The sequence below is a fragment of the Eptesicus fuscus genome, chromosome 15, assembly GCF_027574615.1.
Source record: "Eptesicus fuscus isolate TK198812 chromosome 15, DD_ASM_mEF_20220401, whole genome shotgun sequence".
NCBI classification, from domain to species: domain Eukaryota; kingdom Metazoa; phylum Chordata; class Mammalia; order Chiroptera; family Vespertilionidae; genus Eptesicus; species Eptesicus fuscus.
The window spans coordinates 62,208,612-62,488,377 of NC_072487.1; the positions used below are offsets into that span (position 1 = coordinate 62,208,612).

Below are 279,766 nucleotides of genomic sequence, written 5' to 3' on the forward strand. Positions count from 1 at the left end.
TAACCGATCCAGAGGTTGAAACCTTTCTGTTGACAGTGGCTTTTCATCAGCTGAATAACCATCTCTGCCTCAGATTTGTTACTTATTACCCATTTGATGTCGTGTAAATCCCCAGAGTTCTGAAGGGAGTGATTATAGCAAAAAAAAAAAATCAGGAGGTGGAATCGTCAGCGATAGCTGATGGAATGAAAGAATTGCCTGAGCATCTTGAATGCCGTTTGTGATGTGACGTGCCTCCTTGGGGAACAGGAGTGAGAAAGAAAACACATTTATCAAGTGCTGTTCTGTGCCACCTATTGTACCGGGTACTTTGTCTGCTTTGTAACGGTGTGGAGACGTGACTGTTTGTATGCACACACACACTTTACATTTACATGTGGTAACGTCTAGGAAACCTTCTAAAATGGCAAAGCACCTATCCATCTGCTAGTATAGGACTGCGCCCGTCCCCAGAGGACCTGAAGGGGGCAGGGTAGCTAGTTCTAAGGCCGTGGTTCTCTTTCCAGCCCGCTCTACACCATACCCACTGGGGACGCCATGATTTTCTGCTCTTCCCCTGAGCCGGGAACAAGGGGAATCCCAAGAGAAGGAAGTGGGGGAAGTTAAGAGTGTTTCTCCCCCTTCCCCCTTGCCTTTATTTGTTTTTGTTTGTGTGTTTGTTGTTGCTCAAAAGTGGGAATGAATATCAGGAATTTGCAAGTTCACCTAGACACGAGTTGCCTCTGGCTCTGGGTCAGGGATGGTGGTGCTGTGGGTGTGACAAGAGACCTAAGGAGTCCCTTCGGTGAGCTCTCGCCCTCCGCACCTCTGCATCTGCTCCAAAGTGAGCCCTGCTTCCTCGGCACCTCCTCCCAGAGTCCATCAGGTCTCCCCTGGGAAGTTTATTCTGCCAGAGATGATAGGGTGTTCGCTTGAAGGGTATGAGTCAATGAAATAGAAAGCGTTTAGCACAGCACTAGGCACACAGTAAGCATGCAATAAATATTAGCTATTTTAGTTACAGCTTTTGATAATAGTAATAACTATTATTATTCAACTGACCTGCATTGCGCCGCTTATTTCTTCCGTTGTGGAGATTCTCTCCTTCAAACTGTTGAACTTGAAGAAGCAACCAAACCTTATTAATCTGGTCGCATTTATGCCCATCAATTCTACCTCCAACACAGCCACGTCCTGATACCTCAGATAATGAGCAAAACTAAGTGAAGAATGGAGAAATGTTAAGAGGCTTTTTATAAGACAGATTTTTCCATGTTTAGTGTGTCTGCAAAGTTAACCAAAGTTGTCAAAGAAGGGGTCTCCTTGGTCATGCGGCATTTTCCTGCCTGGCTTGGATGATACGTAGGCTGTGTTCCTCTCCCTGACTGATTAAATGGTGTTTGAAGAAATGTGGGATACTGTCACCTTGATTTTGATTTCGATTCAGCCTTATTAAAAGCATCAAGCACCATTCCGCTCTCTCAGCGTGTTCTTAGGGGGAATCTGGACGAGATAATCCCCTCGGAGAAGCTGGAGCCTCTGGTAGTAGGAAGATGACTAGACTGGGAGCCCCTCCCCTACTCAGCTGGCGGAGGCTGGTCTCCCTCTCCTCCGCTGGAAAGTGGGCTCATTGGAGTGGGTCATCCCCAAAGTGAATAATGTTACCCTCCTGCACTTCTGCAAAACATATCAGTAGGAAGGGGCAAAATTAGGAAGCAAAATTCCTAATTCCTCAAGGTCATAGCGTGAATCTTCTGAGTGAGTGCTTCTCACTAGACTGGAATGTTTTCTTTAGGAATAACAGTTTTCTTGAATTTTCATGTTTCACAACTTCTAAAATTATTTTGCTATCTTTAGGCAGCAGAATGTTGATAATTTTTCAGTTTAGGCTAACACTGACCACATGCTACTACTTAAATGAAGTAAACCATGTTTATTATGCTTACCCAGCATGCATCACTGTGCTTTTATTGAAATCTGGGTTGCTAAACAGTTTCGAGCTAGTAACCAGTTAACTTTAGGTATCAATAAATGCAAAAATGAAGACCTCCAAGAAGAATTTCCTCATTTTCTCCACACGAGCTGCCATTTAGTCTAAGTTAAGGCCCATACATATTTAGAAGCTGTTACCATACAGCCCTAAACAGAAGAATACATTAAAAGTTTCAAAGGCAGCCCTAGCCGGTTTGGTTCAGTGGATAGAGCGTCGTCCTGTGGACTGAAGGGTCCCAGGTTCAATTCTGGTCAAGGGTACATATCTTGGTTGTAGATTCATCCTCAGCCCGGGCCCTGGTCAAGAGGCAACCGATCGATGTGTTTCTCTCACATTGATGTTTCTCTCTGTCTTTCCCTTTGTCTCCCACTCTCTAAAAAAGATCAATGGAAAAATATCCTCAGGTGAGGATTAACAAAACAAAACACACACAAAAGTTTCAAATTCATATATGTCTTTAAATGCTTTTGCTTTTGGGGTGGGTTTTTGATGCTCTATCTTAAAAGAGAAACATTCACTTGTTTAGGCAGTGGCCTTAGGTAAAAATCTTTGTTGTATTTTCCCAAATCGAATAACCACCTTAGCAAAAACAGGAGCAGAGGGAGAGGTTGGTGGTGACCTGAGGCCAAGCTCCCTTTCTTAGGGAAGAGGAGGTTTGGGGATGATAAGCTAATTTATCTCTGGAGATTATATGCTCTGTAATTATATATTCTGACATCACAGCATTTCCCAAAATTCCTTTGAGGGAGGCTACCCATCCTTCTGGCAAAGTTTGCCTGTTATGATGATTTTGAGAACTTCTAGTTCTTACTGTCCAAGAAATCCAGAGAAGTTTCTCATGTTTAGCTGTTGATTAGAATCAGATTTTTATGCTCAGTTAAAGTACTTTATTATTTATCAAATGCAGCTCACATGGAAGTTAAGAATTTCAGGATATATTGATTAAAACCAAAAAAAGGGTCACTGGATTGATTTATGTGTCAGCATATAGTGCTTGCATTACTATTCATAGCAACTAGGTGGATCCCTTTTCCCCACTGAGAAGAGAAGGGGCTCCTAAGTATTTTAAGATCAATAGGACTGACTGGATTCCTTTGTATTTATTGGATTCCTTTGTATTCCTACAGTTAACATTTGCCATTTGTTTAAAAGCGTTTCTAGAAGGTTCAGATTTGACCAGCACTGTGCTCTCTTACATCTGCCTCACATTCTCATTTAATTCTCACATCTGCTATGCAAGGTAAGTCTAATTATCCCATTTTACGTATTGAGAAACCAAGGCTCAGAGAAGTTAAGTAAGTTTCCCAAAGCCTCATAGGTTAATAAGCTGGAGAACTTAAATTTGAACCCAGGTCTTCTGACTCCAAATCCAGTGCTCAACCCACAGGACAAAACGTCTTCTTCAGGCCCACAGAAGTCCATTTATCACAGAGCTTTTAGACAATTAAACACAATTTGTATTTGTTTGAGAAATATTTTATATCTTAAGCCATACCATGTCACACCTTGTAGGTACCGTCTTACTAATCAGTTGGTCACGTGGTACAATTCAGTAGTTCCTGGAAAGCATTATGAAGGAGAATAACATTTCCTGCCTACTGAGAACTTTGTCTTTATCCAGTAGATACTTCTTTTACCCATTATCTACTAGAAGGGCAGGTGGTTATGCCAGTTTATTCTAACAAAAGTCAAGTAATTTACAAACCACCTGTTTTGACACTGGTATCACTGCTTAGAAGTAAAGGACTTCCTAACCTATGTCACAGTTATATGCTCAGGTTTCTTCTTCTTTTTAATATTGGTGTCAGAGGGTTTTTATAATCTTTGAGATTAAGGCACCCTCATAGCAAAATATATATTTAGACATTTGGCTTTTTATTTTTACCTTTATCAGGACATGTTTATTTTCTGTTCTGAGACGTAACAAACAATAGAATATAGGTAACTCTGGGATTGTGTAGTCAAATTCCCTCATTTTACCAGGAAAGAAATGAAAGCCCAGAGGTATTGAAGGGCCCATCCAAGGTCAGCAAGACAGTAAGTGGTAGAATCAGAACTAGAAAATCAATCCAGAACTCTTCCTTTATACCATAGCTGGGAAGATTTGGATTTTTTAAAATTAAAACTACAAGAGAAAGTTTCTTTAGAAAGTCACAGAGGAAGAAGTGAGCTGTAGAAGAAGTGGGCTCAGGAAACAAGTTACAGAGGAAAAAGAAGGGTCCTTACTGCTTAGGAGAAAGGCACCTGGGAGTAGGGGTACAGCTATGCTCCATAGAGGGAACCACCAAGATTTGGATTTTTTAAAGTTAGTGAAAGGAACTGCATCTGTCAGCAGGACATCAGGCTATTGGAGCCCCCAGTGAGCTGCCACCTTCCCAGAAAACCACTCATCAAGACCCAGGAGGAGGCCAGATCTCAAGTCTGGAATCTGGAAGCACCACCAAAAGGGTTGTCTATCCTCCCCACCCCACCTCCTCTTCATTCAGTCCAAGACTCCACATCTTGGGGCTGAAACGGGAGCAGAAGGCAGTGAGGACCTGTTAGAGGCATAGTGCATTCTCAGATAAACGCCCTGTAGGTGAGAGCAGAAACAATAGGTAGCAGAACATGCAAATACTGTGATTTCTTCATGTATGATGTTGGTTCAGAGGCAGAAAGCCTGGTAATCGGAAGGAAAAGGATGCCACGTGAATAGTAAAGTGCTGAACTAGGAACCGGACTTGGGAATCTGCACATGACCTTACCATCAGCCTCTGTATTAGAAAACAGGGTTTGACAAACACTCCAGTGGGCAGATAGCGTAACCAAGAAACACTGGGCCTGGGGAGAAAGGACCACGTTTAAAGACTGTAGAGAAAAAAGGCAGAATGCGTATTTTAAAAATGTGACTGAAACAAGGGAAATGAACAGTTTTCAGAACATTTGAAAAAAAAAGTGGTCTACTGCAAGAAACGAAAATTTTAGATTTCTTTTTTATCATAATTGAAAGAACAGAATTGCTCCAATGCAGCAATAGTTCTCTTGAAATGGGAGTGGGTTCAGAGACAAAAGCAATAAAATAACATGAAAAAGAAAATTGATTAGAAAGGCTTTTAAGGAAGCTAAAAACATTAAAATCTACATTGGAAGCATAAAATAATACTGGTGCTTAAAACACACACACACAAAACTCGATACTATGAAGGACACACTTGAGATTTTCTTCCTAATGTTCTTCCAAAAGCAACGAGAGACGAAAATACCAGGGAAGGGTACCGGATTGAGTAGACAGAACATGAGCTGACATTACTGATAACTTGCTTTTCCTGGGGGAAAGACGATATTGAGAAGGAATACCACCAACCATAAAAATAAAATCTCTCCTGAACAGAATGGAAAGGTGTGTGTGTGGACTGAAAGGACTCACTGCATTCCAGGCCGAAAAAGAAAAAGGGAACGAGACCACTACGTAAGCACCTCATGGCAATCATTTTAAACTAACGAGGATGGGGAATGAAAACTCTTGCACTCGTCAGTCAGAAAGTAACAAGTTGCCTATCAGAAAACTAAAGAGCATTTTGGCTTCAGACTTCTACTCTGTAGCACCAAATGCCAGGAAATAATAGGAGATTTGGAAGGGGAAAGTTGTGACTTTGGAATTTGATACACATTTTATATGTTAAGATACAGAAAATATTTTTAGTTATGACAAGCATCCAGGATATAAACCATCTATATAATACTATTCTTTAAAGGTAAATTATACTGAACCCTACAAAGCTTGGTTAATATATATATATATTTATATATTTATTTTTTCTTACTATCATCATTTCAAGGGACTCTGGGGTATTAAACATCAGATCATTACCCACTAAAGAAGGCTATATATGCTGTTGAATGGATAATATGGCTAGAAGCCACATGTCTAAAAGTGCCCAGGTCCTCACATGAATGGGCTAAACTAATACAAGAAAAAGTACCTAAAAATAACAATATATCAGCATGGTGTTTCGTCATTTTTATTACTGAAGTCAGGTATGATCACTATGGTATCAATAGCAAATTCAGACACATCTTTTACAAATAAAATTTAAATTGCTCTCAGTTTTCCCCACTACTATTTAAAACCCTCTGTCCTGGGAGAGCCCCTTCCTTCCGAGTGAGAAAACGCAAGGCGCCCCCACATTTGCTTTAGGGTCTGATAGCCTAGACTGGAGCTTACTGCGGCCACGGCCGCCCCACGTGCTTCTCCGCTCTTCTGAAACTCCGCTAACAAGTGCAAAATTAGAAAATTGCGGACTATGTATCTGTTTTCAAAAGAGATCAGATTTCAGCAAAACCATACTTGTTTTAGAATACAAATGCAAGAAAAGTTTAGTTTCAACAGCAGGAAGCTGGCCTGGGTTGAGCGAGGTGCTTTCCATAGCTGTACTTGAATGATCTTTTTGTTGTTATTTTGTTTTTTAATTTAAATTTTTTTTCAATTACAGTTAACATTCAATATTATTTTATATTAGTTTCAGGTGTACAGCATAGTAGCTAGACTTTTATATATTTACAAAGTGATCCCTTGCAATAATTCTACTGTACTTGAAGATTTATGGAACTGTGTTTAAATTCAGCAAAAACTAACAAAGACATACCAAATTACTTACTTCCGGAGTCCACAACGTTAGTGTTAGAACTGAAGCTGGGTTGTTTTGTTTTGTTCTGTTTTTCATGGGCTTGCACTGGAAGGGCTCGAAAACACAGAGAAATGTCCAGTGTGTAGTATTATTGGCCTTAATGCTCAGATCCTTCCTGTCAGAATAAAGGTTTGATCTGTGCCCCAAGTTGACTTGCCAACTTAAGCCCTGAATTAAGTTTTCCACAGCACCAGCACGTGTGCTTTAAATCTAGCAATGGAGGAGTTAGCGGTGGCTTTGCGTTGGCTGGGTTTGTCCGTCAGCAGCGCAGCAGACGCTTCCAGACGGAGAGAATCTCTTCTGGACAGAGTCCACCTGGAGCCTTCCCCGGGGTCTCCCCTGCCTGGCTGCAACTGACAAAAGTCTGTTCGTTTCAACTACTCAGATAAAAAACACACGGCTTGTATTTAATATTTTCTATGTGGCTGTATGTTCCCAATGATAGCAACAAAACTGTCCTACCGTTTGCACTGTTCTGGATATGTTTTGTGGTGTGTGTATGCTTGTGTTTTTTTTTAATGTAGAGGAGGGTACCCGTAATTTCTTAACACTGGAAACATCATTTTGAATGATACAGGAAATGGTCAGTTACTTGAATGATTTTATTGTACCATTTTCAACTTTTTCTTTCTTCCCCCAGTGATGCCCGCATAGGCACACACATGCAGGCACACACATGCATGTGGGGCTGGGAGCACACGAGCGGGGAAGCACGTGTAGCGTCTACTTCCTGTCACGGCGTCAGAGTTGGAAGGGACGTTATTGTTCCTCTAATCCAGCTTCTAGTTGATAGTCTAGTCGAGTCTGTTAACAATTTGCAAGGTTCTGGGGTTTTTTAAGTTGTTGTTATTGTTTGGTTCGGTTTATGTATATTGCAGCTTGACTGTTTAACTCAGATTTTTGAAAATAAAAAAAAATGTTAATGTATATTTTATGTCTGTTTTATTAAAATAACTTAGTTATTTTAACTTAACCAGCAGTATGTATGGTTTCTGAGTGTTTGTTATTTTAGTATCTCATTCCTAGAAGTAGTGTTTTCCTTTGTAATTTGCAAACTGTTAGGATATCTTGAGCGGTTCTATACCCGTAATTCTTTTTTTTTTTTTTTTTTTTGTATGTTTTTAAATTGATTTTTAGAGAGAGAGGAAGGGAGGGAGATAGAAACATTGATGCTGCAACATCAGTTGGCTGCCTCCTGCACGCCCCCTGCTAGGAATTGGTCCTGCAACCCTGGCATGTGCCCTGATGGGGGAATCGAACCACTGACCTCTTGGTGCATGGATCGATGCTCAACCACTGAGCCACACCAGCCGTGCCCCGTATTCTTTTTTTTTTTTTTCCAATTTTTTTTATTAAGGTATTATATGTGTACATATTTTACCATTGCCACCCCCCACCCCACTCCCATATATGCCCTCACCCCCCAGAGTTTTGCATCCATTGGTTATGCTTATATGCATGCATACAAGTCCTTTGATTGATCTCTTATCTCCCCCACCTCTCCCTAACTTTCCCCCTGTAATTTGACAGTCTGCGTGCCCCGTATTCTTAATGTTTCTGAGCTAATGCTCTGGGTGAAATAGTTCTGACTGACTCTCCCTCCAGGTTTCTGACTTGGATGTATTCACTGGGCAAGCTGAGAGCCCGTTTGGAAAACTCGCTTACTGATTGTATATGGACTATTGCGTACATGACTCTAATTCATGTTTTCCTGCTCTTTAAATTATTCTTTTCCGCTTTTGCAGAGATTAATCCTAAAAGCTTTTAAAGTAGTAGTTTACTGCTCTATATTTACAACAGCTAAAACCATTCCTAAGAAATTTCTGAGAAATACTTCCGAATGAGAATGGTGGTGACAATTTTATTGACAGTTACTGACCTTCAGGCAAATTGACTCCTCTATTCTCATTGTTCTACTTAGAGCAATACTTTTTAGAAATTTTAGACTCCTGAACCAGTTAAGAAATTGATGAAAGCTATAGACCAATTTCTCGGGAAAAATGCATATATGCATGAAACATCTTATATACATATAGCCAGATTTAAAAACTCTTGCACTAGATTTTTAAGAGTTGTCTTTCTAAGATATATTTTAAAATATTTAGGAATTTGCTTCAAAATAATCCAGAGGGGTAGAGTAGTACAGCTGTAGATGTAGATACAAATTGGTATTGAGTAGATAACTGTTGAAGCAATGCAATGGATACGTGGGAGTTCGTTATACTATTATCTGTTCTTTTGCATATGTTTGAAATTTTCTGAGGCAGAGTTTAAAAATACACACACACACACACACACACACACACACCTCCCATCGTAAAGATTCCATAACCCTCCTCACCAGTCTCATAGATCTCAGGATCTTCATGCTGAAAGGAAGGACCTGAGGTGAGATGAGAGTATTGACCCTGACATACACAGATGAGACCCCCCCTCCTCCCCCCAGATAAAACCAAAGATAGATTCTCAGGTGAGAATGCTGGGTTGTAGCAGTAATGGCAAGAACTAGTGAAATTTGAGTTATTACTGTTAACATGACTTCTTTTGTCCCTACCAGATGGGAACACATTTTGTTCCCTCCCTTTAATTCAGAAAGTAGATCGGTGAAAATCTTTGCGGTGGATTTACGACATACAGGCTGAGCTGTGATCCAGTACTGCCCAAAGTACTGTAAGACTGGAGCTCTGAGCCAGGGAGTCCGAGGGCCTGGCTAGCACACAGCCGTGTAGGCCTTGAGGACAGAGACTGAGCGCTACCAAAACCGTGAGAGGAGAGGACCTCCGGGCGATCACCAGCCAGGGATGCTGAAAGGTAGATGCATCAATGGCCTGGTGCCTGCCCACTCTCACTGAGGTGTCAAGCCATCATTTCCAAGTGCTTGAGGGGGTCTCTCAGGACCAGTACTTTTTGGGTGGTTTCAATCTAGTCCATCTCCTTTTTCTTGCCCTCTCCCAGATTAAGACCTGGAGCCCCAGAAGGCGCACCCATCTTCTTTCCCAAGACATTTCCTTTTCCTTCTCTTCCTTTCAGTTTCCCTGTTTTATTTCTTCCTTTACTTGGGAGCATTTTTATGACTAGTTTTGCTGGGAACACACCAGGGACGGGCACGAAAGACACTAAACAAGATATATTTCAGCAATAAACAAGATTCTTGTATTTCTCATGGGATCCCAAAGAAATGAGGATGAGAAATAAAAAATTCCTGCTGGAGTATTTACAATGTGCTCAGCTGTTGAAATGTTCAAAATGCAATCACGGAGGGTAATTTAGCACTTTTCTAATACAATTAAGGATGGTAATAATGTTGAAGAGGTTGGTCAAATTTAAAGAACCCAGTGAATCTTTGAGGACACGAGTAAAGACTCTAACCCCCACAAGAACAAAGACATTTTGCTAGTTGATAATTAGTACAGTATTTGTTGTTGTCTGTCCCTATGATAGTGGCCCAGATTTGAAAGGATACAGTTTAGCCTTCCCCTAGGCAGAGAACGGTAGGATCCAGATGTTTCCTTTTGCCCTACCTTCTCAGGCATGTGTAGACTATGGATACCCCACTATCATGTATTTCTCTGCTCTCATTACTTCTCAGTGGAACTCTCCAGCCAGGGCATTCTTTCCCAAGTGTCAGTCATTCCCATGCCTCCTTCACAATGTTTGTGAAAGCTGAGTCTACTTCTCCTATTCTTTAAATTTATTCTTTTTTTTTTTTAATTTTCTTTATTGATTTCAGAGAGGAAGGGAGAGGGAGAGATAGAAACAGCAATGATGAGAGAGAATCAGTGATTGGCCGACTCCTGCACGCCCCCTACTGGGGATCGAGCCCACAACCTAGGCATGCACCCTTGACCGGAATCGAACCTGGGACCTTTCAGTCCACAGGCCGATGCTCTATCCACTGAACCAAACCAGCTAGGGCTATTCTTTTTTTAAACTTACATTTATGTTAAAGCAAAAAATAAATACTTTTTTAAAAGCAGGATTCCTTGAAACAAACCACTTGGGTTCAAATTCCAGCTCTGCCTCTTACTAGTTCTATGACCTTGGGCAAATTATTTGATCTCTCTGTACCTCAATTTCTTCATCATTGAATGGAGAATAACAGTGTCTACCTTGTAGGGTTATGTGTGAGGATTAGGTAAGATGTCAATACATATAAAGCATGTAGAACAATGGCTGACAAATAGTAACTGTCAAAAAATAACTCTTAGCTGTGGTTGCTCATATTACTGTACAGATGCTGTATTACTTGCAATAAATAGATATAAATATGTAACTATTAAAATTAAAAAGGGTTGCTCCAATAATCACCTCTAGCATCCCCAGTGGCACAATAACCACAGGGAAACAGCATTACCCATTCTCTTTTTTATTTTATTATATATTTTATTGACTTTTTACAGAGAGGGAGAGGGATAGAGAGTTAGAAACATCAATCAGCTGCCTCCTGCACACCCTCTACTGGGGATGTGCCCGCAACCAAGGTACATGCCCTTGACCAGAATCGAACCTGGGACCCTTGAGTCCGCAGGCCGACGCTCTATCCACTGAGCCAAACCAGTTAGGGCAACCCATTCTCTTTTTAAAAAATAATCTCCTTGGCTTCCATGAGAATGTGAGGCGTCCCTGACTCCTGGTTTTCCCATTGCGTCTCTAGATTCTCTGTCTCAGGCTCCTCATCCCTTGATTCTCTCATTTATAGATTCAATTGTATTCATTTTCTCAAGGCAGTTTCACCCCCTCCCATGGCTTTAGCATAGGTACACCCACATTTAACCTTTCTCCACTGGGGTTTTTACCTGAACCACACAACGCAGAAAATGACTCAAGTGCCTATTTTCCTCAATTCTTCTTAGGACATAAGTACCACCATTCTAGGCGCAGGGGAGAGACGTTAATTGTTCCAGACAATGGAGGCCTTACAGCATTAGGGCTTACTTCTCTAGTGCAACCCCAGTGGAGAAAGGCTCTTCAACCCCAGGTCCCCACCCCTTATTTCTCCCTAAGGAAATGGCACCTGTATTCACTTTGTTGCTCAAGCCAGAAACCTGACAGTTATTCTAGGACCTCCCACCTCCCTCTCCCTGTTCCTCTTTCATCCTTCACAATCAGCTTCCATTATCTGATAATTCTACCTTAACACCCTTGAATCCTCTCACGGCCACCAACTTGATCAGCCCATATCATTTGGCCCTACAATCACTTAACAGCAATCTGAGTGGTCGCCTTGCCTCCACCAGCCCATCCGCCACTGCTTCCTAGGAAAATCTCACTAAGTACAGCCTCATTCTACCATTTCCTCTTTAACGGCTCTCTAATAAAGCTCCCAGCCCTCCACGTGGATTGCTGGCTCCTACTGTTACACCACCCCCTCCCTCTCTGCCTGGGATGCCCTCTTCCTTCCACCTGCTCCTCACCACGACCCCTTCCTTTTGTAAGTCTTACTCATTCTTTAGTTCTCTTCTGGCATGCTGTATGTACATGGGAGCTCCTTCTCGAAGGGGCAGCCAGTCCTCTTGGATTCTGCAGCCTCAGAAGTTAGCAATGTTGAACAGCCTACAGGCCGACCACTGTCACCTGCAGGCCCTCTCCATTCCCTAGGAGCCTAGCAGATCAAAGGGAGCAGCTTGGCATCTGTCTCACAAAGTGGCTAAACTGGGGGAACTCGGTTCCCTAAAGGTCTGTGCCTCCCTGGTTGGAGGGCTGAGCTCCTGCTTGTGGCTGCTCAGAGCCTGTATTTTCACTGTTGGATGCTTTCCGAAGAGAACTTGAATTAATAGCTCCATAATGAGAATGAGGGGCTGGCACACACTCCTGTTTTCTTAACAGAACTATGGCTGCCAGCTTCACTGTAGTTGCTACAACATTGCAAGGCTCCGAATCTCCCCGATGGTGGTAACAGCTGTGGCCTTGAGAAGAGTTCCAGAAGACTGCACTGGAGAAGCATGTGAAGGGGTCGCAGCTAAATTCCTTTTTTTTAAAAAAAAATTTTTTTTTTTTTATTGATTTCAGGGAGGGAGAGGGAGAGATAGAAACATCAATGATGAGAGAGACTCATTGATCAACTGCCTTCTGCTCACCCCCTACTGGGGATCAAGCCAGCAGCCCAGGCATGTGCCCTGACCAGGAATCAAACTGGTAACCTCTTGGTGCATGGTACGAGGCTCAACCCACTGAGCCACAGCAACCAGGGCCATGTGTCTTACATTCTTAAAGTATCACTCTGGCTGCTGTATTGAATATTATCAACTTTGAAGGGCAGGGGACAAATGTGGAAAAGGAAGACCAGTTAGGGGCTATTGCAGTAGTCTAGGTCAGTGGTCGGCAAACCGCGACTCAAGGGGCCAAAGAGCAGCATGTGGCTTGCGAGCCGCGGTTTGCCGACCACGTGCGGCTCTTTGGCCCCTTGAGTTTTTAGCAAAGGCCAGCTTAGGAGTACCCTAATTAAGTTAATAACAATGTACCTACCTATATAGTTTAAGTTTAAAAATTTGGCTCTCAAAAGAAATTGCAATTTTTGTACTTGTTGATATTTGGCTCTGTTGACTAATGAGTTTGCCGACCACTGGTCTAGGTGAATATGATGGTGGCTTGGAGCAAAATGATAGTAGAGGAACTGGTGAGAATTCATGGGATTATGGAGCTGCTAGACTGAAAGAGGAGTGTGAGAAAGGCGTCTAGAATGACTCCTGTGTTTACAGCTGTGCAAGTAGCCTTTTACTGGGTGGGAAATGCTGGGAGGGTGAGAGATCAAGAGTCCGATTTTGGACGTGGATGCCCATTAGACTTTCAAGTAGAGACGTCATGTTGGCAATGCGTATGGGAGTTTGGAGATCAAGAGTGTTCCCATTATTTTTTGCTGCATTATGAACTACTCCAAAACATAGAGGTTTAAAACAGCAACAATTTATTATTTCTTACAATTCTGTGGAAATTCTGCTCAGCTGGGCAATTCTGCTCTAGGTGGCGTCAATTGGGGTCACTCGCTTGGCTGCATTCAGCTGGTGGCTGGGCTGAGAAGGAAGGTCCAAAGTGGCTTCACTCACGTCTGGCACCTCAGTGCTCCACCGTATGGCCTCTCCACGTGCTTAGCTTGGGCTTCCTTGCAGCATGGCGGTCATAGGAAGTCAGCTCCAGTCAGGCACACGATCATGAGGGCAAAGAAACAATACTCTGCAGTGCACTGTATTGTCAGCGTGTTTTAGATGTTGTGGTCTCAGCATGTTAAAGGTAGGCTGGACTAAGGTATGCTATTTAGTAGGTTAGCTGTATTAAATGTATTTTCTACTTAAATTTTTCAACTTACGATGGGTTTATTGGCACGTAACCCCATGGTAAGCGGAGCAGCATAAGTATATACATGCACTTCCTTTACAGATCTAGAGAGAAAGAAACCTTTTGGGTAGTGTTCTCAGAAATGTGAGAACATGTCTTTTCCATAAACCCAACAATCCTCTCCTGGAGTCTCATTTGGGTTGAATGTGGGTAACACGTGCAATGCTGAACCAGTTCCTGCGGTCTGTGAGATACCATGTGCTGACCGGCTGTGGCAAAAGGAAATGAATTCCCTGACTGGTCAGGAACATGGAAGGCCCACTCCTGTTGCTGGGCGGTCAGCTTCCCCTGAAGCATGTTGGCTATACTGGGGAAGGGGGAAGGGGCAAAGAAAGAATAAATGCTGAGTAGATGACTAAGAGATTCTGTTGCTAAAGTGAAACAAAAGAACTGAGACAACTTAATGAGACAGCTTATAGATGGTTCAGGAAAAAAATATCTGCCTTTGAAATTGTGTCATTTCAGTTTTTATTCCAGAATCATACAAAGTACTATCATCTGTATTATGTAGCAGTGGCTTTCAAAACTTTATTACCATGACACACAGTAAAAAAACAACAATACCCTTTACATCACCACCCAGGTCATATATAGTCCGTCCTTCCTTTCTCCCTTCCTTCAATAAGTAGGTACTGACTGTCTACTATATGCCAAATGCTCTTCTAAGCAGAATACAGTAGTAAACAAAGAGGAAGGGAGAGAAACAAAAACTCTTGCCTTCAGAGATCTTATCTACTGATGGAACATACAATCAACACCATAAGTAAGACACAGACACAAACACACAGCAACAAGATTCAAGGAACAAAACCTCCTATTACTACATCCTGTCACTCTAATGAAGTAGACAAAGTGTGTTCTCTTCCTACATTGCAGATGGAGTGACATGTAAAGAGAGATTAAGCAAGTTAGGCAAATTCACCCATAATCCAAGGGAAGCAATAATGAAACTTCATCTCAGGGCTTCTGACGGAGTCCACTGCTGCCCTTCCCCACGTCCTCTGTAGTCCTCGCAAGTGCCTTAGTTCCTGCTTCTTTGATTATGAAATCTTGACCCGGAGCAGCTCTTCCCTGCCTTGCCAGGTAAAATCACGCCAGTACTTCTAGGCCTATCCAGACTGCTGCCGGCTCCAGGATGCTCTCCCGTGCCACTCACTGCATTCTGACTTCCGTGAGCATTACCGCTGCACCAGAGTAGGCTCTGCCACTGTGAACTCTTTAAGAGCAGGTATCACTCATCATCCCTCCTCCCCCCCATGAAGCACAGTGTTTTACAGAGTAGATATTAATCATTACATATGGAATTGAGTTGAATTTGAAAATGATTTAAGGGAGCAGGGGAGAAAGTGTTTACTAGCCAGGAGTGCATGATTTAAGCAACATCTATTTAAAAGGCTAGGACACTAGAAAAGATATCACTGGAAAAAAGATCTCTTTAACCTAAGTTATAAAAGTCACACATTAGGTAGAGGCTTTGATAGTATAAAAACTACAATCCAAATTTCCTATCTCCCTAGTATCAAGTAGATATAGAACCATGGATGTAGGTCGTGTATCACAAAGGACAGAAACTTAGTCACATTCAAAAAAGTGAGGACCACTAAAGGAAGCTGGCAAGACCTGAGGCAGATCAGGAGCCCAAGCCCCCAGGGAGCTCAGCAGCAGGAGTAAGGGCACCTTTGCCGCAATGGTGACCGTTACAGTGGGGACAGCTGCCAACTCACCCAAATGAAGAAAATCAATTCAAATTTTCAAGAGAAGGCATCTAAATGGCACAGCCAATTCTTTTGCCCACTTCTGCTTTAAGTAGTTTGGGCAAGATGGGGCTATGTGCTTGGTGCAAATGTCTAGGGAAGGAGAAGAAACTTTTTGAAAAGGGAGATGAACTTTGATTAAATATTGACCCAAACTGGAAATTTAAGTTTAAATTTTATCCTACCACTAGAGAGGATGGGGACTCAAGGCCAAGATGAGGTCAGTCATAAGCAGTATGTAAAATACTGTACCTGTGATATAGTATAAAATAATCTGAGTCCTATTAGAAGTAAAAATAATGTAGATTTTAGCTAAATGATCTCTAAGTTTCAGAGACCTACAAATCTATGAATTTATAAACATATATCATGAAAACTGAATTCTCCAGCCCATGGTTTTCAGACTTTATTTTGAATTAAGAGATTTCTGATTCTGTAGGACTAGGGTAAGGCTGTAGGGATGCATGCACTCCAGATCCTGTTAAAGATGTGTCATATTGAAAACCCAACGCCATTCCCCTTAAAGGAATTAAAAAGGGGCCCAGCTTGCACACGTTTCTAATTAGAACAAAAACGGACAATAAAACCATGCAGGTACACCACTGTAGTAACACTAAATAAGAGCATGTATAAAATTTAAAACCACCACATTTCATACATTTATTTTTAATAGTATTCTGTCACCTAATTTATAGTGGCATAGGTTTATAAACGATGTTTCATTTAGTAACTTAATCTTGGATTTTCTTTTAAAATTGAAAGGAAACCAGTTACGAGTTAAAGAATATTTCAGGAGGATATGTTGACTATAAACTCAAAAGGTACACTGATACCAATTCTATACACAGCAAATATGAATGTAACTTATTTAAACCTTTTGGTTCACATTTTAAAAAGCACCCTCATTTCTTTAAAGTACTGTAAATGGCTTTTAAAGTCTCTGTGGACATGATGTACTCAGTCCAACTAATTGGGGGCTTGCGGGGTGGGGAGTGAGTTTGTGTGACCATCTAATTGAGAGTCTGATTTAGCCTTAAAATCAAACTGCATTACAAATAAGTTACAGTCACAGTAGCATAATCAGTCCTCAGATAATACAGCTTCCAAAGCTCTCATCATCCTGGTTACCTTTTTTTTTTGCTTTCACTTACACATACCTTTCTTTTAAGGAAGTAAAAAATATAAGTTCACCGATTCTGAAAGTCACAGCTTGTATAGCACTGAACGATAGTAGCTTTGGCATTTGATATTACAAAGTCAATGTCATTACAAATAATTTCTTCATTCTGGGTCCAGGCGAGGTAAAACAGGAAGAATAAGATTTCCAAATGCGGAGTCTTGAGTTATGAAGTATCCAGATGAATGGGCATGTGCATGCTGGGAAAGAGTTTTAAAAAAAGGCGAGTAAGCTATTAAGAGTCACAATTCTTCAGCCAAGGCATTGAAATTAATTATCTTTTCTGAGTGCTTGAGATCAATTTTTTTCTTTTTCTTTTGAGACCAAATTTATTTTAACAATCAGTGCTTGTGCTTATTTTGTTAAAATACCCAGGAGATGGACAATAATAAAGAATTCATATTAACAAGTTGCACCAGGTACTCATCTATCACACATACTTTCTCCCCAATGATTCTTTTCAGTCAATAACTGAGTCAAAAGCACAAATGATATACTTTGTTCCTTGAAATGGAGAGAACTAGCAATAATGGTCCCCAAGTACTCTGCTTTTGATCAACAAAGCAGGAGCTTGAGAAAGAAGGGCAGTAGTTGGAAGGAGGAGGGGGAGAAGGCAGATGAATGCTAGAATATAAATAACAGAAAACCACCAGTGACTTCCTGTGTCACTAAAGAAAGGACTGCTTTTATGTCGTCTAAAGTGAGATTATCTCCCCCTAGCCTGTTTAGCTCAGTGGAGAGAGCACTGTGGCCTGTGGACTGAAGGGTCCCGGGTTCGATTCCAGTCAAGGCACATACCTCAGTTGCAGGCTTGATCACCAGCCCCGGTCAGGGCACGTGTGGGAGGCAACCAACCGATGTGTCTCCCTCACATCGATGTTTCTCTCTGTGTGTCTCTCTCCTTCCCTTGCACTCTCTAAAAATCAATGGAAAAATATCCTCGGGTGAGGATTAACAACAACAAAAAAAGTGAGATGATCTCTAATGTCCCTTCAAATTCTGAAATTCTGAGGTTTAAAAGCAAAGATAATGATGTCTCTGGGAATCTTAAATTATCGAAGATCAGAGTAGTACTGAAACTGTTTATTACTATGAAGGAAATATATTTTTAAACTGATGGATTACTTTCCTATAGTAAGAGGATGCTTTAATCATTTCCTGTAAAACAGCCATGCAGACATTACAAAAAGAACTCACACAACAATAATAAACCAGTAAGACCATCCAAGGGTCTAATTGGAAAAAATATATATGTACTAGCCAGTTCAGCTTTTAAGATCATTCTGTCCATCCAAATATCCTAAACTCTCGTGTGCAAGCAATCCCTTGCCAGGTACAGCACAGAATCAATCATGACCGAGTCGACACCATAAAAGATATTTTCATTACTGCTGTTTTGGTCCTTCAAATCCTCTGGGCACAATTGAACATCAGCAAACCACTGCAATTATGTGTGGAACATTTTTATTGATATTGCTCCACTGAAATACGAAACAGGAATTGTGTTGGCTTCCAAGACCCAGGAATCTCCAGAGACAAGAATGTCAGTTGCACTTGGCTCACCTGCAACGCCGCCTTCTGTTGGGCGGCAATATGCTGCTGCTCAGCGTGATCCCGGAAGTCCTTATTAAGAGAGGGTCTCGAAAGTGCGATGCTGAAACAGGAATCTCAGTTACGTGGCTGTTTCACATACAGGCTTGCTTACTTCTGAATCACATTTTTTCATTATATATTGGGATAGAAAAAGACCTTCCAGAATATGTTTTTCCTTCTCTCACTGTCTACATTAATATACACGAAGAAAGCCTGTTATTTACTAGGGCTTCAAATTATGTCCTTTTTATTGATGATTTATGGTCCCTTACTTTCAAACGGATTTGAGGTATTCCGATCTACCATAAATTACATTTATAATGAAAACTGAAGACTTGAATGTTTCAAGCAGAAGGTATGGCCTGCAAAAGGACCCAGGGCAGCAGAGCTTAACGTGTTTGAAGAACTCACAGTTTAGTAGGACTGGAGGTCGGGATTGGGGAAGGGTAAAGAAGGTTGGCAAAAATGAGGCTGGAGGGGAAGGTAGGTGCCAGGACATGAAGAGCTTTGTGAAAGAAATGAAGAAATGTAGACCTTATCCTAGCAATAAAGGGAGACTTCCAAGGAATGGTAGAAGCAGAGGAGCGACATGATCAGAAGCGCCACACGGCAATTCAGAAAGAACACTGCAATGGCAGACAGTGCGGGTCACCTCCTCAACAGCTGTTTCTCTTCTTGCTAACGGAACCCGAACTTAGTTCAATTATCAGTGATTTCATGCTTCCGGGCAGGCCAGGCTCATTCCTCAGGGGAGAACTTTGGTGTAAGACAATGCCATCCCCTGCCAAGACCGGTTTGGCTCAGTGGATAGAGCATCAGCCTGCAGACTGAAAGGTCCCAGATTCGATTCCGGTCAAGGGCATGTACCTTGGTTGCGGGCACATCCCCAGTAGGGTGTGTGCAGGAGGCAGCTGGTCGATGTTTCTCTCTCATTGATGTTTCTAGCTTTCTATCCCTCTCCCTTCCTCTCTGTAAAAAATCAATAAAATATATAAAAAAAAGACAAAAAAAAAAAAAGACAATGCCATCCCCTTTGCTGGTTTCTGGCTTAGGCAAGAGAAAGATACACCATTTTGAGCAACTAGATTTGATGGGTAGTCTGTTGGAAGGCTCCTGAGAATATATTCCTCACTCTTACAAAAGGAACATAGGGTAGGAACCTCCTGGCCTTTGCCTCTCCAGGTGGCTTGGTGTAGAGGTGAGGCCTAGGATATCGCAGTCATATTTTGACCATAAGGGAGCTGCTGACTCATGGAGAGAGGAAAGATGAAAGGAAGCTGGATCACTGCTGACACAGTTGTGCCACCGCATTAAACTGCTCTGAACCACCTGATCTTCATATTCCTGATTAACATGTATCCTAATGTGTATGGAAACTGTTGGTTTTTTGTTATTTCCAGATTAAAACATCCTAACTGACATGACTGACAAATGTATTTGAGAGACTACAGGAAATCCAGTGAGGAAGCAGTTATAGTAACCAGGAAAGAAATGACAGTGCCAGGACCAGGGCAATGAAGAATAGTGGACAGATTTGAAACACATTTCAAAGTGTAAACGTAAGAGAATGGTAAATGCTTGGAGATAGTAATTAAATGATAAACAATTAAAATTTGAATTTCTGACTTTGGTAACTAGTAGATCTGTACCTCTCACTGAGACAAAACACACACACACAAGAATATTAAGTAGTCAGTTAAAGGAAGGGAAGATGAGTTCAGTTTGGGGACTACTAGTTTAAAATGCCTGGAGGACATCAAAATGGAGATGTTCAGGAGGCAGCCTGGTGCTGGGGAGAAAGGACTAGGCTAAAAATGCAAATGTGTCAAAGTTATCCGCACGTAATTAACAGGTTGTGAAAGTGGATGCAACGGTCTGGTGAAAAGATGTAGACTGAGAAACGGCCTAGAACAGAACCCTGAGGAACATCAACATTCCAGAGACAGGCAGTGGAGAAACGTCTGCGAAAGAAAGCAAGATAGTGTAACAGTGAGTGAATGGAAGCCAACAAAAGAGTATTTTTAAGAAGGAGAGAGTGATCAGTGGTGTCAAATAATGCTAAGGTCTCTAACTAGAAAAGGACTTTGGTCTAGCAGCTTTAGCCACAAGGTGGTTGCAAGTGAACTAGTCTCAAACCCATTCTAGGAAGTGGGAAGGAGACACCTGGTAGTGGATTGAGGTGTAAATAAGTAAGAAAGGAGAGATGAGCATAAACAACTCTATAAGAGGTCTGGCTGGAAAAGATGGGACAGTTAGGGTAGTGGCTGGATGGGATAATAGATCTGAGGGAAGAGATTTAAGATGGCACAAACTGAATAAAGGGCATTAAGCTATCTAAATTTACCTACTTTGCAGAATGCTTAAAAAAGTGGGACACTGGAATCCAACCAGCATAGCTCAGTGTTTGAGCGTCTACCCATGAACCAGGAGTTCATGGTTTAATTCCCGGTTGGGGCACATGCCTGGGTTGCAGGCTTGATCCCCAGTGTGGGGTGTGCAGGGGGCAGCTGATTAATGATTCTCTTTCATCATTGATGTTTCAATCTCTCCCTCCCTCTCCCTTCCTCTCTGAAATCAATAAAAATATATTTTAAAAAAAGTGGGACACTGGAATAATTTAAGTTACAAACAAAACTCATACAAAATGCTTATCTTTTCATAAAAGTAGGCTGTAGGGAAAATTAAATGTTCTAATTAGAATTAAAATATTTAAAATAGAATCAATTAAATAATTTTTTCAAATCTAGCTAGGGAACAAAATATAATGTAAATTCCAATATTAAAAAAACCATTGCCAACCAACTTGAATTATTTTGTCCAAGATATTTTTTATATCACTGAACTTAAATATCACATTATTCTTCGGTACCTAGCTCCAGGATGATTTGTTGAAGATTGGTTCTGCATTAGTAATTTTCTTTTCTCTTTGTCCAATTCTGCCAAGATTGCAACTCTATTTTTGTTTTGAAAACCTAAAAAAAAGAAGGTTGGGAGAAGAAAAAGAAATAAAAAACATTTTAGAGCTATTTTAGGCCATCCAGAAACCCAGGCAGCAAAATTCTCTTCTCTAACATGATAATGAACTCACTAATAAGTAGTCTCTTTAGATGGTTACCGTTTCCCTACTGCTATTTCCCAGCAACTGTAACAGCTTAATACATGGATATATGCAAAGCATAATGCTGACCAAGGACTTTTAAAACTCAATTCTAAAGAATTTTAATCACCAAGGTATGGGTAACAACATTTGTTTTTTAACAAAATCTCTGAGGCCCCAATACTGCAAGGACTAACCTCTATCCTGCGCAGTCAATCTCTGGGAGTGGAGATTTTCTTAGTTCTCACTTTTAGGCCTCTTTATGAAAGTCTCTTTCATGGAAGAATAAAGCATTAGACATACTTAGATCAAAACAATGTTTCTTTTTCTCAACTGCTTTCATTCAGAAATGACACAATCTTTCAAGGAATAAGTCAAAGAATTGCAGCTGATTAGAAAGCAATTCTGAGAAAGAAATGGAGCATAACTGACAGGGTACAAGAGTATGTTCTTTATCGATACTTAACGATGGGCTTGATCTTACAGAAGACCTTGGCCCAGAAGCAGTAACACACTATGTTTTAAAAATATGAATTTAATTCCAACATGTACATACAAAATATACACACTGAGTTTGCAGCATTTTCAGCTAAATCTCGTGCCATCCCACTCCATCCCGTCCGGGATGTGAATCATCCCTTTGTCCAGTGTATCCGTGCTGCACGTACAGTACAGTAAGATATGTTGAGAGAGACCACATTCACATAACTTTTATTACAGTGTATTGTTATAACTATTCTATTTTATCATTAGTTATTGTTGTTAATTTGTTACTAGGCCTAATTTATAAATTCAACTTTCTCATAGGTATTATGTATAGGAAAGACATACTATACATAGGGCACAGTACTATCTGAGGTTTCCGGTATCCAGGGGGTCTTGGAACATTCTCCTCATGAATAAGGGGGAGCTACTGTAGTTTACAAACCACAGCGTTAGACCTTTACTTTAACTAATACCAAAGCAACTGATCGCCAAGGCAATCTGCCAAAGGGGTTTAAAAAGAAGGTGCTATACAAATAAAGGCCACACAAAAAAATATTCTTAACAGTTAAATAACTTCTTACAAATTTAGACCTCTAATAAGGCTGGCCATCACAAACCATAAATATCAACTCATCTTTATACAACTAGGAATATTACATAAATATAATAACCACTATAAGAGAACTTTTAATTTATGTATTAAGTTAAATTTATTAAACTGCCTATATCTGCCATTTTTTACTTACAAAAACAACAACTGCATATAATTCACCAACTTCTCATAAAAAACCACAGGTCTTTCTTGGCTTGGTTAAGAAGGAATAGCCTCCTTAAAAAAATTCATGCATGTTTGACAATCAGAGCACAGGTTGCTAGAGTTAACGCCTTGTTACTGTGGAAATCAGGTGTGAAAATTAGTAACTATAGGCTCAAAATTAATATATAATTTCTAAATTAATAGAGTTTCTTTGATTGTCAGTGTTCTTATTTCACTAAGGAAGGCTATGGTATTGTCAATCTATGTACTACCTCATGGTTGGCCTGTTATCCAAATAAACAAATAAATGTGTATAAATGATCTGATAATATATTCGATGGGAAATTCAGAATATGAGTGTTATTGATTTTATACACTAGAAACTTCCCTAAAAGTGATGTAATACAAATTAAGGTAAGATATTTATGGAGGAATAGGTATATACTGGAATGTGTTATTTAAGGGAATCCAAAAGTGAGTTCTTTGTAAAGTGAAGAATGCTTTCAATGGGAAAGAAAACTGGGGCCTAGCCGGAGTGGCTCAGTTGGCTGAGCATCGTCCCAAGCACCACGAGGCTGCCAGTTCGGGGCACATGCCCCGGTTTCAGGCTTCAACACTGATGGGGGCCATGCAGGAGGCAGCTGATCAATGTTTTTCTCTCTCTGAGGCCCCAAAGACTCTTATTTTTTCAAAAAAAGGGGAAAACTGGTATTTTCCCATGTGTATATATATGAAGCTGTATATATTTAAAGCAAGTTACACCACCAGCTATATTTTCAACTATAGGACAAGTTTTTTTCCCCCCTTTTTTTCAGAAGAGGCTGTTGTATATTTAGAAAGGAATTATATAGTTACATCTTTTTAGATTTAGAGGTACTATAAATATAAAAAAGAAAATTTTTGAAAAGAAAAGTAAAAAATCCAATAGTGTTTAATTATATGATGAGCAAAATAAGTTACCACATTGGAAAGAACTGAAGTGGTGTTTAGAGAAATATAAATTCCCTAGAGATTAATTTGTTCACAAGAAAATATTTTATACTATCCTCCGTTAAAAGAAACCAGGGTTCTCGGGGAGTACTAGTTCCATGTCATAGGGAAGGAAAATAATCAAGTGGACCTGGAATATCTTGTCAGAAAGCAAGAAGTGTTTTTTTTTTTTTAAAGGCTCAGGATATGCTCAAAGAAGAAAGAAGCCAGTTTGAGATTAGCCAGGCTGACACAATTGGGACATTAAAGAGAATAATAAGTATAGCTAGATGGAACAAATCAAATCTGTGAGCCATGAATTCACAATAAGATGCAAAAAGGAAAGTTAAAGTACATAAATAAACAGTTGTAAAGAAAGGGTGGAAATAATAGTCACTATGTTAATAATTAAGTTAGTGTTAACATTTAGGTGTTTTGTTTCTACTAGTAAGTATATGTCTGTTTATAAAGTATAGCTGTGTACTTTTTTGTTTAGGTTCAGGAGGAAGGGGTAGATACAGGGAACTGTAGCTAAGCTAAAAAGTTCCAGAAAAGCAAATTATGCACTGGAACAAACTCTGAATTCAAAAGTAGAATACCTTAGTACAAGCCAGAAGGGTAAATTTGCTTTCTTCTGGACCATAGATGGTTTAGGTAAGACTTCTACTTGGGTCTGAGGTCAACCAAGACAACCTCCCAGGAGTAAAGCCACCCACTTCCTACATAGCACCCTAAAATCACTGCTAAGAGCATCAAGAGTGGCCCCTAGTCAACAGTTTCTACCACTTGATCTGCAGGATTTACAGATATTTCTTTCTTTTTTTTTAAATATATATATTTTATTGATTTTTTATAGAGAGGAAGGGAGAGGGATAGAGAGTTAGAAACATTGATGAGAGAGAAACATCGATCAGTTGCCTCCTGCACACCCCCTACTGGGGATATGCCCACAATCAAGGTACATGCCCTTGACCGGAATCGAACCCAGGACCCTTCAGTCCGCAGGCCGACGCTCTATCCACTGAGCCAAACCGGCTAGGGCTTTATAGATATTTCTACAAGCATTTTGAGATCATTATAAAATAATCAAAGAGAAGAATTCACATTCTTTACTCAGTATTTCACCAGGATTCTCAGGTTAGACCAATCCAACTACCACCACATGATCACAGGACCTTGATACAGTATTACCAATAACGAAAGACTCTTTACACAAGAATGGTACCTTGGACAAATTCCAGTTTGAGGATCTGCCTTTATATATTAAAATTCTCAAAATGTTACTTCAATCTAAGAATAATGTTCCACACTACTATGGATGCTAAGAAGAATATGAGACATCAGTAACTATCTGCCAAGAGCTTATGAAATTCAGCAGACCTGACACTACGACAATATGATAGAAGGCTAGATCTGAAAGAGGGGTTAGTGGGCACAATGGGATTCTGTCCCCTACACCAGAGACATTAATATACTATAATGTATGGGTCAAGAATTGTTTAGTCATTGTTCTTTCAGTTATCACTATAATTATGGCACTTGACATTCAATCCCCAGAAGAAGTAGTCCCTATACTCATAAACAGTGCAGAAATATTTAATAAAGTAAAATGCAATAGATCCAAATAAATAAGAATTTAATATTTTCATCGAGAGTCTGGGAGTCTATAGAACATGACATGGACTCCCTCTGCTGGTGGCTAATAGCAGCAGTTCCATGACGCCAACAAAATCTCTGACAAACCAGTAACAAAAGCCAAAGTGGTTTTGACTGTGTTTCATAGTGGATTTGACTATGGATCAATCAAATGCCACACTAAAAATGATTGTGTTTTATTTCAACTGCTAAAAAATGAGTAACCAGCGAATTGTAAATCTCGTGTATTTGTGTTACTAGAATAAAGAGATAATTTAAAATTTTATTTTCATTAGGGCTGCATTGTGTGATTGTTAGCATATTTTCTTTTCAAATTAGACTTCTCTTAGCTTTCATTTTTGTTGAATTTCAATATGAGTCCTTATAACTTGGAAAAGAAGAGGTCAAAAACCACAGGGGAATACTGACCTGTGATTTGAGAGAACAGAACAGTATTAGTTGGTTACAGCTGGTAAAGCTATGACTGCAACTAGCTTTTTACTACACTTTTATAAAACTCATGTAACCTTTAGTTTACCCTAAATCCAACTCATATACTAAAATAGATTCAGCGGGCTTCCAACTTCCAGGAATGGCAGAGTAGTTTGGTTACAGTAACTCTATTATTTGAAGGCATGAAAGACTGACCAAAATTTGGCAGAAAGTGAAACTGGTGAGATTTGGGAATCTGTGGCCTTTTGCCTGAAGCTCTCCTCAATCCACAAAAAGCTTGGACAGCTCACCTTACCAATTTGAGGTATCAGAGGACAGAGTTCAGGGCTGGCAGAGTAGCCAAATATTAGGGGAGGGACTTAAGAGGGAAAGGCAGGAGTAAAGCCTAAAACATGCCTATGAAATCCACCCACAGTTTTTGCTTTCTGTAAACTGCACACATATGGGGAGAGCACAGGGAGCCCAGCAATAAAGCAGCAGCTGGAAACTAAAAGAATGAGCAGAGATTTCAGTTGCTGCCAACACAAGGGAGACAATCTGGAGTAAGAGTTGAACCCAGCCGTCTGCTAGAACAAAAATCGCATTACAGGGGAATACAACAGAACCCAGGATCTCTACAATGTATTAGAATACCCCGTATCCAATGACAAATCACTAAGTATAGTAAGAAAAAGTAAAGTGTGACCTATACTAAAAAAAAGTGCAGTCAACAGAAACCAACTCCAAGATGATCTAGATAATGCAATTAGCAACGACAAAGGACCAGTATCCAGACTATACAAAAGACTTCAAAATAAAAAGAAATAACCCAGTTTTTAAAAAGAAGCAGAAGACATGAACCAATACTTCACAACGGAAGATTTACAATGGCCAATAAGTATGTGAAAAAGTGCTCCACATTGGTCATCGAGGAAATGCAAGTTACTACTACAATGACATGACACTTCACACCCCCAAAATGGCTCCCCCAGAAAAGACCACCAGCCAAGGCTATATACGTGGAGCAACCAGAATTCTCACACTTTGCTGGAGTGAACGCAAATGGTACAAGCACTTTGGGAAAATGTTAGCCCGTTTTTTATAAAGTTGACTATACACTGAGCTGCTCCATTCCTAGATATTTATCCAAATATCTACAAAAAGGCTTACAGCAAATATTAAAAGCGGTTTATTCACAATGGCCAAAACCCCAAAGCCTCCTAACAGGAGAATGACTCAATGAATTGTAATAAATTAATACAATGGAACTCCGAAATTAAAAGGGATGAACTACTAATAGCTGGCACAACATGGGTACATCTCACAGAGTGAAAGAAGCTGCATACAAACAAGTGCACGCTTTACGATTCCATTTATATGAAGACTAAGATAACACAAAACTGCCCTAGCCGGGTTGCTCAGTGGACAGAGTGTGGGCCTGCAGACTGAAGGGTCCCAGGTTCGATTCCAGACAAGGGCACATGCCTGGGTTGCAAGCTAAATACACGGCGGGGGCGTGCAGGAGGCAGCTGGTCAGTGATTCTCTCTCATCATTTATGTTTCTCTCCCTCTATGAATCAGTAAAAAAAATAAAAGACAAAACAAAACTAAGATTTTTAAAAATCAGAACAGGTCATACCAAAGATGAGTAACAAAAAAAATATGGTGGGTCAAATAGGAATTTAAACTTGATATGGAAAAGAAATAGAAGTTTGCTTTAATTTTTGAAGCAGGAAACTACTTACAAAGTAAGATCTAGTACATTAAATAAAAACTTCTTTAGGATGTGTCTAACTTGATTAGCCTTAGAGAGCTAGCTTAATACAGGTGAAATGTGTAATAAAATTTTTAGAGCAAACGAAGATAAAGGTATGGATATAGCCTGGTGACCATATAACTTCTTTAAAAGTGGTTCTGACTTCAAGTAAAGAGCAAGAAAACTGATGTCAGAGGAGGACCTAAGGTTTACAATGTGAATAATCTTAACACAGATTAAAAGATAGGATTAACATCTATTAAGGATATTATATATCTGATACAATGTTGGACTTGCTTTAAATATGGGGTTTTACTTTGCTATTTATTTTTTATTCTGGCTACAGTAAATGCCCTTTGCCAAAGTTTCTATTAAGTTTAAGTTTCTATTAAGTTTCTATTAAAATATGTTTACTATGTGGGGGAAAATTTCCTAGTAATAAAGGTAAGTTCCGGCATGCATTACCTTGTCCTGAAGGGTTTGCTGCCATCTTCCTATTTTCTGTTTCAACTATGTTCAGTGGCAATTGGTCAGCACTTTACAATCACCTGTAAAAAATGTGTACATGCATACAAAATGCACCATACTTTAATAACAAATGAAAAGTTGTCGGGAACAAGCTAGCCTTCCTACAATGAAACGTTTGCCACTGTCTTCATCTCTTCAGAAACATAAATCTGAAAAGCACACAGACTCCGCAAGCTCAAGTGTTCAATTAGAGCGTGAAGGTTAAATCTCTATTCTTGCAGACGTTGATATCAACATTAAGCATTGCTGTCTTTAATACGTCATTAGGTCGTTTACCAAATATCACCAAATGTATCAATCACTTGCTAACATCAATACGGTCACAGAAGGAAGAAAAATCACTCATCTACGGTGCCTCTCGTTTCCCTTACTACAAAATGTAGCCAGCAACAACTGTGTACACTGAAAGCTAAAAAGGAGATCCCATCATACTCCTGCCCTCTAGGAACACATAGTCGGAGGGAAAATATAGTCTCATTCAAAGCAACCCTGCTAAAATAGGTTAACAAACGCGCTCTTTAAAAGGCGTCAACACTGCTCAGGAAGCAGAGAGCGACTGGCTCTGTGGGCGCGATGAGGATGCCTTCAGGGGAGCCCGGGAAAGTACAAGCGCTAGCAAACAGATGTCGGTTTGGAACAGAACATGGATAGGTGTCTCCCGCGGCTGGTGCGCAGAGCTAGCGAAGTCCGCTTAGGAAGGCACATCTGCAGAAGGGCAACGTCAATCAGGGAGGTGACGGGGCTGCACCTGCACCTCGGGAGGGTCCCTGCGTGCGGTCCTGGAGGGCAGGCTGGGCGGGGACAGTGGCGGAGACGTAGGAGAGGAGGGGTGAGAAACTTTGGAAGGCGAGGAAAGCCGAGAGGCCACTGCCCAGTGGCAACAGAGACAACGGCAGCAAGTCAGCCCCGGAGCCATACACCTCCACCCCCCGGAGCCGCCGGGCGGCCCTAACTTACCGGGGACGCGAGTGCGCCAGGGACGGCCTCACCGCGGGATCGCGCTCTCCAAGGGGGCGCGACCACTTCAAGACCGGCAAACCTAGCGCAACGTGCCGCTCTACAACCTTCCCGCCCCCGCTGCACTTCCGCCTCCTGATGACGTAACCCGAGGGAGCGGAAGTCCCGCCTCCCACCCGGGCCCAACAGCCGCTGCCCACGCCGATTCGTGCTTTAGCTGCCGCCTCAGCGCCGACGTCACTTTTCTTCCGAAAACTGACAGCCGAAGAGGCTCATGGGAGATGCAGGCTGCGCGTCGGAGGCCCGGGCCGAGTGGGGCGGGACGCAGTGACCTAGCCGGCCGGCTCAGCGAGGTAGGGGCGGGGCGGAGGCCGACTGGGTCCCTGGTACCGTCCAGCGGCCCCTTTCATGGTCGAGGTCACTGGCCGGAGAAAAGCCGCCACCCAGCCGGTCTTGCGACGGCGGGAATCCTCTTAGACTGGGACTGAGTCTAAGAGGGCGTGTCTTCCTGGGCTGGGTTCCCTTTCGAACTAGAACTCCTATCTCGGTTGCAAGGTCCACACACGCAAACCCCAGGAATATTTTTCTTTTATGTAGTTTGTGTAGTTTTACACATAAGAAAAGAACTAGCCATGGAGAAGTTTTCAGTACTGTTCAATAATCTGTGTTTAAGAAATGGCTGAGCCACATCTCAGAACTCCTAGTGGGATTTCCACATTTACAGTAAAAGCTAGCCTTCTATGGATGGGCGCTGCCTGGTCTGTGGCCGTTAATCCAGTAGGCACCTTTTCTAGAATTTGAACATATGTTCTTTTTTTTTTATTTTTTTTATTTTTTAATTTCTTTATTGATTAAGGTGTCACATATTTGTCCTCATCCCCCCATTCCCATCCCACACCCCTCCCCACGGATGCCCCAACCCCCTGTTGAACTTAACCATTGGTTAGGCTCATATGCATGCACACAAGTCCTTTGGTTGATCTCTCCCCCCGTCCCCCCACCCTCCCCTACCCTCCCTCTGAGGCCCGATAGTCCGATCGATGCCTCCTTGTTTCTGGTTCTGTTCTTGTTCATCAGTCTATGTTGTTCATCATTTCCCCTAGATGAGCGAGATCATGTGTCACTAGAGATATACTTATAAGAACTGAATGTGAGACGAGCAATAATAGTTATGCTGACAGGCAAATGAATGAACATATGTTCTTCATAATGGATGTTTTCTCAGCAGTAAACATTTATGATGTGCTAGTTTGTTGTGCATGGACCCGTGACTAAAGCAATAAGACTACCAAGCATTTATCGAGTGCCTGGAGCGTGCTAGGTGCTTCCTGTGCGTCAGCTCCAGGCTTGCCATCTCTGGGCTGCATGAGACTAAGAAATGTTGAGTTCCTTATTCTATGCTAAGCAGCCAGCAGTTTCTAGAGACTAACGGGTCTGCCAGATACTAAGGCCCAGGTTCTTAAATCTCACACCTGACTTCTCTGGAGGAAGGAATTCCCCTGAGACCAGCTCTTGCTGACTAATCTAGATATAGTGTAACATGGCGATGTGGTGGCTGGCCAGGATCCCTTTTCAGTTGAAGGCGTCTTTTATTCCTAGCGTGACTAAAAAGATGATCAAGATATACCGTCTATGCTGATAGGACCTTAGGAGAACCTTTTGGTTTTAGGTTGCCTGACTAGACAAAACAGAAACCAGGGCATAAGAAACCTCCAAAAAAAAGTTCCAAATGGACCTTCTGAACAAAGCTTATTTAAGGAGAAAAGGTTCTACCTCCAGAACAACATTTTGCAACTTCCCGGCAAGTTCATCCTCCCAGGGTTGGGAGACTTACAAGGAGAAAGATCTATTAACTTGCTGCTAATCATTTTGCCCTTTACTTGTGGGTGTTAGCCCTTGAACCCCTCTATCTTCTTTCTTGAGAGATTTTTGTAATTTCTGCCTCACAAGAATTTTAACATATTGCTTAATAGTAGGTCAGTTTACTTGAGTTCAAATTCCAGCTCTGGCATTTAAAAGTTGAGCCCTTGTTTAATTTTTTGGTGCTTCAGTTCTGTCATCTGTAAAAGGGAAATAAAAATAAACGAGGAACCACTTCACACCCATTAGATGGCTACTATTTAAAAACAACAGCAACACAGAAAATAACAAGTGTTGGTGAGGATGTGGAGAAAATGGAACCCTTGTGCACTGTTGGTGGGAATGAATGGTACAGCTGCTGTGGAACAGTATGGCGGTTGCTCCAAAAATTAAAAATAGAATTACTATATGATCCAGCCATTCCATGTCTGGGTATATATCCAAAAGAATTGAAAGCAGGGCCTTGAAGAGATAGTTGCACACTCATATTCATAGCAGCACCATTCATAACACCCAAGAGGTAGAAGCAACCCAACTGTTCATTGACAGATGAATGGATAAACAAAATGCGGCATATATGTACAATAAAATACTATTCAGCCTTCAAAAAGTGCATTCTGATATGTTATAGCACACAGGAACCGTGAGGACATTATGCTAAGTGACATAAGCTAGTCACAAAAAGACAAATACTGTGTGTGATATTGTGATTTGTAAGAAATATATATTTCTCATATATATTGGTCTTCGCCACAATTCTGGGCTCACAGCTCCAGAAACCTTGGGTGTTTCCCAAGCGTTGAGAGTGATAAAGGTGTCTTTTGTTTTGTTCATGAGGTGGCTTTTGGAAAGCACCTGCAGGTGGGGACTGGTTGCCATGGGAGCCAACCAAGGTTGGGAGCATTCAGTCCCACCCCAGGCTTCCTGGGATGGGGCAAGGAGCTGGAGATTGAATTCAGTCACCAACGGCCAATGATTTAATCCATCATGCTTACATAATGAAGCCTTTATAAAAACCTAAAGAGGGTGTTGGGAGAGCTTCCAAGTTGGGGAGCCAGAAGGCTTCCATGTGCCCCGGTGCGGGCCCCGAGTTCCATGAGGACAGAAGCTCATTTGTTGGGGACCTCGCCCTACGTATCTCTTCATCTGGCCACTGATTCATATCCTTTAATATCCTTTGTAATAAATCAGTAATCTAGTGAGTAAACACATTTTTCCTGAGCTCTGTGAGCCGTTCTAGCCAATTAACTGAACCCAAGGTGGGGTCTTTGGAACCTCCAATCTGTAGCCAGTCAGTCAGAAGCACAGGTAGCCTGGGCTTGTGTCTGGCATCTGAAGTGCGTGTGCTGGGGAATGGGAGTCTTCTAGGACTGACCCCTTACCCTGTGGAATCTGATGCTTTGGAGTTGGGTTCAGGAACTCTTATTTACTGTGTGATTCCATTCACAGGAAGTACTTAGAGTTGTCAAAATCATAGGGACAGAAATCAGATTGGTGGTTGCCAGGGGTAGGGGGGAAGAGAAAAATGGAGAATTATTGAATGGTTATAAAGTTTCAGTTTTACAAAATGGGAAGAGTTCTGGGGATAGATGGTGGTGATGGCAGCAACTATGAAAGATCTGTGTTTTACTGGATATCTTGGTACTTGGTCAGTAGGTCTTAGCACCTCCATATCTACCAGGGGCAAGTCCAGGATAAAAGGAATGAATGTTACAGTCCTATGGTTCTGTCAAATGATAAGGAAACTTGAGGAGGTAGCAGTGTATGAATTACTTCATCCTGAGCCATTATGTTTATTATAGACTTTCAGTATCAAAGTGGAGTTGATAATAGTCCTCAGTTTCCAATTGAAGCCACCCTAATCCTCTTTTGCTATTCTGTGATAAAATATTTATAGGAAATGCATTAGGCTAGACAGCCCTTAAAATCAAGTGTGGAGAGCCCTGGCCAGGTGGCTCAGTTGGTTGGAGTGTCCTCTACACCAAAAGGTTGTGGGTTTGAATCCTGGTCAGGGCACATACCCAGATTGTGGGTTTGGTCCCCAGTTAGGGCGCCTACAGGAGGCAACCAATAGATGTTTCTCTCACATCAATGTTTCTCTCTCTCCCCTTCCTCTCTATCTAAAAATCAATTTTTAAAAATTAAGTGTGTAGAAATTTGAGACAATTACAGAATTAGTTACCTATTGCTTGTAACAAATTATTCCAAAAGTTCTTGGTTTAAAACAACAAATACATATTTTCTTACCGTTTCTGAAGGACTGGAATCTAGGCAGTGGGATCTTTAGCTTGGGATCTTTTCTGAGATTGCAGTCAAGATGCTACCTGGAGCTATATGGTCATTGGGAAGCTCAACTGGATGGAAGGATCTGCTTGTAAAACTCACTCACGTGGCTAATGGCAGGAGGTTTCAACCCCTCATCACACAGGCCTTTCCGTAGGGTTGCTCATGATGTGGCAACTCACAGCCAGAGCAAGTAATGTAAGAAGTAAAGAGAGTGACCAAGGTAGAAGTCACAGTGTCTTTTATAGCCTGAGTGTGGAAGTGACATTGCTTCTGCCATATACTGTTGATCACACAGACCAACCTTGATACAGTGTGAAAGGGGACTGCAAAGCTGCGAATAACAGGAGGCAGGGTCTTTGGGGACTGTTTTAGTCCATTCAGGCTGCTGTAACAGAATACCATAGACTGGGCATCTTCTATACCACAGAATTTTATTTATCACAGTTCTGGAGGCTGGGAAGTCCAAGATCAAGGTGCCAGCATGACGGTGAGGATGGATGCACTTCCTGGTTTATAGATGGCTGTCTCTTTTATAAAGGCACTCATCCCATTTATCAGAGCTCTGCCCTCCTGACCTAATCACCGGCCAGCAGCTGCAGATTCAGACCCAGTGTGGAGTCAGGTCTTATCCAGAGTTTGCAAGCCCAGTCTGCGTGGCACAGATACCAAAGCACGAAGTCACTCTGCCTCTTTCCCCATGGAGGGAGGTAAAGGGGTGCCTCCTGTCGAACATAATAAGAAAGAATCGGGAGGCTTTGGCTACAAATAAACGACAAAGATTTATTCATGGGTCTTAGAGTTTGCAAGCTGTAAACACAGCTAGAGGAAACCCAGAAGTGTTCCACAGAACAAAGAAAAAGTATGCGTTTTTATAATGTAACTGTTATCACAAGAGAGAAAGGAGCCCTGCAATCTTAGCTATTTGATTGGTTCATAATGAGTTCAGCCACATGGATCATGAAGATGATGAATTTCGGGTGGTCATCAAGAGGGGCATCAAGCAGTCTGGGCACTAGAGGTTTTCTTTGAGGAGGCCTTACACTGGACTGGAATCCAGGCCCACCAATGTATACTGCACTGATGATGGTCCGTATCATGCCTAACCCAGGATTGGAGCGTTATAGAAAAGTTTAAAAGTTCAAATGTCAAAGATCAAATACTAGAACAAAAGCATTCTCCTGCTTATCACTTAGGAATTTACAAGGGTTTCAGGAGCTCTGTGCCAGGAATGGGGGTGCGGAGGGGTGCGGGGCAAAGACCAATATATATATTTTTTCTATGATCTCACAAGGTCAGAAATGGATACATTTTTTGGTGCAGGGAATAGGTGAGAAAAAAACAAATTATTAACTTCCAAATACTTCCTCTGAGATTAGATGAATTCAATAAATTCTTTTTTTTTAAAAAATATATTTTATTGTTTTTTACAGAGAGGAAGAGAAAGGGATAGAGAGTTAGAAACAGATGAGAGAGAAACATTCAGCTGCCTCCTGCACACCCCAACTGGGGATGTGGCCGCAACCAAGGTACATGCCCTTGACCGGATTCTGGGACCCTTGAGTCCGCTCTATCCACTGAGCCAAACCGGTTTTGGCAAATTCAATAAATTCTTACAAAACAATAATTAATTCTGGCTAGTGCTGAATGTCCGTTCTTGGGCTTTTTTTTTTTTCTCTATCATTTGTGATTCTGGAGTTGCTCATGAATTATTACAGTATCCACAACAGTTGTACTTTTGGCTGAGGAACATTTCTGCAATGTTAAGGAATTGATATTCTTATATTCCTTTGTACGTTGGTTTATATGTACCATGTGTTAAACAACAAAAATTCAATTGAGGAAATGTAAAGATTAAATTGGCTTTATTCAACAATTCATGAATCTGGCAGCAGATTCTCATTTAGCAAACAGAAAGGAGCACCAAAAAGCTGCAGGAAAGGAAAGGTTTTTAAAGGCAGAGAGGGGGGTGGGACAAGGAAGAAAAGGATTATTTCAGGCAAGGTCACCTTCTTTTGGGGGACAAAAAGGATCCATTAGGTGGTTACCCCACTGGTGCTGAACAGGAAATTTCGGACTGACCGATTCAGATTACATTCCTAGGGAAGGTTGAAACTGAAATTAAGTTAGGAACTAAGTTTTGCTTCGGTGATGTGGGCTTAGCAAAAGTGATTCCATTTGGGGTCTGTTGTTTCTTAACACATGAGTGAAGCATGACAGATTATTTGCTGTATGACTCTAGATCAGTGATGGGCAACCTTTTGAGCTTGGTGTGTCAAACTTCGCCAAAAAACTGAGCATAACTCGGGTAGTGTGTCACTTTGAGGAAAAAACTAACTCCAAGACTCTAGTCGCAATGTTTCATCCTCAGGAGCAGCAAATGTTTCATCCTCAGGAGCAGCAAATGTTTCATCCTCGGCATGCGGCCGCGTGTCATCAGAAATGGCTACGTGTGTCAGTGCTGACACGCGTGTCATAGGTTTGCCATCACTGCTCTAGATACTACTTTAAGGGATGGTGAAAATTGCCTTCTAAGTGATAATTTAAGATAAAGTTAAAATTTAAACGAATATTCTGAGATAATGATTTATCATATGCATCACCATTTCAATGTGGTTTTGTTGTTGTTGTTGTTGATCACTCGAGGATATTTTCCCCTTGATTTTGAGAGAGAGTGGAAGGGAGGGGGAGCGACAGAGAGAGAGGGAAGCATTAATGTGAAAGAGACACATCGATTGGTTATCCCCCTGCACCTGCCCTGACCAGGGCTGGAGATCAAGCCTGCAATGGAGGTATGTGCCCTTGACCTGAATCGAACCTGGGACCCTTCAGTCCTCAGGCTGATGCTCTATCCACTGAGACAAACTGGTTAGGGCTCAATGTTTTAATATGATATATAAAATTTGTGATTCAGTTTTGAATCTAAGTATCCTATCTAATAAAAGGGTAATATGCAAATTAATTGTCACTCCATCACAAAGATGGTGGCACCCATAGCCACAAGATGATGGCACCCAGTCCTCTCAGCCCTGCTGGAATCCCCCAGTTCCAGGGATGCCGGGGGACAGCTGCTGAGAGCAGGCAGCGTGAGCGGCCTGGAGGAATGCTTGCTTCGTCACTGCGGCAACGAGGCAAGCATTCCGCACCGGGCCTCGGATGAGCCTCTGGGCTGCGAAGAGCCTCTGGGCAGCAGGCACAGAGTGGCCAGGCCCCGCAGAGAGCTACTGGCACTCGGATTCATGCGCAGGGGTACTAGTTACTTTAAAAATTGGCAATTTCAGTTGCTTCCTTAACAGAGGACATGTTTTATCTAAATTGAAATTAATAAGAAACCACCTAAGAAGTATAACCACTTAAGGAAGTGTGTCCAATTGGACATTACTATTGTTAAATTGATTATACAAAGAGGCCATTAGACTGAGGAGGTTCTAATGCTGTAGCAGCCTGCATAAGTGAACCAAAATCTAAGCATGCAAATATCTTAAGGTTATAGAATTGAAGCCTAAGGACAACCAATTACAAACAGCCAACTAGGCTTTAAGCTATACCCAACCAATAATTACCTTTTCTATATGAAGTGTCTCCCCAGTTCCTGTCCATAGAGCTCTCCTAACCTTTTCCCCTTTGGTGCTGTCCAATTGGAATTGATTTCTGCTTAAATAAACTTAAAAATGTTAATATGCCTCAGTTTATCTTTTTTAAAATATATATATTTTATTGATTTTTTTAAAGAGAGGAAGGGAGAGGGATAGAGAGTTAGAAACATCGATGAGAGAGAAACATTGATTCAGCTGCCTCCTACACACCCCCTACTGGGGATGTGCCTGCAACCAAGGTACATGCCCTTGACCGGAATTGAACCTGGGACCTTTCAGTCTGCAGGCCGATGCTCTATCCACTGAGCCAAACCGGTTTCGGCATCAATTTATCTTTTAACACTGTCCATGGAACACAATTTATGTGATACATCTTATAATCTTACTAGAGGCCCGGTGCACGAATTTGTGCACCAGTGGGGTCCCTTGGCCTGGCCTGTGGGATTGGGCCAAAACTGGCTCTCCGACATCCCTCGAGGGGTCCCGGATTGTGAGAGGGTGCAGGCCAAGCTGAGGGACCCCACTGGTGCACGATCGGGGCCGGGGAGGGACACGGGAGGTTGGCCAGCCAGAGAGGGACCATGGGAGGGCTCCAGGGCATGTCCAGCCCATCTCACTCAGTCTCAGTCGGCTGGACCACAGCAGCAAGCTAACCTACCAGTTGGAGCGTCTGCCCCTTGGTGGTCAGTGCACGTCATAGCTACTGGTCAACTGGTCGACTGTCTGCCCCCCTGGTGGTAAGTGCATGTCATAGCGAGTGGTTGAGTGGCCTTAGCATATTATTAGCATATTACACTTTGATTGGTTGAATGGATGACCAGACACTTAGCATATTATGCTTTTATTTTATAGGATAATAATGTAAATATTATTTTGCTCCTGTAAAAACAAGAAAAAGACATTTTATAAACTGTTTATGTATTGATTTTATTACTCACATCAAATATCAACAGACCACCTAGACATGAAACATAATAAAGTAAGTTGTCTTTGATATTTAGCCAACTTTCAGTCATTTCGAAGCCATAGCTTTACACACATTTGCAGCTTGATTTATAACTTTCAAATATTTAGACAGACGGAATGTGAGCCTGCATCTGTAGTCTTGCCGCAGGTCCCATAGATGCTCAGATGGGCCTGACTAGGTGTACGTTTACCTGTGCTAAGCCTGTTGCTGTGCTTTCATCAGCAGAATAAGAAAATTAAAGTCGAAATATTTGTGTGTTTTTTTAATCTTAAATATAAATGTGGGCACTAACACCTATTTCATTAGTCGATTGAATAGTGGTCATCCAGATGGCTCATCATTTGCTATGTTATATTTCATATTCAGAATGTAGTCAGAATATTAAGAAAACTTTTAAGGTCATCTTCAAAATAAAGATGCTGAGGACATACCAGCTCCAGTTAAAAACACATTATGTATAAAGTTAACAGCAAAGAGACATAATTCTGAAGCAGGAAAAATTCTAATAAGTAAAATTGAAGTTTTTTAAAAATGGGAAATACTTCTGTAGTACACCTCAAATTGTATGACATGAATTCAGCCTTGCTTGTTAACACCTCTCACATCTGATGGTGAGGTAGGACACAGAGGAACATGTCTGTCAAATGGAAGAGAGGGTTTCGACATGGCTATAAGGTGGATTCCTAGGACTGAGCCTGGAGGTGTCCTTGGTGCTGCTGAGTAGCGTATACTTTTAATTTGAAATAGAAAGCCATACCTGTCATAAGAGTTTTTTAAAAAATGCTATGCAATTTTAATTGGGGTGTAAAAGGGATTTCTTACCGTTCTTTTTATAGTTATATCAATTTAGGAGTGGAAAAAGGCAAGCAAGAGGTCGGCTGACACAAATAATATTGCTTAGCTTTGGAAAAGAAGTAGGGGGCATTGTAAATGTTTAACTCAGATGTTTCATGTTTTGATTTAAAATTTTTTTCTTATTAGAATTTTTAAATTACAAAAGAAATAAATGCTCATTGTAATGTGTGAAAGTAAACATTATGAAGTTATAGAAAGAAAATGGTAATCTGATCCCTGACTGCCCTGCTGCCCTCTCACCCCAAGTTAAAACTCTTAACAGCCTGGTCCATATCCTATCATGTGTATTCTGTTCTCATTTAAGCACATACTAGTACACATATACATTCACTCATATACAGTAATCCCAGTATACATATGACTTCAGCACTTGCCTTTTTATTTTATTTTTTAAATCTTTTTTTTTTTTGCACTTGCCTTTTTAATTTATCACAGACCTCCCGATACATAAAGCTCTAATTCATTTTTTATTGCTGCATTATATAGTGTGGATGTTAATAGTAATGTCCCAGTGTTGCTCGTTAGTTGTGACAAATGTACCATAATGACCTAGGGTGTTAACTCTGGGTGAGGAGCATATGAGGACACTGTACTATCTTTGCAACTTTTCAGTAAATCTAAAAGTATTCTAAAATAAAAAGTTTAAATTAAGAGGGAGGGGAAGATCCTTTTGCTGGCCGCATTCTTCCTGAGGGAGCATATCTAGGCCAAGAAAGCATCCTGTCTTCTGACAATGAGTTGCTTACTTTGAACAAATTATGTAGGTGGGTCAGAGAGGAATTCTGAAAAGTCATTTCCCCTGTCCAAATTCCCCCAGCAAGCTCAGAGAAGCCTTCCAGAACAGCAGATTCTGACTGTCCTGACCATTCCACGCATCCACCCCCCGCAAGCACACTGGTTCACAGTGGCATCCCGATCCTCCCCTGCCTCAAGACACTGCTCAGGATCATCAGAAGGCTTCTTTGCTGGACATGTTGTCCTGGTTCTTGAACCCTGGCTCTTTTCTTCACCATTGACACTTGCTTTGACCACCCTTCCCTTGCTTTAGTGACCAATTCAGATCCCTTACCCTGTTTTGTTTTTAATTTTTTATTTTTAAATCTTGGCTCCCCACTCAACTCTGCACAATCTCTATTTATTTGTGTGTTTATTATTGACTAGTGGCCCAGTGCACGAAATTCGTGCATTGGAGGGGTGGTCCCGCAGCTCAGCCTGCAACCTCTCACAGTCTGGGAGCCCTCAGGGGATGTCCGACTGACGGCTTAGGCCCCCTTCCCCCTTCCCCAGGGACATTTTTAGCGCTGTGTGGAGGCGGGAGAGGCTCCCACCACTGCTGCTGCGCTTGCCAGCCGTGAGCCCTGCTTCTGGCTGAGCAGCGCTCCCCCTGTAGGAGTGCACTGACCACCAGGGGGCAGCTCCTGCATTGAGTGTCTGCCCCCTGGTGGTCAGTGTGTATCATAGCGATCAGTCATTCCACTGTTTGGTTGATTTGCATATTAGCCTTTTATTATATAGGATTTTAGAGAGAGAGAGAGGAAGGGAGAGAGAAACCTCAGTTTGTTCTACTTATCTGTGCATTCATTGGTTGATTCTTGTATGTGCCCTGACCAGGAATCAAACCTGAAACCTTGGCATATTGGGACAACACTCTAACCAACTGAACTACCTGGCCAACTGCACTATCTCTTGATTTCTGTACCACCTGAAGCCGTACTGGTAGGTGAGAGATATTCTTTCTACTGCCTTTCACTGCCCAACTAGCCGAAGGCCCCCTGGGTCTCATTTGGAAGGAGTGGACACTGTGTAGCTTCTCTTATCCATGTGAGGGGATGCCATCAGCAGCAATATCTCTACTCTAATAAAAATACAGGAGCTGTCCAGACAAGAGTAACTTTAAAGAGATACTATTCTCCTTTATTAGTAATTACACAAATTATGATTTTGTAGCATATGTTCCATTTTGTAAAGAGAGCAGTGACATGCTTTAGTTTCTGGTGTCCTCTTCAGTTTCCTGGTCCCCAGACAGTTACTGGCCATGTACCAGTGTTTCAACACTCCACAGGGTTCTAGACAGCCCTGGGGCTAATGGATGGAACCAAATCAACAGAGCAGACCTTAATTCTGAGGCTGTACAGGAATCCAGTGGTCGAGGTGAACCTAGAACTCTGCTCTCATTCAGTGTTAAATTACTTTACTTGTATCATCAATCACTTCCTAAGATCCCACTCCAAGGGACTAGATGTGTGGCTTTTCCTAGGAAGAACTTGGGTCTGCCTTGACTTGATGACAAGAAGCAGTTGAATGAGACTAACAACCTTATAAGGAAGGATGTTGACCTGGAGGAGCCAAGAAACACCATAAGCTCTAGAAATTTGGAGTTGAATGAACCTCCATTCTAGTGTAGGACAGCATGGTTTAAGAAGTCTTGCAGAGGACGGAGTTTGATTTTGTAGAAAATGAGCGTTCCAACAGATAAAACTTCTAGAAGTTTCTGGGGGTTTTGGCCTAAGCCCAAAGGCTACTATTCTCACAAGCTGAGAGAATCAGATCAATGGGTGTGTAGCGAGTGCAGCTTCCTGAATCTCCCATTTTCTTCACAAGTGGTGGCGACGGTGTGCTGCCTGCCGTATCATAAGAGGCCTGAGTGGGGGCACAGAAAACCATCAGAGAATCCTGAAGCTTCAGCATAATTAATTACCTCAGGGAGCCGGGGGTGTGGGGGAAGCCCTACCTTTAGCAAGTCACCTCGCCTGGATCTATAACCTGGGTACTGAGGATACTTCTCTTGCTGTGGCCCCAGCACCATTTGCTACACTGCCCACAGGTTATACAGAAGGACAAGGCCTTGTGCCTGAGTCTCACGACCTCTGTGTGACTAGGATGAGCCTGTGGGCCTGCACAGGTCACCCGGTTTACAAAGCGCAGGCGGGGCTGGCAGAGCAGGCTTGGCTGGAGCTGCCACAGTGGTGGAACCTGGGGCAAAGGTGTGGGAAGAGCTGGTGGAATTCACAGGCAGGAGCTCTGTTCCTCTTCTTATAGCTTTTTCTGCATCTTAGAGAGCAGTGTTTCTCACCTTTTTTTTTTTTTTTTTCTTTTCTTATCACTGCCTCCACTGGGGAAAAGTTGATTAGGTTTAAATTTTCCCTAATGAGAAAAAGTAAATACTAAGACATAAGATTTTGGCAGGTAACTTTGGAGGGCCACAGGCCATTGTAATATCTGAGAGTTTTTTGCCCCACCCCCACCCCACCCCAAGAATCAATTTCCCCTTTCGAGAATGCATGTGATAGAAGGATGGTTCTGCTGCTGAGAACACCACTACCCACAAAGGGAAGCTTGCTTCTCAGCCTCTCTCCTGCCTGCTTGCATTCCTCGTCATCTGAATCTCTAAGGATGAATTCAGCTGTGTGTTACAGGGATCCCAATTAAACTGTCTGAGACCACAGTGGTGTTTATGGTTTGCTTACGACGTCTGGGGTTAGGTGCAGTGGCTCACTGATGCCCTCAGAACACAGGCTCTTATCCACTCCGCTATCCTCAGGCTATCGGTATGTCTCCACGCTTGGCCACAAGATGGCTGTAGCAGCTCCAGGCATCAGAACCTCACAAAACGGCATTTGTAGGGAGAGGGAGGAAGAGACAGGACAACAGTGAAAAGGGGCAGATGACTGGTAGGCAAATAAAAGTTGCTGAGCTCTCTCTTTTTCAATTTTAAATCCTTACCTCTCCATGCTTAGAGAGAGAAATGGAGAGCGAAACATTGATGTGAGATAGAAACATAGATCGGTTGCCTTCCTTACGCACCCCAACTGTTGTACAGGGTGACACTCAACCAACTGAACCACTCCAGCTGGGCCTCTTTCTTTCTTCACTCCTTTACCTTTTGGCTTTATCTAAACTAGTATTCCCCAAACCCACACGTGGACACGGTGCATCCACTTGGAAGGGTGCACTAGCAATAGCACTAGCTGGTTGGCCTTGAACAAGTTACTTAATATCTCTGGGCCTCAGCTTCCTCATTTATGAAGTTAGGATCATGCACTAGATGCCTGATTATGGAAACGTATAAATAGCGCTGATGTGGAGATTCTTGAACCCATCTTTTGATGAATATACACATGCATTTCTGTTGTGGTCTGGGAATGAAACTGCTGGGTCATATGATATCTGAATGTTCCTCTTCTAGATGCCCTTTAAGGATCATTCCTAGTAATGGACCCAAACACTTTCATGGAGCACATAGCCAGTAAATAGGTGTTTCTATCTTATCCAAAAATTCACGGTTAATAAGATTCAATGCCAGGGCTTGTCAGCGCAGTATTTTCTCCAGCCCAGCCCCTGCTGGGTTGCCACTACAAAAGGACACATACACCCCCCCACACTCCAGAGCCTGCTTGTGAAGGAAGCCAAGTAGCAGGTGTCCCTTTTGATGGGGGTGAATTGCATTTCTCTGGCCAGATGAGGCCCTTGTTACTAGGAGCCCACATGGCCAGCCAAAAGAAGTTTCTGGAGCTCTGGAAAATATTCACTCCATCATGAGGCACTTCAGAGCAAGCACTAAAAAAATGAATGTCAACAGATAATTTAGTTCATCTGAGCCCCTCTGTACTTGAAGCATCTGGTAGATCCTCAATAAAAATAACCATAAAAGTATAGGGTAAAGTTCGCTGCAATAGCATTTTGTAAGAGAAATTTGTGTTTTGAGCACTTTTCAGGAAACGGGAAATTTCTCCAAAATAAGCACTTAAAATACTATATACAAAAGGAGGTTTGGAATGTCAGTTTCTGGTTTAGAGAGATGGGTGGAGCTCTAAGAACAGCGTCTGTCAAAGTACAGTCTATAGGTCAGCATCAACGTGAGCATCAGTTGTTAATAAAAGACTTAGATTTCAGCCCCACCCCAGAATCAGAATCTCTTAGATGGGGTCTAGAAGTTGGCATGGGAACAAACGCACAGGTAGGTGGTCCTTAGGCACCGAGCCCGTGATCTGTGCTGCATTACCCACTGCAAAGGGTCTCCATGTTTTTGGGGGGCCAGGCACGTCAATATAGAAAGATAAATGTCCTATCCTTTACCCCTAGCATCTCTGCTGGTTCCGGGGCAAGGTCCAATTTCTTGTTTGTAAAACTCTTCAGATCCTAGCCTCAAGTGGACCTGCTGGCTTTTGCTTTTTCCTGGGATACCATTGGCTGAATTAAATCATCCACACAATTTTGCCTCTGTTGGTGACAGCGCCTTCTCAGTTGTCCCTCTTGTTTGAGGCAGCCCTCTGTGGCTTTGTCCATGTCACTTCTGAATGCTCTTTGAAAACCTCCTTTGTCCTCATCAGCCGTCCACTTCAGAAGTGCTGGTGTTATTTTGAGGCAGGGTTTGGGATGCCATGTAGAATAAAGCCATGATTGTATTAAAAACCAGAAGAGGGTGAACAGCTAACACAAACATGAATACAGCCTAAGCACATGCTGTACCAGTGGAGAGAAAGAGAATGCTCTGTTGTGGCTCTGCTTTGTTTCTGAGGTCTGGGTGCTCATGTCAAGTCCTCACAGACTTGCTAGTGAGATTTACAGGATTCCAGCTTGGCAAGCGGACCAAGTTTGGGGCCCAAGGCCCTGGCCCCTGCAAGGCACAAACCTAAAAGCCTAAGATTCCCTATGGATGCGGGAAGGCCCCAGGCTCAGTTCTTGGGTTCTGGTGGCATCTTCCCTGTGCCCCCAAACACACATATCTAGTTTGTTCTTCCTCAGAGCTCAGCCCTCCACAAATTCCACCAAACGCAATCATGTTCTGTTCTGATATAAAATTTTCAGGCCTTGGCCAAGTAGCTCAGTTAGTTGGTGTCGTCCAGATGCACCAAGGTTGTGGGGTCGATCCTGGTCAGAGCCCGAAAGAATCAACCAATGAAGGCACAAATGGGAGGAGCAACAAATCGATGTTTCTCTCTCTCCCTTCCTCTCTCTCTCTCAAAACCAATCAATAAGAAATAAAATAAAATCTCATAAAAACTTAATATCTCCTCCTTAGCACCATGTTGCTTTGAGAACCTTTAGTAAAAGCGTAGTCATCTACTTTGGGACACTTAACGTTATTTCACTGTCAGTTTTCCACCACGAGGAACACTGCAATACAACAGGAAATGGTGAATATGAATAGGCAGTCCTGGGCTAAAAATGAATGGTGGAAACTTTTACCAAAATGTTTTCCACCGAAGTTCACTTTCTTTAGTTTTGATGACTACCCACTGGGTCATTGTGGCCAGATGCCACTGACCAACCAGGAAATTGAAAAATAAATAAATAAACGGTTTCAATTTTGAATCCAGCCTTTCAGGAACTCTGGTTTTATGTTTTTGTTTTGTTTTAGGGTTTTTTTTGGCGGGATGGGAACATAGAAAATGGTACTCTGACCCAAACTGAGCAAATAGAGGCGTTTGGAGTGCAGCATGTTTCATTGTGAAAACGTTGGGATTATCACTTCCTAAGAGGAGCAGAGAACACTTGACAGAGAGGGAAAGGAAGGGAGGTCTCTGCCACACCAGTATTTTGCTAGGAATACGATTTCATTCTCACAACACTACCTTGCTCCCTGTGCTCCTCCCTTCAGGTTAGAAAACAGGTTCATTAAGGTTAGGCCACTTGCTCAGGGTCACCCACCTGTGGTGACCAAGCAGGAATTTTAATGTCGATCACATTTTACTCTCCCTTGGTGTCCTTGAAGAGAAAGCTGTGTGGAGTCTTAATAAAATCCCCACTATGGTACGGCAGCCTGGTTGCTAAAATAAATACCGCCATTCAATAAGAAATCCATATGCTATACATCTACAGAACACTCATTTCTAGTTATATTCATGCTGTGCATTTTAACGCCAATCAGAAGAACCGTGAATAGGGCCTGTAGTAGTTGTCAAGCAGCTGTTGGATATATAGTGTTAATTTTACCCAGTTCCAAGAGGACCAGACCTTGGCATTCCTGTGAAGAAGATGCAGCACTTGAAATTGTTCCCAGTGCCCTCCGAGCCCTAGTCTCCCCACAAGGCAGACACATGCGGAGGAGACAAAAGATGATAACTGAGGACTAAGGCCCAAAGAATCACGCTGGGGAGGATAAGGAAGGTCTTTGAAGCTCATTGAGTTTCTGAGTGATATTTTGGGTCAGCTTCAACTCTCTGCATTCTCCTCCTGCCGAAACATCACTTGTTTCTAGGTTAAAGTGTGGTGGAGACCACAGTGAATCCCAGCTTCAAGATTTGTGGGGAAACGGGACAAACCTAGAGTTTGGGAACAGATAGGGGAAAAAAAGTGCTCCCTCACAATCAGCCACCCCTACCTGTTACATTGTTAGTATTGATTTGTTCTCGCCTGGACTGATAACCTCTACTGACTTGGCCTAGAGCAAACGCTGCAGAGGCAGGTAAGGTGGGAAAAGGAAGTGAACTTCCACCCCACGTGGCTGAAGCCATGCCTGCCTATCTCCACTCTGCTAGCAAAGAAAGCTGAGAATCCAGCTCAGCCAAAGGCCCGAAAGAAAGCACAAAAGCATGACAAAGAGCTTAAATCTCACTGTTCTTTCAAAAAGCTTCAGTTCAGTCAAGGTGTGAGTTTAAAAGTCGCATCATTGGTAGCACTCCCTCTCTTTACTTACAGATGTTCACTCCTGAGGTTTAACCTTACAGAAACCCAGCTTAGCTGCAGAAGCAAGATGGCACGGGGGTCTCAGCGTGCCTTTGAAGAAACCCCAGATCATCTCCTTGAATTGTTTGTTCTCTCCTTCGAGCCTAATACTAGTCCTTTATGCCATTCCTATTATGGCTCATAATTCCTTCCATTTTGGGTTAGAGGCCAGAAGACCCCGACCCACGTGCGTGCTCCAAAGCCCCCATCTCCAAGCGTGGCTGCCCGGGGGCGCACCAGTAAACGTGGGTGGAATGGAACGGGCTCCTCCAACGTCTTCCCCACCTCCGATTTCCGTTAAACATCTGCGCTGGGCACAGCGCGCAGCCTCCACAGGGCCGGTCTCTCGGAGGCGAGGTTGGACACTAGGAGGGCCGAGGCCGAGGGCTCCGGGCGCACTTCCTGCGGGGCGGCGGGCGGGGCGGGGCTGCCCGCCTCCCGTCCTCCCTCCTCCGGTTCCCCTTGTCCCCTCCCCTCCTTCCCGGGTGGCCCAGGCGCCGCGGGGGCGGGGCGCGAGCGGGCTGGGCGGCGTGGCGGTGCTGGCCGGCCGCCAGCGGCCAAGGTGCGAGCGGACCGCGGGGCTCGGGCGCGGAGCGGGGGCGCGCAGCGCGGAGCAGCCAGCCCAGCCCAGCCCCGCGGCCAGAGAGGTGCCGGCGGGCGGCGGCGGCGGCGGCTTCCAGCCCGGCGGGTGCAGGGCCTCTGACAGAGCGGCGGCCGAGCGGGGCCTCGGCCGCGCGTTCCGGGCGGTGCTCGCCATGTCGGGCGGGCTCCCCAAGGCCCTGCCGTCCACGGGGCCCCACTCCCTGCGCGACATGCCGCACCCGCTGGCCGGCTCCAGCAGCGAGGAGGCCGTGGGCGGCGACAGCACGCCCAGCCCGGACCTGCTGATGGCCCGCAGCTTCGGCGACAAGGTGGGGCGCGCTTAGCCTGGGGATCGGGAGGGTCGTGTCTCTCCCCAAGGGGATGATGGTCCCCAGCTCCCGTGGGCACCGGGCCTCGCCCACCCTGGCGCCCCTTCCCTGGGGGTGGGGAGGTGGAGGCGCACGGCCTTACCCTCGCCTCCCAGAGCCTTTCCCTTGGAAAAGGCGTTTCCTCTCTGCCGCCCCCGTGGGGTCGCAGCTGCGGGGGCAGCGGCGGAGGGGACGGGCTTGCCGGGCTGTGGCTGGTCTGGCGCGCTGGTGATAGCTGGTGGGAGGGGTCCCGCCTGCGGGTTGGGGCCGGAGGCTTGCGGGCAGTGCTCGGCGCCTGTGCCCTGGGATGGGGTCCCAAGTTCCTCCTGGCGCATCCCCGAAGGCTGAGCTGCAAAGTAACTTGTAGGTCCCTCCAGCTGGCTGGGGCTGCCAAGAAGCACGAGTTAATGGTTTTCTGCAGCAGGTCTGGGCAGCTTCGGTCTCACTGCCAGTCCTCTCCCCCCGTCTGTCATGTGGGCAGGGATCTTTGTTTAGGTTTGTTGTGTGCCCCGAGAAGTCACCTGACTCAGACCCCAGCGGCGGGAGGAGACTCAGCTGTGGTTTTCTGTCTGGGCTCCCTTCACCTCTGACGGCCTCCCACACTTATTTAGGTTTGGCAGACGCTGGTTTTGTGGTCGAGGGAAAGAAAGCTCGCCCTTTGACCTTCTTTGTGCAAAGAGAGGCTCCTGATTTTCTCTGAGCAGCTTAACCCTCCTGCTGCTTTGAGAGACAGCAGAGTCCAGGGGCGGGTAAGGGGCCGCACCCCCCTCCCCCATCGCCATTTCAGCTGTGACCAGGGCTTGAGCCGCGATTGTGCCAGCGCTGCGGTTGACATTTATTTCTAGTTGCAGAAATTAGAATTGTTCTCAACCCTTGTGACCAGGATTTCCTCCTCCTAGTAAAATATGAAATGAATTCCTTCTTGTTCTACTACTAAGTGAAATCAGGGAACCTAACTTTCTTTCCCCCTTAGATGGGAGGGCATGTGGTACAATTAAAATGAGCATGCCTGCACTGAGCACTCAAAATATCTAGGGAAGGTGCTTGATATACCTTCTTGAGAGGGTTTGCAAAAGCAAAGAGTGGGGAGTCAGGGGAAAAGCATTAGGAGCAAGAAGGCTTAAAAAGCTAATAAAGCCAGTGGATTGAGCAACTTGAGGTGTGTGTGAATGGCTCTTTGTTTTTCTTTATTTTATAGATTATAAACTATATGAAGGTTGGAAATACCTTCCTCATATTTACCTCTCAATAAGAAATTGTTGAAATGACTGAATAATTTGTTGCTTTCTCATGGAAAGAGTAATTGTCCTATATGTATGTTGGTTAGGAACTGAGGTTACATCTTTTGATTTCCATCTCAGGTCCGTGTAGGATAGCGAATTAATTTATCTATTGCTGTGTAATGAATTACCCCAAAATTTAGCACCTGAAAATAGTACCTGTGGGTCAAAAATCAGGGAGCAGGGTAGCTGGGTGGTTCTGACTCAGGTCTTTCATGAGGTTCCCACCAAGCTGTTGACGAGGGTTGTGGTCATCTGAAGGCTGGAATGGGGAGTGAACATCCAAGCTCACTCAGGTGGCTGTTGGCGGCATTGGTTCCTCTCCACTGGGCATAGCAACTGGTTTCTTCCAGCAAGTGATTCCAGCAAGCGAGAGATCCCAAGACTCAATCCCCAATCTTGTATAAGCTAATCTTGGAAGTGACATACATGCCTCTGCCATATTCTGTTGGTCACATAGACCAATGCCGGTACAGTGTGGGAAGAGGGTATGAATGAATATAGGCACTCTTGTTTATATAATTAGCCAATGGCTTCATTATTTGTAGTTTCACTTAAAGTCACAGAACTGATCAGCAACATTAAGTTAGGGGTCATGGGGGCCATCTTGGTGGCTGGCTACTACAGATGGCTGTTTTAAATATTTGCTTAATGGTCCACTTTTGGAGGACACCTGACCCAGAAGTGTGGGCATTTCACTAGTAAGTACTGGGAGGACATATGCCCTGTACCACCAAGATCTTGTTGATAGACAGGAGGTCAGGATCAAGTCTAATTTCTGCTGGCTGCTTTTACAGAGACAGTTATATGGGAGAGACAGTTTTGAAGGCCTTATTATTAATTATTGATTTTTTTGGTTGATCTTTACCCCAGGATATTTTTTCCATTGATTCTTAAAATGTTTTTATTGATTTTTGGAGAGAGAGCGAAAGGGGAAGAGAGAGAGAGAGAGAGAGAGAGAGAGAGAGAGAGAGAGAAACATCAATGAGAGAGAAGCATCAATTGCATGCTCCCATGGGGATTGAGCCACAACCCATGTGCCCTTACTAGAAATCAAACTGGTGACGTCTTGGTGCATGGGATGATGCTCAACCAACTGAGCCACACTAGCCAGGCTCCATTCATTTTTTTTTTTTTTTTTAGAGAGAGTAGAAGGGGGAGGGGGCGGGAGTGAGAGAGAGAGGAGACGCATCGATTGGGCCAGGGATCAAACCTGCAACCTAGGCACGTGCCTTTTACCAGGAATTGAACCTGAGACCCTTCGGTGCATGGGCCGACACTCTAACCACTGAGAACAATGGCCAGGGATGATTATTGAATATTTAATAAGTCTCCTTAGCGCTGTAAGGAACACCAAAATGACATCATTCCCAAGGGTCTGATTTATAGTAACTCACTTTTCCTTAGAGGCTAAGCAATATCATTTGTTTCTCTGGGAGTCACATTTTCCTTGAATCTTGGCATGTGCATATATATGTTTTCATAACTCTGGAGACATTTCTGTAGAGAGAAGCTGACAAGCATCAAAGGTGAACCAGGACCAGTGGACGGAAGGCTTCCCTTTGCCCTGCTTTTTCTTGCCTGGGCAGCATGCAGGGCAGGTAGGAACCTTGAGTGCTACGGTTTGTCTTTCAAAAGAAGCCTATTCTGCCCTAGCCGGTTTGGCTCAGTGGGATAGAGCGTTGGCATGCGGACCGAAGGGTCCTGGGTTCCATTCCGGTCGAGGGCACGTACCTGGGTTGCAGGTTCAATCTCTGGCCCTGGTCAGGGGTGCATGCAGGAGGCAACCAATGGATATGTCTTTCTCACATCAATCTTTCTCTCTCCGTCTCTCCACCTCCCTTCCACTCTCTCTAAAAATCAATGAAAAAATATCATCGGGTGAAGATAAACAAGAAAAAAAGAAGCCTGTTCTCTTGGCTTTTTGGATATTAGGGTTGTGATCCTGGATGCCTGCTTCAGAGTCAGTGCTGGGCTTGGAGAATGAGGATTTGACAGGCTGCATACAGTGCAGGGTTATTATATTATGCGAGGGGAATTGCTCTCTGTGGGCCCAGGATGGCGCCATGAGCAGGGATGCCTTGTGTCCCGGTCCAGCAGACACGTCTGAATGGCCTCCGGGTTACTAGGAGGAGGGAAAGACCCTGGCCTCTCCACCCACAAGGTCTAAAATCATCCAGACCATGGAGTAATGGGAGGAACCCTTTCTACCAGGAGTTGCTAAGACTAAGTCTTTTAAAGCCAGCTTAGCTCGCCAGGCCTTCTATCGCTGCATCCTTCATTTCCAGCTAAAATGTAAACCACGGGTCCATCTCTCTTTTTTCACTTTCATCTGCAAACCGCTCTGGGCTGCTTCTCCCCTGACTCGGTCTCCAACTCCCGTGTGCCTCCCCCAAACTTAACATCAACCCCGCTTAAGCCCCGATGGTGGTTAACACCCCTGCCCACATCCTCAGCCTCTTTACTGAACTCTTCCACCTACTTCCAGCCCCCTTAGGTCACTGCTTCCCCTGAAGTCTTTGAAATGGAGGTGTCTTTTCCTCCTGTACTCCACGTACATCAGGTTGAGGAGATAAAAGTTAGTGTCCTTTCTCTCCACGAGCCAAGTTCTGCTCCTTGGAGGCTCAAGCCTTTTTATTTGTTCACTCAGCAAATATTTGAGGGCCTGCTAAGAGTCAGGCACTGTTCTAGGAACTTGAGATGAATCAACCAGTTGACTCTTGTCCTCATTGGGTAAATTTACTGTATCATGTAATAAATGCTATGGAAGGAAGAAGCGGTAGGGCAGGGAGGGGGGAAGTGTTCAGGATCACTGGCCATGGGGGTGGGGATGCAGGTAGGCCTTATTGAGAACTGGAGATGGGAGCAGAGACGTGAAGGAAGTGAGGCAGTTTGTGAGTGGATGTCTGGAGGACTGTCCAGGTGGAGGGAACAGCCAAAGCAGGGGCCTGAAGGCACATTTTCGGGGTGTCAGGGAATAGCCCAGAGGCCGGTGTGGCTAGAGCACAGTGAGCAATGGAAAGTCCTAGGCTGAGGGTGTGGTGCGATGGGGGCAGACTGTGGAGGGCCTGGTAGGCCACCCCGAGAACTTTAGGCTTTGCTTTGAGAGTCATTGCAGGGTCTTGAGCAGAAGGAGGGAATGGTTTGGCTTATGTGTTGAAAAGGATCACACAGGCTGTTGAATTGAGAATCCTTTATTTGACTAGACTACTGGGTTAGGTTTCTTTTTCATTAAAAGGTCATAAACCGAAGGCAAATTGGCTCGTGTTGGTGAAGAGCCCCAGGTATCTGGCTTCAGGGATGGCTGGAACTAGGTATTCGGATGATGTCGGGGATCTGCCACCTTCCTCCTGTCTCTGCGTTCTTCTGTGTTAGCTTTATTGTTAGGGAAGGGATCTGTTGTACAAACAAGCTTCACAACTACGGCAGAAAGAGAGCACCTCTTTCCTGATAGTTCCAGCTAGAGCTTGGCCTGGTGTCTCCTGGACCTAAACTGGGTCAGGCGCCGAAGCCCATCTTTGTACCTCGGCTGGCTCAGACCTGATACCGGACCTTATCTTTAGAGCATGGAGAAAGGAAGTTTTAGTATGTTCGTTTGAACTGTGAAATCTATATCCAAAGTATATAAAATGCATCTCTTTAATCTAAAGAATAAAATGTATCTATATGGTTTAAAAAATAATAACATGATCACTCATGTTCCTATGCTCCAGGTTAACCTATAGAATATTATGAATATTTTGGAAGTCCTCTCGGTGCCCGAGGAGGAAAGAGGTGGCCTCCAAAGCAAAGTGAAGATGCTGTTATTAGAAATAGGACCGATGGATATTGGACAAGCAGAAACAACCAATGTCCATTGCAGACCTTCCACTACCTTTTTCTTCCCACTCCTGTTCGTTAAACTCTTCAGACCTCTCCCTCCTCAACTCACTGTCTTCTCAAATCATGCCCTCACCTCACAGAACTCTATCCAAAATTCTCAGGATTTAAAAAAAATTTTTATCTTAGTGTGCATGTTTTTTTACCCTATTTCCAGTCACCTTCACTTCTTTTTTTGAAATCAACTGCCCTCTCCCATGGCCGCACCCTTGTACTATAACATCAGAACTGTTCCTGCTCAGAGATAATGCCATCAGATGCCATCTTTTCTTGCCTTAGACCCTCTCCTCAGTCAGTAATGACTGACTACACCGGCTCTCTGACCGCCTGCGTTCACCTACCTCCTTTATAGTCCATGGCTCATCTGGTCAGTTGCTCCTGCCACTGTCTTTTACTCAGTTTCTTTGCTTTCCTTCTTTTACACCTAATCTGGGTCATCCCATTTGTTCATGTCTTTTGCCTACACCTCGGGCTGAAGATACCTTGAGAATTCCTGCCCAAGTAAAACCACAAATTCCAACTACACTTGGGGCCTCTGGCTGGGGACTCCTATCTCTCCGCAGTAGGCCCCCATTCAGCACTGTGGCTGATCTGAAGCTTTTCTCTGCTCCTCACACCCTTCACCCCTCTCCTCCACCCTTCCCTCTGCTAATGGCCTCGTTCTCTAGCTCAGAAAAGATAGAAGCCGTAGTAAAATAACTTCACCAAAATACAGCATGTTCTGAATCTGCAGCCATCCTTGCTGTCTGCCCCCTGATGCAGAAGAAGAGATTCTAAGTGGACCCTGGACTCTACAGCCCGCCCCTCTGGCCTCTTGGGGACCAGACCCTGCTCTGTTGTCCTCCTGCCTCACGATTTCAGACTCCCTCTCAACTGGCTCAGTCCCGTCAATATTTACACATTCAAGCTGCTGTCGTTTCTAAAACAAAGCAGGAGTGAAGAAAGCTCTGCTTCTCTTTCATCTCCTGCCTGGTTTTGTGACTCCTCTTCAGAGCCAGACTTCTCGAAAGAAAGGTTTGCTCCTCTGTCTGTACTTCCTAACCTCTGGCTTACTGGCCAGCCTCATGCCGTCTGGTTTCTGACTTTCCTGTTCTGGGCTTCTCGTGACTTCCTTATTGCTAAATCCAGTAGATGCCTCGCAGCCCTTATCTTACCTGACCTCTTGGTTGCACTTGATCCTGTTGAGTACCTCCCTGCTTGAAACCCTGCGCTGGGCTTTGTGTTTTGGAGAGTGCACCCTGGAGCCAGGTTGTCTGGATTTGAGTCCCAGTTCCACTACTTACCGTCTTTGGAACAGCAAATTATTTTATCTCTCTGAGCCTCAGTTTCCTCCTCTTAAAAGGGGGATAACAGAGGTACCTACATCACAGGGTTTCTATGGTAATCCATTGAGTTCATTTCAAAAACACACGACCATGAGAGTGTCTGGTATATAGTGAGCCTTTCATAAACGTGAGATGGCGGTGGTTGTTTTTATTCCTAGCTTTTTTGGTGTTTTGTTTTGTTTTGTTTTTGCCTAGTCTTTTGTCAATTTCTGTATTAGTTGCAGTCCAGTCAGGAAATAAACACCACTGTAGGTATTTCAAACTGAAAGACTATAATGCAGGGAATTAGTTACATAAGGGATGGAAAACATGAGAAATCTGGCAGAGGACAGAGCCGTCACCTGGAGAGCAGCAGTAGCAGATTGGGAAGCAAGTGGAAGCCAGAGGTGTCAAGATGACTAGGATGCAGTTTGAAGTCAGGAGTTCAAGACAGAGTTGCCAGAACCCTGCAAGTTGAAAGCCCACGAAAACGTCAGGGCTTAGCACAAATGGTGCCTCAGGGAAGCTCTTCTTTATTATATACTAGAGGCTCAGCGGGCACGGAAATGTGTGCGAGTAGCTCGCTTCTGCTTGCCACAGCTGGCCGCCCCGCCCTCCGCCGCTCATAGCTCTCCACTGCTCGCAGCTCTGCTAGTAGCTCGCACCCCGCCCCACCTGCCACGGAGGCTTCTGCTCCTTTGGTCCTGACGGCGTGACGGCTACAGGCCTTTTATATAAGAGAGGCAGAGGTCGAGGTCAGAATGTAGACCAAGTAGATATTGACAGTCACATGGAGGGAGGAGGTCATAGCAGTTTGGTGGCTTAGGGGGAAAGACTGATTTGGAGGGAAGGTCTTCGGGATAAGGGAGAACTGAGTGTTAGTGGAGTTTATGGAGAAGAAGCCACGTTCTATGATAAATAAGTGTCTCTCAAATGAAAATAAGTACATAAATAACAGCTTGGCAAAAGTGTACTGATTCATGTATGAGCAATTGGGTTTGTTTACTTGATATTAGAGGGGTCATTTGCTGTCTGACATCTGCTTTGCCCCAGATGTGAGAATTCCTTGTTTTGACTGCCACAGCAAGGATCGGGAATTCTTGTCCTATGTGTGTGTGTGTGTGTGTGTGTGTGTGTGGCGGCGGGGGGGGGGGGGGGTGGGGGGGGGGGGGGGGGAGGGGGAAAGGAGGGGGCAGGAGAGTGGACAAGGGTAAGAGGGATACACAGAAAAAGTGTGTCAGGGCTCCTGTTTGCGAAAAGGCACAGAGGAAGGAAAAGCGCACAGCGTGTTTAGTAGCAGGGTGCAGGCACTATTCAAAACCCTTATTTCTTGAGCATCTGCTACATGCCTGGTTCTCTGCTAGATGCTGGGAACGTTGAAAAAGATTTTAAAAAGGTCTCCCTTGAGAGGGCCATGGTCCAGTGAAGAAGAATGACATATACACAGATGGTTGTAATAGAATATGGAAGATGCTAAATATATTTACTACCTCTATGGCCGCGGGTGAGTTTCTTAGCCTTGTACAGTAGTCCTCGCCCTTTATGCCAAGATTTGCTTTTCGCAGTTCGTTACCCATGGTCACTGCAGTCTGAAAATCTTAATATTTCTCAGCCATCAACATCTTCTACTCCTGACATATAACCTATGACACTGTCATGGCTCCCTGATCTAGGATCACCCAAAGCAGCTGATCCTCCTTCTGATCTGACATGGTCAGGAGGTCATTATAGCCCTGTGGTCGGCAAACCACGGCTCGCGAGCCACATGCGGCTCTTTGGCCCCTTGAGTGTGGCTCGGCGTTAGAACCACTTCTTCAAAATAGACTCACCCAGGCTGAAAACCGACTTCTGCCCATGGGCCATGAAGTTTCAATCGCACTGTACGTGCGCGCCCGCATGTGGTATTTTGTGGAAGAGCCACACTCAAGGGGCCAAAGAGCCACATGTGGCTTGTGAGCCTCGGTTTGCCGACCATTGGTATAGCCTAATGCTATCCCCGTGCCTACATCATTCACCTCACTTCATCTCATCACGTAGGCAATTTATCTCATATCATCACAAGGAGGGTGAGTGTTGCCCTAACGGGTTTGGCTCACTGGATAGAGCGTTGGTCTGTGAACTGAAGGGTCCCATGTTCGATTCCGGTCAAGGGCATGTACCTTGGTTGCGGGCACGTCCCCAGTAGGGGATGTGCAGGAGGCAGCTGATTGATGTTTCTCTCTCACCGATGTTTCTGACTCTCTATCCCTCTCCCTTCCTCTCTGTAAAAAATCAATAAAATATATTTAAAAAAAAAGAAGGATGAGTGCAGTGCAATAGGATACTTGGAGAGAAAGACCATAGTCTCAACTTTTATTACACTATATTGTTGTAATTGTTCTATCTTATTAGCTATTGTTAATCTCTTAGTGTGCCTAACCTTTATCATAGGTAAGTATCTATAGGAAGCAACAGAGTATATACATGGTTTGCTATTAATCTAGGTGTCCAGCATCCCCTGGGGGTCTTGCATCTTATCCCCTGCAGATAAGGGGGGACTGCCATAATGCCCAATGTCCACTATCTAAATTTTGGATTATTTTTCAGGGGTGCTCTGAAGATTAAATGAGTGTTTACAATAGTGTCTGGCACACAGTAAATACTATGGAAATGCTAGGTGTTGTTATTACCTCCGAAGCAGACCCAGGGAAAACATTTAACTGCCGGTAGTTTGAGAGGTGAAGGGGTGAGAGGGAAGGGAAGGCATCCAGTGAAAGGTGTTCCAGAGCCGGTGCTCACTGAGCAGAGCTGGAGCTGTACCCCCTGGGACCCCTGGGAGCCTGTATAGAACGTGCACCTTGGTTATCCCTACCCCAGGTCAGGGAGCCGGGGTTCAAACAGCAACCCCGTCGGTCGTTGGTTGCACACTGCTCGGTGGGGGTGTTTGGGCTTGAACCCCCAAGCACTTTCCATCCTGCCGCATGAGCGAGCAAAGCAGGCTCAGCGGCCAGAGGAAGCAGTCAGGCCAAGAAATGCAGGTGCTGGCAGCTGGAAGTCAGGACAGCGGGCACTGAAGTGGCCAGGCCAAGAGGGTGTGGGTGGGACACAGACATCGTCTACGACAGTTGTGAAAATAATACACAGGAAAGAAGTAAGGAGTGACCGTGCTGAGGAGGATGGTGACTTTTCCAAAGGAGATGATGTTTGACTTGGAGAATGAAGAAGTAGATGTTTTTACAAATGGGCAGGGAAGGAAGAGTATCTTGAGCAGAAAAACCAGCAGGTGCAAAGCTTGGCAGTGTCCGGTTGCATGAGTGTGTGGGGGGGTAGTGGGCAGGTGAGCGATGTGGCTGGAAGGGTAGGTAGTGGGCAGGTTGTAGTCTGAAAGGGCAAGTCGTAAAGGCTTTGTCCTGCGTGACTGGGAGGCCAATTGTATTTTAAGCACGGAAGGTGCAGGGCCATACTTGTGATTGGACAGGTCACTGGCTGAGCCTCTAGCCAGGATTGGGTGGGCGGAGCCAACAGGCAAGGACTCCAGGAAGAAGGCTGTTGCAGCAGAAAGTCAGGGAAGACAGTTTCACTAGAGCTGTGATTTACTGGATTCAGGGAGTGGAGCCGTCAGGAGTTTGTTGTGCAAATGATAGAAATCCAATGACGCTACATTGTTCTCAAGGGTCACCAATTGTTGTGGCATGTGACAAAATTTTCTTCTTTTTAAAGACTGAAAAATATTCCATTATGTGTATATACATTTGCTTTATCCACTCATCTGTTGGTTGGCTATTGTGAATAATGCTGCATGAACCTGGGTATGGAAATACCTCTGCCAGATCCTGTTTTCAGTTCTTTTATATATATGCATACCCAGAAGCGGATTGCTGGATCATATAGTAAATCTATTTTTAAAAAAATATATTTTATTGATTTTTTACAGAGAGGAAGGGAGAGGGATAGAAAGCTAGAAACATCGATGAGAGAGAAACATCGACCAGCTGCCTCCCGCATGCCCCCTACCGGGGATGTGCCCGCAACCAATGCACATGCCCTTGACCGGAATCGAACCTGGGACCTTTCAGTCCACAGACCGATGCTCTATCCACAGAGCCAAACCGGTTTTGGCAGTAAATCTATTTTTTAAGAACTTTTATTGATTGGTTTGAGAGAGAGAGAGAGAGAGAAACATAAATTTGTTGTTCCACACATCCATACATTCACTGGTTGAGTCTTATATGTTCCCTGACCGGGGATCGAACCTGCAACCTTGGCATATCAGGATGATGTTCTAACTAACTGACCTGGCAGGGCCTAGTAATTCTCTTCTTACTTTTTTGAGGAACTTCCGTATTGCTTTTCATTGTGGCTGCACAATCCCACCAACAGTGCATGAGGATTTCCATTCCGTTCTCACCAACCCTTGTTCTTTTCTAGGCTTTTGATAGTGGCATTTTAATGGATGTGAAGTTATGCAAAGTTTTGTGTCCTTTGCACATAACTTTGAAAGTTTGATGTAGACCTGTTTGTCTTATTTTTGCTTTTGTTGCCTATGTTTTTGGTGTCATATCCAAGAAATCATTGTCAAGTCCAATGTCCTGAAGCTTTTCCCTTGTTTGTTTTTGTTGTTTTTTCCCCAGGAGATTCATAGTTTCCGGTCTTAGGTTTAGGTCTTTAATCCATTCTGAGTTAATTATTGTAAGTGGTATAAGATGAGGGTCCAAGTTCATTGTTTTGCATGTGGAGACCCAATTTTCCCACTTCCACTTGCTGAAAAGACTGTCCTTTCCCCATTGAGGGTGTATATACTTTTAAAGCTCATTTCTTTCCAATATTAATAAACCATGTTATGTTAATATTTGAAGTGCTAAGTGTATGAGCAACTTCTCTGTACTGTGCACTGTATAAGGCCTTACGTTCCTTGGGAGTTAAAAATATCCAAATTCTGGTATATATATCCTGGGTATATACCGTATTTTCCGGCATATAAGATGACTGGGCATATAAGATTTTCCTGGGTTAAAAAGTAGTCTTATAAGCCAGAAAATACGGAAATTGTAATAGGAACGATGGACCAGAGGGTAGGGATTGTTTCAGAAAAAGTTCAGTATTTTCCGGCGTATAAGATGACTTTTTAACCCAGGAAAATCTTATACGCCCAGTGGCCTTATACGCCGGAAAATACAGGTATATAAAAATTAGCCTGGGACAGGTCAGGTCTCAGACGTTCAGATAAATGACACCTTATTGTAATTAGAACAAAAGTGGTTATGGGAGGGTTGTTCTATGACAGAAATGGAAGCCTAGGCCTTCTTTAGAGCTGTTTAAGCAGGGCAGAGGTAGCTTCTAGGTAATTGGGCTTGTCATTCTGCTGGCGTCGGCATCTGTGCTGCAAAAATGCAGCGTCGCAGCCTTTCTCTGCCCCGTCTGGGCAGGAGAATCGGGCTTCTTTCATGGCTCACATCAGCAGTTGTGGAGGACACTTGGTCTTTTCCTTCCTTCCGCAGAGATTTATGTGGGCCTGTCGTGTGCTATGCCTGAAGGGTACGTAGATGAACAAGATGACCTCACCTTCCCGGCACCCGAGATCCAGGAAGGGAGACAGAAGAGGTGCAAGTGAATAATTGCGCTTTAACATGACGATAAGGGTATATTATGCAAAATGCCATGATGGTAATCAGAGTGATTACTTTGCGTTAAAGAAATCCTAGAATGAAGCGTGTTTGAAGGGGACCTTGGGTTCTCTATAACAGGCAATAGCTACATTTTGTCTTTTAAATTAATGGTCAGTGTAGGATTTTCAATGGCAATTTGAATAATTGTTTTCTGGTCCGATTATAATGGGAAGTTCTTTACTACTCAGCCCTTAGATTTTATTCTATGTGTGTTAATCCAATGAATGTTCGTTACCAGTATATCCAGAGTTGGCTACAACATTTGTGGGGCCCAGCACAGATATAAAATGCTTGTCCTCTTGTTAAGTATTAAGTATTGCATGATAGCAGCAGTAACCCGTGTGATCACACCAATTGCACAACCCTGAGGTTGGCCCGGAGAGTATCCTTTGGAGGTACTGGCCTTCAGGTCCAGTTAAAATCACCCTCATCCATTCGGTGTTCTCCCTCAGGACTGTTTTCATTCTCTGGGTTTGCTTGCAGTGCGTCGGGGGTCACAGGGCTTGCTCCTCCATTCTGGATTGACGTGGAGCTTCCTGGGAATACCCATCCTCTGTCAACATTCTAGCAGTCCCTGTTTCTAGAAAACCTTACTGCGGTCTCCTCTACGCTCAGGTTTTCATGTTTAACATGTACTTGGGACTGCTTTTCATTTTTCTAATTGTTGCTGCTTCTCTTTTCCTTTGTTCCGGTCTCTCCCTCATCCAGGGTGTTCAGCACATGGTCCCTCAGTTACCGCCGCCCTCACCTGCGGTAGAGGCAATAGCACTGCGTCTGTACTCATTACTGACGTTTACAGAACACTTACTTTGGTTGGGAGCACTCTCCTGTGGTGCAGTTACTATCTCATTCCCCTTTGACAGCTGAGAAATGTAGGCTCTGAGAGGTGAAGTATCTTGTTCAAGCTCCCAGAGCTCGAAGAGAGTAAGGCTGGGATTTGAACTTGGGTCTTTGTAACTTCAGAGCCCACTCTCTTAACCACCACTGCTCCAGAACTGTCATCCTTTCCCTAACCTCTCCTTCCTTTTTTTTTTTTTTTTTGGCGCACTTAAATGCATTAGGCACGGTCCTATACAGAAAGCACAGTCCTCAGGCCAACAGGGATGAAACCAGCCTCTACTGTATCTTAGCCTGTGTCTCTTCCCTTAATTCAGTTTCTAGCCTTTTCAGTCTCTTCCTCCTCATTGTATCAGTCTGCCTTGTTAGAGCAGTGTCCTAAGGCTCACTGCCTTCTGCCCGCTCACTCTTCCCATCCCTGCCAGGCTTCTCGGATGAGAGGTCTCTGTGCACTGCTCCCATCTGCCTCGCCATCTGCCCGCCTCTTGCCTCAGCATCAAGCAAGCCCCCCGGTCCAGGTTCTGCCCCTACCACTCACTGCTCACAGGCAGCCACAGTGGCTGTAGAATCCCAGGCCCTTGGAGCTGCAGAGGCCTCGAAGTGCCTTCTTAGCATCTGTGGAAATGATCATTGGACTTTCCTGCACTAATCTTTTAATATAATTAGTTGATTTCTTAATATTGAACCATACTTATGTTTGTAAGTCCTACTAGGTTTGCTAATGTTTTATGTGGAATTTTAGATTTATTCTATATTTTCTGTTTATTATGCTATTTTTTTCCTCCCCTTTCTCCATTTCCTAATTTTGGGTGGATTGATCAAGTGTGCTTTGTTCAATTTTATTTTCCTCCAAGTTCTAGTTCCTGTTTCTATTTGACTAATGCTTATAATTGTATTTTTCTACATAGGCATGATTTAATTAGTGTCTGTAACTTTCTCCAGAACAAGAAGAGGCCTTGGGCTTGCTTTTACTTCCACTTCTTTGAAATCATTCAGAATTGGAGTTCCTGATTATGATCACTCTTTTAAAAAAATTTAATGCCCCTTCTATTACATGAAATCTTTCTGCACAGCTGTGTCAAACTTCACAGTAACGTCAGTGCTCCATTAAACTGTTTCTTAAACAGCTTTATTCCGATTTCGTGTTCAGTGTGCTACATTATGCCTGTGAATAACATAAAGGAAGTAGAAACCCTGGATTATATACATTACATAACAGCATTGAGTTGTATGCATTACTCTTTCATTGTCTGAATGGCAGTTTGTATGAGTCTCCCCCCCCCCCCGCCCCCTCTTTTAAGGCTAAATGATATTGTATGTATATACTACACAGACTTTATTTTTTAGGGAAAAAAGGAATAAAAATGTTTTAATTTTGAATTACATCAGTAAGTTGAGTAATTTACATTGTAGTACTATGTGGATACACATGATCATTATCAAATTAAGAACTTTCCAAATACCCCACTAACCCTCACTCACAAGTCCTTGAAAATAGTATAGAATTAACTTAATGAGATGCGTGGTTGCACAAAGGTAGAATGGGGAGACTCAGTGGCTAGAAGTATTTGACGTTATATAAGCCTTTGACTAAAGAAAATAGAACGTTAGTAAAAAATGTGCATATGGCATGCAAATTTCAGTGGTTTATTTAAAAATATTCAATGTGTTGGGGGCGGTGACGGCCGGCAGCCCATCTGAGCCATTGGCCAGGGAAGAGGCAGAGGTGGAGGGTATTGCATCCCAGTGGGAGGCTGGCAGGGAGTGTGGGGGTCTTCGGAGGGATTGGGGGTTCCCCGTGGAACCACCCACATATATATTCTTATTAAGAATTCTTGATATATTCTGTATACAAGGCCTTGTCAGATAGATGCATTTTCTCCCAACGTGTGTGTGTGTGTGTGTGTGTGTGTGTGTGTGTGTGTAACAGGGAGATGGAGAGGGAGGGAGGGAGATTTTTTTTTTTTTGGTGTGGGCAGTGCATTCACCTGGCACAGAATTCAGAAGGAACACACACTCATCTGGTGAGGAGTTTCCTTTTGCCCTAGCAGCAGGTGTCCCTCCCCAGAGGCCACCAGTGTTACCAGTTTCTGAAGAAACTTTCTAGGATGTATTATTATGCATAAATATGACAATGCATAAATGTAGTCTTTAAAAACAACTCGTGGTCCCTTATACAGTGTTTTATACCTTGCTTTACACAGCCGTAGATCTTGAAGATGGTTGTATATTGGTCCCAAAAAATCTTCCTTCCTCTCCACTCCCTTCCTTTTTAATGATTGCATCATTTTTCTTTGTTTCAGTTGGTTCAGCACCACAGTCCCAGATGAGAAGTCTGTGCCAGTGATTTTTTTCCTTCTTCGTGTAGTCTTCCACATATCCCTTGATTTTTCTTCTTAAATTCAGAAAGTTCACCAGCCTGCTAGTATTTAGGTGTATATTTTTCTTAGGTATTTCCACTGAAACTCTTTCAGTTTTACTGCTGTGTCTATATTCTATTCATACTGCATTCCCTTTTTCTGGAGAAAAGACTTCTTATGGATATTTGGGTCTTAGTCTCTCCTTTTTTTCTGTGGCTTCATTTTTTTGGAGGGCTCATTTATTGCATTATATTTTCATTCTGTATATTGGGAGAATTCCTTGACTTGATCTTCTGGATGGTGGATTTATTTTTCATTCCATTCCATTCCAATATTTCTACTTTTCTATTTAATTGACATTTAACTTCACATGATAAGTTTAGCAATCATATTTTTGGACCTGCTTTCAGAATGTGATGTCCAAGCTGGTGATCTTAACTTAGGGCAGGAATTGACCACCTGCCCTAGTGACCTGGACTAAAGAGCCCCGACTTTCTAATCGGCACATGTGGGGCTGTGTTGCCTCTACTTTCTCGGGGAGGCACATGCTGTTGCTCCCAGCAATGAGGCTTGTTCTTGTGCCACCACTGGGTACATGCCTGTGTACATACAAGCATGTATGTACGTGTGCTCAAAGACTACAGTTGGTCGGCCTTTGTCCTGACTGAAGTTTGGGCTGAGTTGGGGTGGGGGCAAGCCCAACCATAGCCCCAACCCCCTTTGGTTAAAAAAAGAAGGTTATGAAAGAAGTTCTGGAGATGGGTTGTACACAGTGTGAATGTACTTAATTAACACCACTGAATTGGACACTGTGCACACGAAAGGGGCCACGTGCTGAACTGAGGAAGTAGGAAAAGAGCTGCCCTGCAGATGGAGCATTTCACAGCTGATCCAAAAATGCTCTTCCTCTTTTGTTCTCAAGTTGCAATCAAAACTCAGTGTTTGCTTCTGTTCTCAGCCACTGTCACTCCAGACCCTTCCCACGTTCAGCATTTCCCACTATGGCCCAGTTAGGTCTTGGTTGCTCAGCTCTGGCTGCATTTGATTTTTTTTTTTTTTTTTTGGGTAAATTTGATCCTATCTGCTGTATCTCTTCCCGAAATTCTTCATATATATATATATATATATATATATTTTATTGAAGGACAGTAGCCACCCCTGTTTTCTGGCTTTTTAAAAATGGATTTATTCTCATTTTGATATTTCTTTTGTCATTTCCTTGGAATTTGGAGTGACACAAGAGTCAAACCCAGGACTCAGCCCGTCACCGTGTGGACTTAGTGTCCCTCATTCCTGTCACTGGCAGGGCTGTAGCTGCCTCTCCAGCCAGTCTCTCTCCTCATCTGTGCCCCTTCCACATGACTTTAATAATGGCAGCAGCTATGAAATGGAGTGTTTGCTCTGGGCCGTCTATCATGTCAGAACTGATTGAATTGCTCTTTCATTTTGTACCCGCTGTGTTCCAGGCAGATGTTGTTCTATTTATGCATTGCCGCTTTGCAAGCCTCTCCCAAATGAAATAGGTTAAAACACACATTTATTCATATTTCTTGTGATTCTGTGCGTTGCCTCAGCTGTGTGGTTCTTGCTTGGAGTCTTCATGTGGTCATAAGAGAGCTCAACTGGACTGGATGCCTAAGATGATGCACTCGTGGCTGGCAGTTGACTCAAGTGACATCTCCATGTGGCTCAGGCTGCCCAGAGCATGGTGGGTGGGTCCCTAGAGGACGTGTCCTAAGAATGAGCATCCTAAGAGACAGGGAGTGGAAGCTGCGGGGCCACTCGAGGGCTCTGCCCAGAATTGGCCCAGCATCACTTCTGCGTTACTCTTTTGGCCAAAGCATTCACAGGGCCTGCCCAGATTCAACAGGGTGGATTGATACAGACCCCGTCTCTTGACGGGCAGTAGCCCCGTCACATTGATGGCATGTTCAATAGGGGATATTGTTATGGCCGTCCTTTAAAAATTACAGGCTGACATAGACACCATGCTGGAGAGAGAAAGGTAACTGATACCAGGTCCATAGCACCTCATACCGTATGTTTCAATGGCAAAGGCAGATAGGTAAACAGGCAATGATAGTGCAAATGATAAGTATTAGGAAAGCGCTAGGCACAGGGGCCTGATGAGAGCATTGTAGGGGATATCTAACCCACACTCCACAAGTGTTGGCAGGCTGGGGATGGAGAGGTCTTTGAGAAGGAAGGCATCTTAGTGGGGATACTTGGAGCTGAGTCTTGAAGCACAAACGGGCAGTAACTAGGTGAACAAGGAGGAAGAAGGCATCCCAGAGCTTCCATTTCCTCATCTGTAAAACAGGGATAATTTATCTGCCTGCCTCAGAGAGTAAGTGAGGGAAAATTGGTGAACTGCTCAGTCAAGCCCTGCGCAATGAGTAGGTTCTTCAACTCTCACTCCCATCCGTCTCTTCCCTTGTCTGACCTATCCTTCAGCACTGAACATAATCCTTTCTACATGCTCACTGGTGCTACAGATGGAGAAACAAAGGCTAGGATAAGTAACAGCAGGGGAAAGAATGATGGAGAATGGACAGAGTCCAGGAAAGGATCCCCGAAATGGAGTTGATGAGGCTTGTTTTGCTACCATCCCCTAAAGCAGCCCATCCATCACTCCATCACTCCTAAGGAGCACCCTACGAGCACACTTGATACAGAACCAACTGAGGGCCCTCAGAGGCCAGGCCAAGATTTCACAGAATCTGAAGGTAAACCCTACTTTTGCTGTAGTTTCACCTCTCAGCACATGGGCCAGCAGCAACTAATTACTTGTCAAACCTCACTCTCCCAGCAATGCTCCCCAACCCCCATCATGTCTCTGTTGAAAGTATTACATATGTAGCCCTCCCTTTTGGCCCTCCTGTCCCCTCCCCACGCCTTCCTTGCACTATTGCTTGTCCATGGGCTATGCATATATGCATATAAATTCTTTGGTTAATCTCTTCCCACCTCCCTCTAAACGCTTTACTTGCACTTTTGGAAGCTGTTACCTTCACACCAAAACCCTAGAAGAATGGGTTTCCTGCCTTTTCTGTGTGGACTCCTCCCTTGGTGTGGTAACACCATTGTGTTTAGGATTAAGCACAGCGTTTGGCTGACCGCCATTTGTGTCCTTCCCTTCCTTGGGGGATTTTGAGGACTCTGCTTTCCTGGGGCTTGAATTTCATAGTAAGATGAAATTCACTGGGTATAAATATCACCATCTGCTCTTAGTCACAGCCGACAGAGGAAAGGCGCTTGGGTCGTTGAAGACAAATGGTGATATCTCCTGCATTTTTGTCCTTGGCATTGACATTGATGACACTTCAGCATGGATGGAGATGGAGGAAGAGACACCGGTTCTACTGTCAACATTTTCTCTTTAGCTAAGGTTGATCAACCAGTCACAGAGTCCCCTAACTACAGTATTGTCATCCAGCCCACATTCTCTTCTGGGTTACACAGTCCTTCCTTGTTCTTTTGGATCTGAACACAGCTTTGAAAAAGCCATTTTGTTTTGTTTGGTTTTTCTAAATAAGTTTTAGTATGGTAGAGTAGAAACAGAGTGGCTTTAGAATCAGAGGTAATCTTTTTAATCTTTGCCAATTTGATGGGAGAAGTTTTAATTTTGTTGTTTACTATTGATGTTGAACAATTATTAGGTTTTTTTTTTTAAACAATATTTTCTTTTTAAAAAAAATATATTTTATTGATTTTTTTACAGAGAGGAAGGGAGAGGGATAGAAAGTCAGAAACATCGATGAGAGAGAAACATCGATCAGCTGCCTCCTGCACATCCTCCACTGGGGATGTGCCCACAACCGAGGTACATGCCCTTGACTGGAATCGAACCTGGGACCTTTCAGTCCGAAGGCTGATGCTCTATCCACTGAGCCAAACCGGTTTCGGCTGAACAATTATTGTTTATTGGCCATATTTATATCATTTGTCCATTTATGTATCAAACTTTTTAAACATTGGTTTTCAAAACCTTTATTATATTAGAGCAATCAACTTATATATGTTCAAATCCTTTTCCTAGTTTGCTGTTATCTTTTCATTTTTACTTAATTGTATCTTTTTGACATAGAGAAAAAAAATTGTTTAATCTGTTAGTCTTTTTTTTCTGTATGGATTCTACTTTTGGTTTTGGGTTTATAAAATCCCTTCCAAACACAGGATATTATATACTATTCATGTAAATCAGGAATCATCAAATGAAGGCCAAGAGGTCAAATCTAGCCAGCCAGCGGTTTTGTACAGCCCATGAGTTAATAATTTTTAAAACTTTTCATTTTGAAATAATTATAGATTCATAGGGTGTTATCAAAAAATGTGAATAAGAAGGTCCCAGGGGCCTTTTAGCCAGTTTCCTCCAATAGTAATATCTTGTATAACAATACCAGGAAATTGACTTTAATGCAACCCACAGAACTCATTCAGATTTCTCCAGTTCTACGTGCACTCATTGTGTTTGGGTGCATGTGTGTATTTCGTTCTGTGCACTTCTGTCGCGTGTGCAGGTTTCTGTATCCATCACCACCACAAACAAGGTACAGTCTGTCCCATCACTACAAGACAAATGGAGCTGTTAATGGTTTCTGGTCCTTTATGTTGGCTCTTCCCTGGAGCTGGCGGGCTCTTGAAATCCCGTGAGTGAAGCGGCTTGATTTTATTTCTCTGACCCTGGCGCAGCAGGAATTGTTGGAAGAGACACATGAAGGATTGCTCATGACCAGGTGCTGGTGAAGATGAGAGATTAATGGCGGGTGGGGTGGGGGTGGGGGGTCTCCTGTCCGGTAGGTGCCTGTTTAATGAAATCTCCTGTGACAAGCGGGCAGGTGGTGGAAGGCCACTGGCCTCTGCTCTGGACTCGGGGTGAGCCTCTGCTTGGCCACCCTCGAACCTCCCTAGGCCTGTTCTCTTGTAGAAAAACAGGGATAATAAAGGTCATCTCCTTTAACCTCCCCCGCCTTCGAGTTATTTTAAGGGTTAAATGAGACGTAATGTGTAATGCTTGCCCAATGCCTGGCAGAGAGTGTGAGCTTAAAACATTTAATTTCTTTTATCTTCCATGACTTTGAGATTGCTGTGAAAAGTATGGGTTTTGTCCCCAAATCCTTTAGCATTTCTTAGCCCCAAGAGTTTGCTTTTTATTTGGGGTTGTGCTGTGTTTTTGAGTTAACTTAGAGCCCAGGCTCCCGAGGCGCTCAGCTGGCCATCTTTTGCTCTCTGCTCTGCGGGTCATTGGTTCAGATGACCCAAGGAGGACCCTCTGGCCGTGTCGGAGTCCGGCCGTGGTGACAGCTGGTGGGCTGTTTGGTCCTCTGGCCTCCTTAAATGGACGATGGTGCAAAATTCCCCATGCGAGTTCCCACAGCGAGGGTTGCTGGCTTGTGACAGTGGAAAAATGACTGGAATCAGGTGTCAGTGAAGTGGATGACTGAAGGTGAGTGGGAGGAATCCGCTCAGGGAGGCAGCTCCCACCTGGGTACGCAGCGACCTTGCTTTAGGCCTTTGTGGGAACACGGTCACTTTGACAGGACTTCCCTCTTGTCCTAACCTCGGGCTCTGTGGATTTCAGGACAAGCACATAGGGCCGTTGAACTTGGGTTTACTTCGTTTTGTTAGAACTGCAGCATTTCTAATCCTCTGTAATTCACCTGTGTTTGAAACAGATTCCCTGGTATGGCCAGACTTTGTTTTTTTCTACCTAGAAAACATTCCTTAGCACTGATGGGCAACCTTTTGAGCTTGGTGTGTCAAACTTCGCCAAAAAACTGAGCATAGCTCGGGTAGTGTGTCACTTTGAGGAAAAAACTAACTCCAAGACTCTAGTCGCAAATGTTTCATCCTCAGGAGCAGCAAATGTTTCATCCTCGGCATGCGGCCGCGTGTCATCAGAAATGGCTACACGTGTCAGTGCTGACATGCGTGTCATAGGTTCGCCATCACTGCCTTAGAGTTTCTCAAGCCAATTTGACATTAATGCTGACCACACTTCTCATCTGTCCTTTCCTCCTCAGGTTCCATGGGGGGAGGGGGCCATTATAATAGCTCCCTTAAAGGATCCCTCTCTGATCTCTAATCTCTCCCCTTTTTATTTGTTCTGTGTGCTTTTTCTAAACTCTTTTAATCAAATCCTAATATATAATAAATCCTAATATATAATTTCTAAACTCTTTTAATCAAATCCTAATATATAAAAACCCTGGGTCATAATGACCAGTAACAAATGGAGGCTGACCAATCAGAAGTCAGTGCTGGCCCTGCCCCCAAGCAAGCGGTAAGGGGCATTCAGGCAGGCAGGCAGAGGGGTTAGGGACGATCAGCTAGGCAGACCAGTAGTTAGGTGTGATCAGGTAGGCAGACCAGCGGTTAGGGGTGATCAGGTAGGCAGATGGCCCCTCGCTGGGCTGGCCCCGCCCCCAAGCAAGCGGTTAGGGGCAATCAGGCAGGCAAGCAGAGTGGTTAGGGGTAATCAGGTAGGCAGACAGCCCCTCTCAAGGCTGGCCCCGCCCCCCAGTAAAGAAAGAGGGCGGCCCAGGCCAGCCAAGCCATTGAACCCCAGCATGTCGCCTACAGAGGGAGGCCACTGGTGGCAGGGGAGAGGGGGCAGCGCTGCACAGATGGCAAGCAGTGGCAGCGGCAGGGGTGGGGCCAGCTGCCTGCAGCCTGGGGAAGGAAAGCCCCGATAGGCCCTGATCTCAGGCCAGGCCTAGGGACCCTACCCAAGGGGTTGCAGATTGTGAGAGGGTGCAGGCCAGGCTGAGGGACCCCCCCCCACCCCGAGTGCATGAATTTTCATGCACCAGGCCTCTAGTTTATATATAATTGCCACTTACTTGCTTAAAAGCTAGCCATTGCCCAGGAGGTCCACCTCAAATTCTTCAGATCCCTCAGAGTCTGGAGCTAATCCCCGGTGGCTCAAGGTCTGTGGGGATGACGTTCTCCAGCTGTGCCTGCCGCACTTCTGGGACAGTTTTGCTGATGCAGTTGCCCGCCAGGAACGCCTTTCTCTCCCAGGGAGCGCTCGTCTCTGTTTACAGTGGGCTTTCACAGGCACGCTCCGGAATCTCCACACGGCCTACCTCGCCACCTGCCCAGTGCTCTTGGCATTAGACAGCGAACGCTGGTGTGTTCGTTCACCTTGTATTCTGTTTTCTTATGGCTGCAGAGCTGGTAGGAGAGCTGGAATTTAAACCCAGGCCTCTGCCATCCTATGAAGCCTTCCTCCCAGGGCAGACTTTTTCTAGACTCTAGCACAGCAGGTTTCTCCTTATGCATGTATTTATCACTTTATATCACGTTGCTGTTTGTCCTGGGTGAGTGCCACACCCCTAATACTTGATTCCTCCAGTGAATTCCTTATCAGCTTGCATTCCCCTGCATCTAGAATAGTACCTGGCCCTCAGTGGGAACTTGATCGGTGTTTGTTTAGATGAATAGGCGAATGAATAGATTTTTTTTTTTTCCATATCCTCCAATTTGTGGTTTGTGGGAGTATAGCATCCTGGTAATTAGGCTACTTAAATCTCCCATTTGTTGGAAAACATCTGTCTTTTGGTCTAATAGAATAAATAGAAAGTGATCATTACTTTATCACATTTCCTCCGCCATCTGAGAGACATGATCAGGTTTTTCATTACTTGGAGAAAGGTGCTTAAAACATTTAATTATGTATATTATAGAAATGTTTTTAGAATATTCCTATATATTTTTGTAATACATATATTATTCCTTTGAGCTAAATTTTGTCAAACCAACAGCTAAACCCAGGAGTGGCTTTGAGGAAAGTTAGCTCTCCTCCCACCATAGCATCCTTAACTAAAAAATAGTAATATTCTTCACTTTGGACAGTTGACATTTTTCTCTCATATGTGAAGTGTAAATAAAAGCATCTTGAGAAAGGCTTGCTGTTTACTGATCTCTTGTAAATTGGCTTCAAAACAGGCCTCCACGCCTCCCCACATAGATGCGTACCCAGAGCCACCTCCTTTCTGACTCTGTTTTAACCTCATAATTTATAGGCAAATAAGTTTGTAAGATTTTTTTTCTTCTTCATCCATTCCTTGACTTCCTTCCTTCATCTGCTTCTGTCCCTGTGCCACCTGTACTTGGTCTGAAATCCTTCCACTTGCCCTTGGGCACAGGGCTCGTTTCTGCCTTTGAGCTCAGGTGGGAGCTCAGACCGACCAGTGTTACGTGTAAGGCCTTTTTCTTTCATGTCCTTCCTGCCTCTTTTCTGCCTTCCCTGTCTGGTTACTTGTTGTGAAACTCTTTTGAGCAGTTCTGTTCTAGAATGTTTTAGCCCTGCTTTTTCTTTTACTTTTTACTGTTTAGACTGTGATCAGACTCTTGCTTGTTGAGTGCCTCCTCTCCCCCAACCCCAGTCCCCCCAGCAAGGAATCAAGTAACCATGGCAATAAAAAGGAGTCCCCACATCCAGTCTGAGCCCTGTCAGTAGTAACGTGGGAATTCGATCTGGAGCTGCCGGGTGGCCAGGTGGGTCTTGAGCCTGGAAACCCATCTGCACTGTGGGCGGGAGGCCGGTACGCCTCAGGCTTCTGAGAGGGATGCCGTGGGGAGACTGTCTCACAGAAAAACATCTTGGTGGTAAGGCGCAGAATCCAGAATCAATACAACAGCGTTTACTGCCACACAGCTGGTATTGGGAGAACCCGATGCATCCGGTAGGAGGGAAAAATGAAGGGAAATATTTCTTCAAGCAAGCGTAACCTATTGGGATATAGTCACATATTTCCTTCTAATTTAACAAGTTCTCAGCCCCGGTTCGTTTTAGGCTTGGGTTGAGGGTTTAAGGACATCCCCACCCCCAAAGGTAGGGCATATGTGTCACAGATGATGGAATGGGAGAGTATTCTAGAGGGCACTTTGAATTTGGGCAGTTCAAGGAATTGAAGTGTATATCTGTTTCCTCTTTTTAGTTTAGAGAGACGGTTAGAATCTGCAAGTGTCTAACTTTCTTTCCTCGCAGGTATTTTTAGGGCTCTAAAATGACAGGTTCTCTCTGAAGGAAGATTCAAACTTGCATGCTCACATGCAGAATTTGCCCATCATCCTGGTGCGAGGTGCCCATGGACCCCAGGGAAAGAGTCCCTGTTGTAGAGGCGCTTCAGATGATTTCTGAGGCCAGGACACCTTTAGTCTCGCTAAATGCGCAAGGCTCTTTTGAAGCACAGATGAGTGGTGTGGGAGTTGCTATTGGCAGTTGCTATTTGTGGTCGAGTCCTGCCCTATTCTGTTCCTCACTTGAGTGGTTCCTGTTTCTGAAAAGGTTTGGTCTGGGGTGATGATTCATCGACAGGCATTTGATCACCTCGTACACATTCAGCTTTGTATAGTATAGTCATTTGCCTAGGTCTTTGTTCTGAACACCAAAAATGCCCTTTCCTTTAATTTTTAAAAATTTATTTTATCTTGTTTTATTTTGTTTTAATCCTGGCACCCAGACTACATCCCAGACCATTTAAGTCAGGGTGGAGCCTAGGCATCAAGATTTTTTTTAAACTATTTTTTAAATTGGTTTTAGAAAGAGAGGGAGGCAGAGGGAGAGGGAGGTTGGGAGAGAGAGACATTGATGTGAGAGAGAAACATCGATCAGTTGCCTTCTGTAGGCACCCCAACCGAGGACTGAACTCACAACCTGGGCATGTGCCCTGATTGAACCAGTGACCTTTCAGTGCATAGTAGATACTCAACTGAGCCACACCGGCCAGCGCCTTCCCTTTAATTTTTCATGGGCATCTTATTTCATCAAACACTGAGTGTGTTTTGTATATTTAGGGCAGTGTCAGATGGCAGCACAAAAACATGTAAACTAAGACCAGGTATTGTAAGATGAACAAGTAGCACAGTTAAGAGGTATCGGAGACACATTCTCCTTGAATGTGTGTTTTTGGGGAGGTGTAACCCACCTCTTTAGAAAGCTGTCTGCTTGGGGTTTTGAGTCCCCCAGGTGGCATGCACATACTTAACCAGCAATAGAGGCAGAACCCACGTGTTGTGGGTCTTGGTTACCATTCAGCTAGGGACAAACTTTTGGAAATACCTCTCCTCCTTCGGTGGCAGTGATTTCTCAGCCTGGGATATTCATGCCATGGTCTCTGCCTTGCTTTTCCATGTGGCAAATTTACTCCTTCTTCTCAAGTTGCCCAGAATCCTTTGTTTGCTTCCTGCATTGTGCCTGGAGCTCTATTATAACCCTTTTGTGTTGCATCATAGTTAGAGGTTTTCGTGTCCACATGCCCGGCTAGGTTGAGTTATTTAGACACAGATGTCATACCTTTTTTGTTTGGTAGCTGTGTGTCGGCACTTTGGCTGATGTGTATTAGGTGTTCAGTGTGTACTTGAAGTAGTGGGTCCTCCTTAGAAGGGATGGAAAGGGATCATGTGTAAGTTCAGCTGAGAGTGGGGGGAATCTTTGCTCACAGGAATCACAAGAATGTCTTGAGAAGCGATTGCTAATCTGGAGATTCTTAGAAAAAGCTAGGAACAGACACTGGGTGGACACTTAGCCAAGGAATGTGAACTTGTGCTCTTTCATTTGGACCTCACTGTGATCTCATTGGAGGTGTTGTTTTACATCGGGCCAATGAGTGGATTTTACTTGAATGGCAGGTTTACTAATAGGAAAGCTAGGAAAACATTTTCTGTTCCAAACAACTTTATTAACTTACAAACAAAGCTTTAAAACAGGTGGTCTCTTAACCCGGGTCTAAAGAAGAAGAGTCTTCACCTCATAAGAAATGGTCCAGAATCTAAAGCAGGAAAATACGACTTTTCAGGGAAGATGCTAGAAACCACAGACTGCTCAGCCTTGGGAACTTAGAGATACTTGTGTAAGCATCCTTAGAGGTTTTGGAGAATATTTGAGATAGGGATTCCAGAGTGGGGGTGGGAGGGAAGGAGGACTGAACTTCCCACTAATAAGCAAGAAGGGTCCCATAACATAGGACATATCATTACGATGCATTAGGATAATTCTACAGAAATAAATCCCCACACCTTAAAACTTTATACTGTTTATCAAAACTATTTCCTATCTAGATTTTTAAAATGATATAGACATTTAAATAATTGTATATATTAGTCATCCTTACCGTGGTAATTAACGACTCCCGAAATTCAAAGGTTTGCAGCAATCATTAATGTCCAAGTCCCCCTACGTGTCGGTGGCTGCAAGTCAGTCGCTGTGGCTCTTTTCCACAAGACTCTCATTCTGAAGGATCAGCCCTGTTGGGGCCATGCCAGTTTCAAGGCAGAGGAGGGAGAACAAGAGAGCTGGTCGGATCATTCAGTGGCTCCTATTGGGTGAATGTCACATTCGCTTACGTGCCTCTGAGAAAGTCACACGGAAAGTCAGTGGAGTGGAGATGTGTCCTGCGGGCAGTCACTGGGCAATAGAGAGAATGTATAATCCTCTGAAGGGAGTTAATAATTGCAAACAACGATACCGTCTACCAGATAGTTTGTGTCCTCTCCTTGTGTCACTGAATTGTTCAGTAAATGATTTAGTAAATACTTTACATCCATTCAGATTCACCATGTTAAAAGTGTTTTGAATCGTTTTTTTCCATATTACGTGTATTAAAATTTTAGATTACTTTGGAGGGAAGCTTACTTGTTAGTAAAAGTTCTCTGACAACAGTTATGTGGCTGTTTACTTGTTTAGGTTTTCTATCTCAGCTTAACTTCACTTTGGCCATATACTCATATAGACTTCCAAGTTTATTAGCATAGTTATTCATAGCATATTTTTATAATTTATTTATTAATATATTTTTACTGATTTTAGAGAGGGAGAGAGATAGAAACATCACTGATGAGAGAGAATCATTGAACAGCTGCCTCCTGTACACCCCACACTGGGGATCAAGCCTGCAACCCGGGCACGTGCCCTTGACCGGAATCGAACCCGGGACCCTTCAGTCCGCAGGCCGATGCTCTATCTACTAAGCCAAACCGGCCAGGGCACATTTTTATAACTTACAGTCAGTCATACAGAGAGGTAACACTTAAGAGTTATTGCCTGCTCTTCCCCACCCCCTTTCTGTATTGATTAGGCTTCCTAAGTTTTCATTGATCTAATTTATCTCTTAGAAGAATAAAATTTTGGTTTTGCTTATAGCTTTTACTCTTCTGTTTTCAATTTGTGCTTTAATTTTTTATTCTTCCACTTTCTTTTAACTTTTAAATTCCCTCTTCCACTTATTTTAAGTGTAGATGTAGCCTAAAGTATTCTGTTTCATGGGATAAATCTTTTTCAAATGTACTATATATATGTGCTCTTGAGGACTATGCGTCTTTCTTTATATTTTGGTTTTCTTGTGTCTGAATGATGAGATAGTGCAGCTGGATGTATTTTTCAGTTTACTTGTGTCTGATGAGGTGTAATGTAGGTCTGTGAGTTGCCTCCCATCAGAACAAGTGAATTATTGGGTCCCCTGTGTTTCTACTGGATGTTAGAATTGTCTCCTTGGATCTTAGGTTGAGTTGAGTAATCAGCTGACAGATGGGTAGTGATTTGTCAGTGGGGAAAATGAGTCTGAAGAAAGCAAACCAGGTTCAGGGAAACTTGGCCTGGTTCCTCTCTGTTGGACCCAGTGTAGCCTGGCTTCCTTCTTGTTCTAGGTGCTCTCCCCATCTGCGTAGAGTCCACCCCTTCAGGATGTGCAGTCTCACCTGCTTTGCGCTTGGTGGACCTGCCCAGGGCAGCTGACCCAGTTGCCTTCACGTTGCTCCCATCTTTCTGTTAAATCTCTACCCACCATGGTTAGATGAAGCCATGTGGGCAGGGTGCCCTCTGCTGGTGGACCTCACATGCTGTATCTGCCTGTGCTTGACATCCCCTTGTTGATACAGCGAGACACTCTGGTGGTCTTGCTCTGCCCCACTGTCCGCCCTTCCACTCTCCCGTGCTCCCTAGACCAGGGGTCCTCAAACTTTTTAAACAGGGGGCCAGTTCACTGTCCCTCAGACCGTTGGAGGGCTGGACTATAGTTTTTAAAAAAAAACTATGAACAAATTCCTACGCACACTGCACATATCTTATTTTGAAGTAAAAAAGCAAAACGGCAAAAACACCCGGTGGGCCGGATAAATGTCCTCGGCGGGCCACATGTGGCCTGCAGGCCGTAGTTTGAGGACGCCTGCCCTAGACAATTGCATTTACAAGTTAGAGTGGATGTGAGGAGTTCAGGACATTTGCTACTTCTTAGGCAACCTTGCTAATGTACGTACCCTCAGTGCCACGGGTTAAAGATACCTCTTAGTTCTTTTCTCAGTTGTGTCCCAATCATATCCAGTAGAAAATCTTTGAAAGTTTTGGATTCCACCCTTTCCTAGTTTCCAGTCTGGTACAATTCCAGCCACTGTTTCTCTCTTTCTTTTCCTTCCTTCCTTCCTTCCTTCCTTCCTTCCTTCCTTCCTTCCTTCCTTCCTTCCTTCCTTCCTTCCTTTCTTCCTTCCTTCCCTCTTTCCCTCCCATTCTCTAGGTTGTTAGGTTAGGACCTGGAGGGTGGAAAGAGGGAGAGAGCAAAGGCTTGTGCCCAATTCACTGACTTTATCTAGACGAGAGTCTAAACTTGTGATTTTGAGTGTGTAACATTCTAATTGGTGAACACAATCATTTCCTGGTCATTGTGCCATTGGGGTTTTTCCAGAGTTCACTCTGTGTTCTTTGCTGTTAGGAACATCTTTGAACAAAACATTTTTGGGATTTTTCCTTTGAATTTATTCTCCAAAGTGGGCCTAACTATAAAACTTTATGATGAAGTCAGCAATCAAGAATATTCTGTTCAGCTTAGCCAGTATTGCTCAGTGGTTGAGCGTTGACCTATGAACCAGGAGGTCATGGTTTCAATTCCTGGGTTGCCGGCTCGATCCCCAGTGGAGGGCATGCAGGAGGCAGCCGATCAATGATTCTCTCTCATCATTGATGTTTCTATCTCTCTCCCTTCCTCTCTGGAGTCAATTAAAGTATATTTTTAAAAAATAAAAAAGAATACTCTGTTCAGTTTGTGTAAGATATATTCATTCTTCAAGCATCTCTATGTGCTGGCAGGAGCTGGGGTGGGGTGGGGAGGGGTGGAGGAGGTGAGGCAAGTCAGGTATAGTCTGCACATTCAGAGACCTCTCGTCCTCCATAAGGATGCCTTCAGAGGCTTTTCAAGCTCTTCTGAAGTTATTTTCTTGTGATGAGAACTTTTAAGATCTACTCTCTCAACAGATTTTGAATATGCAATACAGTGTCGTTCACTATATTCAACAATGATTAACCTTTTTCAAAGAGCACTCTGGCTGCAGTGGGAGGACTGACTGTGGGAGAGCAAAAATAAAACAGGAGGCTTTTGTGCTGAGCCAAGAGGATCTTTCACTTCTCAGATTCTGTCGGTCACAGTGGTCTGAAGGTGCTGCTCCCCACACCACCTGCGCTAGCCTCTGTCTCTCAGCGCAGCAGATCCATTGCTGGGCGACTCTGAGGGCAGGGGAACCGGGGCCCTTCCGTCCACCTCACCCTCTGCCCTCTCCTCCCAAGATTTTCATCTTTTCTCTCCACACGAGGACCATATTTTGAGGGGAGTCCTTTGGGGAACACCTTTAATTAAGACCCCAAGAAAAATGTTAGCTTTTCTTGGCTGGCCTCATGTTTCCCCAAATGGATGTATGGCCAGAGAGTGGAGATGAGGGGCCAGGTTGGGTTGGGAAAAGCCACCTTAAGGGGATTCAGTTTGATAAGAACCTAGAACTAGGAACCAGAAACCTGGTTCAACTCTTAGCATAGCAATGACTAGTGTCGATACATTTGAACACGTTACTTACTCTTTTTGGATCTACTTCCTCATCAGCAGAGACCATGTCTGTCCTGCTAACCCACGAGGCCCATGTGGGGTGCAATAAAATAAGAATGTGGAAGCACTGTGTCCAGAGGTGCCATGGAAACTTGCGCTGGTAGCACCCCTTTTCAGGAAACTACAGATGCTGGTAGCTTGGTGCTGTTTGTATGAGCTCAAATAATTGTCTGTGAAACACCCGCAGCAGGAGTGCGAGTGTTTTCCTTGGTCACACAGCCCTCCGAGGAAAGAATGTGCAGTGTGCCACGGATCCGGAGGACTGCCTCTCCCCTCCCTCCCCCACTAACTGGTTTGAGACATAGTTCACGTCCCACTGTCTGGCCAAAACATTTCAGACTTTGTGTGGGCTGTTCCTGGAAGGTTATTGGCTGAAGTCCCCATAGCAAAGGTTAGGGAGGTTGGCTGGGAGTCACCGGGAGAGCTGCAAACAGTCACACACACACACACACACACACACACACACACACACACACACACACGGTACAATTACAGTTGTTGGGGACTCACAGTGTTTGCAGATGTTATACATGTAAATTATTAAAACTGTGACAATTGCTTCAAAGTTTTGAGAGGGGAGTGACTAATTCTGCCAAGGAGTGGGTGAAGAAAGGGTTCCCAGGGGAAGGGGAATTTGAGCAGATGCCTGTGTGATACCTGGAGACCTGTACATAAAAACGAGGAGGGGGCTTTGCAGCAAAGATCAGGGGTGCGAGACAGCCTGGTGGATTCCGGGAGCTGGTGTGGTGAGAAATGAGGCTGCTAAGATGGGTCCAGGCCAGACTTGTGGAAAACTGCTGTGTAAGCTGCTTGGTTTATCAGAGTAAAGATGTTGAATTCTTCTTGTGCAATATTTCGCCACCGATAGAGCCATTCTGGGGCTCGGGGCCCTAGTGTTGAAGAGATGTTAGGGTGGGTCCCTGCAGTGCCAAGCACAGTGCCTGTTTAAATATTTACTGAAATGGTGAAAACATGACAGTTATCTCGAAGCTTCAGAGAAGGTGTCTCTCTGAGATCCCCAGATACCCCGTGCTCTGTGGTGTCAGCATGCCGAGAAAGCAGGCAGAACCAGCTGGCGGCTGCTGCAGCCGGGCTTGCAGTCACGTCCACAACCAGAGCAGCTGCCGAGGGCGAAGTGGAGGTGGGGTCCATTCTCAGGAGCACCTCCTGTGAAAATGGTACCCTTTCAGTAGCTACAAAATATTTTTGATGTCACGTAATCGAGTGTGTGATTAAATTATCGGAGTTGGTGACATTGCCCTTGACCCCAGGCCTTGCTTCCCTCTGTCTTGTCCAAGCCCTCTCTTCCCACATGTCCCAGGATTAGCTGGAGCTCATGAATATGATCACTAGGTTGACCTCTAATTTCCTGTGTGTTCTGTAATCTGGGGGCTCATATCCAGCCTGCAGACAAGAACAGGGGTGTCTATAAAAAAGAAGGAACTCTTACCATTTGCAACAGCATGGATGGACCTGGAAAGCTTTATGCTAAGCGAAATAAGCCAGTCGGAGAAAGATAAATATCGCATGATCTCACTCATATGTGGGATATAATGATCAACATAATTTGATGAAGAAGAATAGATCCAGAGACAAATGGCAGGGGCGGGAGGGGGTTGGAGAGCAACTGAAGGACTTGTGTGCATGCATGTTAGCATAACCAATGGACACAGACACTGGGGCGGTGGGGGCTTGCCTGGGTTGGGAATGGCTGACGGGGGGAGGGTGTCAGGAGAAGGCATCTTCCACCCCCATCCTGGGCTCTGAGACCCGTGGGTCAGGAATGTTTTCTGCATTCCTGATCAAGGCACTTTCCATGGCGCCACCTCGCTTTCTTGCCATGTTCCTTAGTGTTTGTCTCCTGGTGATGATAGCAAAGTGACATTCAGAGGTTTTTACATCTAGGCAAGGCTTTGTTCTGTTGTCAAATCTTAAAACCAAAGAAAACTGTAAGATTGCACCTTTTTGGATATTAGGGACATAATTTATTCAAATAGTTTCCTGCTAGGGCCTAAAGAGAAAGAAGTCCATAATTTAAAAAAACTTGCCTTCTCTTTTTTTTCCTGGCATTTGCCCACAGCCCCCATTCCACCCCTCCCGATATATTTTGATTGTGGAAAAATTTTAAACATTTACAGAAAAGGAGAGAATTGTATAATGCACTTGCAATTACCAGCTTCAACAATTATCAACGATGGGGCATCTTATAGTATCTATATCCCCACCTACCCATCCTTAATTATTTTGAAGCAAATCGAGACATCCTATCATTTCATCCATGAATATTTTAGTATATATTTCTAAAAGATGAAGACTTTGTAAAACCTTAATACTTCTGTTAGCACACCTAATAATTTCTTTTCTTTCTTTTTGAGAGAGAGAGAGAGAGAGAGAAAGAAAGAGAGACAAGATGGGGAGGGGAGAGAGAGAGAGAGAGAGAGGGGAGAGAGAGAGAGAGAGAGAGAGAGAGAGAGAGAGAGAGAGAGAGAGGAGAGAGAGGAGGGAGAGAGAGAGAGAGAGAGAGAGAGAGAGAGAGAGAGAGAGAGAGAGAGAGAGAGATTTGCTGTTCTACTTATTCATGCATTCATTGGTTGATTCTTGTATGTGCCCTGATTGGGGATCAAACCTGCATCCTTGACATACAGGATGATGCTCTAACCAACTGAGTTTCCCAGCCAAGGCCCCTAAAAATTTCTTAATATCATCGAACAGCTGACCACTATTCAAATTTTCCTGAGTGTCTCAAAATCTTTTAACATTTTATTTTAATCAGGTTCCATTGTAATTTTTTATAAGTCTCTTAAGTTCTTAAATTTTTTTACATCTCTAGGTTCTCCTATCTCTATCTCTTTTTTTCTTTTTTTATATATTGAAGAAACTGGGTTTTTAGTTCTCTTTAATTTCACATAGTAAGGAGTTTGCTGACTGCATCCTCATAATATTGTTAATATCTTCCTCACTCCTCTGTATTTCCTGTAAATTCGTCTTGTGTACAGAGATTTGTTCAGGACTCAGATTCAGGTTTTTGACAATGGTACTTCATAGATAGTTTTGTGAATGAGCTTCTTTCAGGAGGTACAAAATATTTAGTTGTCTCTTCGTGTTGGTTAATTGAATTTTTAAATGTGTCAAATATTTTAGAGAGTTCAGGTCCCTTAATGTTTACTTGGGCCCAGGTGGTAGGTGAGAAAGTGGGAAAGAGTTTGTGATGCGCTCACCAAGTTCTTTCGCTGTTGAGGTCTGATGATGGTGGGGTTTTATATTCTGACTGAACTATTTGCTTCTGTTGGTTCCTCCATTCTTTGCTGGAAGATGAATCAGTGTGAATCTGGTGTAGAACTCGGCCATGGCTTGTTTCTCTTGGTCATAAAAGAACTGTTCACTTAAGAAACGTTATGTAAGGAGAGGCTCAGATTCTTTGAAAGTTTTGTTTGTTTGTATTTAGAGGTGTTTATTGGTTTGATTAAATTAGCTACTTTTGCTGATATTCTCCAGATGTATGTTTTCATTTAATTTGTAAGGTGATTTTTTTCTTCTTTCAGGATCTCATTTTGCCCAACGGTGGAACTCCAGCAGGCACTTCGAGTCCAGCTTCTTCATCTTCTCTTCTCAACAGACTTCAGCTTGATGACGACATCGATGGTGAGACCAGAGATCTCTTTGTCACCGTTGATGATCCCAAGAAGCATGTCTGTACAATGGAGACCTATATCACGTATAGGATCACCACCAAAGTAGGTCCCTTTATTATCTTGTGCCCATGTTGATTGGTCTTGGAGAATGAGAGTCCTCCTCCATGATTCTGCCTTTACTTTCTCTCTCCTTTTGTACAGTTCTGTTCCCCTTTTATAATTGTGGGTATGGCTTTCTGAGAGAGTAGATATATTCAGAGTAAAAGGATTATATGTAAGTGTTTTTAATCATAAAATGAAGGAGAAATTGTGACTACAGTCTTTCAAAGAAAACTTTAATCCTTATATAGTTGATTCTTCAACAACATGGGTTTGAACGGTGTGGGTCCACTTATGCATGGATTTTTTTCATTAAATACTGTATAGGTATTTTCTCTTATAATTTTTGTAATAAAATTTTCTTTTTTCTAGATTTATTGTAAGAACACAGCATATACTACATGTAACATACAAAATATGTGTTAATTGACTGCTCACATTATTGGTTAACAGTAGGCTATTAGTAGTTAAGTTTTTTGAGAGTCAACAGTTATATGGATGTGTGTGCGGGGCTCAGCACCCCCTACCCCTGTGATTTTCAAGGGTCAACTCCACTTTCACTTATTTTCTATCATGATACTATTTAACGTATTATTATCACATTGCATTTGAAACTTATAAATCATTGTGTTAACCTAAATCTCTGTGATGATGTCATGATTATAATTTGGTATAATTAGACTTGATGGTAGGGGGAGAAGGAGTAAGAGAAGGATGGAAACTAATAGTTATAGACTTTCTGCTATGTGCCACTGTGATGTTACTGCCTTGTCCTCTCACACCTGGTTCACATTTGAACATTTGTCACATACACATGCCCTCACACAGTGTTCCCCCATTGCCATTGCCACTGGGTACCTACTGCTTCCCAGGCACTATGGGCTAGGTGCTTGGGTGTGTATTATCTCCTCAGAAGTCCTAGGTTGATATAATGTATTCCCATGAATTATTTCCAGTTACTTATTTTTTCCCCTCGGGTCAGCTTATTTTTTAACCTGCAGTCAGTGAAATGCAAAACCTGTTTTTCTTGAATTTGTGCTCTGAACAGCTGGATGACAAGGTGACCGCCTTGCTGCACAGCGATGCTTGCCTCCCTGGATGTTTTCCCGCCTCCACGTTACTTCGGCCCTGCCGTTCACCGCCCACATGCTAATCCTGCAGGGCCTTGTTCCACAGGCTACCCCACGAGCTCTCTCTTGTGCCTCTTCTCTTTACTTGCTTCCTTGCCCTTTCTCATTGTGGTCTTATTTCTATTCCTTTTCCTGGGGCTGTTTGATTTCCAGTAAGTCAGATGATGTTTCAGTATAACCTTTTCCAAGTTCCAATCCCACATTTTCATTTGGCTGCGATGTTAACACCTCCAGGTAAACTTGTTGCAATATTAAGTTTTACTTATTACTGTCAATTCCACTTCTGATCTCAGACCAGAGTCTTTTTCTCTTCCTGTTCCAAATAGCGACACCAGGTTTAATGTCTGGGTGATGCATCTGGAGCCTTCTTTCTGAAGGTTGTGTTAAAGGATTCGTAGAGAAGTGCGAGGATGAGAGAGAGAGGACAAACAGGAACACAGGGTCCCAATCACCAGATCTTGTCGCAGGGCCCCTACTTCTACTGAGGTTCTCAAGCAAAGTTAGTGGTCAGAGGACAAGGTCGTACATATACTTACTCTATTACTTTGAGCTTTGATTCCCAGTCCTACTTCAGATCCCTGATGACCAAAGCTGGACAAAGTACAGAGCTGCTTTTGTCTGAGCTCAATGAGCCTAAGGATTCGGTTGGTTAGAGTGTCGTCCCGATATGGCAAGGTTGCAGGTTCGATCCCTGCTCAGGGCACATGTAGGAATCAAACAGTGAGTTTGATTAAAAAGTGGAACAACAAATCTCTCTGTCTCTCTCTATCTCTATCTGTATCTTTCTCTCTTTCTCAAAATAAATACATAAAAATTTAAAAAAGTAATGAGTCTAGGGCTGAGAGACAGTGTAGGCAAAGTGAATCTAAGTCGTGGGTTTCTTATCTCTCTAATGGCGGAGAGATCTTTTCAGGGCAGGCTGAATTGGCGATTTTCTTGGCTGGCTCCTAGAAAGTAACATCATCGTAATAGTTAATTATTGAGCACTTATCATGTGCTATACTTGTTTGCAATAGGAACGCTTTAAATTTTATTTTATATAAGTAATATATGCTCATTGTAGAGAAATTGGAAAATGCAAGCAAGCTAAAACAGTGAAATAAATTATCTATAAGCTCTCTAGCCAGAAATAATCACAACTTTAGGAACTATTTGTTTCTATTCATTTACAAAAATGAGTATTTTACATGCTGTCAATTCACTTACTATTTTGTAAATGTCTTTCTATGCTAACAAATGCCAGTAAACATGCTTTTATGCTGTCATTTCTGAGTCTGCAATAGTGCTCTGCGGTATGGATGAGCTGTCACTTATTTTGTGCTAAGTGCTTTAAATGTATCATCAGTTATCCTCACACGCAATGAAATAGGTACCGGTGGTATTTTTATTTTGCAGATGAGGAATCTGAGTCACAGAGATAGTAAGGAAATTGCTCAGACATGCAACTAACATGTGGTGAAGCAAGAACTTGGATTCAGGACATGACATGATTTTTAAGAGAGGATTCCCTCCCACCCCCACCCCTCACCCCCGCCTTCCCCTGCCTACCCAAGCACTGTGGTTTACTGCCGCAGCTGCTGACACTGACGATGATGTGGAAGCAGACTGGAGGTTAAAAGCCATCTTCCTCTTGTCTTTTACCCTATCACCAGCCATTACCAACACTTATGCCCCAACTAGTTTTTCTTTTCAAATGCCTCAGTGGTTCAACAGGCTGAATCTTGCTGAAAGATCAGCTATAGATGAGGATTACAAAATAAACGTAAGATTTAATGGCAAGAAGGTCATTGCTGACTGTGGGAGAGCAGTGCCATTGATGTGGTGGGGTCGAGCCCAGTTTGCAGTGGGTTAGGGTGTGAGAGGAAAGAAAGGCATTGTGAGTGGTGGTAGTCTGGCAATGAAAGCGAGTCTAGGGAAAGAACAATAACTGGAGGGGGATGTGAATTGGAGGGGGGTGGGCTTCTTGTTTGTTTTTTAAGGATGGATGAAACTTGTTTAAGTGCCAGGTGGCCAGTGTGGAAGGAGAAGGAGACATTGGGTTGAAGATTGGAGAGGAGAAAGCCACTGAGGAGGTAGTACCCTGAGCAGAAGTGGAGGGAGGGAGTGGCCTCTAATGAGGGAGGTGGACTTTTCTCATTGTTTCTGGAGAAAGGAGGGGAGTCTTTTTGTGGCAGAAAGTTGTGGGTTCTTTGCTTATAGCTGCAGTTTTCTCTGTGGAGAGGTATGAGGTCTTCTACTGGGAGTGATAGGGAAGTTTTGAAGTGGGGCTTACGAGTTCTCAAAACTTGTTCAGCTTTGTATTAACTGACGTGGAAAATGAGGAGGAGAGGTGATTAAGGAAGTAAGGAAAGATTGCCTGCCAGTGTTGAGGGTCCAGTTGGGGAATTTATTGTGTTGACCAGTGTGTTTGCCTGACTTTGTTTTTCCTTCAGGAATGTGCTCACACGCCCGGGGCCATGTGAGCAAGAAGTGGATGGTTGCATTTCTGCGAGAGCTGTGGGATGGACAGTGGGGAAGGGGCATATTGGCAAATCAGAGGCCCCGGTGATGGTCCAGGGAATTGACGCTGAGTAAGGAAGGAAGAAAAGACACTCTTGGGGACTGTAGGTCCCAAGAGGCTGAAAACCCCGGGAAATGGAGCCTGCTGGGGGGCTCTTTGGGGTCTCAAAGAACATCCTTTCCAGCTGTCTTCTAACTGTGGGGGAGACCCAGAAGGCTCTTTGGGGTCTCAAAGAACATCCTTTCCAGCTGTCTTCTAACTGTGGGGGAGACCCAGTGGTGTTTTGGGACTGCTCATGCGCAGAGTTCCTCAGGCTACCTGCTCTCAATATTTCCATGATCCGTATGCCTGAAAATTTGTGGGCAGTGATTTGTTCTTCTGATTTAAGTATTCTTCCCCCCACTCCCCACTCTAATTCTACAGTGCTAATTCCTTTGGGGAGTCTTCCAGTAAATCACAAAAACCTCAGTTAAATGAATTTCCCCCCATCTTCCCATCCTTATACTCCATCATAGGAGAAGCTTGTGTCTCATGGGATAAGCTAACGCGAGGGACGCTGAAAAGGGGAAAAGATGCAGGAGGAGTTAGTTGGGGTCCAGTCCAAGGCTGAGTCCTTGAACTGCACGATTTTACCCAGACTGTGTGAGCACAGCTTTTGGGGAGGGTGAAATCATAATTTTCAGTGCCAAAACCTTTAACAGCTTTTTCTTTGATGAATAACTCTTTCCTATGTGTGTTAAAGATATTCTCGGTGGTGTGGTTAAAACAGACTTTTGGCTTTAAAGGGTAATTTTACAAAATGTAGCTTGAGCCATTTTTATTTCGTACTTTAATACCTGAGAAGTGTGACTGTCATACAGTTGTTACCCCTATAGAGAAGATGGTTTGGCTGAGACAACTTTAGTTTGGGCAAATTAATGTGTAAAAATCTTGTTTTCCTGTAAATTAATTTAATTTCACTTAACATTGATTTCCATTATCAAAATGCTACAATCACATTTCAGAAAAATTAAATTCAGGAATGGTGATGAGAGAAATATTTTTATTCCATACAATGACATTTTGGTATTGTTTACTTGTAGATTTTTTTTTTCTTATCATCTGAAATACAATGTAATTTCAAGGTTATGGTTCTGGCCAGAATATGGCAAATGAGGCAAAACCTTTCCTATTTTTATCTAATCTGGCTCCTAAATGAGCTGATGGCCTGTTCTTTCTACTTTCTGCTTGTTTGTGTCCCCCCTGCCTTTGGCAAAACTTGTGAACATATTTATCAGAAAGTGGAGATGTAATTCCTTTTCACAGATTCCCAGATTCGGATTCAGTAGCAATATCTCCAGTGGAATGATTCGGATAAAAGAAATTCTCAAACTGAAGCTTGGAGGAAATGAATCAAATGTTTCTGAACACAATTCTGAGGGATAGTTGAGGTCCGCTTCCTGAGGGTGAAAAACAAAACAAAACACACTCACGGGTGGACCTTTTCATTCTAGGTCCTTGAATTTTTAACTGGGCCCTGTGGCCCAGACCCCCTTCCGTGTTGGTAGACCCTGCCCTTTGGCTGTGTGTTCGGCGGAAGGAAAGTGTGTTCTTGTCCAGTCTAGTTATTCACAGTTTTTTTCCTCCCCTTCTGCCCAGATTGGCTCCTGTTCTCTTATGCTTATTTTGCTCCATTCTTCTCATTCGCAGAGTACCCGGGTGGAGTTTGACCTGCCAGAATATTCTGTTCGTCGAAGATACCAGGATTTTGACTGGCTGAGGAACAAACTGGAAGAATCACAGCCCACTCATCTCATTCCCGTAGGTACTAAGTCACTATAGCTTATTACTCACTTTTCCTGCATTTTCTTCCCTGAGACTGTCCACTCAACTCTCACCCCTTAAATTATGGGCAAACTCTGCCTTACATTTTAGACCAGATTCACCCATCAAATGTTTATGGATACTGTGTAAATATATATTACCCTTTGGGTTTTGGTTTCTTTTTAAAAAAATATTTTTATTGATTTTTAGAGAGAGAGGAAGGAAGAAGGAGAGATAGAAACATCAATGTTGAGAGAGAATCATTGATTGGCTGCCTCCTGCACGCGCCCCACCCCCCCTGCCACTGGGGATTGAGCCCAAAACCAGGCATATGCCCTTGACCGGAATTGAACCCTGGACCCTTCAGTCCGCAGGCCAACATTCTATCCACTGAGCCAAACCAGCTAGGGCTGGGTTTTGGTTTCTGATTTGCTATATAGTATGCCGGTTTCTTGAGTGGGATGGGGTAGTTCTTCACTTCCATTATGACAATTTTAAAAAAATAAATCTTTATTGTTGAGAGTATTACACATGCCCCCCTCTTTCCCCCTTTGACCCCCTATAGCCCGCCCCCAGCCCCTGCCCCAGGTCTTCACCACCCTATTGTCTGTGTCCATGGGTTATGCATATATGCATACACGGTCTATGTTGATTACCTCCCAACTACCCACCCACCCCCGCCTTCCTCCTAGATTCCGCACTCCGTTCCATGCTTCCATGTCTCTGGATCCACTCTGTTCATCAGTTTATTTTGTTAATTAGATTCCACATATGAGTGAGATTATGTGATGCTCGTCTTTCTCTAACTGACTTATTTCACTTCCATTATGACAATTTTTGAAGTATGGAGAGTTTTAGTTCCCATTTGCTGCCCCTTTAAAGTCTGCTTCCCCTTCCGAGACTCTGTTCCTGAGGTTTGGACAGCTGCCACCAGGTGCAGAGTGCTGCCTCCGCTCGCAGCTGCTGGGCTTTCTTTAGACGTGGGTAGTAATTCAGGGAGCAGCAATCTGGCACACGATCCACTCCACCAGTTTTCCGTTTAAAAACACAAACCCAAAGCCACCTTACTTTTATTTATTTAAGCAGCATAATATTTATCTATTACTTATATCTGCACATTTTAAACCGGAACCAGAGTAAATAAAACAGAAAAGACTACTTAAAATGAGCATACTCATTGAGTGCTTTTCTGACTCCATTTATTTTTAGTGTAGAGGTAATAGCTGTTTACATTCCAGATGTTTCTTGGGGTTTTGGTGGCTTCAGGGCCAATTTAGGTCATAAACCTCTTCAGCGGGGCTTTCTCTTTCAGTAATAACCTTGGTTGAATAACTTCTTAGCCCTACCAATTTTCCTGTTACCACTGCTGCTTCTAACGCTTCTTTTCCACACATGGGTGGGGAGGCCTGAATATACGTGACACTCTGGTGGTTTTCAAGGCAAAAGCAGTCATGTTGCTAGTGCTGTGATGGGAATGATGGGAGATGGCTGGGCCTCTGTTCTTTCTCAGAGACCTACCCCACCCCTACCCCTACCCCCCACCTCCTCCACCCTTCCGCTCTCCAAGCCTGGAGTTTGGCTTTTCTGTCTTACAATCACTTAAAAATGTGCCCAAAGAAAAAACTATAGCTTTGAAACCATTGGAACTACTCCTTAAAATAGAATCTTTAAAAAAAAAATCTTAATTTGGCAAAATTGGCAGCTAGCGAATTTTTATTTTTTTAATTTATTTTATTTTATTTTTTAATTTCTTTATTGATTAAGGTGTCACATATTTGTCCTCATCCCTCCATTCCCATCCCCCCCCTCCCCACGCATGCCCCAACCCCCTGTTGAACTTAACCGTTGGATAGGCTCATATGCATGCACACAAGTCCTTTGGTTGAACTCTCCCCCTCTCCCCCACCCTCCTCTATCCTCCCTCTGAGGCCCGATAGTCCGATCGATGCCTCCTTGCTTCTGGTTCTGTTCTTGTTCCTCAGTCTATGTTGTTCATCATTTCCCCTAGATGAGCGAGATCATATGTCACTAGATATATACTTATAAGAACTGAATGTGAGACGAGCAATAATAGTTATGCTGACAGGCAAATGAATCAGTCTGTAGCGAGCTTCCCCCTGGACCAACAGTTCTTTTGAGACCCAATTTCAATGTCCAGTAGTTCCTTATGTGTACATGTCAGCACTGACCCCTCAGCTCTGGATGGTGGACTAATGGTGGTAACGGAGGTCCGACTCCCTCTGGTTTGGTCTCGGCGAACCCAGGGGCACGGCTTCACCCGGACTAAGGGGCACGTGGCCTCACCCGGATCTAGGTGTACGAGGCCTCACCCGGACCCAGGGACACATGGTCTCCCCCGGACCCAGGGGCACGTGGCCTCACCCGGGCCTAGGTGTACGAGGCCTCACCCGGATCCAGGGACACATGGTCTCGCCCGGACCCAGGGGTGCGTGGCCTCTCTCAGACCCAGGGGCACGTGGCCTCACCTGGACCTAGGTGCATGAGGCCTCACCCGGATCCAGGGACACATGGTCTCACCCGGACCCAGGGACGCTTGGCCTCCCCCAGACCCAGGGGCACGTGTCCTCACCCGGGCCTAGGTGCATGAGGCCTCACCCGGATCCAGGGACATATGGTCTCACCCAGACCCAGGGACGCTTGGCCTCTCCCAGTCCCAGGGGCACGTGGCCTCACCCGGGCCTAGGTGCACGAGGCCTCACCCGGATCCAGGGACACATGGTCTCGCCCGGACCCAGGTGCACGTGGCCTCTCTCACACCCAGGGGCACGTGGCCTCACCCGGGCCTAGGTAGCTAGCGAATTTTTAAAAAAATAGACTTTATTTTAGAACAGTTTTAGAATTCCAGAATTATTGCAAGGATAGTACAGTGAGTTCTCCTACACCCCACACTGTTTTGCTTATTAACACTTGAATATGGCGCATTTGTCACAGTGAGCGAACCAGTCAGTCGTGGTGCATTATTGCTTCCTGAAAGCCCGTTATTTCTGGGTTCCCCACTTCTGCCTAATGGCCTTTTTCTGTCCCGGGTCCCCTCCAGGACACTGCATTACATTTAGACCTCAGGTCTCCTTAGGCTCTTCTCGACTGTGATGTTTCTCAGGCTTCCCTTGTTTTTGATGACCTTGGGATGTTTGGGGTGTGCTGCTCAGGCATCTTGTACAGTGCCCCTCAGCTGGGATGTATCTGATGTTTTCCTCATGATTCGACCAGGGGTAATGTGTTTTGGGGAGGAAAAAGCACAGAGGTAAAGTGCCTTTCTCCTTGCATCTTATCAAGGGTCCCTACTCTGCACGGTATGTTTCACTGCTGATGTTCACCTTGATCGCCTGACTTGAGGTAGCGCTTGTCAGGTTTCTCCACTGCGGTTACTCTTGTTTTCTCCCGCTTTCCATACCGTACTCTGTGGAAGGAAGTCGCTCTTTATGCGGAGCCCACACTGTGTGCCTTAGGGGAGTTGTGCTCCATCTCCTGGCAGATAGTGCCTTTCAGGGTTAGTGCTTAACCATCAAAGGTTAGATAGCAACCCCTGCTGGTGAAATAGTAGCACTCCTGGGCAGGCATTGAAGCCTGAACTGGAAGAGAATGGAAGAGTCTCCGGAATGCTTAGCATGATCCAGAGTATCTTTAAGTATGGTTTCCTATGGTCTGGGTAGAAGCAGTGAGGAGGAAGGGTTTTAGAAGCAAGTGGAAACGTAAATTTCTTCATAAATTCTTAGTACATATCTGGGCTGCAGAGAGATTTTTAAAAAATATATTTTTTTATTGATTTCAGAGAGGTAAGGAGTGGAAGAAAGAGATAGAAGCATCAATGATGAGAGAGAATCATTGATCAGCTGCCTCCTGCATGCCCCCCCTACTGGGGATCGAGCCCACAACCCGGCATGTGCCCCAACTGGGAATCGAACCGTGACCTCCTGGTTCATAGGTCGATGCTCAACCACTGAGCCACACTGGCCAGGCTGCAGAGAGATTTAATATAGGAGAGCATCTCTGACTGAAGCAGGAAAGTCAAACTGGAAACAAGAAAAATTTTCCCCTATGGAAATTCATTTTGCAGCAACTTTGCTAGGAGGTGTCTACCTGTTACTAAGCATCATCTTTGTACCCTTGGGAAGGCGAGGGCTTATAAGACAGACAAGAGACTCCCACCCTGAAGAGTTTATTGTTAGATGGAGACCCACTAAACTTTACTCAATGTAATCATTGTATAAATTTTTGTTTATTTTTCAAAAATGAGATAAAATTATTATACCTACACAATTCACCCATTTAAAATGTACAAGTCATGGGCTTTTAGTGTATTCATAAGTTGTACACCCATCAGCACAATCAATTTTAGAACCATTTTGTCATCCCCAAATGAAATCTACTCCTTTCACTTCCAAACCTTGTCTTCCCTAGTGCCTGGCAACCGCTAATCTACTTTCTGTTGCTATAGAATTGCCTAATCGGGACATTTCATATAAGTAGAATCATACACTATGTAGTATTTTGTGAGTCAATTTTTTCACTTAGCATAATGTTTTTAAGGTTCATCCATGTAGTAGCATGTATCAGTACTGCATTCTTTTTATTGTTGAATAGCGTTCGATTGTGTGGATATGCCACATATTGTCTATCTACTCACCTTTGATGGACATTTGATTTGTTTCCACTTTTTTGCTATTATGAGTAATGTTGCTACGAACATTCGCATGCAAGTTTTTGTTTTCTTGGTTGTGTCCCTAGGAGTGTAATTGCTAAATCATGTGTAACTCTATGCTTAACCTGGGGAGGAACTGCCAGACTGTTTTCCAAGGCGGCTGCATCATTTTACATTCCCGCCAACCGTGTGTGAGGATTCCAGTTTCTCCACATCTTCATCGACATTGGTTATAATCTATTTTTGGTTATTGCCATCCAAGTGGGTGACCAGGGCACGCTTTCTTTTTCAAGATGAACTTCAGAATCTTTTGAATCAGTGGGAAGATTAGGGGGGAGAGTGGTGAGTTTCTGATTTTTGTTTGTTTGTGCCAACTTAAGTCAATTGTGATTAAAAACGTGTGAGAGTTCTTGAGCTTTCAGACTCTACTGCTTACGTTAGGAGCCTGGAGATAAAGTTCCCGCTCCACCTGGGCTGCAGTGGGGTCATGTGAAGTTGTAGGTGAACAGTCAGCCAAGTTCTGGGGAGGCACCCAAGTTCTACCCTTTGTCTTTCCCTATTGGCTGCCTTGAGGCCTGCCTTTGTTTCTAGGCTCTGAACTTGGCAGCTTCTGGGGCTCAACTGGAGAAACCCAACCCCTTACTTCCTGAGCCTACCTTTCCTTTGCCTGAGATGGTTGATATCGATTGACTTTTCTCTCCACCCAAGCTTTTCTGCTTTGTGGCTTTAACAAACTCTGTCCTGTTAACAGTGTATTTTCTGGTGCTGCAACAGCCTTTTCTCTTTAAAAAAAAAAATATACTTTATTGATTTTTTTACAGAGAGGAAGGGAGAGGGATAGAGAGTTAGAAACATCAATGAGAGAGAAACATCGATCAGCTGCCTCCCGCACACCTCCTACTGGGGATGTGCCTGCAACCAAGGTACCTGCCCTTGACCAGAATTGAACCTGGGACCCTTCAATCCGAAGGCTGATGCTCTATCCACTGAGCCAAACCGGTTAGGTTGCTTTTTCTCTTTTTTTATATTGCATTGTGCCTTTGGAATTTTAAAAGCAGAAAGAAATAATCAGACGTTCTTAAAATGCCATCTTAAAACTAGAAGTGTGCTGGATGTGTGTGTTTGTTAGCACGTAATTGCATAGAGAAAAGAAGGGAAGAGAGAAAAATGTTGATGTGAGAGAGAAACACTGACCTGTTGTTTCCTTATGCACCTTGACGAGGGATCGAACTCACAACCAGGGTATGTGTCTTAACCTGGGTATGTGTCCTGACTGGGAACCGAACCGTCTGCCTTTTGGTGCACAGGATGACACTCTAACCAAAAGCATTAGCAAGTGTGTGCTGTTTTTGTTTTTTAAATATATATATTTATTGATTTCAGAGAAGAAAGGAGAGGGAGAGAGAGATAGAAACATTAATGATGAGAGAGAATCATTGATCAGCTGCCTCCTCCATGCCCTACACTGGAGATCGAGCCCACAACCCAGGCATGTGCCCTGACGGGGAATCGAACCATGACCCCCTGGTTCATAGGTTGACGCTCCACCAGCTGGGTCGAGCTATATTTTTGTAGACTCAGGGTGTAGAGCTGGATGAGAAGGAGCATGTTCTCCACAGGGATCTGAGGAATGGAGGTGAGGGTGGTGCCCAGTAGATGGGTTTCTGTGAAGGAAGCAAAATGGTTAGGGGATTCCCATGTGCTACTCTTGTACGTTCAGAGAGATGGTAAGCTGCTTAGCATGAAATGTTGGCAGTTGAGTGTAGGGTTTCAGGAGGATGGCTGTCTAAGGGAATGAGAGAAACATAGAGCAGAGTAAAGGAATTATCCTAAAGGACAACCATACCCTGTTAAGGCAGCTTCTCTGCTGCCGGAACATTGGGCTGGGTGGCCTCCGCGTCTGAGCTAGTCATGCATTTCTAACGTTCTACCCAAGTGTGGACATCTGACTTGGACATGTTATCCCCTTGCGGCTCCGTCATTTTATTCCTGACTCTCCTCCCCTAAGAGCTCTTCCTTTATTACTAACGCTTCCCACTGTGTCCTCTAGAACTCCTTCTCTGTTAAAAAGAAATCCCTCAATTCTCTGCCTCTTCTCCAAACACTCTTACCGTCTCAAGGTTTACCTGAACAGTAGTCCCCTGAAGTTGCAGCCACTCCTACAGCCCCAAACACACAAACTTCTGTCAAGTGTCTGCTCAGTGGCAGGAACTGTTTGAAGCACAGTCAACCTCATAGCTAATTTAATCCTCATGAGGTTGGTACTATTGTTATCTATTTTTTACAGAAGAAAAAAACTGAGGTACCAAGAGATTATAGAACTTCACCAAAGTCAAGCACTTTGGCAGAGGTGAAAGATGGTCCCAGGAGGCACGGCGCCAGAGTCTTTACTCTCGAGAACTAAAACATACTGGCTCTGCAAAGCTTTTCCAAGTATTCATTTCCAGGGGTGCTGGTGTTGCCAGTTCCTAAGTCTTTCTAAGGTTTCGTGTTATCAATCTGGGTTGCTTCTTGTCTTTCCTGCTCCACTTGAGTGTCTTAGTATTCCCCTTCTTCGGGTTGGCTAAGTCCTAGTTGCTGTATCTTATTTCTGTTGTTGTTTTTTGTGTGTGTGTGTTTTGTTCTCGAGGATTAATAACTTAAGAAAACATCTCGTTATGGCCATATTATGGAGTTTGAACAAGTTGTGGATTTAAATACTGGTTCCAATTTTTTCACATCCTTGAAAACACTTGGTGTTTTGTTTTGTTTTTTCTTCTTCTTTCTTCTTAAGATTATGGCCATCCTAGTGGGTAGGAAAGCGTATCGCATTGTGGTTTTGGTTTGTATGTCTCTAATGACTAATGATGTTGAGCATCATTTCATGGGCTCATTGGGCCATTTGTTTATCTTGTTTGGAGAAATATTGACCAGATCACTTGCCCATTTTTTAATGTAAATGCTCTTTTAATATTTCATAACTAGTACATTTCAAATTGTGCATTAGCAAATACTCTCTTTCCCTGTGGTGGCAGTAATGAGGAAGGCCTTTTAATTTGACCAAACTACTACCAAATAGGTTAAAGCTCAGAGATCCTACAGTGGCCAGGTAGTTTGAAATTACCCACAATATTGGCTCAAAGAAAATATGATAGAGAAATTGTTTTGTGTAAGGGAAGTAAAGGAAGTTACGTTTTAAAGAACCTTTTAGTATAAACCTAAACAAAAAGGGGGAGAAGGAAAGGTATTTTTTAAATAACATGTACTTCTTTCTCTATCCACCAAATTCTTTTACCTCTTGAGCTGGGAGTAGAATCTTATTATATTTAAACTAGAGGCCTGGTGCACGAAATTTGTGCACGGGGGTGGGGTGGGGGGGTGTCCCTCAGGCCAGCCTGCACCCTCTCCAATCTGGGACCCCTCGAGGGATGTCCGACTGCCCGTTTAGGGATCGGGCCTAAACGGGCAGTCGGACATCCTGGGATCGGGTCTAAACGGGCAGTCGGACATCCCTCTCACAATCCAGGACTGCTGGCTCCCAACTACTCGCCTGCCTGCCTTCCTGATTGCCCCTAACCGCTTCTGCCTGCCAGCCTGATCACCCCCTAACCACTCCCCTGCCAGCCTGATTGATGCCTAACTGCTCCCCTGCCAGCGTGTTTGCCCCCAACTGCCCTCCCTTGCAGGCCTGGTCCCTCCCAACTGCCCTCCCCTGCTGGCCATCTTGTGCCCACATGGGGGCAGGATCTTTGACCACATGGGGGCAGCCATCTTGTGTGTTGGAGTGATGGTCAATCTGCGTATTACTCTTTTATTAGATAGGATATATTTCTGTGTGGTTGATGTTATCTGCCTTCTTTCCTTAGACCCGTGGTTGGCAAACTGCGAGCCACATGTGGCTCTTTGGCCCCTTGAGTGTGGCTCTTCCACAAAATACCACAGCCTGGGCGAGTCTATTTTGAAGAAGTGGTGTTAGAAGAAGTTTAAGTTTAAAAAATTTGGCTCTCAAAAGAAATTTCAATCGTTGTACTGTTGATATTTGGCTCTGTTGACTAGTGAGTTTGCCGACCACTGCCTTAGACTATTTTATCTTGTTCTGACTTTCTCATTATATCATCTGTGCATCAAGCAATGTGAAGGTAGCTAACTATTGGATTTACTGGATAAATGCTGACTGGCTGTTTTCTGTAATCCGGGAACTATGCTCTAGTGTTTTATTTCTTGCATTTAAAAACTGGACAGGGGTAGTTTTGATTTATTCTGTCTATATATTTTAAAAAATGTTTATATTGATGACTTCTTAAAAATCTGAGCAGTTAAGAAATACTGTTCTCGGGCAGATGGGTCATAGGAATGATTTGCTAGCCTGGTGGTTTTTCTTTGCACAATTTTATCAGTTGCTCTGAATATTTTTCTTCCTGTCTTCATAGCCGCTTCCTGAGAAGTTTGTGGTGAAGGGTGTCGTGGATCGTTTTTCGGAAGAGTTTGTGGAGACCAGAAGAAAAGCTTTGGATAAATTCCTAAAAAGAATTACGGATCATCCTGTACTTTCTTTCAATGAACACTTTAATGTTTTTCTTACTGCTAAGGTAAGGACAGATATTTTCATATTCCTTCCCCCAAACAGCATTCTCCAGCCCTTTCTGAAAAGCTGTTTCCATCTCTCACAAGCCACCTTCATGAATGGCCCCCTATCATGGGTGTCATTGAATAGCCTGTGTTTTTGGTGCCCTTTGCATTAGCATGGTTACTGTGAGAGAATTTAGGAGAAACAGCCCCTTGCATCAGCAGAGGAAGTTAGAATATTTTCACTTGCCAAAAGCAGGGAGAAATGTTTCTTTAAACACTTCCTATTTCTTTAAACACAAATATTTACAAGTAACATTAGTTAACAATTAACATTTAAACTAATGTTACCTGTAAATATTTCTCAACTTTAATTGAGAAATATTTACAGGTAACATTAGTGGACATTAAAGTCTTTAGAGATGGTGTCATTCCAGACAATGGAAATCACATGGGAACGTCATTTAGTGTTTGAGGTTGTTGTTGTTCTTTTTAAACCGCAGTTGGCTTTTAGCCTCATCGATGACATTCCCATTCATCTTCTCTCTTTCCAGGCTGCCTTTTCCCCAACGGGTCAAACTTGTGTTATTTTTAAATAAGTATTTTTTTGGTGAACTGATCCCCAGATATAGTTCTTTCAGCTTATATACAAAGTAAAGTCCATCCTGTTCTCCAAGGTGCAACTCACTGATTCACCCAAATTATAGGTCCACTGGCCAGGCGGGCCCTCAAGTTTAGTCATTTTAATTACACAGAGATGTAAAGGGGTGGGGTGGGGGGTAACTTGGGCCCTGGTGATTGGGAATCTGTGTGAAGAATAAATAGGAAGGTGTGTGTGTGTGAGTGTGTGTGAGTGTGAGTGTGTGTGTGTGTGTGTGTGTGTGTAATTTATCTGTGGGCTAGGTGGTATGCAATGATTAAAAAAATAGTTCTTTTTAAAAAAATATATTTTATTGAATTTTTACAGAGAGGAAAGGAGAGGGATAGAGAGTTGAAACATCGATGAGAGAGAAACATCCATTAGCTGCCTCCTGCACACCTCCCACTGGGGATGTGCATGCAACCAAGGTACATGCGTTTGACTGGAATCGAACCTGGGATCTTTCAGTCTGCAGGCCGATGCTCTATCCACTGAGCCAAACCAGTTAGGGCTAAAAAAAATAGTTCTTAAATGTCTTAATCAAAATCCAAATTCATGTGAGTGAGTAAGAGGAGTTGGTTTGTTTAAGCAGAACAAAGTCTAGCCCTAATTCAGTGTTACTTTTCGAACTACATGCACTAAATGACCCCAATGTTTTATTTTTAATTATGGAAAAATACATATAACATAAAATTGACTCTCTTAACCACTTGAAAATGTGCAGTTCATTAATGTTACATATATTCACATTGTTGGACAGCTGATCTCCAGAACTTCATCTTGCAGAACTGAAACACTGTACCCATTAAAGAACAACTCCCCATATTCCCATCCCTTCGTCTCCCCAGCACCCCACCTTTTCTGTTAACACATCAGGAAAAACTTAGTCCTGTTCTTAAATTACCCACTTCATGTTCTGCCACAGTGAATGCAGAAGCATCCTCCTTGTGATGACATGATCTTATCACAAACTAGAAGCATCTTGAAGCAGCAGCCAGGAATGCTGGGAGTGGTAGGGGACAGTCAGTATCAACTATGTTCAAATCCATGTTTTTATCGTTGGCAGAATGGGTGCAGCAGTCAGAGACGTACTATAAATAACTGTTCAGCATGTTAATGAACACGGATAACTGGGGTTGCCCTTTCAAAGCTCTGCTCGAACCAGAGCGCATGCAGTTCAAGGAGCCCTTTTGGATCTAGCCTTACCCCAAAAAGTATTGTCTGTGGAAGCAATTCTGAGAATCCCAGGGCTTCACTTACGGTCTTGTGAAAGCCTGGTGCTTATGAGGATATTTTTTGGGGGGTCTAGAATGTCTGAAGTTAGAACAGGAAATGGGTTCTCTAGAACATTCTCTCAGGCAGCCAGACTTTGAAAACAAGGAAAGAAGTAGAGGGTGGGGGCTGGAGGTGGTTTCTGCTGTTTGTAAGATGGGCAAGCCTTGGGTATAGTTTACATGCTGAAGGAATAGAAGTTGAAAATACAGACAGGAGTGGGGAAGGGTAGTTGGGGAGGGGTGGATAAGGAAGAGTGGAATCAAGAGCAAAAGTGAAGGCCCTGGCTGCATGAAGAAGGAGAAGGAAGTGAAATCAGGAGGAGTCTATACTTCAGCCATGGAGATCCAAGCCGACGATTGTGCGTCAAATGGGACAGCTGTGTTCCCTGTGATTCCCTGTTCTCTGCCCTGTCCCTACATCAGACTGGGTCACAGAAAGCAGTGGTCCCTTATCTCCTCGTGGACATGCCTTTCTAGGACTAGGAATTAACATTCTGTTTGTACTGAGGGTGGACAGAAGGAACAGGCACCTGCATCTTTTTAAAATATGTATATATATATTTTATTGATTTTTTACAGAGAGGAAGGGAGAGGGAGAGAGAGTTAGAAATATCAATGAGAGAGAAAAGCTGCCTCCTGCACACCCCCTACTGAGGATGTGCCCGCAACCAAGGTACATGCCCTTGACCAGGATCGAACCTAGGACCCTTGAGTCCACAGGCCGACGCTCTATCCACTGAGCCAAACCGGTTAGGGCTGACACCTGCATCTTCTGTCTTCTTGAACAGGCACCGTTCAAGTTAGGGGCATAGAACAACCTAAGACACTGTCAGCTCCTCATAGAGTTTAGCGATAGGAAGAAGCTTGTTTCACCCGGCAGACTACTGTGGTTTTTAAACTGAGATACAATGGTTACGTTGCTCACTGTATTTCCCATGTATGCCTTGACCAAGAAGCCCAACGTGAAATGTTTCGTTACAGCAGCTGCCCTTGCCCTGAGTTTTCCAGCCCTGGCTTTTCTGTCCCCATGTCTGGCTTCCCACCCTTTACTCTCTACTTATTTGGCTTTGGCTGAGATATAAGTAAAATGAATGGAATGAATTTCAGTCCTTGAATTTTGGTTCGAAAGACACCTTAGGATATTTTGCAAGGGAGGAAGGGACTTTTTGTTTTTGGTCAAATTTCTTTTAAAATGATGTTGGAAACACAGTGTTGTTGAAAGGAGAGCATGCTCAGGTAAGTGAACCTGATGAGAAAGGCAGGCCATGAGCTTGGTGGGAGTGATGGCAAGGAGAGGACACCTTTGTGCATGTGGTTAGGTCCTCTAACTCAGCTCCTTATTTTCCGAGTCCTCCCGTTTCCAAGAGCAACTGCCTGAAGGAGCTGGTTACTGAGTCCTGGCCGTGTGAGTGATTGAGCCCTTCGAGTTTGTTTGTCCATCTGTCATCCTTAGGACCTGAATGCCTACAAGAAGCAAGGGATGGCGCTGCTGACCAGAGTGGGCGAGTCGGTCAAGCATGTCACCGGAGGCTACAAGCTGAGGAGTCGGCCTCTGGAGTTTGCAGCCATCGGCGAATACTTAGACACGTTTGCACTCAAACTGGGAACCATAGATCGGATAGCCCAGCGGATCATCAAAGAAGAAATAGGTGAGCTCTTTGTCGCGAGTTTGATCGTGCCCAGGGGCCACATTTGCAGAAATGTCAGTCGTGTGCTAAATAGAATCAAATGCGGAAGTGCTGGAGTGATGGAACGAGGCCACGTTCTGCTTATAAAACTAATAAGTAAATACAAGGAGGGGAAGAGGTAGTTGTGAACAGATAATAACCTTGTGCTCCTTCCTTTGCCCTGCGTTTCAGCCTAGTGTTTGCTTTCCCTGGGGCAAACAACCACCTCTGAGCATCTAGGCTCTCCCACTTCCCCCTGTTAACTTTAGCTTTAGAAGTGAGGATACTGACTCAACTTCCCTTCATTAATAAGAATGATAGCTTAAAAACAAACTCAGGTATCTTTTCTGGCAGAAAGGTGGTTCAAAAGGACAAAAGGCCCGGCTGGCATGGCTCTGTAGTTGAGCATCGATCTGTGAACCAGGAGGTCACGGTTCAATTCCCAGTCAGGGCACATGCCTGGGTTGCAGGCTTGATTCCCAGTATCAGGAGTGCAGGAGGCAGCCAATCAATGATTCTCTCTCATTGTTGATGTTTCTGTCTCTCCCTCCCTCTCCTTTCCTCTCTGAAATTAAAAAAAGAAAAAGAAAAAAAAAGGACAGTATGGTGACCTGTGCTTGCTGAAGTTATGATCCGAACGAGCCCTGCTGCATTTCAAACCCGCTCTCCCAGGCCTGGGGAGTTGTGAGGCCTTCCTTTATTCTTCCTGGCTGTTCTTCCACTTCCTCCCCACCCTTCTCGTGGCCACTTGCTTTTCTGTATCCCAGATTTTTGGGGCCTTTTGTCTTACACACATGTGAGCCAAACATACCTGAACAGTATTAATGAACATGCTGGCAGTGATATGAAGCACATTGAAAAGGATTTTCCAATAGTCGCCACCCATTGGTTGCTAAAAAAAAATAAAAAAAATGGCAGCAACATTTTGTTGTCATGGCAAGCATCCTGGTGACAATGATGTGCCAGGTTTTCTTTGTGAGGGGAAATAACATTTTTCTTGGTTCCTGTGATTTAGTTCTCCTTTACCCACTGATGGTATCATGTGGGGCCTGCAGGTTTGGGAATTAGCTGTAGGTACCGTCCACATCTAAGGACCAGGGGGTGGGGTGACCCCTGACTAAAAGACTGAGTCTGCCTATGTAAGACCACATCTCCTGTATCAAATGTTTCCTAAAATTCCATTTGTCCATTGTGACTCATTTTAAAAAAAACCACACAACCACACACATCCCTCTAAACCTATAGGAAACTCTGCCACCACTGTTAAAATACTGCTTCACTGTGTGGGTAGGAGAGGGTTATTTTTTTCGGTATTTGATGGATGTAGTTTCTACCACTCCCCACCCCCCCACTTCCCCTGCCAAGAAGGCAGTATGGTCCCCATTACCCAGAGGCATGGCATTCTCATTATGGGGTGGAGCTGATTGTAGCATCAGCTTTTAGAGATTAAAAAATTGTTATAAGCGGTGTTGTGTTTAAAGAGGAGCATGCTCAGGTGAGTGAACACGTCTTGGTTACTGAGTCCGTAATACCAGTGATTGCTGCCCAGCCCAGCTTATTGGTTCCTCTTTCCACTTTAGAGTACCTTGTAGAGCTCAGAGAATATGGGCCTGTGTACTCCACGTGGAGCGCGCTGGAGGGGGAGCTGGCCGAACCCCTGGAGGGCGTGTCAGCGTGCATCGGCAACTGCTCCACAGCCTTGGAAGAGCTGACAGATGACATGACAGAAGACTTTCTGCCTGTGCTCAGGGAGTATATTTTATACTCTGATTCCATGAAGGTAAGCTGGCTCACTTCCTGTGCACTTAGGTACTTTCTTCGTTGTAATTATTATCAAAAAAGCAATTGATTGTTGCCTATTTGCATGTGGTACAGTTTTCCTTTATCCTGGGTGGGCAGGATCAGACATGTGGATGGACATCATGGACATATAAATAGAACACCTGGTGAACCAAGTATGTGAATTAAGTGAAAAAACTAGTTTGGAAGAAATTCTTATTAGTGTTCACTGAGAGTTCAAGGGGTATAAAGTCTTCTAAACAAGAACAGGATGCTGTGGAAAAGGAAAAATTAGATAATTAGAGCTCTTGGAAGTTAAAATATGGTTGGTGAAATAAAATTGAAGAGAAAAGTTGGAAGATAAGGATGAAGAAATCTTGGAAAGTAAAACGAAGTTGTTGAAAAGTAGAACAAAAATGCAAAAATACTGAAAATGTGAAAGAATGGTAAGAAGGATTACTCTCAGAGTTTTAGCATATCTGACTGATAAGGGTTTCTGACTGAGAGAACAGCAAAAATTGAGGAAAGGAAATTATGAAAGAAATAATGCAAGAAAATCTCCCAAAGCTGAAGGACATGAGTTTTCAGATTAAAAGGACATCTTAATTGCCCAGCAAAAGGAATGAACAGAGAACCAACCCAAAGCATATACTTGTGATATTTTAGAAAAAAGTCATAAAGATGAAATATAGGATCAAATGCTTTAATGCCCATACTAGAAAGTGCCCCATCCTGTACTTAGGCTGTTTGGAGAGCAAGTATGTTTGTACTTAATATATGTTTGTACTTGAAGCAGGATTTTAAATTCTCATTTAGCAAGGATTTATCTGACGTCTTTATTAAAATATTTTTACACAGTGAGACATAATAAGCTTGTTTGAATAATTGAAGTTATACATTAAAAAACACTTGTTTGCTCTCTTTCTTCACCCATTGTGTGACACATAGGTATTAAGTTCCTTGTTCACTGGAGAAACATTAATTGGGTTAATCAAGCAGCGATTTTCAACTGCTGTGCCATGGCAGGCATACTGGTGTGCCGCAAGAATTTTTAATACATGCAATACCTGACTATTTAGTCAGGGGCAATGACCTCTTTTCCCTTAGGTTGTTCAATAAAAAAAATTGATTACAAGGCAACACAATAGCCATCTAGTATGAATGAATCAAAATTAGACCTATTTTTTTGTCAGATTAGCAAAAAATATATTTTTTGGTGTGCTGCAGAATTTTAGTAATTAGTGTCTGTCTGTGTGACATGAGATGAAAAAGGATGAAAATCGCTGGTATACAGAGTTGTCTGGGGAAGGGATGTGGAGGAAGTGTTGACTGGCAGCCTCTGAAATCCTGTCTGCCCCAAGGTGAGCTGAGCTAAGTCCATTTAGAAAGAAACAAGGCCTCCTGCTCCCCATCTTTCCAACAGGAAAGTATCTGCAGAGTGGTCTAGGCAAAGCCAAGATTGCATGTAGGGTTGTCAGGGTACGTGTGGCCAAGACTAAAGACCTCAGGAGAGTTAGGTGTCTTAAGTGGCTCCCTGGCCTTTTGACTTTATTGCTTTTTAAGAATTCATATCTATATTTTATTTTTCTAAGAGTGTCATATAATTTTACTTCCAAAATAACATTCTGATTTTTAAGGTATACATGGGACAGACTTTGTTATTCAGCATGAAAATTAAACTTGGAGTAGAGGGCTTGTGAAGGACTGGTGTGAAACCTGTTCTGTATCTATATATATATAAAAAGGCTAATATGCAAAGTGTCCCCTCGGGAGTTTGACTGGGAGACCAGGAGATCAATCACTTGCTATGACATGCGCTGACCACCAGGAGGTGGTGTGGAACATGGCGGGCGACCAGCGGCAGTGGCAGGGCACTGAGGGAGCGAGGGAAGGAGAAGGTGGGGAACCTGATTGGCCCTGATCGCCAGCAAGGCCTATGGGCCTTACCCATGCATAAATTTTGTGCACTGGGCTTCTAGTATATACTATATATATATTTCAAGGAGGAAGGGCGAGGAAGACAGAGATAGAAACATCAGTGATGAGAGAGAATCATTGATCAGCTGCCTCCTGCATGCCCCACACCTGGGCATGTGCCCTGACCAGGAATCAAACAGTGACCTCCTGATCCATAGGTCATTGCTCAACCTCTGAGCCATGGCAGCCGGGCGTGAAACCTGTTCTTATCAACCACGGAGTGATCTCCAGACCTGGGGACATCAGGGTTTGGTTTTGGTAGGGAGATAGGTGTTGATGTGGTGACATTTGTCAGTCTGCAATAGTCTAGAGTGAACCAAAGTGAATCTTTGGCCTCGTGATTTGGAGCCGGGCCTGAGCCGTAGGAATGGGAAGTAGCCGAGTGTCAGTGGAGCCCCGCATGGAGAAAATGCTGGCGTTCACTGAAGCCCTCTCCTAATGGGGCTGAGATTAGGGTTCTTCTCTGAGGTCGAAAAGGCCTTTGGGAATCATCTCCTCTAGCTTATTTCATAGATGAAGAAACAGGGCCCCACAGGTAAATCTTTCCTCTGTCCCATGGCCACCATTCTAACAACCAGTGGCCTGGAGTCTGTGTCTTTACATCAACTAAGCAGGAAACCAGATCAGCTCTGCTTTTCAAGGCTGAGTCTCAGTTGTCTCTCTTTGAGCGCAGTTATGTTTGGGGACATTCTGTTCCCTTTGGAGGCAGAGGGGAAGCACAGAAAAAGGAGGGTTGTGTCAGGCCCTGTGGAACAGGTGCACAATGTTCAGGGAACAATGGGGACATCCCGTACTAGAGAGATGGTTGAAGACGAGTATTCTAAGGATGCTGTGAAGCGGGAGTGAACAGTGCCCCTGAAGGAGGGAAAACAAAGTTACCCTTGTGCCCAGGACTACCCTGTAGACATCTGCAGGTGAGCCCTGAGAGGGAATTTCACAGTCTATACATGGTGAGTGTGTAGAATGTAATTAGGTTAGTGATGGGCTAGGAGAGAATATCTTAAGAGTTTTTACCAAATTTCTGTCAATGCTTTTTAAATACTGGTATCATTATGACCAGGCCAAGAGCTGGAGAAGCTTTACTTAAGAAGGTTAGGGCAAGGCCATCTTGTTTCCCACACTGTCGAGTTCATAGAAGGTGGTCAGCAAATATTTAATTGAACTTGACAGTGTGGTGATGTTGAAATATTTACAGATATACAGGGTGGGGCAAAAGTAGGCTTACAGTTGTGAGTGCATGAAACACAATTATTCTTGTTTTATTATTAATTAATTATTGTTTTATTTTCCATAGGAACAACTGTAGACCTAATTTCGCCCCACCCTGTATAACTATAGCATGCCATGTAACTTGTTATTTTTAAGAGATAGGTGTATGTACAAGTCCAAGAGCATGCTTATCTCAGAGGTGTTGGTGAATGACTAGGGTGAGATGAGAGAAGAGTGGGTGGCAGGGAAAGGCACACAGGGGAAGAGGCTTCAGTGGGAGACTCGAATGACATGTAGGATTGAGCATTTCAGGCAGAAGGAACAGGCAGTGCAAAAGTTCTAAAGCAGAAATGAGCTTCATGTCCTTGCAGGTCAGAGAGACCAGTGTGAGTAGAGCCCAATGAGCAAGGGAGGAAGTGGGAGGGGTGAGGTAGGGGCCAGGACATACAGTAGTATTTGTATCTTTAAAGGCCATGGTTGGTAAGAGTCAGGATTTTATTATCCTATCTAATAAATCTAATAAAAGGCTAATATGCAAATTGACCGAATGGTGAAATGACTGGTTGCTATGACATGCACTGACCACCAGGGGGCAGATGCTCAATGCAGGAGCTACCCCCTGGTGGTCAGTGTGATCCCACAACTGGAGCGCCGGTAAGCTGACCTTACAGCTGGCGAGCACAGTGGTGGCGGCGGAGCCTCTCCCACCTCCATGGCATCCCTAAGGATGTCCAACTGATGGTTTGCGGGGAGCAGGCCTAAGCTGTCAGTTGGACATCCCCCCAAGGGCTCCCAGACTGTGATAGGGTGAAGGCTGGGCTGAGGGAAACTGCCCCTTCCCCGAGTGCACAAATCTTGTGCACCGGGCCTCTAGTTAGGAATAAAAGGGAAGCTATCTGGTTTTATGCAGGGGATGACAGTATATAGTTCTTCCTTTAAGAAGACAACTAGTGCTGCAGTATGGAGAATGGGTTGTAGAAAGTGGGAGTGGAGGTAGGGACCATTTAGAAGATGGTCACAGGTAGCCAAGTGGCAGATAACCGAGGTGTCAGAGCTTACACTAAATGGTGATGGGGAAGTGAGTGGATTTGGGATCTATTTTGGATGAGAGCCAAGTAGACCTGCTGCTGTATTAATGTGAAGTAAGAAAGTCAGGAATTGCCCTGGCTGAATAGCTCAGTTGGTTAGAACATTATCCTGATACAACAAGGTTGTGGGTTCGATTTCTGGGCAGGCTGCATACAAGAAGCAGCCAATGAATGCATAAATATGTGGAACAATAAATCGATGTGTTTATTTCTCTCTCTCTCCCTCTTCCCCTTCCCTCCCTCTTGTTTTTTCTTTTCTCTTCTCTTTCTAAAATCAATTTTAAAAAAAGAAAGAAAGAAAGGCTGGAATTGAGAATGACTCCTGGGTTTTGACTTGAGCACCTGGGTGGACAGTGGTACTGTTTATTGAGCAGGACAAGTCTGGGAGAAATGGATTGGGCAGTTGGGAATCAAGTTGTTTTGGCCAGGTTGAGTTAAAAATGCCTATTAGTCATTAACTTAGTGATGTCAGAGTGGGAATAGAAATGTGGGAGTCATTTGTATATCGATGGCATTTAAATCTGTGAGAGCTGGGAAGATCATCTAGTGATGAGATTGAGGTTAACAGTCTAACCTGTGCCCTGAGGCATGACAATAATTAGGAGGAGGAAGAGTAGCAAACGAGCCTGAGAAGGAACGGTCAGTGTAGTAGGAGGAAAAAAAGTGGAGGATTACCTCTGTAAGGCCAAATGTTTTTAGGAGAAGGACCATGATAGACAGCAACCATTGGAATTAATCATATGGACGTCATTAGAGGTCTCATGTGGATGCATAAATTTGGGTTTAAAGACAGAATTCATCTTTGAGTTAGAGATACTCAAATGCCAATTGTTTAATAGTAAGATGATTTCTTCAGCCAGCCGCCTTTCCCCTCATGGGCCTCAAGGTGGAGCTAACGAGTCAAGTAATTAGTTGGTGCTTTAGGTCAGTGATTTTCACCCCGTGTGCTGCAAAAATTTGTAAAGCATGCAATATCTGACTGTTTAATCAAGGGCACTGACCTCTTTTTCCCTTAGACTGTCAAATTAAAAAATGATAACAGACAACACAATAACAGTTGTCCGGTGTGATTGAATCAAAATTATACCTAGTCTTTTGTCAGATTGGCAAAAAATATATTTTTGATGTGCCACAGTATTTTAGTAATTAGTTTATGTGTGCCATGAGGTGAAAAAGGTTGAAAATCGCTGCTTTAGGTTGACTAGCTCTGGTGCTTTTCAAAAACTAAAGCGATTTCCTGGAAGATTGAGTCGGGAGAGAAAAACTCTCCTTGCTAAACAAAAGTGATTATAGAATGAGGTCCTAATTTCTTGAAAATATGAAAAAGTGGGATATAGAAATGTACACGATCTCAAATTTTTAAAAAATTAAAAAGTGTAAAATTAAAACTGTGAGATTCCTAGTGATAGCAGATTGAATACATTTTTAAAGTTATTCATGAAATTGCACCAAAGTGACACCAGAATGATTTTTAAAATATATATATCTTTATTGATTTCAGAGAGGAAGGGAGAGGGAAAGAGAGATAGAAACATCAACGACGAGAGAGAATCATTGATTGGCTACCTCCTGCACGTCCTCTACTGGGGATTAAGCCTGCAACCCAGGCATGTACCCTTGACTGAAATTGAACCTGGGACCCTTCAGTCCTCAGGCTGACATTCTATCCACTGAGCCAAACCAGCTAGGGCCAGAATGATTAAAAAAAAAAAAAAAAGACATACACCTGTAAGGACAAAGAGTGATAGAAGGGGAGGCAACATCAGTATAATTGGGGACTAGAAAGCAAATGTAGAGGTGAGGAGGGACTTAGGCAGCCCAAACCAGCTGCCTTAGGAGCTCCCTGAGGGGTAAAACTAAGAAGCCACCACGTTTACACTGTGGAAATTTTCAAAAAGGCCAAGAATTGGGAGCACCAAGAACCTCTAGGACTAACAGAAAGGTGGAGCTGACTAGAAGAATGTTAGGAGCCCCAGAAGCAGTTAGAGCTTCTGACTCTTTTCTCATTCCTCACACCCAAGCCACTGTCCCTTCCCATATGGCAGAACTGGAGGTAAATTCTCTGGAGGGGGTAAAATAGAGAGTCTGTGGACACCAGGCACAATTGAGGGTAGGAACAAAAATCCTAAAATCAGGATATTAAGTAAAAGATTACTGAATGCCGAGACTTTGGCTCTTAGCCTTTTATCTTCCCTGCAAGGATTAGAGACTTTTCTTGAACATCTGGACAGGCCAGGAGAAGAGACTGGGAGATACTGATATTGGAGGGGAGGGCATATCCTCAACAGAATGACCCAGCAGAGTCCCTACAGAGAATTGTCAGCAAGCCCTCGATGTGCAGAGAGCTTTCAATCAGGTTTTCAGTGTTTCCATCTCAGCTTGTTGGACAGACAAAGGCCACCAACTATTTAAGAGAAGATTCTAATATGAATATGAAGTAAAAACAAAGAAGGAAAAGCATATTGAGTGAAGTATCATTGAGGGAGAAGAAAATTTCCAGGAAAAAAAAATCATTAATATCTTCAAAAAGAAAAGAGATATTTAGCCATAAATCAAGAATTTTTAAAAACCAGAGAACAAAGAGCACATGGAGATTAAGATCATAATAGAAATGAAAAAAAAATCAATAGAAGGGTTAGAAGAAAAAATTAAGAAAGTCACATATAAAGTGAAACACACAAACAAAAAAAAAAAACAGATCGAGGATTGGAGAGAAAATGTATGAAAATGAGAGGACTAGACTATAAAATTCAACATCTGAATAACTAACACAAGTGCCAAAAAGAGAAAATGGACATTGGAGAGCATCAAATAAGTCATTCAAGATAAGAGATGAGAAGTAAAGACATAATGTGCTACTGCTTGTGCCTGAAAGATGAGATTTAGGGGTGCCTTCCCCGCACCCCCTTCTACATTTTTCTTTAATTTCCAAATTTTTTGTAACAACTATCTTTTAAAATTAGGAGAAAATGAATGGTTCCAACATTGCCCTAGAACATTGAACTCACAGGTAATCTTGTTTTCAATAGAATAAATGTGTAAAAGGAGCATGTTGAAAGGGGCAACTTAAATTTAATCATCCTATATAATAAAAGCCTAATAGGCAAATTGTCCCCTCAACTGGGAGTTTGACCAGAGGGTGGGGTCGGCCGGCCAACCACAGGAAGGGAGGCTCTGGCCGGCAGCCAGCAGCTGGCAGCCACTAGGGTCCCTACCTGTGCACGAATTTCATGCACTGGACCTCTAGTTTAACCTTTTGCACTCGAATGTCGAGTGTGACTCGACACGGTTAGCATTAGAATAAAGGAATCGAGAAAAAAGCAAGCGAGTGCAAAGGGTTAATCATAAATGACGTTACCAGTACCAAGTCAGACTCATTTTCTTGCCTGTAAGAAAATGCTCTCCTAGAGAGCCACCCAGAAACAGGCTACAGGGCTGTGTTTGGTATTTGATTTTTATTAGCACTTGAGCTTCTTTCTTTCATACTAAAGACTTATTTTACATGAATTCCCCTGGGGACTTTTGGGCTGTCAGCCCCTGACCAGAGAATGAACCATTCTGTTCTTAATTCTCTACTCATGGCCAAGCTGTCCCTGCTGCTTCATATACTTTCTCACCCTGCATCTGAATATTTTGGAGCTTAAAAACCTTCTGGACTTGGGAAGGTTGTGTGTGTGTGTGTGTGTGTGTGTAATAGCTGCTCACCTTTTGCATTGGGGCTAGTTTTGGACTGCCTATTTCTCCCCCTACAAGTTTGTGAGCCCACAGCTGCCCCAGAGGAAGGTATGAGCATGAGCACTGGGGGTGGAGAGGGGAGTGTTGAGCTTTCCTGTTGATACTAACCACTGTGGCACTTTCTTGGAAAGAATCCAGTGGAGATGTTGAAAGCCAAACCACAGACGGCATCTGTAATCCAACTCCCAGACACTTTTGTCATTGCAGTTTAATGACTGTTATTAGTTTCTGATAAACACTTTGGATGACAAGTATTATGTTTCCATTGTTTAACTTCTATTATAGAAAAATTCAAAGTAGAGTGAAAATATAACAATTCCCCATTGTACCCATCAGCCAGCTCCAGCAGCTGTCCACTCATGGTCCATCTTGTTCTAGCTCTGCTCCCACCCCCTCCCAGCTCCCACCCCTGGGTTGTTTTAAAGCAAATCCCAGATATCATGTTATTTCCTGCAAAAACATTTAGTACATATCTCTAAAATATGAGCATTCTTTTGAAAAAGAAAGAGAATCATGTCATCATTAATAATAAAAAGAAATTTATATTCTTATTATCCTCAAATATCCAGTTAGTGTTCAGTTTCCTCAGTTGTCTCAGATGCTGTTTTTATCTATTTTTTCCAAGTTGGGATCCAAATAAAATCCATACATTTTCCAAATGTCTTCAAAATCCCTCCCATCTATTTATTTTCCCTTGCAATTTATTTGCTAAAGAAACTGAGTCATTTTCTCTATATATATTTGAAAATAAGGTAGTGAAATTCCATATTACCAGGAATACTTTGAAATCATGATGAACTGCTCCACATTAAAAAAAATACAAGGTTAAAAAAAATACAGGGTTCAAGAGAGATTGGTTCCATGTTGTGAATTAAATGTCTCCTTGTCCCTGAGGCCCTCCCTGGCCACCCAGTGAACAATCCTGCCGTCTTCCAAACCCTGGGCACTTTACACCCCCCTTTCCTCTTTCACTTTTCCTCCCGACACCTGGCACTGCCTCAGGGGCTCTGTATGAATATATTTTACTTGTGTACTGTCTACCTACCCTCTAGAGGATAAGCTCCATGAAGGCAAGGGTTTTGTGGGTTCTGTTCTCTGCTGCATCCCCAGCACCTGGGAGGCGAGTGAGGAAACACTGAGGCAGCACGGAAACGGGGTGCGGATGGCTGTGGAGAGGAAGTGCCGAGGAAAGTTTCTCCACGCACGCCACCTCTCTGGTTTCTGGTGTCACTGGATGCAGAGATCCCTCTAAAGGTCTGTGGGAAGCTCAGAGCATGAGTACCTTTTGCTGTCCCTCAGTGATGGGGGCACCTCTCCGCCAATGCTGACTTAGTCTGTGGTCCCTTTCACCCCATGGCAGGGTGAGGCCTCATCTGCCCCAGGCTGGTTGACCAGTTTTGTCAGCAGAGCCTGTGTTTGGGGTGGGAGACCAGTCCTTTCAGACCATCACCACCAGTCTGAACAGGGATGGTGGTCGTACACAGATTCTCTTGCTTCAAAACGTGTTTCCCCACCGTTCTTGTGGTTGGCCTGCAGTCAGACTGGGAAACCCCGGGTGAGTCAGCACTGCGGTATTAACCAGCGGCTGCCTCAGCCGGCCCCTCCACTGTACCTTCCCCTTCTCCATATAAGATGGGACAGTACCCTTTCAGCCCCGCAGGGTGGTTGCGGCTTTCATTGTTGTGAGTTTTTCCTGCTGCCCAGTGATGTGTGTGTGTGTGGGGGGGGGGGTGTCAGCCTGCAGAAGGCAGCGCTCTGGCCTTGGGAAAAGCGAGGGTGACAGTGACTGAGCAGACAGAGGGCAGGGAAGGCCCGAGCTAACTGGGGAGGGAGTATGGCTGAATCTTGGGGCCCTCGCCTGCTGTGGGGCAGGGCGAGGAGATGCGCCGGGGCTGTTCAGCTAATGCATCTCTCACCATCCCTCCCCTTCTTGCCACACTGACAGAGGATGTGTTACAGGGACGACTCATTCACGTGCCCATCCCTCGACTGGATATGTGTGCTTTTTCCCATAAGGTGTGGGGCACCCTGTGAAGGCAGGACGTGGCAGTGATCAGCATTCCAGCGCCCCTCCCTGCTCTCTCATTGCCCCTCAGGGGACCACATGGGCATCTCCAAGGACAGCATCCTGCTTATTTCTCTGGGATGGGGACTTTGACTTTGACTGCTGCTGGTACCAGACTAGTGCATTTAGATTGTTTTCTGGGCTCTATGAAGTCCAGAAAGGACCCCTGATTTTTTTGGGTTTTTTTTTTTTTTCTCTAGACTTATGCAGCCACTCGCTATAGGTGACTACGTTTAAATTCAAATCGGATTCAGTTAAATAAAAATTAAACCCAGTTCCTCAGTCATATGAGCCATATTTTAAGAGCTCATATTTTAGACTTTTATGAGCCATATTTTAGACTTTTCCATGAACAGTTCCATGAGGTGACTACTGTGTTACATTATAGAACATGCCCTTCGCAGTGGAACATTCTAGAAGGCAGTGCTGGAAATCTTTCTGTCCAAAGGTTGACGACTGTGGGGAGGGAACTCCCGAGCACATGGGAGAAAGATGAGTGGCAAACAATGGAAAATTAGCCATTGCAGGTTTGACCTCGTGTTCTCTTCTCACGGTAAAACACATCTCCAATGAACTCTTACTTTGGGGGAAGACTTAAGGTTCCGGGTGTTGAATTTCCATTCCAAGGCCGTCCCCAGAGTGCTTCAGCCATGGAGCCACTCACCACCTTTCAGCACGTTGTCAGGGACACAAGCTGCTCCTCCACCCCCCAGCTTAGCCAAGAAACGGCTCCTTCCCGCCCGACCTCGCACTCTGCTGGGACGTCCCCACACTGGGGAGAAGTGAAAGACTGGGGGCTTTTATAGCAACGTGACTTTGGAATCAGTGGGAAAGGACATTCTTACCACTGTTAGTTTGCCATTTGTAATTCTATGAAAAGGAGAAAAGAGAAACCCTTGGATGAAACAGATGCTTCCCTAGAATGTCAACTGCATGCTTTTCTGGTCTACCTGTTGGTGTCTCAGTCGAAGAGCCAGGCCCCCGTGATCTAGGGAGACACTCGCGCTCATGGGTGAGCGTCTCCTTAAATTTTGCATCCTGAGCACCTGGTTTGTCACTTTAGCTCCGTCCCGCTGCCTCGCTTTGGGCCCATTTACCACTCATTCTGGCAGGCTCGCTCTCAGGCATCCTGGACTTGCACACAGCTCACCGAGCACCTGCAGCCTCGCACTGTGTCGGCACCTCTCCCCCCTCTGGAGCCCCTCAGGTAGGGGCTGGACCACTTGGCTCTTAGTATACCTGGCCTACCCTGGAGGACATGTAAGTAAGTGGCTGATGGATCAGTGAGCAAATCAGCCTGCCAGGGATCAACTCTCTTGGCTTAGACTTTTCCATGAACAGTTCAGAAAACATCGTACATTGTCACCTGCCGAGCTCCACATTTCTGCACAGCGCCATTGTCTCAGCCGAGAGTCCTCTCCGCACCATGGCGATGGATGGGCACCGGTCACCCCACCTGCCCTTCCCCGGAATCCTGTCACTTTCAGAGTCGGGCTGAGCGATCTCACTAGAAAGCTGTCTCTCAGAATGGTTCTCCTTCTCTCCTTAAAGTGGAAAATCAGTTTGAAAATGATGGATAAGACTGTATTTTATTCAAATATAGTAAAAAAATGTTTCTATACATTGTTATTGTTTCCTCCTGGAATTGGTTTGGGGATAAGTCTTTCATCTCTCTCTCACCTAAGCTCATGTCTTAGAAGGCCGCTTGTACCAGCTTTGCCCTCTCTCTTCCCCAGTTGGAAAATGTTTGCTTGAATTAATACTAGTAAACAAGTTTACAACAACAACAAAAACTCTGCCTCCTCCGGAGTCCGTGCCACATGTCACGCACGGCCAAGCTGTCCTAGGAGCACGTGGCTGGGCCTGGGGGCCATGGTTTGGGAGGGACGGGGTGAAGACACAGTCCCTGGGGCATGAAGGCCCTGTTGTGAACTCTGTGTGACATGCTTCCCTCTCTGCCTCCCACAGAGCGTGTTGAAGAAGAGGGACCAAGTGCAAGCGGAGTACGAAGCCAAACTGGAAGCCGTGGCTCTGAGAAAGGAGGACCGCCCCAAGGTCAGGGAGCCCCCAGGGAGGGCGGGCTACTCAGGCTGCACCCTGAAATCCCTGCTGGAGCCCAGGGAATCCTGTCCCTACATGGGGACCATGGAGGTGCTCGGTGCCAGCTGGGCTGTGTTGCTGCCATTCCCTCTTGCTCCCTTTCAGCCTTATTTCTGGGTGTTCCTCATGTGTCCTTGGGATTGAGTTTTCTGCTAACCACGGCCAGTTCCTCTCTCTGTGAATGGGATTGAGGAGAAGGGGGAAGAGCAGTCTAGATCAGGGTTTTCAAAAGTGCGATTTGTGGACTGGTCCACAAACTGTTGCCAATCCATGGCGGGAAGGTATAGAAGCTGAGAGGAGGTGCTGTGGTTTGTGTTGAACGCTCGGGACGAGTGTGTCACACTAGCGTGGAGAGTTGCACGTGGAGCAAGCCGCACACTGGTTATGCACAGTAGCACTACCGCGTGGTTGGATTGGGGGGAAAAGCCAACAGAAAGTGCTCCTTCAGCACACAGTTTGCGAAGCACTGATCTAGTTTCCGATGCCGTCCAGCTCCAGGGCGCTGGGTCTAGATGGAGGCTCACAACTGTTGTATCACCCCCATTTGTTGTCTCTCTCCTCCCCCCCCCACCAGCCAGGATTCAAAACAAGAGCAATAACAGCCAACAAGCAAGTGCTTACAGTGTGCTTAGCGCTTTATATCTGTATTGTCTCATTTATGCCATGCAACAGTCACGTGGTTCAGGCACCATCTTTATTCCCACTGGGAGATGAGCAAACCGAGGCCCAAGGTCACACAGCCGGCAGAGGGGTCACACACGGACTTTAGAACCTTGCCAGCTATCGTGATGTCACTCTGCTCCTTTTTGTTTGTAATTGGAAGGTGTATTTGTTTTTGAAAAAGGGGTGGAGTAGGGGATGTTATTAGATTAATAGCAGGGGCCCCGTTTCAGGGAAATAGTTTGACAACAGAACCATTTGTTTGGGTTTCCTCCTCTGCCTTGGTTCTCATTGCCTAGAAAGAACTGGCTTTGGGAATTTGAAACCCAAACCTCAGAAATGGCACACCTGACTCTATATGTTTACTAGAGTCCCGGTGCACGAATTCATGCACCAGTGGGGTCCCTCGGCCTGGCCTGCGGAATCGGGCTGAAACTGGCTCTCTGACATCCCCTGAGGGGTCCCAGATTGCAAGAGGGCTCAGGCCAGGCTGAGGGACCCCACCAGTGCACAATCGGGGCCAGGGAGGGACATAGGAGATTGGCCAGCCAGGGAGGGGCCACCGGAGAGCTCCAGGGCATGTCCGGCCCATCTCACTCAGTCCCCATCAGCCAACCCCAGCAGCAAGCTAACCTACCAGTCAGAGCGTCTTCCCCCGATGGTTAGTGCATGTCATAGCAACTGGTCAACCGGTTGACTGTCTGCCCCCTGGTGGTCAGTGCACATCATAGTGAGCAGTTGAGCAGCCTTAGCATATCATTAGCATATTATACTTTGATTGGTTGAACAGACGACCGGACAACTAGGCACTTAGCATATTAGGCTTTTATTATATAGGATTGCTTCACATGATCACCCCAGCAGTCACCAGAGGGAAGGCACTGTTCTTTCCCCATTTCAGGGAACAAGGAAACAAGGCACAAAGCATCTCAATAAATTGCCTATTTTTGTTTGTGCCAAAGATCTTTATCCAGTGTGCTCAACACAGCAGGCAGGCAATACACTTGTGGCATTGCGCCCTGTGTCACCCATAGTGTCTACACAAGAGAGTGAAGGCTGCATACGGAGAGCACAACCATAAAGACGGGACTCTTATCATTGGCCCAGTGTTTGCAGCTGGAACTTGGACAGAGAGCGAGGTACCCTCTTCCATATTGTGTGTCACAAGGGAGGAGATGGGAATACAGCTGTGCTCATGGCTGTCCTCTACCTCCCAGCTGCCTGTCCCATTGGCCAGTCTGGTTGGCCCTGTGACATTCTGGAACATGGTGCTGTCTGCTGAGCCCATGTCTCAGTCTCATTTAAAGGAATGACACAGAGCCCTGGCCCGGTGGCTCAGGTAGTTGGAACAAAAGGTTATAAGTACAGTTCCCAGTCAGGGCAGGTACCTAGGTTGCAGGTTTGACCCCTGGCCCGGGGATGTAAGGGAGGCAACCAATCGATGTTTCTCTCATGTCAATGTTTCTCTCTTTCTTTCTGTCACTTTCTCTCTCTCTCTCAAAATCAGTAAAAACATCCTCTGCTGAGGATGAAAAAACAAAAAACAAAAAAGGAATGACACAGAATACTGTGTTTATATATTTTAAATGTTCATTCTTACAATTTAGCTCCCAAATATAAATATAGATGTTACTTTTCCTGGCCAGGGAGGAAAAGGGAGATGGCAAGTCCCGCCACTGGCCTGGTTTGCAAGCTGAGGACCCTATATTTAAAAGATGTCACTTAAATAGTTCTGTCAGCATCCGTGCCTGCTCAGCCCTGAATACAAGCTTTCTTAGAGGCTGGTTTTGTCATTTAGTATATGTCCGGTCCTGTGTGGGACAGTTTCTTTCTAAAGGCAGGAGCCAAAGGGTGTGAATAATAGGCCCATTTAAATCTTGATTATGCCCTGGCTTGCTGGCTGCAGAAGTTCACACCCATCTCGGGGCAGATGGAGCAGTGGGAACAGCTGTTTCCGGTTCCTCAGTTCTAGCTAGCCAAGCTGTGGGGCTCCTGTCTCATGCTCTCCCCACTTCTTGCTGGCCTGGGTGACTTCTCTTCTCCTCCCAGTGGGCGTTGAAATCTTCCTGCTGCTGCTGTTCTCACTTTCCTGGAGCATCACTGACCCATCCGACTCATGCTGTCGGCCGCAGGAGTTTACAGAGGAGCAGGTTTCTTTCCAGCGCGTGAGATGAACCAGCAGGGTCCAGACACAGCTACGTCCTCTTAGCAGCTGCGTCAGGCGGTCTTCATCACCCCTCTTTCTGGTGGCATGCTGAGCCCTGCCAAAGTTAACTTTGCTACCTAGTTAGAATTGTGATATTTAGCCCGATGGAGGTTGTAACAGGGGGGCAGCACAAATTGTACCACCAGTTTGGATCTGGGGCAGCAGCTCCGTTGGTGGACAGAGGAGGGCAGTCAGTCCAAGTTGACTATGGTTTGGGAGAAAGAGCACAGGATTTTGAATCAGACGGCCCTGGCTGCAAATCCCAGCTCTGCCCCAGCTTGGACTGGGTTGCTCATCAGCCTTGGTGGGGTTCAGACCTGTGAGTGCTGTGCGGGTGCAGAGATGGGCACAGTGTTGGATGGGGTCCCAAGTGCTCCATTGGCAGAGCCTCTGCTGCCCATTCGAGTTCCATTTGTCGCTAGTAGGAATGCTGAACGTGTTTGCTGAGTTTGTTGTCATGATTAAAAAATATTCTTTTGTCTAAGCATATTTTTAGGCATTATTTCTTTGTGTCCTAAGGTTTCTGCTTTCCCACTCCTCCCGACCACCTATCCTCCCGACCACCCTTCAGCAGTAGAAAGATATCTGGGAAGTGGATGTCTAAAGCTTTTGCTGTGCTTTGTTTTATATGTTTGTTTGTTTTTAAATATATTTTTATTGATTTCAGAGAGGAAGGGAGAGGGAGAGGGAGATTGAAGCATCAATGATGAGAGAGAATCATTGACCGGCTATCTCCTGCACGCCCTCTATTGGGGATCGAGCCTGCAACCCAGGCATGTGCCCTTGACCAGAATCGAATCAGTCCATAGGCTGATACTCTATCCACTGAGCCAAACTGGCCAGGACATGTGTTATGTGTTGTTTTTTTAAATGTGTTTTTATTAATTTTCTTAGAGAGAGAGGGAGGGACATAGAAACATAGATGAGACAGAAACATCATCAACTGGCTGCCTTCTGCATGCCCCCCCATGGGGATCGAGCCTGCAACTGGGCATGTGCCCTGACCAGGAATCGAACCGGCAGCCTGTTGGTTACTGGGTTGGTGCTCAACCACTGAGCTACACAAGCTGGGCTGCTTTATGTGGTTTTGAGCTTCACTCTTCAGAGCTCCTGTTGGTGAGATGAAAGTCAAGATATCAGGAATGGGTCAGGGCTGACTTTACCCCAGGTCTCGATGAGTTCTGCTGTAAATACATTATAGAGGGAGTAAAATTGTTCACAGGCCCATCACAGGGATGAGGGAAGGAGAGGAACGATGGGGAGTTTTCCCAGGGGAGGGTCCAGGTCTGAGAAGACCTGAGAGGGGCTAGGGCCTTGTTGTTTTGAAGTGAAGTCTTGAAAAGTTGCTCTGAAGACTGAGGAAGTTGATTTTTGTGAAGCCACAACTAGTAGCAAAATCTGGCCACTTCCCCATCACCCAGAAGAAGGAAATGGCCTCGTGGGCCTCCATGACCTTCACTGTGAATTTCACACTGGAGTGGATGTCCGGAGGATGAAGGAGGGAGCCCTGTGGCCCCAGCTTCTGGAAGGCCTCTGCAGTGAGGGGAAATGTTAGTGTCAGAGAATGTCAAGTTTTGCTTTGTGTTTAGGTTGAGGAAACTCACCAGACTCTGCAGTGATTTGTTCTCAGGCAGATGGAGCATGGAGCTTTGGATGGCATATACTTGGCTTTCCTCATCTTAATTTTGAATTTGGAGAAATTACAGGCTCTTAGTCGTGGCCGCTGCCTTGGGCTGGATCTGTCAGAACCACAGGCGTGTGTGAACCTGCGAATCTGACCCTCCTTACAAGCCACGGACGATACCAAAGCTACTGCTGGAAACAAAGAGGGGCGGGAATTGCATTTAAAATGGGGCAGGAAGCATACCTACCCTAATGTGAACATGAGGGTGGGCCACGGAGAAAACGTGCAGTTTATTCTGCATTTGACTTTTCAATGCTAATATTGTCAAGTGTAGCTAGTTTAAAAAAGAACAAAGAAGGGATGCCAAGAGAGAAGGCTTTATAAAAACCTTACATTTATCTTCGAAAGGTAAAAGGGAGGAGGGGGTGCTCTTTTAGGCCCTGACCCATTGGTGGCCTTGAATTGGGGATTGCCAGGTGTAGGAGCTTTGGGAATGGTCGTGTCAGTGTGGCGGAGAGACGGTGTGTCCCGTGGAGGGGTGTGTGTGCAGAAAACAGGAGGGACTGAGCTGTTGCCTCTCAGGTTGAGCACAAGTAGCGAGAACTAGGGGTCACTTGGACAGGCCTCGCCAAGGCTGTGGACAAAGCCCTTAGAAGTACAGAATGGTTAACGTTCTGGATGAGCGGAGATGTGCCAGGAGCAAGAACTCCAGCTCTGAGGTGGCAGATGGGAGCGAGGAGACTCTGGTCTGGAGCTTCTGCAGACCTGGGAGTTAGTTAAGTGGGTGTCCTTGTTTCCAGGCACTTCTGCCAAGTGAGGAACAGACAGGCCCGAGGTTTCCCAGCTCTCCCCGCAGCAGCCTTGATCTCAGCCTGGGTTCGAAAGCCAGACTAATGAGGCAGAGGTCACCTCAGCCAAAGAAGGCGGGCTCTGTCACCTCCCTTATCTTATGTAATTCCTGCCTCAACCTCTATGGGTGTGGTTGTTCTCATCTTACAGATGAAGAGCCAGGACTCAGGGGAATTACATACATAGTGTATGTGCCAAAGCTAACAAGTGGTGGAGCAGGAATTGGCCCTCAGATGTGTCTTGCTCCAGAGTTGGCGCCCTTTATTCCTACTGCTCGGGTTCCCAGCAGTCTTTGGAGAGGAGGGGTCTGGCTTTTGTAAGCATGTATAGATGAGTGCTAGAGGGACTGAGGGAGAGAAAGAACATGCACCTTCTCCTGAGTCTTCATTCTCTGTGTCTGTTCACTCCTTTCAGCCATGATCAGGTGATCTGAGGGCTCCTCTTTTCTCAGTGTATCTGCTCTTGACTCACCTGTGCCCTTTCTTCACTCTCCTCACCTGCCATTCTCTGAAGTTTGTTTCTTTTTCTCCCTTAAAAAAAAAACAAAACCATATCCGTTTTGACTCTGTGGATAGAGTGTTGGCCTGCAGACTGAAGAGTCCCGGGTTCAATTCTGGTCAAGGGCACATGCCCAGGTTGTGGGCTCAATCCCCAGTGGGGGGTGTGCAGGAGGCAGCCGATCAATGATTCTCTCTCATCATTGATGTTTCTGTCTCTATCTCCCTCTCCCTCTCCCTTCCTCTCTGAAATCAATAAAAATATATATATTTTTAAAAAGCATTCTTTCAGGGCACCCATGGCTTCTCAATCTTGACCCTATCTCAGTGTTTTCTCAACATTTTTTCATCTCACAGCTCACATAGAAAATGAAAATGTTTGTGTGGCACGCTGGGGTAAACAGACCGGGTTGCTTGAAGCTGGAGGTGAGCAGCCTGGGACTCTGGCTTCCCCGAGGGCTGGGGTCAATGTTGCTGTCATTCACACAGAACCTGTTAGGAAGCTCTGCCCCGCCTTTCACCCGGCAGCATGCGGCTGAGAAGATTCCCATCTTGAATTGCTTCTGTCATTGGTCCTGGCACCTGTCCCATGGCAGCCATGCGTCCCCTCTCCCCCAGGTCTTGGGATCATGTCTGCTTTATATAACCTTTGGGGACTTTTCAATCTACCGTCATCATGGGAGCAGATAATATGACATCTGCAGCCTACCTCCAAGAAGGTCACTTGGGTAGGGATTTATATCAGGGCCTAGAAATCCAGGTACATGGAAAGGACTCAGTCATACATTTAAAAGTGAACGTTGTGTGATCTTACATTACCACCTGCTTTCCAACACACACAAGTGCTTTAGCCCCATGTGACCCTTCTCTCATCACTTCAGTAACCCATATTTTGTAGTGGATGTTCTCATGAGAGATAAGGAACCCGATAAGAAAAATGAGGTCTTGTTCTCTCTTTAGAAGTTTTTCTTGCCTTTTGAGGTTTAATCTGGTGATTTTTTTTTTTCTTGGTGGCTTGTGATAAGCAGCACCCAACCATTAGCATTGGATATTGCCATCTCAGCATCCTTCAGACACAAGGTAGCACAACTCTAACAATACCTCAGTCAGAAAATTAAAACATTGCGATAAAAAGGAATGCTGGATGTTTCTGGTCAGTGAACTGATTGTCACAAAAACACTGCCCTAACAGAAACAAAAGCGAGAAGAATGTGATCCTGAGCGTCTGATGCCAGCGGCCCTCCTCTTGATAAAGTTGACAACTTCAGTAGCTAGTCATTTCAGGCTGCCCACCCCAATTCCTCTTATTCTCGTCTCTGTAAACCCTCCTCTTCCCCCTCATCTAACCCCTCTCTCCATCCCTGTGTTTCTAGGGCTCTGTTCTCTCTGACTCACTTCCTGCTTCTGTGCCCATCTTTTCTAGTGACCTTTGCTGGTTCCTTTATTAGCCCTATAAATGTAGGCTTCTCCATGAGTTCTACCCATCGACCCTCCCTTCCTCAGCCCCCTCTTCTATTCCCTCATATATTGAAAATTTTAAATCATGGGCAAAATACACATAACATAAGATTTATCATCTTAACCATTTTTAAGTGCACAGTTCAAATGTGTTAAGTAAATTCACATTGTTGTGCAACCAATCTCTAGAACTCTTGTCATCTTCCAGACCGGAAATTCTCCCCCCACTGAACAACAACTCTGCATGTCCCTCCTTCCTCCGGTCCCTGGAAACCACCATTCTACCTTCTGTCCCTATGAATTTGACTACTCTAGGTAGCTCATATCAATCAGACAGTACTTGTTCTTTTGTGATTGGTTTATTTCACATAACATAATGTCCTTAAGGTTCATTCATGTTGTAGCATGTGTCAAAATTTCCTTCTTTGCCCTGGCCTGGTGGCCCAGTTGGTTGGAGTGTCATCCTGTACACCAAAAGATTGCTGGTTCAATTCCTGGTCAGGGCATATACCTAGCTTGTGGTTGGGGTGTGTATGGGAGGCAACCATTGATGTTTCTCTCTTACATCCATGTTTCTTTCTCTCTCCCTTCCTATCTAAAATCAATAAACATATCCTTGAGTGAGGATAAAAAAATTTCCTTCCTTCTTAAGGCTGAATAATATTCCATTGTATGTACATACCACATTTTGCTTATTCACTCATCTGTGGATGGGCACTTGAGATGCTTCCACCTTTTGGCTATTGTGAATAATGTTGCTATGAACGTGGGTGTTCAATATATATCTTTGAGACCCTGCTTTCAGTTTTTTTTGGGGGTATATATCCATAAGTAGAATTGTTGTATCATATTATAATTGTTATTTTTTTGTTGAGGAACTATCACACTGTTTTCCATGATTGTGCCATTTTTCATTCCCACTAACAGTGCCCAAAGATTCCAATCCCTCTACATTCTCAACAACACTTTTTATTTTCTGTGTGTGTGTGTGTGTGTGTGTGTGTGTGTGTTTTAAATAATAACCATCCTAACGGGTGTGAAGTGGTCTCATTGTGGTTTTGTTTTGCATTTCCCTAATGATTAGTGATGTGGAACATCATTTCATGTGCTTTTTAGCCATTTGTGTATCGTCTTTGGAGAAATGTTTATTCAGGTCCTTTGCTCTTTTTAAAATCAGGTTATTGTTGTTAAGTTGGTTCAGCCCCCTCTTGTGGAGGGCAGGTCTCACTCTTCCTGTGGCTGCAGCTACTGCCTTTATCGGGTCTGTGGTCCTGTCCTTTATCCTGAGCCCTACGGTGGGCTATTGCTATCCTAGTCACCCAGACTAGAAAGAAACTTCAGGCTCTTCTCTGACTTTCTATATCTTATATCTCACGTGCAATTGGCTGCCAAGTCTGTCAGTTCTGTCTGCACCAGGTTGGTCTAAACTATCCCCTCCCTCCTGGAGTTACAGCCACTGCCCCGGTTCCAGGGTGCCAAGGATGATCTATGACAGTAGAGTTTGATGTTGACTCATCTCCAATCTCTGGAGAAATCTTGGGTTGGGTAGCAAGGGTGAAGAGTGACATGAAGTTTGAAAGACTATATTTGCTTATATTATAATAGTTTATATTTGGAAAACAAAAAAGTACATTTTTTATAAGACATGGAATAAAGCTCAATAAAATATTCTGACCTAAGGAACTATGCAAATGAGAGATTATCTTTTATGAACTTCGATTATAATGTTGTATTGACCAGAATGAGCAAATATTTATTGAGTGTTTAATATATGCCAGGCACCAAGTGTTTTTTACATTCTATCTCATTTAACCTCATAACAACCTTGTAAGGTGGAGAGTATTATCCAGAAAAAGAAATTGAGGCATAGAGAAGCCCAAAGTTACCCATCTAGCAAGTGGTAGATGTCGTATTTGACTCTGGAAATCCGGCCCCATAACTGACAATACAGTTGGAGGAAGCACAAGGCTTTCTATTTTCAAAAAAAGGGGCATGAGGGAAATGGACCCCAGAAAACCTGGCCTTCAGGAAGAGCCCCAGGCTTATGCCCCGTCCCCACCAATCTCACCAGCTGGCGTTCTCTCTGTGCCTTAGTGGGCACTGTGGCCTGTGAGCTGTTCCAAGGTAGGTCTAGGTGCTGTCTCACTTCTGTCATTTGCACGTACTGTCTAGAGTGCCCTCTCCCCAATCGTCACACTTCTCTGAAGAGTGGCCTCAGTGGAATGTCTTCAAGGAAGCCTGATCCCTCATCCCAGTTGGACTCGCTTTCTAGTTCCGCCTTACATTTTGCTCATCACAGGGCTCTGAGTGCAGAGAGAGCATCTTCCCAGGTAGATTGTAGGCAACTTGAGACAAGTTTGCCTGTAAGCACTTTCATATTCCTCACTGCCAACTGGGGAATATGTTGTGAGAATGATGAACTAAAAATACTTCCCAAAGCCAGGCTGGGGCAATCATAAACTCCAGAGCTGTAGTACTGACTCTTGATTTTTTGTGGGTCAACCAGAGCTTCCACCCCCATGAGCAGCTCCCCTTTCATTTGAAGGAACTCCTCTGAGTCAGAGAGCTGAGCCTTCCTCTTCTCCCTGTGCCCCCCGAAGAGGTTCTCTTTTCAGAGCTTTACTTTTCCTCTTTGCTGAAGTAGTTTTGCTAAGCAAACAGGAAGTTGCTCCCATGCACTCACTCACCCACATGCTAAAATGAGCAGTGCCCACGAGAGGAATAAGGGAACTGGACTGTGCCTGCAGGGAGCTGAGGCCTGGCCAGAGACCCTGGCCCCCTGGGTGTCCGTGGGGCCGGTTGACTGGACATTTATGGGGGAATGGCTCGGGTGCAGCCAAGTCAGGACACTCTTGTTTTGTTTCAGTTTCCCCCAAGGTGGTCAACAGGAATGGGTGAGTCAGCAGGGAAAGGCAAGGGTGACTTCAGGCATGGCACCAGAAGAAAAAGTCAAGTTTGTTTGTAATTCCAGAAGCTTCAGTGCTTTGAGGAAGGCTCCTTTTCCGCTCTAAAGAGCAAAGTTCTTTCCTTTCGAGTTGCCTAGGATGCCTTGCTGTCTCTTTCTCTCCGACTCATCCTTGTCTCACCCAGGTTTAGTTTCCATGCCACACACTCTCAGATCCCCTCACCCAGGCTGCTTTCCTTTCCTTGCTCCTGTGTACTGCAGCCATCTCCAAGCGGTCTGGGTGGCAGATGCCAGTGCCCTCGGCACTTGTAGAAGCCCTGAAGGTGTCCGGCTCCCTCAGGCTTGGCCTCACCATTATTGCTGTTTCTGGGTTGGCTCCTTGCCCATAAGGCCTGAGTATAAAAATTCCTTGATTGGTAAAGATTGACCCTGAAGATAACCCACAACTTGGAGACATTGGGGTTCACGGGACCCAGCACACAAAATGTATAAGGGCTTATTTGTTGTTGGGAAGGAAGCTTTTGGCAGGTGGGCGTGGACCCAGCTTTGGGCACCTTGAACCCCTGGCCACCATCAGGGCCCAGTGGAGCTCTTGAGTTAGGAGAGAATCTAGCTTTGTGCTTTGTAATAATTTCCTGTTACCTTTTCATAATATTGGGCTCTCTGTCTAGATGTGTAGGATGGATAAAACTCACCAAAGCAAAATGAAAGTTGTGAAATTCAGATTTTGTTCCATTTTGAGAAAGTCTTCTTTCAGAAAAACTTGAATTTGTATTTCATATTCGTTTGACATGCATGCATAATTTTTCTCCTACTTCCCCAGAATTGCCTAACTTTTACTTTTCTTTTTTTGGTAATCTGTTATCTTGGGGAGCATAGACAAGTCTCCAGATTATATGTAATGTGGGGTTTAAAAGAGGGAGCTGGCCAACAGTAATATTATTGCAATTAATTCTCTGATTAATGAGAATAGACATTGACAAGCATGAGAACTAATGGAATAGTTCACTTGATATGGGAGAACCTTTTCTAGTTCTGTTATTGGACATGGGAAACTCGCAGTGCAATACCAAATCCTGCTGGCTATTTGCAAAATCTACACACATTTTTACATTTTTTTAAAAAAGGAACCAAAGATATATGACTCTGATTACAATGTTTCTTCTTTCTGTTTGTAAATGGGGTGGGTGTTTCCCACAAGTCCCTTATGCTTGGATGGGTTTGAAGATTTGGGTCAGGATGGTCTTTCAGAGTTCCTTCTTAGACCTGAAAACAATGGGCTCTGCCTTCTGGTAAATGCCTCCAGAGGGGAGAGTGGGTTTATGGCATTTTAATGTAGTGATTTGGCCCTTCGCAAATGTGTGAGCAGAGCAGTTTGGGGCATGAGAGACCAGTTACACCCACTTCTGCATCGCCCTTCAGGTGCCCACGGACGTTGAGAAATGTCAGGATCGGATGGAGTGCTTCAATGCTGACCTGAAAGCCGACATGGAGAGGTGGCAGAACAACAAGAGGCAGGACTTCCGGCAGCTGCTCATGGGAATGGCTGACAAGAACATCCAATATTATGAGAAGGTAAGGGGCACGCCGAAGGATCACAGCCCTCTCATTAAGGAAGTATTTCCCATAGGCAGAGCCTTTTGGGAGGGCCTGTCAAACCCAGAATTAGGGATCCTGCCAGTTCCAGCTCCTTCCCTATTTTACTTTATTCTTAGCAACCCCTGCATGTCTATGCCCAGCTGTGCTTGGTGTGATGCTGATTTTGGGAGCAGAACCCCCACTGGGGTTTCAGTTGCAGTCACTGCTGATGGAAGTGGTTTTCTCTTCCGTGCCCTTTGGCCCTGGCAGCTCGACGCTTTCCAGAATCAGTCAGGCCTTCAGCGCAGGGATGCCCCCAGTCAGTGGAGGTTTGGGGCTACATTAATGTGGTTTTGGGGTTACTTTAATGGAGGCTTTGGGGTTACAGCTTAAAGGAATCACCTGCTGTGGTTCTACCTCCAGGGGTTCCTCTCTTCCATTGTGCCATGGATCCCTTTGGTCATTTGCTGAAGCCTGTAGACCTCTTATCAAAATACTGTTTTGTTTTGTTTTAAAACAGACTAAATACTACCTTTAAAAAAGGCATGTAGAATTACAAGGGAAAACAATTAAAAACAGCTTTTTTCATGAATTCTCTTCTATCACAAATAGGGTCACTGTCTTGGGACCTCATCTTGGCTCCTACGTACATTTAACAAATGCTTTCTGTGTATCTGCTGTGTGCAAGGGGTGGGTACACATTAATAAACAAAACAGCAGGACTCCTGCCATTAAGGAGCCCTCAGTCTGGTGGAGGATATGCATTGGTACAATAATTCCACCACTGCAGAGTGAGGGAAAGAACAGGAAACTGGGAGAAAGTACTGGGGGCATAATTCAGACCAGGTGGAGTGGGCAGGAAAGGCCGAACTGAGGAAATTGCATTTAATCTGATTCTCAGAGACAAGGACTTGGGGAGTAAGTATTCCAGGCAAAGGGAACAACATGTGCAACATATGCAAGGTCGGAAAAAGCTTAAGCATTTGAGGATTAAAAGGAAAACTGGTGTGACCTTGGACCCATTGCTGACATAGAAGGATCCTTAAGGGAGAGAGCCTTGGACCCCTCCCTGGTCTCTGGTTTTGAAAGTAAGCTCAGCGTCTGGCTTCTTCTCCAACCTCAGAGTCACCAAGAAAGAGTAGCAGGGAGTGATTTTACTACTCTTGGCCTAAGGATGCCTCTTTCCTCCCATCTCCTCTGAATTCATCCCCAAATGACTCAGCACAAATTCCTGCTTCTAAGAAAGGCCTTGTGTGATTCCTCTGCCCATCCCTCTTTGCAAAAGACTTGTCAAAGGGAAAATCAGTTCTGCTGAGTAGCGTGGAGGAGAGTGCCCAAGTTGTCTATGGACCTGGGGTGCAGGGGGATTGGTATAGTCGGAAGAACTCTTTTTTTAAAAAAAATAAATCTTTATTATTCAGATTATTACAATTGTTCCTCTGCCCTTACCCCCGCCCCACTATCCTCATGCATAAGTTTACGATTTTTGTCCAGTCTCTTCCCGCACTCCCACACCCCTTTCCCCCCGAGAATTGTCAGTCCACTCCCTTTCTATGCCCCTGATTCTATTATATTCACCAGTTTATTCTGTTCATCAGATTTTTTATTCACTTGATTTTTAGATTCACTTGTTGATAGATATGTATTTATTGTTCATAATTTTTATCTTTACCTTTTTTTTCTTCTTCCTCTTCTTAAAGAATACCTTTCAGCATTTCATATAATACTGGTTTGGTGGTGATGAACTCCTTTAGCTTTTTCTTATCTGTGAAGCTCTTTATCTGACCTTCAATTCTGAATGATAGCTTTGCTGGATAGAGTAATCTTGGTTGTAGGTTCTTGCTATTCATCACTTTGAATATTTCTTGCCACTCCCTTCTGGCCTGCATAGTTTCTGTTGAGAAATCAGCTAACAGTCATATGGGTGCTCCCTTGTAGGTAACTAACTGTTTTTCTCTTGCTGCTTTCAAGATTCTCTTTTTGTCTTTTTCCCTTGGCATTTTAATTATGATGTCTCTTGGTGTGGTCCTCTTTGATTCCTCTTGTTTGGGGTTCTGTGCGCTTCCTGAACTTGTAAGTCTCTTTCTTTCACCAGGTAGGGAAAGTTTTCTGTCATTTCTTCTAATAGGTTTTCAGTATCTTGCTCTCTCTCTTCTTCTGGCACCCCCATAATTCGGATGTTGGTATGCTTGAAGTTGTCCCAGAGGCTCCTTACACTATCTTCATATTTTTGGATTCTTTTTTCTTTTCCTGTTGAGTGTTTTTTGCTTCTTTGTATTTCAAATCTTTGACTTGATTCTTGCGATCCTCTTGTCTGCTGTTGGATCTCTGTATATTATTTTTTATTTCAGTCAATGTATTCTTAATTTCTAGTTGGTCCTTTTTCATATCCTCGAGAGTCTCGCTAAATTTATTGGCCTTTTCTAAAAAATTCTTGAAAAACCTTATCACTGTGGTTTTGAATTGTATATCCAGTCGTTTGCTATTTGTGACCTGTTTCTTTGTCTCCGCATTTTGGCTGCGTCCCTGAGTTGACAGAGTGGCTTTGTGTGCTAGGTGTCCTATAGGGCCCAGTGGCTCAACCTCCCCAGTTACCTGAGGTGGACACTCTTGGTGCACCCCTTTGTGGGCTGTGTGCACAGTCTTATTGTAGTTAAGCCTTGATTGTTGTTGGTATCACTGGGAGGAATTGACCTCCAGGCCAATTGGCTGTGAGGATCAGCTGTGTCTACACTGGGGGAACTTCTGTGCTAGAGACACCCTTATGAGACAAGACTTGCAAAAGCCTCTGTGCTCAGCTTGGATGGGGTGGAATCTCAGGGTGGAGCAGACAGCATTGGCTTCCCGTCAGCCCTGCCCTAAGAGGCCCCTGAGTCTCAGTGTCCCTCGGTAATTGCTGCAAGCACCTCTGAGAGAAAGCTGCCCTCGAGTTCCGCCTGCTGCCAGACAGTCCAGTTTCTCCCTGAATAAGTCTGGGTCCCCAGAGTCTCACCTGGAACTGGAGTTCAGAGCATTCGGGAGCTTTTGTCTCCCTCCCGCTTGAGAAAGCCAGCCGCGTACTCAGTTGCCCACCCTTTCTCCGCATGCACACACCTCTGTACCTCTGCCTTCCACAGTTCCTCTGAGTCTCAGTGTGCTTTTCTCTTTCCTGACAGTCCAGTTTCTCCCCGTATGAATCTGGGTCCCCAGAGTCTCACCCAGAACTGGAGTTCAGCACAATCGGGAGCTTTTGTCTCCTTTCTGATTGAGAAAGCCAGCGGCGTACTCAGTTGCCAGTCCTCTCCGCGCGCGCGTCTCCGTACCTCTGCCTTCTGCAGCTCCTCTGTCAGTGTGCTTTTCTCTTTCCTTCTAGTTGTAGAATTTCCACTCAGCCAGCCTTCCTGTGGTTCTGGATGATGTCCGTTTTGTCTTTTAGTTGTAGTTTTGAAATTGTTGTGCGAGGCAGCAGTTTAGGTGTTTACCTATGCTGCCATCTTGGTTTCCCTCCCGGAAGAACTCTTGTTTTGGAGTCATGAGCTCTGCCATTTACTAGCAGTGTGTCTTGGGCAAGTTACTTAACCTCCTGGGTCTCATTTTCCTCATCTATGAAGTGTGTGTGTGTGTGTGTCGTGAGGACTACTGATGGTGAATGTAAAATACATGGCAGTGTTTGGACATGATGAAACAATAAATACAGAGTTCCCTCCCACCATTGTCCCAGTTGGGAGCTCCTGGAGCCGCCATACAAGCAAAAGTGAGGCTGGTGAGGAAGAGCGGGTTTCCGCCCCCTCGGAGCCAGGTGGCTGACTCATTCCAGTGTGACTGACAGCCTTATGCAGGCACCACCCATACCTGGAACCATGTCCCCATCCTGGCTGAGAACCTAGGGCCTCATCAAGGCTTTGCAGCCTGGTCTCTTCTCTGCTTTTTGAAGGGAAGGAATTTCTTTTAGTGACTCCATTTCCACTCACCGGATGTGAGCATTTAGTATGGACAGTGCATTGCGACCTTGTACAGACGCTGTGTATCTTTCATAGAAATGGAGGTGAAATATTCAAAACCAGCACCTGTTACCTCCTCCCTTGCTAGTAGTTATGGATAACACATGTGGATAAGGTCACCCAGCAGGATCGGCAGGATTAGAGCAGAACTAAGAAGCTGACCCCGAAATCTGAAACCCGATGCTGATTCTCCGTGCCCCGTGTTGTTGTTTCAGTGCCTCATGGCGTGGGAGTCGATTATTCCACTTCTACAGGAGAAGCAAGAGGCCAAGTGAGTTCCTTCTGGGGACAGAGGCTCTTCTACCTACACAGGGCACGCACGCCACCCCGGAATGTCCCTGCTGTGCCAGAGAGCAGGCACCGAGCAAGCAACCACAGAAACATCTCTCCTCGTGTCTTTCTTTCCCTTCCCCACCTGCCTTTGTCTGACAGTTGTTTTCACTTAGTATTTATTCCCTGGCGGAGGTGTAAGGCTATAATCATCTCTCAGCAAAAGCCGCAGACCTCCGTGCTGTGAAGGAACCTATGACACGGAACACTACGAAGATTCAAAAGTGAGGGACCAGACATCCTCAGTTGACACTCTGACATCTTGTCACAGTTTCCTGTTCTGGGACAGCGGAGCTGCCTGTTGCGGAAGAGAACCCGGGCCCCGCTTTTCAGGGATGTGAGAAAGGTACAAACAGGAGGCCATTCTTGCTTCCCATGGACACACAGCAGCTCTGGACTGACCTCTGTGGGCAACGACATGTCCCAGCCTGGCAGGAGGTGTTGGCACCTCCGTGGAAGGTCCTTAATGTACAGTGGCCTGCTCGTGATGAGTGGTGCCCGTTTGATGGTTTCTGGTTCGCGTGGGGCCATTTAAATCAGTGTCTAAATGCATCCGAACTAGAGCCAGCCAGCCAGCGTCCTTGTCCTTACGCGATGCCTCGGGGAGCTGGAGGACAGGGCTCCCCAAACTTGTTTCTGACACTATAATGCAGAAGATTGGAAACTGTTTCTGTGTAAAATGAAAAAAAAAAGGTGCATTTTTCTCTGTGACGTCCTTCCATGTTGTTGTTTTGTTTGTGAAATGTCATCAAAGTAGAGAGTAGGCCTGTGGGGGAGTAGCTATAGTCTCGAAGTCAGGGTAGCTCCCCCTGTTGTTGAGATCATGGGGCCGATACCAAGCCCCGCCTCCCACATCTGCTTTGTGCAATTGCCTTTACCTCACCAAAAAGTCCTAGTTTAATGTTTCCTATTACGTCCACTGAGTGCTCGGGCAACGTGTTGGTGAGAGGCCGGTGTGTGGTTATAACACAGTTGAGATTCTGCAAACTCAGTGTGAGTGTCCTACAGGAAGTGCTTTAACCCCTACTATTTCTGAGCAGGAGGCAAGTCAGTCCCGGTCACACCTGCACTGTGACACGGGTGGCAGTGGACTCTGCTTCTGGTTGAGCTAAGGTCAGTTTGTAGCCAAGTTCCTGGGGCCTGCTGGCTGCATCTAGTCTTTATTCCAAACTATTACCAGGTTTCCTTTTAAAATCAACATCAAACAAGCAGATTGGGGGGGAAAAAAGATCTATCTTCCAACCAGGTTTTTTCTTCTCCTAAAAGGAAGCTACATGTCACGTTTGTGTTCTTTCTTCTGTGGCTCATCCTTATAAAATTATAAATCTGAGCCTCAACTACGTGGTAGTTTTCTCTTTTTTTTTTAACGAAGCAGCTGTGCGGAGACAGCGCTGCACGTGGAAGGTAACCTGCAGACGCCGCCAGCCCGCGTGCGGCACGTGGAAGTCCCTCCACTCCACTTCCGACGGCGGAGCTGACCTGGTGTCAGCCACGCTGTGATGCTGCCGGGGCAGCAGCTGGACGGCACAGGACAGTTGGTTCTGTTTCATCATGTTTGAAAAAGTCGCGGTTTAAATTATAATTTTTATATCAATGGGTACTTCACTGCACTGTTAGACCCTGTTTGTGCTATGCTCAAATCCTTTGATGTGAATTTTCAGTTTGGTACGATTAGAAATGATTCATTGAAGTGGATGGATAAGAACAGTCCATCTACCCCGAGGGGTGATTCAGTGCTTCATTCTACCTCTAAACCATCACGTTGGTGTGGGCATGGGTGCCCGGGTCCAGCCTGACCGCTTGCTGGTAGAATCAGGGTGGGTTGATGGCTCTCTATTGATATTTGATAGGAGACACCAGACTGGCCCAGCAGAGAACACTCATCTTTGGGAATGTGGGAAGCCTTGCCTTATGGAATGTGTGCTTTTAAAGTGTTGCCCAGTGTAATGAATACTCAGAAAGAACGACGGCAGGAGTTACAGGAAAACTAGACGGTAGTCTGCTAGGTTCATCAGTGGGACATTTGGGGAAGGGAGCCGGGTCTGCAGTGATCTCTGAACATTTCTGGAGGTGAAAGACTAGCTCTGAAAGGGTTTGGGCATCTTGGGATTTTGTCTTCCTCTCTTTGGCCCCCATGTGATGTTCCTGTGCTGTAAGACACCAGCAAAAGCTGAAACACGGCAAGCTGCCTTCCAGCATGCTACTGGTAGCAGATCTGGGGAAAGCTGTGTATAGTAAGGCTTCCTTGGAGAAATGGCCTGGGCTGGCATCTTAAGGTGAGGAGGCAGGGCCAGAAGGAAAGGGACAGTAGGCAGTGAGGGAGGCTCTCCAGTCCTCCCAGGGCTCCCCTGAGGGTCAGCAGGCCCAAGCATTCACCTCTTCACCTCGATCAGCACGAAGGTGGTTGATCCCCGAGGAGAGATGTGTGATCCAGAGACTTCTGTGCCAAAGACTGCCTCATCGAGGCTTCGTCGCCCCATCCTCCTCGTCTCCACAAAGCCGTGGTGCTGAGAGCACCGCCTCCTGTCTTGTATTTATTTTCCAGGAGATTTTTGCTTGCAGATGCGCCTTACCTCGGGCAGGCAGACATGGGCAGGTTGTGAGGCTTGAAAGCACATGGCAGTGGGATGGACAGTCATCCCGTCCGCTGCCCCCGGGCCTGGGAAACAACAGGTTTCATTTACCAGATCAAAGATGCAGGCCAAGGCAGAAGAGAGGGTTCCTAGAAACTGAGCAGGTTTTGGAGAGCAGGTGGTGCTGAAGGTAAGATGGCAGCAGCTGCGGACATTGCTCTTCCTTATCGTGGGCTGGGCCGACAAGAAGATCCGAGGCTACTCTGCAAGGAACCACTGCCCCTGATGGAGGAGGCCTGTCCTGCAGGCTTTCTCCTTTAGTAAGGCCTAATGACGATTCCCGGTGAGCTCAGATAAGTGCGATTTGGGAGGCGATCAGCTTGTATTTCACTGGGCGGCTCCTTGAACTCACCAGACACCTTTCTTTAGTTGAAATAACACAACCCGGCACCACGCTGGGATCCTGGGGAATGTAACATAAGCTTGTCTTCATGCCAAATTTCAGCCACACCGGAGCGTGGTCTGCATGTTGTTGATGAGTGTTTTCTCAGTCGCCGTCCATGCACACCTGCTGCTCATTTCCTGGGAGGCCGCCTTTTGGGACGGAACGACAGGAAGCTCTGCTTTAGAGGAGGGCGTGATGGCCCCGCGGCAGTCGGCCAGTGGAGTTTCTCTCGGGACGGCATCAGTCCAAGAAACCCAGAGTTGGTGTGACTTGACCCTGAGATTGGGAGCATTGAAACCATGGGCACCAGTGGCTCTTTTGATGCCATTCATGGGATTGCAGAACAGTCGTTCTCTGTACTGTGTCCTGACGGGTGAGACAGGAGGGACAGCGAGGTCCAGAGCCACCTCCTGGGTCCATGTTGGCCTCGTCTGTTTGAGTCTTGGGATGGGTCAGAGCCGGGCTCCGCTCTGGCTGCGCTAAAAGGTGCTTCTGCTGAGCACATGGGCTGCCTGTGGTGAGGGCGGGCGTACCATCCTGGACCCCGCCTTCCTAGACGCCTACTCTAAAGGGCTGTGGAAACTGGTTGATCTAATTATGAGGCTGGGGTAACACCGCTTTGGTCATCTCCGTTTACAAAATGATGTTGGGAATGGGGGTTTGCCTCTTACTTTCAAAAGTCCTCAAGATGACTAAACCAGAAACCCGGTTTTTGATCAATCTACCCAGTAGGTGGTTAGCTTTTTGTTTGAGGGATGTCTGGTCTCCCCATAGCTGCACGGATTAGAGCATGCGCAGGGCTGGCTACATTAGAAAAGATGGGGAGGGACTTTGTTACAGGGGGTTTGCCTGTTCTTTCTTAATCGTATGTATTTGAACTGCTTTCTGGGTACGGCTGTCTGATTCCTTCTGTGTGGCAGAAAAATGCATTATCCAGGTAGTTTTTACTATTATAGAGAGCCTGTAAATAAGGGCTTTGAAAAAATAACTTTAACAAACCAGTAAGATTCTGTGTCTCATACATAAACATTCTGTGTACTTAGCACTTGAAAATAAACGCAATCCAGACTTTTTAAAATGCCACATACTGTTAAAAGCCTGACTCTACTTTTTGAGAATTTGTCAACACCTGTTAAAATGCCTTATTCTTCAATGGGTGTTTTTTAGATTCTGGATTAAAAAAAAAAAAGAATTTTTTAGAAAAGTAATCAGTTGTCCAGCTTAAATGCAAAAGGTCTAACATAGTCAGTCCTCAGTCCTCTTAAAGAAACAGATAAGAAAGTAGGGTTCATAATTAGGCCTGCCTTTCGGGAGGAGAGAGCTAAGTATTGCTATTGCCAAATGATGTTTCTGATAATGTAAGGAAACACAGGGACCACTAGACCTTTTTGTTTTAGAGTGTGAAAGACTAACTTAGTGCCTCTGGGCACACTTTTGATTGTAGAGGAAAAATGGCATCAGCATCGACAAATCACATAGATACAAAGAACTCTATAGATTATGACAACATTAAAGATTTACCCTGATTCTGCAGAGCAGCTTTTTAAGAGATACTGTGGGGGCCCCAGACCAGCACATTTCAGGAAGAAATGCTCCACAGGTGGAAATGCCAAAAACAGAAAACATATTGTGTTGACTCACATAATGTAGTCGATTTTACTAGGGCTTTTTCAATGAAAACCAGTGACCGAGTATTGTACGTGCTATGCTCTCACTGGGGGGTTCTGGCTCCCTGCAGGCCGGGTGAGAGCAGGCAACAGCCGTCATCACCCCTGTTTGACAGGCTGGCTCACCGGCCCAGGCCAGCCCTCCAGCCTCACACTGGAAAGAAGAAGGGGGGATGCTTTTTCCTCGGTGTGGAAACGGGGCGGTGAAAGTAGATTGTAAACAAAAACGTGACTCAGCATGTTGAAATGGTGCCCATGCCAGCTGGGCCTTCACCGAATAACCAGCCAGCGGCTCTGAACAGTCCACCCCATTCACCTGCTCACCCTGAGGTTCAGGTCCGGCCACCAGATGCCCTGTCCGCTGTACTTCTGTGTGCCTGCTCCCTTGAGGTCTATGAGTTGGGAATGCATGGGGAAACGATGTATACCTGATAGTATTCCCATGACATAAACTGCCAGCAGACTTTCTACTTGTATTTTAACTGTTGAAAAAGACAAAACAAAACAAACAAACAAAAACAACCCTTTGCTTAGGTCATGTCCAAATTATGGACCGTATTTCTTATGTTTAGAAGTCATTCTTTATGTTTAATTTTTTAAAGAAAAAAACACACCTTCTGAGGTGTTGATCAAGTCCTCTGTGTAAATGTGTTCTCTCTCCATGCTGCCATTAAGCCAAATCAAAAGCTGTGAATAAAAAAAAAAAATGTATTCAAGAATGTGTGTTGATGAGAAAGTGATTTATTTACAGATCAAAGTCTTTGTGTCATGAAGGTACCAAATCTTAAAAAGAATGTCGCCTTTTTCCCCCTGTTGTGGAACCCAGAGATTGTAAAAAGAAAAAAAAAAAGACCTTTTGTTGCATTTTTTATGTTGGCACGAGGTTTTTGTCCACTTTTTTTTTTCCATATGTTTGTGTATAAAAAAGTCTGCCCATTGTTTACTATGGGATTAGTATTACATTTTGAGGTAAACAAAAGAATTTGTATTGCTCGATAAACTGTTAGCCTGTACATTTCCAGGGTTTCTTTACCTCAATTAAAGTAATGGACCAATAAATCTATAAAAGATGCTTTCTTTACCTTGAGTCTTGTTCTCATTTGTACCCCTTTATCAGAGCAAAAACATGCACGTCTCTCTCTTTTCTTCTTCTCTAAAGCTTGCCTGCAAAAATCAGGATATAGAGAGCAACAGCAACAAAATATACTTGACCAGTTTTTATTCTTCAGTTCTTTGTAGACTCCTCCTCAGTGTACCGTCTCCTACGTTGACATGTTGGCACTGGCTTGGGGAGATGAAGAAACTACCCAGTGTCTGCAGTGTCACCGTGTACGAAACCAGGGTTGGCGGGGATGCTGGCAGCCAGCCCCGGAGTTACAGGAAGGACTTCTTCCTACTCCATCCACAGCAAAGCACAGCATCATTTCCGGGGCCAGGGCCAGTCATTTCCGGATTTCTCTTTGACTGTGTGGATGTTATTCAAAAATCCACAAGGAAAGAAGAAATGTCTGTGGTTCATTAGCGTGTTACACAGTGTGTTGCAAATCAGAGGCCAGAAAGCTAGGTTAAGCTTTCCTAATGAAGACAGTGACCTGGAAGTGGACTTAAGCTGGTGTTAAATTTGGCTTACTGATAGTAGACGTCATTAATATAATGTAGCCATACAAAATGAGGCAGCAAGGTGGATGGGGGAGAGAGATTTGGCATTAAATTGCAATGTAGCTTTAGGCAAGCCACATCTCCGAACTCTCACCACAGCGTTGTTGTGATTTTTTTTTAATATATAGAATGCAATTTATTTCTGCATGTGGTTTGTATCGCGAAATTCAGTTTGAGCATTCAGAGCAGAAGCACATCTTAGTTACTCCTTGACAATGACCTGGGCATGGACTGAATCAACCTGATTTGACCTCCTCAAATGTCCCATTGGGAAAATTTTGTCGCTCAGCCAGGGAATTCTGCTTGTAGGAAACATGAACAGAGTGAGAATTTTGAGCAATAAATCAATCTAATAGTTGAAATGAAGACAAGGATGTGACATTGTCCAAGGAAAGGTAGATGCAATGAAGATCTGACAACAAGAGCCATGGCTGAGCTAGGCAGACTTGCTATGGACACCAGCAGGGCTGACTGCACCAGGCTAGAAGAGCAGAGAGGCTTGCAGGCTCCTCACACTTCCCGGGGGCCAGGCTGGCGCCCTCAGGAGCTAGGCCTGTGTATGCCAGTGTTGTGATTTGTGAATGAAGACATGCCTCCCCTGAAGGGTTGCTGATTGGACTAGCATAGTGTATACAAAGCACCTCGTGTCTGCTGGGCACCCATTATAGGATAGCCCTTATGGGAAGACTCTTCCTAGAACTTGTTTAAATATGGCCAACTTAGATATTAAGGTTATTCCTATGACCATCCTTTCTGGATGTTTTGTCATTGAAAATTAAGAAGTGGGGTATACCTTTTTTTTGGGGGGGGGGAGGTTAATACCTTTTTCAACTGGTTTCTTTTAAAAGGACTATGGAAGTAGTATGTGGAGGATTTGATGGGAATAGATTGCACAAGTGGCAAGAAGTGATAGAAAGGGAGCTGATTGAAGAGATTTCTGTGGTGAGAGAAGGGCCCAGAGATGACTTGGAGACCTCCAGCCTAGGAGCTGGGAGGTGAACTGTGAAATCAATCAGGAGGAGAATATAAAAGATATTAGAGGATAGGGTGGGAGAAGAGGAATTTGGTTTGGATTTACGTTTGAGGAGATCCAGGTGGAGGTGTTGACTGGATTATTAGAAAGAGAGTTCTGGAGTCCATGGAAGTAAACTAGATTACTTGGGAAGAGAACCAAGGACACCGATTTGAGGGACTCAAGAATTCAGGATGCAGGGAGAGGAGATGGGGACTCAAGGACAGATTTTAAGGAGAAAAAGTAAGGACCACAGATTAGAACCCTGATTTTTAAGCATAAAGGCTTGTGAAAACAGCAATTGTTGGGCCCCGCCCATAGAGTGTGATTCTGATGGGGCCCAAGAGTTGGCATTTTAACAGGTTTCCAGGGATTGCTGATGCTGCTGGCCCAGGAACCACACTCTGAGAACCCCTGGGTTAGAACATCTGTTAGAAGAAACAATGACCTGGGTAGAATAGAAAAACTTGGAAACTGCTACCGTAGTGACAGGTGGGGTTGAAAAGGAGCCACTACTGGGGCTTTGAGAGCCCGACTCAGGTTAAACCCCACAGTGTATGGCAGGATCAATGTGGACAAATAAGGAGATTGTTCTAAATGTTCAGAGCAAGCTTTTCAGGAGCAGGAATGAAGAAGCCAATTATTAGATTCATTCAGGTTGGGAGAATCATTCACGACTGGGGTGGGAGGCAAAGGGTCAAGAGGAATGAGCATATTGGTGAGAGTTTAGATGGGAGCATGGCCTTGAACTCACCTTCCCCATCCCACCTCCTGGGTTTATGTTGCTTGTCTCAGTGAGGGGCTCTACTTTCTTCCTAGTTGCCTGAAACCCAAATCCGAATCATTCTTGCCTCCATCTGTCTCACTCTCTACAGCCCATCTATCACCACCTCCTGTTGACCTCTCACTTCCAAATATTTCTTTAAGTCCACCTACTTTTCTCCATCCTCATAGCTTCTTACCCAATATCAGCCCACCGTTATCCTTCACCTGGGCTACTGCAAGGGTCTCTCTGCTTGTCTCCTTTCCGAAAATCTTGCTCACTCCTTCCCCTATCGATTCATCCTCGGTGCTGCCAGAGTGCTCTTTCGGAGATGCAAAGGGAAGCATTCCGTGTTCCTGCTTAAGACCTTCCAACAGCTAGCCCCGTTTCTCTAGAGTGAAATTGTTTTTAATTGGAAATACACTTTGTTAGGACAGTACACTCTGTTGGGGCAGGAGCAGTCATATTCTCGCTATATCTCAGCACTTAGCATGGTGCTGGGACCTCAGTAGATGCACCAAGACGTTTTGTTCCTTCCCTGCAAAGGATCAGAGATACAAAGCCTCTGAGCCCAGATGCTGGGCGAGGTAAGTGCGTTCTCTAGCTCTAAGTTTTACCCCAGTATAAGAATGCCGTGTCTGTGGTTACAGAGGGAATCTGACCTGGGAAAGACTGTGTCACATACTTACTATGAATGTTGATTTTACGAGGAGGCGAGTGTGCTTTTATATGTGTAAATAAAATAGGCAATAAAAGTACCTTAAAATAAAATGGCTCTTCCTGTACTTCCTCTCCCCCTTCCTTCACACCACTCACTTTGGGAAGTATTGTTGACTGAAAGTATTCAATTTAATATTCTGTTAAAGAAAAGGCCTTGAAAATTGCTTCTTAAAAACAAGAACAATGACAACAAAACTACCCCAAAGCCAAGCACCAGAGCTCGGAATCTTTCCTGAGAGTTCACAGCTAGCAAGGCTGCAGGAAAAAAACAACAACTAACTTTTATCCAAGGTTTTATTTTCATTTAAAAAAATATTGACTGATGTTCACTGTTGGCAGTTCTTACAAATCATCCCTTCGACATTCCCCTTAGGCTGTTGAAAATGCATGCTTTGGTTTGAGGAGTTGCTGGAAGCTGTTTGGTTTGAATTCTCACATGGGACTCCTAGCACCGCACCCAGGTGACTAGGAAGCCATACCTTGGAGCCCAGAAGACAATTTCTGGAAGAAAAGAGGCTGCTGCCTGAAGCTCCTTGCAGAGTCTGGTATGGCTGTGTGTGCAGCCTGCATGTAACATTGAAGTTCATGCTCTACTGCCCGCAGAACCTAACCTCTGCCTGTGAGGGGTGTCTGAAAGCTGAGACAGGTCTTCCATCACCAGGAAAGCGCTTTTCCCACCCACCAGGGACCCCTGAGCCAGAGCAGGCCATCCGAGGCTGACTGGCTGGAACTCAGTTTTCTCAGCAGTAGGTTGCTTTGGTCACCAGTTCCTGGTCCCTCCCTTTGTCTTCAGAGGGACCTGGCCATTGCTGGTGTTTGCAGCTCCTGTGGGTCAGCACCTTCATGTCTCTGTGATGTCTGCATGTTTCAACCATGAGGCTTGTTTATAGGCCATGATGCTGTAAGAATTTACAAGAGAAAATTAGAAGAGCTGGACTGGGGCAAAGATGTGCTTTTTCCTCCTCACCGATGGTGGGGAGGGCTCTGGTCATCTCTTTATCACCGATAGACTAAGAGGCTATATCCTCTGTCCATCTTACATCTTCTGCATGAGGATGAATTTCCACATGGATCTCAAGACCAAGGGTCGATAATCCCAAGTAGAATTAGCTGCCTCATCTTCTGCCTTTCCACAGCCTCTTTATCTCTTCCATGAGTCATCACATTGATTAAACATATTTTTAGGTAAATGAATGTGTAGGACTGCATAGCTCTAAGTTGAACTCTTGGATCTGTGTGACTTTTGGTGTGTCCATCAGCGTCTGGCGTCCTCGGTTTTCTCATCTGTTTGAGCTCTAGGTACTGTCGGAAACCGACTATTGTCCCCACTGGCAGAGAGGTGTGGACAAGGAACCCGGAAAGCTGGTTAACCTTGGAAGCTCTGAAAGGTCAGAGCCAATCACTCACTGTCTAGTTGAGACAACGGTAGCTAAAGCAACTTCCACCTGTCAATCTTATGTAAATCCTTGCTGATTGGCTATTACTGGAATTGCCTGCCTCTATGGGTGGATCCCAAACCTTAATCAAAGGGGTAGCAAGGCTGGAGCGGGGTGTAGTCCTCCAACTAGAGTTGGGCTGCCGCCTGGCCCCTTTTATTGCCAAATTAATATTTTTCTAGTCTCTTCATTTGTGTGCGGCCTCCTCCAGAACCCCAACCCTGAACCTGAACCCTGAACCACGTGGGACATGAAAGGGGTTCCCACAAGGTACCTCAGGTTCTAAGCTCTTCCTGGATGATATGGGACACTTGGAGCTGCTGGATGGGGTAGGAGTTTAAATCCAAACCTCAAAGGGAAAGCTTTGTGGAAAGTTCCAGTCTCTCTGATTTCCCACCTTCCATGAGCCCCAGGATTCTACAGAGAGGGCCATTTACTGTCCTTAAAACTTATTATTATAAAACTGGCAAGAGGAGAGCTAAGACTTGGAGGCAGCCAGCCCTCCTGGGTTGAGCTCAACCATCTGATCTCTGGGTTGAGCCCTGACTCTGCAGCTGACCCCTCTGGTGGACCACTATAGCACAGCCACATGGTGACGGCCAGCCCCTGACTTCAAGGTCAGCCAACAGGCAGCACAGGGATGTGGATGGTCAGCAGTGCAGGTAGTAGGTTCCACACCCTTTGACAGATCATTCATTCATTAAACAAATGTACTTGAGTACTTCTTTTATGCCAGGCTGGCTACTGGACACAGAGGACACCTGGCAATCCAGTCATGATCCCTCCAGGGAGCCTGCACTCTAGTGGGCAAGTACATGAAACAGATAATCACTAAATAATCATCATCTGTCATGCTATGAAGAAAAAGTGTAGGAGGCTTGGGCAGCATATAATAGAAGGGTCTATTTCAGATTGAGAAGGAGATTTTTCTCAAATCCTCTTTGAGAAAATGGTGTTTAAGACCACAGTGAGTTGGGTTAAGAAAGATGTGTGGGAGAGGAAGGGGAAGAGCATGAGGGGAGGCTACTGGAGCTGAAGCATAGAGTAGGGGCGGGGGGAGGTGGTTAGTGGCAGGAATAGGAGCCTAGAGAGATTGGCAAGGCCAGATGTCACAGGACCTTGTGGTCCATGGTGAGATGTTTGGGTCTTATCTTAAGAACATTGAAAGCCAAGTGCAGAGTTTTGAGCAAGAGATGACATGATCTGATTTACCCTCCCAGGAAATTGCTCTGGCCACCTGGTGAAGAAAAGACGGGAGGCGAACAAGAGTGGATGTGGGGAGAATGGCTCAGAGGCTAATTCGGTCATGAGTGCTTTGGACTATGAGTGGCAGCAGAAAGATAAAAAGAAAAGGATGAAGTTAAGGCATATTTTGGAGGTAGAATCAATGAGGCCTGATGGATTGCAGGTAGAGGGAGGAAGAAGAGGGAGGACTTTGGTGACTGATTTCTGCCCTGGGTGAGTGGTGGAAATGAGATGGGAAAGACTGGAGGGAGAACAGACTTAGGAAGGTGTCAAGAATCCAGTTTTAGAAATTTAAATGATAATTTGGAAATTTGAGAGTACTTTAGATGACTTAGAAAATATGAAGTGAGAAGACAACCCAGAGCAGAGCCCCAAAGATTCTTCCATTTGGAGGTTTGTGGAGAAGCAATCACAGAGGTGGGAGAACAGCCAGGAGAGTGAGGTGTTGAGAAAGGTGAGTGACAGTGACAAGTGCCACCCAAGGAAAGAGTGATCAACAGTGTTGGGGGCCACTGAGAAATCATGTGGGGCGAGATTGCAGCGCGTCCACTGGATTCAGCTTTGCGGAAGTCATATCTTAGTCTTGGTGAGAGCAGCTCAGGGGCGTTGAGCTGGGGACATAAGTCTGTTGAGGGTGGCAAAGTGAATGGGAGGGGGGACATGAGACAGCACGTACAGACCAGCCTTTGGAGAACTTGGCTATAAAACAGAGAAGGAGGAGTGGGGAAAGGAGGAGAAGGAGAAAGGGCAGTGGATCATGTGTCAGTTCTGGTAGAAAGAAATCAGGAGTGAGACAGCAGCTAACTAGTAGTGATCTCTCTGAGGAGATGGGAGAGGTGGCACCCGGACACCTGGTGACATTTCTAAGAAGCAATGTCATGTAGTAGGTAAGGGAGACTGCCTGGGTTCAAATCCTGTCTCTGCCACTTACTAGCTGTGTAACCTTTGGCAAGTTACATAATGCCTTAGAGTCTGTTTCCTGACCTGCAAAATGGGGATAGAAATAATAGAAGTTACATAGGAGGACTGCTTGAGGGTATTAAACTAATTAAAATATATAAAATAATTAAAGTAGTGCCTGGCACATATTAAGAACACTTACGTGTTTGCAATTATGATCATTTTTTAAAGGGCGGGGGAGGAGAAGAATAGGATGGATGCAAATGAAGGTAGGTTTGTAGATTAACTTTGGGGAAGATGGGACCCTTCTCCTCTGATGGCTTCTATTTTCTCTATGAAGCACGAGGCAGTAGCCGAGTGCGTGTGTTGGGTGAGCAGTGGGCGGCAGATAGGCAGGCCCAGATGTTTGTTTCCTCCCTATTGCATATAAAGAAGAGCAAGCAGGAGAGGGCAGATTCTACGGTAACGTGAAATTGGTACCAGGAACTGCTGGGGCCAAAGTCCCTTCTTGCAAATAGGCTGTTGGCAGCTGTAGCCAGGGACCTCCCCTCGCAGCCTTCTGTCCTCCACGGCTCCTCGGCTCTCCTGCTCTGACGTGTCCTCCTGGGTTCTTATGTCCTTGGAATGTAGCTGTTCTTTCTGTGGTTAGAGTTCTACTGGTCTTTCCTGTTGATGTCACTTAATGATTAATGGTACAGCCTTGGCCTGTTCTAGCTGTAAAAAGCCTTAATGATTGATGGCCTCTGTCTCAGAAGGCCCGACTTCATATGCAGGCAGGGACATATGTTGTGATGTGATGTGAGAATTCAAAACAGGGCCACTTCCTACTTCTCCCACCTGCCTTCACTTGTTTTCTGCCCTGCTGCCTATAATGCCATCGTTACTGGTAGGCGCCGCTCTCGTGTGCTCCTAGGCAGGTCCCTTTAAAATGCAACTCTACATCAAATCCCTTGCACCTTGTTGTGGATATTTTCGTTGCATTCCTTTCTCTTCTGCTGGAATTGATACAAGCCTGAGAGAACCGTGCTTTAGGGGGAGGGGGAGAGGGCTTAAACAGTCCAAGCTGTGCTGCCCCTAGTCTCCCTGGCTCCTAACCACTTGAAATGTGACTAGTCCAAATGGAGACGCACTGTCAGCATGAAATCCATACCAGATTTCAAAGACTCCGTAAAAAAAAAAAAAAAAAATCTCATTAATTTTGTAAACATGTGAAAATGATAGTTTGGATATAGTGGGTTAAAGCAAATATGTCATCAAATTGATTTCACTTTTATCATTGTTAAATGTGACTACTGGAAAGTTCAACATCACCGACATGGCTTGCATGTATGGCTCATTCCGTATTTTCATTGGATAGGGATGGGGTCGAAGACCAGACTATTCCGTGTGGTTCAGATTGGTGATGACTCGGGCTGGCGCTCTGGCCAAGGGCCTGGAATGCCTCTCCTTTGCTTTTCCAGCTTTTCTCCGGCCTGTTATCTCCCAGACTTGAGTGCTCTTGTTTTACAAATGAGACAATTCCCCCAAAAGACATCCAGGGAATTGTCCAGGTCTTCCAGGGACCTCACACGTCCAGTGGCCATGACATTTCAGGGGCACTGAGCACAGGGGCTGCCAGGTGCCAAGCCCTGGGAGGGCACAGAAGTGAGGAGGGAGTACTCTCCCCTAAACAGGCTAAACCAAAGAGGGCTGAGAGGTTCAAGAGACTTTCTAATCCCGGCTTCTGGTGACAAGAAGTGTATGAGGCCCCTATAAATAAACTGCATTACAAAACGGCCAGGAAGTGAGCCAGCTGGTTGGGGCCTTCTGTTCATTACTTATGACTGTGGGGAATTCCCAAATAATTAATTTGGGGGAACAGCAGCACTTTTTTCTTTCTGAGAGAACCTGCTGAGAACCCACTGAAAATAAGCAGTGCTTTACGGAAATGGGTTGGAGATTGTCCAACAGCCCTTGACCTACGTCCCAGGGTCCCAACCCAAACAGCGGACGCTGCTCCTGTCTTACCCAATTGGAACGATGGCCAGGAAGGAGAGAAAGGAGGAGAGAGCAAAGCAGGTACCGACAAACTTTTCCATGGTGACCTGATAGATCTCATTATACATCGTGGATGTCACCACCCAGGTCAGAGTCAGGAACAGCTGCAGGATGACAAACACCTTTCCTGTGGAAGGAACAGAGGTTACCAAGAGGATAGGCTGCTCTCCCTCCCTGTTCCCAGCTGGCTGGGTCCCTGGGCGCTCTCAGGAGACCCCTCCCACTTCCCAGGATTCCCTCTCAGTCTTCATGGCTCATCCCAGCAGGACTCCTGCCTCCCTCCTGTGGATCTACCCGTGGCCTGTGGATAGCAGTGTCTTCCTTTGACTGTGGCTCTCCGGTGACTGATTTTCTGAGTCTGCCCCACCCTCCTGTTTTCACTCCCTCTGCCCTGGACGGACATCAGTGTGTTCCTGAAGTATTTGAGATTGCTCCTGGAGCTCTCTCCGTGTGTCTTCTGTGAGTCCAAACCCTGTGCCTCAAGCCAAAGAGCGCTGAAACAGCCCGGGCAGAGAAGCTCAGAGAGATTCATGTTACTCACCATATGAGGAGTCCTTGATGAGTTTGGACATTGCTGATCGAATGGTTGTGATGGGGATGAGAGCAAACAGCATGACGGCTCGAGCTGGAAAGAAATCACACAAGAACACTTCTCACTATAGCCCAGCCTTGGCCAAGGTGTAAATTAGAATAAAGCAAAGTTCTCACTTAAAATTCCTCCTCCCCATAGCTCCTGTGTGGCTTGCTCTGGAAGACGCATGCCCTCTTGGTAACTAGTTTAAGTTGTTCTCTCTAATATGTTAGCCACTAGCCATGTGTGGCTATTTAAATAGATTAAAATGTTAAGCGATGTTCTTTACTCGCACTAGCTACATTTCAAGTGCTCAGTAGCCACCTGTGGCTCGTGACTACTATCTTGGACAAAACAGATAGAGAGCATTTTTATCATTGGAGAAAGCTCTACTGGAGCCTTGGTCTGGAGCTGTCTGCTTGTGGTTGTTGGAGCTGTGTCCTCTCGTGGAAACTACATTCTGCTTCCTTGAAGGAATTTATTACATTGGGTGTAGAAAGCATTTACAGAGAATTTTTTGTAAATCCATTTTTAGAAAGCTCTTGCTTGGCCCGAAATGATTTTAATTAAAGGATCTTTTCAGGTGAATTATTCAATGTTTTATCTCTTTAAAATTGGGGAGAAGAAACCTAACCCCATCTCCTCCATCCAAAGCCACTCTAGGCACCCCTGATCATTCCTCCCATGACCTCCTGGAGCCATGGACACCACTCTGGTAACATTTCAGTGGGCAATACAGATAACACAATACCCAGTACAACACAGATAAACTCAAGTGCACATAATCCTGCCTCCCTTGAACCTCCTAGGTAGCAGATAGAATCCCTGGTGCTGAGCTGGGACACCTAGACCACAGCATCCCTGGTGTCAGCCCCATGACTCAGGGGAGCAGCAGTGTCTTTGTCCTGCCTCCCCAAGAAGGTCAGACTCACCAATGTAGAACATGTACGTCTCCTTCACAAAACTCAACAGGAGGGCTCCTGATCCAAAGGAGACCATCCCAATCATGATCATGGTGGTGTCCCGGAAGCAGCGGGAGAAGACCAGGACGCCCAGGAAACTGGTGATGAAGATGATGTACCCGGCGGCCATACCATAGCCCACCTGCACCTGGTTCCAACTGAGAGGCGCCCTTAGCACAAACAGGGGCATCACGTCCACTGTGCCCACCACGGCCAGGTCATAGATGATGGCACCCAGAAAGAGCAGGACAATCATGATTTTGGGGGGCTTTGCTTTCCCAGGAGAGAGAGGATGCCCCACCACACTCTGCGCGTCTGGCTGATCAGGATCCAGGGTGCGATATGTGCCAATCGTGCCAGACACGGTGTCCACAGCGGGGAGTGCCTTTCTGGGCTTGGCCACCGACTTGGGGACCTTCAGGACCAAGAGGCTGTAGAAGAGGGCAAAGGAGGCGCAGCTCACGCTGCAGGCCGTCAGCACCAGGCCCTGCCAGGCTTTCTCAGACATCTGTTGGAAGAGATGCCCGGAGGCCATGCTCCCACAGAATCCCCCCAGGCCCAGGATCAGGTCAATAAAGATGAGGCGCACCGAGCGGCCGCCCTCCGAGGAGCCGAGGGAGCCCAGCGATATAACCCCGGCCCAGTACGCGGAGAGGCCTCCGCAGAGTCCATTCAGCGCCACGGCCCAGTACATCACCTCCACGGGCCAGTCCCACAGCACCTTGAACAGCAGCGTGAGGCGGCAGAGCAGGATGCCCAGCAGGGCCACGCAAATTGAGATCTTGCGGTGGTAGCGGTCGCTGAGCCAGCCCAGGAGGTAGGCAGGCAGCAGGGGCGTCAGGCCCGTCACCACGTTGTAGATGATGTAGAAATTGGAGATGGCCTTCTGCTGTTGGTCCTCCAGAGCCCCCCGGGGCGACGGGCTGGCGCTGTGGTTGGAGACTCGGGCCCCCAAGGATTCCTTCAGCACGAGGAGCAGCCCCGCATCGTAGAGGGAGCTGGCCACCTGAGTGGAGGCCACCACGGGCTCGATCCAGGTCCTCACCTGGAGGCGAGACAGGTAGCCCCAGCAAGGGCAGGTGGCCTGGAGACCCATGGGATCTCTGATGGGGAATAGAGGAGCTTGCTCAGTGCCCGCTGCTCCAGAGCGTTGGGGTGAGCGGGTGAGCCTGGAGAAGGCAGAACCACTGAGCTGGGCGCGGGGCGCGGGGCGCGAGTGACAGCAGCTAGCCGGCGGCCAAGTGACCTTCCCGGCCGCGGCCACGCCTCCCCAGCCCGAAAAGGCCGCGCTCCGCCCTCGCCTCCGCCCCCGACCCGGGAGCCCGGCTGGCGGCCGCCCAGGGCAGCCAGGCGCACAGGAGCGCACAGCGCGTCTTGGCCCCCGCGTCCCCACCCGCGGCCGCGCATCACGCTGTTCCAGTGAGCGCGGCCGCCCGACCAGGCGCCGATTTCGGATTTCCCCACAGCCAGGCTTGCGGGGACCTCCCGCAGGTCGCTGAGCATCTCCTAGGGCTTGTCACTGCACGAGCTGAGAGCCCCCAGGCTGTCTCGCTTCCGCCTTTAAGCACACACTTCTGCAAAGAGGACCAGGGTGGTGGGTGGTGCAGGGGTAACAGTATGTGCGAGGGGTGCGATATGTGCCAATCGTGGAGAGCTGCCCAGGGATGGAGAGTCAAAATGCAAACTTCTTCCCCTGTGGGCTTAACCCTGACGCAGCCAGGCAGCGTGGATGAGCCGGAACCCAGAGTCGCACATGGGAAGCTCAAGTCTGCAGGGAGAGTTTATAAAGCCACAAGGATAATGTTCTTCTGGGTGTAGGGACTAAATCTAAACGGGTTTCTATAGAAATGTGTCCTTTAGGTAGTTTTTAGGTGAGCCATAATCTTCTCTACCCCTCCCTGTCCTTAGGCAGCCCCCTGTGTCCAGGCCCAGACAACTGTGCCTCCTGCAAAGAGAGAGACCCACTTAGTCACACCCACTTCAAGATGTGCGCAGTGGAGCTGGCCTGGCAGTCCCCTCAAAGCTCCCTTCCTTCCTTCCCTCTGCCTCCCCCTCACCTGGGCCCACCTTGGGAGGAACTGGTTTCACCTAAGCCATGCCTGGCTCTCCCACTCCATTCCTAACCCTGTTTTTCCAGAGGCTGCAGCAAGTAGTCCAACCAGCCTGTTCCTGTGAGGGGCAGAGGCTCCAGGGGATGGGTAGGTGACGGGGGAAGGGGGACTCAGCAGTCAGATATGGCCATGAGAGCAAGCAGCCTGGACCAGAGAGCCCACTTGGCTCATTTCAATCAAGGAGTCTGGCTATTCTTGGGGCTGCAGACACCAGAGGGCAGCCTTCATCCTCTCTGGGAGGGTCTGTGGTGCCTCAGTTCTTCCCATCTCTGAGAGTCACAGGAGATACAGGACAAGTCCAGTGGGATAGTGGGAGCGGCTCATCATGATGCTAGCCAGCCCTGGGACCCTCCAAGCCAGAAATGAACTAGACCCAGGCAGTGGATGTCTCTCCCAGTTTAGGCTACTCTGGTTTGGAGTGTTTTTTTTCATCATGTCTCTACTACCCCCTCTGTCTCTGAATGCAGGTCCCAACTGAGTTAGTACTTGGCCATCCTCTGTGGCTTAGGGTGCTGGCAGGGTATATATAGCCCATGAGCCAAGTTGAACCCTGACTCTATTGCTTTAGTCTTTAGTTCAAGGTTGACTTTATTAAAATGCAAAGGTTAAACTCTCTTATCTTTTACATTGATGAAGTCACATATTTGAAGCTAAAGAAACAAAAAATAATGTTTTTAAGCAGCTAACATTTACTGAACCCTTACTATGTACTAGCAAACTAATTTAATCCTCCTGAGAAGTCTTATTTTATTTTTAGAGAGAGAAAGGGAGAGGGAGAGGGAGAAAGAAAGAGAAAAACATCAATTGGCTATCTCCTGCATGACCCCTAACAGGGATCGGGCCCAAAATCTGGGCATTTGCCCTGACCGGAAATTGAACCAGCAACCTTTCTGTGCACAGGATGATACTCAGCCAGCTGAGCCGCACCCAAGCAGTCTTTAAGCTAGTCCATCCTCTCATTTTCTGGGTGGAGAAACTGGAGCCAGTAAGGTTAAGTAATTTGCACAAGATCACAAAGCCAGTAAATTGGGGAGCCAGTATTTGGCACCAGTCTTTAAATGCCTATGGCTATGGGAAATTTTATTTAAGGGTGTCCTCTCAACCAACACAGGAATGTGGAAAGGAGCAGAGACATCTTCGTCATTTTGAAATTGTCATTGAGCAACAATGTGTTGCATAAATGGAGAGGAACAAGAGGAGTGGATGGAAGCTTGTTTATTGAATGTACATCCCAGGCACTTTACATACTTTTATTTTATTAACAGCTGGCCCCCAAATTCAATTTAGAAAGGAATAGTCTTTGTTGGGAAAATACCTTTGATCAGTTAGAAGGTGAAATGCCCTGGCCTGGATTTCAGCTGTGGAGGAGGCTCCAGAGAGGGGGTGGAACCTCTGTTTCTGAGTCAAAGAGAGGAAGTTGTCTGATGTGTTGGAGAGGGAGGGGTGGGAGAGAGAGTAGAGGAGGGAGAAGGGAGAGAGAGAGGGAAAGAGGTCTGGGGAGGAGGACTGTTGGTGGGAAGGGCCAGGACAGGAACCCTGGGATCAGAGTGCTCAGAGGGACCTTAGAAGGATAGGAATGTCGCATATGGGTTTTGAACAGCTGGTGGAGTCATGTGTAGATGCATCCTTCCCGAGACTTCTCCCTGCCTCCTCAGTTCTTTAGCAGAGTCTGCTCAGGAGAGGTTTGTGTGAGTGGGATTTTTTTTATTTTTCATTTTGGAGGATGTCAGTGAAGCAGCTGTGATTCGTGTCTGGATTGACATATGCTGAGCAGAGACCATGAGGAAACAAATGGAAGAGGAGTCCACAGGAACACAAGGATTTGCTGAAATCTTAGATGGGCTTAGGACCGCCACAGCGGTGGGCCTGGGGAGTTAAGCCATCTGAGCCAGATCTTAACCAACGGCCAAAGAAACCCCTACCGCTGATGTGCAGGCTGCACTGATCAAGAAGGTGTTGTTCTTTTTATTGTTAATATTTTAGGAGATGGGATCAGCCTTTCCCTGAGACACTGCAATGCGAGGAAAATAAGATACCTTCCGAAACATGAATATATACTAGGACAAACAAAGCAAAGACATAAAACTCATCCTGGGACATGGGGACAAACCCTGTCAGTCACCACTTCTGAGGGTTTTCCAGTGGCTGCCCAAGTCCCCCTGCCTGATCACAACAATCTTCTGGTTATGATTTTCCTTCCCAAATACAGTTGCACACACACAGGGCGAAAATGTGATAGTTACTTGGATACGCCAAAAAAAATTTCTCATGGTGAATTAGTAAGTTGGCATTCTGATTATATTGCATCTACCTGTCTGATTTGGTTAATGTCATGTGAGCCTCTGTCTGGAAAATGGCTTCCCTCTCCATGTGATGATGAAATGAAGTTGTTGTTGTTTTTATTTTGCTAGACTGAGAATGAGTCCCTATCTATAAATTAATCAAAATGATTAATGTTACATATGGATACTCTTGGGAGATTGTTTCATTGGCCTTTCCCCCTTGAGGTGACACCCTAACATTACCCAATTTTATAGATGAGGAAACTAAGACTCAGGGTAGCTAAATAATTTGCACAAGGTTCACACAGAGCCAAGATTCAAATCGAGGTTTGTGACTTCCGAGTGTATGTTATTTTCACAATGCTCCACTTTTTATGTAAGTGAACAGAAGAGATATGTTTTATAAAGGCATTTGTTTGTTAAATACTTTCCATCAAATACTGTGAGCTTATTTCTAAGATATATTCAAATAAAGTGGTTCATTCATTCAATCATTCATCTATAATTTACTATCCATTTATCTATCCATCTATTTATAGGAATATTTTGAGTATCAGGCCTACTAGTAGGTACCAGGGATACAAACTTCTTTGCCCTCAAAGATCTTGCAGTCTGCCCTAGCTGGTGTTGCTCAGTGGTTAAATTGTCGGCCTGAGCACCAAAAGGTCACTGGTTCGATTATCAGGCAAGGGCATATACCTGGGTTGCTGTTTTGATCCTCGACCCCAATTAGGTGCGTGGGGTAGGCAACCAATTAATGTGACTCTCTCACATCAATGTCTCTCTCAACCGCTCTCTCTCTCGCCCTCCCTTACTCCCTTCTACTCTCTCTAAAAGTCAATGAAAAAAACATCCTTCAGTGAGGATTAACAACACAAAAAGTTATCAAAAGGCACTTGTACTAACACTCCAACTTCTGTTCTACATGTGAAGTCACTGACGCCAGGCCATGCCTCCTCTTGCATCAAAGACTGGCTTTGTGGGATTCCTCTCCACCCCAGTCTCTGCTACCAACTTGAATAACCTCATGAACAACCTGCTCAACACTGTAGAAGAAGAAAGACATCTGTTGTTTTCGCTGGCCAGCATACATTGACTCTTCTGGTAATAACACCCCATTTTTGTTTTGATGAACATCCTCCAAGTGGATATGAGACTCAGGTCTGACCAATCCCAGCGATGGGTGCCTGTGATCACAGTGATTGGTTCAAAGATGGGAATGTGACCCAAATTTGGACCAGTTCGAATAAGGCCCAATACTTAAGCTTAGTTAGGCTTATTCTTTTCTACTCTGACTTGGACTGATGAGGATGAAAGCCTGGAGTTGCTGGAAGCTGTTTTGCTACCACTAGAGAGGAGCTTACCAGATCGGAGAGCACACAGAGAACAGAGGAGCTGAAAGATGGAGAGAGTCCAGATCCTAATGACATCGTGAGAGCTGAGCCTAAAGCTAAATTATCCCTTGACTTTTTAATAACAAAGCCTTCTACATTCCCTTTCCACGTTTGATTTGGGTTTTCTATCAATTGCAAATAAAAGAGATTTGATGGAGTCAAACCCAAGGCCTTTCATCTTTAGTGACTTCCACCCTTGTTCAGCCACAGACTCCCTTGGATCCTGTATCTGATCAACCGTACTGCGCCAACTCCAAAGTCATTAATTCAAACACCCCACTCTCTGCCTACAGCATCCTCTCCTTCTGTGTTGCTTGTTCAACTACTCCCACTTTAATGATTCTTTGATGTTATCAGGATCCATGTACTCCTACACTAATATATGATTTTCCAAACAAGTAGTTTTTCCTTTCTTCTCTTCCCCCAAATTAGATTTTATGGTACATCATTTTAGCATCATCCTTTTCAGTAGATCAAACCCTCTGGTTCTTCTATGTTTTCAATGCATGTCAACCTTGGATGAACCCAATTATGGGCTGGCATTCTAGTAGCTGAGGACTGCTGGGGGAAGTCTCACAATAGGGCAGATTTTAACTATAAATTTACAAACTCTAATCTCAAATGAGCCCTCGAAGCTACCCAGCAGTCCTGTGATGTTTCTCCAGCCACCTCTCACTCTTTAGTTCTCCAAAATGACGAGTTCAGAAATTAGTGATTCCCTTCAAACTTTCAAACTCTTCTACTATTTTCTATTTTATTTCTAGCTCTATCATGTCACTAAAATGGATTTGTTTCGGAGATCATCAGTCATTCTGTGTCGTTAAATTCAATGGACATTTTCAGTCCTCGTCTTACTTGACTCTGAGCAACCTTTGAGAGTTTTGACCTCTTTCCTAAACCGCAGAGTTTATTCTCTTGCTTTGGTAGCACCACACCTCCTGGCTTATCTCCTTTCTCTCTGGCCACTCCTCTCATCTTTGGAGACTCATCAAACTCTAACCAGTCTTTAAAGTTAGAATTCATATGGCTCAACCATGGGCTTTCTTCTTAGTGTCTTATGTAAACAATCTCATCTACACATATAGTTTCAACTACTGTTTATATGTAATTGACTCATTAAGTTGTGTCTACATTTCAGACCTTTCTCTGAGCTCCTGACTCACATATCAATAACCCACTTGTTATCTTTTCTTTTTTTTTAAAATATATTTTTTATTGATTTTTTACAGAGTGGAAGAGAGAGGGATAGAGAGTTAGAAACATCGATGAGAGAGAAACATCGATCAGCTGCCTCCTGCACAACCCCTACTGGGGATGTGCCCGCAACCAAGGTACATGCCCTTGACCGGAATCGAACCCGGGACCCTTGAGTCCGAAGGCCGACGCTCTATCCACTGAGCCAAACCGGTTTCGGCCACTTGTTATCTTTTCAATATATACAAGACCAAACTCATAATCTCCTTTCCTCACCCCCATTACAGAGTTCTCTATCATTGTGAATAGCACTACATACATACAGATGTGTAAGCTGGAAAGGTATCTTTGATATCTTTCTCTCTCTTGCCTTTTTTTACACAATTCCTTATCAAATCATGTTTATTTAACCTCTTAAATATCTCTGGAACTAGCCGAAACCGGTTTGGCTCAGTGGATACAGCGTCGGTCTGCGGACTGGAAGGTCCCAGGTTCGATTCCGGTCAAGGGCATGTACATTGGTTGCGGGCACATCCCCCGGTGGGGGGTGTGCAGGAGGCAGCTGGTCGATGTCTCTCTCTCATCGATGTTTCTAGCTCTCTATCCCTCTCCCTTTCTCTCTGTGAAAAATCAATAAAATATATTAAAAAAAAATATCTCTGGAACTCATAAATTTGTTTCCATTTCCATAGCAGCACCCTAGTTCAAAGTATCATTTTCTCTTGCTTGGCCCACACAATAAACTGCTAATATTTTATATGTATCCACTTCATTCCTCTCCAATACTGAAACCAGATTTGTCTTTTCAAAATACATATCTTATTCTAAAGCCAAATCCTCTTACCATGGTCTGCCAGCCTTGCACAGTCTGGTAATTACCTAACTTTGCACCTTCATCTTGTACCAGGCTGTCTCTTATTTCTACTCGAGCCATATTGGCTTCCTATTTCTCAGATGATCTTTGCTCCTTCTACACAGGCCTTTGCACATGCTATTCCTTCTAGCTACAACCTGCTAAAGTCCTGTTTTGCCTAGTTAACATCTAGTTATCCTTTGGGTCTCAGCGTACATGCCACTTCCTTGGGAAAAAATTTCCTGACTTTTCTGGCTAAGTCATTTATTCCACCCCATCCCCATTATAGGGTTCCTTAGCACCTCATAAGACCCCTTCTTATCACAGTTGAACTTTTCACATCTGTTTTTGTGATAAATTTGATTCATGTATTTTGGCTGTAACATTAGACTGTAAAATCAATGAGGGCTGGGCCCATATTTTGGTTAACATCAAAGCCCCAGAGCCCAACACATTGTCTGGCGCTTAGATGGTATGCAGTCAATATTTGATAAATAATGAATAAAGATCTATTTTATTCCATTGTCTGGGGAACCATGGGTTTAGACTTTCAGAAAAATTAAATGTCAGTCATTATTTAGAACAGCCTCTTAACGAACCTGAGGCCCCAAACTACAGTTAGTAAGGACGAGTTTTCAATTCCATGACTCAGACCTCCCACAGAACCACTCCTCCTCCCATGCAGTGGTGATGGGTCACACTAAACTAAACCCTCCAACGTCTTGCATGGATTCGCAGCAGAGTAGCACGGGACTATGGGTGTAGGTTTAACTCACAGGAACCTTTGGGATGAGACTCTTAGTTTCATCAGCACTACACTTTGGACAAACTGTCACCACTAAATCAAATCTACAAAGTGATCTCAGAATCCTGCTGTTCCTCCAAGCCCTGATTTATCGAAAGCTTTGCAGCCACTGAAACTGGATTTAGAGCTAGAAGCTATAGCCCATGTTTCCATATTTCCTGTCTCATTATCTTCTGGCAGCTCCTGATATAATACACCAGGAATGTTTTTGGCAAAGGAGCATTTAGAAATACTTTAATCCCCACTAACCAGCCCTCCTCAGTTCTCCTTGGCCAGGATATAGCAACTCTTAACACACGCATCTGTGCTTCTCACTCTCTCCTCAGAAACTAATTCCCTGCTCTCTCCACTCAGGAGCTTCACCATGGGGAGCTGATGGATACTTGTTCCCTAGTTTAGGGAGTAGGGGCTCTGAGCTACACTCCTTACCCAACATGTGATCAGCAGCCTCAAAGTGAAAGTCTCCACAATTTAAAATAAATTAAGAAATGAAAATTAAGTTTCTGTTCCTCAAAAAAAAAAAGTTTCTCTTTCTGAATACTTAAGTTTTGTCTTAAATTCCTCATTGTGTAATCAGGGAGGGGAGGAGAGGGAAAGGGCAATATACCTGCTATCACCCTGACTCAGTATTTATATGTCTGCACTGTCATTTTATCAGTCAGATTTTGCTTTATGAAACAGAAAAAAGTAGATCTTGGAGAGATGTGGCCAGTACAGGTCAGAAAACACTTCTGTAATGAGCTACATTAAGTTCGGCACATAATCGCTTTCTGATTTCAGGGAATAAAAGTGTTAGGAAAACATGAATCTTGTGGAAAATTTGTAACCTTGTCCAGAGGGAGAAAAGGGACAGTCAAGACCACACCCCACATGTAGATATCACCACATTTGCAGAACCATAGAGGGCCGAGGAAAAAATACATCTGCTTGCCCTAGCTGGTTTGGCTCAGTGGATAGAGTGTTGGCCTGTGGACTAAAAGGTCCCAGGTTCTGCCGAAACTGGTTTGGCTCAGTGGATAGAGCGTCAGCCTGTGGACTGAAGGGTCCCAGGTTCGATTCCGGTCAAGGGCATGTACCTTGGTTTCGGGGCATATCCCCAGTGTGGGGGGGAGGGGGCACGGGGCGTGCAGGAGGCAGCTGATCGATGTTTCTATCTCTCTCTCTTCCTCTCTGTAAAAAATCAGTAAAATATATTTAAAATAATTTAAAATAAATAAATAAATAAAAGGTCCCAGGTTCGATTCCAGTCAAGGGCACATGCCCAGGTTGTGGGCTCGATCCCCAGTAGGGGGCCTGCAGGAGGCAGCCAGTCAATGATTCTCTCATCATTGATGTTTCTATCTCTCCCTCTCCTTTCCTCTCTGAAATCAATAAAAATATATTTAAAAAAAATATACCTGCTTCCCCCTCCAGAAAGCAAGTTAATGTTTTGAAGATTTAGGTTGAGTCATCACATATCTGGGTTAGGGTTTATTTCATGTCACTCCCCTTTAACGAGGAAGGAGAACAATGCCCTCTCCCCTTCTGACCAGCTTTTGGGTGTCTCTGTTCTATGGATTTCATTCTGGCTCTATCTGCCTAGCATCTTCCTGATGTTCCTTGATGGTTCTGGTTCACGGATGGCATCTGTCCTGTTTGCCTTTGGCTCAATCGAGTTATTCTTATTTATACTTTAAATATTCCTTTTGAATTCAATAATATTTTGAGAGGAAGGAGAGGTAATGCATATATCCTCCCACCATCTTGAGATAAAAGCCATATTACATCTTGAAGTGTCCAGGCTCTTATAGAATAATCATAGCTTGTAGCTCATTTGAATAAACCTGTATTTGAGAGTAGAATACTTAACTCCTGAATCCAGAAATTACATGAAAGACATGCAATTTGTGTGGTCTATTGTACTGATATTCAGTGCATGTAAAATGGTGTTCTTTTGGCTAATCACTTATTCCACAACAGAAGGAATGAAGTGCTGATACTGAAGGAACCATCTTATATAAAAAGGGACTGCTGTTTGAAATTTTAACCCTGCTATTTGGCTTCTGTAGATGCTTGCTTGCTTAAATAATAAGGAAAATAAGACTACTCCTACTTCAGAGAGGCCATTAAACCTTCCCCGGACGAAGTTATCAGTGCTGGCACCAGGCCAAGCCTTTGGTTGAGGTCTCAAGGCCCCAGCACATAGGGGCTCTTTAAGAACTTGCAAAAGGGGCCAGAAACACCCCATATTTGGGAGACAAAGAAGGTAAAAACATATAAATAGGAAATATTCCTCCATGTTGGGCCCAGAATTTGAGAGACATTTTCCTCTGGACCCGCGCGCAATAAATGTAACTCCATCTCTCTAAGTATTGCTTGGCTCTTCTCCGGTTTTCTGTAACAATACAGGCTTCGACATGGATGAACCTTGGAAACATCCCAAGTGAAAGAAAGAAGGCAGACACGAAAGGCCCTATATTCTATAATTCCGTTTGTACAAAATGTCCAAATTAGGCAAATCCATAGGAACAGAAAATAGATGTATTTCCAGGGACTGCAGGGAGAGGGCAATGGGGAAAGACTGCTAGTAGATATGGGCTTTCTCTTTGGGTGATGAAGATGTTCTGGAATTAGACAGTGGAGATGGTTGCACAACCTTGTGACTATACTAAATCCACTGCATTGTACACTTTAAAAGCCTAACTTTTATGGCATATGAATTATATATATCAAGAGATTTAAAAAATTGACTCAAAGCAGATTCCTCAATTTCATTTTTATTAAGATTTTAATGGTGTTTCAATGATTTATATAATTTTACAAACTTTGCATTCTAATTTAGGCATAATCTTACTGTAAGACTATGATCAAACTTTTAAATCACTGAAAGATTTTTAATATGTTTTTTCCCATTGTGTAAATGTCATTAAAATAGAGAAAGAAGAGTCATTTGCATTCTTGCTTGTCACTAAAATATTAGAAACTGCTCTGGAAGAAATTTCTTAAATAATTATAGCAGGTGACTCAGCCTATAATTATGGCCACTCATGAAATTATTATGTCAGTAATGATATTCCCCATGAGGGTAAGAACCCTGGCTATTTTGACTCTTCAGCACCTAGCAGTCTGCGTGGCATGTAGCAGATATTCTTTAATATTTGTGAACAAACAAGTAGACGATTAAAGGAGCCAGAATTTCAAAGCCTTCTCTAAAGTCATCTTCCTGGTTGATGACAAAAGATATTAATACAGAAGTGAGGTAAGACAGAGAGAAAGTACATCAATTTCCTAAAATTGACCCTTTAAAAAAAAATCACAAAGTTCTTCAGAAGAGCTCATAAAGAACCTCACTGGCTTCCTTACTCATCCAGTGACAGGAAGTTCAACAAGATTAAAAACAAAACAAAACAAACAAAAAAAAACAAGAAAAATGACCTTTGCACTCTAAAAGTCTCAAAAGAGAAATTCTCCCACAAAAATTTCTTGGATCAAGAAAGGCCCAGAATTTGAATTCCTATTGGGTGGGTGTGGAGTGAAGAGGTTATGGAAAAGCCTTTGAAACTGCAACAATGCTACCAGCTTCAGGGCGTTTTTTCAAAAATAGACTGGAATGTCTCATCCCCTTCCATCTGATATACTTTTGTAACTTGTCTTAAAGGGGAAGGAAAAGTCATTGTTCATAGTTGTACTAACATTGAGGCCATAGCTAGCACCTTGTTTTGTATTCTGGACTAAAACTCATTAAAAATAGTGCTACTCTTTAAAAAAAATTTTTTGTCTTTTTAATGTGTTGGTCATCATCCAATATTTCTTAAAGATGACCAACTGTTATTTTGGGTTCATATCTCACCGTGTCTTAATATACTTTTCATCTGGGCTTTAGATTCAAATTAAATCAAGAAGGCTCTAGCTGGTTTGGCTCAGTGGATAGACCGTCGGCCTGCGGACTGAAGGGTGCCAGGTTCCATTCCGGTCAAGGGCATGTACCTTGGTTGTGGGCACATCCCCAGTAGGGGGTGTGCAGGAGGCAGCTGATCAATGTTTCTAACTTTCTATCCCTCTCCCTTCCTGTCTGTAAAAATCAATAAAATATATTTTAAAAAAATAAAGTAAAAATAAAAGTAAATCAAGAAGTTGTGAGTTCCTCTGGTTATCTTCTCTTTTTTTGGGGGGGGGGGGCTTTAACTCTTTTTATTTTAATTTTATTTTATTTTATTTTATTGATTTTTTACAGAGAGGAAGAGAGAGGGATAGAGAGCTAGAAACATCGATGATAGAGAAACATCGATCAGCTGCCTCTTGCACAACCCCTACTGGGGATGTGCCTGCAACCAAGGTACATGCCCTTGACTGGAATCGAACCTGGGACCTTTCAGTCCGCAGGCCGACGCTCTATCCACTGAGCCAAACCAGTTTCGGCCTAACTCTTTTTTATTGTGTGTGTTTTCTTCTGAGTATGAAGATAATTTTCCTTGCCCTTGAAGGTAGTGTAGTATAGTGGCTACGAGCACTTGTCCTGAAGTCAGATTAGTGCCTTGAGTCCTGGTTCTGATGCTTCCTGACTGTGTGACCTTAGTCTCTCATACCTTGTTTTTCTCTTCTGTAAGATGGGAATAATATTAGGGCCTACCTCAAGGTTTGTTGAGAGGACAAAAGGACTTAATGCATGTTATATGTTTAAAATAGTCTCAATATATGTTAATTTCTATTATTATCAGCCTGATAGAGAAGTCAGATGTTAATTTATAATGTTCTAGCTTCTGGTGGTAGGTTTAACTCTTCCTTGTTTGTTTTCCTATGTAATCAGGGTTTAGCATATCAATCCTATCTTTGTGTTCATCTTAACCTCCAGAAGCTTTGGCTCATTGAGGGCTTCAATCTTTATTGACCAACTAAGACTGTTCTGAACTGGGTAGTGAGGCTGGCAAAGAGAATTCATAGTCAGGCCATGTGAGGACCTGTTAAAAGAACTGTGTTTTCAACAAGAAGAAAGGAGGATTAAGTGATGAGGTCAAGAAGGGGTAGAGTGGAAGAGGTTGTGGTGCAGTGTATTCTTAATCTACTTGAAGGTTTGCCAGGTTGATGTGGAGTTGACTTGGTCTTTGTGGTCTCAGAAGAAAGAGCTGGGACAAATTTTGCTTTGATATAAGGAAGGAATTTCTAATAGCCAGAGCTTTTGAAACCTACCTCAGTATAAACCACCAGTGTCTCTCTCCTGCTCTACCACGGTAATCTCCTAATTTGTTTGCCACACCTCTAAAGCCCCTCCAATACATTATTCAGTCAAAGAAATCCTTTTAAGGTACAGATATAATCATGTCATATCTCTGCTTACAACCTTTTACTTACTTCCAATTATTCTTGGAATAAGGACCACAGTTCATCACTTCTTGGCCTTTTAGCTAAGATCAAGTATAGGAACACAATTCATATTATAGCCTATAAGACTTACCAGGTCTGGCCCACCCTACCTCTCCAGCCTCATCTCACTTGAAACTCCCAATTGCTCACACTGGTCCATCCACACTGGTCTTCAACATTCACTCATCTCTTCAAATGCCCCATGGGGCCCTAGATCATGCTTTTATTTCTGCTTATGACATTCCATTTCCATTTTATCTAATCAACACCTACTCTCTTTAGATGTTAACTCAACCATCCTGTTCTCAAGTAAACCTTCCTTGAACTTCCTGTCTTGGTCTATTAGATGTCCCCACAGCATCATGTACCTTTCATTTGCAGGTCTTTCCACTGTTATAATTTAATGGTATTTGTATGAATTTTTAATGAATGCCTGAAAGGTCCATGAGATCATGTCGTTGTCCCCCACTTTCTTTCTTTTTATCCTCAGCTGAATCATCAGCATGGAGCACAGTGCCTGATATGTAGTAGGTGCTCAATAAATGCTTCTTGAATGAATGCATGAACAGCTGACTGAGCTCTTTAAGGGGGAATTATACTCCTTCCACTGGAGATGTTTTAAGTTAAGGATACACAAACCCAAAGCTTCCTTTAGGATGTGAGTCTATAATCCCAGGATCCATATAATAAAGGTTTACTTAGCTAAGAAAATAGTAGTGAGATTGCCAAATTGCTATAGTGAATCTCTGAGCTGTTGACACATCACATCGTTGAACATTGCCTGAGCGCCACCTAGTGAACAGAGGAAATGTTCCTTTCCCCCCTTCATCACTGTTCATTCATTCTATTAAGTGCACAATATTCAGCTCCAGGGGGCACCATTCACATAGACTATGATTCAGTGGTGCCTTCTGCAGTTGTGCAACATGGCATCCCTGGCCTTCAAGTGTGGTTATTGGGAAGGGTTTTAGGCAGAGGGAAAAGAGCCAGTGGGAAGGAATTGGTTGAAGAATTAGGGTGGAGAGGGCAGTGATGGAGATCCTACTGTAGAGAGGAGGGGCTGGCCTCTCTTTGGACTAGAGAAGGTCACAGGGAAGTAGGGAAGATAGGCCAGATAGAGGTACATGAAGATATTATGTGGGAGGAAGGCACCCTAGGGGAGAACAGCTTGTTTTCTACACAGTTCTGAGCTTTTACAGTACTCAAACATAAATACTTTCCATTGAACATGTCTTGGGAAATATATAACATACGTTTTCTCAAACTTACCACTTTTCACCAAGAAAATGATACCTGCTCTCACTGATTTCTGAAATTAGAGATTCTTGGCTCTATCCCTCGGTCAAGTAAGAGACCAGCATGTGCAGGACTAGACTTTTTATAGGATTTGGGCCCAGAGGACAAGCCATCACTCATTCTGTCCCAGTGTTGGAGAGTGTTTTATATTGGCTCATTTCCTTCAGTGTGGGATTTATCTCCCAGTCCCCTATTAGTTCACAGTCCCTCTTTTTCCGGAACCCCAAGTTTATGCCACCCAGATTTGGTATCCTTGTACCTCAATCCTATTTAGCTGAGGCCTAAATTTTTCTTTAGCGATAAGAGAGTGGGGCTCAGTCTCTCACCATCTTACCACCTCTGAGGACTGGGACACCTATTGTGTGTTGAGAGAAGGGATCAGACACTGGAGCCCCCAGTTCAGGAGTTTGCTAATGACCTCAGTTAGGGCCAACAATCCTTCCATATCAAACATGAAGTTCTTGTCTCAGAAGAGAAAGATGGGAAAGAAGGGTGAGGAGAGTCTGATTATAAAGGAAAAGAGAGGAGCAATAATTTCTGTGACGATCAGGGACAGTAGGCCAGGGAGGGCACCCACATGTCACTGTTGAGGCTAGGGAAAGAACAGCGAGGGAGTGTGTGTGTGTGTGTGTGTGTGTGTGTGTGTGTGTGTGTGTGGTGACAGAGATGTTTAAGCTGGGAATAGAAGTCAAGTTCAAGGGTGAAGGCCTCCATCATCAGCAGGCAGGCCAAGGCCTCCGTCATCAGCTACCTGAGTGTTGGTACAATGAGTGCATTAACAGAGTAACCAGAGATGGAGGCTATGCATTGGTCTAACAGCTGATCTTGCTTCTTTTTAAAGTCCAGCCTGTTAGCAGCAAAGACCAACACTGAACCTCTGATACAGCATCATCCCCTAAGGAAACTAACCAGTCACTTGGCTGTAACTTGATTCTGTTGGATCTCTTGCACACTAGACGGGGCAGTTACCATCTTGACCAGGACAAATACATATTCTTTATATGCGTTTATCTTTTCTAATATGGTTCATTGAACCCAATGGCACCAAAATAGTTTTTTATGAGATGAAGAAAAACATTTTAATTGTTTAAAAAATTTCTTTTGATAAAAATTTGGGGTTCAGGAGCAAGAACTCTGCTGCGATAAAGGTATTTGTTTGGAGAGGCTTGAGAAGAAAAAATGGAGAGAGATGGTATGATTAGATGGGGTGTTTTAAGTAGTTGGTAGTTAAAGGATATTTCTTAAGAATTGTGATAATTCGAAGAAAGGCAGCCCAAGGAGGCTGAGCGTGGAAACTGAGTGAACATAAGAACATACCCCCTGAGAACTCGTAGTAAGTGCTTAAAAAACTTTGGACTTCCACAGACTGTAGAAGGGAGGTTCAAGCCAGTGTTCTATAGAACTTAAAGGCTAGGAGGCACCACCTAATATTTGGATTCCACTAATGCAGAATTGACCCACCAGGGAAGTGTGCAAATGGAAGTTGACTCTAAATTCCTAGGATGGAAGTAAGAATTCTTGCAAAGAGACTATGGACATCTGAACCAAAATTTTGCATCACCCGAGGATATCTGATCAAAACTTTATCGCTCACTCGGTTGGGAATCTAAAAGTTAAAAGGGCAGTGACCCCAGGTCTGGATAATGTAGCCGATATTTCTTTGGTGATTTCTGAGGCCAGAATTGGCTCCTGGGCAAAAACTCAGATAACAGGCCATCCAGAAGCTGATAGGAATTAGGAATCTGAAGTTCTTTTTGAGCTCTGCTGGGCCTCATTCTCATACTATCTGAACGTACTCTCTGTTCTCTGATAATGAGTATATGGCAACTGCCTCAGAGCAATTCACTCTTGAAAAAACAGTGTGGGAGGAAAAAGCAGCCCTGAAATACTTATGGAAAGTAACCTGTTAATGGGTTGTTTCTGTCCCTGAGGTCGAAGGTGCCAAAGAAGTCAGAGAAGACCTTCCCTGGGTCTCCAAAGGAGGGAGAACAGGGAGGAAGCCCTCGATGTTACATCTACAAGCTTTATCCTTCCCCAGGGACATAAATAGCACGGTCTCTCACTGAGGGGAGACCTCATTTTGTCCATGGACAGAGTTTAGGGAGTGTGCTGTGTCCCTGAGGTTTCTTAGAGTGGTCATTCCTGACTGTGAAGCTTTTGCCAGCTCTGGGTGGAGGGTGTGTCCTGCGGCCAGCTGTCCTCCTGTGTCCATATTGAAGGAGCTCTGGAGAAAGGTACAGTGGGCAATAGTTCAAACCCTGCATATACCTAGTAAAAAGCTTCATGCCAATCCTATTATTCCCACTCTTCAGGCAGAAATCTGCTTAATGTTTCGTCTTTGAAGTAGTGTGGCTATTGAAATGTGTTTAAGGTGTGACCAGGAAAGTCCAAGTGTACTTGGGGAGAAAACTCACAGCATTAAAAAGTCTAATTTTGTCATACAAAATGTGAGCACAACCTAGCCAGTTTTGCTCAGTGGATACAGCATCTGCCTGCGGATTAAAGGGTCCCAGGTTCAATTCCAGTCAAGGGCACGTACCTCGGTTGCAGGCTCAATCCCTGGCCCTGGTTGGGCATGTGGGGAGGCAACCAATTGATGTGTCTCTCTCACATTGATGTTTCTTTCTCTGTGTCTTTCTCCCTCTCTTCCACTCTCTCTAAAAAATCAATGGAAAAATATCCTCAGGTGAGGATTAACAACAACAAAAAAATTAATTAAAAGCACACACACACACACACACACACACACACACACACACACGGAAAAAAACCAACAGTCCCTGGTTGGGGCACATGCAGGAGACAACCAATCAATGTGTTTATCTCACATCAAAGTTCCTTTCTCTCTGTCTTCCCCTCTCTCTTCCACTCTCTCTAAAAAAATCAATGGAAAAATATCGTTGGGTGGGGATTAACAAACAACCACAACAACATGAGCACAAACCTTACCAAGCTGCATTTGAGAAAACACTACCCTTAGGTAACTGGCATGGCTTCTTCTGCTGGTATATACAAATTCCTTCATCCTTTCCTTCATTCCGTGAACACTTATTTGACATCTGCTTGTTTAAGACACTTGCCATGTTGGGGAGACCATCTACAAGACCACCCTCACTTTTGACAGCGATGGCAAGTTAGGAGGGTTCCCAAGATGACCCTCAGGTTTAATAATTAATTCAAAGAACCCACGCTGGAAGCTGTTAAACTCTCAGTGATGCTTTGACAGTAAAAAGATGTGGATTAAAATCAACCCAGGAAAGAGATGCATTGGGTAGAGTCAGGAAGGTCCCAAGAATGGAGCCTGCAGTTGTCCTCTCCTAATGGACTCATGGATGGTGCTACTCTCCTGGCAACAACGTGTGACAATATGCACCGAGAACTGCCAACCAGAGAAGCTTGCCTGAGCCTTGGCGTTGAGTTTTCATTAGAGCTCCATCATGCAGACTTGAACATTACAGGGTTGACAACCTGTGTGCTGAGCTGATCCTGCATGGCCCAAAACCCCCATCATAAATCCAACTGTTAGACTATTTGTTGTTGCCCAAAACCCCTAGGTACACAAAGGCATTCAGGTAGGATATTTTAAAGAGACACCTCTCCATAACTGAGGACAGAGGCCAGAATTCTCAGAAATGTTTGCAGAAAATGTTGGCCAGGCTTAAAAAGACATTTTCCCAAGAGGAGATTCTGGGATATATTATAGAAAGATGCTGGATGGCAGTTGGGAGGGGGCAGAAGACGCCAGTCAAAGGAGCACTGTATTGGGCGGGGGGGTGGGGGGGGAGGGTAGTCAGAGAAACCTTTCAGGGGAACACATATGAGTAAGGGTCAGCTTTAAACACCTTCCAAGTCCAGGGAGCACAAAGCCATCTTATGATAGTTCCAGCCAGTTTTCACTCCCTGTTCCTTCTCCCTCTCTGCACTCTAATCTCTTATAGGCCAGAAGCTGCCCTTAGGAATCTAAGAGTGAAGAAGTGGGGAAAAGAGAAAAAGACACTCCCCTGAAGTCTGCAGTGGCCTTAGCGCTAGGAGAAGGGAGAAGACCTCCCTTCACAATGAATATCAAAATGTTGATTAATAAATTAAAGTGGACACTCTAATTTCAGAATGAAATCTATGTTTGTGACTTAAAGTAACCCCTGGCATATAAAGACATGTTTTATGAAATGACCTACTGTTGGTGAGGATGCTCTGTGCAGACAAAAGAGGGGGAGAGATTGAGTGCTGGTTCTTGTCTGTCTTGTGTCAAGTTTTGATCTTATCGCCCTTGGCCTGCAGCCACCCCTGTCCCTCACATGCTTTTGAGATCCTGGACCAGGGGGCCCAGCCTGATCAATCAGGAGCACTAAAAAATGCAGCCCTGTTAGCCATACTGAGCCTTTACTAGAAACTTCGAGTAACAGATCAGTGATCAATAGCACCTTGGGAACCATCCTCTCAATTTTTCCCTACATCATTGATTCCTGCCTCTCCACCCCCCCCCCCCCCCGCCATGATATTGAGTTAAAATTTTTTTAATTACAGTGGACATACAATATGATATTGATGTTTTGAAGAGACTAAGCCAGTTGTGTGTTGTTGTTGTTTTTTAATTTCCTATCTTTGGGTTTGTCTGGGTTCTCATACTGCTATCTAACCTGTTCCTATATCCCTTTAATTTCCTGTAAACTGGAGATTAGGGCTAGACTTGATTAATTTCAAGTTAAGCATTTAGGGCAACAATCTGTCATAGGTGATGCAGTGTACTGCGTATTGCATCACACAAGGAGACACATAGTCTCAGGTGGCCCCATTAGTGGTGATGCTTAATTTAGTCACCTGGTTAAGAGGGTGACTACCAGATGTCACTGTTGTAAAGTATGTTTTTTATTCTGCAATTGTAAGGTGACCCATGGGACCTCTTGAAAAATATTCTCATTGACAGATATTCTGGTTTAGGCTTTTAAGCACCCCCATATTTAACTTGATTTAGGGCTGTATGTGTGGATGGTCCTTGTTTATATGCTCAGTCCATTGCAGTCACCACTCCTTTTGGTGTTCCTCAGTGACCCATTATTTTTTAAGATCATTGGAGCTTTATTATTACAAAAACAACGACAAAAAAATGGTAAAGTGTGTGCTCATGTGACTTTCTTGAGTGACCGAGTCATGTGACAATGGAAAAAAAATTATAAATCAGGCGATGGTTTTAGTTAGAGGAAAGGGATTAAAATTTTAGAAAATTAAAATTCAGTTAAAACAATTGAAATGGCTTAATAGTCATGTTACCTCCAGTGATTTGAAGGAGAGGGGAAAAGAAAATTCTCAAATCCTTTCTACCAGTTCCCAGAGCCAAGTAAAGTGTTTCAACTTGGAAGAAAAAGAACGTCTGCCTGTTTATGGATGTTGTAATAGGTGGTTCAGAGCAAGGCCCCTGAACACCAGCAGCAGCTTTGAGACCATCTACCTACAGCATCACCAACAGAGCAGGTTGTTAGACTTGGAATTTTGCCAATGTGATGGGTAAGAGCTTGCATCTCAGTATAATTTTAATGTGCATTTCTCTCCTGAGTGAGGTAGAACATCTCATATTTAAGGGCCATTTGTATTTATTCTTTGGTGGCCCCATTATTGGTGATGCTTAATTTTTTAAATTTTTATTAATATATTTATTTTTTCCTATCATATCATTGATTTTTTTCTTCTCAAATTTTCAAAACTTTTTATAATATTGGTGACACTGAAACTTTGTAATATGTTAGTAAAATTTTTCTCTCAGCTAGTGCCTTAATTTTTCTCATGTAGTATTTTTTGTTATGCAAAAGTTTTCTGGGTTTGCGTACTCAATTTTATCACTATATTTTATTGGTCTTTTTTGAATCATAATTAGGAACATTTCCCTCAAGACCAGTATGTAGAGGAATTCACTCAGATTTCCCTCCAGTTCTCCTATTTTTTTCCTTTACATATCTGTTTGCAATTTATCCTAAATGTTATCTATTTTCATGGGCCTAATTACTTATGATAACTTACTAAAGGTTTATGCTTTCCCCATTGACTGGATATGCTGCCTTATTTTATGTGATATTTCCATAGGCAATTGGTTATATATCTGGATTTTCTATTTTTCAAATTCCCATTTTGGGGCGGGTCATAATGACTCAGGTTTAACAGAAACCTGGGAAACTGAAGGTGGCGGTGGGAATCCTGGCAGCCATGTCCTCGAGGTCAGTGCAGCCGCTCAGCTTCTGCCTGGGCCAGGCTCTCCTCAGCAAGTTGGCTCTCCAGGCCTCTGTGTTTCCTTACCAAGGGGTCAGCCAGCAATCGCCTGTTCTTCTAGTAACCAAACAGAGCTTTCATACATGTTTTTTTAAGCAACAGAACAATGTTTCAGAAGAGCTAACTTTTAAGAACAACCACTGGTGTCTTGATGGGCCTACTTCCAAGAACAGACAGGTCCAACTAAAGTCTGTCCTGAGACCAGAGACTCATATGGCAAAGTCCCCTCAGCTGGGACAGGAGATTTGAAGTCTTCACTGTTGCTCTTGGAACCCCAAATAACCTCAGGGTGTCCTGGTTTGACATTGACTCTGGAAGTTTGTTTGACATTTATCTGCATTTCCTCTGTTCAGCTTTAAGTCATTCAAGGGGAGCAGTAAGAGGACAACTTAAAAATATCTCCTGGATCCCACGATTAGATAATGTAATGCCCATTTTATTGGAGGCACTCTGAGGGGTTTGTTTTGACAAAATTGTGCATTTGGGGGTCAGTGCATAACAAATAGCAGTCAGGGGAGAGGCCATGGTACAGACAAGAGACTAGCAAATTTTTTCTCTAAAGGGCAGGATAGGACACATTTTAAGTCTTGCAGGCCAAGAGGCAAAATCAAAGGTATTGTGTAGGTACTAATAGAATAATGGAGAAAACACATTTCCACATTTTTTGATGAAATTCAAAATTGAATATAATTTGTTTTGAAAATACAAATCTATTAGTGAGAGGAATTGATTCTTTTTTTAAAATAAAATGATTGGAAATTTGCATCATTGGGTTGAAAATGGTGTTTTCACTATTGCATTGATTACACATGTCTTGGCTCACGGGCAATACAAAAATAGGCAGTGGACAGGATTTGGCCTATGGGCCATAGTTCCAAACCAACTTCTGGTATAGAAAACATGGTTTCAATATTTAAGTGCCCTAGGGGGTTCTGGCTAAAGTTATAAGGAGAGGAGAAACATCAAGAGAGAAAGAAGCCTAAGTATTGAAAGAGATACATTGACATTTGCAATAATATGACCAAATACCTATAAAACCAACAGAATCCACAAAGTATTGGACCTATTTTATTATAACTATAAAAAGTTTCATCAGAGTTGCTAGAGACATTAGCTTGCAGAAATCAATAGTAAGTTATTGGTATATTTGGTATATATTGGTATATTTCTCTATACCAGCCAAAACTCACGATCATAACTAACGATCAGAAAAACAACCTTTTTCCCCACAAAGATGGAGCCCAGCGTCAAGAAGGAAGCCCCTGCCCCTCCCAAAGCCAAAGCCAAACAAAGGCTTTGAAGGCAAGGAAAGCAGTGCTGAAAGCGTCCACAGCCATAAAAGAGATCTGTATGTTACCTACCTTCCATGGCCAAAGACACTGCGGCGCTGAAGGCAGCCTAAATATCCTTGGAAAAGCCCCCCCCCCCCCCCAGGAGAAACAAGCTTGAACACTATGCCATCATCCGTTCCCCCTGACCACCAATGAAGACGGTAGAAGACAACAGTCCACTTGTGTTCATTGTGCATGTCAAGGCCAATAAGCACCAGATCAAACAGGCTGTGAAGAAGCTCTATGACATTGACATGTCCAAGGTCAACCCCCTGATCAGGCCAGATGGAGACAAGAGGCACACATTTGACTCTCTCCCAACTATTATGCTTTGGATGCTGTCAATAAAATTGGGATCATCTAAACTGAGTCCAGCTGGCTAATTCTAATTATAAAAACTTAATACAGTAAAGCAAACAAACTGGTGAAAGTGATACCCTTGTCATAATCTGGTTATTATTTAACAGGAAAGGAGTAAAGGAAAGACTAGATAATATAGGCATGCCACTCTTTAAGTCTGTTCCCCACTGATCACTGGGGAAGGGACTGGACAATAGACACATCCCCAGTAAGGTCTGAGTGAGGTGGAAAGGTGCTTACCTGTCTGTCAGTCACACCTGGGAACAGGTAATGGGCCATACTAGGTGTGGACACTGCAAGGGCTTCAAACCTGAATATTTAAACTTCTGCACAAAGGAAGTTCCCACTCATGGCTCTTGGACCTCTTGGGACTCCTGTTGCAGGGGGCCCACTCCCCTGCATTCCCCCACATGGCCCTGTGGACGCCACACTATGTGGATTCCACACAATGGACTAATGGACTTTAAATAACCTGATGCTGGACTCGGCTGCAACATGAAACAGAAGCTCTGGACACTGGCCTTGCTTTTGGCTTTGCTGAACTCCCAGCTGCATCTTTTTCAGGACTCAATTAAGGGGCAATGGACTTTACAACTGAGGGATGTAACACCATGCCAATAAAAACCATTCATTCTCCTCTGTGAATCTCAGAAAATTCTCTTTCAGAAGATATCACAAGAGCCACCCCACACCCACTAGCGTCGGGAAAAATAGACCCCCTAATTTCTCTGGTAACAAAAGTACACAGGAATTAACAAACAAGAATACACAAGAAGACGACCGAGGAGAGAATTTTAAAACTCTGAGAAAGGACATAGAAGATGATCTGAATACATTGACAGACATGGGGCTCATTTTGGGTTTGGTACTCGGAGCCAAGTGTCAGACTTCTGACCTCAAAAACTGTAGTATAATAAACTTGTGCTGTCTTAAGCCACTAATTTTGTGGTGATTTGTTCTGGCACAAACAGGAAACTAGTACAGGACTCGTTTCTCCTGTCCAGCTGTATGCCAAGAATAGAGTGTCCTCACTATGCCACTATTTCTGGTACACTGGCAGAGTTAACTCTTGAAGGAAGTGAGGCCTTTATGATCTACTGAATAATTCCAATTCACACCTGCCTGCATTGGGGCCATTTTTCTGTGGCGCTCTTTATAATATGCTTGTTTCCCACTCTTGACCCAACTTCATTTGTTTTCAGATCCTAAGAATGTGTTAATGGGCAGTGTGGTAAGAGTAGGGACTAATGAAAAAACAAGTTAGCATTTACATGTCATGGTGGAAAATCCCCAATAGGACTTGCCTGTTACTTTGGCCCTCCAGTCCCTGAGCAAAGCGCCCCATAGAGCAGTAGTGTAGCTCCCATTGATGGCTGATTCCACCATAACTTTTACCTTTTTTCTGTTGAAAATAACCACTCTGTTCTGTTTCTGATTTATAGATGTCTTCACTCTTTGCTTTTTTGTTGTTGATCCTCACCTGAGGATATTTTTCCATTGATTTTTAGAGAAAGTGGAAGGGAAGGGGAGATACAGAGAGAGAGAAACATCGATTGGTTGCCTCCCAAATGCACCCTGACCAGGGCAGGGTATCAAACCTGCAACCCATGTATGTGCCCTTGACCGGAATCAAACCTGGGACGCTTCACTCAGTGGGCCAAACCGGCTAGGGCCACTCCTTGTTTTTGAGTGTTCTTAACATTTCATGCCTCATTTACAGAAAGTGTTTGGAATTGAGGGGTAGGTTTCAGAGTAAGGTTAAGCTGCCATCTTGATCCAGGAGCAGCTGAGGGTCTTTGTGTGCCTCCCTCTTGGCTGTAGTTTCCTGACATCTGACACTAGCCAGCCGTCTCCCACCATCAAAGTGGTCCTCCTTGCATTGATTGTTATGGTTGTTAATGTTCTAAACATTTCCAAGGATCTGCTAGGCCATGTCTTGGACATTAGCTATTCTGTCCTTTAAATAACATTTGAAAATGACAGGTCCCAGCATGACTGGTTAGCCTTCTTCATGGCCTTCTGCATATGTCAGCAAACTAGGCCAAGTGCATAATTCTGGAGAAATAAGCCTGAACCTTACTTTTTCTTCTGACATGAAGGCAGAGTAAGATATGTAGAGTGTCATATCCCTTGAAAGCCTTCTGTCCTTAAGTTTATGTTCATAATGACTGAGTCATTTTTTCCTGCGTAACAACCTCCTAGCCATGTTGCTCTGTTCCAGCACCCACATGCAACTTTGACAGTTTTTATCATTGGACGTAAGGAAAGGATTATAAGTGGAGGAAGAACCTTAACTTTCCTTTCTCCAAAGCCCAGAAGCTCCCCCTCAAAAGAGATTAAAGCCCTTTAGCCTCCTTGATGATTCCTGACTGTACCAAGCACAGATGGCTAAAGATCTCCATTGCTCACATTTCATGGCATCTCACTTAACATGCTCACAGTAGATAACAGTGCTGCTTGGAGGAGGTTTTCTGAGAGCAAGAAAAGATGATGCTCTGTGTCATAGAATGGATGATGTAGGGAAACTGGTATGTGGAGGTATGTCCTGAAACATGGCGAACCGGGATCAGCCTCAGCAGCAACTGTCTCTCAGTACTCCCTTGAGAAACAGAATTCTAGGATCGGGGAATATTGTGAGGCAAGTCTCATAATTTGCTTTATTCACTAAGAAACAGGCCAAACAAAGGGGGAGCAGCATCACAGGAACAGAGACTGCTAGGGAGGGAAATCCTGAAATTCAGGAAGATTCTGAGAAGCTAAAGGACCATTATGGGTACAGGTCTATGATGTCCCCTCATTCCCTTGCCATCAAACCCATGTCTCTCTCACACACAAAGAAAATCACATGACTGCAAGACTTATAATTTATTGATCAGGTACAGGAGGTCTTATTCATGGTAGAGTTCTGGGTATGGCAAACAGAGTCAGAAATTTGGAGGAAACCTTTGATTCTTGGTGAATTGATCAATCTGTCTAGACTATTAGAGAAGATCCTTTAGATTCAGAGATAATGCCTTCTTGGATGAAAGTGATGGAGATCAGGTCGCAGACCTTGTCACAGGCTGACACAGGGACCATGGAATGAAGATCCTGGAGCCCAGGTGAGGAAGCATTCACTCAGCACTAAACAAGCAGATGAGAGAGAACACAGAAACTCATTAAGCACTTCCTCAGTTGAATTAAAGACAAAGATAATTTTTATTACAGAGAAAAATGGTGAAGAAATAGATATCATTCTACCTGCACTGTAACCTATGTTACTTGCTGAAATAGGGGGAAGGAGGTCATTGAATCAATGAAGGACCCTAAGCTGGTTTGTTTCTGCCATTCTCAGCATTAAATGTTTTGAGGAATTTTTGATAAATTGAGGAAGAATGGCCAAAACCAAGCTACCTTGTATTAAATGCTGACTTTATGCAGGCCTTAGCTGCTAAGATATTCCCATATATTATCTGAATAACGTAGGGAAGCTGGGATGTGGAGGCATGTCCTGAAACATGGTGAGCCAGTATCAGCCTCAGCAGCAATTGTCTCTCAGTTCCTTGAGAAAGAGAATTCTAGATCGGGACAAATCGGGGCAAAATAAAACTAAGGTAGGAAACAGATGAGGAAAGTCAGAGCCAATTTTTCAGATGAAAGACAACTGGAAGGTCAGACAACTCTGTTTCCAGATTAGAAGCTAAGGATGTGCAGAGATCAAAGAGAGACAGTATTACCAAATATTGGAGGGTGAGACCACACATTTTGGCCTTGGAAGACAGAAATGTCTTTGGGTTTCATGCTCACACCCTAGTATTCTTTTCCTATTTCAAATGCCAAAACTTAATGATTTTTAGGACTTTACTTTTCACCAGCAGGATATCCACACAGTAACTCTGTAAGGAACACGTTACTGTATGTCTTCTAATTGCATAGGTTATTTGCTCTACAGCTCAGGGGACCCAGGACCACCAACTCCAAATTTCAAGCTCATCCCACAAGCTTCCTTACCCAATTATTTTTATTGTAATCTTTGGACACAAACCCCTAATGGTGTTGGAAGGCAGTGGTCCCTGGGCCACCCCCTCTCCATCAGACATCACCAACCTGGAGGCCTGGGCATCATGGCTCCCTCGGGCCTGGAGACAGCGATCTGCAGAGGCAGAGCAGAGCACAGTCAAACACCAACGCATTTATTTCTCAGCAGGAGATCAAATGATTTCCCAGGTCAGGACAGAGGGGACTGGTTGGAGATGTTACCTTCTCTTGCATTTCTCCATCCAGGAATATGGGAATTTAAAAAGAGAAAACCAGAGATAGCTAAACTTACCGACTTTGGTCAAGTCCAGTATGTTTTCCTCAGCAATTCCATTTTTTTGGCAAAGTTTTCTAAACCTTTTCTTGAGTTTTGGGCTCACATCTGGTTTTCGGGCTGTGGGAAGAGTGACAGTAACTGCTGTGTCCTGTGTCTTGGTCATTGAGGCTCTTGGGGGCAGTGGGGACAGATAATTGGCACCAATTGGTGCTTAGGCAGAAGTTAGGGATGGGCTATCTCCTGTCTTGAATTTGACATTTTTAGGATATCCTTATGGCATGATGAAAGATTTCATCATCTTTCCATCACTGAGCCTGAGGGATTACCCAAGATGAGCCCCTCTCTTCAGAGGAGGAGAGACAGCCCAGGATAAGATTGGAAGAATCATTTTGCCTCCAGTGCCCTCTAAGGTGAATATCCACATAAAAATACTCTACCATAGAGCTCCATCACTTGGGTTTCTTCTTCATTGTTGACATTACTGACATAAAAAATAATATAGTCACTATAGACGGCTTCAATTATGTGAAATGTATTGTATCCATCATCTGTGGGGAAAGAGAACACAATTCAGAACTTCTTTAGTGCATAGGAAGCAAGTGAAATTCTTTACCTATTCTTTTTCACAGAGCAAATTCAAGTGCATACCTTGGAAGAGATATAGAGAAAGAGCTAATGTCTTCCATTTGCATCTCCCTAGGCTTAATCTGGTGACTTCTAAGTATAGAACTGACAAGCAGTAGTACATTGATTGCTAGTGGTAAAAATTTCAGCCACAGCTTGCAAGTTACCTTCTATTAAGCTCATGTAGTTCCCTAGGCCAGTGGTCAGCAAACTGCGGCTTGAGACCCACATGCAGCTCTTTGGCCCCTTGAGTTTTCAGCAAAGGCCAGCTTAGGTGTACCCTAATTAAGTTAATAACAATGTACCTACCTACATAGTTTAAGTTTTAAAAATTTGGCTCTCAAAAGAAATTTCAATTGTTGTACTGTTGATATTTGGCTCTGTTGACTAATGAGTTTGCTGACCACTGCCCTAGGCCCGTGGTCGGCAAACTGCAGCTCGTGAGCCACATGCGGCTCTTTGGCCCCTTGAATGTGGCTCTTCCACAAAATACCATGGCCTGGGCGACTCTATTTTGAAGAAGTGGCGTTAGAAGAAGTTTAAGTTTAAAAAATTCGGCTCTCAAAAGAAATTTCAATAGTTGTACTGTTGATATTTGGCTCTGTTGACTAATGAGTTTGCTGACCACTGCCCTAGGCCATCTCTATCAACTAGCTCCCTCAGCCATCTCTGCCAACTATATGTCTCTGTCCTGTCTATAAACCCACTGGCATTATATACGCAGCACTTTATGCAAGCAATTTGCTGTTAGTGACCACCAAAAATCAACAAAGTGGACAGGGAATGAAAAGCTATCAGAAAAATTTACTTTTTGTGTGTGCCTATTTTCTTTTGTTGTAGGTGGTGCATATGACCAAATTGCCATCTTTTTCTGATGATAGTATGTACCATATTTTGGCTTTTACACACCAGGTTCTCCCAAATTGAGGATATTGGCTATTAGATGGCCCCATTTACATTACCTAAATAATCATCAATCAAGAATTAATCAAGACACTAATGATATTAGGATTTAGTAAATTTCTTGCAATCAAAAGTAGAATTTACAAACACTTTTTAATGTATACTTACATTCAACACTATATACACCCTTCTCTTCTGTTTTGTCACAAATGAAAGAAATTTCAGTACACTCTCCATTGACTCTGTAAAACAGAATGAGCTGATGCCCAAGAGATATTGATGGGTCTGGCTCCCTCACGTTCCACCTGTGACTTGAGTGTCTGATTCCAATTAACTATAGACCATTTTGGTACAAATTTGAAACAGCTTTTATTTACCTTATTTCATTTTATTTGCTATTTTAGTGACTACTGATGTCACTATTACTCTATCACCACTTAATACTATTATTATTGTCACTAGGGGCCCAGTGCATGAATTCGTGCACCTTGAAAGGAACTGTGGGCCGTGAGGCTGCGGTAGGCACAGGGGTGGGTTTCGGCCTATCCTCCGCTTCCCTGCCCAGCCTCTCCCATAACGGCTCCCAGTTTTCTCTCTGCCGGCAACCCTACTCCTGCCAGCCCCGCTCACACCCACTGACTGCACGGAGTGATTGGGGCTGGTGCCAGCAATGGGTGCAAGTGGGGCCAGCACCGTCAATGAGTGTGAGTGGCTGCTGCTGCCCCGATTGCCCCTCAGGAGTAGGGGGAGGTGGAGAAGCCCTCAGGGGTGATCAGGGCTGGCAGCCACCGCTTGCACCTGCTGATGGCACCAAGTAATTGGGGCTGGCGCTGGGCACCAGCAGCGGGTATGAGCAGTGGCTCCAGTACTGGCAGTGGGTGCAAGTGGGGCTGGCGCTGGCAGCAGATGCAAGCATCAGGCGGGACTGCAGCGTGAGAGAACAAAAAATTTTCAGTAACCACCAGAGGCTCTCCCCAATGACAGAGACTGGCACCCCACTTTGGACTGGCGCCCCCGCTCACCTGTTCCACCATTCCTCCCCAGCCAAAGCCCGCCATGTTCTGTGCTCTGCCATGTGCTGTTGACACTCACCATATTCCGCACCCACTCCCTGGTGGTCAGTGCACGTCATAGCGACTGGTTGTTTGGTTGTTCTGCCATTCAGTCTACTTGCATATTAGGGTTTTATATATATAGATAGCTACTTGTCTAGATAATTAGTTGAGTTCTCAGATGTGCCAGCCTCTCACATAAGTGCTCAATAAACATTGTTTCACAAAAAAAGAAATCCATAAGAGAGAATTATTATCATCCTCTCTTACCCAAGGGAAAATTGGGGTGGAAAGAGATAAAATTTCTGGGTCACACAACTAGTAAACGATCATTTCAAGAGATAGCTATGCTGTTGACCCCCAAATATATGCACTTAACCTATGCTATATTGCTACATTTCTTATGATTCTGATACCCCTCAATCTCTGAACTCCCCTATTCCCAATTAAATTTATTCCTGTCACCAACTCTTATCTCTGAATCCTCAGTTCATTATGTCATGGATCAGTGCCTGATAAATGACTCTGTTTTTGAATACAAGCCCACAATGTGAGTGCAAATACACACGTGTGTGTGTGTGTGTGTGTGTGTGTGTGTGTGTAGAGCTCCAAGACCACAGTCAGGCTTCTGGGGTTTTCCCCCAAGTAAAAATAAGCCATACTTACTTCTTATGAAATTTAAATGACAAGGAAGAGTTGTCCAAGACTTGAATGGATTCCACAAAAACTCTCATGCTACCATTTTCTTCTATCATTTCCTTCACATCTGAGGCCAAGAGAATGGAATACCACTCCCCTGAAATCTGCAAAAAAACATTAAAATGGGTAAGAAAAGAAGAGAGGGGATACCACATAAACAGCTATATCCTTGAACTCTGGCCTGTGGGCCAGGACTCATAGTGGTGATATGGAGGTGGAATTAGAACCCAGGTCAATTGACTCCACATGAAAGGCTCCTTCCACTGACCTCCAATGAGAATGGAGGTCCCCAAGTGTTATCATCTTTCCACATCTTATGACTGCTTTTTGTCCAAGGTCAGAAACCACCCCTTTGTCCAATATGTCAAAACCCTCTTGCCCTCCAGTAGGGCCATCTTGCTTCAGAACCCCCCAAACTGCCCCCAAAGTGAGAGGCCGCTATGCTCCCCCAACTCTACCTTTGACATATCGAAGTTGCTTGTCACAACATCATGGTTTCCTTCATGATGGGCACAGACCAGAGTCAGCCCCAGACACATCAGCAGCAGTTTCATCTTGGGAGAGATGACACTGATTCAGCAACAGGCACTATAGTGAGTCTTTCCCTGATGGCGCCTCCACTCCCCAGATCCTCTGTCTTTATATTCATTCTGGGTCCAGTTTTTTTGTCCATGAGGCAACACCTTTTCTCCTCCTACTCCGGAATGGTCTGTATTCATTGATGTGAGGCCAAGATTGTTTCTGTCAATCTCATCTCTATTAGATCTACTTAGTGACCTGAAATTGATCAAAAGGAACACTCAAAAAGAAAAATAGTGGACGTCATAAAAGGCTACCTTTTAAAACCCAAGTTAACTGTGAAATCAGAAAGCCAATTATGTGTGTCAGGAATTGAGTAGAACTGGGAAATAGAATGTGTGGACAATCCATGTTCCACCACTCTCACGGTGTGTGGAAACGTGAGTTACTCCATTTTAACTAGCCTCAGAAGCAAAGAAACTATCTCTACTAAAGATGATAAGACCACCCTAGCTGCTTAGGCTCAGTGGAGAGAGCATCAGCCTGCGGACTGAAGGGCCTGGGCTCGATTCCAGTCAAGGGCACGTGCCCGGGTTGCTGGCTCGACCCCAGTAGGGGCTGTGCAGGAGGCAGCCAATCAATGATTCTCTCTCATCATTGATGTTTCTATCTCTCTCTCCCACAGACTTTCTCTCTGAAATCAATAAAAATATACTTAAAACTAACTAAATAAAGATGAAAGGACCATCACAAAGCATTCCAGATTAGAATGGGATTGGATAAAATCATGTCTTGAAAGTATGGTGTCTGTACTGAGCACATTTTAATTCCTTTTCCTTATTGTCTGAATTCAACCACGATGAATGAACAAATGTTTAATCACTCCATATACCTGGCTATATACCATAGATCCCATAAGAGAAACGGAGAAGTAGAAGATGGCATCCTTTCTTCAAGCAACCTTCAATGAAGGTGGGGAAATGCTTTACATACTCAAGAAAAACTTCATTCAAAAAGCATATGAACTAACTCAACAGTGCGGGACCAAGTCCAGACCATCGTGGGTCAGAAAAAGGGGTGATGCTGGGGAGGTGACATTATGGAGAAAGTGCTTAAGAACATAGGCTTTGGAATCATGTACCAGGTTTCATTCCTATCGCTGTCATTTGGAAGCCAGGAGGACAAATTTAACCTCTCAGAGCCTTAGTGTCCTCTTGATGAGGGTAATTGTACCTGTCCATAGATTGCTATGGGGATTCAATGGGATGGTGTGTGTAGAACCCTCAGACTAATGTCTGGCACAGCTGGGCTGGTGCAATGAGAAAACTAATCTTGGGAAAGTGGGTTTTGGGGGAGGTCTTGCAGGTTTGGCAGGTGTGGAGATGTGGAGAGCATGTGGGAAGGGGATTCTTGGTGAGAGGAATGTTGTGATTTAGGCTCCTGTGCCTGCTACTGGGTTTGGTTAAGAGCTATGGCTCATTCCTGGCTTGTGCTAATGGTTCCCTTTTGCACCCCCCAAAATAGAAAGAGGCCAGTGTCATGGGAGGAGCTGTGCACAAAGCAGAGAGCATAGGAACTGTGGCATTCTATCTGTGGCCTATTAGATCTACTTAGTGACCTAAAATTGATCAAAAGGAACACTCAAAAAGAAAAATAGTGGACGTCATAAAAGGCTACCTTTTAAAACCCGAGTTAACTGTGAAATCAGAAAGCCAATTATGTGTGTCAGGAATTGAGTAGAACTGGGAAATAGAATGTGTAGACAATCCATGTTCCACCACTCTCACGGTGTGTGGAAACGGGTAAGTTACTCCATTTTAACTAGCCTCAGAAGCAAAGCCTCATTTTTCCAAAATGATCCCTAGGTCATGCTTAACCAACATCCAATCACTGGTATTTTGATGTTCATATAAATTTAGGCACCATGGGTGAGCTGTAGACTGTCCTGCCCCTAAGATAGAGGAACCGAGCTTGATGAATTGTGGCAAAGGCTGTGCACTTCATTTTGTCTAGTTGATTCTCTCCAAGAATAGATGGTACCCTGTGAGCAACCAGGTTTGCAAGATGAACTGGGATACAAAGCTGAGGGGAGAGTCAGCGACGGTTCTGCCCCACCATCTGTATCCCATCCCTCCACCCTCCTAACTCTGTACCCAAATCAGAGCACCATATTGCAACTGTATGCCTCTGGGGACTGCCACTGTGTGCCCCAAGAGAAAACCAGAAATGAAGGCATACGCCACAGAATGTTTTCCCAGTCTTTCAGTTCTTTGTTTTTTAAAAAAATATTTTTATTGATTTCAGAGAGGAAGGGAGAGGGAGAGAGAGAAACATCAATGATGAGAGAGACTCATTGATCAGCTGCCTCCTGCAGGCCCCCTACTGACCTCAACCCAGTCATGTGCCCTTGACCAGAATCAAACCTGGGATCCTTCAGTCAGCAGGCAGATGCTCTATTCACTGAGCCAAACCAGCTAGGGCTTGCCTGGGGCTTTGAGTGGCACAGTGAAAGGGAGGGATCACAAGGACACAAAGGAAACTACAGAGGACCCTGGGTAAACTCATTATCCTGACCATGGTGGTGGTTTCATGGACATCTCCCTGTAAAAGCTTGTCAAATTTCATACTTTAATTATTTTTAATCCTCACCTAAAGATATGTTTTTATTGATTTTTAGAGAGAGAGAAAAGGAGAAGGTGGAGGACATTGCTGTTGCCTTATTAACCTTGACCAGGGATCGAACCCGAAACCTAGGTATGTGCCCCAACTGAGAATCAAACCCACCACCTCTAGGTGTATGGGATGATGCTCCAACCAACTGAGCCACCCAGCCAGGGCTCAAATTTTATGCTTTAAATATGTGCAGTTGATTGTCAATTATACCTCAAGAAAACTATTATTAACAACTAGAGGCCCGATGCACGAAGATTCGTGCAAGAATGGGCCTTCCTTCCCCTGGCTGTTGGCACCGCCTTCGCTCCAGCTGGAGCCGCCTTTTCGCTCCAGCCCGGAGCCGCCTTTCCACCTTCCCACGTTGCCCAGAGGCCCGGAGTGGTTGGGGCAGTGTGCAACGCCTGCGTTGTCGCCATGGTGACGATGCAAGTGTCCCGCCCTGTCCCCAGCCGCTCAGCGCCTACATATGCAAATTAACCCGCCATCTTTGTTGGGTCAATTTGCATACTCACTCCTGTTTGGCTGGTGGGCGTCGCGAAGGTACAGTCAATTTGCATCTTACTCTTTTATTAGTGTAGATAGGAAATAAGTTTGCAATTAGCATTTGCACAGGGAACCTCTGAATTTTATGAACATGATTTTTTACTTCTGATATTCATCAGTGAAATGCCTATCTTTGGAAGACAGAACTGATGACTTCCGGGCCTGCACTGATACACAGGCCTCAGAGAAGAGGCTGGGCTAAGGCCTTGGGCTATTATGGGAGGTGCTGCTTTCTAAGTTCCTAAAGGCACTGGAGTTGGCTGGCTGGGAGTAAAGAATCCACGCACATCTTCCTGGATACTGGTTGACCAGCAGACCCTGGTTGTGAGGTCCAGATTCTGATGGGCCCTGAGTTCTGATAAGCAAAGGCTTGTGGTTCCCAGACACATTTGGGAGGCTAACTCTAACAGACCCCCAGCTGGCTGCAGGCTCTGCCAACACAGGGCCCTGCAAGCCCTAATACTAAGCTCTGCCACTCCAGCTGGTGTCTGGAGACACCCAGGTTCTAAAAGCATCCCTTTAGGGAGGCCAGCTGCAGCCTCATACTTCCCCTTTCCCCACAGCCTCCTTGGACTGCCTTTTCCTTCATGCTCCCCGCCGACCTGGCTTTCTGGTCCTGCAGAGAACCTGAGGAAGCCAGTGTGAGCCCCAGGCTTTCTGAAAGAGGCCTCCCAAAGTGGCCCATCGTTTCTTACTGCCCAATTCAGTCTAGACCCCAAGGCACCTGGTTCTTTTCATGCAGTGCCCAAGTGGAGGCAGGTGCGATGCGAGCGTTCAGCCACAAGGGGGCGCCAGGCCTCCCGCGGACATCCTGGGATAGAGGCTCAGGCTCCAGGTAATGCCCAGTTCAAGGTGCATGCCCAACTGCAGGGAAGACAAGCCTGAGCCAGGGGCGTTGGAATGGTCCGCTGTGAGGGGTCTAAACTCCAGAGGGAGTTCCTCACAGTACCTGGGCCAAACTGTGATCATCACCCCCATCTGCAGAACTTTGTTTGGGGCAGTTCAGGCACCTACTCTCCAGGGATCTAGCTCTTTGATTCTACTGTAAACGTAAGTGGTGACACCAACTCATTCCATCATCACATGAATGTTTTTCAACTTTGGCTGCACTTTTGAATCACCTGGAGAGCCTTCAGAAGTCCTGGTGCACACAACATGGGGACTTTGCACTGGTCAAAGCAGATCACAGGGCTGTCCTGTGGAGGTCAGGGAAGTCTACTGATGAAATCAACAGCACAGAGTGCCTGTGTCCTTGAACTAAGCACTGTCTCGGGTGTTGACTATTGCAGGGAACAAAATCAGTTCCTTGACTTCATTGCACTTACCTTCGAGCAAGCTGATCCAGGCTGTGAACAAATCAGTACGAGAGGCCAGTCGAGGAAGGTGGGGAAAGAGCACTACTTAATGTTTGAGTTCAGAGGAGTCCTCTGTGTCAGGGGACACACAGGGACCAGAATGTCGTGAGGGGGCAGGCCATGCAGATGTCTGAGTGTGGAGTGTTTCATACAGATGGTCCAGAGACAGGAGTGCTCCTGGGTGTCTGAGGAAAATTATGTGCATAACGATTTAGGTTTAACAGAAACCTGGGAGACTAAAGGCTGTGGTGTGAATCCTGGCATCCGGTGTAAGGACAGAAAAAAAAAAAGGCCTTTTTTTCCCCCTTTGCTGTAGCTTTCCACAGTTTATGAGAAGCACCTGGTAATTAAACCTGAAGATCAAACAGCCTGAATCAAACAGCCCCTCTGTTCAAACTGCAAGACAAGATAAGCTACTCTCAAGGCCACATTCTTGCATGCCTCTCTTCCCTGCTGTTTTTAGAACTCAGGGATAATTCACACCAAGGAGTCTCTAGTTAATGGAAAGTTCCCTTCCCTTCTCCCCTTCAAACTCTTCATAATTTTTGCTCTAAGCACGATTAACAGGCTTGGGAAACATACTGATAAGACACCTCCCTAGACCTCTGCAGTGTTGTCTCCTGTAAAACAAACAAAAAACAATAACTTTTCAACATAGCTCCTAAGGTCTGCTCAACTTCAGCCCCAAATTCCCCTCTCTTGTTGCTTATCAACAGCCTCTGCTTAAAAGAGCAGGCCATCATTTGTTTCTTGCCCTGTATTGATTCGCAACACTTGGACCTTTCCCTTCGAAGAAAGTAAAATAAACTTCCTATCTATATCAATCTCTTCTCTCAGTTGTGAATTCTCTCACAGCCTGCGTCACTGGCCAAACCCTACCAAGCAGGTCCTCACGGTCAGTGCGGCTTCCCAGGACTTCTGCCCGGGCCAGGCTCTCCTCATCAAGCTGACTCTCCAGTCCTCTGTCCTTCCTTACCAAGCGGTCAGCCAGCAATCGTCTATTATCCTAATAACCAAACAGAGCCATCATACATGTTTTGTAAGCAACAGAACAATGTTTCAGAAGAGCTAGCTTTTAAGAACAACCAACCGTTGGTGTCTTCATGGGCAGGAACAGACAGTTCCAACTAAAGTCTGTCCTGGGACGAGAGACTCAGATGACAAAGTCCCCTGAGCTGGGACAGGAGATCTGGATTCTTCACTGTTGCTCTTGGAACCCAATATAACCTCACGGTGTCCTGATTTGATATTGACTCTGGAAGTTTATTTGACATTTATCTGTGTTTCCTGCGTTCAGCTTTAAGTCACTCAAGGGGAGCGGTAAGAGGACAACTTAAAAATATCTCCTGATCCCATGATTAGATAATGTAATGCCCATTTTATTGAAGGCACTCTGAGGGGGTTGTTTTGACAAAATTGTGCATTTGGGGGTCAGTGCATAACAAATAACTATAGCAAATAGCAGTCAGGGGAGAGGCCCTGGCACAGACAAGGGACTAGCAAACTTTTTCTCTAAAGGACCAAATAGGAAACATTTTAGGTCTTGCAGGCCAAGAGGCAAAATTGAAGATATTGTGTTGGTGCTAATATATAGAGAAAACACATGGCCACATTTTAAAAAAAATTTCTTTATTGATTAAGGTATCACATATTTGTCCTCATCCCCCATTTCGCACCCCACACCCCTCCCCACGCATGCCCCCAACCCCCTGTTGTCCTTAACCACTGGTTAGGCTCATATGCATGCACACAAGTCCTTTGGTTGATCTCTCCCCTTTACCCCCACCCTCCCCTATTTTTTAATGAAAATTTAAATTAAATATTGAGTATAATTTGTTTTGAAAATACAGATCTATTAGTGAGAAGAATGGATTCTTTTTGAAATAAAATTATTGGAAATTTGCTTCATTGGGGTTGAAAACAGTGTTCCTAATATTGCATTGATTGCAAATGTCTTGACTCACAGGCAATACAAAAATAGGCAGCGGGCAGGATTTGGCCTATGGGCCATAGTTCCAGACCAACATCTGGTATAGAAAACATGGTTTCATTATTAAGTATCTTACAAGGTCCTGGCTAAAGTTACAAGAGGAGGGGGAAAAGTGAGAAAGAAGCATAAGTATTGGAAGGGATACATTGATATTATTTGCAATTATATGACCAAATACCAATATACACAAAGTACTGGAACTAATTTCATTATACCTATAAAAATTTTCATCAAGGTTGCTAGAGACATTAACTTACAAAAATCAAAAGCATTTTTCTTCCAGCAAAAACTCATGATAATCACCAATGGTTAAAAAACAAACAGCCTTTTCCTGAAGATGAAGCCCAAAGTGAAGAAGGAAGCCCCTGCACTTCCCAAAACCAAAGCAAAGGCTTTGAAGGCAAAGAAAGCAACGGTGAAAGGCGTCCAAAACCACAAAATAGAGAAGATCCGCACCTCGTCCACCTTTGATGGCCAAGACACTGTTGCCCCTAAGGCAGCCTAAATGTCCTCAGGAGAGCGCCCCAGGAGAAACAAACTGACCACTGTGCTATCATCAAGTTCGCCCTGACTACGGACTCAGCCATGAAGAAGATAGAAGACAACGATACACTTGTGTTCTTTGTGGATGTCAAGGCCAACAAGCATCGGGTCAAACAGGCTGTGAAGAAGCTCGTTGACATTGAGTGTCCAAATTCAACACCCTGGTCAGGACTGATGGAGAGAAGAGTCATACGTTTGACTGTCTCCTGACTATGATGAACTGCATGTTGCCAACAAAATTGAGATAATCTAAACGGAGTCCAACTGGCTAATTCTAAATATAAAAATTATCCTATATAATAACAGCCTAATATGCTAAGTGTCCGACCATTCATTCGACTGTTCAACCAGTCGCTATGACATGCACTGACCACCAGGGGGCAGTCGCTCCGACCGGTAGATTAGCTTGCTGCTGGGGTCCAGCTGATTGGGACTGGGCGAGATGGGCTGGACAAGCCCTGGAGCCCTCCCGAGATCCCTCCCCTGCCTCCACCATGTATCAGTGGGGTCCCTAGGCCTGGCCTGCATCCCCTCACAATCTGGGACCCCTTGGGGGATGTCAGAGAGCAGGTTTTGGGCCAATTCCCACAGGCCAGGCTGAGGGACCCCACTGGTGCATGAATCCATGCACCAGGCCTCTAGTATACTATAAAACAAACAAGCAGACTGCTGAAAGTATGTAGGAATTAACAACCAAGAATACACAAGAAGACAACCAAGGAGAGAATTTTAAAACTCTAAGGACATAGAAGATGATCTGAATACATTGACAGACATGGGGTTCGTATGGCTTTGTTCCAGTGCGCTATATGTCAGACTTCTGACTTCCAAAACCGTAGTATAGTAAACTTGCACTGTTTTAACTTACTAAGTTTGTGGTGATTTGTTGCAGCACAAACAGAAAACTAGTACAGAACCCCTTTCTCCTGTCCAGCTGTATGCCAAAAATAAAGTATCCTCACTGTATTTCTGATACACTGGCAGAATTAACTCTTGAAGGAAGTGTGGCCTATGTTATCTACTGAGTAATCCTAATTCACACCTGCCTACATTGGGGATATTATTCTGTGGTGCTCTTTGCAGAGGTTTATTCCCTTTCTTGAACCAATTTGCTTTCAGACCATAGCAATGTGTTGAGGACAGTGTGGTGAGAGTAGGGTGATACGGAACTAATGAAAAAACAACGTAGCATTTAAATGTCATGGTGGAAAATCCTCAATGCATAAAGTGCACCAAGAAGCAGTAGCATAGCTCCTATTGCTGGCTGATTCCACCATAACTTTCATTTGACCCCTGATTTTATTAGATAGTCTATAAAATGAAAATGTATGTTTGAAAAGTCAACGTCTTTCTCTCTGTGTGTCTTTTAGTTAAAATGATCACTGATCTGGGTTGGCATGAGCAATACAGTGGAATAGGAGGTGCCAGCCATGATGTCCCCGTATAAACACCTATTTTAACAACCACTCATGGGTGAGGATACCTTCATGGGAGTCCAGAAGTACAGCTGAGAGGTTCCAGCTCCCAGGTGAAGCAAAACAATCCAAGACATTGCTGCACTGAAGAAGGTAAGAAGGACAGTTTCCCTTTATCTGTGTCACCCTCTCCCAAGGTGGCACAGCCCTGGCATCTCTGGGACCTTGTTAGAATGCAGAATCTCAGGCCCACCAAGACCTGCTAAGGCAGAGCTTGAAGTTTATCAAGATCCCCAGGTGATTTAGATGCACATTCTGAGAAGTACTGCATTACCACACATACAGAAATCCTTAAGTAATATATGGCATTATTCTGAGTCTTATTTATGATTTCTGCGAGTGATGTCATACTGAACATATATATCCTATAACTATTAGTTTTTGAGATGTAACAATGCTAATATAGATCTAGTACATTCCCTTTAAATTGCTAAAGAAAATTCACATTCATGTTGCTGATAATGAAATCTGTTAGGAAATCAACCTATCAGTGACACTGACATAGTGCAATCAGGTTCAAATGGAGATGGCTAGAGAGTCTTAATGCTCTTCAGTTTTAAAAATGCACCCATTTATTTATTAGGGGCATTATGGACACTGGAGAGGATGTTCTTCCCAAGGAAAAGCAATTACTGTTTATGGCTTTAAGACCAAATGTTACTTCCCCAGGAGAAATCAATGTTTTTAAAGCCCTGATATGTCAATATCAATGAGAATGCTCAAAGCAAATTTGACCAACCAGGGTACTCTTACACAAACAGGGTGTCTGTACAGAATAGGAAGGCTCATTCATCCCAACATGGGATGAGCTTTATATTCTTAACCCTTTGCACTCGCTTGCTTTTTTCTCGATTCCTTTATTCTGATGTTAACCGTGTCGAGTCACACTCAACATCTGAGTGCAAAAGGTTAATATATTTAGGGGAACTAGCAATAAGCATTTCCAGGCTTTGATTTTTATAAGGCATAAAAAATCAGAGGCCCATTACTGGACCTAGATCTTCATGAACAAATGAAATGGCTGGCTTTCTCATGAGTTTTACTAGCCAAAGCTTATTAACAGGAATAAGGGATATGGCAGAGACTTACTAGCTGAAGCAATTGAGGGAACTTAAAATATGTGGCTAGTTTACTGGAGGAAGGCCAGTGCTGGGCATCACGGATAAAGCTATCACAGCCTGGAAGCTGGTAAGCCTCATTCCATGCTGGGAAAACATTAGGTCACATGGTTGTCTGCTGAACCTTGGGAAAGAGATCAGGCTGTAGAACTTGGAGAAGCAGAAGGAAAGATTCAGGATGTTGGAATACTGGTACTGTGTCCATGACTTCTTGAAGCTTTCAACGAAAGTTATGAGAGGGTAGGGCTCGCGCTATAGCCAGTTAGGCTGCAAGTAAAGGAGATAGCACATCTTTGCTAAGGGATGCCCCTGTGCCTGAAGCCTGCCTCCAAGTTGAATGAGGGTCACTTACCCCAAAGTGAAGCAGTTGCAAGTAGTGGCTGTGAAGTGGAAGTCTAGTCTCAGAGGAGATAATGCTGCTGCCTTGAAAGGTTGCATGCCTCCTGGCAAAGAAGAGTTTAAAAGCCCATTCCACCCAAAGCCATTGTTTTAGGTGGCCTCCATTAAGTTAAGAAAAGCAGATGGGGTAGTTAGAGCAGAAAGGTCAATTTAGAAAATACCAGTTTGGCGGCCTAACTCTATAACTAGTGTCCCAATTATGCCCCAATTAATTATCTGTCTAGACTTAGTGGGACAAACGCAGGTGACCAGGAGTCAGCAATAACGGCCTATCCCTGGTACTTCAATGTCTAGACAGCTGAGCTGAACCGGAACACATGACACACAAATAGAATTAGTATGCAATCACACAGGGTTTATTTATCTATTCCTAGTGGGTCCTAGGCTCCAGCAAAGGCCACCCGCTGATGCACACTGAAGGACAGACGATGAAAACAGAGACAGGCAGGCGGCCGCAGTTGGTTCAGGCTGGCACAGCAGAGCAATCAGGGGCTTGTCTCTCGGAGCGACGTGGAGTCCTCCTCTTATTGGGCAGGAGACCACAACTGAAGATGGTCCCGGGGTTATATAGACCGTGGTAAACAAGTTGTGTCCTTATCAGTGTGGGCCAGACAGTGTGCCTTATGCTGGGAGCAGGGCGTTTACACTTTAAGGGCGCAGAACTTTTACATCAAGATATTGAGGTATTCATTAATTTTGGAAGTTACAGAGTATTGGGGGTTTCCATACAGCAAACATTTCACACAATAATTATTTCATACATTAGAGGGGTTACATTATTATAACAACTAGTAAGAATTTTGGTGCCTGGTTACCTGCACACAGAGAAGTCAAGAGGCAAATATACCAGAAGTCTGCTAAGTTTTTCAGGAATTTGCACTGCTAAAAGGAATTTAGGTCTGGCCTATAGCAAAACCATGTGACTTCTTAATCTTCAAAATAATCTCTCTGAGCCAGCAGAAGCAGAGGGTGGGTGTGCCTGTGGGGGATATGGAAAAGGGATAACCTCCCAGAACCAAGGCTCAGAGGACAGTGGACATAAGGCCATGCTTCCACCACATTCTCTGATCCCTTTCTTCTTGAAACTCAGCTTTGGCCACACACATGAGGACAATGCCCTAGGCCTTAGGGTGACATGAGAAACCAGATAGAAAGAACTGGGTTCCTGAATCACTGTGTGGAATAGAGTTGCCAACTTGGAATGCTCTCTTGTGATTATGCTTGGGAGAGTCAAATTAATTCTATCTTCATTAAACCATACTAAATTACTATTGGGTCTCTCTCTCTCTCTCTCTCTCTCTCTCTCTCTCTCTCTCTCTCTATGTCTCTCTCTCTCTCTCATTATTTTTAAAATCAGCCAGCTAGATAAACTAATGAATGTTCAAACAGAGATATTTATCATTCCCTACTAACCTGGTTCTTCCACTTGACTGGAGTAACTCAGGCCAAAATCCTTGGAGGCATCCTGAGTCCTAGCCCCAAAGAATGCAAATCATTAAACCAGGTCCTGGATTTGTGATTTAATTTGGTGCTTCCCAGAATTTCAGGGGGCACATGCATGGGGTCTAGTCCTAGAAATGTTAATACTCATCAAAAAAGACCACCAGGGACATACTTGTAGTTGAAAAGTTTGGGTTTATTGCAGCTAGGAAATATGCTCACCATGAGATACTGAGGGTGACTCAGAGCGTGTTAGAAAGAATCTACTACAGGATTTGGGGGAGATCTAAGGAAGCTCTAGGTTAGGTGCTGTCAGAAATCAGGGGTAAGTCTATGATTGAATACATCCATAAATCTTATCTACAGGGAATGAAGATAAGCCTGAATATAAAGCTATACTTGATAAAGAAGCAGCAGTCACTCATTTTAGCTGAGAGAGAGAGACATGGTTTTAGATTGCATGATAATCTGGCTTTAATGATCTCAGAGTGATCTTGTCTGATGTTGATGTTTTATGAGATTGTTTGTGTCCAACAGAACAACTGGGTCTACCTGTCGTTAAGCTTATGACCATAATGACTGAGACATACTTCATGAATGACAACCCACCCTCATGTTGCTCTGTTCCAGCACCAATGTGCAATTTTGACACTGTTTTTATCATTGGATGTAAGAAAAGGTTTTAAGTGGAGGAAGAACCTTAACTTTCCTTTCTCCAAATCCCATAAGCTCCCCTCAAAAGAGGTTAAGACCTTTAGACTCCTTAGTGATTCCTAACTGTACCAAGTACAGATGGCTAAAGATGTCTATTGCTCACATTTCATGGCATTTCACTTAACATGCTCACAGTAGATAACAGTGCTGGTTGAAGGAGGTTTTCTGAGAGCATTAAAGGATGCTGACTGTGTATAAAATGGACAATGTAGGGAAGCTGGGATGTGGAGGTATTAGTATGTCCTGAAACTTGGTGAGCCCAGATCAGCCTCAGCAGCAACTGTCTCTCAGTACTCCCTTGAGAAACAGAATTCTAGGATCAGGGCAAATTGTAGGGCTAGTCTCAAAGTTTGTTTTATCGGATCACTAAGAAATAGGCCAATCAAAATGCAAGCAGCATCACTGGGACAGAGACTGCTAGGGAGGGAGAATCCTGAAATTCAGGAAGATTCTGAGAAGCTAGAGGACCATTATGGGTACAGAGTCAAGGATGTTCCCTCATTCCCTTGCCATCAGCCCCATGTCTCTCACACACACAAAGACAATCACATGACTGCAACACTAACCATTTATTGATCAGGTATAAGAGGTCTTATTCATGGTAGAGTTCTGGGTATGGCAAACAGAGTCAGAAATTTGGAGGAAATCTTTGATTCTTGGTGAATTGTTGAGTCTGTCTAGACAATTAGAGATTCAGAAATAATGCCTTCTTGGATGATAGTGATGGAGATCAGGTCGCAGACCTTGTCACAGGCTGACACAGGGACCATGGAATGAAGATCCTGGAGCCCAGGTGAGGAAGCATTCACTCAGCACTAAACAAGCAGATGAGAGAGAACACAGAAACTCATTAATCACTTACTGAGTTGAATTAAAGACAAAGATAATTTTTATTACAGAGCAAAATGGTGAAGAAATAGATACCAATCTGTACTGCAACCTATGTTTCTTTCCAGAATAGGGGGAAGGAGGTCATTGAATCAATGGTTGTTGTTGGTTTTTCCTATTGCTTAACCTTTCCTGAGCTGAGTCTATGAGAAAGAGAGAGGAATAATCAATGAAGGACCCTAGGCTGGTTTCTGCCATTCTCAGCATTAAATGTTTTGAGGAATTTTTGATAAATTGAGGAAGAATGGCCAAAACTATAGCTACCTTGTATTAAATGCTGACTTCATGCAGGCCACAGTTGCTAAGATATTCCCATATACTATATGAATAAAGCCCCACAATAAAGCTAAGGTAGGAAACAGATGGAGAAAGTGAGAGCCTGTTTTCCAGGTAAAAGACAACTAGAGGGTTAGACAGCTCTATTTACAAATCAGAAGTTAAGGATGTGCAGAGTTCAAAGAGAGACAGTATTACCAAATACTGGAGAGTGAGACCACACATTTTGGCCTTGGAAGATGGACAAAAGACAGTAATGCATTTGACTTTTATACTTACACCCTAGTATTCTTTTCCTATTTCACATTTCAATTCTTTTTTTTTAAAAAATATTTTTATTGATTTTTTACAGAGAGGAGAGGAGAGGGATAGAGAGCTAGAAACATCGATGAGAGAGAAACATCGACCAGCTGCCTCCTGCACACCCCCTACCGGGGATGTGCCCGCAACCAATGTACATGCCCTTGACCGGAATTGAACCTGGGACCTTTCAGTCCGCAGGCTGACGCTCTATCCATTGAGCCAAACCGGTTTCGGCCACATTTCAATTCTTAATGATTTTTAGGACTTTATCAATTACTGAGGCCTTTTCACCAGCAGGATATCCACACAGTAACTCTGTAAGGCACATGTCATTGTTTTTCTTTTAATTACTTAGGTCATTTGTTCTACAGCTCATGGAATGAATGGGTCCTGAGCCCAGGACCCCCAATTCCAAATTTCAAGCTCATTCCACAAACTTTCTTATGTAATTAGTTGTATTGTAATCTTTTTTTTTTAATCCTCAATTAAGGACACTAGACTGGTTTCTGAGGATATTTTTCCATTGAATTTTAGAGAGTGGAAGGGAGAGAGAGAAACATTGATGTGAGAGAGATACATTGATTGGTTGCCTTCCCACTCGCCCCAACCAGGGCCAGGGATCAAGCCTGCAACTGAGGTACATGCCCTTGACTGGAATCAAACCCGGGACCCTTCAATCCACAGGCTGACGCTCTATCCACTGAGCATAACTAGGGCTTCATTGTATTCTTTGCAATCTTCCAAAACCCCTAATAGTTTTGGAAGGCAGTGGTCCCTGGGCCACCCCCTCTCCATCAGACATCACCAACCTGGAGGCTTGGGCATCATGGCTCCCTCGGGCCTGCAGACAGCGATCTGCAGAGACAGAGCAGAGCACAGTCAAACACCAACCCATTTATTTCTCAGCAGGAGATCAAATGATTTCCCAGGTCAGGACAGAGGGGACTGGTTGGAGGTGTACCTTCTCTTGCATTTCTCCATCCAGGAATATGGGAATTTAAAAAGAGAAAACCAGAGATAGCTAAACTTACCGACTTTGGTCGCATCCAGTATGTTTTCCTCAGCAATTCCATATTCTTGACAAAGTTCCTCAAACCTTTCCTTGAGTTTTGGGCTCACATCTGGTTTTCGGGCTGTGGGAAAAGTGACAATGACTGCTGTGTCTTGTGTCTTGGTCATTGAGTCTCTGGGAGTGATGGAGGGGCAGATGGATGGAAATGGATGGCACCAATTGGTGCTTAGGCAGAAGTTAGGGTGGGCTAAAATTTTGACATTTTTAGGATATCCTTGTGTCATGATGAAAAATTTCATTATCTTCCCCTCAGTGAGCCTGAGGGATTTCCCAAGGTGAGCCCCTCTCTTCAGAGAAGGAGAGACGTCCCAGGATAAGATTGGTAGCACTACTTTGTTCAGGTTTCCTTTCTCCCCCTGTCTCCCCACCCCAAAATGAGAATAAATATACTCTACCTAAGAGTATCAGCATCTCAAATGTATTCTTATTGTTGAAATTAATGAGATGAAAAATAATATAGTCATCATAGACCACTTCAATTATGCGAAATGTAACGAATCCAGCATCTGTGGAGGAAAAGGAACACGGCTCAGAACTTCTTTGGTCCATGCAAAACAAGTGGAACTCTATCTATTCTCTTACACAGAGCAAATTCAAGTGCATATTCTGGCAGAGATAAAAAGTGATATCTAAGGCCTTCCATCGGTATCTCCCTGGGGTTCATATGGCAACTTCTAAGGGTAGAATTGACAACTAGTAGAAATTCCACTGCTCATTACTGAACACTAGTGGTCGAGAAGTTCAGCCACTGCAGCCACTTCCCCTCTATCATCCTCCCTGAGGCTCTCCTATCTCCCTCGGCCATCTCTGCCAACCATGTGTCGCTGTTCTGTCTATAAGCCCACTGGATTATATACCCAATACTCTATCTGGGCAATGTGCTGTGGCAATGGACACCAGAAACAATCACAAAGTGGGCAGAGAATGAATAGCTGTCCTGACAATTTACGTTTTTTGTTCATATGTTTGTTTTTTCCCATTTTCTTTTGTTGCAGGTGGTACAAATGACCAAATTACCATCTTATTCTGATGGTATTATGTGCTAGGTATTGGCTTTTATACACCAAGTTCTCCCAAATTGAGGATATTGACTATTAGATGGCCCCATTTACATTATCTAAATATGCATTGATCAGGAATTGATGAAGATCCTAACAATGTGGGTGTTTAGTCAATTCCTTACAGTTGGAAGTAGAATTTACAAAGTCATTTTTATATACTTACAGATAACATTATATACTCCATTCTCTTTTGTTGAGTCACAAAACAAAGAAATTTCAGTACACTCTCCATTGACTCTGTAAAACAAAATGAGCTGATGCCCAGGAGATATTGATGGGCCTGGCTCCCTCACACTCCACCTGCAACTTGAGTATCTGATTCCAATTAACTGTAGAACATTTCTGGCACAATTTTTTTTTCCATTTTTTTTATTAAGGTATTACATGTGTACATATCTTCCCATTGCCTCCCCCCCCACTCCACTCCCATACATTGAAACAGCTTTTATTTACCTTATTTCACTTTATTTGCTTCTTTAAAAATGAGTCAACTACTGATATCATTATTACTCTACCACCACTTCACACTATTATTATTACCATAGCTACTTGCTTAGATAATCAGTTGAGTTCTCAGATGTGCCAGCCTCTCAGATAAGTGCTCAATAAACATTGTTTCGCAAAAAGGAAATCCATGAGAAAGAATTATTATCATATTCTTTTACCCAAGGGGAAATAGGGGTGGAAAGAGATAAAAATTTTAGGTCACACAACTACTAAGAGATCATTTCAAGAGATAGCTAAGCTGTTGACCCAAATGCCATGCACTTAAGCTATTCTATATGGCCACCCTTCTTATGATTCTGATACTCCTTGATCTGTAAACTCCTCTACTCCCATTTAAATTTATTCCTGTCACCAATTCTTTTTTATTTTTTTAAATATATTTTATTGATTTTTTACAGAAAGGAAGGGAAAGGGATAGAGAGTTAGAAACATCGATGAGAGAGAAACATCGATCAGCTGCCTCCTGCACACCCCCCACTGGGGATGTGCCCACAACCAAGGTACATGCCCTTGACCGGAATCGAACCTGGGACCTTTCAGTTCCCAGGCCAATGCTCTATCCACTGAGCCAAACTGGTTTCGGCCCTGTCACCAATTCTTATCTCTGAATCTAGGTAACAGGCAAATTCCTCAGTCCTACATTAGTGCCAGATGTGTGACTCTGATTTTGAATACAGGCCTACAATGTTGTGTGTATGTGCATGAGTGAGTGTGTGTGTGTGTGTGTGTGTGTGTGTGTGTGTGTGTGTGTGTGTGTGTGTGTGTGTGTTTAGAGGTCCAAGACCATACTCAGGCTTCTGTTTTCCCTTTCCCGAGTAAAAAGGGCTACACTTACTTTACATGAAATTTCAGTGTCAAAGAAGAGTCGTCCCAGGCTTGGATGGATTCCATAAAACTCCTCATGACACTATTTTCTTCAATCCTTTCTTTGTCATCTGAGGCCAAGAGAATGGTATACCACTCCCCTGAAATCTGCAATAAATCAGTAAGATGATTTGTGTAAGAAAAGAAGAGGGGACACCACATAAACATCTGTATCCTTAGCCTCTGGCTCATGGGCCTGGACTCACAGTGGTGATAATGGAGATGGAACCCAGGTCAACTGACTCCACATGAAAGGCTCTTGTGGAGGTTTCCAGGTGTTATCACCTTTCCACCTGGTTCGAATCCTCTTAGTCCAAGGTCAGAAACCCACCCCCTTTGCCTAACATATAAAAAAACCTCTTGGCCTCCTTTAGGGCCATCTTGCTTCAGAATCCCCCAAACCACCCCCAAACTCAGAAGACCCTATGCTCCTCCAACTCTACCTTTGGTATATCAAAGTTGCTTGTCACAACATCATGGTTTCCTTCATCATGTGCACAGACCAGAGTCAGCCCCAGACACAACAGCAGCAGTTTCATCTTGGGAGGGAGGATTCTGACTCAGCTACGGGCACTTGGAGTGAGTCTTTCCCTGATGGCGCCTCCACTCCCCAGATCCTCTGTCTTTATATTCATTCTGGGTCCAGTATTTTTGTCCATGAGGCAGCACCTTTCCTCCTCCCACTTCACGCATGGTCTGTATTCATTGATGTGAGGCCAAGATTTTCCTTTCAATCTCATCTCTATTAGATCTACTTAGTGACTTGAAATTAATCAAAATGGACACTCATAAAAAAAATAGTGGATGTCATAAAAGGCTGCCTTTTGGAACCTGGGTTAATTGTGAAATCAAAAAAGCCAATTATGTGTATCAGGGATGGAGTAGAACTGGGAAATACAATGTGTGGACAATCCATGTTTCACCAGGCACAAGGTGTGTGGAAACGGGTGAGTTACTCCGTTTCAACAGCCTCAGAAACAAAGAAACTAACTCTACTAAAGATGATAGGACCCATCACAAAGCATTCAGAGAGAGTAGATTAGAATGGGGTTTAACACAATAATGTCTTGAAGGTATGGTGTCTGGTATTGAGGACATTTTAATTCCTTGTTCTTGTCTGAGTTCAACCACAATGAATGAACAATTGTTTAATTACTCCGAATACCATAGACCCCCTAAGAGAAATGGAGAAGTAGAAGTTGTCATCCCTTTCTTCAAACAACCTTCAATGAAGGTGGGGAAATGCATTACATACTTAAACACTTCATTGTACAAGCTTATGAACTAACCCAAAAAAGTGGGACCAAGTCCAGAACATCTTGGGTCAGAAAAAAAGGGTGATGCTGGGGAGGTGACATCATGTAGAAAGTGCTTAAGAACACTGGTTTTGAAGTCATGTAGACTGGGGTTTCAGTCCTATCTCTGTCATTGTGAAGCAGAGGACAAATTTAACCTCTCAGAGCCTTACTGTCCTCTTAATGGGGATAATTGTACCTGTCAATAGATTGCTATGGGGATTCAATGGGATGGTGTGTGTAGCACCCTCAGACTAATGTCTGGCACAACTGGGCTGGTGGAATAAGAGAATTATTCCTGGAAAAGTGGGTCTTGGGGGAAGTCTTGAAAGGTAGGCAGGTGTGGAGATGTGGAAAGCATGTGGGAAGGGGATTCTTGGTGAGAGGGATGTTGTGATTTAGGCTCCTGTGCCTGCTGCTGGGGCTTGTTAAAAGCTATGGCTCATTCCCGGTTTGTGCTGCAACCCCCAAAACAGAAAGAGGCCAGTATCATGGGAGGACCTGGGCACAAGGCAGTGAATGTAGGAATTGTGGCCAGCTTTCCAAAGTCATTCTAGTTGTGGCCTGCTTTCCAAAGTCATCCCAGCCCCTTGTGTAATCATTCCTAGTTCATGCTCAACCAATATCCAGTCACTGGGATTTTGAGGTCTATCTGACTTTAGGTCCCATGTGTGGGCTGTTGGCTGTCCTGCCCCTGACATAGAGGAACTGAGCTTCACAAAGGCTGTGCACTTCATTTTGTCTAGTTCATTCTCTCCAAGAGCAACCAGGTTTGCAAGATGAACTGGGCTACAATGCTCAGGGGAGAGTCAGCTACTGTTGCTGCCCCACCAACTGTATCCCATCCCTCCGGCCTCCTAACTCTGCCCCCACATCAATGCGCCATATTGCAAGCGCCATATCTGCTTCTGGTGGTGCCATCTTTTTTTTTCACCTTTGTACCTACTGTAGCACCTGGTACATAGTATCTCCTTTGGAATGATTGTACACTAAGTCCTATACTAGAAGCTCCAGGTGTTCTTGTTATTAGATGCAACTTTATAGAAAATTCTTTTGTAAATGGGAATATTACTTTTTGGAAGTGACCTGTTAATTAGTATTATTGGGTCACAGGAGTACAGAGGGAGGATAGGACTGAACTCTATGATCAGAAGCCTATGATATGGAAGATCTTATCTACTCAAATCTGAGTTGACTATTCCCCACCCTGATTATTCACTTCCATTTCAAATCTCCCAAGTTTTGGGTGTGAGGGGGTCAGTAAGCTTTGCCAGTGCCACCGGGCAAACACTAAGACAGTAAGGTCATGGCTGCACAAATACCCAAGAGCTGTGAGCCATCCAGCTAGGGACTCAGTGAAAGAAAACCCAGACAAAACCAAAGCTGAAGTAATATTAAATCATTCCAAAATGATTCTTTGCTTTACAATAGGGTTCTTACAATAGAAATTAAACAATACTCCTGCATTGTATTTAAATATTTGTGGTAGGAGTGTGGGATAACAGTCTAAAATTACTCTAACAACTTATAGATGACCAATAAATATCACATTTAAATGAATTATTGATTTTTATATTAGGGAGGACGGTAAAAGGTAGAGGTGGGGAAAGGTGGAAAAAAAAAAAAAAGAGTAACTCTTGATGTTAGCATCTCCCAGATGATAGTGTAAGTACATGGGATGAGGATTCAATTTACAAAAGTTCACTTGGCCACCCATCAACAGGGAACACGTTTGTTGTCTAATGCAAGGTCCACAGATACAACCTTTGACTGTAGAGTAACTTTGTGTGTGGTGCAGCAAGTTGCTTTAAGAGATGATGCTATTGCAGGACTTTTGAAAAATAATGATTCAACTTATTCAACGAGCATTACCAAATGCCTACTCTACACTCGGTCTGTGCCGGGCACTTTGAGGGTTAAAGAGATAAATAAGATAGAGGCTGTGCCCTCCAGAAACTCCTGGTCAGTGTGAGGATGATTTGAAAACAATCTAATTTTGAGATAGAAAGTTTTAAAAATTAAAGCCTGAACACCTAATTCCAGGTATGAAACCGGAAGAATTTTTCCCTCCAGATGGGTAGCGCCTTCCCTAAGGGGCACATGCCTTAGTGGGCTCTGGTCCTCTCCTGGTCCAGTGGGCAGGGTAAGGGGGCAAGGAGGTCTCTTGGAAGTAAAGGTTTGTGGAAAAATAAGTGGGAGTTGGGTTGTTCTGCCAGCCTATGCAACCCAAGGGAACCAACTCCTTCCTGTCTGCCAGGGGACAAGCAGCACTTCTGGGAAGCCAGTCTCAACCAGCACCATAGTAGCAGGTGGACCAAGTATCCATCCTGTCTTCTGAGACCACCCTGGGGAGGTAGCCTCTGGACCTTCTCTTTTATGGTACCGAATGAATGTGGTCCTCACTGCTGTTAAGAATTGTCAACCACTCCATAGATGAGCTTCCTGGGCCCAAAATATCTACCAATATTTTAAGAACAGAGAGCTAACATTAAATCGTATTCCCACATTTCAATCATGGTAAGTGAATCCAAACTGTTATGTTACACTCAATTTGCAACAGCTACTTTTATAATCAAGGCCCTTAGACTTGAATGAACTTAGGAGCAATCTTGTAATCAAAGAAAACAGGTCGTATTCAAAGTTATCTTTGTTCAAGCATGAGATCGAACCATAATCCACTCACCAAGGCAAATAGTTATTGTGGGGATTTATTTTGCAGCAGTATAAATGTCATCTGTCCAGAGGCCGGATATTTAAAAATAATATTTTGACTTCAGAAACAGAGTAAGAACTCAATGAATATTAGCTAACGTGCTTTACAAATATTATTTCATATAATCCTCACAATAGCTCTATATGATAGGTGCTAGTATCCTGTTTTACAGAGGCATGAACTAAGACCCCTGGAGGTTAAGTAAACATACCAAGATCACACAACTAGTAAGTGGAGAAACCCATATTTGAACCCAACACAGTCTAATCCAAGAGCCCCTACTCCTATTGACTCTACGACATAGGTCGAGGCTTTGATGTTTCTCTCTTTTTTAAAAATCCTTACCTAAGGATATTTTTCCATTGAGTTTTCAGAGTGGACGGGAAGGAGGGAGGGGAAAACAGAGAGAGAGAGACATTAATGTGAGAGAGACAGATCTATTGGTTGTCTCCCGCAACCACTCCAACCAGGGCTGGGGATCAAACCTGCAACCCAGGTATGTGTCCTTGACCAGGAATCGAACCCGATGCACCAACCACTGAGAAACACCGGCCAGGGCGAGGCTTGATGTTTCTGACACAAAGGGCAGATGGAACAGGAATAAGTAATGAACCTCAGAGGTGTCTGCCTGGTAGTTGATACTAAGAAGTTGCATGTAGATTTTTCAAAAGCGTGACACCCTGGGTGTAGCTGCAAGAGTCTGATCAGGAAAAGGGCAAGTAACAACCATCTCTTGGTGAATAAATATTTGGCGGGTGAATGGATGGATGAGTGAGTAGGCGGGTATTGCTCTTCTAATAAGAAATTAGGAAATGCTTCCAAAAACAAAAAGCAAAAGCTATTCCCTTCCATGGATGGATGTGAGTTAAGGACCTGGTCACCGACCACATTAAGATTTCCTCACCCAACACCAGGTATAAGGCGTTTTATAAGTGGCCTGCAGGAAGGGTGGCAGTCTGCCAGGTGGCTGAGAGCCGGCTGTCCTAAGTCATGACTCAGTGTGTGCGTAAGAGGCTTAGGGAGTCCATGTTTGACCACATATAAGACCCTTTTGTAACCAGGCAACTTGATTGAAACTAACCAGTTGGCTGGAAATGGGTTTCATGACCTTGTTTTCAATCACACTCTGGATTCAATCAACATATCACTAATTGAGAAAGCCAGGGGCAGCACTCAAGCCATGTTATATAACACCAAGGCACAGTCAGGGCCAAGAAGAATAGCAAGAAGCAAAAGCTTGTTTGGTTCACGTGCCAGAGTGGAAGTATGGCGTGGTCCCCAGCACGCAGGATGCTTCTGCATCCTGCTGGTACTGGCTCAAAGCCAGTTCTAGAACATCCACTTCCTTCACCTATGAAAGGTTGCTTAAAACTAACAACAAGCACGTCTCATCTGTGTCAGCTGGGTCTTGGGGAAAGCAGGCGCTGAGACACATTTAGGAGAGTAAAGGGTTTATTGAGGTGTCACCCTTATGAAAGGGAAAAGGAGGAAGCAAGATTAGGGAAGGGGAGTGGCCAAGGTGTAGATCTGACAAAGTCTCTGTCAGCCCCACTGGGAGCTCTGGAACACGTTAGCAGAGTCCTGTGTTGGCCAGAAATGAGTTAGGACTTGTCACAAAGTCAGTCATGGGCTCGGCCCACCCCAAGAAGATTAGTAGCTGAGCTCCAGAGTTGAGAGAAATCTGAAAGAGTTCACAGTGGAGGCTGTCAGCTGGACACACTCCCCAAAGCTGGCCCGTGAGCCCCTTCTTGAAGGCGGAATGTGAGCAACACAACTCTACAGCTGGCATCCATTCTCATGTCCAGAAATAGGGAGTCTCCTCACAAGGACATGAAGAAAAAGACCAAACTGGGTGCCCCTTCTCTGATCATACAAAACCCTAATTTCTTTCTTCTTTTGCTCCTGCTGCAGTCCCTCCCAGAGAGCCTTCTTTCTCTGCCTGTTAAACTTAACCTTCCTCCAAGGCCCAGCTCAGGAATTCCCATCCTTCGACTCGCCAGGCACTCACCCTTCTCATCCTTTGCAGGTCCCCAGAGCATTTGCAGCTTTGCTCCCAAGGCAGTCAACCACCTATTGGTTCACACTAATGTCAAAATGTAATTCTCAAAGAGTTAAAAAATATAACTAACATGCAATTCTAAAGGGTGGCATGTGCCAAAGATTTAAATCTTATGATTTGAAAATCTACAGGTTTCTTCAAAAACTTTATTTACGAATCTAGCATCATATACTTTGTGTTATAGTTTCCTTTTTTATTGAATGTATTGGGGTTAATAAAATTATATAGGTTTCCAGTGTACAATTCTATAATGCATCATCTGCATATTGTATTGTGTGTTCACCACCCCAAACATTTTGTGCTATAAAACAGCTACATAAACAATTTTGTGTAATGAGAAATACCAACTCGTGTGACATTCCATATTAAAAGATTCACGATCAGCTTAAAATGCATGTAGTGTAGTCTAATCATGTTTTAGAGAGTGTTCTTTACTCAATCAAGTTTTAATTCAGTATGTAGAAAAACGAAGGAGAGAGAGCATGAATCAAATGCTGATGAAATGCCAAGTAAAATGAGAACAACAAAAATACACATTTGATTTAGTATCCAGAAGATAACCTGTGGCCTTAGAGAGAGCACTTCCTATGAGGTAACAGGGGCAGCAGGCTCCCCAAGATGTCTTAGCTGTCCTTGCTTGTATCTATTCCAGCTCATCCACAGGAGAAGGGGAAGAATTCATGGCTTCATGCAGTCCGGGCGCAGTTGAAGCTGGTTCCTGAGGCTGACAAGGAAGACAGATGTCCTGGCAGAGAGAACCAGAAGACAGAATTGCAGCGAGGCTCCGTTTCGCCCCCTGGTGGCCTGCTAGAGGGCTGCGCTGCATCTCACAGCCACACTGCCACAGCTGGCCAGACGGTCTAGAGAGCATCTTTCTGCTTTTTTCTCTCTGCATGAGGTTTCTGTGGTCAGGAGTACCAAATGGTTTCTTATTTTTGTCACATACATACACATAAGTATAATTTTCAACTATTATCTGAAGAGTCGCAGCAGGGTACAGAACTGGTACACATTCTGGTCCCCTTTAAAATCTGGAAAACCTGTTGTTTTGCAGATTTGGGAAATGTAGGCAGGGCTATTGGCTCTAATCTTCATCTTGTTGACTTCCATTCACAAGTACAGCCTATTTTCTACAGCTTCCAATGCAAACTTATAAAAAAGGAAATGAGCCCACTGCACTGCTCCAGATCTCCACCGGCTTGCCATCCCTCCTAGAAACTCAGCCGACCTGCCTGCGGTGCTGGCTCTCCAGGCCCCATCGCGGGCCCTAGCCTGTCCCCTGAGCCTTTGGGATGTTCCCTGAACATGTCGAGCTGGTTCTCATCTCATGATCTTCGCAATTGCTAGTTCGTCTCCCAGAGTCATGTTTCTCCTCCGTCTTTGCAAGGCTTGTTCTCCCTAAAGTCACCCTACAGCCTATTTGTTTATTTGCTTGTTTGTTGTCTGCTTCCTAAATAGACTATAGACTCCCCCAAGGACGAGAGAGATTGTGCCTGCTTGTTCCCTGCCGAGTCCTGAATGTACATTAATAGGAGCTAATGAGCACGTGGCAAAATAATGGACAGAGGAACGTTGTAAGACACTGGGGCTGTTTCGGTGTTTCTAGGGATGGCTGTGGATACCCCTGAGTGGCACCAACAGTGAAAGAGTGGAATGCAGTAGCCCTCTGGGCCGTCCTGGTCTCCCTTCATGCACCCACTTCGTGAAGTGTGCTGAGCCGGCACGGCCATGGCACTCTCCGCCCCAGGGCGCCTTATGTGCCGCGCCAGTTCCGCCAGGTTCAGTGACCCTGAGTGGGGGCGGTGAAAGATTAGAAAAGACGGACAAGAGAAGGAAAGATGGGACTCGGTGGGATGCTGCTTCCCTGATGGGGACCCAGCAGCGCCGATGCCCACAAGCTGTGTCTTTTTTTTATAGCAGATGCCACAAGGCAAAGTAAGGGCGTGATCAAGATGTTTACAACATTTTTGTGGGTTTCAATCCTGCTCAATTACATGCACCTGATCAAACTTTGTTTACTTGCAGCCTATATCACTTACCCACGTGGGGCCAGTGTTCAGACCATAGGTTCAAGCTTACAACTACAGCTGTTGGCTATAATTGTGCTGGGAGGGCTCTGCCCTCCAAGCTGGGACTTGCATGAGGCCACGAGAGGACTGTGCCCTCTCATCAGTCCAAGGCTTGAACCTGTCCAAACTCTGTAGCCGCGCCCCACAGTGAAGAACAAAGAACATCAGGCTGGTAGCTGAGTCCCTCTGCTCACCATGCAGGCACAAGGCACCCAGGCCTGAGGAGCCTGATTGCTCAGCAGCAGGGCTCAGCCTGTGAACTGACAGCTAATTAATACTCAGGGCTGTGCCCGTGCGTCTGAGCAAGGCTGGTTTTGTGGGAGTGCAGCCCGAGCAGTCGCACAGCCCAGCACTCAAATGGGCCGTGCTTGGTTCAATGCTTTGCTGTTGCTTGAAATCCTTTTAAAACATTTGTATTACATTTTTATTGATTTCAGAAAGAAAGGGAGAGGGAGATAGAAACATCAGTGATGAGAATCATTGATCGGCTGCCTCCTGCACGCCCACCACTGGGGATGGAGCCCACAACCCAGGCTTGTGCCCTTGACTGGAATTGAACCTGGGACCCTTTAGTCCCCAGGCCGACTCTATCCACTGAGCAAAACCAGTTAGGGCTGTGGCTTGGAATTCTTGATTTTATTTTTACACTTACATTTTGTAAGTGAAGTCGGATGGAACTATGAGCAGAGGATATACATGCAAAATCTATGTCTGCCATCCCTTGCCATCCATTTGCACATAACATTCTCCACGTCCCACATGTGTAGGAAGTGAGTGGTACTCAAACAAGCTAGGGTGTTCTATCTATAACTGAGTAAGTGGGGAAGCCGACAGCCCTAAGAGGCCTTGCCTTCCGTTTGAACCAGAAACTTGCTTCCAATTCGGAAAGAAGGCAATGGCATTGTAAGAAACACAGATGATCCAGGAACCATATCATGCTCTCTCTCTCTCTCTCTCTCTCTCTCTCTCTCTCTCTTTTTTTTAAACCAGAGTCACTCCCTGCATTTACCTAGGCTGAAAATGATGACAACGAAGGAGAGGAAAAGATAGAGCAACACATAGTTCCTTTGCCTCCACTCCTTACTCATCAGGAACTGAAGGGAGAGAGCGCTGGTAGGAGGTGCTAATATCAAGAAGTGAGATAAAAGTGAGTTTGTTTTGTGCTGCATTTCTGCTGCTCTGCTAGGACAAACTCCATGTGCAGCTAGGAAGTAGGAAACACAACTTGAGAAACACCACGGTGATTTGCTGTACAAACAATTTTTGTTATTGTTAGGAAAGTGTCTTGAGATTAGGTGAATCTTTTTTAAAAATTATCTTTATTGTTGAAAGTATTACAGATGTCCCATTTTTTATCCCACTGACCCCCTCCACCCACTGCCTTTCTCTCCTCAGGCTTTCCCTCACACTATTGTGTGTCCATGGGCCATGCATATATACATATACTGTAAGTTCATTGTTTTATCTCTTCTCATTCCCTCCCCTCCCCTTCCCTCTGAAATATCAGTCTGTTGCATGCTTCAATGTCTCTGGATCTTTTTTGTGCATCAGTTTATTTATTTTTTCATTAAATTCCACATATAAGGGAGATCATGTGATACTTGTTTTTCTCTGACTAGCTTATTCAATTAGCATGACAATATTCTCCAGGTCCCTCCATGCTGTCTCAAAGGATAAGAGATCTTTCTTTTTTTATATAGCATAGTATTCCATTGTATAAATGCACCACAGTTTTTTTAATCCATTCATCTACTGATGGGCACTTGGGCTGTTTCCAGAACTTAGCTATTGTAAATAATGCTGCTATGAATATAGGGGTGCATTTATTCTTTCTGATTGGTGTTTCTGGCTTCTTAGGATATATTCATAGAAGTGGGATCACTGGGGTCAAATGGGAGTTCCATTTTTAATTTTTTGAGGAAACTCCACACTTTTCCATAGTGGTGGTTCCAGTCTGCAGGATCTCAGTGAAGATGCTCTGAGAATGGTAATCAGACAAAAGATTGAGGAAAGGAAAGTAACTGCCAACTGACAGGGATAACCAGTCATTTATTCACCCAAGTGGAAGGTGCAAAACAGGTATGTTTGTTTCTGAGAAAAGGAACAACATATTTTCACTAGCCTTCTACGTCATTGTAATTTCCAGCAGGGGGAGCAAAGGTGTGTGTGCTCTTATCCCAGTCTCTAGCCTAGCACAGCAACCTTGTCTGCACACAGTAAAAGCTCAACCAACAATTGTTAAACGATGTTGATACATGAAATAGTGCATTGAGAAATTACTTCTGCTCCAATTGCTTGATAAATCGAATGAAATATCTCCTTCAAATCCGGGTTCTCAGTGAGGAGTGCTGTGTTCACTTAACCTGCTGCTTCATTTTCTCTCACTGTTCTTACATCATAAATGAAAATGCATCATATATTGCAAACCTATTTCAAATATAGGGCTCCTCTCCCTATAAAACAATGAAATCATCCAGCTGGTGTGGCTCAGCGGTTGAGCATTGACCCAGGAACCAAGAGGTCACCAGTTCAATTCCCAGGCAGGGTACATGCCCGGTTGCGGGGTGGCTCCCCAGGAGGGGCATGCAGGAGGCAGCCAATCAATGTTTCTCTTTCTCCTTCCTATCTCTCCAAAATCAATAAAAACATGTTTTAACAAGCAAACAAACAATGGCATCAGCCCAATAGGGCTTTTTATTCTTCTTCTCCCCCTCCAATTTCGCTTCTTATTCTAGCTATCCCGAGCCCGCGTCAGGCGTAGCGGTTCCCGGTTTGCCGGCAGCTGGCTGCGCTGAGTGATGGGGAAAGCAACTGCAAATTGTGCATGCTGGTGGTGAAAGCTGCGGGCGCCCGGAGCGTGGCATCAGGCACAGTGAGGCGCCCTGCAGTGAGTCACGGGGCCGGGTTTCTGCCCGCTCGCAGGAACCAGCACTCCGCACCGCTGAGCTCCGGGGAGACTCCCTGCTCCGCTGTACGGCAGCGCCTGGGCCAAGATGGCGGCGCCCAGGGGCGATTCCAAGGGCGCCGCCATCACCACGGCAGTACCCGCAGAGGCCGCGCTTGGGTGGGCCGCCGGGTCGGCCTCCGAGTGAGACCCCGATGCCGACAAAGCCGGAGTCCGTGGGCCGGAGGAGGAGTGCGAGGACCTCCGAAGAGGCAGCGAGTCCACCGGAGATGGCCGTGTCTGAGCCCGGGGGCCGTGCGGGGGTGAGCGTGAGGACGGGGCGTAGGCGGTCTGGGGGGGCAGAGCTGCTCTAATTGGGGGCTCAGTGTTTGGAGCGGTGCTGTGGTCTGTGGAGATGGGCGATTTAGCAACTGGAGTTGAAGCTGGAGCGGGTTAGCGTTTTGAGGGATCTGTGGGGTCGTGATGTGCGGTCAGTGAAGGGGGGGGGGTGGTGTCTGTGCGGTCAGTGAGCGCGCCTGTATAAGGGATGCGTGTTTTGGGTGATGCGCGGTGACAGATCCGCGGTGGCAGTGCTGGGGGTCTGTGCGGTCGCTGAGTGCTGCAGTGTAAGGGGTCTGCAGGGACAGGGATGAGGGGGTCTATGGGAGCCAGAGATTTTTGGTGGCTGTGGTGGGTTGGAAACTGGATTGAACCCCGTCAGTGTGCCGAGATGCAGGGAGGTCAGCTAGGAGAGTTTATTGTCATAAAGCGAAGAAATGATGATGGTTTGCAAAAGGGTTGTAACAGTGAAATGAAAAAGCACATTCAGAACACGTCTGGAGGTGAGCCTATAGGACTGACTGATGGATTGATATGGAACACGAGGGAAGAGAAGAATCAAGATTTACATCTAAAAGCAAAGAAAATAAAAGATTTAGACTTTTGGCCTGAGGAACTGGATAGATGGTGATTCCACCTTCTGAGAGAGGGATGTGTTGGAGAAGACCAGATTTGGTGGCTATCAATGGGAGCCAGGCAGATGACAGTGGTTCTGTTTTGGCTATGTCAAAATGCCCATTACATGGCCAAGTAGAGAGGTTGAGTAGTTGTTAGGTATATGAATCTAGAGCTTAGGAGAGACCTGAGCTAGGGAATCCACGTGTGAAGGGCATCAGCATAAAGATGGTATTTAAAGCCATAAAATTGGAGGAGGTGACCTAGGGAGAGAAGGCAGATAGGGAAGAAAAGAGGGCCAAGGACAGAGCTCTGAGTTACTCTGATATTTAGAGGTCTGGTAAACAACAACAAGAAAAAAGAAAGAAGGAAAAAGAAGGACAGCCACTGAGCTGAGGTAGGGGGAAAACTGTAAATGTAATTCCAAAGAAGCAGAGAGAAGAAAGCTCTTCAAGACAATGGAAGTAAAATCACTTGTGTCATTTACTCTAGTGGATCCCAGAAGTATGACCACAGAGAATTTGATTTTGGCAAGATGTAGCTCAATGGTTATTTTGATTGATTATAGATCTTTCAGTGGAGTCATAAAATTCTGTTGGGATGAGTTGAAAGAATAGGAGGTAATGACGTATAAGGAGCAAGTATAGATAACACTAGGAGTTTTGCTGGTGAAGGGAGCAAATAAATCGACATTGGATGGGACGTGTGATTAAGAGAGGTTTCCTTCAGATGAATGCTATTAAGTAGAATGATCCAGTAGAAAGAGACAAAGAGGTAGTACAAAAGAGAATGAGCTTAACTGCAGGGGTGAGGTCCTTGAGAAGCCAGTTGAGGATGGGATCCAGAGCATAAGTGGACAAACTGGGCTTAGGTGAGAGAAGGGACAGCTCTTTAATTTTAACAGCAGGAAAGGCAGATTATACGGATTTGGTAACAGGATAGTGGAATTGGTGGTAGCAAGGCAAGGTAGTTCACATCCATTTGCATTTATTTTCTCTCTGAAGTATAGGCGAAGTCATCAGCTAAGAGGAGAAAAGGAGTAGATGTTGGAGATTTCAAAGAGAAAGAGAATGTTTGGCATAATCATCTCGGAAAGAGGAATAGGAAACTGACAGTATTGGATGCCCATTTGAGATATGTAACCTCTTCCAGGTTAGACTCCTTGTATCTTCACTGGCAGAAAGAGCAGAGAGTGGAAACAAGCTATCTTATGATTCCTATAGGGCTCTAGTCTCATTCGTTAAGATTCCACCCTCATGATCTCATCTAATCCTAATTACCTCCCAAAGGCCCTAAGAACTAATAATCTCATATCATCATCATATTGGAGGGTAGGGTTTCAACATATGAATTTGGAGGAGACACAAACATTCAGTCTATAATAGGGACATTTCTTTTTTATAAATATATTTTTATTGATTTCACAGAGGAAGGGAGAGGGAGGGAGAGATATAAATATCAATGATGAGAGAGAATCATTGATCTGCTGCCTTCTGCACACCTCTACTTGGGATCGAGCCCACAACCAGGGCATATGTCCTGACTCGGAATTCAACTATGACCTCCTGGATCATAGGTCAATGCTCAACCACTGAGCTACAATGGCCAGGCTCTTTTTTTTTTTTTAAATCCTTACCTGAGGACATGCTGAGAGATAACGAGATACCAAGAGAGAGACACAGAGACAGAGACAGAGAGAGACATATGAGAGACAGAAAGAGACAGAGAAGCAAAGACAGAGAGAGACTGAAAAACATCAATGTGAGAGAGAAACATCATTGGTTACCTTCTACTAATATATGTTCCCCTACTGGCGATCAAACCAACAAATCAGGTATGTGCCCTGATCAGGAATTGAACTGGCAACCTTTTGGTGGACAGGATGACGCTCAACCAACTGAGCCACTCTGGCCAGGTGGGACATTTCTTTCTTTCTTTTTTTTTTTTTAAGGAAGTACCTTTTTAAAAATATATATTTTTTATTGATTTCAGAGAGAGGAAGGGAGAGGAGAGATAGAAACATCAATGATGAGAGAGAATCATTGATTGGCTGCCTCCTGCACGTCCCCTACAGGGGATCAAGCCCGAAACCCGGGCATGTGCCCTTGACCGTAATTGAACCCGGGATCCTTCAGTCCACAGGCCGAGGGTCTATCCACTGAGCCAAACTGAGTAGGGCCAGGTGGGACATTTCTTAATATGATTTTTGTTTCTCAAGGAAAGAAATGCAAAATTGGGTAGAGAATAGGTATCCTATATAACATTATGATCAACAGTGAATGGTCAAGGTAAGAACAAGTCATTATTATCTTCCAAATCACTTACTAATGTGGATAACATTATACTGAACAAGAATATTGCTATTATAGGGATCGGTAACTTTCAAAGATGTGACTATGGCATTTACTCAGAAGGAATGGGAGCAACTAGATCCTGCTCAGAGAAGTCTGTACAAGGATGTGATGCTGGAGAACTATAGCAACCTCACCTCGATGGGTAACTACAATTCCTTCACAATTCAAAATATGTCTATTGTGATACCTTTGCTGGACTTACCAAACTTGATAAGTTTGACCTTGATATTTTAATAAAGGAATTTAATCCCTTTTTGGTAGTAGGAAGGATACTTGTGCCCTTGCCTCTAAAATGCAAGGTCTACTCAGATGGGGTATGGACATCTGCACTGTGAAATCTCAGATCCATGTATTCTCTATCCTTTAAAGGATCTGAAGCTCAAATATTAGGGCTTGCTTTCTGGGATGTTTGTTGTTCTTACATTCAATGTCTACCATTTCTCATGAACAGGGTATCAAGCTGCCAAACCAGACATGATCTCTAAGTTGGAAAAAGGAGAAGCGCCATGTTTGGGAAAGGGAAAAAGACCCAGACAAGGTGGTCCGAGTGAAATAGCAAGACCCAAGCAAATAGGAGCCAATAGAAGTAAGTTCCTAAGTTCTTGGAATTAATCAAAGAATAATTTTTTCTTGAATTCTTCATAAAGATCTCAGATCCTTCTTTCTTAACCAGGAAGTAGCAATAGAAAAATGTCAGAATCTCCTGGGGGAAGAGGATTTCAAACTACAAGGATTCTTTAGCCTTGGAGATTCTAATATTTCTTCTTTCTATAAACCTGTCCATGTGAAAGGTTATCACATGAGGTTCACTGTAGTCATAAGTTAGTGTTACTTATGGGAGTATCAGTCAGCTTAGGCTAAGTTATGTTCCATTAAGGAATCCCACGATCTTAATGGCTTACAATAAGAAAGATTTGTTTCTTGCTCTGGCTGTAGCCTATTTCACATTGTCTTGTGGACCTATGTTGAAAGAGCAGTCTCTACTTGGCAAATTCTGGTCTCATGGCAGAGGGAAAGAAGAGTGAGTGAAACCACATTATGACTCTTAAAATCACTGATTGGAAGTGGTAGATCTCTTTCTGCTCACATTTTATTGGTTAAGAGCAGATCACCAGACCACCACTCTGGAGTTTAACAGGGTAGGAATGTATAAGCCTTCCACAGGGAGGATTCAAATGGGCATGCAATGGGACTGGGAGGTGTAATCCTTCCTCAGGGAACAATAATGTAGTCTGCCACATCACTCAGGTTGTGCTAGGAAAAAAGGTGAAAACCAGAGCTCTAAACCTTTAGTACTAGCCCCTCCATATGCCTAAGTGACCCTTCCATATAGCTGTCTTTTCTCATTCATGCTCTCCATTGCTCAGCTTTCAGAAGAAGTGGTGATCCCTCTTTACTCGTCTCTGAATCTCATTTCTACTTACCTTTTTAAAAGCAGTACTTTAAAAAATTATCCTTCCTTTTCCTAATATCCTGTTTTTCTTCCTTCCTCCATTCACACTCATACAGTGATATGAAATTTCTCTCTTTATATATTCAGACATTCTCTGGCATAATGCTCCTAAGCCTAATTACTTTCCTTTTCCCTCCTTTCACTGTGAATTTCTTAGGAAAAAGACTATTATTGGACTAGGTAGAGCCTGGTGTTTACTACTGTCCAATCTATTGTTTTCAACTAGAATTTGGATCATATTTACAAACATGGCCTCCTATATCTGTCAATGTGGGTGGTGGTCTCAGAGAAGGGAAGCATGGGTTGAGAAGATATCTCAAAATGTATAGTTGCATAATGTGTGGAAGAACGAATGTGAGCAATCACTTAGAACTTGGAAATAAGCTTAAAATTTATAATTGGTAGTTAGTAGAGTGACCTGATAGGAACACAGGTATGCTCCATAGCAATCTATTGGGAAACAAGTGTGTGTGTACACGGTACATCCAAGTGATATAAAGTTTGTTTGACAATCTCATTACTATCATATGGTAAAAGCATCAAGGAACTCAGAGAAACTGTAGGTTTTTGGTGATGGTGGTGGTGGTGGTTTTTTTTGTGTGTGTGTGTGTGTTTTGTTTGTTTGTTTGTTTTTTAGTACAGGAATGTCACTATTACAATGATCATGGATAGTAGCAGTAGAACACTTGCTTATTTCTTCAGTCACCTACCTGTAAGCTATTCAGTGCTCTTTGGTAGACTTACCTTCTCTATTTTGGATCTTTAGGGTACTGTAACAAAAATGTACTGGATGCCCTAGCTGGTTTGTCTCAGTGGATAGAGTCTCAGCCTGCAGACTGAAGGGTCCCAGGTTCAATTCCAGTCAAAGGGCACATGCCCAGGTTGCGGGCTCGATCCCTAGTAGGAGGTGTGCAGAAGGTGGCCAATCAGTGATTCTCTCTCATCATTGGTGTCTCTATCTCTCCCTCTCCCTTCCTCTCTGGAGCCAAAATATATATATATATATTTAAAAATGTTCTTGAGCTAGTCTAAGTAAATAGAGGAATTTATTTTAAGGACATGGGTCTCCTGTAACCTGAAGGCAGATATTTCAGCTAGGCCTTACCAGGGACTAGAACCAGGACTGGAAAGCCATTAGAAATTTAACTAATGCAGATGGTCTCTTTGAAGTCATGTGATCTTACATCTCTGCTTTTCTGTGGATGTATATGCATCCATCCTTTGTACTGATGTATTTTGTTTATACAAGGAAAATGCAGACTTACTGTATTTGTCTTATATCATTTTAAAATTTAAGAACCCATTGGAGACTAACTAAAGTCTAACTTTTTAGGAGGAAGACCCCTATTGGACATCTTGGCTTGAGCCAGATGTGTCTCCAACTATGACCATGGATAATTGGATTAATATAGTACAGGCTACAGTAGTCAGTTACTATAGGTGGATTGGCAGTTATTAAAGCTTAGCAGCTTGGGCTGAGGAGAGAGTTCAAAAAGTATCAACTACAATCACAAGCTCTTTTAACTACATCTATTTCCTATTCACTGCTCCTTTTATATATTTCATCTTCTATCCCATGTTAAAGGTCATATTTATAAATAGTCACCACTTTTTATGATCACTATTGTCAATTTTCTTTTACTGTTTTTACTACAGCACTTTCCCCTTCAAGTCCAAGAGGACAGGGACATTTGTGCTTGATATTTCATTTACTTTGGAATACTAGACTGGAATAAAGTTTCAATTCTGCAACAGGGCATTTCTTTATAAATTGTAATATAAAATATGAGAGTGCAAAGATTCTCAAGAATGTCTCACTGAATTCCATTTTAGAAGAAGTCCAGCAAGATGATGACCAGGAATCTCAAAAAAAACTCCTTAAGGAAGTTTCATTCAAGAAAAAATCTCTAACTAAGAAGAAAGGCCATGAATGTAGCTCATTGGGGAAAAATGTGAGTACAAAACAAGTTTCTTTCAAAAAAAAGATTCTTAAATTCAATTCACAGGGCAAGAGTTTGAAACAGAATGTAGACTCTTCAAAAAAGAAACCTGATGTAGTTAAAGAGCACAGAAAATCATCTAGCAATAGCTTATCTGAAACAAAGAAAGACAAAAATCAAACTGGTAAGAAACAGAAAGTATCCAACGATAGTTCATCTAATAGGTGTGACAAAACACAAACTGACAAGAAACGTGAGAAATTAGTTCATCATGGATCATCCGATACTAAACGGAACAAAATTAAAACTGGAGAGAAACGTGAAAAATCATCCAGCCATAGCTCATCTACTCCTAAGTGTGACACAACGCAAGCTAAAGTGAAACCGTATGAATGTAATCAGTGTGGGAAAGTTCTCAGCCATAAACAAGGACTCCTAGACCATCAGAGAATTCATACTGGGGAAAAACCATATGAATGTAATGAATGTGGGATAGCCTTTAGCCAAAAGTCACACCTTGTTGTACATCAGAGAACTCACACGGGAGAAAAACCGTATGAATGTAATCAGTGTGGCAAAGCCCACGGTCATAAACATGCCCTCACTGACCATCTAAGAGTTCATACTGGGGAAAAGCCTTACAAATGTACTGAATGTGGGAAAACCTTTAGACACAGCTCAAATCTTATTCAACATGTGAGATCTCATACAGGCGAAAAGCCCTATGAATGTAAGGAATGTGGAAAATCCTTTAGGTATAACTCATCTCTTACTGAACATATAAGAACTCATACAGGTGAAATACCATATGAATGTAATGAATGTGGAAGAGCCTTTAAATATAGCTCATCTCTTACTAAACACATGAGAATTCATACAGGTGAGAAACCCTTTGAATGCAAAGAATGTGGAAAAGCTTTCAACAAGAAGTCACACCTAAATATACATCAAAGAACTCATACTAAGGAGAAACCCTATAAATGTGATGAATGTGGAAAAGCCTTTGGACATAGTTCATCTCTTACTTACCACATGAGAACCCATACGGGTGAAAGTCCCTTTGAATGTAAACAATGTGGGAAGGCCTTCAAACAAATTGAAGGCCTTACTCAACATCAGAGAGTTCATACCGGGGAGAAACCTTATGAATGTAATGAATGTGGGAAAGCCTTTAGTCAAAAGGCACACCTCATTGTACATCAGAGAACTCATACCGGGGAGAAGCCCTACGAATGTAATGAATGTGGGAAGGCCTTCAATGCAAAGTCACAACTTGTTATACATCAGAGATCCCACACTGGAGAGAAACCCTATGAATGTAATGAATGTGGGAAAGCCTTCAAACAAAACGCATCCCTTACCAAACACGTGAAAACTCATTCAGAAGACAAATCTCATGAGTAAAACCTCATGTGGGAAGTTTTTTAACTGAACTGAAGGTTTTATTTAACCTTAGAAGTATTTTGAATGTAAAGGATGTTAGAAAGCTTTTAACAAGAAGTCACACCTCATTATACATGAGAGAATTTGAAAATGAATCTTTACACAGAAGTAATCGAGAATTTAAACTTGATACTAAACCTTTTGTAGAAAATATTGTTTTAAAAACAATTATTGTGAATGACCTATATGTTCAGATTAAAATATAAAGTTTTTTAATTGTTCATATGTTGAATAAGCAGAACACTAGAGAAACAAATTACATACGCTGAAAATTTCTGAATTGCTTGAGTGTTATGTACTTAAACACTACATATAAAATTTAATTTGCATATGTTTATTGCCAGGTATAAATGTTTGTGGCCATTGGTATGAGACTTGTCTTTGATATTATCACCCAGCTCTTAATGTCTTTGTTACCCTCTGCATCAGCAGAAAACTTTATAAAAAAGGTTGTAATTATTTATTTTAAAAATGTCAACACCAAATTAAGAGAAAATGAAAGAAAGCAGCTGAGAATACACAGGTGCTAGTAGCAAATAATGTTCAAAATATATTGTTAAGTGAAAATACAGGTTGTTGAACTGTGCATTTAATATGTTCCCACTTGTGTACAAAAGGGTGTATGTGCCTGTCTCTGTATATATCTATGTACAAATTTGTATGTGAATTGACTTGGTTTGAAAAATACAGATAAAACTTAATAGTGGTTGCCACTGGGCACAAGAGTACAGGAATGGAGGAGTCTGGGCTGAGAGGGAGATCTCCTTTTTATTGCATACTGTTTAAACTTTTTCATCATGTATATGTACCAGTCCCACAATTAAAATCCTTTTAATATGTATAAATCAACATGAATTAAAATTTTCACTGATCCCACTCCATTATGATATTTGACAAAATAAAAGTTTCTGTGGCTATTTGTAAATGATGATGAGTCTAAGAATATGGTATTAAACTTGATATTGAATTCACAAAGACTTTTCCTATTAAACATGTTCTTTCATTAAAATAATAAATTACAACTCTAACTCAGCACTGTGTTTTTTCTGCTTACCATTTTTAAAAGACTGAAGATGAATTGTGATTGCAGGTGAATGAATGAAAGTGATTGTCTGAACAATCACTCCATTTTATCTCATTCAAAGCACTTAAATACAAACGTCTCTATCTGGGATACCAAATATATTGCAACAAATGGCACACCTCCCTGTTCTTTCCCCATAGCAGACATTGCCATCGGATCACTGTACTCTTTCTGAGTGAATCTAGACTTGGCCTCAGAATCATTCTTAAGCATGCATTCCAGAAGGTACTACAAATCATATGAGTTCACATAGGAAACCTATTTTCAGTTGTATACCTAGAATTTTTTTACTCGTGAGTCATAAAAATAATACACTTGTACTGTTTTAAAATTTACTTGTTACACTAAAAACAGTGACATGAAAACAAAAAAGGTTTTGTAATATAAAGTAATGATATTTGGCATGTATGCCATCTTTTACATTTTTCACAGGACATTCAATACCTTTTCTCATGTGTTCCTTAGAATAAACATATGAGTCAGTAAGCAAGACTTATCTAGTCATGGTCAATACTATTCATTATATTCTAGTATTTCACATAGAGACTAGTCTAGCATAATGGTGGGCTCTCAATAAATATGTGATTAAATACCATACTTGCAAATATTTCCCATTCAAGTACCTGCCTTCCTGACCTCATTTCAGATAATTAAAAGGTATAATATTGGGAGTAGAATTTGCTTGTAGGTATGCATGTGTTGAAAGATCAACTCCTTTATTATGCCCTTATTACAAAGTAAGTTATTTACTCTCAGGGGAAGAAAATGTAATGTAAAAGCCATGTCCATTAGTAATTTATTACCAAGTGGAAGTCTAGCAGTATGCATAGGATATTCATCACTGTCCAGAGCTGTAGAAAATTTGCACTTTTTACAAGGATAAAACAGTTGCAGGTCATGGTTAGATTAAGATTCCCACACCTCTTGGAGAACTCATAATAGTGTCACACCTGAAACAAGAATATAGGTATGCTTGAAGAGTAGAAATGAATACTGGAAGCCATCTTGTGCAGTAAAAAAATAAAATTTAGCATCAATGAATGAGGAAATGATGTCTAAAAATGATTGGAAGTGAACAATGAAAGAAAATTGACGTACTGAGGTAACTCAAAATCTGATGTTATGCACAAAAGCACCTGGAAACAATATGAAAATGAATGAGCATGGCTGTGTTTCAATGAAACTTTATCAAAACAGATAGCAGCCTGTAGATTGTGGACCCCTGAATTATGTTACACATGTAATAGAACTATTAACTTAGGGTTGCATAAAACAAATGAGACTCCCCTACTCTTTCTTAAGAAATTTCCTCCCTCCCCAAACAGAAGTGTGTGGACATTCCCAACAGAGGGAGCCACCTTAATTGAACAAACCTGTGGAGGTGGATCAGTCTGCTCTAAGGTATGTAAGTTCCTAACAACAACAAAAATTATGTGTGTCCAACAAATCACAGTGGTGTTCCCATGTGTTCTCAAACAATCCCAAGAATGCTTTCCCTAGTCTTCCACATCAACTGTAGGGCCTAACAAAGCATGCTATAAATATCGTGATAAGAAAAATTCCAACACGGTCCCCCCCTATCTCTGCCACTTAGTGACACTGGACATCGTGTTCTACAAATTACAACTCTTGTTGCCATTGACAGGTCAGTAATGTTTGAGACAAACAGTAGCTACAAAGCAGAAGGTTGAGAACTAAAGAGTGCCTGACCTCAGGGTTCCTTCTCCTAACCTTTGGCATGTACATCACCTCTCAGAGCCTGTTTCCTTCATTGTATCTTGGGAGGATATCTATTAAAGCCAAAAGAAAAGACTGTGCATGTTCAACACCAAGTGTAATATCAGGGGTTAAAAAGGGAGAATGTAGGCTTGCTTCGTGATCCTACTAATACATGTCAGTGGGAAAGGTAAGACATAGGATTGATGGGTGGGGGTACAATCACGGTAGGCAGAGCAAATGAGAAAATGAGATCTAACGTTGTGTGAAAAGGAATTCCTTTGCAAGGAGAAGCGGCAGTGGGGTAGGGATGGAGATTTGCATAGCAGCATGGTGGAAATATTCAAGGTTGGAGTGGAGTGGAGTAGTGGGGAGTTTGCATAAGCCTTCTGTTGATGTGTATGTGAACTTACACCGTGTGCCTTGTAGGTATGCCAATGAATGTCAACTTGGCACGATACCAAAACATAAAGACAAGAATTGTTAAGATAGAAACGTCACCAGGTAAATAAGTCAAGAGGCTAGCAAGTCACTGGCAAGTGTATTGTATCCCAGTGGCAAAGGTTTAGAATATTCAGGAAATTTATTGTGACTTAGAAGAAGCTAATGGACTGAGAATCAAAGACGTGTTCCGTAATAGAACATCCCCCAAATCACCCAGCATGCTCAGGGGAGGTAAAGGCTGGATTCTGGGTGCGTTTGTATGTGTTCACCTTAAAGAAACCCGTTCTCAGGTCAACCTAAAACAGATGCAGTTGTCTTTGAGGAACGGGCTGTGATGAAAATAAGTAAGTGAACATACACGCACACGCACCACACACACACACACACACACACACACACACACACAGAAACCTATGTTTCTTTAACCGGGTTTTATTTTTCACATAAAACAGGAAAATATAGGACGGGGAAAAGGTCCCAATCATGGCAGTCACAGTAACCCGCGCCCACAGGAGAGCTGTTTTCCTCTGCAGCTCTCCCTGCGGGCTGTCTGCGGGAACCCGGCCCCTGGGCCCCTGAGCTGGGACCCCCTAGGGCAGAGGGCCAGCCCAGGCCTCAGGGTGTTTCCTGGGGACTCCAGTCGCGCTGTGGGAGAAGCTGGTCCCGGCACCCTTGCACCCGGAGTGGGGAGCAGGGAGTCCGATGGGCACTGGGGGGCGCGGGCCCGCGGGGCGCGGGCCCGCTAAGGCTGCGGAGCGCGGGGCGTGCAGGGCGGCTGTGCGGGGAGCCCAGGCTGCGGGGCCAGCAGCGTGTCCAGCGCCCAGAGCGCCCAGTGCAGGTTGTTCCCCATGTGCGCCAGCTGCCAGCTGAGCCAGGCGCGCTGCCCGGCCTCGGGCTCCCGGGCCTCGGGCTGCGGGCCACGGGAGGGCCCCGGCAGGAAGGCGCCCCCCGGAGCCCGCAGCTCGTCCAGGCCCACCTGCAGCGCCCCCACTTGGTTGAAGAGTCTGGGCATCAGGACATCCAGAGGCGCGCGGGCTCCTGCAGCTGGATGGCGGCTGCGGCAGGGACTGCGGGGACGGCGGCGCTTGGGGGAGGCGGGCCTGCCCTCTGGGTCTTCCTGGCAGCATCCCTGACCAGTGGTCCTCGCTGGGCTTCTGGACCGGGTCCTCCGGCGATTGAGTTGCGGGGGCGGGTGGGCCAAATCTGCGCGGGAAACAAAACAGAAGGGGCCCCAGTGTGAGCGGCCTGGCCCAAGTCCCCAGGGCCCCTTCCCAGGGCCCCTCCCCCACTCCCCACTCAGCCTGACTGCTGGCCCTTCCAGGGTCCGGTGGGAACCGCTGCCAAGCCCTGGGCCTCCGCCTCTCAGCCCTTGGGGGCTCCGGGAGCCTCTCACCGGGTCAGGGTCTGTCCCTCCCTCCCCCGGGTGTCCACACCCCACCTCTGGGAAGGCACAGCCCAGACACCTGCCTCGTCTGTCCTGAGGTCCAGCTCTGGTGCAGGCAGACTTGTCCTTTCTCTTCCCTGGGGTGGGGGATGGCCGTCCCCTCACCTTCTCTTCTGGGTGTCCGTTTGCTTTGGGGCGACTGCTTAGGGGGCCATCAGGGCGTCCCCACCCGTGAGGCCTGGATTGCCTGGGCCCCTGGCTCTGCCTGGTGGTGGCTGTGGGTGGAGAGGAGAGGAATGAGTGAGAGGTCCCTGGACTCTGTCTGGAAGTCTGGGGGAGAGTGGGGTGGTGCAGGCTCTGAGTTGGACCCGGGTTCATAAAAGCCCCCCAACCGAAGGCTGACTTCTCCCGGTGCCCACTGCCTCCATGGGCCTCTGCCCAGGCTCAGCCTTTCCCGGCACTGTCTATGCATCGCATCTGCCTGGCATGGCTGCTCCAGGGAACCCTCCCTCAGCTCCAGAGCCCTCAGATGGCAGAGCCCATAACCAAAGGGAATCCGGCCTTCACCTTGTTCTTCACCTTGGCTTTCCCTCACTTTCAGTGTAGGAAGGTCAAACCTTCTGGGGCTTGCTGCTTGGCCCACCCCCATAAGAGAGAGAGAGAGAGAGAGAGAGAGAGAGAGAGAGAGAGAGAGAGAGAGAGAAGGAAGTTAGAAGCCTACCTCCTTTGCTGTGGGAGCCTTTTCCCATCCCTGTGACCTTCTGCGTCCGCCTCTCAGAAGGATGCCAATGGTCTCCTTTTTCTCCAAGGGACAGGCTTTCCTTGGAGGAAATGCTCTCAGGTTCCCTGGGGCAGCCACCCGAGTGCTCCTGGCCAGGCCTCCTGCTCCTCCTCACCCTTCCGTGTGGCCCAGGTCTCCCGTCTCAGCAAGGGGTCTGAACACCTGAGGATCTGGCAAGGCAATGAGCAGGTGGCAGGGGGCTGGCTTTCTATAGGTTTCCCAGAGTTCCTTGCTGGTAGGGTGGGGCTGGCGGGGAACCACACCCTAGCATCTTGATGGGATTAGACACCCTCTGTGTCTCCAGCTCCTCTGTGTTCCCTGCAACTCTAGCAGCTAATTTCAAAATTTCAGAGCATTTCCCTGCCTGGGAAAACTTATAAACAATCACATAACCATTACCAAACATAACCAAGGAAACAAAAGGGAGAGAAGGAAGCAAAAATACACTCATGAAAAAATGATAAAGAGACTGGGCCTCGGAAGCAGGGTTGGCTACATAATTTATGTGGCCCCATGAGAAATGAAAATGTGGGAATCCTCATTCAAAAATCAGAAAAAAAGTGAAAGGAACAACATTATAAGGATTTTCCCCCCTCTTCTTCTGTGGACTCCTTGGTGTTTTTTGTTTCTATTTGATGCCATTCTAATTAAAGGGAATTTTAAATTATTAGCATAAATACTACGTTTCATCTTTGAAATGCAATGCCAGCTTGAAGCACAATGTAACAGCATTAACCTAGATGTAAAATCACCAAAAGGAAACAAGTTGTGTTTCCTACTTCCTAGCTGCACATGGAGTTTGTCCTAGCAGAGCAACAGAAATGTAGCACAAAACAAACTCACTTTTATCTCGCTTCTTGATATTAGCGCCTCCTACCAGCACTCTGTCCCTTCAGCTTCCTGATGAGTGAGTAAGGAGTGGAGGCAAAGGAACTATGTGTTGCTCTATCTTTTCCTCTCCTTCTTTGTCATAATTTTCAGCCTAAGTCTGTGGTCGGCAAACTCATTAGTCAACAGAGCCACATATCAACAGTACGATTGAAATTTCTTTTGAGAGCCAAATTTTTTAAACTTAAACTTCTTCTAACGCCACTTCATCAAAACAGACTCGCCCAGGCCGTGGTATTTTGTGGAAGAGCCACACTCAAGGGGCCAAAGAGCCACATGTGGCTTGCGCTCTGCAGTTTGCCGACCACAGGCCTAAGTAAATGCAGGGAGTGACTCTGGTTAAAAAAAAAAGAAAAAGAGCATGATATGGTTCCTGGATCACCTGTGTTTCTTACAATGCCATTGCCTTCTTTCCGAATTGGAAGCAAGTTTCTGGTTCAAACGGAAGACAAGACCTCTTAGGGCTGTCGGCTTCCCCACTTACTCAGTTGTAGATAGAACACCCTAGCTTGTTTGAGTACCACTCACGTCCTACACATGTGGGACGTTGAGAATGTTATGTGCAAATGGATGGCAAGGGATGGCCGACATAGATTTTGCATGTATATCCTCTGCAGATAGTTCCATCCGACTTCACTTACAAAATGTAAGTGTAAAAATAAAATCAAGAATTTCAAGTCACAGCCCTAACTGGTTTTGCTCAGTGGATAGAGTCGGCCTGGGGACTAAAGGGTCCCAGGTTCAATTCCAGTCAAGGGCACAAGCCTGGGTTGTTGGCTCCATCCCCAGTGGTGGGCATGCAGGAGGCAGCTGACCAGTGATTCTCTCTCATCTCTGATGTTTCTCTCTCCCTCTCCCTTTCTCTCTGAAATCAATAAAAATTTAATACAAATGTTTTAAAAGGATTTCAAGCAACAGCAAAGCATTGAACCAAGCACGGCCCATTTGAGTGCTGGGCTGTGTGACTGCACGGCTGCACTCCCACAAAACCAGCCTTGCTCAGACGCACGGGCACAGCCCTGAGTATTAATTAGCTGTCAGTTCACAGGCTGAGCCCTGCTGCTGAGCAATCAGGCTCCTCAGGCCTGGGTGCCTTGTGCCTGCATGGTGAGCAGAGGGACTCAGCTACCAGCCTGATGTTCTTTGTTCTTCAGAAGTGAGTACATGGAGGGAGCCCTGGATGGGCTGTAGGCTCTGGGGGACTTCCACCTCTGAGTGTCACTGGTGGCATGTGGCCCTCAGCCCCACAGTGCACCTGGGTCATTGGGTAACTGACTCTCTCTGGTTACTTTGTTTTGTTTTGTTTTGCCATTCTGCTTAGAGGGTGGGGTCAGAGCAGAGGCAGAGCTGGCTGACGGGCATCAAGGAGCAAGGGACATAGGAAAGATCCCACCGAGGGCACCAGGAAGCTGACGCTCAGGAAAGCCAGTTCCTGAAGCCAGCAAAACAGGAAAATGAGGGGAATACTGAGGGCCTCCTGTCTGCTAGGCTCTCTCCTTACCCCCCCTCCCCCTATACACACACACACAGACTGGGTCAGGTGGCTGTGGTTGTGGAGAGCGGCCACAGCGTTTGGACAGGTTCAAGCCTCGGACTAATGAGAGGGCACAGTCCTCTCATGGCAAAGCCACGTGCAAGTCCCAGCTTGGAGGGCAAAGCCCTCCCAGCACAATGATATCTGAAGGCTATAGTTGTAAGCTTGAACCTATGGTCCGAGCCTGTGGTCTCAGGTGGCTGAGTGATGTGGGCTTGATAGAGTTCAGGTGCATGTAGTTGAGTAGATTCAAACCCGAGAGAACATTGTAACCACACCCTTACTTCGCCTCGAGGCATCTGCTATAAAATAAAGACACGGCTTTCAGGCTGTGGTGCTGTCGCTAGCTCTGCATCAGAGAGGGCAGCGTCCCACCCAAACCCAGCTTTTATTCTCTTGTCTGTCTTTTCTCAATCCTTCACCGCCCCCTCTCAGGCTCCCCGAACCTGGCTGAGCTGGCTGGGGTACGTATGGCGCCCAATTCTGAGTATGCCATAGCCATGCCAACTTGGCACATGTGGTGATCCCCAGATAGAGAGAAAAAACTGGGTGCTCAGAGATAATCCAGGCTGAGCCACGTGGGGAGAGTGTATTCATGATGATTATTTTCCATATGCAATTTTCTGAGGTCTTTGATCGACTATTTTATTCTTTTGAGAAAAGTTGGTAAAACGACCAATGCTAAAAGATTAGTAAAAATATAACCAACTACTGTCGGGTACCAGAAGTGATTTATTTTGTCACCAGTGCGATCTAGGCTACTTGTGTGTTTCCAGAACCACAATAGGAATGAGTTTTGTTTTATTCCCTCGCTGTTCTTGGCTTATTCTCAGGGGGGGGGAAGAATTGAAAAAAGTTAAACACTTTGTCATGAAAAAGTCGGTGTCTTTTTTTACATAAATATTTTTATTACAAGTAATTATTTTTAAAAACAAAATAATTTAAACGAGTGGCATTGTTTTACGTTTTTCAAACCTCTTCTAAATCTCACTTAATAGAAGACAGCTGCATTCTCGTGTCCGCTTCTTCGTTCAATACATTGCTTTGATTGAGTTATAAAAAGAAAAGCTGCCCTCACACAGACAGGCAGTCGGAAAAGAAACTTCACGAACCTCCTCGAAGGGTTTCAGGTGCCCCCAGCAGTCCTCCTTGGAGAACCGCTGCAGTAACTAGACCGCTTCTCAGGTAAAGACTCTCTACACAGACCTTGAATATTACAACTGGCAAGTCCACCAGGGCCAACACATTTCAAACAAATTTCCAAACATGGTGGTGGTGAAGGAAACGTAAATGATCCTGTTCGTTCAATTTTAATTGACATCAATTTTTAACTTGGGTTCATAAATTATTCTTTTGCCAGCCAAGGTTACATATTAGATTTTTCTTCAAGTTTACTGTTCTAAACTAAGAAGAGGAAGCAATGTCATACACAAAGTTCACATCTGTATAGTGCTTTTACAGCTTACAAGCCTCTTTCTGTCCCCCCATGATGCCAGTGAGTCCTTAGAAGCCAGGTTATAGAGGAGGAAAGCTGGGAGCGGAGGCGACTTGCCCAAGATTGCCATCTGTAACCAGGATGTGGGCAGAAGCCTGGGGGCCGAGTGATGAGCACACAGGACACCTCCGCTCTGGCTCTAAGGGACGTCTGACTTTCACAAGCTGGCTGTCCAACCGAGGAAGAGGGACCCTTTCCTTATGTTCACTTTTTTCACATACACAAGAGACAGCATCTATTATAGAATCTACTGGATTTTATTGACACAGAACACAGTAGGACTGCAGGAATAGCAAACTGAAAAGACAACGCAGAAAAGACCCGGTTCTATCTAACTTACAATCCAGTATCAGGAGGGCAAGTCATTAAATGAATAACCAAAACAGTTGAGCTTAATGGAAGAGTATTCTTTTTCCAGTGTCCATACTTTTGGAATTCCCACTCTCTGCTGTCCAGCGACACACCTGCCGTGTTTGGAGCCAGCGAGAGGTGCAGTGGAGCTGAAAAGCCTGATGACAGACTCCCCTCACAACGGTGCACTCTTCAGAAGTGGCAGACGCCTGGTTAGCCTGACACTGTAGGCAAAGGTCCACAATGTGCTTCCTGCAGATGGCAGTTACCAACCACAATATCCGGGGCCCAGAGGGCTACTGCATTCCCCTTTTTACTGTTGGTGCCAATCGGGGAATCCACATCCATTCCTAGAAACACCGAAACAGCCAGTGTCTTAAACATTCCTCTGTCCGTTATTTTGCCACGTGCTCATTAGCTCCTATTAATGTACATTCAGGACTCGGCAGGGAACAAGCAGGCACAATCTCTCTCGTCCTTGGGGGAGTCTATAGTCTATTTAGGAAGCAGACAACAAACAAGCAAATAAACAAATAGGCTGTAGGGTGACTTTAGGGAGAACAAGCCTTGCAAAGACGGAGGAGAAACATGACTCTGGGAGACGAACTAGCAATTGCGAAGATCATGAGATGAGAACCAGATCGACATGTTCGGGGAACATCACAAAGGCTCAGGGGACAGGGTAGGGCCTGAGATCGGGCCTGGAGAGCCAGCACCGCAGGCAGGTCGGCTGAGTTTCTAGGAGGGATGGCAAGCCGGTGGAGATCTGGAGCAGTGCAGTGGGCTCATTTCCTTTTTTATAAGTTTGCATTGGAAGCTGCATAGAAAATAGTCTGCTCTTGTGAATGGAAGTCAACAAGATGAAGATTAGAGCCAATAGCCCTGCCTACATTTCCCAAATCTGCAAAACAACAGGGTTTCCAGATTTTAAAGGGGACCAGAATGTGTACCAGTTCTGTACCCTGCTGCGACTCTTCAGATAATAGTTGAAAATTATACTTATGTGTATGTATGTGACAAAAATAAGCAACCATTTGGTACTCCTGACCACAGAAACCTCATGCAGAGAGAAAAAAGCAGAAAGATCTGCTCCAGCCAGTCTGGCCGGCTGTGAGATGCAGCGCGGCCCTCTGGCAGGCCACCAGGGGGCGAAACGGAGCCTCGCTGCAATTCTGTCTTCTGGTTCTCTCTGCCAGGACACATCTGTCTTCCTTGTCAGCCTCAGGAACCAGCTTCAACTGCGCCCGGACTGCATGAAGCCATGAATTCTTCCCCTTCTCCTGTGGATGAGCTGGAATAGATACAAGCAAGGACAGCTACAGACATCTTGGGGAGCCTGCTGCCCCTGTTACCTCATAGGAATTGCTCTCTCTAAGGCCACAGGTTATCTTCTGGATACTAAATCAAATGTGTATTTTTGTTGTTCTCATTTTACTTGGCATTTCATCAGCATTTGATTCATGCTCTCTCTCCTTCGTTTTTCTACATACTGAATTAAAACTTGATTGAATAAAGAACACTCTCTAAAACATGATTAGACTACACTACATGCATTTTAAGCTGATCGTGAATCATTTAACATGGAATGTCACACGAGTTGATATTTCTCATTATACAAAACTGTTTATGTAGCTGTTTTATAGCACAAAATGTTTGGGGTGGTGAACACACAATACAATATGCAGGTGATATAGAATTGTTCACTGGAAACCTATATAATTTTATTAACCCCAATAAATTAAATAAAAAAGGAAACTATAACACAAAGTATATGATGCTAGATTCGTAAATAAGGTGTTTGAGGAAACGTGTAGATTTTCAAATCATAAAATTTAAATACTTGGCACATGCCCCCCTTTAGAATCGCATGTTAGTTATATTTTTTAACTCTTTGAGAATTGCATTTTGACATTAGTGTGAACCAATAGGTGGTTGACTGCTGTGGGAGCAAAGCTCTAAGTGCTCTGGGGACCTGCAAAGGATGAGAAGGGTGAGTGCCTGGCGAGTCGAAGGATGGGAATTCCTGAGCTGGGCCTTGGAGGAAGGTTAAGTTTAACAGGCAGAGAAAGAAGGCTCTCTGGGAGGGACTGCAGCAGGAGCAAAAGAAGAAAGAAATTAAGTTTTTGTAGAGACTATGATCAGAGAAGGGGCACCCAGTTTGGTCTTTTTCTTCATGTCCTTGTGAGGAGACTCTCTATTTCTGGACATGAGAATGGATGCCAGCGGTAGAGTTGTGTTGCTCACATTCCCCCTTCAAGAAGGGGCTCACGGGCCAGCTGTGAGGAGTGTGTCCAGCTGACAGCCTCCACTGTGAACTCTTTCAGATTTCTCTCAACTCTGGAGCTCAGCTACTAATCTTCTTGGGGTGGGCAGAGCCCATGACTGAGCAGGACTGTGTGACAAAGTCCTAACTCATTTCTGGCCAACACAGGACTCTGCTAATGTGCTCCAGAGCTCCCAGTGGGGCTGACAGAGACTTTGTCAGATCTACACCTTGGCCACTCCCCTTCCCTAATCCTGCTTCCTCCTTTTCCCTTTCATAAGGGTGACACCTCAATAAACCCTTTACTCTCCTAAATGTGTCTCAGCGCCTGCTTTCCCCAAGACCCAGCTGACACAGATGAGACGTGCTTGTTGTTAGTTTTAAGCAACCTTTCATAGGTGAAGGAAGTGGATGTTCTAGAACTGGCTTTGAGCCAGTACCAGCAGGATGCAGAAGCATCCTGCGTGCTGGGGACCAAGCCATACTTCTACTCTGGCACGTGAACCAAACAAGCTTTTGCTTCTTGCTATTCTCCTTGGCCCTGACTGTGCCTTGGTGTTATATAACATGGCTTGAGTGCTGCCCCTGGCTTTCTCAATTAGTGATATGTTGATTGAATCCAGAGTGTGATTGAAAACAATGTCACAAAGTCCATTTCTAGCCAGCCAGTTAGTTTTAATTAAGTTGCCTGGTTATAAAAGGGTCATATATGTGGTCAAACATGGACTCCCTAAGCCTCTTACGCACACACTGAGTCATGACTTAGGACAGCCGGCTCTCAGCCACCTGGCAGACTGCCACCCTTCCTGCAGGCCACTTATAAAACGCCTTATACCTGGTGTTGGGTGAGGAAATCTTAATGTGGTCGGTGACCAGGTCCTTAACTCACATCCATCCATGGAAGGGAATAGCTTTGGCTTTTTGTTTTTGGAAGCATTTCCTAATTTCTTATTAGAAGAGCAATACCCGCCTACTCACTCATCCATCCATTCACCCGCCAAATATTTACCAAGAGATGGTTGTTACTTGCCCTTTTCCTGATCAGACTCTTGCAGCTACACCCAGGGTGTCACGCTTTTGAAAAATCTACATGCAACTTCTTAGTATCAACTACCAGGCAGAAACCTCTGAGGTTCATTACTTATTCCTGTTCCATCAGCTCTTCGGGTCAGAAACATCAAGGCTCGCCCTGGCCGGTGTTTCTCAGTGGTTGGTGCATCGGGTTCGATTCCTGGTCAGGACACATACCTGGGTTGCAGGTTTGATCCCCAGCCCTGGTTGGGGTGGGTGCAGGAGTCAACCAATCAATGTGTCTCTCTCACATCGATGTTTCTCTCTCTCTCTCTTCTCTCTCTCTCTCTCTCTCCCCCTCTCTCCTTCTCTTCAATGTGAAAAATAAATGGAAAAAATATTCTCAGGTGAGAATTAAAAAAACAAAACAAAACATCAAAGCCTCAACTGTGTAGTAGAGTCAATAGGAGTCGGGGCTCTTGGATTAGACAGTGTTGGGTTCAAATATGGGTTTCTCCACTTACTAGTTGTGTGATCTTGGTATGTTTACTTAACCTCTATGGGTCTTAGTTCATACCTCTGTAAAACAGGATACTAGCATCCATCATATAGAGCTATTGAGAGGATTATATGAAATAATATTTGCAAAGCACTTTAGCTAATATTCACTGAGCTCTTAATCTGTTACTAAAGTCCAAATATTATTTTTAAATATCTGGGCCCTGGACAGATGACATTTGTACTGCTGCAAAATAAATCCCCAGAATAACTATTTACCTTGGTGAGTGGATTATGGTTCGATCTCATGCTTGAACAAAGATGACTTTGAATACAACCTGTTTTCTTTTATTACAAGATTGTTTCTAAGTTCATTCAAGTCTAAGGGCCTTAATTATACAAGTAGCTGTTGCAAATTGATTGTGACATAACAGTTTGGATTCAGTTAACATGATTGAAATGTGGGAATACGATTTAATGTTAGCTCTCTGTTCTTAAAATATTGGTAGATATTTTGGGCCCAGGAAGCTCATCTATGGAGTGGTTGACAATCCTTAACAGCAGTGCGGACCACATTCATTCGGTACCGTAAAAGAGAAGGTCCAGAGGCTACCTCCCCAGGGTGGTCTCAGAAGACAGGATGGATACTTGGTCCACCTGCTACTATGGTGCTGGTTGAGACTGGCTTCCCAGAAGTGCTGCTTGTCCCCTGGCAGACAGGAAGGAGTTGGTTTGCTTGGGTTCCATAGGCTGGCAGAACAACCCAACTCCCACTTATTTTTCCACAAACCTTTACTTCCAAGAGACCTCTTTGGCCCCTTACCCTGCCCACTGGACCAGGAGAGGACCAGAGCCCACTAAGGCGTGTGCCCCTTAGGGAAGGCGCCACCCATCTGGAGGGAAAAATTCTTCCGGTTTCATTCCTGGAATTAGGTGTTCAGGCTTTAATTTTTAATTTTTAAAACTTTCTATCTCAAAATTAGATTGTTTTCAAATCATCCTCACACTGACCAGGAGTTTCTGGAGGGCACAGCCTCTATCTTATTTATCTCTTTAACCTTCAAAGTGCCCGGCACAGACCGAGTGTAGAGTAGGCATTTGGTAATGCTCGTTGAATAAGTTGAATCATTATTTTTCAAAAGTCCTGTAGTAGCATCATCTCTTAAAGCAACTTGCTGCACCACACACAAAGTTACTCTACAGTCAAAGGTTGTATCTGTGTACCTTGCATTAGACAACAAACGTGTTCCCTGTTGATGGGTGGCCAAGTGAACTTTTGTAAATTGAATCCTCATCCCATGTACTTACACTATCATCTGGGAGATGCTCACATCAAGAGTTACTCTCTTTCATTTCTTTCCCCACCTCTACCTTTACCGTCCTCCCTAATATAAAAATCAATAATTCTCTTAACTGTGATATTTATTGGTCATCTATAAGTTGTTAGAATAATTTTAGACTGTTATTCCACACTCCTACCACAAATATTTAAATACAATGCAGGAGTATCATTTAATTTCTATTGTAAGAACCCTATTGTAAAGCAAAGAATCATTTTGGAATGATTTAATATTACTTCAGCTTTGGTTTTGTCTGGGTTTTCTTTCACTGAGTCCCTAGCTGGATGGCTCACAGCTCTTGGGTATTTGTGCAGCCATGACCTTACTGTCTTAGTGTTTGCCCGGTGGCACTGGCAAAGCTTATTGACCCCCTCATATTCCAAACGGGGGAGATTTGAAATGGAAGTGAATAATCAGGGTGGGGAATAGTCAACTCAGATATGAGTAGATAAGATCTTCCATAACATAGGCTTCTGATCATAGAGTTCAGTCCTATCCTCTCTCTCTACTCCTGTGACTCAATAATATTAATTAGCAGGTCACTTCCCAAAAATAATATTCCCATTTATAAAATAATTTTCTATAAAGTTGCATCTAATAACAAGAACACCTGGAGCTTCTAGTATAGGACTTAGTGTACAATCATTCCAAAGGAGATACTATGAACCAGGTGCTACAGTAGGTACAAAGGTGAAAAAAAAGATGGCACAACCAGAAGCAGATATGGCGCTTGCAATATGGCGCTTTGATATGGGTGCAGAGTTAGGAGGCCGGAGGGATGGGATACAGATGATGAGGCAGCAAAGGTAGCTGACTCTCCCCTGAGCATTGTAGCCCAGTTCATCTTGCAAACCAGTTGCCCTTGGAGAGAATGAACTAGCCAAAATGAAGTGCACAGCCTTTGTGAAGCTCAGTTCCTCTATGTCAGGGGCAGGACAGCCAACAGCCCACACATGGGACCTAAAGTTAGATAGACCTCAAAATCCCAGTGACTGGATATTGGTTGAGCATGAACTAGGAATGATTACACAAGGAGCCGAGATGACTTTGGAAAGCAGGCCACAACTAGAATGCCACAATTCCTACACTCACTGCCTTGTGCCCAGTCCTCCCATGATACTGGCCTCTTTCTGAATTGGGGGTTGCAAAGGGAACAATTAGCACAAGCCAGGAATGAGCCATATCTCTTAACCAGCCCCAATAGCAGGCACAGGAGCCTAAATCACAACATCCCTCTCACCAAGAATCCCCTTCCCACATGCTCTCCACATCTCCACACCTGCCTAAGCTTCAAGACCTCCCCCAAGACCCACTTTCCCAGGAATAATTCTGATTCCACCAGCCCAGTTGTGCCAGACATTAGTCTGAGGGTTCTACACACACCATCCCACTGAATCCCCATAGCAATCTATCGACAGATCCAATTATCCCCATTAAGAGGACACTAAGGCTCTGAGAGGTTAATTTTTTCCTCCTGGCTTCACAATGACAGAGATAGGACTGAAACCCCAGTCTACATGACTTCAAAACCAGTGTTCTTAAGCACTTTCTACATGATGTCACCTCCCCAGCATCACCCCTTTTTCTGACCCAAGATGGTCTGGACTTGGTCCCACTTTTTTGGGTTAGTTCATAAGCTTGTACAATGAAGCGTTTATTACATATGTAAAGCATTTCCCCACCTTCATTGAAGGTTGTTTGAAGAAAGGGATGACAACTTCTACTTCTCTATTTCTATTAGGGGGTCTATGGTATAAAGTGAGGTATACGAAGAAATTAAACATTTGTTCATTCATTGTGGTTGAACTAAGACAAGAACAAAGAATTAAAATGTGCTCAATTGCAGACACCATACCTTCAAGACATTATGTTATTAAACTCTATTCTAATCTACTCTCTCTGAATGCTTCGTGATAGGTCCTATCATCTTTAGTAGAGACAGTTTCTTTGCTTCTGAGACCAGTTAAAATGGAGTAACTCACCTGTGCCTGGTGGAGCATGGATTGTCCACACATTCTATTTCCCAGTTCTACTCAATTCCTGACACACATAATTGGCTTTCTGATTTCACAATTAACTCAGGTTCCAAAAGGCAGCCTTTTATGACATCCACTATTTTTTTTTGAGTGTCCCTTTTGATTAATTTCAGGTCACTAAGTAGATCTAATAGAGATGAGATTGAAAGGGAAATCTTGGCCTCACATCAATGAATACAGACCATGCCTGGAGTGGGAGGAGAAAAGGTGCTGCCCCATGACGAAAAACTCAACCCAGAATGAATATAAAGACAGAGGATCTGGGGAGTGGACGCACCATCAGGGAAAGACTTATTCCAAGTGCCTTTAGCTGTGTCAGAATCGTCCCTCCCAAGATGAAGCTGCTGCTGTTGTGTCTGGGGTTGACGCTGGTCTGTGCCCATGATGAAGGAAACCATGATGTTGTGACAAGCAACTTCGATATGTCAAAGGTAAAGTTGGGGGAGCATAGCGTCTTCTGACTTTGGGGGATTCTGAGGCAAGAGGGCTCCAATGCAGGGCAAGAGATTATTTATTTATTTATTATTATTTTAAAATACATTTTATTGATTTTTTACAGAGAGGAAGGGAGAGGGATAGAGAGTTAGAAACATTGATGAGAGAGAAACATCCATCAACTGCCTCCTGCACACACCCCCACTGGGGATGTGCCCGCAACCAAGGTACATGCCCTTGACTGGAATCGAACCTGGGACCCTTCAGTCCACAGACCGACGCTCTATCCACTGAGCCAAACCAGTTATGGCATGGAGGGCAAAATATTTTTTATATGTTAGGCAAAGGGGGAGGGTTTCTGACCTTGGATTAAGAGGATTCTTACCATGTGGAAAGATGATAACACCTGGAACTCTCCATTCTCATTGGAGGACAGTGGAAAGAGCCTTTTATGTGGAGTCAATTGACCTGGGTTCCATCTCCATATCACCACTGTGAGTCCAGGCCCATGAGCCAGAGGTCAAGGATACAGATGTTTATATGGTGTCCTCTCTTCTTTTCTAACACAATCATTTTACTGATTTATTGCAGATTTCAGGGGAATGGTATACCGTTTTCTTGGCCTCAGATGTCAAAGAAATGATAGAAAAAGGTAGTATCATGAGGGGTTTTATGGAATCTATCAAAGCCTGGGACAACTCTTCTCTGACATTGAAATTTCATGTAAAGTAAGCATGGCCTTTTTTACTTGGGAAAGGGAAAACAGCAGCCTGAGTATGGTCTTGGACCACCAAATACACACACACACACACACACGCACGCACGCACGCACGCACGCATGCACGCACGCAGGCACGTATACACAACATTGTGGGCCTATATTCAAAATCAGAGTCACACATCTGGCACTAATGTTGGACTGAGGAGTTTGCCTGTTTTCTAGATTCAGAGATAAGAATTGGTGACAGAAATAATTTTAAACGGGAGTAGAGGAGTTCAGAGATTGAGGAGTATCAGAATCGTTAAGTAGTATGGCAATATAGTATAGGTTAAATACATAGGATTGGGGGTCAACAGCCTAGCTATCTCTTACTAGTTGTGTGACCTAAAAATTTTTATCTTTTTTCACCCCAATTTTCCCTTGGGTAAAAGAGGATGATAATAATTCTCTTTGATGGATTTATTTTTTGTGAAACCATGTTTATTGAGCACTTATCTGACAGGCTGGCACATCTGAGAACTCAACTGATTATCTAGGCAAGTAGCTATGGTAATACTAATAGTGTGAAGTGGTGGTAAAGTAATAATGATATCAGTAGTTGACTCATTTTTAAAATAGCAAATAAAGTGAAATAAGGTAAATAAAAACTGTTTCAAATTTGTACCAGAAATGTTCTACAGTTAATTGGAATCAGACACTCAAGTTGCAGGTGGAATATGAGGGAGCTAGACCCATCAATATCTCTTGGACAACTGCTCATTCTGTTTTACAGGATTGATGGAGAGTGTACTGAAATGTTTTTGGTTTGTCACCAAGCAACAGAGAATGGTGTATATACTGTTATCTGTAAGTATACAAAAATGTCTTTGTAAATTCTACTTCAAACTGTAAGAAATTGACTAAATCTCCATATTCTTAGGATCTTGATTAATTCTTGATTGATGCTTATTTATGTAATATTAATGGGGCCATCTAATAGCCAATATCCTCAATTTGGGAGACTTTATGTGTAAAAGCCAATGCCTGGTATACAATATCATCAGAATAAGATGGCAATTTGGTCATTTGTAACCAAAGAAAATGGGCAGAAACAAACATATAAACAAAAAACATAAATTGTTAGGACAGCTACTCATTCTCTGCCCACTTTGTGATTGTTTCTGGTGTCCATTGCCACAGCATATTGCCCAGATAGAGTATTGGGTATATAATCCAGTGGGCTTATAGACAGAACAGAGACACATAGTTGACAGAGATGGCCGAGGAGATAGGAGAGCCTCAGGGAGGATGATAGAGGGGAAGTGGCTGCAGTGGCTGAATTTTTCTACCACTCGTGTTCAGTAATGAGCAGTGGAATTTCTACTAGTAGTCAGTTCTACCCTTAGAAGTTGCCATGGGAAGCTCAGAGAGATACCGATGGAAGGCCTTAGATATCACTCTTTATCTCTGCCAGGACATGCCGTTGAATTTGCTCTGTGTAAGAGAATAGGCTAAGAGTTCCACTTGTTTCACATGGACCAAAGAAGATTTGAGCTGTTTTCTGTTTCCTCCACAGATGCTGGATTCAATACATTTCGCATAATTGAAGTGGTCTATAGTGACTATATTATTTTTCATCTCATTAATTTCAACAATAAGCAAAAATTTGAGATGCTGATACTCTTAGGTAGAGTATATTTATTCTCATTTTGGGGTGGGGAGACAGGAGGAGAAAGGAAATCTGAACAAAGTAGTGCTACCAATCTTATCCTGGGACGTCTCTCCTTCTCTGAAGAGAGGGGCTCACCTTGGGTAATCCATCAGGCTCAGTGATGGGAAGATGATGAAATCTTTCATTATGCCACAAGGAAATCCTAAGAAATATCAAATTCAGGACAGGTCATAGCCCACCTCTAACTTCTGCCTAAGCACCAATTGGTGCCATCCAGTTCCATCCATCTGCCCCGATCACCCCCAGAGACTCAATGACCAAGACACGAGACACAGCAGTTATTGCAACTTTTCCCACAGCCCGGAATCCAAACGTGAGCCCAAAACTCAAGGAAAGGTTTGAGGAACTTTGTCAAGAATATGGAATTGCTGAGGAAAACATACTGGATGTGACCAAAGTCGGTAAGTTTAGCTATCTCTGGTTTTCTCTTTTTAAATTCCCATATTCCTGGATTGAGCAATGCAAGAGAAGGTAACACCTCCAACCAGTCCCCTCTGTCCTGACCTGGGAAATCATTTGATCTCCTGCTGAGAAATAAATGGGTTGGTGTTTGACTGTGCTCTGCTCTGTCTCTGCAGATCGATGTCTTCAGGACCGAGGGAGCCATGATGCCCAGGCCTCCAGGTTGGTGATGTCTGATGGAGAGGGGGTGGCCCAAGGACCATCGCCTTCCAACGCCATTAGGGGTTTGTGTCCAAAGATTACAATAAAGCCCTATCCAATTTGGCTCAGTGGATAGAGCAACGGCCTGTGGACTGAAGGGTACTGGGTTCTATTCTGGTCAAGGGAATGTACCTCAGTTGCAGGCTAGAGCCCCAACCTTGGTTGTGGCATGTGAGAAGGCAACCAATCGATGTATCTCTCTCACATTGATATTTCTGTCTCTGTGTCTCTCTCTCTCCCTTTCCACTAAACATCACGGGAAAATATCATCAGGTGAGGATTTAAAATTTTTAAAAAGATTACAAATAATTGGGTAATGAAGTTTGTGGAATGAGCTTGAAATTTGGAATTGGGGTCCTGGGTTCAGGACCCACTCATTCCATGAGCGGTAGAGCAAATTACCTAAGAAAGTAAAAGGAAAACAATGACATGTACCTTGCAGACTTACTGTGTGGATATCTTGCTGGTGAAAAGGCCTCAGTAATTGATAAAGTCCTAAAAATCATTAAGACTTAAAATTTGAAATAGGAAAAGAATACTAGGTTGTGAATATGAAACTTAAATGCATTCCTGTCTTTTGTCCACCTTCCAAGGCCAAATTTGTGGTCTCACTCTCCAATATTTGGTAATACTGTCTCTCTTTGAACTCTGCACATCCTTAACTTCTGATTTGTAAATAGAGCTGTCTAACCCTCTAGTTGTCTTTTACCTGGAAAACAGGCTCTCACTTTCTCCATCTGTTTCCTACCTTAGCTTTATTGTGGGGCTTTATTCAGATAATATATGGGAATATCTTAGCAACTATGGCCTGCATAAAGTCAACATTTAATACAAGGTAGCTATAGTTTTTGCCATTCTTCCTCGATATATCAAAAATTCCTCAAACATTTAATGCTGAGAATGGCGGAAAACAGCTTAGGGTCCTTCGTTGATTATTCCTCTCTCTTTCTCATAGACTCAGTTGGGGAAAAGGTACACAATAGGAAAACATGCTTTTGCTGTAGGCCAGACCTAATTTCTTTTGGCAGCCATTGATTCAATGACTTCCTTCCCCCTATTCTGGAAAGAAACATAGATTACAGTACAGATTGATATCTACTTCTTCACCATTTTGCTTTGTAATAAAAATGTTCTTTCTCTTTAATTCTGCCCAGGAAGTGCTTAATGAGTTCTGTGTTCTCTCTCATCTGCTTGTTTAGTGCTGAGTGAATGCTTCCTCACCTGGGCTCCAGGATCTTCATTCCATGGTCTGCGACCTGTCTCCATCACTATCGTCCAAGAAGGCATTATCTCTGAATCTAATGGATCTTCTCTAATTGTCTCGACAGACTCATCAATTCAACAAGAATCAATGGTTTTCTCTAAATTCCCCACTCTGTTTGCCATACCCAGAGCTCTATCATGAATAAGACTCTCCTATACCTGATCAATAAATGATTAGTCTTGCAGTCATGTGATTTGTCTTTGTGTGTGAGGAAGACATGGGGCTGATGGCAAGGGAATGAGGGGACTTCATGGCCCTATACCCATAGTGGTCCTCTAGCTTCTCAGAATCTTCCTGAATTTCAAGATTCTTCCTCCCCAGCAGTCAGTCCCTGTGCTTTTGCTCACCCTTTGATTGTCCTATTTCTTAGTGATCCGATAAATCAAACTGTGAGATTTGCCCTACAATTTGCCCTGATCTTAGAATTCTCTTTCTCAAGGGAGTACTGAGAGACAGAACCTATGAGGCTGATCCTGGCTCACCATGTTTTAGGACGTAGCAGTACCTCCACATCCCAGCTTCCCTACATCATGCATTCTATGACACATAGCATCATCCTTTCATGCGCTCAGAAAACCTCCTTCAACCAGAGCTGTTATCTACTGTGAGCATGTTAAGTGAGATGCCATGAAATGTGAGCAATAGCGATCTTTAGCCATCTGTGCTTGGTACAGTCAGGAATCATCAAGGAGGCTAACGGGTCTTACCCGGTTTTGGGGTGAGCTTCTGGGCTTTGGAGAAAGGAAAGTTAAGGTTCTTCCTCCATTTATAATCCTTTCCTTACATCCGATGATAAAAACAGTGTCAAAATTGCACATTGGTGCTGGAACAGAGCAACATGGGGATGGGGTTGTGATTCACAAAGTATGTCTCAGTCATTATGAACATAAGCTTAATGACAGGTAGGCCCGGTTGTTCTGCTGGACATAAACAAATCTCATAAAACATCAACATCAGACAAGGTCACTCTGAGATCATTAAAACCAGATTATCATGTCCCTCAGCTAAAATGAGTGACTGCTGCTTCTTTATCAAATATAGCTTTATACTCATGCTTATCTTCACTTCCTATAGATAAGATTTATGGATGTGTTCAATCATAGACTTATCCCTGATTTCAGACAACACCCAACTTAGCGCTTCCTTAGATCTTCCCCAAATCCTGTAGTAGGTTCTTCCTAGCATGCTCTGACTGAGATACCCACAGTTCGCCAGAGTGAGCATACTTCCTAGCTGCAGAAAACCCCAACTTTTCAAGTACAAGTATGTTTCTGGTGGTCTTTTTTGAAGAGTATTAACCTTTCTAGTCCTAGACCCCAGGTCCACTCCATGCATGTGCCCCGGGAAATTATGGGAAGCACCAAAGTACATCACTGATGCAGGACCTGGTTTAATGCTTTGTATCCTGTGGGGCTAGGACACAGGTTGCCTCTAAGGATTTTTCCATGAGCAGGGGGGAGGATGCAATTAACATTTACTCTAGTCAATTGGAGGAACCAGCTTAGTGGGGAATGATAAATATCTGTTTGGGCAGTCACTAGTTTATCTAGCTAGGTTGCTAAAATAAAAATAATAATAATGAGAGAGAGAGAGAGAGAGAGAGAGAGAGAGAGAGAGACCCAATTGTAAACTAGTATGGCTTAATGAGGATAGAATTAATGTCACTCTCCCAAGCACAATCTGAAGTGAGCATTCCAAGTTGGCTGGCAATTCTGTTCTGCACAGTCATTGAGAAGCCCAGTTCTTTATATCTGCTTTCTCCTCTCACCCAGGGTACTGTTTTCATGAGTGTGACCAGAGCTGAGTCGCAAGAAGAAAGGGATCAGAGAACGTGGTGGAAGCATGGCCTTATGTCCACGGTCCTCTGGGCCCTGGTTCTGAGAGGTTATTCTTTGTCCACATCTCCCACAGGCACACCCACCCTCTGCTTGAGGCTCAGAGAGATTATTTTGAAGATCATGGTGGAAATGTTAACGTGTGCATTGGAGTGGTAGTAGTGGGGCGTTTACACATGCATAAGCCTTCTGTTGATGTGTATGTGAACTTACACTGTGTGCCTTGTAGGTATGCCAATGAACGTCAATTTGACATGATGCCCAAGCGTAGAGTAAAAACAAGAATTGTTAAGATAAAAACAGTCACCAGGTAAATAAGTCAAGAGGCGAGCAAGTCACTGGCAAGTGTGCTGCTTCCCAGTGGCAAAGGTTTAGAATATTCAGGGAATTTATTGTGACTTAGAAGAAGCTAATGGACTGAGAATCATAGATGTGTTCAATAATAGAACTCCCCACATCAACCAGCCTCCTCAGTGGAGGTAAAGTCTTGATTCTGAATGCATTTCTATGTGTTCACCTTAAAGAAACCCGTTCTCAGGTCAAACTAAAACAGATACAGTTGTCTACAAGGAACAGGCTGTAATGAAAATTAAAAATGAACGTGCGCGCGCACACACACACACACACATCTATGTTTCTTTAACCGGGTTTTATTTCATATAAAACAGGAAAATATCGGACGGGGAAAAGGTCCCAATCATGGCAGTCACAGTAACCCGCGCCCACAGGAGAACTGTTTTCCTCTGCAGCTCTCCCTGCGGGCTGTCTGCGGGAACCCGGCCCCTGGGCCCCTGAGCTGGGACCCCCTAGGGCAGAGGGCCAGCCCAGGCCTCAGGGTGTTTCCTGGGGACTCCAGTCGCGCTGTGGGAGAAGCTGGTCCCGGGACCCTTGCACCCGGAGTGGGGAGCAGGGAGTCCGATGGGCTCTGGGCAGAGGCGCTGGGCGAGGACACTGGGGGGCGCGGGCCCGCTAAGGCTGCGGAGCGCGGGGCGTGCAGGGCGGCTGTGCGGGGAGCCCAGGCTGCGGGGCCAGCAGCGTGTCCAGCGCCCAGAGCGCCCAGTGCAGGTTGTTCCCCGTGTGCGCCAGCTGCCAGCTGAGCCAGGCGCGCTGCCAGGCCTCGGGCTCCCGGGCCTCGGGCTGCGGGCCACGGGAGGGCCCCGGCAGGAAGGCGCCCCCCGGAGCCCGCAGCTCGTCCAGGCCCACCTGCAGCGCCCCCACTTGGGTGAAGAGTCTGGGCATCAGGACATCCAGGGGCGCGCGGGCTCCTGCAGATGGGCGGCGGCGGCGGCGGCGGGGGCTGCGGGTGCGGCGGCGCTTGGGGGAGGCGGGCCTGCCCTCTGGGTCTTCCTGGCAGCATCCCTGACCAGTGGTCCTCGCTGGGCTTCTGGACCGGGTCCTCCTGTGATTGAGTTGCGGGGGCGGGTGGGCCAAATCTGCGCGGGAAACAAAACAGAAGGGGCCCCAGTGTGAGCGGCCTGGCCCAAGTCCCCAGGGCCCCTTCCCAGGGCCCCTCCCCCACTCCCCACTCAGCCTGACTGCTGGCCCTTCCAGGGTCCGGTGGGAACCGCTGCCAAGCCCTGGGCCTCCGCCTCTCAGCCCTTGGGGGCTCCGGGAGCCTCTCACCAGGTCAGGGTCTGTCCCTCCCTCCCGCGGGTGCCCACACCCCACCTCTGGGAAGGCACAGCCCAGACACCTGCCTCGTCTGTCCTGAGGTCCAGCTCTGGTGCAGGCAGACTTGTCCTTTCTCCTCCCTGGGGTGGGGGATGGCCGTCCCCTCACCTTCTCTTCTGGGTGTCCGTTTTCTTTGGGGCGACTGCTTAGGGGGCCATCAGGGCGTCCCCACCCATGGGGTCTGGAGTGCCTGGGCCGTTGGCTCTGCCTGGTGGTGGCTGTGGGTGGAGAGGAGAGGAATGAGTGAGAGGTCCCTGGACTCTGTCTGGAAGTCTGGGGGAGAGTGGGGTGGTGCAGGCTCTGAGTTGGACCCGGGTTCATAAAAGCCCCCCAACCGAAGGCTGACTTCTCCCGGTGCCCACTGCCTCCATGGGCCTCTGCCCAGGCTCAGCCTTTCCCGGCACTGTCTATGCACCTCAACTGCCTGGCATGGCTGCTCCAGGGAACCCTCCCTCAGATGGCAGAGCCCATAACCTAAAGGGACCCAGCCTTCTCCGTGGCCTTTACCTTGGCTTTTCCTCACTTGTTTTTTTTTTTTTTTTTTTTATGAAGGAGGGATGGCTGCTTGGCCCACCCCCATAATTGAGAGAGAGAGAGAGAGAGAGAGAGAGAGAGAGAGAGAGAGAGAGAGAGAGAGAGAGAAGTTAGAAGCCTACCTCCTTTGCTGTGGGAGCCTTTTCCCATCCCTGTGACCTTCTGTGTCCGCCTCTCAGAAGGATGCCAATGGTCTCCTTTTTCTCCAGGGGACAGGCTTTCCTTGGAGGAAATGCTCTCAGATTCCCTGCGGGAGCCACCCGAGTGCTCCTGGCCAGGCCTCCTGCTCCTCCTCACCCCTTCCGTGTGGCCCAGGTCTCCCGTCTCAGCAAGGGGTCTGAACACCTGAGGATCTGGCAAGGCAATGAGCAGGTGGCAGGGGGCTGGCTTTTTATGTTTCCCAGAGTTCCTTGCGGGTAGGGTGGTGCTGGCGGGGAACCACACCCCAGATAATGGAAGTGGCTGGATGGGATTAGACACCTATTGAGTCCTCAGGCCCTCTCTGGACCCTGCAACTCTTTAGCTGCTCACTTCAGAGCCTTCCCCCTGCCTGGCAGCAAGCAGAGGCCATGAGCTCTGTGCTGTGTGTGGATCTCAAAGAAAGTGCCTCGTCTGTGCTTTGTCTCTAGACGCTCCCCACTTGTATCAACAGCTCTGTGTGTTTTATCCATATCAGCGTGGTACACTCTGTATGCCCAGGGACAGCAAAACGTTTGGTGTAAAAGACTAGAAAATTCTCCCTCGCCAGTTTGGCTCAGTGCATAGAGCGTAGGCCTGCAGACTAAAGGATCCCAAGTCCAATTTAGGTCAAGAGCACATGCCTGGGTTCTGTGCTTGGTCCCCAGTAGGGGTGTGCAGGAGGCAGCGAATCAATAAATTTCTCTCATCGTTGATGTTTCTACCTCTCTCTCCCTCTCCCTTCCTCTGTAAAATCAATAAAAATATTTTTTTAAATAAAAAGGCTATAAATGTCAAGGGTGTTGAGTTTGCCTTCTCTGTGGCCACTCAGTTCTGCCCTCTGGCGGGAGAGCCCCCTTAGAGTCTAAGCGATGAGAGAGTGCGGTTAGGCTCCCAACTAATGTTTTCCGTGAGGTAGGCAGCAGCTCACACTCAGCTGAAGGCCCGCAAAGGGGACCTTTTGTCCGTTAAATCTGAAATCCATTCAGTCGACGTTGGCAAAATCAAAGTTTTATTATAGAAAAGTCAGGAGGTACCTGAGCAATTGCAAGGACATTTCCTTAGCGTGGTGAAAGTTTGAAATACTAAAGAAACGTATTGGGGCAGCTGTAAATGCTCATGCACCTTGAATCAAAAATGTGATCTTAATCTCAACACCTAATGGCATCCCCTCCAGTAGTCAGTGTGCTCATTTGGTTAAGGCAGGTAGGTTTGGTAGGAGTCCGCTAGAACTGCCACAAGGAGGAGCCACAAGCTGACATCACAGACAGCAGACATCTCTGTTCTCAGCGCTCTAGACTGGAGACCAGACCTTCTGGACCTGTGTGTTGGGAAGTCTGGTTTCCTTTGCGCCTTCTCCTTGCTTATAGATGGGCATCTTCTCCCTGTGACTTTACGTGGTCTGCTGTCCTTTTCTGTGGGTGTGTTCCAATTTCCTCTTCTTCGAAGGGCGTCGATTATTTGGGATTAGGTTCCACCCTAATGATCTCATTTTAACTTAAGACCTTTTTAAAGACCCTCTCTCCAGATGCACCCACATTCCCATGCTGCAGGGGTGAGGGCTGGAATGTGGGGATTTTGCGGTGGACACACTTCATCCCATAACAGTTTTTAAGCATTCACCTTGAAGAAACCTAATCTCAACTAAAACCCCCTTAATAACCAGTGTTCTTTGCTGTGCAGGCCAACACAAGAACAGCGAGGCCAGTGTTGCTTAGTAGTTGAGCCTCGACCTATGAACCAGGAGGTCACCGTTCCATTATCCTGGGGTTTGGGGCTTGATCCCCACAGGGGTGTGCAGGAGGCAGCCAGTCAGTGATTCTCTCTCATCATTGATGTTTCTATCTCTCTCTCCCTCTCCCTTCCTCTCTGAAATCAATGAAAATCTATTTTTAAAAATAGCCTTTTACTTTTCAGTTCACTTTTTTTAAAAAAAATCGTTGTCTTCTTCCTCTGTTTTCTTGTGCATTGGGTATGGTTAATACTCCAATTTTCAACTTGGTCCTTATGGTACAAAAATGGTAAACAGGATGGCTACAGACAGGAGCTGACTAGAGCCCTTTCTGAGCACATGGGCCTAGGATTGTTTGAAGCAGGTCCCGGATGTACTTGTGTGTCTAATTGAGGACAGCGGAGCAGTAGATGGGATAGCTGGATGGGTCCCCTCTGAAACAGGGTGGGTGTGCAGAAGGCGAGTATCCAAATGCCATAGACCCCAGAGCGACTGAAAGAACAGCAGCTCCAGCCAATGGGGAACAGCTACAAGGGCAACTGGAGATCCTGGCAGAGCAGCTGCCCCCCTCCCTCCCCGAGTCCCTGCCACCCGGTCCAGGCACCCTGTCCTGGCACCATGTCCTATTATTATAAGAATATTATTATTATAATACAAGATAAACGTATTTCTCAGTTGCCTAGGACAGAGGAAGGAAGCAGGGACAGGGTTGATTCCACTCGATTAGTTTTGTTTCATTTCGGAATAAATGAATTTAGCCATAGAAACACACACACACACACACACACACACACACACACACACACAGAAACCTATGTTTCTTTAACCGGGTTTTATTTCACATAAAACAGGAAAATATAGGACGGGGAAAAGGTCCCAATCATGGCAGTCACAGTAACCCGCGCCCACAGGAGAGCTGTTTTCCTCTGCAGCTCTCCCTGCGGGCTGTCTGCGGGAACCCGGCCCCTGGGCCCCTGAGCTGGGACCCCCTAGGGCAGAGGGCCAGCCCAGGCCTCAGGGTGTTTCCTGGGGACTCCAGTCGCGCTGTGGGAGAAGCTGGTCCCGGCACCCTTGCACCCGGAGTGTGGAGCAGGGAGTCCGATGGGCTCTGGGCAGAGGCGCTGGGCGAGGACACTGGGGGGCGCGGGCCCGCTAAGGCTGCGGAGCGCGGGGCGTGCAGGGCGGCTGTGCGGGGAGCCCAGGCTGCGGGGCCAGCAGCGTGTCCAGCGCCCAGAGCGCCCAGTGCAGGTTGTTCCCCATGTGCGCCAGCTGCCAGCTGAGCCAGGCGCGCTGCCAGGCCTCGGGCTCCCGGGCCTCGGGCTGCGGGCCACGGGAGGGCCCCGGCAGGAAGGCGCCCCCCGGAGCCCGCAGCTCGTCCAGGCCCACCTGCAGCGCCCCCACTTGGGTGAAGAGTCTGGGCATCAGGACATCCAGGGGCGCGCGGGCTCCTGCAGATGGGCGGCGGTGGCGGGGGCTGCGGGTGCTGAGGCGCTTGGGGGAGGCGGGCCTGCCCTCTGGGTCTTCCTGGCAGCATCCCTGACCAGTGGTCCTCGCTGGGCTTCTGGACCGGGTCCTCCGGCGATTGAGTTGCGGGGGCGGGTGGGCCAAATCTGCGCGGGAAACAAAACAGAAGGGGCCCCAGTGTGAGCGGCCTGGCCCAAGTCCCCAGGGCCCCTTCCCAGTTGCCCTCCCCCACTCCCCACTCAGCCTGACTGCTGGCCCTTCCAGGGTCCGGTGGGAACCGCTGCCAAGCCCTGGGCCTCCGCCTCTCAGCCCTTGGGGGCTCCGGGAGCCTCTCACCAGGTCAGGGTCTGTCCCTCCCTCCCCCGGGTGTCCACACCCCACCTCTGGGAAGGCACAGCCCAGACACCTGCCTCGTCTGTCCTGAGGTCCAGCTCTGGTGCAGGCAGACTTGTCCTTTCTCCTCCCTGGGGTGGGGGATGGCCGTCCCCTCACCTTCTCTTCTGGGTGTCCGTTTTCTTTGGGGCGACTGCTTAGGGGGCCATCAGGGCGTCCCCACCCGTGGGGCCTGGAGTGCCTGGGCCGTTGGCTCAGCCTGGTGGTGGCTGTGGGTGGAGAGGAGAGGAATGAGTGAGAGGTCCCTGGACTCTGTCTGGAAGTCTGGGGGAGAGTGGGGTGGTGCAGGCTCTGAGTTGGACCCGGGTTCATAAAAGCCCCCCAACCGAAGGTTGACTTCTCCCGGTGCCCACTGCCTCCATGGGCCTCTGCCCAGGCTCAGCCTTTCCCGGCACTGTCTATGCACCTCAACTGCCTGGCATGGCTGCTCCAGGGAACCCTCCCTCAGATGGCAGAGCCCATAACCTAAAGGGACCCAGCCTTCTCCGTGGCCTTTACCTTGGCTTTTCCTCACTTGTTTTTTTTGTTTTGTTTTGTTTTTTATGAAGGAGGGATGGCTGCTTGGCCCACCCCCATAATTGAGAGAGAGAGAAAGAAAGAGAGAGAGAGAGAGAGAGAGAGAGAGAGAGAGAGAGAGAGAGAGATTAGAAGCCTACCTCCTTTGCTGTGGGAGCCTTTTCCCATCCCTGTGACCTTCTGTGTCCGCCTCTCAGAAGGATGCCAATGGTCTCCTTTTTCTCCAAGGGACAGGCTTTCCTTGGAGGAAATGCTCTCAGATTCCCTGCGGGAGCCACCCGAGTGCTCCTGGCCAGGCCTCCTGCTCCTCCTCACCCTTCCGTGTGGCCCAGGTCTCCCGTCTCAGCAAGGGGTCTGAACACCTGAGGATCTGGCAAGGCAATGAGCAGGTGGCAGGGGGCTGGCTTTTTATGTTTCCCAGAGTTCCTTGCGGGTAGGGTGGTGCTGTGGGGGAACCACACCCCAGATAATGGAAGTGGCTGGATGGGATTAGACACCTAGTGAGTCCTCAGGCCCTCTCTGGACCCTGCAACTCTTTAGCTGCTAACTTCAGAGCCTTTCCCCCTGCCTGGCAGCAAGCAGAGGCCATGAGCTCTGTGCTGTGTGTGGATCTCAAAGAAAGTGCCTCGTCTGTGCTTTGTCTCTAGACGCTCTCCACCTCCCCATTTCTATCAACAGCTCTGTGTGATTCATCCATATCGGCGTGGTACACTCTGTATGCCCAGGGACAGCAAAACGTTTGGTGTAAAAGACTAGAAAATTCTCCCTCGCCAGTTTGGCTCAGTGCATAGAGCGTAGGCCTGCAGACTAAAGGATCCCAAGTCCAATTTAGGTCAAGAGCACATGCCTGTGTTGTGTGCTTGGTCCCCAGTAGGGGTGTGCAGGAGGCAGCGAATCAATAAATTTCTCTCATCGTTGATGTTTCTATCTCTCTCTCCCTCTCCCTTCCTCTGTAAAATCAATAAAAATATTTTTTTAAATAAAAAGGCTATCGAAGTCAAGGGTGTTGAGTTTGCCTTGTCTGTGGCCACTCAGTTCTGCCCTCTGGCGGGAGAGCCCCCTTAGAGTCTATGCAATGAGAGAGTGCGGTTAGGCTCCCAACTAATGTTTTCCGTGAGGTAGGCAGCAGCTCACATTCAGCTGAATGCCCTCAAAGGGGACCTTTTGTCCGTTAAATCTGAAATCCATTCAGTCGACGTTGGCAAAATCAAAGTTTTATTATAGAAAAGTCAGGAGGTAACTGAGCAATTGCAAAGACATTTTCTTAGCGTGGTGAAAGTTTGAAATACTAAAGAAACGTATTGGGGCAGCTGTAAATGCTCATGCACCTTGAATCAAAAATGTGATCTTAATCTCAACACCTAATGGCATCCCCTCCAGTAGTCAGTGTGCTCATTTGGTTAAGGCAGGTAGGTTTGGTATGAGTCCGCTAGAACTGCCACAAGGAGGAGCCACAAGCTGACATCACAGACAGCAGACATCTCTGTTCTCAGCGCTCTAGACTGGAGACCAGACCTTCTGGACCTGTGTGTTGGGAAGTCTGGTTTCCTTTGCGCCTTCTCCTTGCTTATAGATGGGCATCTTCTCCCTGTGACTTTACGTGGTCTGCTGTCCTTTTCTGTGGGTGTGTTCCAATTTCCTCTTCTTCGAAGGGCGTCGATTATTTGGGATTAGGTTCCACCCTAATGATCTCATTTTAACTTAAGACCTTTTTAAAGACCCTGTCTCCAGATGCACCCACATTCCCATGCTGCAGGGGTGAGGGCTGGAATGTGGGGATATTGCGGTGGACAAACTTCATCCCATAGCAGTTTTGAAGCATTCACCTTGAAGAAACCTAATCTCAACTAAAACCCCCCAAATAACCAGTGTTCTTTGCTGTGCAGGCCAACACAAGAACAGCTCGGCCAGTGTTGCTTAGTAGTTGAGCCTCGACCTATGAACCAGGAGGTCACCGTTCCATTATCCTGGGGTTTGGGGCTTGATCCCCACAGGGGTGTGCAGGAGGCAGCCAGTCAGTGATTCTCTCTCATCATTGATGTTTCTATCTCTCTCTCCCTCTCCCTTCCTCTCTGAAATCAATGAAAATCTATTTTTAAAAATAGCCTTTTACTTTTCAGTTCACTTTTTTAAAAAAAATCGTTGTCTTCTTCCTCTGTTTTCTTGTGCATTGGGTATGGTTAATACTCCAATTTTCAACTTGGTCCTTATGGTACAAAAATGGTAAACAGGATGGCTACAGACATGAGCTGACTAGAGCCCTTTCTGAGCACATGGGCCTATGATTGTTTGAAGCAGGTCCCGGATGTACTTGTGTGTCTAATTGAGGACAGCGGAGCACTAGATGGGATAGCTGGATGGGTCCCCTCTGAAACAGGGTGGGTGTGCAGAAGGCGAGTATCCAAATGCCATAGACCCCAGAGCGACTGAAAGAACAGCAGCTCCAGCCAATGGGGAACAGCTACAAGGGCAACTGGAGATCCTGGCAGAGCAGCTGCCCCCCTCCCTCCCCGAGTCCCTGCCACCCGGTCCAGGCACCCTGTCCTGGCACCATGTCCTATTATTATAAGAATATTATTATTATAATACAAGATAAACGTATTTCTCAGTTGCCTAGGACAGAGGAAGGAAGCAGGGACAGGGTTGATTCCACTCGATTAGTTTTGTTTCATTTCGGAATAAATGAATTTAGCCATAGAAACACACACACACACACACACACACACACACACACACACACAGAAACCTATGTTTCTTTAACCGGGTTTTATTTTTCACATAAAACAGGAAAATATAGGACGGGGAAAAGGTCCCAATCATGGCAGTCACAGTAACCCGCGCCCACAGGAGAACTGTTTTCCTCTGCAGCTCTCCCTGCGGGCTGTCTGCGGGAACCCGGCCCCTGGGCCCCTGAGCTGGGACCCCCTAGGGCAGAGGGCCAGCCCAGGCCTCAGGGTGTTTCCTGGGGACTCCAGTCGCGCTGTGGGAGAAGCTGGTCCCGGCACCCTTGCACCCGGAGTGGGGAGCAGGGAGTCCGATGGGCTCTGGGCAGAGGCGCTGGGCGAGGACACTGGGGGGCGCGGGCCCGCTAAGGCTGCGGAGCGCGGGGCGTGCAGGGCGGCTGTGCGGGGAGCCCAGGCTGCGGGGCCAGCAGCGTGTCCAGCGCCCAGAGCGCCCAGTGCAGGTTGTTCCCTATGTGCGCCAGCTGCCAGCTGAGCCAGGCGCGCTGCCAGGCCTCGGGCTCCCGGGCCTCGGGCTGCGGGCCACGGGAGGGCCCCGGCAGGAAGGCGCCCCCCGGAGCCCGCAGCTCGTCCAGGCCCACCTGCAGCGCCCCCACTTGGGTGAAGAGTCTGGGCATCAGGACATCCAGGGGCGCGCGGGCTCCTGCAGATGGTCGGCGGCGGCGGCGGGGGCTGCGGGTGCCGCGGCGCTTGGGGGAGGCGGGCCTGCCCTCTGGGTCTTCCTGGCAGCATCCCTGACCAGTGGTCCTCGCTGGGCTTCTGGACCGGGTCCTCCGGCGATTGAGTTGCGGGGGCGGGTGGGCCAAATCTGCGCGGGAAACAAAACAGAAGGGGCCCCAGTGTGAGCGGCCTGGCCCAAGTCCCCAGGGCCCCTTCCCAGTCCCCCTCCCCCACCCCCCACTCAGCCTGACTGCTGGCCCTTCCAGGGTCCGGTGGGAACCGCTGCCGAGCCCTGGGCCTCCGCCTCTCAGCCCTTGGGGGCTCCGGGAGCCTCTCACCAGGTCAGGGTCTGTCCCTCCCTCCCCCGGGTGTCCACACCCCACCTCTGGGAAGGCACAGCCCAGACACCTGCCTCGTCTGTCCTGAGGTCCAGCTCTGGTGCAGGCAGACTTGTCCTTTCTCCTCCCTGGGGTGGGGGATGGCCGTCCCCCCACCTTCTCTTCTGGGTGTCCGTTTTCTTTGGGGCGACTGCTTAGGGGGCCATCAGGGCGTCCCCACCAGTGGGGTCTGGAGTGCCTGGGCCGTTGGCTCAGCCTGGTGGTGGCTGTGGGTGGAGAGGAGAGGAATGAGTGAGAGGACCCTGGACTCTCTCTGGAAGTCTGGGGGAGAGTGGGGTGGTGCAGGCTCTGAGTTGGACCCGGGTTCATAAAAGCCCCCCAACCGAAGGTTGACTTCTCCCGGTGCCCACTGCCTCCATGGGCCTCTGCCCAGGCTCAGCCTTTCCCGGCACTGTCTATGCACCTCAACTGCCTGGCATGGCTGCTCCAGGGAACCCTCCCTCAGATGGCAGAGCCCATAACCTAAAGGGACCCAGCCTTCTCCGTGGCCTTTACCTTGGCTTTTCCTCACTTGTTTTGTTGTTTGTTTTTATGAAGGAGGGATGGCTGCTTGGCCCACCCCCATAATTGAGAGAGAGAGAAAGAAAGAGAGAGAGAGAGAGAGAGAGAGAGAGAGAGAGAGAGAGAGAAGTTAGAAGCCTACCTCCTTTGCTGTGGGAGCCTTTTCCCATCCCTGTGACCTTCTGTGTCCGCCTCTCAGAAGGATGCCAATGGTCTCCTTTTTCTCCAGGGGACAGGCTTTCCTTGGAGGAAATGCTCTCAGATTCCCTGTGGGAGCCACTCGAGTGCTCCTGGCCAGGCCTCCTGCTCCTCCTCACCCTTCCGTGTGGCCCAGGTCTCCCGTCTCAGCAAGGGGTCTGAACACCTGAGGATCTGGCAAGGCAATGAGCAGGTGGCAGGGGGCTGGCTTTTTATGTTTCCCAGAGTTCCTTGCGGGTAGGGTGGTGCTGGCGGGGAACCACACCCCAGATAATGGAAGTGGCTGGATGGGATTAGACACCTATTGAGTCCTCAGGCCCTCTCTGGACCCTGCAACTCTTTAGCTGCTAACTTCAGAGCCTTCCCCCTGCCTGGCAGCAAGCAGAGGCCATGAGCTCTGTGCTGTGTGTGGATCTCAAAGAAAGTGCCTCGTCTGTGCTTTGTCTCTAGACGCTCCCCACTTGTATCAACAGCTCTGTGTGTTTTATCCATATCAGCGTGGTACACTCTGTATGCCCAGGGACAGCAAAACGTTTGGTGTAAAAGACTAGAAAATTCTCCCTCGCCAGTTTGGCTCAGTGCATAGAGCGTAGGCCTGCAGACTAAAGGATCCCAAGTCCAATTTAGGTCAAGAGCACATGCCTGGGTTCTGTGCTTGGTCCCCAGTAGGGGTGTGCAGAGGCAGCGAATCAATAAATTTCTCTCATCGTTGATGTTTCTACCTCTCTCTCCCTCTCCCTTCCTCTGTAAAATCAATAAAAATATTTTTTTAAATAAAAAGGCTATCGAAGTCAAGGGTGTTGAGTTTGCCTTCTCTGTGGCCACTCAGTTCTGCCCTCTGGCGGGAGAGCCCCCTTAGAGTCTATGCAATGAGAGAGTGCGGTTAGGCTCCCAACTAATGTTTTCCGTGAGGTAGGCAGCAGCTCACATTCAGCTGAAGGCCCGCAAAGGGTACCTTTTGTCCGTTAAATCTGAAATCTATTCAGTCGACGTTGGCAAAATCAAAGTTTTATTATAGAAAAGTCAGGAGGTACCTGAGCAATTGCAAGGACATTTTCTTAGCGTGGTGAAAGTCTGAAATACTAAAGAAACGTATTGGGGCAGCTGTAAATGCTCATGCACCTTGAATCAAAAATGTGATCTTAATCTCAACACCTAATGGCATCCCCTCCAGTAGTCAGTGTGCTCATTTGGTTAAGGCAGGTAGGTTTGGTAGGAGTCCGCTAGAACTGCCACAAGGAGGAGCCACAAGCTGACATCACAGACAGCAGACATCTCTGTTCTCAGCGCTCTAGACTGGAGACCAGACCTTCTGGACCTGTGTGTTGGGAAGTCTGGTTTCCTTTGCGCCTTCTCCTTGCTTATAGATGGGCATCTTCTCCCTGTGACTTTACGTGGTCTGCTGTCCTTTTCTGTGGGTGTGTTCCAATTTCCTCTTCTTCGAAGGGCGTCGATTATTTGGGATTAGGTTCCACCCTAATGATCTCATTTTAACTTAAGACCTTTTTAAAGACCCTCTCTCCAGATGCAACCACATTCCCATGCTGCAGGGGTGAGGGCTGGAATGTGGGGATATTGCGGTGGACAAACTTCATCCCATAGCAGTTTTGAAGCATTCACCTTGAAGAAACCTAATGTCAACGAAAACCACCCAAATGACCAGTGTTCTTTGCTGTGCAGGCCCACACAGGAACAGCGCGGCCAGTGTTGCTTAGTAGTTGAGCCTCGACCTATGAACCAGGAGGTCACCGTTCCATTATCCTGGGGTTTGGGGCTTGATCCCCACAGGGGTGTGCAGGAGGCAGCCAGTCAGTGATTCTCTCTCATCATTGATGTTTCTATCTCTCTCTCCCTCTCCCTTCCTCTCTGAAATCAATGAAAATCTATTTTTAAAAATAGCCTTTTACTTTTCAGTTCACTTTTTTAAAAAAAATCGTTGTCTTCTTCCTCTGTTTTCTTGTGCATTGGGTATGGTTAATACTCCAATTTTCAACTTGGTCCTTATGGTACAAAAATGGTAAACAGGATGGCTACAGACATGAGCTGACTAGAGCCCTTTCTGAGCACATGGGCCTAGGGTTGTTTGAAGCAGGTCCCGGATGTACTTGTGTGTCTAATTGAGGACAGCCGAGCAGTAGATGGGATAGCTGGATGGGTCCCCTCTGAAACAGGGTGGGTGTGCAGAAGGCGAGTATCCAAATGCCATAGACCCCAGAGCGACTGAAAGAACAGCAGCTCCAGCCAATGGGGAACAGCTACAAGGGCAACTGGAGATCCTGGCAGAGCAGCTGCCCCCCTCCCTCCCCGAGTCCCTGCCACCCGGTCCAGGCACCCTGTCCTGGCACCATGTCCTATTATTATAAGAATATTATTATTATAATACAAGATAAACGTATTTCTCAGTTGCCTAGGACAGAGGAAGGAAGCAGGGACAGGGTTGATTCCACTCGATTAGTTTTGTTTCATTTCGGAATAAATGAATTTAGCCATAGAAACACACACACACACACACACACACACACACACACACACAGAAACCTATGTTTCTTTAACCGGGTTTTATTTTTCACATAAAACAGGAAAATATAGGACGGGGAAAAGGTCCCAATCATGGCAGTCACAGTAACCCGCGCCCACAGGAGAACTGTTTTCCTCTGCAGCTCTCCCTGCGGGCTGTCTGCGGGAACCCGGCCCCTGGGCCCCTGAGCTGGGACCCCCTAGGGCAGAGGGCCAGCCCAGGCCTCAGGGTGTGTCCTGGGGACTCCAGTCGCGCTGTGGGAGAAGCTGGTCCCGGCACCCTTGCACCCGGAGTGGGGAGCAGGGAGTCCGATGGGCTCTGGGCAGAGGCGCTGGGCGAGGACACTGGGGGGTGCGGGCCCGCTAAGGCTGCGGAGCGCTGGGCGTGCAGGGCGGCTGTGCGGGGAGCCCAGGCTGCGGGGCCAGCAGCGTGTCCAGCGCCCAGAGCGCCCAGTGCAGGTTGTTCCCTATGTGCGCCAGCTGCCAGCTGAGCCAGGCGCGCTGCCAGGCCTCGGGCTCCCGGGCCTCGGGCTGCGGGCCACGGGAGGGCCCCGGCAGGAAGGCGCCCCCCGGAGCCCGCAGCTCGTCCAGGCCCACCTGCAGCGCCCCCACTTGGGTGAAGAGTCTGGGCATCAGGACATCCAGGGGCGCGCGGGCTCCTGCAGATGGTCGGCGGCGGCGGCGGGGGCTGCGGGTGCGGCGGCGCTTGGGGGAGGCGGGCCTGCCCTCTGGGTCTTCCTGGCAGCATCCCTGACCAGTGGTCCTCGCTGGGCTTCTGGACCGGGTCCTCCGGCGATTGAGTTGCGGGGGCGGGTGGGCCAAATCTGCGCGGGAAACAAAACAGAAGGGGCCCCAGAGTGAGCTGCCTGGCCCAAGTCCCCAGGGCCCCTTCCCAGTCCCCCTCCTCCACCCCCCACTCAGCCTGACTGCTGGCCCTTCCAGGGTCCATTGGAAACCGCTGCCGAGCCCTGGGCCTCCGCCTCTCAGCCCTTGGGGGCTCCGGGAGCCTCTCACCAGGTCAGGGTCTGTCCCTCCCTCCCCCGGGTGTCCACACCCCACCTCTGGGAAGGCACAGCCCAGACACCTGCCTCGTCTGTCCTGAGGTCCAGCTCTGGTGCAGGCAGACTTGTCCTTTCTCCTCCCTGGGGTGGGGGATGGCCGTCCCCCCACCTTCTCTTCTGGGTGTCCGTTTTCTTTGTGGCGACTGCTTAGGGGGCCATCAGGGCGTCCCCACCAGTGGGGTCTGGAGTGCCTGGGCCGTTGGCTCAGCCTGGTGGTGGCTGTGGGTGGAGAGGAGAGGAATGAGTGAGAGGACCCTGGACTCTGTCTGGAAGTCTGGGGGAGAGTGGGGTGGTGCAGGCTCTGAGTTGGACCCGGGTTCATAAAAGCCCCCCAACCGAAGGTTGACTTCTCCCAGTGCCGACTGCCTCCATGGGCCTCTGCCCAGGCTCAGCCTTTCCCGGCACTGTCTATGCACCTCAACTGCCTGGCATGGCTGCTCCAGGGAACCCTCCCTCAGATGGCAGAGCCCATAACCTAAAGGGACCCAGCCTTCTCCGTGGCCTTTACCTTGGCTTTTCCTCACTTGTTTTGTTGTTTGTTTTTATGAAGGAGGGATGGCTGCTTGGCCCACCCCCATAATTGAGAGAGAGAGAAAGAGAGAGAGAGAGAGAGAGAGAGAGAGAGAGAGAGAGAAGTTAGAAGCCTACCTCCTTTGCTGTGGGAGCCTTTTCCCATCCCTGTGACCTTCTGTGTCCGCCTCTCAGAAGGATGCCAATGGTCTCCTTTTTCTCCAGGGGACAGGCTTTCCTTGGAGGAAATGCTCTCAGATTCCCTGGGGGAGCCACTCGAGTGCTCCTGGCCAGGCCTCCTGCTCCTCCTCACCCCTTCCATGTGGCCCAGGTCTCCCGTCTCAGCAAGGGGTCTGAACACCTGAGGATCTGGCAAGGCAATGAGCAGGTGGCAGGGGGCTGGCTTTTTATGTTTCCCAGAGTTCCTTGCGGGTAGGGTGGTGCTGGCGGGGAACCACACCCCAGATAATGGAAGTGGCTGGATGGGATTAGACACCTAGTGAGTCTTCAGGCCCTCTCTGGACCCTACATCTCTTTAGCTGCTAACTTCAGAGCCTTTCCCCCTGCCTGGCAGCAAGCAGAAGCCATGAGCTCTGTGCTGTGTGTGGATCTCAAAGAAAGTGCCTCGTCTGTGCTTTGTCTCTAGACGCTCCCCACTTGTATCAACAGCTCTGTGTGTTTTATCCGTATCAGCGTTACACTCTGTATGCCCAGGGACAGCAAAACGTTTGGTGTAAAAGACTAGAAAATTCTCCCTCGCCAGTTTGGCTCAGTGCATAGAGCGTAGGCCTGCAGGCTAAAGGATCCCAAGTCCAATTTAGGTCAAGAGCACATGCCTGGGTTCTGTGCTTGGTCCCCAGTAGGGGTGTGCAGAGGCAGCGAATCAATAAATTTCTCTCATCGTTGATGTTTCTACCTCTCTCTCCCTCTCCCTTCCGCTCTGAAATCAATGAAAATCTATTTTTAAAAATAGCCTTTTACTTTTCAGTTCACTTTTTTAAAAAAAATTGTTCTCTTCCTCCTCTGTTTTCTTGTGCATTGGGCATGGTTAATACTCCAATTTTCAACTTGGTCCTTATGGTACCAAAGGGGCAAACAGGATGGCTACAGACAGGAGCTCACTAGAGCCCTTTCTGAGCACATGGGCCCAGGGTTGTTTGAAGCAGGTCCCGGATGTACTTGTGTGTCTAATTGAGGACAGCGGAGCTGTACATGGGATAACTGGATGGGTCCCCTCTGAAACAGGGTGGGTGTGCAGAAGGCGAGTATCCAAATGCCATAGACCCCAGAGCGACTGAAAGAACAGCAGCTCCAGCCAATGGGGAACAGCTACAAGGGCAACTGGAGATCCTGGCAGAGCAGCTGCCCCCCTCCCTCCCCGAGTCCCTGCCACCCGGTCCAGGCACCCTGTCCTGGCACCATGTCCTATTATTATAAGAATATTATCATTATAGCCGAAACCGGTTTGGCTCAGTGGATAGAGCATCGGCCTGGGGACTGAAAGGTCCCAGGTTCGATTCCGGTCAAGGGCATGTACATTGGTTGCGGGCACATTCCCGGTGGGGGGTGTGCAGGAGGCAGCTGGTCGATGTTTCTCTCTCATCGATGTTTCTAGCTCTCTATCCCTCTCCCTTCCTCTCTGTAAAAAATCAATAAAATATATTTTAAAAAAAAGAATATTATCATTATAATACAAGATAAACGTATTTCTCGGTTGCACAGGACAGAGGAAGGAAGCAGGGACAGGGTTGATTCCACTCGATTAGTTTTGTTTCATTTCGGAATAAATGAATTTAGCCATTGAAACACACACACACACACACACACACACACACACACACACACAGAAACCTATGTTTCTTTAACCGGGTTTTATTTCACATAAAACAGGAAAATATCGGACGGGGAAAAGGTCCCAATCATGGCAGTCACAGTGACCCGCGCCCACAGGAGAACTGTTTTCCTCTGCAGCTCTCCCTGCGGGCTGTCTGCGGGAACCCGGCCCCTGGGCCCCTGAGCTGGGACCCCCTAGGGCAGAGGGCCAGCCCAGGCCTCAGGGTGTTTCCTGGGGACTCCAGTCGCGCTGTGGGAGAAGCTGGTCCCGGGACCCTTGCACCCGGAGTGGGGAGCAGGGAGTCCGATGGGCTCTGGGCAGAGGCGCTGGGCGAGGACACTGGGGGGCGCGGGCCCGCTAAGGCTGCGGAGCGCGGGGCGTGCAGGGCGGCTGTGCGGGGAGCCCAGGCTGCGGGGCCAGCAGCGTGTCCAGCGCCCAGAGCGCCCAGTGCAGGTTGTTCCCCGTGTGCGCCAGCTGCCAGCTGAGCCAGGCGCGCTGCCAGGCCTCGGGCTCCCGGGCCTCGGGCTGCGGGCCACGGGAGGGCCCCGGCAGGAAGGCGCCCCCCGGAGCCCGCAGCTCGTCCAGGCCCACCTGCAGCGCCCCCACTTGGGTGAAGAGTCTGGGCATCAGGACATCCAGGGGCGCGCGGGCTCCTGCAGATGGGCGGCGGCGGCGGCGGGGGCTGCGGGTGCGGCGGCGCTTGGGGGAGGCGGGCCTGCCCTCTGGGTCTTCCTGGCCGCATCCCTGACCAGTGGTCCTCGCTGGGCTTCTGGACCGGGTCCTCCGGCGATTGAGTTGCGGGGGCGGGTGGGCCAAATCTGCGCGGGAAACAAAACAGAAGGGGCCCCAGTGTGAGCGGCCTGGCCCAAGTCCCCAGGGCCCCTTCCCAGTTGCCCTCCCCCACTCCCCACTCAGCCTGACTGCTGGCCCTTCCAGGGTCCGGTGGGAACCGCTGCCAAGCCCTGGGCCTCCGCCTCTCAGCCCTTGGGGGCTCCGGGAGCCTCTCACCAGGTCAGGGTCTGTCCCTCCCTCCCCCGGGTGTCCACACCCCACCTCTGGGAAGGCACAGCCCAGACACCTGCCTCGTCTGTCCTGAGGTCCAGCTCTGGTGCAGGCAGACTTGTCCTTTCTCCTCCCTGGGGTGGGGGATGGCCGTCCCCTCACCTTCTCTTCTGGGTGTCCGTTTTCTTTGGGGCGACTGCTTAGGGGGCCATCAGGGCGTCCCCACCCGTGGGGTCTGGAGTGCCTGGGCCGTTGGCTCTGCCTGGTGGTGGCTGTGGGTGGAGAGGAGAGGAATGAGTGAGAGGTCCCTGGACTCTGTCTGGAAGTCTGGGGGAGAGTGGGGTGGTGCAGGTTCTGAGTTGGACCCGGGTTCATAAAAGCCCCCCAACCGAAGGCTGACTTCTCCCGGTGCCCACTGCCTCCATGGGCCTCTGCCCAGGCTCAGCCTTTCCCGGCACTGTCTATGCACCTCAACTGCCTGGCATGGCTGCTCCAGGGAACCCTCCCTCAGATGGCAGAGCCCAAAACCTAAAGACACCCAGCCTTCTCCGTGGCCTTTACCTTGGCTTTTCCTCACTTTTTTTTTTTTTTTTTTTTATGAAGGAGGGATGGCTGCTTGGCCCACCCCCATAATTGAGAGAGAGAGAAAGAAGAGAGAGAGAGAGAGAGAGAGAGAGAGAGAGAGAGAGAGAGAGAGAGAAGTTAGAAGCCTACCTCCTTTGCTGTGGGAGCCTTTTCCCATCCCTGTGACCTTCTGTGTCCGCCTCTCAGAAGGATGCCAATGGTCTCCTTTTTCTCCAGGGGACAGGCTTTCCTTGGAGGAAATGCTCTCAGATTCCCTGCGGGAGCCACCCGAGTGCTCCTGGCCAGGCCTCCTGCTCCTCCTCACCCTTCCGTGTGGCCCAGGTCTCCCGTCTCAGCAAGGGGTCTGAACACCTGAGGATCTGGCAAGGCAATGAGCAGGTGGCAGGGGGCTGGCTTTTTATGTTTCCCAGAGTTCCTTGCGGGTAGGGTGGTGCTGTGGGGGAACCACACCCCAGATAATGGAAGTGGCTGGATGGGATTAGACACCTATTGAGTCCTCAGGCCCTCTCTGGACCCTGCAACTCTTTAGCTGCTCACTTCAGAGCCTTTCCCCCTGCCTGGCAGCAAGCAGAGGCCATGAGCTCTGTGCTGTGTGTGGATCTCAAAGAAAGTGCCTCGTCTGTGCTTTGTCTCTAGACGCTCCCCACTTGTATCAACAGCTCTGTGTGTTTTATCCATATCAGCGTGGTACACTCTGTATGCCCAGGGACAGCAAAACGTTTGGTGTAAAAGACTAGAAAATTCTCCCTCGCCAGTTTGGCTCAGTGCATAGAGCGTAGGCCTGCAGACTAAAGGATCCCAAGTCCAATTTAGGTCAAGAGCACATGCCTGGGTTCTGTGCTTGGTCCCCAGTAGGGGTGTGCAGAGGCAGCGAATCAATAAATTTCTCTCATCGTTGATGTTTCTACCTCTCTCTCCCTCTCCCTTCCTCTGTAAAATCAATAAAAATATTTTTTTAAATAAAAAGGCTATCGAAGTCAAGGGTGTTGAGTTTGCCTTCTCTGTGGCCACTCAGTTCTGCCCTCTGGCGGGAGAGCCCCCTTAGAGTCTATGCAATGAGAGAGTGCGGTTAGGCTCCCAACTAATGTTTTCCGTGAGGTAGGCAGCAGCTCACATTCAGCTGAAGGCCCGCAAAGGGTTCCTTTTGTTCGTTAAATCTGAAATCTATTCAGTCGACGTTGGCAAAATCAAAGTTTTATTATAGAAAAGTCAGGAGGTACCTGAGCAATTGCAAGGACATTTTCTTAGCGTGGTGAAAGTCTGAAATACTAAAGAAACGTATTGGGGCAGCTGTAGAAGCTAATGAACCATGAATCAAAAATGTGGTCTTAATCTCAACACCTAATGGCATCCCCTCCAGTAGTCAGTGTGCTCATTTGGTTAAGGCAGGTAGGTTTGGTAGGAGTCCGCTAGAACTGCCACAAGGAGGAGCCACAAGCTGACATCACAGACAGCAGACATCTCTGTTCTCAGCGCTCTAGACTAGAAACCAGACCTTCTGGACCTGTGTGTTGGGAAGTCTGGTTTCCTTTGCGCCTTCTCCTTGCTTATAGATGGGCATCTTCTCCCTGTGACTTTACGTGGTCTGCTGTCCTTTTCTGTGGGTGTGTTCCAATTTCCTCTTCTTCGAAGGGCGTCGATTATTTGGGATTAGGTTCCACCCTAATGATCTCATTTTAACTTAAGACCTTTTTAAAGACCCTCTCTCCAGATGCAACCACATTCCCATGCTGCAGGGGTGAGGGCTGGAATGTGGGGATTTTGCGGTGGACACACTTCATCCCATAACAGTTTTTAAGCATTCACCTTGAAGAAACCTAATCTCAACTAAAACCCCCCTAATAACCAGTGTTCTTTGCTGTGCAGGCCCACACAGGAACAGCGCGGCCAGTGTTGCTTAGTAGTTGAGCCTCGACCTATGAACCAGGAGGTCACCGTTCCATTATCCTGGGGTTTGGGGCTTGATCCCCACAGGGGTGTGCAGGAGGCAGCCAGTCAGTGATTCTCTCTCATCATTGATGTTTCTATCTCTCTCTCGCTCTCCCTTCCTCTCTGAAATCAATGAAAATCTATTTTTAAAAATAGCCTTTTACTTTTCAGTTCACTTTTTTAAAAAAAATCGTTGTCTTCTTCCTCTGTTTTCTTGTGCATTGGGTATGGTTAATACTCCAATTTTCAACTTGGTCCTTATGGTACAAAAATGGTAAACAGGATGGCTACAGACATGAGCTGACTAGAGCCCTTTCTGAGCACATGGGCCTATGATTGTTTGAAGCAGGTCCCGGATGTACTTGTGTGTCTAATTGAGGACAGCGGAGCAGTAGATGGGATAACTGGATGGGTCCCCTCTGAAACAGGGTGGGTGTGCAGAAGGCGAGTATCCAAATGCCATAGACCCCAGAGCGACTGAAAGAACAGCAGCTCCAGCCAATGGGGAACAGCTACAAGGGCAACTGGAGATCCTGGCAGAGCAGCTGCCCCCCTCCCTCCCCGAGTCCCTGCCACCCGGTCCAGGCACCCTGACCTGGCACCATGTCCTATTATTATAAGAATATTATTATTATAATACAAGATAAACGTATTTCTCAGTTGCCTAGGACAGAGGAAGGAAGCAGGGACAGGGTTGATTCCACTCGATTAGTTTTGTTTCATTTCGGAATAAATGAATTTAGCCATAGAAACACACACACACACACACACACACACACACACACAGAAACCTATGTTTCTTTAACCGGGTTTTATTTTTCACATAAAACAGGAAAATATCGGACGGGGAAAAGGTCCCAATCATGGCAGTCACAGTAACCCGCGCCCACAGGAGAGCTGTTTTCCTCTGCAGCTCTCCCTGCGGGCTGTCTGCGGGAACCCGGCCCCTGGGCCCCTGAGCTGGGACCCCCTAGGGCAGAGGGCCAGCCCAGGCCTCAGGGTGTGTCCTGGGGATTCCAGTCGCGCTGTGGGAGAAGCTGGTCCCGGCACCCTTGCACCCGGAGTGTGGAGCAGGGAGTCCGATGGGCTCTGGGCAGAGGCGCTGGGCGAGGACACTGGGGGGCGCGGGCCCGCTAAGGCTGCGGAGCGCGGGGCGTGCAGGGCGGCTGTGCGGGGAGCCCAGGCTGCGGGGCCAGCAGCGTGTCCAGCGCCCAGAGCGCCCAGTGCAGGTTGTTCCCCATGTGCGCCAGCTGCCAGCTGAGCCAGGCGCGCTGCCAGGCCTCGGGCTCCCGGGCCTCGGGCTGCGGGCCACGGGAGGGCCCCGGCAGGAAGGCGCCCCCCGGAGCCCGCAGCTCGTCCAGGCCCACCTGCAGCGCCCCCACTTGGGTGAAGAGTCTGGGCATCAGGACATCCAGGGGCGCGCGGGCTCCTGCAGATGGTCGGCGGCGGCGGCGGGGGCTGTGGGTGCGGCGGCGCTTGGGGGAGGCGGGCCTGCCCTCTGGGTCTTCCTGGCAGCATCCCTGACCAGTGGTCCTCGCTGGGCTTCTGGACCGGGTCCTCCGGCGATTGAGTTGCGGGGGCGGGTGGGCCAAATCTGCGCGGGAAACAAAACAGAAGGGGCCCCAGAGTGAGCTGCCTGGCCCAAGTCCCCAGGGCCCCTTCCCAGTCCCCCTCCCCCACTCCCCACTCAGCCTGACTGCTGGCCCTTCCAGGGTCCGGTGGGAACCGCTGCCGAGCCCTGGGCCTCCGCCTCTCAGCCCTTGGGGGCTCCGGGAGCCTCTCACCAGGTCAGGGTCTGTCCCTCCCTCCCCCGGGTGCCCACACCCCACCTCTGGGAAGGCACAGCCCAGACACCTGCCTCGTCTGTCCTGAGGTCCAGCTCTGGTGCAGGCAGACTTGTCCTTTCTCCTCCCTGGGGTGGGGGATGGCCGTCCCCTCACCTTCTCTTCTGGGTGTCCGTTTTCTTTGGGGCGACTGCTTAGGGGGCCATCAGGGCGTCCCCACCAGTGGGGTCTGGAGTGCCTGGGCCCCTGGCTCTGCCTGGTGGTGGCTGTGGGTGGAGAGGAGAGGAATGAGTGAGAGGTCCCTGGACTCTGTCTGGAAGTCTGGGGGAGAGTGGGGTGGTGCAGGCTCTGAGTTGGACCCGGGTTCATAAAAGCCCCCCAACCGAAGGCTGACTTGTCCCGGTGCCTACTGCCTCCATGGGCCTCTGCCCAGGCTCAGCCTTTCCCGGCACTGTCTATGCACCTCAACTGCCTGGCATGGCTGCTCCAGGGAACCCTCCCTCAGATGGCAGAGCCCATAACCTAAAGGGACCCAGCCTTCTCCGTGGCCTTTACCTTGGCTTTTCCTCACTTGTTTTTTTTTTTTTTTTATGAAGGAGGGATGGCTGCTTGGCCCACCCCTATAACTGAGAGAGAAAGAGAGAGAGAGAGAGAGAGAGAGAGAGAGAGAGAGAGAGAGAGAGAGAGAGAGAGAGAGAGAGAGTTAGAAGCCTACCTCCTTTGCTGTGGGAGCCTTTTCCCATCCCTGTGACCTTCTGTGTCCGCCTCTCAGAAGGATGCCAATGGTCTCCTTTTTCTCCAAGGGACAGGCTTTCCTTGGAGGAAATGCTCTCAGATTCCCTGGGGGAGCCACTCGAGTGCTCCTGGCCAGGCCTCCTGCTCCTCCTCACCCCTTCCATGTGGCCCAGGTCTCCCGTCTCAGCAAGGGGTCTGAACACCTGAGGATCTGGCAAGGCAATGAGCAGGTGGCAGGGGGCTGGCTTTTTATGTTTCCCAGAGTTCCTTGCGGGTAGGGTGGTGCTGGCGGGGAACCACACCCCAGATAATGGAAGTGGCTGGATGGGATTAGACACCTATTGAGTCCTCAGGCCCTCTCTGGACCCTGCAACTCTTTAGCTGCTAACTTCAGAGCCTTCCCCCTGCCTGGCAGCAAGCAGAGGCCATGAGCTCTGTGCTGTGTGTGGATCTCAAAGAAAGTGCCTCGTCTGTGCTTTGTCTCTAGACGCTCTCCACCTCCCCATTTCTATCAACAGCTCTGTGTGTTTTATCCATATCAGCGTGGTACACTCTGTATGCCCAGGGACAGCAAAACGTTTGGTGTAAAAGACTAGAAAATTCTCCCTCGCCAGTTTGGCTCAGTGCATAGAGCGTAGGCCTGCAGGCTAAAGGATCCCAAGTCCAATTTAGGTCAAGAGCACATGCCTGTGTTGTGTGCTTGGTCCCCAGTAGGGGTGTGCAGGAGGCAGCGAATCAATAAATTTCTCTCATCGTTGATGTTTCGACCTCTCTCTCCCTCTCCCTTCCTCTCTAAAATCAATAAAAATATTTTTTTAAATAAAAAGGCTATAAATGTCAAGGGTGTTGAGTTTGCCTTGTCTGTGGCCACTCAGTTCTGCCCTCTGGCGGGAGAGCCCCCTTAGAGTCTATGCGATGAGAGAGTGCGGTTAGGCTCCCAACTAATGTTTTCCGTGAGGTAGGCAGCAGCTCACATTCAGCTGAAGGCCCGCAAAGGGGACCTTTTGTCCGTTAAATCTGAAATCCATTCAGTCGACGTTGGCAAAATCAAAGTTTTATTATAGAAAAGTCAGGAGGTACCTGAGCAATTGCAAGGACATTTTCTTAGCGTGGTGAAAGTCTGAAATACTAAAGAAACGTATTGGGGCAGCTGTAAATGCTCATGCACCTTGAATCAAAAATGTGATCTTAATCTCAACACCTAATGGCATCCCCTCCAGTAGTCAGTGTGCTCATTTGGTTAAGGCAGGTAGGTTTGGTAGGAGTCCGCTAGAACTGCCACAAGGAGGAGCCACAAGCTGACATCACAGACAGCAGACATCTCTGTTCTCAGGGCTCTAGACTAGAGACCAGACCTTCTGGACCTGTGTGTTGGGAAGTCTGGTTTCCTTTGCGCCTTCTCCTTGCTTATAGATGGGCATCTTCTCCCCGTGACTTTACGTGGTCTGCTGTCCTTTTCTGTGGGTGTGTTCCAATTTCCTCTTCTTCGAAGGGCGTCGATTATTTGGGATTAGGTTCCACCCTAATGATCTCATTTTAACTTAAGACCTTTTTAAAGACCCTGTCTCCAGATGCACCCACATTCCCATGCTGCAGGGGTGAGGGCTGGAATGTGGGGATTTTGCGGTGGACACACTTCATCCCATAGCAGTTTTGAAGCATTCACCTTGAAGAAACCTAATCTCAACTAAAACCCCCCAAATAACCAGTGTTCTTTGCTGTGCCGGCCCACACAGGAACAGTGCGGCCAGTGTTGCTTAGTAGTTGAGCCTCGACCTATGAACCAGGAGGTCACCGTTCCATTATCCTGGGGTTTGGGGCTTGATCCCCACAGGGGTGTGCAGGAGGCAGCCAGTCAGTGATTGTCTCTCATCATTGATGTTTCTATCTCTCTCTCCCTCTCCCTTCCTCTCTGAAATCAATGAAAAGCTATTTTTAAAAATAGCCTTTTACTTTTCAGTTCACTTTTTTTTAAAAAAAATTGTTCTCTTCTTCCTCTGTTTTCTTGTGCATTGGGTATGGTTAATACTCCAATTTTCAACTTGGTCCTTATGGTACAAAAATGGTAAACAGGATGGCTACAGACAGGAGCTGACTAGAGCCCTTTCTGAGCACATGGGCCTAGGATTGTTTGAAGCAGGTCCCGGATGTACTTGTGTCTCTAATTGAGGACAGCGGAGCAGTAGATGGGATAACTGGATGGGTCCCCTCTGAAACAGGGTGGGTGTGCAGAAGGCGAGTATCCAAATGCCATAGAACCAGAGCTACTGAAAGAACAGCAGCTCCAGCTACAAGGGGAAGTGGAGATCCTGGCAGGGCATCTGTCCCTGCCAGCTGGTCCTGGCATTGGCACACACATATACACACACACACACACACTCACACACATACACATACACACACACACAAACTCACACACACACTCACACACATACACATACATTCTCTCACGCACACACATACACTCACACACATACACACACAAATTCACACACACACACACACACACACACACACACACACACACACACACACACACCAGGGGAGTGATGGAGCCTCGAGAATTTCTGTGATCCTCGAGAGGACCGCGAGGGATTCGCGGTGACCGCTAAACTGTAGGCGCAGAGCTTCGTTCGCTGCCCACCACGGGCCAGCAGAGGGCGCCCGACTCGCGCCAGCGCTAACTGGCGCCCCAGTGGGTGCGGGGAAACGCCCGCGTCCTGGGCTAGGGGTTTGTGGCGCCGCTTCCAGAGTGAGAAGCAGAGCCTGGTTTGAGGCTGACCTTCGTGCCCGTTTGGGACGCCGCCCAGGCTTCTCGACCCCCTGGTGGCTGAGGAAATAGTAAGTAAAAAGCTTCCTTTCTGGGCCCGGACTGCCCAGCCCAGCTTAAATCTCCCTGCGTTGTGCGCAGAGAGTGGTTTCAAACACCAGTTTCCCCCGTGGGAGCCAGGATCTCCGCGGGGAAGGGACTCCGTGTAGGGCTGTGCCAGGGAATGTGCGCAATGAATGGGCAGCAACTGCTGTCGCAGTGAGAGTGCTCACACGTGAGGGGACATGGCCAAAGGATGCTCATGCCCTTCAAAGGAGATCTCGCTGGGCAAGTGGGAGCATCAAAATAAATCGTGATGGTAACAGATTGAAACACATTAAATGAAATAGCAATTGATGAGTCCACATTGACCTAGCTACCTATGTAAACGGGTAGAATAGAAAAATGTTTCACTTTCTAATGAATGTGGAAGCAACGGTGCAATCAGCACCAATAAAATCCATCGTTTTATTCTTGACTTTCTAAAATAACATTTTAGTGAGACTTATTTTTACAATGTATCGGGGCGATGGGAGACTCAAAACCATCACATTTTGTACTAATTTTTTATTTATTCTCCCTGTTTGTGGGGAGAAATACCGACAAATAAAGAGAAAGGGGAAAACATAAATATTGGGACCTTCTGATTGAATGCGTTAGAGACACAGTCTGTACCTGGATAAAACTTGTGACATAATTGCTTTTTTGGTGGGAATAATGAACTTTGCAACCTGTGTCCACCTGCCACTAGCATTTTTATGTCAATATCACCTTTTTCCAGTTTATAATAATTTCATAAGCGAGATCAGATCCAAATGTTGTTTTGTTTCAGTAATGTCAATAAAACATTCTTCAATCATTTCACACATCGTTTTATTACAAACACGCCTAAAAATCTGACTCATGAGTTCATCTGTCGTACAATCAAAAAGTAAAGAGAAGTATTCTGCTTCTTAACTCACATTAGTATTTCAGATCTCACCTAGCTTCTTAGTAGCATAGCATACTCCTTTTGGATTTTATTACATGAATAAGCCTCAGATCCCTTTGCCTCATTTACTACATGATCAGCTCTATAGTTTTACAGTATCTTATATGTATGTACAACAGATTTCAAAAACATGCCAGCATTGAGGTCAAAAATTTCTTGTGATTTTTTTTTTACAAATTCAAAGTTTACTTTTATCAGATAGCACAAGAAAATGAACACAACTATAACCTTAATAATCAGAGGTTGAAGCTTACCCTTAATCTGTACATTTCCTTTATTTCATGACAGTGAGGTTGAACAAAATATTCTTTAAACTTTAATCTTCCCCAGTTTGAGCCACTCCTAGTTAAGTAAATGTGACACGTTTCTTTCCATTTATAGGGTGGCTTTTCCCAGGTCTTTACAGGTGCTCACTACATAGGAGTAGTAGGAATGCTGCTTTGGTGCCTGCATTTCTGTGGGATGTCTGGTGGTCTTTTTTTCTACTTTCAATGGATTGTCTTCTTCCGAAACTGCTTTTAATAACACAGTGGCCTGGCAAGCCCATGTGTGTCGAGAGCTTCTCTGACTACCCTCCTCTGGGCCGTTTCGCTGTTCGTGACATGAGACAGACAGTTGCTGTGGGTGTCATCAAAGCAGTGGACAAGCCGAAACCGGTTTGGCTCAGTGGATAGAGCGTCGGCCTGCGGACTCAAGGGTCCCAGGTTCGATTCTGGTCAAGGGCATGTACCTTGGTTGCAGGCACATCCCCAGTAGGGGGTGTGCAAGAGGCAGCTGATCGATGTTTCTCTCTCATCGATGTTTCTAACTCTCTATCCCTCTCTCTTCCTCTCTGGAAAAAATCAATAAAATATATATATTTTTAAAAAAGCAGTGGACAAGAAGGCAGCTGGAGCTGGCCAAGTCACCAAGTCTGCCCAGGAAGCTCAGAAGGCTAAATGAATATTATTCCCAACTGCCACTCCCGTCTTAATCAGTGGTGGAAGAACGGTCTCAGAACTGTTTATCTCAATTGGCCATTTGAGTTTAATAGTAAAAGTCTGGCTAATGATGACAATGCATCATAAAACCTTCAGAAGGAAAGGAGAATGCTTTGTGGACCATTTGGTTCTTTTGTGTGTGTGGCAGTTTTTAAGTTATTGGTTTTTAAAATCAGTACTTTTTAATGGAAGCAACAAGACCAAAAATCTGTCACGGAATTTTGAGACCCATTAAAATTTTTATTTAAAAATAATAATAAATAAATAAATAAATAAAAACACTGTGGCCTTACTAATATGTACCAAAAACACTTTCAGAAACAGGATTGCTTCTAATACAGAAACAAGGTCATGATTTATGACCTCTTTTTAATTTAACATGAAATTAATCATATTTGCCAAGGTTTCAGTTAAAGTTACATGTTCAGAGTATTCAAACACTTGGATAATTATGAACTTGGTTTTCTATACCAGGCCCTGAAATGAGGGAGAATTGACCATTTCCTGCAACATTGCTTAGCCTTCTATTCTACACTCACTAGTCCTTTTTTTTTTGAACAACCCCTAAACTGAGGACACTAGGAGGTGAACTTTGGAAAAAAAATATCCTTTAGGGTTGATTAGCTTATTTAAGATTTGTATGAATACGTTGTAAGAAAATCTCTTGCTTTAGAGCAATATATTTCCTTTGTTCACTCTGAAAGTCTAGCCACCCAATTAAGAACTAAAGAGAATGAACAAACCATATCTGGGGCTTATCTGTTCATATTTGTTTCTTGATTTAGAAAATGCACAATTGGGACAAATTATGTGAATATCTGCATACACATAAATTTTTTTGCACCAATAATTTTGCTTTAAACCTGACCAGTGGGGACAGGTTTAAATATGTTACTCCAATATGTTACTCCAATAAATGTGACAAAACCATATGGAAATCCCAGGTGCTCAGACTGATTGTCAGCCTGTTTCTCTGATGAAAAGGCTACAGTTCACCCTGGCTGCTTTGCTCAGGGGTTAGAGCATCGGCCTGCAGACCAAAGGATCCCAGGTTAGATTTTTGGTTCAGGGCAGGTACATCAGTTGCGGGTTCAATCCTCACCCACTTCAGGGCTTGTGCAGAAGGCAACCAGTCGATGTGTCTCTCTCACATCAATGTCTCTCTCTCCTCCTCTTCCCTCCCTTCCACTCTCTCTCTAAAGATCCATGGATTTTTTTTAAAAGTGAAGGTGAGGATTTTTTAAAAAGAAGAAAAGAGAAGGCTACATTTTCCCAGTTGTACATATCAGAAAAATAACATTCCTGCAAAGGTTTAATATTCTTGTCTGAGTACTGGCTATGGCAATTTAACAAAAGATCTACACTAATAAAAGAGAAACATGCAAATTAACCATCACTCTGCTACGCCCACCAGCCAATCAGGAGGGAATATACAAATTAGAAGGAGAAAGATGATGGAAGCCCAACTGCTCCAGGTGCCAAGTGGCCGGGCAGGGCAGGATGCCTGCTATGAGGTGGTGGGGGGACGGGGGCGACACTCTGGCCACAGCAAAGATGAAGACTGCAAACTCCAGAGTCTGCAGCGAAGACGAAGGCAGCAGACTCTGGCTGGAGTCTGCAGCAAAGGTGGCAGACTCCGGCCAGAGCGAAGGCCTGGGTCCCAGGTGCCAGAGGAAAACCAGTGCTGGAAACCAAGGGAAGGAAGGCCTATTGCACAAATCTCTTCATGCAACGGGCCTCTAGTTAGATTATAAAACTAAGTGTGAAGAGCTACTTACAATGGTTCTCAATGCTATCTGGCTTTTAATCCTATCACTGTTAAGTCTATTCAGTGGTTACCCAATGCACCCAATATTACTTAGAACAAGTATAACAGAGATAAAAGCTTGAAATTAAAAGACTGGAATCCAATTCTATCATTAATATGCTCTGTAATCTTCAACAAGTTTTTAATTTCTCAGAACCTCATTAATAAAATAAGGATAATTATATTTAATTTTTAGGATTGTTAGAAAAATTAAAGGAGATATTATAGTTAGGGCAATGTTTGGTACCTAATAAAAATTCAGTTAATTGCTTGGAGAAGAAATTGGCTTCATTTATTTATTCAACAAACATTTATTGCGGTTCTACTTGGGCCAGGATTTTATCTAATTACTTGAGATAAGTTGGTAAATAAAACAACTGCTCTGTTGGGAATTTCTGAATTTCATCCAGAAATTCGACTACTAATTACTTACCAAAGAAATGAACACAGTGTCTACTTACATGTATATGAATATTCAAAGATTTATTCATAATATCTCCAAAGTGGTTATAACATAGGTATGCATATATATATTATGGTGTATTCATTCAATAGAAAATTACTTAGGAATATATAGAAACAAATTATTGTCACATGCCATAGCAAGATGGATCTCCAAATGTCACACGGAATGGAAGAACTAGATTAAAAAAGTATAGTCTGTGTGGCTTCCTTTTCATCATCTTGTGATCTTCTAAGAAGTAAAACATGACATTGAAAATTACTCCCACTTTATCTGCTGTTTTTGTTTCTCAGGTTTTATCGATGTCTGCAAAGCATCACTTATTAAAATACCAGGTGGGACACTTAAAAACTCTTCTGTTTTAGAAAATCATGGTGCGACATGGACCAGTAATGTCTGGCGGCCTTTTGACCTGTGACAGTCTCCATGACGGGCATCCCTTCTCAAGGTAGCACTCATCTGGGAGACCTCACTGTCAAGTTCAAAGTTAAATTGGAGACATAACAGGTAAATGTTCCTGTCCTGTCCTGTTTCTAGGCCCCGCACAGATCAGTACAGGAAGATCACAGCACTGCACTCCTCACCCTGGAGGCCAACTGTATGCACCAAGGACAGGATCCTGCACCGTGTCAAAGGAACAGCGTGAGGAGGGCACAGGACACTTACCAGAGAGGGGTATCCCCATCTGGAAATTTCCCTGCAGGCACTGTCTTTATGCTCAAAGAGAGGATCCACACAGGTTCGCCAGGATGCAAACCTGCACTCCAGTGTCCCTGTCACTCGTCAGGTAACTTGGCCACCCAAAACCTTTTCCTCACTCTCTGCCTCATTTCCCTGTGCGTGGCTGCAAGGGGAACACTGTCACCGGTGATGGCTGGCTGACACTTTGACCTGCAGTAACGCCATGGAGCCAGCCAGTGGGAAGAGTCTGCATGTGCCTTCCTCAAGGTACCTACTCAGTGGGGAGACCTTACTGTCGAGTTCAATGTTAAACCACAAACATGGAAGATTCTTGCAAAGCACTGGGCCTGATTCTAGAACCTGTGCCGGTCAGCCCAGGACCCACCACGGCAAGACCCACATCCCACTCAGTGCTCACCCAGCACTGTGTCCACGTGGCAATGGACATTAGTCATGTTCCCCACCCCTTTCTGGGGGTGATGTTGGCGGGAGATGTGCCCTGTGCAGAGGTCTAATGTTGTGTCCCTCGCTTTGAAGTCAGTCCCCACTGTGGGGGCTGGAAAGTACCCTGAATTTCTTGTGGTTACACTGAGATTCCTTGTTTAAAGCTGTAAATGCCAGGTGCCCCGCGCTGTAGTTTTGCTAATAAGACCTCATCTGCTCTCCCTTGTCTTCACCCTCCGGTGGGGAGAGGAGGAGGAGTAACGGGTCCTGCCTCACCCTCCTCCAGCCCCACTCCGGGGTGGGGCGTTCGCCTAGCCGGCCCTGGTCACTCCACACATAGTCACACCCGGGGCCCCTCACACTGGGTGTCCGAGCCTTCCCTGGGGTTGGGTGAGGAAGGATATTTTGGAACCTTAAACAGGCTGCCAAGTAAGAGGCACGTGTGTGTGGAACAGGTGGGGGGGGGGGGAAACTTCACAGCCACCTCCCTGTGTCCTCCCCACGTCGACCACCTCAAACCGAACGGAAGAGCTGGTGTTTCTGGTCCCTTCTGTGCGGAGGATGGAGGGGGAGATGTGCTGTAGATGGACTCCGCCTCCAGGAGAAGGGAGGGCCCTCGGGGGCAGCTGGCCGCTGTCCCTCACCAGCGGGTCCTGTTTCTTCTGCCTCTGAGGCTGCAGGGCCAGCGCCCCCAACCTCCCTCCTCCAAACCCTGTGAAATAAGAAGCTACTGGATCCTCACCCGCCCAACTGGATGGCGGACGTTCAGTTGTGCCCGCCCTTGTCATCTCATGACACACACCCTTCACACAGCTGTACCAAGTTCAAGGTGGCGAGGGAGCAGGACAAGGTCTGGTTTACCTGTGTCTTCGGGTGGAGGCATACTTCTCGTGAAGAGAAGCTTCTGAATGTCTTACAGTATTTCCTAGTGTTCTTCTGTAAACGTACCGAGGAAAAATGAGCAGTTTAAGGAATGGGACCTCTGAGCAGGTACAAGGAAAAGGCCTAGAAAGGATAGGTGTGGGGGACCCCTGTCCGCCTCAGGAAGACTGAAGAGGGTCCTTCCAGGCCCTGCGCCCCAAGTCCTGGGATCCCCTGAACATACACCTCCAAACTGAGCACAGGGAGTCCACCACACATGGCTGCTAGGAGAAACCAATATTGCTCAGGATCCCTGCTGAGGATGAGCAGGGACGCCCCCTGCAGGGGACTGCCAGCTTGAGTGTCAGTAGCTTGTTACAGGCATGCAAGCATTTGCTTCTGGAGATGCGACTACTGGGTGGGTGGGGAGGAGGACAATTCCAGGATGGCGATGGAAAGCATCCTCCGATCCCATCAGCTGAAGCCGGGGTGCCTGGAGACCCCCTCAGTGGTCCATTGCCCCCCGAGAGGCTCTGATTTCTAGGCGTCTGGGGCCCTGCACACAGCCTGACATGGCGTGGTTTGGGCCATGGCTCTTTTTGTCCTTCCCTTTTCTCAGTGGATGGGGACCCTGAGACACACGGCTCATCCCGTTTTCATTTTCCCCTTGCCCGGAACCTGTCCCCACACGTCTCTGCTGGTTCCGGGTCCGGGGCTCTGAGACTTCTCCCAGAGGCAGGGGACCCCTGGGCGTGGGACACGGCTGCCTGAAACCCAGGCACTGACCCTGAAACCTCAGAGGTCCTGGCATCCGTGACTCTGTCTTTGACCTTTTCGTTGCCGGTTGGGACAGTGCAACCTCCAGCCTTCTTGTGTCCGCAGAATGTGGAATTTGCGCCTTCCCCATTTAGGGAAGAAGGGAGCCTGTGTCACGGCAACTGTGTCCATTGGGTCCCCGCTGGGGCCAGGGGGACATCCTTGAGTGGACTTTTCTCACTGCATTAGCTCTACAGATCTCTCCTTTTGTATTTACGATCTGGTCGATGACCGACTCATCCTTCAGACTGAATACCCTCCTTGCCCTAGAAACACCTCTGATTTCTGGTGGGCTTGGGTTCTGCACAGAGGCGGACGCACCCTTGGCTCTGTGCTTCACCTCTTCTAGATCCTCTCCTGTTCTCCAGGGGTGACACCCCTGGAACAAATGCCTCCTTGTATTTTTTTTTTAAATCCATTTAGTCCTAAATAAAACAAAACAAATAGGGGTCGAATCAACCCTGTCCCCACCTCCTTCCTCTTTCCTCACCTCCTTCCTCTGCCCTACGTTATCAATACATAAGTTTATTCTCATATTATAATAATAACTAGGGGCCCGGTGCACAAAATTCGTGCACTGGGGGGGGGGGGTCCTCCTCAGCCCAGCCTGCCACCTCTCACATACTGGGAGCCCTCAGGGGATGTCCTACTGACAGCTTAGGCCCACTCCCCATAGGAGAGCTGATCAGGGAAAGGCACCAGCCCCATCACCCCACTGCTGGAGCCACTGCCAGTCACCGCAGCCACCAAGGTGTTTTCATCAACATGGACTCCAGTCCCTTCACCAAGAAAAAATGACAACTTTCTTTAGGCATTTTCAAGATGTGTCTTTCATAGGATATGACATTTCTTTCTTTTTTTTTTATTTTTTTATCCTCACCTGAGTATATGTTTCCATTGACTTTTAGAGAATGTGGAAGAGAAAGGGAAAGACAGAGCGAAACATCAAAGTGAGAGGAATACTTTGATTGGTTGCCTCCTGCATGAGCCAGGGAGGAGCCTGCAACTTAGGTACATGCCCTTGATCAGAATCTAACCTGGACTCTGTGGTTGGCAAACCTAGGCATTATCCACTGAGCCAAACCGTGTAGGGCAGGTTATGACATTTCTTAGCCCTCCAGCAGCGGACCTTCGTTTTTTTCCCCAGGAGTGTGGTGGAAAAGCCCTAGATCACCTTTTTGGATTCTTATACTCAAGTTACTAAGAATATTACCAGTGGCATACAGGGAACTTAGCCAATGAGCGGTCAGAAAAGGTGTTTCCTCTGTAGTTCACACCTATCTCCTCCGATCTCCGGCTCCTCCCCTGCCAAGGCCTAAAGCCTCCAGCCCTTGGCAGGGGACCCCCAGCTGGCTCCCATCACCTGCAGGGACCCCTAGCTGGCTCAATCGCCCGACTCCACCCCCAGCCAAGGCTGCAAGCCTCTGTTTGAGGCTCGGGCCCTGGGCAGGGACCTCCCCCCCAGCTCGCTCCCATCGCCAGCAGGAACCCCCAGCTGGCTCCAATCACCCAGTTCCGACCATGGCCGCTCCAAGGCTGCAGCCATCTTGGTTGGGTGTATTTGCATATCACTTCTGATTGGTGGGTGGGCATGGCTGGGGCATGGCTGTTGGGCGTGGCTTGTGAGTGTAGCGGAGTGATGATTTGCATATTACTCTTTTATTAGATAGGAGGAGGATTGCATATTACTCTTTTATTAGATAGTATAGGACAGGGTGCTGGGGCCAGGGTGGCAGGGACTGGGTGGGGCAGAACCGCGGCCCCACTTCTCCAGGGTAGTGTCAGGTTATTAGATTCCCACGATCAAGCCCGGGGACTCCTGGGGGCTACGCATCTCACAGGGCAGCTGCCTGATCTGCACAGCGATGGAATTCCCAGTGCGACAGGGCCCGGCTCCACACTGGCAGCGAGGCTCGCCTCGCAGGGATCACCAGGCTATGAGCAGCGCCAGCTGCGTAGGGGGGGCTGTAGTCGGCTCCCCAGTAGGTACTGGGCAGCCCGCAGGATCTTGCCACACAATTCATTAGGCTCACCTCCAGCTCAGGCGTATATCACCAGCTCCTGCAGCTGCAGGAACTTCCCTTTCATTTCCTCCTCGTCCTTCGCCAGCCGCTAATGTGCTCCTCCTCCTCCAGGTGGCGCTCCTACAGCACTGCCCTCTGATTCTGGTCAAGGGCGGTCATGCACTGTGCTCCGATTGCACCTGTCTCTGCAGACCGCTGAATGAGTGGGGCTCCAGCTCCTTCAGCTCCATCTTCCCTTGTCTGGCCTCTGTAAGCAAGGCAGCTCTGCAGCTTGTCCGTGGCCACCTGGACGGCCTGTTGTAGCTGTTCTGCTCTGGCTGGTAGCCGCTGTTCCACTTCCGAGGGCTCTGCTGGGGGCTCCTGGGGGGAAGGGGGACAGCAATCTGGTTCCTCCCATCAGCTAGAGCTGTTCTCCGGCTTCTGCGCCCGACGCCTGCTGTGCTCCGTGTCGTCCCTCAACTTGCACATCTGCTCTGACATTTGCTGCATCTTCTGTTGTCAGATGGCCTTCTCTCCTTTTTGGGCTCCTGCGTCCTGGTCATTCTCCACCTGCTGCTACTTCAGCAGATTCTTCAGCTGCTCCACACGTGTCTCCAGCTGAGCCGGATCTCCCAGGGCCTCTTGTGCTTGCTCCTCGCTACCAGGGCTTCCCGGGTGACCAGAGCGTTGTGCAGCGGGAGCTCTGGCATCTCCAGCTCCGTCTTCGGCAGTTCTGCCACCCTGAGCTGCCTGGCCTCCCTGTGGGTCACCGAGCCCCGAAGCTGCTCCCGCAGTTCCCAGTTCTCCTGCTTCAGGCTTCCTGCGTTCTGTTGTTCTTGTCTAACCCCGGCTTTGGCCTCACGAGATCTTTGTCGTGCCGCCTGTGTCTGCCATGTGCACGTCCACCCAGATCTCCGACGCGAGGCTGGGGAGTCGGCAGGAGACCAGCAAGGCCCTCCTCCCCTCCTGGCTTTCTGCCTGGCTGCTGGTTGAGTACCGGCCAGAGCTGTCCGCAAGTCTGTCTTCTCAGACACTAGACTCCCTGCGGCCTGGCTGTGAATCTGGGATCGCTGTCTCAGAGCACCCGGTTCCTTCGCTAGCTTCTTGCCTATATGCCTGCTCCTCTTTTTCTGGTTGGGATTGATGGGATTTCATGGCTGTGTGGTTTCTCCAGAGCCTCTATGTTAGCAGAAGATGCAGTCCCTCCGCCTTGACGAAGGAGGCAGGCTCACCCCCGAGACTGCTGAGCTACAGGGAAAGCGGACACAGGCTCTGGGCGGGTGAGAATGCGCTTTCAGACAGGACAGAGGCACCGCTTTCGGGCCCATAGTTCCGTGCTTTCGGGCCCATAGTTCTGTGTTGATGAAGCAGCGCTGGGGGAAAGGACACCCCAGGCCACATGGTGCCCTCAGGGGGCAGGGCTGGGGAGCATCCTCAGGCGAGTGACAGCCGTGAGAAGTGGCTGTCCCAGGACTGCTGCCAGGTCTAACTTCTGCTTCTTAGCTCCTGCAGGAACACAGTGTCTCGCCGCTGCGGGCATTCAGCTTCCTCCTGGCCTCGGCCAGCTGTTTCTGTCGGGCTTCTTCCGCCTTCTCGGGAAGGGGAGGCCTCCTTGTATTTGGCCTGTGCTCTTTAATGGGGCATGTGACAGGCACTGGGCCCCTTGTTCCCAGGGTTCTCAGCTCACCCCCTGCCCTTGGTAGAGGGCTCCTCCCCCAGAGGAGGAGGTCCCCAATCCTGTCTCCCTCTTTGATCCTCTCCTGCTGAGGGTCTCCTGGGGTCTCTCTTGAACCGGTGATAGATTCTTGACTTGTTTGCTGTCCTCCCCAGTCAGAGGGACTCTCGTGGCCAGCTGCCCCCCTTATCCCGTGGGCTCCTGAGACGAGTACTTGTGAGAAGTGGGATCACGAAAGAGGGTGGCATATAGTGAGAGAGGGGGACCCAGGATAGCTTAGGAGTGTGCACGAATGCGGGTTCCAGAATCAGGTTGTGGTCTGGGGGTAGAAGGGAAAAGGCAAGTAGGGGGGATAGGTGACAGGTGGTCCCTGATCAGTGTGGGATCCAGTGCTAAAAATGCGTGAGAGACAGAGGGGCCCCTGTGTTGGGGTGATGAAATGGAAAGTGAGGGGTTCGTGGGTGCCGTGGAGGGTGGAGGCAGTGTCATGGATGATCCCATGGCTGTAAAGTGACAAGGGCAGAGCTGATGCTTCCCTTGCTCCCCACACACAGAACGTCTGCTGCCAAGGTTGCTGGCACGGCCCTCAGAGCAGAGATCTTGTGCCGACTTCTCCGCGAGCTGACTTTCAAAAGAAGGCTTGTGCCCGTGTGGGCCGGAGGCAGGGGCATCCAGGAGTGTCCCGGGGACAGGCGAACCTTGGCAGGGGTCCCACGCCCCACCTCCCTCCCTGCATGATACCCCACGAGCCCTCACCCAAGCCTTGCTTCCACAGCCCCTTACCCAGACGGTTCTCCCATTCGTGTCCAGGTCAGGCTCCACTGGAGTTCCGTGGGCTCGCTCGGAAGAGGGGCACCTGAAGTCGCAGAAGAGAATGCTCACCTCTCCCAAGGGAGACTCGGTCCTGTGCTGTGGTGGGGATTTCTAGGGGAGCTCTCCCAGGTGGGGAGACCCAACCCAGGTCCGGGGGTGACAGCTGGAGCAGAGGATCTTTCAGTAGCTCTGGGTCCGTGGCATTTGGATAACAGCCCTTGTCCCCACTGGCGCCTGCCCGTCCAGCCTTTTCCCCAGAGTCGCCATCCAATCTTTCCTGAATCCCCAACTGACTCCTCTCTGTCCTTGTTGGTGTAAGGAGGGCAGAAAGAAAGGACCAGGGTCGCGAGCTTTTCTGGCTTGGGCCCACAGTTCCCTTACCTTGTTGATGCCGTGTTCTTTCTTTATTTTTATCTTATTTTTATTTATTTATTTATTTATTTATTTATTTATTTATATTTTTTTTCTTAATTTTCCAAAGGTTTGTTTGTCGTGGTTATTGCTTTATCTAATTAAGTCAGTTCCTTTAACTCTGAGGTAGTCTTGCAATTGCGTCGTTGAGATTCTTGACTAACCCTTCAAGGGTACTCCGTGAAGATGCAGGTGCTTTATCTCCTCCTGCCACTGCTTGTGTCAACTCGTCTTCAGTCAGACGGAAAGCCGATTTGAAGCTTGACGAAATCATTTTGGTCTAAGCGGCTTTTCTTGGTCGGGGGTTGACTCACAGCTTCTTCCACATCCTTATCACTAAGACGCGACGAGGGTTCCTAATTTGATCTATAATCCCTGAGTGTTCCGTCAAGGCGCCTTTTGCGAGTGTTCGCAACCTTGCGCAGGTTAGGGAAACATACTGGCGCCAAGGTCTCATGGCCTTTGAGCCCGAGGACCTTGATATAGGGAAATAGCTCCTCCCCGTGTTGACGCTGTAATGCTTCTTCTGCATCCAAGAACTTCCTGGTCTCACCACCAACCTTTGGTTAAGAACATTGCTCTTGTCAAACCTTCCTCTATGAAGGCTCTAATTGTTAGGTATGGAGTCATCTCAGCGTACGCAGAGAACAGCTTTAATTGTGCCGCTGTTGGTCCAGGCAAGTTTTCATCGTCCGCAAATAACAATGCTTTGAGGACTGCAAGGTCTAGGGTCCTGGGAGCCTAACCATGCTGCTGTTTCACGGAAGTCCAACGCAGGGTCAAGATCCACAACAGGGGCTTGTGTGGTAGGAAACAGAGTGGAGTACAGTGCGTTGAACCTTCTGGTGGTCTGTGACATGGGGTTCTGCTGTGGTTTCCTCACAATATAATATGCAAGAGCAAGAGCTGCTTCGACGATGATGTTGATTGCATCGCCCTCCACCTCCACGTCACTTGGGCACCACTTCACCATATTTCCTTGAGAGTTTTTCTTTCCTCTATCGGCGGGGACATACTTTTCGAAGGGTTTAGTTGGAATGGTATAAAGGTTTGGAAAGGTAGTTGTGATGGATATTCCACCTCCTCTAGTCAATTGCTTCACGGAGCTCATGTTGACAAGAGCACAAGCAGCTGATGGTAATGCGAGGTCAGGAGGAGGTAGATATACGTCTCTTTCTTCACTCCTCTCAGCTCAGCGTGCTTCGGCATTGTGTCGCTAGTTGTCCTATTTGTTTATTTTTTAATCCTCACCTCAGGGCATTTTTCCAATGATTTTTAGAGAGAGTGGAAGGGAGGGGGAGAGACAGAAAGAAATATCAACATGAGAGAGAGAGACATCGATTGATTGCCTTTCACACGCACCCCAACCAGGGCCAGAACTTGCAACCGAGGTATGTGCCCTTGACTGGAATCAAACCCGTGACTCTCAGACCGTGGGGTGGACGAGCAATCCACTGAGCCAAACCGGCTTTTTTTTTAAATGGTGGTACATTTCTGAACTAGTTACAGGAAGAGCACTGCCAACACACACACACACTCACACACACACACACACACACACACACACACACACACACACACAGTTGAAACCCAATTCCCAGAGCTCAAGTGCAGAGTAACCAGCCACACACGTTTTTTGTCTAAAGCATGCTGAAAGAGAACGTGAGGCTGTGTGTCCAGGTCCAGGCCCATGTCACAGAGTTTGGGGACAGTCCTAAAGGTTTTTTATTTCAAGGTGGGGGAGCACAAAGGGTCACATGTACCTAAGGTCATGGTCACCAGCCAGCCTGGCTGAACCCACCACCCCTCCTAGCCTCCAGGTCCTTCCACCCTTCTCTGGGGCTTCCTATTTTTCACCTCCAACCTTTCAGTATATATATGCGCGCGCACACACACACACCTGTAAACCTCAACCTGTAGAGGTCTGAGTATTTTCAGGATCTTTTTCAAATTTCCTGGTACTATTAACACACACACACACACACACATACACACACACACACACACACACACCCCTTTGGACAGTACAATACCCTGACAGAAAGTGCAAATATCTTAAGCACCTGGAGTGACGGATTTTCCCACACTCCATAGTGTGAATAATGTGAAACTACTGCCTGTGTCAAAAGTCCTTTAGTTTTTCCTAGAGGCCTCCTTAATGTTCCCTGCAGACACCATTAGGGCCACCGCTCCCATCCTGCCCCTGAAGGTAACCTTCTCGTGACCTCAAACAGCACTGGTTATGTCTGCCAGGCACAGTTTGGTGCCTTTCCTGGTATTTTCTCTTCTGAGAGAACTCTGCCACTTATTCCCATATTAGAAGAGGAAACTAGAGAACGCGGGCTAGCTACGCTCCTGGCCAAGGTCACAACGCTAGTGAAAGGCAGGGCTGCGTCCAGCCAGGGACTCCACCCCAGTGTTGTCTTCTTCAGCTGCTAACCTGCGCTGTGGAGCACATCACGGAGTCCAGGAAGCAGGCCGGTTCAACGCAAGTGGAGGCACTGACCTCCACATGCACTTTGGTGGGGGTGGGGCGGGGGGAGGTCTCACACACACACTTTGCATTCTCTCTTCTCTTGTAGCTCAGATGCCTTGGGAGGTGTGAGGCTCAGAGTAGGGAAGGAACTTGCTCCAGGGCCATAGCTGCCAAGTGGCAGAGTCAGATTTGAGCCTTGGGCAGATTACAACCATTATTTTCTTCTCCATTTCATGGAGGGTGGGAAGACACTGAGGCCAGGTGGGGTTAAATGTGTACTAGTCACCACACATTTATTCAGTACAGAGACAGTCCTAGAGGGTCCTGTCTCTGTACTGAATATTTTGCTGCAACTAAATCCCTCAGAATCCTTCACCTTTGTTATACCCATTTCAGAAAAATGTGAACACATATCTCTAATATAGTTTTACTTACATTATTATATACATATGCACTACTGTAGTAAAATATTGTGCATATTATTAAAATACTAGAGGCTCAGTGCTCGACTTTTGTGCATTTGCGGGGGGGTTGGCGAGGTTCCCTCAGCCCAGCCTGCGCCCTCTCGCAGTCCAGGACCTCTCAGGGGATGTCCTACTGCCAGCTTAGGCCCGATGGAGAGCGGACCTAGGCCAGCAGTCGTACATTCCCCAGGGGTCCTTAGCACTGCCGTGGAGGTGAGAGAGGCCTCTGGATGAGCCCAGCTTCTGGATGAGCGGTGCTCCCCCCGTGGGAGCGCACTGACCACCAGGGGGCAGCTCCTGCATTGTGCGTCTGCCCTCTGGTGGTCAGTGCACATCATAGCAACCAGTTATTCTGCCGTTTGGTTGATTTGCATATTAGTCTTTTATTATATAGGATGCTTATAACAGTTTTTAAATCTGTAATGAGACACTTTAAAATTATATTTCTTTTAAATTATGGAAGGGGTATATCCTTCACCCTCACAAAATATTATGGTTAAAAAAATTAGTTCCTAACCCACAGAATATACAACCAAGAGTGGATCATGATGTAAACTATTGGCTTTGAGTGATTACGACGTCAATATAGGTTCATCAATGTACGACTCTGGTGGGGGATGTTGACAATGGGGAAGGCTACGCATGTCAAGGGGGGCAAATAGGTATATGGAAATCTCTGTACCTTCCTTCATTTTTCTCTGAACCTAAAACTGATCTTAAAAAAAAATAAAAGTATTAAAATAAGAAAATAGCCCGGCTGGTGTTGCTCAGTGGTTGAGCGTCGACCTATGAACCAGGAAATCACGGTTTGATTCCTGGTCAGGGCACATGCCCGGGTTGCAGGTTCCATCCCAGTGTGGGGCATGCAGGAGGCAGCCAATCAGTGATTCTCACTCATCATTGATGTGTCTGTCTCTCTCTCCCTCCTTCTCCCTCTCTGAAATCAATAAAAATATTTTTTAAATTGTGGCAATAATGTTTCACTGACAAGGATGATTGAGAATGCTTCAGTGCCCCTCTATGGGTTTAATTTTTTAATTCAGACCTTGAGTAAGATATCCTTAGGAAAAAATGTATACAAACAAGAAAATTGGCTGTTTTTCTAAAACCTGTATTAATATAATTATTTTATGTTGAAACTTTTAAAAACAATAAAGTGATCCTCTCCAGAGCTTTGTCTGAGGAGGCTTATCACCTGCTGTAGATGAAGTCCCTCCTCGCCCTCCACCTGCCTGGCCCCGCCCCTCCTGCTCTGACCCAGAAGTATCTGGGCGGGTGCCCAACATTTGCATTTTTTAAAAGTTCCCGAGTGATGCTTATGCTGCTGGGCCTGGGGTAGAATTACAGGACTACACTCCCACGTGACAGAAATGCACACTCCCAGGTGGTAGAATTTAAAATACAAAGGCACAGTCTCCTTAAGGTTACTCATCTCTCGTGGTCCTGTGGGGCCTGGACAGAAGTGAGCATCCCAGGCAGGAGGTATTTAGCAAGGATGGTTCTCTCCCTTTACATTAGCACAGATTAGACAGTTATTTCTCTACTTAGCGATGCCATATGTAGAGACTATTAAAAAAAAACACACACACCATCCCAGATGCTCCTATAGAACTTCCTTTTAAGGAAAGTGGTCAGAGCTTATTTTCCCCTGTGAGAACTTCCGGTGCTCACGGCATGCAGTTGAGTGGAAGCAACACAGCAACAGCGATCGGGCTCAGTGTTGTGGCCACAAAGTAAACTGAACTCTGAAAGACGGGAGATTCCAGAGTGAATGGTAACATGATCCAATAATCTTCTTGCGGGAAGTATAAATGCTTGGCAGGTAGAGAGATGTGGGCATCATACTCGGTACACTTCCCACTGTTCTGGCTTCTGCGGAGCCCACAGTACCTTCCCATCTTGACAGTTCTGAAATCCAGAGGTGCACGTGCCGGTGACCTTGATAGGAGCAGGTGGTAAGATTCTCAGTACCGATTACAATGCGTGGCTGTGTTTTCCCCACACCGCCAAGAGATTCTCTGACAGCTGGGTGTCCTGCAATTCAACTCAGTTCTGACGCTCTCTACCGGGGTCAGTCTTACAAGACTGCCACCCCCACCCCCACCTCTAGACACCAATCCCAAGTCCAGGCTGTTACCTGTGTGTCTGACCAACCACTATAAATTGGAGGTTCCAGAGTCTCCTCCTTGGGTTTGATTAATTTGCTACGGTGATGCACAGAACTCAGAGAAACATTTTACTTACTGGGTTACTGTATATCATAATAGGATATTACTCAGGAACAGTCAGATGGGGGAGATGCATAGGGCAAGATATGGGGAAAGGGCCACTCTCCTTGAATCTCACGTGTTCACCAACCCGGAAGCTCTCTGAACCCCATCCTTTGGGTTTTGATGAAGGCTTCATTACACAGGGACGATTTAATCCTGGGCTATTGGCGATGGAGTAAGCCTCCAGCTCCTCTCCCCTACCTGGAGGCCAGGGCTTGGGATTGGAAGTTCCCAGCCACTAATCACATGGTTGGCAA

The 279,766-nt window shown here is 45.5% G+C and overlaps 6 protein-coding genes and 1 long non-coding RNA gene across 13 annotated transcripts; 3 read left to right on the forward strand and 4 right to left on the reverse strand.

Moving 5' to 3' along the window:
• Window positions 1-14,422: 14,422 nt before the first annotated feature.
• Window positions 14,423-29,237, reverse strand: INIP (INTS3 and NABP interacting protein). 3 transcript variants are annotated; one of them, XM_054726991.1, is made up of 5 exons: window positions 29,113-29,237; window positions 21,790-21,864; window positions 21,365-21,467; window positions 18,466-18,556; window positions 14,423-17,102 (listed from the first exon to the last, which is right to left on the reverse strand). In XM_054726991.1, the coding sequence occupies exons 3-5, from the start codon at window positions 21,400-21,402 to the stop codon at window positions 17,007-17,009; spliced, it is 225 nt and encodes a 74-aa protein (XP_054582966.1). In that variant the 5' UTR covers window positions 21,403-21,467; window positions 21,790-21,864; window positions 29,113-29,237; the 3' UTR covers window positions 14,423-17,006. The 3 variants fall into 3 exon arrangements, with proteins under 3 accessions (XP_054582966.1, XP_008140011.1, XP_054582965.1); XM_008141789.3 differs by lacking the exon at window positions 21,790-21,864 and adding an exon at window positions 28,093-28,175; XM_054726990.1 differs by lacking the exon at window positions 29,113-29,237 and adding an exon at window positions 28,093-28,176.
• Window positions 29,238-46,904: 17,667 nt separating this feature from the next.
• SNX30 (sorting nexin family member 30) lies at window positions 46,905-158,013 on the forward strand. Of its 4 annotated transcripts, none has more exons than XM_008141788.3 (9): window positions 46,905-47,252; window positions 81,009-81,200; window positions 86,517-86,627; window positions 95,703-95,861; window positions 99,206-99,401; window positions 101,000-101,199; window positions 113,241-113,327; window positions 124,994-125,146; window positions 129,345-135,216. In XM_008141788.3, exons 1-9 carry the CDS (start codon window positions 47,097-47,099, stop codon window positions 129,402-129,404), a joined length of 1,314 nt encoding a protein of 437 aa, XP_008140010.1. In that variant the 5' UTR covers window positions 46,905-47,096; the 3' UTR covers window positions 129,405-135,216. The 4 variants fall into 4 exon arrangements, with proteins under 4 accessions (XP_008140010.1, XP_054582730.1, XP_054582729.1 ...); XM_054726755.1 differs by lacking the exon at window positions 129,345-135,216 and adding an exon at window positions 157,951-158,013 and having other exon boundaries at window positions 47,004-47,252; XM_054726754.1 differs by lacking the exon at window positions 129,345-135,216 and adding an exon at window positions 149,283-149,357 and having other exon boundaries at window positions 47,004-47,252.
• SLC46A2 (solute carrier family 46 member 2) lies at window positions 138,581-146,652 on the reverse strand. Of its 2 annotated transcripts, none has more exons than XM_054726753.1 (4): window positions 145,420-146,652; window positions 144,458-144,541; window positions 143,942-144,043; window positions 138,581-139,197 (listed from the first exon to the last, which is right to left on the reverse strand). In XM_054726753.1, exons 1-4 carry the CDS (start codon window positions 146,543-146,545, stop codon window positions 139,166-139,168), a joined length of 1,344 nt encoding a protein of 447 aa, XP_054582728.1. In that variant the 5' UTR covers window positions 146,546-146,652; the 3' UTR covers window positions 138,581-139,165. The 2 variants fall into 2 exon arrangements, with proteins under 2 accessions (XP_054582728.1, XP_008140009.2); XM_008141787.3 differs by having other exon boundaries at window positions 143,887-144,043.
• Window positions 158,014-171,561: 13,548 nt separating the features above from the next.
• LOC103286555 (lipocalin Can f 6.0101-like) lies at window positions 171,562-177,047 on the reverse strand. Its single transcript, XM_054726854.1, has 7 exons — window positions 176,704-177,047; window positions 176,213-176,349; window positions 174,663-174,736; window positions 173,405-173,515; window positions 172,983-173,084; window positions 172,698-172,805; window positions 171,562-171,578 (listed from the first exon to the last, which is right to left on the reverse strand). The coding sequence occupies exons 1-7, from the start codon at window positions 176,797-176,799 to the stop codon at window positions 171,562-171,564; spliced, it is 645 nt and encodes a 214-aa protein (XP_054582829.1). The 5' UTR covers window positions 176,800-177,047.
• Window positions 177,048-181,932: 4,885 nt separating this feature from the next.
• On the reverse strand, window positions 181,933-194,524 carry LOC114231664 (allergen Fel d 4-like). The gene is made up of 11 exons (XM_054726855.1): window positions 194,429-194,524; window positions 193,957-194,093; window positions 192,778-192,851; window positions 191,949-192,059; window positions 191,513-191,614; window positions 191,291-191,336; window positions 188,274-188,332; window positions 186,814-186,904; window positions 185,352-185,427; window positions 182,215-182,341; window positions 181,933-181,955 (listed from the first exon to the last, which is right to left on the reverse strand). The coding sequence occupies exons 1-11, from the start codon at window positions 194,522-194,524 to the stop codon at window positions 181,933-181,935; spliced, it is 942 nt and encodes a 313-aa protein (XP_054582830.1).
• A 35,785-nt stretch (window positions 194,525-230,309) lies between these two features.
• On the forward strand, window positions 230,310-234,915 carry LOC129151747 (allergen Fel d 4-like). Its single transcript, XM_054727644.1, has 7 exons — window positions 230,310-230,405; window positions 231,001-231,137; window positions 231,903-231,976; window positions 232,686-232,796; window positions 233,141-233,242; window positions 233,420-233,465; window positions 234,704-234,915. The coding sequence occupies exons 1-7, from the start codon at window positions 230,310-230,312 to the stop codon at window positions 234,711-234,713; spliced, it is 576 nt and encodes a 191-aa protein (XP_054583619.1). The 3' UTR covers window positions 234,714-234,915.
• A 27,289-nt stretch (window positions 234,916-262,204) lies between these two features.
• On the forward strand, window positions 262,205-267,891 carry LOC114229397 (uncharacterized). The gene is made up of 3 exons (XR_003615479.2): window positions 262,205-262,386; window positions 266,961-267,043; window positions 267,133-267,891. It is a non-coding gene; the product is annotated as an uncharacterized LOC114229397 (long non-coding RNA).
• The last annotated feature ends 11,875 nt before the right edge of the window (window positions 267,892-279,766 follow it).

Coding starts and splice junctions, on each gene's coding strand:
- INIP (XM_008141789.3), bottom strand. CDS start 28,117: ATGGCAGCAAACCCTTCAGGACAAG. Junction 21,468..28,092: donor AGCAAACCCTTCAGGACAAG/GTAATGCATGCC, acceptor TCTTTTTTTTAG/GTTTTCAAAACAAAAATAGA. Junction 17,103..18,465: donor AACAGAAGGCGGCGTTGCAG/GTGAGCCAAGTG, acceptor ACTCTTTCCCAG/CATGCACATGCCCATTCATC.
- SNX30 (XM_008141788.3), top strand. CDS start 47,097: ATGTCGGGCGGGCTCCCCAAGGCCCTGCCGTCCACGGGGCCCCACTCC. Junction 86,628..95,702: donor AGCCCACTCATCTCATTCCC/GTAGGTACTAAG, acceptor CTGTCTTCATAG/CCGCTTCCTGAGAAGTTTGT. Junction 101,200..113,240: donor TATACTCTGATTCCATGAAG/GTAAGCTGGCTC, acceptor TGCCTCCCACAG/AGCGTGTTGAAGAAGAGGGA.
- SLC46A2 (XM_008141787.3), bottom strand. CDS start 146,545: ATGGGTCTCCAGGCCACCTGCCCTTGCTGGGGCTACCTGTCTCGCCTC. Junction 144,542..145,419: donor GACGTACATGTTCTACATTG/GTGAGTCTGACC, acceptor ATTTCTTTCCAG/CTCGAGCCGTCATGCTGTTT. Junction 144,044..144,457: donor CATCAAGGACTCCTCATATG/GTGAGTAACATG, acceptor TTCCTTCCACAG/GAAAGGTGTTTGTCATCCTG.
- LOC103286555 (XM_054726854.1), bottom strand. CDS start 176,799: ATGAAACTGCTGCTGATGTGTCTGGGGCTGACTCTGGTCTGTGCCCAT. Junction 173,085..173,404: donor CCAAGTGATGGAGCTCTATG/GTAGAGTATTTT, acceptor CTCTTCCCACAG/CCCGAAAACCAGATGTGAGC. Junction 172,806..172,982: donor ACTGGACTTGACCAAAGTCG/GTAAGTTTAGCT, acceptor CTGCCTCTGCAG/ATCGCTGTCTCCAGGCCCGA.
- LOC114231664 (XM_054726855.1), bottom strand. CDS start 194,524: ATGAAACTGCTGCTGTTGTGTCTGGGGCTGACTCTGGTCTGTGCACAT. Junction 194,094..194,428: donor GCAACTTTGATATACCAAAG/GTAGAGTTGGAG, acceptor GATTTATTGCAG/ATTTCAGGGGAGTGGTATAC. Junction 186,905..188,273: donor CAGTCAAGTGGAAGAACCAG/GTTAGTAGGGAA, acceptor CTTCTTTGCCAG/GAGGCATGCAACCTTTCAAG.
- LOC129151747 (XM_054727644.1), top strand. CDS start 230,310: ATGAAGCTGCTGCTGTTGTGTCTGGGGTTGACGCTGGTCTGTGCCCAT. Junction 230,406..231,000: donor GCAACTTCGATATGTCAAAG/GTAAAGTTGGGG, acceptor GATTTATTGCAG/ATTTCAGGGGAATGGTATAC. Junction 231,138..231,902: donor ACATTGAAATTTCATGTAAA/GTAAGCATGGCC, acceptor TCTGTTTTACAG/GATTGATGGAGAGTGTACTG.